This window comes from Pristis pectinata, chromosome 1 (assembly GCF_009764475.1).
Source record: "Pristis pectinata isolate sPriPec2 chromosome 1, sPriPec2.1.pri, whole genome shotgun sequence".
NCBI classification, from domain to species: Eukaryota; Metazoa; Chordata; class Chondrichthyes; order Rhinopristiformes; family Pristidae; genus Pristis; species Pristis pectinata.
Genome location: NC_067405.1, coordinates 46,253,163 through 46,541,520, shown reverse-complemented (window position 1 = coordinate 46,541,520; position 288,358 = coordinate 46,253,163). Strand labels below are relative to the sequence as shown.

Below are 288,358 nucleotides of genomic sequence, written 5' to 3'. Positions count from 1 at the left end.
GAGAGTAGAGCAGTGGACTAAACACGCATCCTTGAGGTGTGCCTGTGTTGATTGTCAGCGAGGAGCCTCTTTAAGTACTTTTGACTATCAGGCACAATAAGTTGTTCAAAGGCTTTTGTCAGCGGCAACAATCCGTCAAAAGTCCATCAGTATTTCGGGGGTGGGGGGGGGGGAGGAGGTGGTGAGGAGGCTCAAGATCCACTACATGAGGCCCAAGGCCTGCTCCTTGACCATGATGTGTCTGCATCACAGGACAGCTGCATCTGGCCAACTGATCGCCACAGAGGCCACAAGAGGTTTGTACAGCCAGGTGAAAGTACAGGGATGAGACTCGGTGACGACCTAGTTCAAACAGAATCCAGCACAAATCACTGATGGTTTATCATTGGCCTGAAACTGCAAACCTCCCAAAGTCCTACACTATTCATTACTTCACAAGATTCAAGTTTAAGTGTTATTCTTTTGAATAAATGTTTGCTCTTACTTATAAATGTTATGATGCTTATTATTTTGATTTAAGACAGACAACTCCTTGAAGCTCTAATTCGCAATAAACCATGTAATTGAACCATTCATTTCAAGCAGAAATAGTCAACTTCCCAGCAGAAAAGAAAACCCATACTTTGTATAACATAAATGATAAAGTGCATCTGTTATTTATATGCCCCAAATACCACAATCTCTGGGAACAGATGTTCTTGTCTCTTTCACTGAGCATCAGCTTCCATCCCTTGTAAACTAGTTAGGTTGTTATCTTCAAATCATTATAGTGTAAAATTATTGGTGCAGTTGAGTTCATGCCTACAGTAAACAGAGTAACATAAGACATGCTGAACATAAGTCAGTTAAGTTCTTTTCTCTCATCTATTTTTCACTTTGCTTTAGAAGAGAACTAGAAATAGCAAAATTTAAAATAATGTTCTCTCAACATTCTCTTCTTTCAGAAAGGTCATAAAGTTTCCTGTACAGGATCTCACTGCTTCCTAAATAATTTCTGGATTTTTTATTTCTCTGTTCCAGTCCATTCCAGGATGCAAATAATCTTTGTCTGAGAAACTAATTTACACATTTTTAGTTTAAATATATAACCCCTTGTCCTACTTTAACAGCACAATTGTATTTTCCATTTCCATACCACTTATTATATTACACAAAGTCTCTGCTGTTTCCTCTAAGTACTGGAAGGCGCTGACATAAACTGCATGACACTTTCCCATTGCTCGCTGCCTTACCCATTCATCTTCCTTGTGTCCCATTGACTAAAAACAGAGACCTGCTCAACACAAGCCTGAAGAAGATATAATCAGCTAAACTCGATAGCAGTGCAACATTCAGCACAGTATGATTCCCTGCCCACCCCCTTCCCCCAGGAGCTCAAATCAAATTTGCATCAATGGGGATAAATCAAAAAACCTTCCATCAGCCAAATGTGATGCACAGGAAGATGGTTGTGATGATCGCAGGCTGACTGATGCTGCCCCAGGGCATTACTTCCAAAGTTCCAGAGGGCTGACATCAGCTTGACCATCTCTTACTGATTCATCTTAATTTGCTTGTGTGCCAGCTGATGAGTGGGGCAATGAACTGATGATTCTAGAGCTTACGGTTCCAACAGGATTTGAAGAATAGAGGGAATCTGAGGAAGAACTTTTGCACCCAGAAGTTTGGAATCTGGACCACATGACCTGAGTGGGTGGTGGAGGCAGGTACTCTCCACAACATTTAAGAAGCAACTTGAATCTCCAATGCATGGAAGTCTTTGGACCTAGTGCTGGTCAATGGGATTAGTGTGGACAGGTACTTGATGGCTATCAAGGACATGGTGGGCCAAAGAATCTGTCTCTGTGCTGTATAGCTCTATAACTGAGCAACCTAGACAAGCCTATAACATCCAGGCTTGGACTAACAAGTGGCAGGCAAAATTGCTGCCTAATAATGACTATTTCTAATACAAGAACCCCAATCAGCTCCAAGCACCCTCTTTGCACACCCTCCCACCACCACCATCAATATCCTGGGGTTCCCATTGACCACCATCACTGAACTACTTAGCACCCAGAATGCAGCAAAACCCTCCCAAGGCCTTTCACAGATGTGTTGTCAAACAAAAATAGATGCAAATCTTCATCAGCAGATAATGGGGCAGATGATGAAAAGCTCGGTCAAAAAGAAGGTCTTAAAGGAGGAAAGGGAGGGAGAGAAGTAGAGAGGCTTAGCAGGAGAATTTTCAAGCTTAGGACCTTGGCAGTTGAAGGTGGAGAAATTAACCACAAACAAGAGGCCAGAATGAGAGGAGTGGAGAAGGGTTAGAGAACTAGAGGAGATGATAGAGAAAGAGAAAGGTGAGATCATGCGAGGATTTAAAAATGAGGAGTACTCCAAGGCTTTGCTTGACCAGAAGCCAATGGGTGATGGCTGAACAGTATTTAGTGCAAGTTAGGACATGAACAACAGGGTTTTTGAGCAATCTGGAATTGAGGGAGATTAGAATGGCATAAATTGTAAGAATTAAATCTAGACATACCATAGGCAATGATGAGTGTCTCTGCAGTAGTTGAGCTGAAGCGAGGATAGTCATGTGAGGTTGTAGAAACCAAACGAGTTCAGTTTCAGGCAATAATGAGATAGAAGAATGGAGACAAAGCAAGGGAACCAATGGTGTTACCTGAGCTCAGTATTTCTCCATCTCTCACTGGCACACTCTTTTCTCTCAGCAGGCAGCAACTTAGCAAGCTTCTTCTAACTGCACTGAGGAAGTAGCACACAATGATGCCTATGTGTGTCTCATGTCAAATACCATCATGACTTGGACACATCACCATTCCTTCAATATCCCAGAATTTCCTATGCCATGTCTTTCTCTGGGAGAAAACTTGCAATCATCTTCACAATGTAACTTACAACGGAGCCTCACATCTCAAGAACAACATCCATGCTAGCAACAGGAATCAGGATGAAATAGTAGGGTAAAATGTTAACAGCTGGATCTAATCCAAATTTAAGGGAGTACAATTGTGAAATTGAGAGTGCTGCCGAAAAGGAACGCTAAGCGTTGGTCGGTTGCCAAACTCTCTGTTACAGTGTTTTATGGAGTCAGAGATGAATACAAATTCAAACATGAGGAATATCTTAAGTGATGTTAAAGTACAAGCTCACAAGGTCAGCTTGACTGATAAACCACATTGACTGGTTCTGTAGGATTCTTTCCCAGACAACTCTGGAACAGTAAATAGAACCACAGTGGTCTAGAAGCCACTGCAGATACTGGTTTGTGTTACTTTATTAAGTAAACACATTAGCAGATAATTGCCTGGCCTGTATTTCTAGTCAATAGTGAAGGGATGGTTCTTCCTGTTGGTCTCTCAGGAAGCTCTCCATGGAAATTTTGTAGCTCCATGACATGATTTCCCAAGACTCACTGTCCAGAAACATGATGTGCTTGCTCAACAGTGCCAATCAGATTGAAGAATTCTCAGACAGGAAACCAGCTGATTCTTAACAAACAAATATTTTACAGTATGGAGTCTAAAGGTTGAGATAAAGACACAAGATTAATACACTGTCAAACTCCAATATATCCATTGTCTGAATGTTTGGAAATCCTGATGATTTGGCATCTGGCTCATCAAATGCTGATTCCCGCACTCTCTTTAACACACTGGTGCCTTGGTTCCCATGCTCCCTTTAAACTTACCAGGTTCACTGGAAAATTTTACTGTGCTACTGTGTAAATTCTTAAAGTGAATAAAAAGTATGTTAACTGGAGGAACATCCAATGGTTCGGAAAATCTGCCAGTCTGGGCCCACCAAAGTCCCGAGTATGCCAGAGAGTTTTACCATATCTGAAAAATGATAAACAAACAAAAAATTATATTCTTTTAAATATTACACAATTTTCTCTGAGAGAACACTACCCAATACATCAACTTTTTCATTGACAGAATTAGATTGGCACCAAATGTGGCTTCATAGACTAAAAAAACTAAAAAACTAAGTTGACTGTCATTCAATGAAGTTAAACACTTTCAATTTCTTCTCACAGTGAAGATACTGCATCAAAGTTTGAAGTTCACATTGAAACTCCTGTGGAAAAACAGAATACCTCTGACAACTGCTTTTGGATGTACTCATCCTACACTGCACGTTCAGATAACGAAGCTGTTGTCAATTCCCAAGGTAATGATATCTCTTAAATCCATGAGTTTCATTACCTCCAAGTATTATGATTAGAACAATTGGAGAGTTTGGAGAGGTTAGTTTGGTTCTCCCCAGAGCAGAGAATATTATGAGTGACCAAATGGAAGTATTCAAAATTATATGACAGCTTTTTGATAAAACATGTTTTCTCTGGTGAAGTCTGGTCACCTCACTATAGGAAGGATGTTGAGGTTTAGAGAGGGTGCAGAGGAGTTTTACCAAGATGCTGCCTGGATTAGAGGGCATGTGGTATTAGGAGAGACTGGACAAACTTGGGGTCTTTTCTTTGGAGCTAAGGAGGCTAAAGGGTGAGCTGTTGGAAGTGTATAAAATTATGAGGGGCATAGATAGTTTGGACAAGCAATATCTTTTACCCATTATTGAGTGATCCAATACCAGAGGGCATGCACTTCAGGTGAGAGGTGGTAGGTTCAGAACAGAATGGCAATATGGTATGTTTTTTTACTCAGAGAGTGGTGGATACCTGGAATGCAATTCCTGATAGGGTGGCGGAGGCAAATTCTTTGGGGGCTTTTAAGAGGGGCTTGGATGGGCACATGAATGAGAGGAAAATAGAGGGATATGGGCATTCTGTAGGTAGGAGAGATTAGCTATGTCGGCACAACATCGTGGGCCAAAGGGCCTGTTCTGTGCTGCACTGTTCTATGTTATGGGTTCAAAAGAAGTGGAGTGGAAATTGAGGAGATATTTCTTCACGTTGAGAGTTTAAGACCTGAGTTGCACTACATGAAAGGATAGTGGGGTCAAACATCATTGTAATTTTCTTAAGGTGATTTGTTTTGTGACTGACTGGGACTCACTTGCTGGTTAAGGGGGAAAAAGCTTAAGTTGGACAGTTCTTTCAAAGAGTCAGCTCGGTCATGCCAGCTGGTGCTGTTATGAGATCCTATGACTCAATTTTCCAAAGCAGTAATGTAACTTAGAAGCAGCAGTGCTCCCAACACTGAACCTTGGGACACCTCATTCAATAATTTTTCACACCCCCATACATCCTCTATCAAATGCTTGTCAAACCCAATCCTTCAACCAATGTCTCCCACAGCATACACACTTTCCTTGTACTTGGTGGAGGTCACAGCTTTGGAAGATGTTATCATAGAAGTCTGGGTGAGGTTGTAGTACACCTTACAGATAGTATGATATGTCAGTGGTGGAGGGCATGAATATTTAGATTTGCCCTGTTTTTTTCAGATGTATTTACAGGATGAGCATATCAATCGTAACGTCATCATTTTTTGGCCATCCTAATTATAGAGTCCTAGAGTCATACAGCCCTTCGGCCCAACTGGTCCATGCTGACCAAGATTCCCATCTAAGCTAGCCCCATTTGCCTGCATTTGGCCAATATCCCTCTAAACCTTTCCTGTCCATGTACCTGATAATGTCTTCTACAATTGTTCTTGAGAAGGTGCACGGAGCTGTTTTCTTGAACTTCAGTGGTCCTTTAGGTGAAGATACTTCCCATAAATGTGTTTGGGAGAGAATTACAAGGCGCAGACCGAGTGAAGGACTGGTTGCATGCTTTGTGGTAAGTGGTGGTGTTCCCAAACATTTGCTGCCCAGTCGTTCCAGGTTGCAGAGATCACAACTTTACGAGTTGCTGTTAAGAGGACTTCGTGAACTACCATAGAGCAATAGAGCACTGCTGGTGAAGAGAATGAACATTTATGGTGGTTGATGGGTTGCCAGTTAAGAGTTGCTGTTTTGTTTAGAATGGTGTTGAGATTCTTGACTGTTGTTGTAGCTACAGGCAGGATTCAAGGCAAGTGGAAAATATTCCGTAACACTCCTAATTTGAACCTTGTAGATAGTGGAATGGCTCAGGGGTATCAGGAGGTGAGTCATTTGCATGTGATAACCAATCTCTGATATATTTTTGTAACAACATTATTTACGTTCAACTTCAGGTCAATAGCATATACCAGGTTGTTGGTAGTGAGAAACTCTGCAATGGAACATCAAAGAAAACTAGATCCAGGCTGAAGGTGGTCATTGCCTGCCAATTCTGTGGTGCAAGGGCTATGTGTCCTTTTTTATCCCATGCCTCAATATGGTTCAGGACCTTCTGCAGGCAGGCATGGGTATTTCATTTTCTGATCAGTTGCGAATGAGATCAAATATCGGCAAACTCTGACCATACAGTGGAGGGAAGGTAAATGATGAAGCAGCTGAAGATGGTTAGCTAAAGACATTTCCTCAAGGAACCAGTTGCGGTGATATCCTGTGGTTGAGATAATCAATATCTAATTACCGCACAATCTTACTTTGTGGGAGTTAATCAAGTCAAACGTACTATGGCTAGACCATGTCAGGTGTGGTCACTTGCTGCCTTGCTATCAAGAGAAATCACTCTCACCAAGCCTCTGTTATAATACTACTACACCCATTTTGGACTAAAGCTGTATGGTGGTATGGGACCAAGTGGTCCTGGGTAAACCCAAACTGGGCATCAGGTGGCAGGTTATAGGTGTGTAAGTTCCACCATCAACCGTACCTTCCATCACTTAACTGATCACTGAGAGCAGACTGATGGAATGGTAATTAAACAGATGAAATCTGACCTATTTTTGTCAAATGCACACCCCTGGCAATTGTACATGTTGTTGGGTAGACACTAGTGTTAACCCTGTGCCAAGAACAACTTAACAGGAGCAGCGCTGGCCCTGCAGCACAACAGTACAGAACCACTTGATATCAGAATATTTTGTTGTTATTGTAGCTGTAGCTCACTAAGTCAGTGAAGAGCATTAATCACACTCTTGACTTGTGCCTTTTGAGTGGCGAAAAGATTTGAGTAGTTAGAAACTGAGTCATTCATTGAAGAATACTTACGTCCCTTACTTGTCCTAGTCATTATTGACATTTATGTGGCTGACCAATTAAGTTTGGGGTCACTGAAGTCCCAGGTTGTTCATGGTGATGAATTCAGCAAAAGTATTGAATGTCAAGGGAAAGTGCCAAACTATGTAATTTACATTTTCAATGAGACAGGGTCATCTGATGGCCTTAGTTTCAATTATGTTTCTGAGTCTGTAATAACTAGTTCATTTTAAATCCATAAAAGATCATTATACCAGTTTCTGCCCTCACAGTAGCTTTGATTTAGTCATGATAGTTCTTTTTATATCATGGAACTTCTAAAATCTTTGCAACTAATTCTTTTCGATTGTGTCCACCAAATTCACCTATTACCGACTCAATGTCTACATGCCCATTCCAATTACCCAGTTGTGTAACAGTATGAAAGAGGTACAAACTCTTGAGAACTCTGTCCCCATGATATGGATAAAATTTTAAGTTACATAGAAGTTAGAATGCCCAAGGCAACAATAAATAGCTTTCAGAAGCCATTGGCCACAATTGTTTTGTAATCTAGAATAACTATCAGACTAAAAGAATAAAAGGTTGGGAAATAATTTTGTTGAAGACAAGAGGTAAGGAGGAAGAAACTAAGATCAAGAAGGTCTCGGCTAAAAAATAATTCCTTTAAGCATTTTGTTCATCTGGTCACTTCAAGGCATGATGACTATGATGAATAAACATCAATGGTTTTATTCTCAGGTCTGCTTGTCTAATCTTTGCAGGACTTCATTAATGAAAAAGTCTGTATTGTTGACTGTGAATCATGCTCAACTACTTCAGCTGTGAGGCATAAATGTTGAGATTTCTTCTATGTAACTCATGGCTAACTGAGTCAAGAATTTGACATTTAACTAGCAGTTTAGACCTTTAGGAAGTGTTAAAGTAGCTTTAATTCAAATGAGTTGTCATTGGCTGTTTCTCTGTCCAATTTCTACCATTGACTTTGTGCTTTACATTAATTAGAAATGTAACTTAGTGGCTGTTCCCAATCACTGAATTCAGTGCCAAGAAAACAATTGTTGGCAAGTTACTTTATCATATATTAAAATATTATCAAAATGAAAATAAATAAACCTACTTTTATTGAACAAATCGGAAATACATTAACGTAACAAAAATATGAAGAAAATAATATTCTGTAGCCATATTAGTAACGAAAGGAAATAAATGATCATTAAATATTTTGCTACATTTATCACCACAGAGGCAAACAGGAAAATGATAAAAATAGATGGCAGCAAGAAGAATATCCCATATTAAAAAGAAAGGAGATTCTAGATGAATCATTGACAATACTTTGGGTCCAGATGGATTGCACTTGTGGATGAAGAGGGGCAGTATTAATTCAATATATATAAATAAACGGAAAAGGGAACAATGGCAAAGAATTGTCAAGAAGCAAAAGGGAGATAGATCATTTAGCTTTTCAATTATAGGTAAGATGTTACAAATTTTCTGTTTCAAATTGGAAATATGACATCTGGAGGTAGAGTAGATAATAAATAATGATCAGTATGGATTTTTAAAAAATTGACACAATTAACCAACCTTTGAAAAATGCCTTGAAGAAATAACCAAAAAAGTGACCAAAACTGATGACAAGCTCAGGACAGTCGGTGTAAGGGGTTAGGTAGCAAAATGGATTGAAAGGTGGTTACAAAAGAGATTCCAAAAGGTAGGGCTTAAGCAAAGGTTTACTGTTGTACATAAAGAGGAAACAGGAACTACTGTTATTTATCACATAGATCAATGATTTGGGCCAAGACATTAGAGGTAGATGGTTGAACTTTGCAAATGAGAAAAAATTAAGCAGGTATAACTACAAAGTCATGGAGGATTGCATAAGATATCAAGATCTTTGGCTTAGAAGATGGGTAGAATAATGGAAAATGATATTGGATAAAGGAAACTTTGTGACACTTGCTCTTGGAAGGAAGAATAGGAAGACAACTTATCTCTCTGGGGGAAGGAAATAAGTGTGGTCCAGAAGCAAAGACATTCATAAATCAGTAAAAATCAACAACACAATTGCAAATTATACACTGAAGTTAACTTCCAAAGGAAAAGCCTGGAGGGAATGCTAGAATGATACAGAACTTTGGTTAGACCATGCTTGAGATACTACCCAGCATTTTAAAAGATTAATGGGTGGGATCATACTGAATCTGACCCACTGCCCAAACACATTGCCTGCAGTACCTAGCCACCACATCCAGATGTGGAGGACCAAGCAAGCCAACCCTGCATATCTGAGAGTCCTCCCATGAAATGCAATAGTGGAAGTGCAGACTGGTTCTCTGGTGACAGATCCACCCAGGATCTTCCTGATGGCCTTTTCACAGATTGTCACAGTCAGTGATGTTAGAAGGTCTCTATTAATCAAAATCATTTAAAAGTAGTTCAATCACATGTGAATAATTTAATAAATAAAAATGATAAAAAGGTAAAATAATAAATATAATTTAAAACACCTTAAAGTACCAGAAAATAATAAAAAAAACATGACAAAGTAAAAAAGAAAAATAAACAAGCCACATACCTGCATTTATCCTTTTACCAAAGTCAACAACTCCATTCATCTGAATGGTAAAATGCTACCCACACCAGCCATGGCAGGCCTAAACTTGAGGAGCCAGTGGGCCCCCATTCAGTGCAGCAGTGCTCTGCCCTGGACTCAGTGGTGAATCCAGCAGTAGAGGGGGAGGTCAGATGCACTGGCATCCAACCCCCCAACTCATCTCAATCAATTTCAATGCATAAGAGTTGACATCTGAGGTGAGCTGACCCATGAGGAGAACATCGCCTGCAATGCTCTATGCGACCACCAGCCAGGGATGTGCCTGATCCAGCCAAAAGAAGCATCAGAAAAAAGAAAATCCTGTGCACATTACCAGATTGGAGAGAATGCAACTCTCAAAGAAGATTAAACAATTTGGAATCTTTTCACCAGTGAAGATAAGGGTGAGACTAGTCTTCAAAATAATGGAGTAAAGGGAGTGGGAATGGAGAGATTGTATCCCATCCCACTGATCAAAGCAGTAGTTCATAGATTATGTTTCCCTGAACAATTGGGTACAGCTGGTGCTAAGTTTAGTTCTACTGTAAACAAGGTGCATTTAATGTAAGATCCAGCAAAACGGTTAGGAGGCAAACTAGTAGCTGGAGTTTGAGAAAGCACAATGGAATGCATTCCACTCCCATGCTCACATGGAAGTTCTTGGGAGGTACTGAAAGATATAGCCTCATAATTAACATCTGTATTATTATTAATCATGTACTTTGCAAATGGTAAATAACATTTTTTGTCCTTTTCCAAAGTCTCAATTTTTCCATTATTTATATTATAATATTTTAGCTTTATAGATTTGCAGTCTTTGCTTCAGATGCAGGAGGTTATTTACTGGTTTATCCTTCCCCTCCTCTCCCATCTTCTTCTATGCTCTTCAGATGATTATAAAACCCATCCCCTTTCCCTTGCCCATGGCCTCGCAGATGCTGTTACAGGTGTGGTGCTGCCCGCAGGAGGCTTCCCTCTCAAAGACTCCAACTACAAGAAACTTGAGCAGGTGATCATTAGTCATAGTCTAGGCCTGACTGGCTACAGCAAGATAATGTCTGAGTTCAGCATCAAAGCACCTCATAAACATTTGGCCCTAGTGCAAACATACAAAACCTTTCGTGACAGAAAAGTCTCTATTCTCAAGCACTGTTGTCAGATTTTTTTTCCCTGGCTAAGCAGTACAAAATGCTGAAAAGGTGACTGTCTTAACTTGCTTTTAGATTCCCATCTTGGCATTATTTGTATATGTTCTGCTTGGTTGCCATGTGATACAGTTTACCGTGGTGTATTCTGACTAACGCTATTCCTCAGGGTTAGAATGAAAATTGCACCTCCAGACACACACAAAATTTATCAGTAGGATCTGGAAATCACCAGGATCCCCAGCCCAAGTGAAGTTAACAGTGAATCCAAACCACAGCTCTAAAAGAGGAAGATACTTGTGCAGAGAGACTTCAGCGTTCCTTTTCAGTATGAAGTGACTAATTCTCTGAGTAAGAATGCAGATATTATTTTAATCATTGTTATCTGTTTGTGATGCTTTAAATATTAGTTCATCATAGAATCATTGAAATTAATAACACAGAAGGAGGACATTCAGCCCATCATGTTGGTGCTAACTGTAAAAGAGCTCGCCAGCCTAATCCCATTTTCCAGCACCCAGTCCGTAGCCCTGCAGTTACGATTCTTCAAATGCAAGTCCAAGAACTTTTAAATGTGTTTAGAGTTTCTGCTTCCAATACCCCCTTCAGGCTCCCTGGGTGAAAATAAAATCAGCTCCTCTCTAATCCTTCTGCCAATTAGCTTAAATCTATGCCCCCTCATTTCTTCTTCCAATGATGCTTTTAAAATTTAAGAAAATTAGATACCAACTCATGCTAGGGCAGAATTAAAGAGGTGTGTTTTAAAGAACATCCTGAAGGACAGAAGGAGGATAGAAAGAAAATCACAATGAATCATCGAGTAGATTGCAGTGAAGGAGTGCCCAGCAGGTGTACTGACAGAAAAATTGAGACCAGTCTTGAGGAGGAGGCATCTCATTCAAAATAAATATATTAAGCCCAACATGAAAACATGTATGGAACATCTGTAGATCTAATTAAGTCTATTCCTGTAGACGGTCTGATAGATTATTAGATAGGGACTTTCCAGTACTTAAATTGGTTGCACATTTCTTACGTTCCAAAAATGATACACATAAAAACCAACTGTGAAGCAATTTGAGATGTCCAAAGGTCAGGAAGGGCAATATGTAACATTTTTCTGTTATGAACATTTTATCATAAGAATTTAGACGCCTTTATGTTAAAATAGTCAAAGGGCAAGCAGGGAACAGACAAATCTAATTGTGATAAGAAGGTACAGTACTGAGAGAAATGCAAGCAGAACATCTTAAGATAACCACGAGACAGATACAGGAAATTAAGGGATGTGGATGTTTTGGTTCTAAAGTTAGGCAAATAATATTCAGACAAAAAGATATCACAGGGCTACATCATATTTTGAAGTAGGTGTTATGGGAAATGTAATGGGTTGGTTATAACTTTACATCTCTTTGAAACCCTACTTATGAATTTATTTTCTTGCTTTTATTCACTTTTAGGCTTAATAAATTCTGAAAATTAAATGGTCTCTAGATTTCTTAGAACTGAATTGTAAGTCCCGTATTACATTCATTCAATGATAAGCATTTACAGTCTGCCTATGTAATTTACACCCACGTGCTATGGCCCTGCCTAATTTTATTCAAATATTATGCACACTGGGAAACAGTTTAGTCCATTCAGTTTTTTGAAAACCTCAGTCAAAGTTCCCAAAGTCTGGAGTTTAAAAAGAAGCTGATTATGTATGGCTGCATTGTTATTTCCCTTTTATCAACATTCCTTTCAGCCATTGAGATCGAGGACAAAATGTTCATCAATAAAGACTGGTACTGAGCGTCAGAAATAGATTGTATGGGAGAGGGAAGGGGAAACATGCAAATTCTCAAAAACTGAGTCAAGGCAGTCGACGGATGACCAAGGAATGAAACTGGACAAGGGAAATGTTGCAGAGGTAGTTTCAACTGGGAAATAATCTTCTGGGGGAATTATATCTTTACCTTACAATTGAATATACAATCCTAGATATTTAGGAGTATCAAGCACAGGAGATGAACTATTTGAAGGGGTGGAATCTTATTGTTTAAATACTTATTTTAAGGTATCTTCACACAAGCAAAAACAGAAAAGAAACCCAGAGAAGAGCAATATGTTGCTCAGTAAATGAGACAAAATGTCAGATTTTTAAAATGATTTTAAAGTTGCCCTTTAATGATTGATAGAAAGTTAAATGTTTTTAGGGCAAAAAAATAAAGGGACGTAATTGTGTTTCACCACGTCCTGTGTAATAATGCCAACTCTTTCGTTTCTTGGGGGAAACTGCCACCTGGTGGACATTTTCAGAGTTGTAACCAGAAATTCTATCACATTGGCTGGAATGTGAACCAGTATAATTTTATTGGTATTGTATATTTATTGAATGTTACGGGTGTTAAGATATTTCCAGTGTCATGTCTGATGCATTGCAAATATTTAATGGCATAAATTGTGTTGGATTCCATATGGATGAGAACATTACTGTGTGTAGAAATATGTAGATAAATCATGCACTATCTAAGAATAGAACACTGACTTGACACCAGCTCTGTCATTTTGGAGATTGTGTAGTGTTGGTGCCATAGGAGTTTTATGGGGGTTCCCCAATGATGAAAGTAAACAGAGGACATACTTTAATGGGGTCTCAATCCTGCTTGGTGTGAAGACCTGGCTGTCCAGGAAATGCCCAATGATGGTTACTCCCAGAAGAATAGTGCAATTTAGCCCACAATGCTCCAAAATGTTCATTTTAAAGGGAATTACATCATCAAGCACAACTGACATGGAAATTACTTCAGGCAAGCAAAGGTTATTCATGCTACAGTGGTGCAATTTGGCCAGAAAACGTTCACAATCATATTCTGCTTTGGAAATAAGTGTTTTTCTAAATGTCTAAATGTGTCTAAATTTCTAGTCCACCATGAATTTATTCCATGGCGTCCATCTGCATTTAAACCACCAGAATAAACAAAGTGTGTTTACTGGGAGGCAAGGCCTACCTGTTTGACAACATGACTGACAACCCTGGTGCATAATCCATGAATGTGAAGGGAATGTACATACAATGGAAGCTTATTGTCACATGCAAGACCAATCCTGTCACATCCTGAAATGTTTTTTCCCATTGCCTGGACTATTCTGCAGGAGCAGTACACAGCAGAGCTCGTGAGAGTGTGCTGTATGCTGCTCTCATGGTAGTTTAGCTTTGGCACCAGCTAGGCAATGAGCAACTGTGGAAGAGCAGGAGGAAGGTAGGAGGCAAACTGTTTTCCGCCAAATTGGCCATAAACATCTCATTCGACTGTGACACCAGTAAGTTCAAACTAATTTTTTATTTATGGATGGTTGCACATCTTCCCTTTACCCCGTCACCGTAACAACATATGCTGGACTACAATCCAAAAGTAAAAGCCGACTCAAAGGAAATATTCCAAACTGAATTTATATCAAAACTTGTCAAATGTCGAATAAGTGTCAACAATAACCCCTATGCATTCCCTTAGTGCCACCCTTCTGTTCTGCTTTTCCCTGGTGTTCCTGCGCATGGCACTCCAATGGCAGCACCACAGCTGGAGGTAAGCTGCTGACTTTCTATGGAAGAAGCAGCAGCTGCCTTGGCAGATGAAATCAAACAGCCCTACATCCAGAGACCTTGGCTTCAGTCTGCTCCTTGGATTGAATGCTGTCAGTCTGGACCAGCTGGTTGACAAACAACAGGGCTCTGGCGCACTGGCTGTGTGGGATCACGAATGGTGTCATCTTGAGAGAGCATTGCAGAGTCATGGCTCACAGAGTCACTGATTGCTTCTCTGGCTCATCACCAGCTACTCAGGGTATTCAGAGGATCCAATAAATATTAGTGATGCCCAGAAACTGTATATCAATAAAAGGTATACAAGTAATCCAGTGATGGACTGTTTTTGAGTGCTGTGACCCTTGGCAAACTCCCTTGAATCCTGTTGGACGCTGGTTCCCACAGTCACAAAGGCATGAGTTTGAGCTCATTGCCAGAAGTTTGAGCATCCACCATAGCACCCGGATATTGGAGAAGTTCAGCCTGCACTCCAGAGGAAGCTGAGGCATGGAATGTCAGATGCTGTGGTCCAGAAGTTTTACACTCTTCAACTGGGAAGCTAAAAAATGAAAACGTTGTGATTTTTCAGCCTAGTTCCCGATATTTATTTCATCAGAAGCTTCCAGGCTCAAAACACCTTCAGCCTGGCTTACACAATAATGCTGCCAGGGCCCCACAAAGTGCTTGTTTGTTTTCTTGGCTTATGTCTAATGAAGGGTCTTTGACCTGAAACATTAACTCTGTTTCTCTTCCCATAGATGCAGTCTGACCTGCTGAGTATTTCCAGCATTTTCTGTTTTTATTTTAGATTTCCAGCATTGGTGCTTTTTTTAAATTTTCACTTACTGGTTAGTGTTGTACCTGACAGGATAAATACAATTCTAAATGAAGCAGTCTAAGAAAAAAAAGTAATCAAATACAACACAATATACCCCTCCTTTATAATATTTGTATTTCTCGAGATAGTTGTACAGCGAGGTTCACCATTGGTTTCCCAGTATGGAATAACATACTTTTTTGCATCAACAGGCTGCAATTGGCTTCAGCAGCCTTGGGCAGGGAAGGTGAAGTCATGCCCCACTCCCACTCACAATTCCATCTTCCCAGGGTGTACAACATCTGTATAGTTATGAGGGGAGTACAGAAAGCATTCCTGCTATACTATTTTAGATATTTATTTTTCAGATATTTTCCATTTAACTTTTATGTTCTGATAAATTCCATTTCTCCACATATTTCTTACATGTCCAAACTGCAAATTAAATTTATAAAAAATACTAACCACACGGGTTTTCCCTGGTACCACATGGGTTTCCCCCGGATGTTCTGGTTTCCTCCCACATCCAAAGACATGCTGGTTGGTAGGTTAATTGGCCAACTGTAAATCACACATATAAGTGGGTGACAAGAAAGTCAGAGGAATGTTAATGGGCGTGTGAAAAAGGATAGGTTACAGGGAAATAAGGTGGGGAATGGGATAGATGGAATTCATGGGATTGGTTTTAGAGCTGGCATAGACTCAATGGGTCGAAAGGCCTCCTTCTATGTTGTAAGGAAACAAGATCTGAGATAACCTCTCCTCACTTTTTGGGTATAATTTAAATTTATACCCTTCAATTTCCATCTCACTGAATAGTGGGAATAGTTCTTCCTTGTTTTTAAATTAAAATCATTCGTAATTTATAGCACTGCTGTTGGACCTTCTTTTGAGAAAAGCAATAACACCAATAGAAGACTTCAAGAATATTTAGTAACGACAGTTCGATGTTCTCTGCCTTAATGCAATTTGTTCCATAATCCACCAAACCATGTGACCATTTGTTTTACGATAGCCTTCATGTGCATCACCTTTACGAAATCCTTTTGAAAATCCATATAATTTCCTTAATGGATACATATTGTTTCTTCATATAACTACTAAACATTATTAAATTTTTACCTGGTACATATCTGTGCCATCAATATTTTATGTTTATGTCTTTCTGGGTGAATATTAATTTAACATTAATACAATGACTAGGTTTACTCACGACTGATATTAAGTTTGAAGTTCAACACTCAGCACACTACAAAAGAAGTAAATAAGGGAAAATGGAGTTTTCAGGCCAATGAATCTTCAGGTGATGATGAATGACCTGGAGAGAATTAAAAACAGAAAATGTCAAAAAAACTCAGCAGGTTAGGCAGCAACAGAGTAATTCTGATGAAGGGCCGCAGACCCCAAATGTTGATTGTTTCTCTTTCCACAGATTATGCCTGACCTGCTGAGTCTGCAGTTTCTTTTCATTAATGGTTTAGAAAGATCTCCACAGAATACCTGGAGGTTCTGGTGGCTTCAGTGCATGTGGCAGGCTGCTTTTCCAATCTCCAAGTATCCAGGTTTTCCAAAGTATCCAAGCTACTTATTTTAAAGGTGCCTGGACCGGCCTCCAACCTGAAACTCTCCATGAGCTTCAGCTCATCCTGTATCTGACAGCTCACTTCCTATCTCACCCTATCCATCACTGGTCAACCCACCACATCACTCTCCACGCCCCCCCACCCCACCCCAACACCCTCCCCGAACTCCATCACTACTCCACTCCCATCCTCCCCCATCGCCCTCCCCAACCCCATCCCCACCCCATAACCCCATCACCACCCCCACCCCATAACCCCACTCCCACCCCTCACCCCCATCCTCCCCACCCCATCCCACCCCCATTCCATCACCTTACCCCACTCCATTACTCTTCCCCACTCCATTCTCCCACCATCATTCGACCCCAACCCATTCCCCACCATTACTCTCCATCCCACTCACTCACCATCACTCTTCCCCCAACCCATTTACCCACCATCACTCCCCCCACCCACTTTCCCACCACCATCCACTCACTATCACTTTACCCCAACCCACTCTCCCACAATCACTCTTCATATCACCCACTCACCTACCATCACTCTTCCCCATCCCACTCCCCGAATCACGCTACCCCCTACTCCACCATCACTCTCCGCCCCTCCCCTTCACCTCAATCATCCACCATCAGTCTCCATCTGACCTACACTAGTTCCCATTTTCACATTTCGATTCCTCTTCCTCATGCTTGACCTGTGAATTGTGACCATTGCTGTCCTCTGTAACTGCCTGCATTATACATGAACCACACCCACCCTACCCTCAGAAGTCAGTTCCTTCTTTTCTGGTGTTGTATTTGTTTCCTTCCCCTTGTCCCACCATGAGTGACTCTGCCCTCAGCTGTGCAGCCTCCACACTCGGGATTCTCTTCCTTAAACACCTCCAGCTCTTCACCTCCCTCTACCTCTACACCAACTTTAAAAGCAACTTTGTTCAGAAATCCTTTGGGCGTCCTTCCTAGTGTCTCTACCTCTGGACTGACATTCCAGTTATTCAGATTAAAGCGAAGTGGTTTATAAATTCAACATGCTATTGTTGCTGTTATACCACTGTGCTATTCAGAACTGTATATTACCCGGAGGTCTGCTGATAGGTCTCAAAGGTTCCTTCCGTACTTCACAGTTCATTGTACATGCTTGTCACTTCTTCTGTGAATTAAATCAATTTTGAGCTATTAGTCATTGTATAATATCCAAGTATCATATTAAAATTAAAAAACACATTTTTGGAAACATTGCAATAGGAAGAGTTACAGATAGTTAACAGATAACAAACATATATGAAGATCATGAAAACATAACCAGTGGATTTAGCTTGTGTCAACGAGGCTATCTGGAAGTGCCTCTGTGTATTGACAGTGACTATATTAATATTTCATGAGCACTTTGGATCATGGATGAACATTTGAAATTTAGGTCAATTAGTTGCATCACTGCCAGAAAGCATGCTGTAATTTTTGTATGTCATAAGATTTATTTTTCATTGCAATCATCAAAGTCATTTGCAAAGTAAATTTACATTAGGATTAACTGCAGTGTCAGAAATATAGTCTTCCAAATGAGGCATTAGGTTAAGGCCTAGTCCACTCATTTGTGGCTTTGGTGGCAATTTAGGATTCAGGCAGAATTAGAAAATTAACAGCATAGTCCATTATGTGTGGAAATAATAAGGAAAATAGTTAAGCATTTTCTCTGATACATTACACTAATTAGACATGACCACAGAATCATAGGTTCATCAACAACCAAGCTGAAAAGTTGTTATTTAGGTAGCTGAAACCAATAAAACACATCATTGCTTTTCATTGCCAGTAAGTCTGGGCAACAAGTACAGACCATTTTGGAGAATGATGTCAACAGTTCATAAGTTTCGGCTGTGCATCAGAATGTTGTCAACAAGTACAGAGTCTTCGAGGGATGGTGATGTTTAGATTGGAAAGTGGAGAGTGCATCATAGGACAATATTGGCAGTTTGGGTAGTATGGAGAGTGTGAAGAGATGGTGCTGACAAGTTGAGTAGGGCATTGAGTAAGAGTCAAGTGTGTAGACAATTATAGAGAGTGTGAAAGGACAGTGTTGACAGGTGGGAAGTACAGAAAGTGTAGTGATGATGCTGAATTGTTGGGTACACAGCAGAGTATTTGAGGAATGGATGAATGTGCTGATTTTTTTCGGAAATAAAGCAAGTATCAGCAAAAGTGGTGAGTTTTAGGGAAGACCTGTAAGTGTAAAGGGATGGTGCTGATAGGTTAGTAAGTACAAGAACTGTGATTGACTTGTGCTAATGGACTAGCAAGAATAGAGTGGGTGCAGGGATAATTTTAAATTGTACATAAATGCAGAAAATAGGTGAACAAGATGACACTGGCAAAAATGTGAGGTGAAACTATTGATAAATTGCAGCAAACTGCAAGTATAAATTTGAAATGTTGAGAACACATGAAGAACTGGAAGAATTCAAGTCAACAGAAATGCAACAGAACACTGGCAGATTAAGAGATTTCCTGTCAAATAAAATGCAAAAATTGTGAGTCATAAGAAGCAAAGATTCTTTCTCGGTTGGGACGCAGCCATGAATTGTAACTGTAGGAAAATGTTGCTTTAAGGGTTTGTGAAAATTCAATATAAATACAGGTAATTACGAGCATAATAACTGGAATTGTGAAACAAAGACAATATGTCTTTCCATTGGAAAGAGAAAAAAAAGCAAGATGAAAAATATTTTAAAAGGAACATCAAAATAAAAAATAAAAAGAATCAAAGAGAGATAGATAATTGAAGTTACTGGAAATTGATTGCATCCATAACACTGTAGCATTGTCTTCATCATGGTTCTCAAGCAGTGGGATCAGCAAAACCTGTTCACTTATGACAGATTTACTTTTTAATCAGATTTCATTTTTTTTTACCATTACAAAATGTCCTGGAGTAACTATTTGGAAATTATCATTGATCTATTGGCCTTGATTTTGCAGGCAGCAGTGAAGGGATGTGCTCAGTGATGATCGCAATGAAGCTTCAGCAGACTATCGGGTGTCTTACCTGCATGTCAATCTGTCACCTTGTATGTGGATTAGTGCTGCTCAGCAACAGTGATGTTATCAAACAGGGTTTGATAAAACAAGGTGATCAGCAATAACACTGAAGAATTCTCACAGTAAACCATGAATTAAAAAGCTTTAATATAACTTTCCAAATACTTAACAGAGAGCAAAATAAGGATTTGGTTACAGGCATACATTAAGATACAAGCTGAAATCTCTAAAACAATCTTTAAAACCAATTTTTTTTTTAAATTTTGAAATATTCATTGAGGGAATTAAAGTATGTTTAGTTTTTCAAGATCAGAGAAAATTGAGACTAAAGTGGCTTTGTACTCTGTTGTAAACCCAGTTATAACTTCATTTGACGAGATAATTTGTGAATGAGAACAGTGTATAAAAAGATGAAGTTCTGATGAATCATTCTAATAATTCTGTGTTGATTGTCTCAGTGAGAACGACAACAGCTCACTCAGTGGAGGAAAGGTAACCACATCTAGATAAATGTGGACATTTAACTAGATGTGCAAAGGCCAGAACTTGTTGTCAGTTTCACTCTGTGCTCTGTATTCTGTTATTGCTTTTACTCTGTACTACCTCAATGCACTCTGTACTACTTCAATGAACTGTGTAATGAATTGATCTGTACGAATGGTATGCAAGACAAGTTTTTCACTGTACCTCAGTACAAGTGACAATAATAAACCAATACCAATAATGACCAGTCACTATCATTATAACTGCAAGTTCCAGGTTGTTATTTTTCTTTCTATGTGTATATTCCCAACTTTAGTTTGCTTGTTATGTAAATGTTGGTTAATACTTCAGACAAAGACAAGATAAAACCTAGATATACAAAAAATATGCAAAATTATTAAATAGGTTAAAGGAACCAAATAAGATTAAACTAAATTAAATTTTATTTACAGCGTGGTAACAGGCCCTTCCGGCCCAACGAGTCCGTGTCGTCCATTTTAAACCCCAAATTAACCTACCTGTACATCTTTAGAATGTGGGACGAAACCCACGCAGACATGGGAGGACGTACAAACCCCGATCGCTGGCGCTGTAATAGCGTCGCGCTAACCGCTACGCTACCGTGCAGATGAATTAGAGAATTAAATTGTTAGGCAAGAAGTGAATTATGTTAAATAAAATGAAAAATACATTTTGGTGGGGTGCAGCTACTTGACCTAGCTCACAAGTTTCAACCCATCTGCTTTAATGGAGAAAGATCAAAGTGAAAATTGATGAAGAAGAAAGGTGACAAGAAATGTTTTTAAAAGTAGCTTAAAAAGTACAGTCTAACTCCATATGATTAATATTCTCTGTATATTTAGATTTTCCCTAATGCTGACAAAATCATTCAATTACTGTTTCTTCAGTTGTTAAGTAACTTGTGCTCCAATAAGCATCGCTCAGTTGCTGGCTCTGTGGACTGGGGTTACTTGGTTATAGAACAAGCAGCTGTGTTATTGCTTTCCTTCCTGCTTTTATTTTTATTTCTCTGAAGATAATCTGTGGGGGACTGTGAAGATGAAAGCATGCAGTAAAGTAAAATTTTAAAAAATCCAGCCTAGCTAAATACATGGAAATAAAATTAAAGACACCTGCAAGGGACTAAATAATAAGATTACAAACAGAACAGTTCAGCCTGGAGAAGTTTAGAAGCTCAGAGGCACATGGAAAAAATGGGCAAAACTGGCATTGTGAGGAGGTTCCATGTCAGTGAGGGGACACAAGAGACTGCAGATGCTGTAACCTGGAGCAAACAACAAACTGCTGGAGGAACTCAGCAGGTCACGCTGCATCTGTGGAAGCAGAGGGATGGTCGACATTTCAGGTTAAGACCCTGAATCAGTCCTTCAGTTTGCGAGAAACTGTGGGGGAGTGATTTTCCTCAATCTTGCTAATGCACAAGGCATCATATGCTAAGAATCATGAACCTCAGACTTCTGCATGATTATTTTTCTTATTTCCTTAGGAGGAGGCCATTTGCAGTTTATGCTTGATCTCAGAGCAATCTCATCAATCTTATTCCCCCATGTATTTTCCTTTAACCTTTTCTCTTTCACATGCCCATTAATTCTACCCCTATTCTTCAGCCACCTACCCACACAAGGGGTAGTTTACAGTGGTTAATTAGCCTACCAACCAGCATGTCCTTGCGATGTGGGAGGAAACCTAAACACCAAGGGGAAACCTACATGGTTTAAGGGAGAACACCAAAATCCTCATAGATAACATCAGAAGTCAAGATCAAACCACTGGCCCCCATTGGACCCACACATAATGTGCAGAAGGAGCTGTGATATAATTAGATCACATTTAGCAACTCCATATAGGTGTCCAATCTATCACAATTTGCCTACAAAACATGTACAAAAGCAATATGGCCTAAAAAAAGACAAACTCAGTTTAAAATCATTATGGTTTAATTCAATATTAAAAGGAAAATATTGGAATGAAAACAAGATCAACCCTTAAAAACCCAGGTTATGAGAAAAACCAGCTGCACCATTGCAGAGTTTCACCATTGGTTTATATGCACCACAGTACTGGCCATTGAAACCCATTAGATAATATAAAGGTTTTCCCCCATAGTTCCAGGATTCAGATCCTGCAACAACAAAGGAAAAGTGATCTATTTCCAATTCAGGAAATAGAGCAGTACAGGTTGGAGAAGAATCTGCAGGCAGTGACTTTCCTGCGTAACTGAAGCCCTTCTCCTTCCTAGTGTTAAAGGTCATGGGTTTGAGAGATGTTGTCAGAGCTGCCCGAAGGATGAGGTTGGATGCAGATCCTGGATACTGTGGCTAAAAAAGCAATTCACAGGCTGGACAGCAGGCACCTCCTGGTTCCCCAAATCTTTTCCATTATCCACAAGGCATTTGTCAGCATATTTGAGTGTAGTTCCAATAACATAAAATAGGCTCACACTAGAAAGCCCAGTTGAATAGGACACTATCCCCCATCCTAAATATTCCCACACTTCACCATTAGAACATCATGGCTGTAGTATGTGCCCTCTATAAAATGCACCACAGTACAATGCCAAAGCTTCTTCAATACCAGTTCCCAAACCTTTACCACATGGGACACAGGTGACAGAGGTGCCTGGGAATACCTGCAAGTTCTTCTCTAAATCACATACCGTTACAACATCATTCTTCCATCTTATCAATGGGTCAAAATTTCACATGACCTGACAGCACTGTGGGAATTGCTTCACAAAGGACTTCAAAGGTTCAAGAAGGCAGCTCATCATCCCCTTCTCAAGGGAAATTAGTTGACATCCCATGAGAGAACATTACAACTATGGATCAGTCAGGCAGGGATGATGATGGAAATGATCTATAATAGAGTCACAGAGCAAGTTGTATACGCTATATTACCAAGAAAGCATTAGAGTGGTGAAGTTTGACGAGAACAGCACGGTGAGGGCAGGCATGGTAGTGTAGCGGTTAGCATAATACTTTCCAGTGCCAGTGACCCGGGTTCAATTCCGGCCGCTGTCTGTAAGGAGTTTGCACGTTCTCCCCGTGTCTGCGTGGGTTTCCTCCGGGTGCTCCAGTTTCCTCCCACATTCCAAAGACGTACGGGTTAAGAAGTTGTGGGCATGCTATGTTGGCGCCGGAAGCATGTTGACACTTGTGAGCTGCCCCCGGAACACTCTATGCAAATGATGCATCTCACTGTGTGTTTCGATGTACATGTGACTAATAAAGATATCTATCTTAGATGGGGGATTTTTAAGAGAATGGCTGATGGGATGGGAAATAGACAATAACATGGAGGTAGAAGTAGGCACTCTTAATATTGGTGTTTTATGCTTGGGGACCACTTGAATAGGACACTGAAATTTTAAATAGTCTGGATTAGATTGTGATAGGAACTGGAGAGGAAGATGAAATTAATAGTTAAGGTGCAGAGATTGTGGCAGAGGTTGAATGAAAATGGTTTGGCCTTCCCGATATTTAAGCAAAGAAAAAAATCAAGGAAAATCGGAGATTGGCTGACCTTAAATTATAAAAGTTTATTTTTGTCAATCACACTAGAATTCTTTTGGCACTAAGCCACTAATTTGAGAATCAGGTGATGCACCAAATATTGAGTGACCACTGCCCTGCCTGCATGCCCCACTTTAATAATTGCTCCCTGAAAATATTATTTTGCTTGCTATTTGACTTACAAATGTAGTTCATATTTATTTAAAGTAAACTGGTCAAACATATTAATCTTATCCAATTCTAATCCAAAAAATACTAACATAGTAAATATTTTTTTAAATATTGTATCATTGAATTAAGTAGGTTTTTATCTTTGTTTCTTAAATTCTATTTCTATAAAGGTGCCATCATAAATATATATTGTCACAACCCGAAATTTATGCCTACAACAGTGGCAATGCCGTCTCTTTACACCCATACCGAAAGAGAATGTAAGCATTGCTGCAGATATATCCGCTATATTCTTGGAATTCTTTCTCTTCCTCAAGGTTAATGGATCCTTCCTGTTACACAAGTCTGCCCCTTTTTGACAGCTCAGCATTTGCAGTTTATGGCATTATGTGAACGTGTCAATTTTTTCACCCACTTAATTGTTATTCTTGTGCAGTACACAATATCTTTAGGCTGGATTATGTTCCAGATTGAATTGCCTTTAATATAAACTCTGTGCTTTTTATTTGGCAGGAGATGCCTTGCATATTCTTACATAAGTGAAACATAGGCATTCTCAAGAGTTTAGTCTTGTTTGTGGTTTCAAGTAAACTTAACAGCAACATCTGGAATCCATTTAGATGTGCTAATAATGTCTTTTAATTCCTATAGTGCAATGTACTGTTGTGGTTCGAGTCTGAGTAAATGGAAGATGGTTCCCTTATGTATTTACCAGTAGGCCCTCTGCGAAAAATATAAAGTTCTGTTAACTTTTGCAATTATATTTAGAAAATGCTTATTGGCAAGGTGCATATTAAAGAATGTAACCTATGAGCAAACAGGAGGGATTATTGTACGTTTCATTCATGTTCCTTGAAATGCTTACACCACTTATGGGTTGGATAATGCTTCTTTGTGGCTGGCAGTTCTGTAGATGCCCTACCCATCCACCCTCTTCTGTTTTACATGACCCTGACTTCCACATTATGGTGGGGAAGTACGGATTTTGCTGGAGTCAGATGCAGAGCATCTGAGTCCAGGGGCACAGTTTAATAGTGCTAAGATTACTCTTTGTTTCTGGCCCCTCACCTTATCTAAAGCAGCGTCATTCATTTGAACAGGGTCTTTGACCTGCATATAAAAAGGTAAGGAAAGGTTAATGATTTGTTTTAATCAATACTAACATTTTTAGATAGTTTATATCAGTTAAATTTATTTTTTATATAAACTTCATAAACATACTAATTTTTTGAAATGAATTGATTTTCACGGACATTGAGACATATTTGAAAAGGCCTTCATCAGGACAAGCTGCCAAAAAGCTATCAGGATAGAGTGAGGAGGGAGCTACAAGGCTGCAGATTCTGTATGTGAGACCTAACTCCTGATGAGATGACCACGGCAGCGAGGCCTCTAATTCAACTAGACCCACAAGGCTGCAAAGAGTTAGTGCAGCCTCAGGAATGGTGTGGGCATATGAACGTAAAGGCTGAATTGGGTTAAGCACCAGCTGGCACAATTACCATGGTGTAAATGCAAATTAATTGTTGCTCGAGACAAATGATTTAAATATATTTATTATCAAGATTTGATTAGTTCTGGTAGTAATACATGTCTTCACAAATGAATAAATTATGCAGATTTGACGTAACTAAGCCATATGTATTGGTTTATGTCTGGACCCATGAAGGATATAAATATATTGGCAAATATAATTTATATAGAATTTTTAAAACATGTATCTTTTTACATTCAGATAGGCATACTCCTCTGAACTTTTTGTGATGTATTTTGCTTCATAAATTTCTGATGCTGCTGACCTCAAATTTTTCTGATTTCTCCTGTAATCGATTGCAGAGGACCTGATCACCTGTCTGTGAGACACCCCGACTTTCAGGTACTTTTGCAATGTGTGCAGGAAGAGCACACAAGCATACACACAAGAAAGTAGGAGCACCTGGCCCTCAAGCATGCCTCACAGTTCATTATGATCATGGCTGATCTGCCCCAGATCTCAACTCCACTTTTGTGACAGTTCTACAGAGTCTTCAATTCCCTGATCTTTCAAAAATTTAGCCATCTCTTCTTTAAATCCCACCAGTGATCTAGCCTCCACAATCATAGGGTAAAGAATTCCACTGAATCACCACTCTCTACGAGAAGAAATTCTTCTGCATCCCAGTTTTAAACGACTGCCCCTCAACTTGTAATTATGCCCACTTGTTCAAAACTTTCCCACTGGTGGAAACATCTCAACATCTACCTTATGTCCCCTAAAAGGATCTTACATGTTTTGATAAGATCACCAGTCATTCCTCTGAACTCCAAAGAATACAGGTCTAACTTTTTTAGCTGTTTGTAATAGAACAGCCCTCTCATCCCTGGAATTAACATAGTGAATCTCTTCTGGACTACTGTATCTTTTCTTAAATAAGGGACCAAAACTGTACACAGTAGTCCAGATGCAACTGCTGTACAATTGCAACAACACTTGTTTACTTTTAATCTTCAGCCTCCTGGTAATAAAGGTCAACATCTTATTTGCCTTCCTAATTACTTGATGTACCTGACTATTAACTCCATGTGTTTTGTGCACAAGTGCACCTGGCTCCCTCTGTACTTTGCTCATCTACAGTTTCTCTCCATTTAGATAACAGTCCTGCCAAAGTGCAAGACCTCAAATGTTCCCACGTTAAATTCCATTTGCCAAACTTTTCCCTCATCAATCTATCAATATCTTATCACAGGGAACAAATATCCTCAATACAACATGACTTTCCATCTATTTTCATGTTATCAGGAAACATGGATATTTAACACTCTTCTCCCTTCTCTAAGTCGTTGATATAGATAGTAAATGATTGAGAGGCAAGTACTAATCCTTGGGGCATTCCACTAGGTACATCTTTCCAATTTGAGAGAGACCCATTTATTCTGAATCTCTGTCTTCAATGTAATAACCAGTCTTCAATCCATGTTAACTCATTTCCCCCAATACAACGAGTCTCATCTTGTGCATCAGCCTTTTATGTGGCACCTTATCAAATCCAAATGTACTGTAGTAACAGGCTTCCCTTGACCAACTCTCCTTGATATATCCTTGAACAACTCAAGCAAATTTGTCTAACATGATTTCCCTTTCATAAAATCATGTTTGACTTGGTTTCATTGCATTAGGCTTTACTATTTATTAGCAACTTGTTTCTTGATTATGGACTCCAATATCTTCCCAACAACAGATGTTAAACTAACTTGCCTATAGTTTCACACTTCTTGTTTCCCTCCTTTCTTGAACAACGCTGTCACATTCAGTTTTCCAATCCACTGGTACCCTCCAGGAACTCACTTAATTTTGGAAAAACTTCGACCAATGGCTCTATTATCATTTAAAACCCTTAGATACAGGCCACTAAAACTAGTTATTTTGTTATCCTTGTTTGCAATGTCCTCCACCATGATCACTAATGTGAGGTATTGGCTTAAATTATCTACCATTTTCTTATTTCCTGCTATTAATTCCCCACTCTACTCTCCACCAGTCACACACTTAACTTTAACTACCCTCTTCCTCTTTATTTACCCGAAGAAACTCTTGTAGTTTGTTTTGATATTACGTGCCAGTCTATTCTCATAATCAGTTTATTTCCTCTTTACGAGCTTTCTAGTCCTCTGCTGCTGGTTCCTGAAAACTTCCCAGTCTTCTGCTCTAGCACTAGTTTTTGCTACTTGTATGCTGTAGTTTTTGATCAACTATTTTCCTTGACCTTCTTTGTTAACCACAGATAGATCATCTTTCTCATTGATTCCCTCCTACTGACTGGGACAAATTCCTGTTGAGCTTTATGAAATAGTTGTTTCAATATTTGCTACTGCTCATTTATGACTTATTTTCCCAGTCCATCCAAGACAACTCTACTTCTATATCTTTCTAATTGTCCTCATTTAAGTTGAGGAAACTCGGTTTTAGACCCAATGGGTTTGCTCTTAATTCTACCACGTTATGATCACTGGTCCCTTTATGATCCTTAACTACAAGATCGCTTATTAATCCTAACTCATCGCACATGACTTATCTAAAATAAGGAGTACTACCCCCTCCCCCAACTGGTTCCATGAGCCTATCACCAACATACTTATCCACCTGGGTTTCTTCTCCCTTGGTTCACCTTTTGTATCCCATCCCCCTCTTCTTACCCCATCTGGTTCCATCTGCACAAGTAGCCAACCCCCCACCCATCTAGAACATGGAACACTACAGCACAGTACAGGCCCTTCAGCCCACAATGTTGTGCTGACATTTTATCCTGCTCTAGGATCTATCTAACCCTTCCCTCCCACATAGCCCCCTATTTTTCTATCATTCGTGTGTCTTTCTAAGAGTCTCTTAAATGTCCCTAATGTATCTGCCCCCACAACCTCTGCAGGCAGTGCATTCTATGCACCCATCACTCTCTGTGTAAAAAACTTACCCCTGACATCCCCCTTGTACCTTCCTCCAATCACCTTAAAATTATGCCCCCTCATATGAGCCATTGCTGCACTGGGAAAAAGTCTCTGACTGTCCACTCGATCTATGCCTCTTATCGTCTTGAACAACTCTATCAAGTCCCCTCTCATCCTCCTTCTCTCCAAAGAGAAAAGCCCTAGCTTGCTCAACTTATCCTCATAAGACATGCTCTCCAATCCAGGCAGCATTCTGGTAAATCTTTTCTGCACCATCTCTAAAGCTTCCACATCCTTTCTATAATGAGGCGACCAGAACTAAACACAATACTCCAAGTGTGGTCTGACCAGAGTTCTATAGAGCTCGCGGCTCTGTTTCCACCTATCAACTATCAGCTTCTGTCTCACTCCTCCCTCTCACCTCTTTATACTGGCTACCTTCCCTCTACACTCTCAGTTCTGATGCAGGGTCTCGACCTGAAACAGCGACTATCCCTTTGCCTCCATAGGTGCTGCTTGACCTGCTAAATTCCTCCATTACGTTTTACTCCATCTGCAGTCTCTTTAGTGTCCAACAAGTCCCAAATAGCCTGTTCTCAGATAGATTCCATAACGTCACGCTCTAAGAAACAATCCCTAATGCAATCCTCTTCCATGGTACCTTTGCCAGCTTGATTATTCTGATCAATATGAAGATTAAAATCCCCCAGATGACTGCAGTTTCCTTCCTAAATGCCTTCAATATTTCCCCATTTATACTTTGTCCTGCTATAAGGTAACACTTTAGGGTAGGACCCATGTGTCTTCTTTCCCTAGTTACTCCTTATTTCCACACAAATCGATTCTGATCATGATCCATTGCACTGGCATCATTACTCACAACCATACTGATCCAATCCTTGATTAAAAATGCCACCTCCTTTTGCTTATTGCCTGTTCCTTGGAACACTGAATAACCTGGAATATTGAGTTCCCAGTCCAAGTCACCCTGCAACTATGTCTGTGTAATGGCTATTAAATCAAACTCGTTTGTTTCTATTTGTACCACGAACTCATCTATCTTGTTACAAATGTTGCATGCATTCAGATAAAGAGTATCAAGTTTGACTTTTTACAATTGTTACTCACATTCAAATTTCTGCTGCATGTCTTTGCTTATTTTTTCTGCCCCTTCCTTTCATCTTCGATTTTCATTCACACCTTCTCTACTCTGTGCCACTACTCTCTCATTGCTTTCTGATTTACTAAACTTCCTATAACTTGAACCATCCCCTCACTAATTAGTTGAAGCCCTATCTATAACCCTAGTTTCCCAATTTGCTAGGATACTGGTCCCAGCAAATGGAACAGCTCTCTCTTTCCCCAGTACTAGTGCCAGTGCCTCCTGTATCAGAACCCATTTCTTCCTCACCAATCTTTGAGCCACACATTTACTTCTCTAATCTTACTTACGTGTTTGCACGTAGCTCAGGCAATAACGCCATTAAATGTTTGTGGTTTGCCTTTCGATTTTGCCTCGAGTTGCTCATAATTCAATGTATAAATTGCCTACCGCCGTAACAGGTCTACAGTGGATGCCATCTCCCTGGCCCTACACTCAGCTCTGGAGCATCTGGACAGTAAAGAAACCTATGTTAGACTATTGTTTATTGACTACAGCTCCACCTTCAATACTATAATTCAAAGCAAACTCATCAACAAACTCCGAGACCTGGGACTCAACACCTCCCTCTGCAATTGGATCCTTGATTTTCTGACCAGTAGACTGCAATCAGTGAGGATAGGCAGCAATACCTCCAGCACAATTATTCTTAACACTGGTGCCCCACAAGGCTTCATCCTCAGCTCTCTACTCTACTCCCTATATACTCATGACTGCATGGCCAGATTCTGCTCTAACTCCATCTACAAGTCTGCAGATGATACCATCACAGTAGGCTGTATCTCAAATAACGATGAGTCGGAGTACAGGAAGGAGATAGAGAGCTTAGTGACATGGTGTCATGATAACAACCTTTTCCCCAATGTCAGCAAAACAAAAGAGCTGGTCATTGACTTCAGGAAAGGGTGCGGTGTACATGCACCTGTCTATGTCAATGGTGCTGAGGTCAAGAGGGTTGAGAACTTCAAATTCCTAGGAGTGAATATCACCAACAGCCGGTCCTGGTCCAGCCATGTAGACACCATGGCCAAGAAAGCTCACCAGCACCTCTACTTCCTCTGGAGGCTAAAGAAATTTGGCATGTCCCCTTTGACACTCACCAAATTTTATCGATGCACCATAGAAAGCATCCTAACTGGATGCATCACGGCTTGGTATGGCAACTGCTCTACCCAGGACCACAAGAAACTGCAGACAGTTGTGGACACAGCCCAGTGCGTCATAGAAACCAGCCTCCCCTCCATGGACTCTTGTCTATACCTCTCGCTGCCTTGGTGTAGCAGCCAGCATAATCAAAGACCCCACCCACCCAGGTCATTCTCCTCTCTCATCAGGCAGAAGATATAGGAGCCTGAGGACACATACCACCAGACTTAAGGACAGCTTCTACCCCACTGTGATAAGACTATTGAATGGTTCCCGTATACGAGATAGACTCTTGACCTCACAATCTACCTTGTTATGCCCTTGCACCTTATTGTCTACCTGCAATGCACTTCCCTGTAGCTGTGACACTTTACTTTGTACTCTGTTATTGTTTTTACCTGTACTACCTCAATGCACTCTGTACTAACTCAATGTATCTGCACTGTGTAATGAATTGATCTGTAAGAATGGTATGCATGACAAGTTTTTCACTGTACCTTGGTACAAGTCACAATAATAAACCAATGCCAATAACAAAAAAGCAAAACTTCTTTCCCAGACCTACTTACATTGTTGGTGCCTTCAGGGACTATGACAACTGGATTTTCCCCCTCCCACTCCAGTTTCTCTCCAGCCCACAAGATATGTCCTAAACCCAGGCACCAGGCAAGTAACACAGTCTTCAAGATTCTCTGCCTTTGCTGCAGAGAACAATGTCTGTTCCTAAAACTATGCTATCTGCTTGACACATTTCTCTTTTCTCCCCCACTTGAGCAGCAGGAAATGGGGAGAGGGAATTATGGGAGTAAATCAGTTTGTTGTGATGCAGGGAGCATCTAAGGCCCCAACACCCACGCCCCACTCTGCTGAAAGCCGGGATTGGGGGTAAAGTTATCAGGGACAGAGGGGCAGACAATAACTGCTGGAAGGAAGAGTTTGAAGACAGCTTCAACTATACCCATGTCCTCAATACGAGGGCACTTGATTCCACCCTACTGCAGCCAACACAGTCCAGCTTTGCCACCACTCCTGACCAACAAGCATTCAAGAAGGCCACATCCCAACTAAATAATAATAAGGCCTTGGGAGCAGTCTGTATCACCTCTAAAATCTTAAATACTCAGCTGGGAAGAATTTCAGTCACAAATCTACAGCCTCATCATCCATGTATGGGAAGGAGAGGATATTCCAGGAGATCACGACCATCTTTAAAAAAAGATCTAATTTTGGTAACTACGGAGGGCTCTCCCTTTTGATCACACAGAAAAAGGTGTCATTTTAGAACTGTTGGGAATTTACTCATTTTCATTTTGTAGAAAGCTGGGCTTTCAATGAAAACCCCTAACCTTACACATGATCTGATTAAAGCTGATCTCTGCCAACTATTACAGTCATCAAATTAAACATTTTATTTCATACCGTCTTATTCAAGGATGAAGAAAGGTAAAACAAAAAGGGTGCATTGTTAAACTACTGATGATGAGAAGAAAGCTGAATGGGAAATCATGCTGCGTGGTGAAAGTTGAGGATTTTGCACTTCATCATTTATTGTGCAACTGTGAACCTTATTTTACAGAAAGTCAGCAGCCAATTCATAATATAATTGGATTTCAGCTATGTATCTGACCCATCCTGTGGAAACTGTTTCCTTCTTACAATCTAATCAATAAGTCCATAAGAAGCTAATGGAGTGCAGAACTGCTATCCAAATGTATGAGTAATCCAAAACAAAAGAAGTCAGATAAGTATTTTCATGATTTGTCTTGCTCTGAATCCTGCTACATTACCACTGAGTCAATAGTACGTGGTTTTATTGAGATGATATCCGCCATGACAGACTGGTTAACTCCAAGAACAGCCTCTCACCCCACCGATTGCCACCCCTTCAAAACATTGCAAAGTTTCCTGCAAATTGGTGTCTCCCTCAAATGGGTGACTGGATCCCTATTCAGTAGGTTGGGATGAAAAAGAGCTATAAAACTGGCATTTTATTATGGATTTCATAACCTTGGGATATAAAAAAGTGCTTTACACCTAATGAAATTTTTCTGAAATGTAGTCACTGTTAAAATGTAGGAAGTACTACAGCCAATATGTGCACAGAAGGTTATCAAAAAATTGCAATGTAATCATGACCCGATAATGAGTTTAGGAGTTTGTTGAAGAAAGACTGGCAAAGTGTTACCTCTGCTGTGATTGAAAAAGAAAATGAATCCAATGGAAAATGAAGCACTGAATGCAGGTATTTCAGAAAAAATACTTCATCTAGAAAGTTGAGTATGGAGATGACAATGTGTCTGATGTTGGCAGGACCATTTTTTCTGATGGTGCATTGTTTTAATTACAGACGATCATTCAATACCCAACAACTTTTTCAGCTCGCTGGTCATTGGCATCTCAGAGGGATAGAGTCGGTCGGCTCTCAAAAGTGAAACCTCTGGTTAGAAGCCAAACAGATAGTAAGGAGAAGACTGGAGATCTTGGCTAAAGATGGGTGAAGGTGTCCTTGAGAGGCTTGAGGGAGGCAATCCTAATAGTCTATTATCTTTTGGAACTTAGCAGTTTTAACAGTCACTCATCACCTAAATGTATTTTCCCTATCATATAATAAATGCATGTATATATATTAAAATATTCATGGAGAAGCATTAAATTGAAGAAAAACTCCAGCATGTTGGAAATGCAACAAATTTCCATCTGGCCTTATCTCTGCCACAGGAATATGTTGGTAATTTCAACAATCTATTCCAACTTAAAGTACCCAATTTTCGGCAAAAATTATCTGCCATCAGATTGACAGAAAATGAACAACCTCACTGTCATACAAAACTATAACAAAGTTTTAAAAAAATCTGCAAGTATCAAGGTACTAAAGTATTATTTTGTAATTTTTTTTTACAGACTATTGCTGATTGAAAATGGCTAATGGCTCCTTTAATGCAGTAAAATTATGTTGCACGTCATAATTATTTAAGCTGCACCTGCAGGTTTTTCCCCAAATATTGTAAAGCTTCTCTTTGATGATCCAGCCCTATCCAATTGTAGCACCTTGACCAGTCATTTTCTTATGTCAGATGCACTCCTCCATAAAAGATCCTGTTCCCACTGTAGTGGCAGGCATGGTAGCATAGTGGTTAGCATAATGCTTTACAGTGCCAGCGACGCGGGTTCAAATCCGGCCACTGTCTGTAAGGAGTTTGTACATTCTCCCCGTGTCTGTGTGGGTTTCCTCTGGGTGCTCTGGTTTCCTCCCACATTCCAAAGACGTACAGGTTAGGAAGCTATGGGCATGCTATGTTGGCGCCAGAAGTGCAGCGACACTTGCGGGCTGCCCCCCAAAATCACTATGCAAAAGATGTATTTCACTATGTGTTTCAATGTACATGTGACTAATAAAGATCTTATCTTATCTTCTTTGTCCCACCATAAAATATCCTCTGTCACAGCACCTCCCTTTCTGAGACACACTGATAATATCTTTGTCTCCGACAGTTTTACATTATTATTTTCCCTAATGTTGATCATCCACTTGCTCCTTGTTCACCGAAACATTCTTATTTTTAAAAAGGCACTGGTTTAAAAATTAAAGGTACTGTATATACTTGGAATGCTCTGAAAAGTTTGAACAATCTGTTCTTGACAAAGTCAAGACATGTTACTTTGTGGATTTAGAAATCTTGGATTATGAATCAATTACAGCCACCCACAATTTAAAGTATCTGATTTCAGCTACTCTAGTATTAAAACAAGGCAATTTTGAATGTGCATCACTGTGAAAGTGGAAGGAGAAGTTAGGGTCACAGTTCTGTTTCCTGAGCATCATTGTTGTGAGGTTACATATGGTGGTGGTTTCACATTTTTATAAGAGAGGTGCTGCATAACATCAGCCCAGCACAAATTGTGTTGAATCTCCTGGTGACCTTTAATTAACTTATTTTTCACTTTTTTAATATTTTGAGAAATCTGATATTTTATCTAGTGTTTTCCGACATTAAAAATTAGCTGCCTAGAGAGTATCCATGTACCTCCCTTATTTGTCATTGACCTCAGTGTGACTCATAGATGTAGCAGCACAATAACTCAGATTTACCATTCTGTGCTTACTTTTGTTTGCTAACAGCAGCCATTGTTTAATACTACAGTACATTGAAAATGAGAAAAAAGTCAAGAACAAAAAAACACTTAAGTCTGCAAAATGCATCCTAGTTATCGAATAAAATACAGTCACGGCTAAATACCTTAATGGGTTTGTATGCAGTTCTGCCAGAATGATTCTAACAATTGAAAATAATCTCAAAATTTTATTTACGGGATGGTGCCATTAAAGCTTTTCATCAGTATTAAACTTTGCACAAAATATAAGGGAATGATGATTGCTTTTTAGGGAATAAATAGGATCATGCAGATAAAATACAAACCAGAAATGTTAAAAAGGAACAATGATTTGCTTCAGTTAGACTTCATCCAAAAAGCAATAAAACACAATTACTTTTGGAAGGAAACCAAACTGGATTAGTTCCAAATCATAGAGGAGTTTTTGTTGTTAATTTGCTCCAATTATAGACCTTTCCAAGTTGCTAAGTTATAATGCTTTCCAGTACATGATCTAATTAGCAAGCTACAAGTGAATTTATCAATTATACAAATTGTAGACGATTTATTTTCACTACTCCATAAATCAAAATTCCTTAAAACTAAAGCTCAAATTTATATTTGTTCCACAGAGATTGAGTATTTTTCTTCCAGAGAAAAAAATTAGATACATTTCTATCAAGTGTCAATAAAAATCCAAGACATCAATTCAAAAATGTGATTTTCATTAATGAATTACCATAATTTGCAGACAGGGCTAATATCTTTCTTTCATCCACACAGTAGATAAATGCACATTATGAAGAATTCAGGATGGGACGATACCTTATGGCTTTATTTTTATTTTACTACCCAAAACATTATGTTATTTTTTAACAGTCCTGGACCTGCAACCATTCAAATAAAAATACCACATCAGCTGCAGATTATACCACCTCTTTATTTCCCTCACATGAGCAAAGGGCTGTTAAAAAGTTTTACAGATGTCGCAGCGTACCACTGACAAATTATTCCAGTATTTTAAATGATGCATGAATAGACATGATGCTGCAGCTGTGACTAATCTCTGACCCAAATACATGTGCATGTGCACACCCATAAACACAACACTAGTTAATATTTTGTACATGATGCCAGATTCTCCCTTCTGCCTTTGGTGGAATAAACACTGGGTTGTATTTTAGTCTGGCAGCACTGCCTTCACATTCCACTCCATCTGATCTCTTGTTCTGCTGCTGGATTCACCTGTGAGTCCAGCAGCCACTACAGATCGTAGACCTGAGAGCCCAGATGCACTCTGCTTTCAGTGCATAGGCTTTACACCAACCATGGGTGGTGTACAAGAACCAACTTCATTTATTTGCATGGGATCACTGACCTTCATCAGCAATGGTTAACAATATTTTTTCCTTTATTTCATTGTTTGTTTCTGTTTTTAATTAAGAGTGGTGTAATATGTTTGTAACAAATTTTAATTTTTTTTACTTTTTTTAAAAATGATTTTCATTTTTGATTTATTTTAATCGATTTCAACTGTTTTTTTTTAAAAATGCAAGAGGCTGTCAAAGCAGTGAGCTGTCAAAGGCTGTTGTGGTGATCAGGGAGCTGACTCAGCTTCTGACATTTGAGGCCTACTCATCACTTGCAGCCCTCTCCACCTCCTCCAAGGGCCATGAAGTGGAAGACTCCAGCACTGCCCATACTATACTGGCACAGCCTGTAAAGGCAGGCACAGAATTAGCTGGAGGTGGAGTGTAAGCAGTGGGTTAGATTGAGCATAATCTATCCTCGTAATGAAAGGATGCAACAGGCAAATAGCTAGGTCAATGAGAGGTTAATTTAGAAGTATGAGACAGCTTTTGCAATAGGACGACAGCAATGAGTTCACTGTTTTTACTCTGTCAAACTGAAATCAGCTTTGGTGCATCTATTTATGTGTGGCTTAACACAGGATCCCAAGGATGCTGGCAGAAATTCTGTTCTGTTTCACAGGCAGTACAGTTTACAGACTCAAGGAAATTACTCATGTGAATTTAACCAATTATAAGTCCTACTGAAAAATATAATGCAAACCTTACACTTCATTACATGCAGAATTAATGAGTTTTAAATGGCAAGCGATAGACCTATTTGACCTTATCCTCAACAAAAGACTTGTAGCAGATGTATTTGGCCATGATAGCATTGGTAGAAATGATGCCAAACTGCACATTGCTTGTGGAGTTAGAGTCTTGTTTTTACACCAAGGGAATACTTCATCATGTTGTGTGGCAGCATAAATGTACCAAACGGAAAAGACTCAGAACACATCCAGGCATCTATGAGATACCGTGGACCATCAACAGCAGCAAAAATTTATACCACTGCATACTCTTATCTCATGGCCTGGCATGTCCCCTACTCTACTAGTACTAGCAAGCCAGGGAATCAAATTTCAATGAGGAGTACAAAGGGAGCAGCAGCAAGCACACCTGAAAATAAGCTGCCAGCGTGATAAAGTTGCACTAGAGGAATACGTGTGTGTGAAACAACATATATAGCATGTAAAGATACAGCTAAATGAACACACGACCAACAGATTGCAGTGATGTGACATCCAAACTCGAGTGGTGATGGGGAATTAAATCACCAACAGGAGGAGGTGGCTCCAAGGACATCCTTAGCATGAATGATGGCAGGAACCAACATGTAAGAGGTAAAGAGATGGCTTTAACTGCTTATGTGAAGACCCTTTGTCAGTTTTGATAAAGGATTCAACATCTGAAGCACTGCCCTTGAAACATGTTTGCACTCTATCCATTTTACAGGCATTGTGCTGAACAGAACAAGCATTTAACAAGTGAAGAGGACTTTCTACTGCTCACTGGTTATTGGAACTTTCTTTTTGGGCCTTCTTTGCATAAGCTATGCTAATAAAAAAATGAGTCTGGAGAGACACAAGGATATCCAAAGGCATGCAAAGCACATTTGGACACCACCTCAAGATTTTCTTCCACTTTTGGGGGGTCTGCTCATGTGAGGTTTGCTTCAGCATTACTTACAGGTGGTCTGGCTAGGCATATCCCAGCCTGAGGAGATTGCATTGGGAACCTGTCTCAGACAAGCTCTCTCTCTATACCTTCACGTAACTTCTTCCTGAACCCGCTCACCACTCCCCCATGCTGAAAGCAACTCCCATTCTCCCTCCCAAGTGGATGATGCTCGCTGAACCCTCTCCACCCACAGATCTATCATCTCAACCAAGCACCATCCTAATGACTCCTACCCACCAATCAGCTGAACTGACCTACCTTTCCCCACCCATTGCCTGTTAGCTTGATTTTCTCAACCCACCCAATCTGATGTCCTGACCCACTCCCCACCCACAGACCAATCAACACAACCATACCTCACCCAACATGACCTCCCTGATCACTAACCTGCTAAACCAACCCAACTACATTATTGCTTCCTCCCCCCACCACCCCACCCCCCACTACAAATCCCCAATCAACCAACCCCAGAATGACAAAGTGTGCAAAGGAAAGGCCTTTGATTGTTTATGGGCTGTCCACAATGTCACGCATCCTGTGTTCCACTGAATTTCCCTGTGGTGACTGATTAATGTGCCTAAATAAGTACCTTTCTACCTCTCTGCACATGCATCATAGCAAGTCCATAATGCTTCAATTGGCCTTCATAACAACACTGCCTGGTTGAATTTATGAGTCAATTTTTTAAAACAAAATCAGTGTTTCTGCATATCAGCTGTTTTTATTGTCTTATGTTATGAACGTTGCTAACTCATTGAGCAGGAACGTGAGATCAATATTCAGCTTTAGAGGAGCACCTCTGTCTCAAGGCTGCTGCAATTCCACATTGTTAGTTCTAAAAGCAGAATATCTGTGTAATTTTCAGAAGCTCCCCTTTCCCAGGTTAGATCAAACAATATTGAATGTGATTATCCCATTAACAGGATACAGTACTGTAACAGTATTTCACACATGAATTCAATTAAAGGTTTGGAATTAAACAAAATTGGGGTAACAAAAAAGAAATGTACATGATCTTGTTTGGAGATACAAATTCATTTGATGTATATCCAGCCGTAGGGGGTTGTTATTTAATTGGATCAAGTTTTTCACAATGGAATACTGGTTCTTTTTGTCACAGGAAACCTTTGTTAATTAAATCAACAAGACCATCTGCTATTTAAATCACAGACGCTATTTGGACATTACAGTCAAGAAAATCACATTCAGGCTTGTCGTAGCTGGTTGTTATTCACAGTTATTTATACCAGATAAAAATGCCACTCCTCTAGACAATGCACAGTCCTATACTCCAAGAAATTATTGGCATTCATTAAGAAAGAACTTATCTCGTCTGGGAATGAAGGGAATTAGATCCTATGGAGAACAAAATTTTAGGTGTTTCTTTCAGTTTCCACTGAAAAACCTTCACATTGTAAAATTCCACCTAATTTCTACAGTTCTTGAGGCAGAAAAAGACAAAAGCTCATTGCTTTACAGAAAAAATATAGTCTATGAAACTTGAGGGGCATTTTTTATAACATGTTTATTTTTAAATGTCAGAACTACAAAGGACACTAATAACTGCCTCCTGCAAAGATTTTCTGTTCCAGAATATGTAAGCTATAATATTTGCATAAGTAACTGCATCATTTTAAATCACCTTGCTGGTTAAATTTGGCACAATGAAATATACCAGGGTTCAGTCATACTGGTTGATGTATTCCTTATCTTGAGAATCAGAAGCGGATTCTTTGTGTTTCTCTTGATGGCCCTGAATCTTGTATAACTATCAAAGTTAAACTTTTAAAATTGACCCCACTTAACAGCTGGTGGCTGGCTGAAAACTAATGTACCAACAGCAGTTATAATATTGTTGTGTCTTATAAGCAACATTCCTCCATGTGACAAATTTCAATTTCACCACAAGGAGTTGAAAACCTACAGTTTTTATACAATAAATTTGCAACACAAGTACAAACTGTGCTTGTGTAGGATTTATAAAACATAGAACAGCACAGGAACAGGCCCTTCAGCCCACAATACCTGTGCTGACTATGATGCAAATTCAAATGTTTCCCTTTTGCCTGCACGTGGTCTATATCCCTCCATCATGTGCCTGTCTAGATGGCTCTTAAATGTTGCTATCATATCTGCTTCCACCACCTCCCCTGACAGTGCATTCCAGGCATCTACCACTCTCTGTGTAAAAAAAACTTGCCTCGCACATCTCCTTTAAACTTTCACCCTCTCACCCAAAACCTATGTCCTCTTGTATCTGGCATTTCCATCCTGGGAAAAAGATTCTGACCATCTATCCTTTCACAATTTTATATACTGCTATCAGGTCATCCCTCATTCTCCAACGCTCCAGAGAAAACAATTAGCATTTATCCAACCTGTCCTTATAGCAAAAGCACTACAATCCATGCAACATCCTGGAGAACCTCTTTTGAACTCTCTCCAAAGCCTCCACATTCTTCATGTATGGAGGAATTTAAGATAGAGGGATATGTGGGAGGAAGAGGTTAGGTAGTCTTAGGAGTGGTTTGAAGGTCAGCACAACATGGTGGGCCAAAGGGCCTCTATTGTGCTGTATTGTTCTATGGTTCTATAATGCAGCAACCATTGGAATAGGGCTCACAATATTCCAAATGTGGCCTAACCAAAGTTTTATATTGCTGCAACATGACTTGACCACTTCAATGACCCAACTGATAAAGGTAAGTATGTCATACACCTTCTTTACCACCCTATCTACTTGTGTTGCCACTTTCAGAGAGCTATGGACTTGCACTCCAAAATTCCTCTGTACATCAATGCTCCAAAGGGTCTTGCCATCTACTGTATACTTTCCACTTACATTTGACATCCCAAAATGCAACACATCACACTTGTCTGGATTAAACGCCATCTGCCATTCCTCCGCCCACATTTCCAACTGATCTATATCCTACTGTGTGATTTGACAACATTCCTCACTACCCACAACTCCACCAACTTTTGTGTCATCTGCAAATTTACTAATCACTCCACCTACATTTTCATCCAGATCACATATACATATCACAAACAATAAAGGTCCCAACCCCTGCGGAACATCACTGGTCACAGACCTACAGTCAGAATAACAACCCTCCACCACTACCCTCTGTCTTCTGTAGCCAAGCCAATTTTGAATCCAAACTACCAAGTTTCCATGGATCCCATTTGCCTTAATCTTCTGGATCAGCCTGCCATGAGGGACTTTGTCAAATGCTTTACTACAGTCTATGTAGACAACATTCACTGCCCTTCCCTCATCAATCATCTTTGTCACCTCCTCAAAAAACTCTATCAAGTTTGTATGACATGACCTCCCCCATACAAAGCCATGCTGACTATCCCTAATAAGTTCATGCTTTTCCAGTTGTGAGTAAATCCTACCCCTAAGAACCTTCTTCAATAATTTCCTTACCACTGATGTAAGGCTCACAGGCCTATAATTTCCTGGTTTTTCCCTAATGTCCCTTTTGGATTTTTTAAACTATCTAGTCCATAAACCATATCACACCTCAATAGTATCGTTCCTGTAATCTTGAAATTGAAAAAGTATAAAAACAAATGAAAAATCTGCATTGAATACAAATTCAGAAAATGGTTTGGCTAAACACAGTAATTTCACAGTTTTATTGGCTTAGGCTATGTTATGTGTACCCACACTGTGTTAAAGTCTTACGATGTGCGAGTGATACAACATTGCAGGAACATTGGAGATCAAGAAGAGTCAAATAACATTGAATAAAAGAAATGTTTTCAAAGTATTGTTTATGTATTGAGCATGTAGTATAGAATGTGTCTGCCATTATTTACGGTAGGTATCAATTGCTAAGGCACCTGTTATAAACTGACCACCTACTGAGCACAATATTATTCAGGAGACATTTTAATTGCTATTATTATCTATGGTTTCCGTCAGCATTACCTGTATCTTTGAAAATTATACTTTTAATACCTCAAGCTGATTATAGTTTTATAACTGATTATTGAATTTCCTTTACACTTTGAAGTTGATGAAAAAGTTACTTTATTTTGTGGCATGGATGGGGAGCAACTGTATAACAATCTGTTTGGTGGTTTTTTATATTTTAAAAGTTGAGCTGATCAGCTTGAACAATATTTACAATAATTTATTTCTTTCTTAATGGCCAAATAAAATACACCCATATTCTGCAAAAGATGTATTTTCAAAGACACAAACCAGAACTGAAGCTTACTGTAGTAGTAACTTGCAGTAGTTGCTTCAGTAACATCTTCCTAAAAGATGGAATTTAAGCTGGATGCATTATCTGAATTTTAAAAAAATACTTGAGTAACATAAAATAATCATCAAATGGTTTTGAAAATTCTTAGATCTACTACAGAGAAATAGACACTGGTGACCCCTGTTCTTGACCTCATCACTGGTGGGCTTCCTCAGAAGGTGTAGTTCTGTTTTTAATCGACTCCCTCTCTACCCCAACAAAAGATTTTGACTAAGGAGCAGTGCAAATTTGGTGATTTCAGGAAATCAGGCTATGTAAATTACTAAAGAACTGCAACAAAGTTGAAGCTGCTTCCAGCACCTTGTCCACTCTTATAGCAGTAGTTCATAAAATGGATTTAATGAATCTGCAATGAAACACTATTGTTGAGGATTGTTTTATTCTCAAGACAAGGAAAAAATCTTGCTAAGTATCAAATCTAATGGAAATTTAAGAATAATACTGGTTGGTGGACATAATGGAGGAAACCCAAATTATTCAGTTTATTATGTGAACCAAGTTTTTTTCAGATTTTTCATTTTTTTGATGTGTATATCATATTGATCTCTAAGCTGTCAACCTTGTCTCTGTGCCAGAACTCTCTCCACTCAGGTGAAAGGTTGTGCATTAAACCTCACGCCACAAACACGAACACATAATCCAGGCTAGATTATCAGGGCACCAATCCAAAGACATCCAAACTGCAGCTGTTCATTTGCCCAGTACTGCCCCCACACCCTTTTCCTCTTCCAGAAACCATAAGGGAGATTTTTACAATGTGGAGTTGCATAGCATACAAATTATCATGATTTTTAAAACTTGGCTGTATTGTTGCATCTCCTCCCTGGATAGAAGTCCAGTGACTGTCCCTCCTTATGATTCTTAACTTCCTCCCTTAAATCTTTCTGCATCTCAATCCCACTTGAAGACACTCCTTAAATCCTAGCACTTTCAATTGTTCTAATATCCTCTTCTATACCCTGGTGTCAAATTTTGAATAAAGGTATCCTGGATTATTTTTACTAAAATTAAAGCTCTATATTGTGTAATTTGTTGTGATTGAAAATCAAAAAAAACTGCAGTTGCTGGAAATCTGAAATAAAAACAGAAAATGCCAGAAACACTCAGCAGATAAGGCAGCATCTGCAAAAAGAGAAACAGAGTTAACACTGAAGACCCTGCATCAGAACTGGGAAAGAGAGAAAACAAGTTGATTTTTATATTCTAGAGAAAGTAGGGGATGGACAGATAGGAAAAATGGAATATCTCTGATGGGGCAAGCCCGGGGTTGCCATGGCAATAAATTGTAGAGGTCATGCATTGAATGGGTTAATGGGGGCAGTTAGAGAGAATGAATCTGAACAAAGGATTTTCAACCTTTATGTTTCTTTGTTTGTGTTCCCACTCTCTGAGTACTCTCATTTCATAGCTTTTATGTTCCTTTGTTTAGATTCACTTTAACTGCCCCCATTGATTCATTGACCGGGTGACTTCAATTAAAGATTATCCCTTGCCCTGATATTATCAGAGATATTCCCATTGTCCTATCCATCTCTGCCACACTTTCTCTGCAACTTGTTTTCTCTCTTTTCCAGTTCTGATAAAATCCTTTAATCTGACGTATTAACTCTTTTACTCTTTCCGTAGATGCTGCCTGAGCAGCATTTTCTCTTTTTATTTCAATTGTTGTGATTGTTGGGAATGCAGCCTTTTATTAATCCAACCCAAAATTTGCTGACAAGTCTGACAAGACTCGGCTACTTAATACTCCATAGTGCAGCAGCTCATCAAAACGTTTTTAATAAATCAAATATACAAATTAGTGTTGAAACGTTAACTTGAAATGTTAACCCCGTTTCTCTCTCATCACGGATGCTGCCTGACCTGCCAAATATTTCCAGAATTTTCCAATTTTATTTCTGGTGGAGTGTGCTGCGCTTAAAACAATGTAGAAGAATTAAGTCTTCCAGCAGTCTTAACTGGTAGTTAAAAAGAATAGTTACAAAAGCTTTTGGAAATACACTTCAGCATCTGATGAGGCAACACTACAGTTAGAAAGGAATAAGGCTTGACACACCCATTTGACACATGTCAATCACTGAGAAAACTGAAGTTGATGTGCTCGGACTCCTGCATATGCTTGCCCCAAACCATCTACACATATAATTCATGCTACCTGGGAAGAGGAGGCAATGGCATTATGCGCCATCTTCCTCATCACTAGAGCTGCAGAGAAAACTTAGCGACTTCATCAGAGTAAACATGAATAACAGACCTTGACCACACTGGGTTCCAGGACAAGATTCCTCCTTCTTGAAATTACACAACTAACCTTTCACATTTACATGCCACCATTAACGTTAGAGAAATGTCTCAATGTATTTCACACAGGCATAACTGGACAAAAAAATGGACATGAAGCTGGGTGGGGAAATGGGTTTGAGGAGGGAATTCATGGGTGTGCAACCAAGATAATGTAATTAAGGAGCAACAATGTACAAACAGAGGAAAGTTAGCCGAACAGGAAGTTCTATTGATTAGTGTGGCGTTAGGAGTTATAGAAATAGCAAATGGCAACCTGAGAATAAGAATTGTGAACTACAGGCTCTGGTGACTGGCAGCCAAAGACGTGATTAATAAGTCATTATTTCTCAGTGGGAATAGGACGTAGGCATCTGAGTTTAGAGTGTGGAAGATAGGAGACAACCATGGAAGTAAGGGAATGGAGCATTAATTGTTGATGATGAAAAGGACATAATTGAGAGTTTCAGTAGCTTGTTTTTTTTTGCTGCACGTACCTATACATTTTCCACTACACAAGTTTTAATGGATTTTTTTTCCAATAATGATGAATTCCAAACTCTCAGTTATTTCTAAACTATACTTTTACACCATTTTAAATAATTTTGTCAGCTTAGTCTATCCAAACCCAACAAGATTTATCAGCAATTAAATGATTCTGTAATAGTTACCTGTATTTTCCTTTTAAAAACATTGTTTTAAAAGAATTTGTTTATTGTCCAGGGATTGATCTATGAAAATGTTTTTAGAGATGCTTGCTTTCCCAACTGGAATTACTTTTTATTCTTGATTTTATGCTTCAGAACTGAGAAATACTGTATCAGCACCAAATGACTGGGCACACTAACCCACTGTTCACATCAGCCATTCCTCTCCCACCAACTGAGACACAATCAGGCAAAGTTTTAAAATGCATTTCTACGTATTGGAAACATTTTTGGCCAGTAAAACAGCCAGCATCTTTGGAGGGTGTCATTAAATTTGCTTTCTTCTATTTGAACTTTTGAAAAAAATTATGGTCTTTGAAGGCAGAACTTAATGCCCACATTTTAAAAACAACACTAGAACATCTCCAAGCTGATCTGAAAAATATGGTTCTAAAGTATTTTAAATTAAAAACTGGGTGTATTCATCTTTCCATCTTGAGATTACTAGATGCTCCATTAATCGCAGCAGAGTTCTAGTTGGCAGTTTGGATATTTAATATTAATTTATGTCATTAACACACAATTTTTTAATGGGTCAGACCCTTTAACTTGATTGGTGAGCAAGGACATGCTTAAATGATCTTAGTATTTTGGACACAAAATATTCAGTCTTCTTCCTTTTGTATGCATTTTCATGTATTATTCATATATATTTCTCTAAATAAGCAGAAAGTTCTGTGTTGACATTACTACATGAGCTGATAGCACATTTTTTATTAATTCCTTCTGTATTAACCTAATATTAATCCAGATAAGGCTATTTCTGAAACTAATGCTACATTATTTTATTCACTGTTTTATATTTGAAAGTGATGAGTTATTTTTCATTACCTAGACATATCATATACAACAATTATTAATGTATTTTTGCTTTAGACAATGTATGAAACTTATGTATGCATTTTTTACCTTTGGATATCATAGGGAGAAATGTAAAGTAATTGATACCATTGTCGTAGTTGTACGGTACAGAAATGGGCCCTTCAGTCCATCACGACCTTACCGACCTTTATGCCCATCTAGACTAATCCCATTTGCCTGAAATAGGTCTGTATCCTTGTACCTTGCCTATTTAGGTGCCTGCCTAAGTGTCCCTTAAACATAATGGCTTTACCTGGCTCCGCTACCTCCTCTGGTAGCAAATTCCAGATGTCAACAACTCTCGGTGTAAAAAAGTTTTCCCCTCAAATCCCTTCAAAATTCCTTCTTACCTTAAATCCATGCATTCTTTCTTTGATACATCTAACATGGGAAAATGGTTCTGACTATCTACGCTATCTATGCCTCCTGTAATCTTATATATGTCTATCAGGTCATCTCTCAGCCTCCTAAATTCCAGGGAATCAAACCCAGCCTATCCGGTCTCTCCCCATAATTAAAGTGCTCCAATCCAGGCAACGTCCTGGTCAATCTCCTCTATACTCTCTCCAGTGCAACCACATCCTTTCTATATTTGGCAACCAGAACTGCACACAATAATCCAAGTGTAGTCTAACCAGTGTTTTGTAAAATTGCAACATAACATCCCAACTTTTATATTCTCTAAAGGCAAGTATGCCATATGCCTCATTCACCACCATAACGACCTGCATTGAATTTCAAGTTTCCTCTGTTCATCAACATGTCTCAGAACACTACCATCAACTGTGCAAGTCCTACCCTATTTGATGTCATTGGTAGTTGCACATCTAATTATAAAGATACTTAAAACAGATGTAAGATGAGATTTCTTTATTAGTCACATATACATCGAAACACACAATGAGATGCATCTTTTGCATAGAGTGTTCTGGGGGCAGCCCACAAGTATCTCCATGCTTCCAGCACCAACACAGTATGCCCACAACTTCCTAACCCGTATGTCTTTGGAATGTGGGAGGAATAAAAGTGTATAAAAGTAAGGAAGTGTTGATGAGGCTCTACGGGGCACTAGTGAGGCCTCATTTGGAATATTGTGCGCAGTTTTGGGCCCCACATCTTAGGAAGGATGTGCTGACGTTGGAGAAGGTTCAGAGGAGATTTACGAGGATGATTCCAGGAATGAAAGGGCTTACGTATGATGAGCGTTTGTCGGCTCTTGGACTGTACTCACTGGAGTACAGAAGAATGAGAGGGGACCTCATAGCGACATTTAAAATGTTGATAGGAAAAGACAGAGTAGGTGTGGCTAGGCTGTTTCCCTTGGTGGGTGAGTCCAAGACCAGAGGGCACAATCTTAGAATTAGAGGGTACAATTTCAAAACAGAGATGAGGAGAAATTTCTTTAGCCAGAGGGTGGTGAATTTGTGGAACTCCTTGCCATGTACAGCAGTGGAGGCCAGATATCTAAATAGTCAGGGTATCAAGGGATATGGGGATAAGGCCGGAAATTGGGATTAGAATAGGTTTTTTTAATTTGTTTTTGTTTCCCCCCCCATTCCCCATTTCTCATTTCTTTTCTCCCTTTTCCTTGGAGCGGACTCGATGGGCTGAATGGCCTGCTTCTGCTCCCTTGTCTTGTGATCTTGTGAAACCGGAGCACCCGGAGGAAACCCACGGAGACACGGGGAGAACGTACAAACTCCTTACAGACAGCAGCAGGAATTGAACCTGGGTCGCTGGCGCTGTAATAGCGTTACGCTAACTGCTACACTACCGTGCCTGCCCAGATGTACAACATACTCTAAACTTTGGTAGGAAAAATTAGTGCTGGATCAAATATATTTTACTAGTAATTGATAAAAAAAACCTATAAAATGTATTTATGTATCTTTTGCTTTCTCGTTTTGAGTAGAGTCAGTGAATAAATGATTTTATATCCTGCTTGCATTCTCCCATCAGTATGGAATAGATTATGCGATTATTCATTCATTTACTATTTGTGAGATCTTGTGGTACAAAAACTGGCTGCTGCATTTGTCCACCAAATAATAGTGACAGCACTTAATAAATGTATCAGGGTGTCTTTGCGGTGTTAAATATTACAGTATAATTTTAAGCTCTTTATTTGGCAGAGATGTGAAGAGTGGGAGTTCAGAGGCTGGGAAGGAGATTACAATAAATCAGAAAAAGGCTATAAAACAGTAAGATAATAAGATAAATACCGTAATCTGACTGTGTTGTTGATTAAGGGAGGATTAGTACTATATGTTCTTTCTCTTCTTAAATAATGTCTTGAGATCTTTAAAAATTGCTTTCAAGGGAAGATGGACAACTCATCTGAAAAACAGCATATTCAACAGTGTATTAAATCTGTAGTACCAAAGTACTATCAACCTTGATCGTGACCTCAGAATATAATTTGAATTGGCTGCTAATGAAGCAAGAGTATTATTAATTTAACAAAGATGGCATTGTCAAATTTTATTTCACAAATTCCTGCTCACTACCATGTTGGATGTTGCTACTCTACAGAGATTACTACCTATTCAGCAGGACTGGATTTGATTTAACTACCTGAAAAAGAGGTCTATTTTTATGACTGTGGTATCCATTCTTTTCCAACGACAATATTAAACAGGGGACTTTCTCTTTATTAATACTAATTAATGCAAACAGAAAACTACTTACTTTCTCACAGTGCCTTTAATGTACCAAGTATCCCAGTGTGCTTCACACAGAAGAAGTGAATGGTGAACAGTGAAAACAGGTTGGTTGATGACTTAAGTTTTAGGGAAACTTAAAAGTAGCAATGCAAGTAAAGACAGAATATGATTTTTAGAGAGGGAAATCAGTACATCAGGTCAAGATGGCTAAAGGTGCTAATGGCATGTTGAAAGGTGAAGATTTGCATGACAAAAGGTTGAATGGAAGACTTAAGAGAGTCAATCAAGATCATGAAAGAGCAAGTACGGAGAAACTGGAAACAAGGTCAGTAAAAAGACAAAGATGAAGCATCATCATCATGACATGTTAAGTTTGTTTTTCTCTCTAAAGATGCTGACTGCCTTGCTGAGTTTTTACAACAGCTGTTTATATTTTAAATTTCCAGCAAGTGTAGCATTTTATTTAAGTATGCATTATTGGTAATTAGCAAAAAAAAAGGTGAGATGAGGAGTACAACTTCTGATTTGTCACACTGCTTACCTAATGTGTAGTTTTGAATGAGCAGAAATTTCCTTCAAATAAATATTAGGATCCCTTTTTCCTAAAATTTGGAATACAATAAATTGGGAGACTGCTGCCATGTAAACTGATGCTAACTTCCAATGTTCACACAACAGCAGTTAAACCCTACTCCTGTTTAGAATGCCTTCTTGCCATTTATTCTTCATTTCATGCTCCATAATGTTCAGCACAGCCATAACTCTGCTGTCCATTTCAGAACACTAATTACACATCACCTCCAAGTCCACAAACCTATATTAGCACTGGGACGATGGCATTTAGAATTTAAAATTCTTACTCTAGTTTTCAATTTCCTTTCTTTCCCTCTATCTTCCCTCTGCAACCCTGCAGAATTTCAGCACTCATCAGATCTGGAAACTTGCAGTGTCCTGATTTCTGTTGATTCACTATTGGTGACCAAGGCCTGTGACGTCAAATTTTGTTCAAATATGCTGCTTGAAGGGCGTTGGGAAGTTTCATTACATTGAATACGTGATATAAATTGCTCTTATTGATTGACATAGCTGTTGTTAATGTAAACCTGAAAGGGTTGTATAAAATGGAGTCACAAGAGAATGCAGTTGCTGGAATCTGGAGCAAAAAAGGAAGGAACTCAGTGGGTTAGGCAGCGTCTGTTGAGGGAAATGGACACTTGACATTTTATGTTGAAACCCTTGATCTGGACTGGGTGTACAAAAAGCAGTTTGGAGTAAACAGAGAACATTTACCAGTGCGTAGCATTGTAGAGAAGTTTCAAAGAAATTTTTGCATGGAAGAAAAATTAGTGGGTTAAAATCTTAATCCAAGTATAAAATCAGCTAGTGTTGGGGGAAGTGACAAGTTGCCAGGCATTTCATCAAGGGAGATGAGGAACAGACAGCAGTAGTAGCTCAGATAATTAAAATCAAACAGTGAGAGCGAGCATTGGACTGAATCCAGTTTACTGCATTAAATGATACTTAATTTTAACACAGTTTAATCAATGCTTCCCACCAGTGATAAAGGTATGTATGCAAATCAACCTGGAGCCAGAATCAGAGTCTTGTCCATTCATTACTTGGAAAACAAAAGACCTTTATCCACTCCACTAAGAACCAAAAGGGTATTAAAATCCCTCTCAACAGTGGGATACCTAGCTATTAGTATAGATCAGACCTGTGTGATAACTGAGAAAATGAACAATGAGGGTCTATTCAGAAACCTGGAATCCATGGAAGTGTTCCAGTTGATAAGGAATTGGAATATGATGGAGTAATTCATGAGTGGAAACAAGTCTAGAAATTCCACATAAATCAGTTTGAAATGGATTAGTTTAGGGGCTACTGAAGGACTGTGATAAAGGAATTCCAGGGCTATTTCATTTCCCGACCCGGTATAACCTAATTCATAAAAGTAATTTTAAAAATGGGTTAATTCAGCCTTTACTAGAACCTCTTTATAAGAAATTGTTTAAGCTGACTGAAAGCAGATCAATATATATTAGGTTTCACAATCAGCAAGAGGTTAAAATAATGTCAAGGTTATACACCTAAAATCACTAATATCTTGGATAATCATCTGAGGATTTAAATCTTCTGATTTCCTTAATGTTTATTTCATTTCCAAGACACTGAAAGAAGAATCTTTTCTGAAATAAGTTGCAGGCAGGCCCCAAAGTTCTTAGAAACCCTTTTAGAAGCATCATGGAAGACTTGAGAGCAGAGAAGAAATCTCAGTTCCTCGCAAGTGCCAAATATTTCATCTACCAGGCAACGTAGAGAGGTTTCAGAGGTTATCAGGTCTAGTAATGTCACCTCCAAGACACAAATACAATGAAGGAATTGCATCAATATTTGCCTGGCAGTAGAACAGGTAGGTGCTACTCCTACTTATCCTTCCCTCGTTGGAATAAATTGCAGCAGCTCTTCATCCCTTTCCCAGTACTCTCTAATTCCCTTCCTTCCTTCATCATCCACATTTCACCACCTCTCAGTCTCATTAGAGACAGACACTTGCCTCTTCCTTAGTCCCTTCATGTCGGCCACTAGCACCATTCTATTTGCACTTGGTTGCTTTTACAATCAAACCATCTTCCCTCGGGATTCCTTCCTCACATCACATTCACTCCTTAATCAACACCTCCTCATCCAGTTGGAACCCTGTTTTTTTTTCTTTCCCTTAGCACTTCTAACACAGTCATATGTGGTTTTTCTAATTGGTAGCTGTTACTTAGTAACCTTTTGGGATGCAAGGGTTGAAACAGGCAACTACTGAGAATATAATTCCTTTATTTGATGTTAATTGCAGAAAACACCTTTTTTACAATTAAAAACACTGCTTCAAATTTCAGTTTACTAGTAAAGAATTTCTATCTTATTACACATTTTTCTTTAACAATAATGTGAATGTAAGCTGCTTTTACCAGTTTTCTTGTTAACTGTTTATTTTATTCACGGTATCTCTCTGAAGTCTGCATTTATATGCACCATCAATGCTTAAGGGTTCTTAAGATTACAGCGCCCTCCAGTGAATTTGAGAAGTACATCATACAACTTCATTTTGTTCGTGATGTACTGACAGTGATCTCAGGGATAAAACAAACTACATGCAAGAGCATAGAACCAAAAATGTAAAGCCAAATGACTGATTATACCCATCAAAATGTGCTACTTCCTTAAATAAATTATGTGCCATTTTGAAATTATATTTTTGAAATAGTGTTAGGATCTATTAATTATAGAAAATTATGACAAATGTTGAATAAAATGCTTCATTTTTCACTTTGCTTCAGTTACAATTATTAGCTTCAATATTTTGACCACGTGGTTAGAAAACCTTGTTTTAAAATTTATCTTTTTTTTAAATTTAAGAGTGCACCTTAAATACATAGCGTCCCTACCACAAGAATTGGTCAGGATCTGGAATAGAGTCACAGTAACTGGTAAAAGCTCCTCCCTGGTCCTTCTGAGGTATGAAAGGGAATTTCCAAGAAGTAATTAGCAAAGCAAAAAGCAATGGGTCTAACATACCAGCTACTGCAGATCAAAACCAGCAATGCTTGAAGTGTGCTTTGGCTTGGGTTCCTATTTGGACAGGAAATCCTATATCATCCAAACATTCTGCATACAAACAGAAACTGAAACAGGAGGACCCAGTACAGAGAGTCGTGCAGTGCTAGTCTGAGGAAACAGATGAGCTTCTACGCGACTGCTTTGAGTCAGTGGACTGGTCCATGTTCAAAGACTCAGCTGTCAGCCTAGATGAGTATGTCACCACCATCACAGACCTTATCAGCAAGTGTGTTGAGGACTGTGAACCAAAGAGGACAATATGGGTGTTCCCAAACCGGAAACCATGGATGAACTGGGAGATCCACTTCCTACTGAAGTCGAGAACTGCTATACACAAATCTGGTGATCCTGACCGGTACAAGAAATCGAGATATGACCTCCAGAAAGCTAACAGGAATGCCAAGAGACAATACCGGTTCAAAATAAGAGTCCTAGACCAGCCGTCAGTTATGGCAGGGCGTACATGCTATATCGGGCTACAGAACGAAGTCGGGCTGCATAGTTAACAACAGCGCATCCCTTCCTGATGAGCTTAATGCATTCTATGCGTGTTTTGAACAGAAGGGGAGTGGATTGTCACCACCCACCCTGATTAGCTCCAGTGCAACTGAACCCGTGGTCACCATCGAGCACGTAAGATCAGTCTTCTGGAGAGTGAACCCGAGGAAAGCATCTGGCCCAGATGCTGTCCCTGGCCGAGTGCTCGGATCTTGTGCTGATCAGCTGGCGGGAGTATTTGCAGACATATTTAACCTCTCCCTGCTTCAATCTCAGGTTCCCACCTGTTTTAAGAAGACCACTATCATCCCGGTACTGAAGAAAAGCAAGGTAACATGCCTTAATGACTACTGACCAGTGGCTCTGACATCCACCATCATGAAGTGCTTTGAGAGGCTGGTCATGGCACGTATCAACTCCAGCCTCCCAAACAACCTTGGCCCATTGCAATTCGGCTATCGCCGTAACAGGTCTACAGCAGATGCCATCTCAGCTCTAGAGCATCTGGACAGTAAAGACACCTGCGTTAGACTATTGTTTATTGACTACAGCTCCGCCTTCAGTACTATAATTCCAAGCAAACTCATCATCAAACTCTGCCACCTGGGAGTCAACACCTCCCTCTGTAACTGGATCCTTGACTTCCTGACCAACAGACCACAATCAGTGAGGATAGGCAGCAATACCTCCGGCACAATTATTCTCAACACTGGTGCCCCACAAGGCTGCATCCTCAGCCCTCTACTCTACTCCCTATATACACATGACTGCGTGACCAGATTCTGCTCTAACTCCATCTACGTCTGCACATGATACCACCTTAGGAGGCTGTATCTCAAATAACGTTGAGTTGGAGTACAGGAAGGAGATAGAGAGCTTGGTGGCATGGTGTCATGACAACAACCTTTCCCTCAATGTCAACAAAAGAGCTGGTCATTGACTTCAGGAAAGGGTGTGGTGTACATGCACCTGTCTACATCAATGGTGCTGAGCTCGAGAGGGTTGAGAGCTTCAAGTTCCTATGAGTGAACATCACCAATAGCCTGTCCTGGTCCAACCACATAGACACCATGGCCAAGAAAGCTCACCAGCACCTCTACTTCCACAGGAGGCTACAGAAATTTGGCATGTCCCCTTTGACACTCACCAACTTTTATCGATGCATCCTATCTGGATGCATCACAGCTTGGTATGGCAACTGCTCTGTCCAGGACCACAAGAAACCTCAGTGAGTTGTGGACACAGCCCAGCGCGTCATGGAAACCAGCATCCCCTCCATGGACTCTGTCTATACCTCTCGCTGTCTTGGTGAAGCAACCAGCATAATCAAAGACCCCACCCACCCGGGTCATTCTCTCTTCTCCCATCAGGCAGAAGATACAGGAGCCTGAAGACACATACCACCAGGCTCAAGGACAGCTTCTATCCCACTGTGATAAGACTATTGAACTGTTCCCTTATACGATGAGATGGACTCTTGACCTCACAATCTATCTTGTTGTGACCTTGTACCTTATTGTCTACCTGCACTGCACTTCCCTGTAGCTGTGACACTTTGTACTCTGTTACTGTTTTTACCTGTACTAACTCAATTTATCTGCACTGTGTAATGAATTGATCTGTACAAACAGTACGCAAGACAAGTTTTTCACTGTACCTCGATACGAGTGACAATAATAAACCAATACCAATAATTTAGTAGAAGAATGTCAGTGCTACAATTTTACAGGTAATTGTTTACAGAGGAAAATCTATTTGAAAACATTTGCATGAGCATGTTCAGTATTGGGTGATGCAGGTTTAAATCAGGACATCTTCAAGACGTGGTGCCTCAAGAAGGCAGCATCTATCATTAAGGTCCCTCACCACCCAGGACATGCCTTCTTCATGTTACAACCATCGGGGAGGAGGTACAGGAACCCGAAGACTCTCATTCAATGTTTCAGCAACAGCTTCTTCCCCTCCACCATCAGATTTCTAAACAGTCCATGAACCCATGAACATTACCTCAGTATTCCTCTTTTGCACTATTTATTTATTTTTGTAAATTATAGTAATTTTTATGTCTTTATGTCTTGCCACTGTTACGAACCAGCAACAAAAGAAACACACCGAGTCATGTATAAGTGTTTAAAAACTACTTTATTAATAACTACTTATGATAAAAAGAAAAATAAAAGTAAAAATGTTAGAGTGTTAGAAGTAAAAATTTTAATCTTAAACATTAACCCCAAAAATTAAACTCGAAGTGTGTGTGTGTGTGTGTGTGTGTGTGTGTGTGTGTGTGTGTGTGTGTGTGTGTGTGCGGCAAATTCCCAAACTCCAAGTCCAGGAATGGTTCTTAAAGTTCAGTTCAGCAAGCTATAAGGTGAAATGTGAGCAAAGGCTTCTTCAAAACCACCGTAAGATGTAGAGGGAAAATAGACAGTAATTATGAAATCCAAGTGTTCCACTTTGGAACCCAAACGACACCTCAGTGTCTACTCAGCAGTGACTACTCCACCGCATCTTCCTCACCCCGAAAAGTTCTCAAATCATGGCAGTCCACACAAATACCTGTTTCCTTCTACAGGTCAACAACAGAGTGAACTCCACTGCTTTGTTCCGAAGTACCTGCCACCCCGAAAAGCATCCGAGACGTGGCCGTCCACACAAATACCTGTTTCCCTCTACAGGTTAATGACAAAGTGGACTCCACCGGATTACTCCAAAAATCCATACGTGGATTGTAGTGACAGACACAGTTACTGTTTTTCATCCATTGATAGAGACTAGCAGGCTAGTGTCTCTCTCTCTCCTGACTGACTCCGACTGACTGCTTCAAAAACCTCATTATGTCCTTTATCTTCTGTTGTCGTAACCACGCCAACACACACACCCACATCTTAAAGGGACATTCACCAATTATAACCTAGTCTGTAACACCACAAAACAACAAATTTCACAAGATTTGTCAGTGATAATAAACCTGATTCTGATATGCATGGGAAAAATTGGATTAGAATGCATAGATGTAATTTAGTAAATTTAGACCAAATTGAAAACCAAGTAAATTGTTGTTTATGTATTTATAGCTTTCATGTTATAGTTCATATTTCTAAATTCCAAAATCTATGTTTATTATGGAAACTGTCAACATCCTCCTGCCAGTCGTGATGCTGTATCCCCACCACAGGGTATGCTTTTTCAGCATAATAGCTTACACATGCAACCTCCATTATAAACGTAGACACAAGAATGTATAATGGAAGCAGACCGTGCATGCAGAGATAATTTTCTTAATATATCATTAAACTCCTATAATATTATACAACAGGAGTCAGGTGACAACCTTGAGTAAAAAAAAATGAGGGAATCAGCCATATAACAGAAAATATGTCATTGTAGAGGAATACAGAATTTATTTTTAAATCATATAAGCAAATGAGAATTGGAAGAAACTTTCACATTAGAAGCTTCCCTATAAGTGTAGAGATTTGAAATAAGGAAAAGCAGTATAAATTAGTACGAAATATAAATGTTCTAAGGCAAAATGTATTCACAGGTTACAGTGTATATGTATATGCAGCATTACACTGACCTATGCCCTTTTTTAAAATCAAATCTTGTCCTATATTGTTCCAATGGGCTATCTTTCTCTCCAAGTCCTAGCTTGAATATATTATTTTCTGCACTGGGACTGGTCATGAGCATGATCTTAGCAATACCTCAGCACCCTCACCGTCTCAATCTCACATTTTTTGTTGGAAAGAAGTAATTTATGAAATGTGCTAACCTGGGCACAAACATTTGAAAAAGAACTACAGTAGAAGGATAATGTGTCCCATTATGTTGTGAGTCTTATTAGAATGGAATCTACAGATATCCTCATTATTGTAAATCTCAGTGAGGAATTTGAAATGAGGTGACAGAGCTCATGTACAAATTATGTTGCAATTCTAACTCATTAAGGCATTGCATTATTGAGTTAATAAAGGGGAAAAGAGTTTATGTAATTTCACCTTGCATGGTAGAACATCAAAGGATGGAAATAAAAAAGGGAGAAATCTGTAGACTATTCAGTGCTGAATCCAAAAACAGCATGACTGATAATGATTTTAAATGTCCCAAGACCGCTGAAATCAAGTTAATATATATTGCTAAAGTTTCCTCTCAGTGGAAAGAAACTGAAGAAGAGATTTGAAGTTCCCTGAATGTGCAAGTGCAGGTAGAGCAAGGCATAAAATTAGCCAATAGTTTATTTTGAGTTTATAAATAGGGGCAGTAAAGTATAAGAGTAAAGAAATAAGGCTGATTTCATACAAAAGACTGGTTAAGAAAATAGTAAAGTACTGTGTTCAGTTTTGATGCCTTGAGAATATTAAAGTCATTGAAAGCAAGTGGTGTAACTTCACAACAGCATTTACAACGATAAGAAACGGAAGTTTGCAGAGACACTTGAGATCCTGTTTCTATTTCCACTGGAGCAGAAAAAAACAGTGCAAATTGAATGAAGGCTTTTAAGATTATTAAGGATTTTGTCAATAGTAATTGGGGAAACATTACTTATATTGTTCAAGGAAAAATTGACTTAAAATTGCTGTTGCGAGAATAGAAGCAAGATTATAATAAATTTATTTAAACCGTGAGTTGAATATGATTAAGTGGCAAATAGGACAAGTGAATAAGGCTAGCATACAAGTTTGTGATTTAGCAGGAAGCACACAGTAAACAGGTGTAATGCCATCATCATAACTAGTAGGTCTGGGTAATGAGACAAAGTATGCGCTTGATATAAAAACTGCAGATGCTTAAAATCTAAAGTAAAATCATAAAATGTTGAAACATTCAGTAGATCAGGCAGCAGAGAGAAAGAGTTAATATTTCAGGTCAAAGACTCTATCAGAACTGGAAAAATAAGAAAACAAATTAATGTTAAATTGCACAAAGAGTGGAAAAGGGATAGATAATTGGAATATCTCTGATAGGGTGAAGCCAGGGATTTCATAGTGATAAGTTGTTGATGAAGTCATCTGATTGGTAAGTTAACGAGAATTAGAGAGAGACAACACAAACAGCGAGACCGGTAAAAACCACGAAATGCAAAGCTGTAGGAAATGCCCAGCAGCTCAGACAATGCTAATGGAGAAAGAAAAACGGGTCAATATTACAGATTGAACTACAACAGAACTAACCAGTTCTGAGACAGAAAATGAAAGCATGGTGCCTGAAACTGTTGATTTCAATAATGAATCCATGAGGCTGGACTCAATATTGAAATCATTATTGAGTCCAGACTTCAATATTCAGTGCAGATGGAAGATGAGGTGCTTTTCCTCATTTGGTCTCATTATAACAGTGCAGGAGGCCAGAGACAGATAAGGGCAGAATGGGATGAAAGATTAAAGTGACAAGCAACTGGAAGCTTGTGGTTGCCCCTATGGACTGAATGCACATGCTACACAAAGTCAGTCTCCATTTGTTTTTTTTTGAAGAGGAGACCACATTGTGTACTCTGAATGCATACGTTAGATTGGAAGTGCAAGTGAATCACTGCTGCACCTGTAAAGATTGTGGGAAGAAAGAGGGAAAAGGAAAAGTGTTGCATCTCCCATAGTTACCTGGGATAGTGCCAAAAGAAAGGTGAATGGTCGGTGCATCTGGAAGGGATCGCAAAAGGAATGATAATACCGCAGCATAACATTGTATACGTTTGTCCTCCTACCTAAGGAAGAACATACTTGCAAAAGGGGTAATGCAAAAAAGGATCACGAGATTGATTCCTGGGATAGAGGTTTTATCCTATGAGATTAAGACTCAGCATTCTCAAGTTTAGAAGAACATGTGGTGATCTTATTGACAAATGCAACATTATTATGGGGCTTGACAGAACAGATGCAAACATGATGTATTTTCCTGACTGGAATACATGGATTCAGGGGTCACAATTTAAAAATAGGAGGTTGGCCATTCAGGACAAAGACATTTCTTCACCTAGAGAGGGCAAATCTTTGGAAGTCTCTATCTGAGATGGCTGTGGAGGCTCTGTTGCTAAATATACTCAAGGTACAGTCAATAGTTTTTTTTGAATATTAAGATAATCAAGAGATATAGGATTAGTGACTGATGCCTTTATCTCATAAGTATTGGCCTCTCCAAAGCATTCAATGTCATCCATTGAGCTCTGTTCCGCACATACTCCATATGATACCCAATTCTGCTGATATTATTTCCTGAGCATCTCCATTCACTTACAACTTCCACTTCAGCTGACTATGGTCCTTCAGTGCTCACTGTAAGCTCTTCATACTTACCTATAAATCCACACAAGTTCTCAGTTCTCCTACCTCTGCTGCCTCCACGCACAAGTTATGTTCTTCCGATTCCAGTAAGCGTATACAAAGTAAAATACTGCAATGTCGGTAATCTGAAAATTTAAAAAAATAAAATGCTGGAAATACTAAACTGGTCAAGCAATACCTGTGGAGTAAGAAGCAAAGTTAACATTTCAGGTCAACCACCTTTCATCAGTTTTGAGTATTGCTAACCTGCTGAGCATTTCCAGCGATTTTCTGGTGTTATTTCTCACACTGGTGTCGCTTTTTCTCATCTCACAGCATCCCTTCAGGCAACACTGATCATACAAGTCTGGGGAATAGAGAGGGTGGGGCTCAGATATCTGGTGGTATACCCAGGCCCTCTCACCTGACCAACTTTAATGAACATAACAATATAGAAGAATAGCTTGTTGTTAATGTTCGGATTCTATGTCAGTTTTGGGTAGATGCGATGTTTTATTCTATTGCATGGACAATTTTGCAGCAACCCGGCCCGGGACATTAATTTTGATCAGAAACTCGGATGTCACCTTCAGAGTGGGCCAGGGTAGAAGAGCTCCCGAATTGAGATGGCCGTTTGCTTGGAAATGTTACTGCTTGTCTGCGCCTGCGAAATCTTAGAAAGAAAGGGGGGAAAAATGCGCCCGCAGTTCCTGAGATAAGCGCTTCGCAGGAGAGCACCTTCGTCCCCATGCCCCTGCAGCGGCTGGACCGGGCCGGACCGGACCCCCCGCCCGGGTAGCGCTGCCAATGCGCAGCAACGGTGACGGGTCGGGGCGCGGGAACCGCGGCTCGCGCTCGGCTCCCCGGAGAAGAGCGCGCGGAGACAGGTCGTCATGGTTACCGCATTGACGGTCTGCACCAGAGGGGGAAGATGGTCATGTGCTGAGGCAAAATGGCGGCATGGAGGACGGAGGATATAGTCTGATCCCATCCCCAGCACTGGTAATTGATCCTTATCCGTACCCTGTACCTCTGGGGTTCACGGGGCACAGATCCCTTGTAATATTTCCTTTTTGAAATCGTGTTTTAGAAAGTTATTTTGCATAAAGCCTTCATAGATATTCCATTTTATTCATGCGGACTGGCCTCTAATCGGAATAAAATGTTTTGTTTTTCTTCTTAGTTATTTAGCAAGTTAGGGGATGGAGCTTCAGATATGTAATCCATAGCACATTTAATTCTTTTTCATGTTTATAGAAGGAACGCTTGGGGTGGCCTTAAGCACATGAGGCGGGTGACTGGCATTGGCGTAAATGAACCACTGACTGGACATTGAGGAGCTGCGAACGGAGAGAATCGGATTCCCAGCAATGATGGCTCTAAGTGTGTTTGGTAAGTTGCAGTGACAAACTTGAATACAAAGCTGTATGACGTCTCTATTTATTCTTTTCTAACGGAATGAATTACAGTAGTTCTGGGAAACGTTTTTACACGATTTAACAGAAATTACGAAAGGTCATTGTTGGTTTATTGCTTAAATTCAAGGGCGTGTGCTGCCAAACATAATCTGGCAGTAAATTTTACAATGAAGAGTTCAGATATGGAAGTTTGCTTGTAATGAACGTTTGTTTTATTTACAATCTGTAGGCTGTGGTCAGAAAACAACAGGTATTTAAATATTCAGTAAGCACCATTGGAGTGCGTTATGTTCATTAATCCTAAACTGGATTAATCTGCGGAATTGAAATAACCATCTGGTTATTATCTAGACAATATGAGGTAAACATAATAATGCAACTTGTGTTTAACATAAACAATACAATAAGCTATTTTCAATTAGTGGTACTGATTTAGGAAATACATTATTTTATTTCTAACAATAAAGGGCTTTTAACTTCTAACATTAAGAGTCTGTATTGTTTCAAAGATTGACCAGAGAGCTACAGTGATCTGTAAAACAAAATACAGAATACAGTGGAATTTGTATTAATGTCATTATCTGTTTGAATCCATTAATTCATGAAATGAAAACAAAGTACCCAGCCACAGGTTGAGTCTTGCTACCATTGAAATTTGTTCCTTACCATAGACTGGCAATGAAAATGTATGTGTGACACCTTTTGTGTTGCTAGAATGTCAAATCTTTTCAGTGGTCAGATATTGCATCTCAGACTAGGCAGTACCCATTATTGATTCAGAAAGCATGGTTCATTTTTTTTAGAATTATAATACTTACAATAACAGGAGATTATTTGGCTATTCTCCTTGCGCTGATGGTATAGCGCTGATGGTGTATCTAGATAGAGCATTCTACCCTAATCCTTTGGTATTCCTTTTCCTATATATTTTGTTCTCATTCGTGGTTTAGTTGATATGAATCTTGCCACTGATTATTGTTTCAAGTCTCACTGCAAAGAGGACGAATGTTTAGAGTGACATTTCAGTGCTGTACCAAGAGAATCCTGCCCTGTCAGACATGCCATTTTTTTGTCAGTTCTCTGATGAAGAGCATGTGAGTTACCCAAACAACATTTTAAGTAAAAAATCTGGTCACTGTCACATTGGAAACGTGACTAGACTTCATATGTACTCCACTGCCTATAAAATGCTTTGGGACCTCCTAACATCGAGAAATCCATTTATACTTTTGAAATACCTGTACATTTTTCAAAATGACTTGTTTATTGCTGGATATACATGCGTGCTAGATATTCTATATTTCATTAAGTCTCGACAGGTGGGAAGGAAAAAAATCTTTAGTTTTTGGCCTATTCCTTAGTCAGTCCTAGCCCTTTTATTTAAAAAGGTATGACCTTTTTACACTCTGTATACATTTTAAACTTGGAACAATATCCTTTGAATGATATCCCAAAATCTGAACTTTTCCTTGTCTTCGTAACCTATTATTTCCAATACTGTTCCATTGAATCTTTACCATTCTGCTAACTCTACTATCGGTTTAATCGGAGCATTATTAGAATGACCGATAACATTCTGACCACTATCCAATGAATATCTCGTGCAAATTCACTAATTGCTTTGTAAACATTATTCTCAAATGTAAAAACTAGAATTATTTTACATTTTCTGATCCCTTTATTTGTATTGTTACCCATGTAGGTAGAATTATTTGTAATTGGACTTCATTTTCTCTGCTCTTTTAGAAACTTTACTGTTTTGGCTACACTTCTTCACCATCTTTCCCAAAATGCTTCTGACCTTTCTACCTTATCACTGTATTAGATACCAACCTGGTGGCCTCTGTCTTCTTCCACTGTTCTTGATTGTTTGCTCCACTTAATTGATATTATCTTGAAGTATTGATCGTAGTTGTCTGTGTCCCAATCATTTATATAAATAGGAAAGGGGCAAGATTCAGTACAGATTGCTGAATCCCATAATTCATGAACCTAAATTCAATTCTTTGGTTTCAGTCTCCAATCTGTTTCTTTAGTGACCATGTCAATATTATGCTGTTTTATGTTTGTGATGTGTTATTGAACACCTTCAAGATAAAAGAAATAGCCACTACACTTTTGTCTTTCAATCTATTCTGTATCATCTTCCCTGAAATTTACTAAACTAAAATCAAGACTTATGTCTTATGTTTCCATGCTGATGGAGAGTGATTAGCCCATTGCTTTTTAACTGCTCACCAATTTCATCTTGGTCACTTAATAGTGAGGGTAGCAGATTTTATTCTGATCACATTTCAGCTATCAATCCCAGTGAATCCTTGGGTTAATGTTTGATGGTAGTACTTAAGGTCTTTTACTATTAGATATTGCACCCACCAATTCTGCATCATTCAACCATTTAAAAAGTAATGTGTTTAAGATGGTTACCTTCCTGTGTGAAGTCTGCAGCAGATGATTGGCTGATACTATTTGGAAGTTGTGTCTATGCCTTAAAATGTCATTGTGACACTCTCTCAATAGAGTGTTAGTATCTGATAAAAGTGATATAAACAAAGTAACTGGGGGTTGAAAATCAGAAACTTCAGATGCTGGAAATCTAAAACAGAAACAGAAAATACTGGAAATATTTAGCAGGTCATGCCGTATATGTGGAAAGAAAAACAGTTAAATTTCTGTTTGAAGACCCTCCATCAGATGAAGACTGTCCCATTTGGAACATTAACTCTTTCTCTTACCCGCAGCCCAACCAACTTGGGAGTTGACTTTGTTTCCTTTAGATTGGCATATGTATTCAAGAGTGAATGTCCTGATATACAATTTACAGCAAATTGGCAAATGCATTATTTAATAAGGATATGCAAATTATGCCATGTAAGTCAATGTCATCATGTGGGCTCCTTCACTTGATATTACTGTCTTCATGTACTGCAATAAATTCCACTTAACATATATCTGTCAAGTGATGACAAGCAGTATGTCATGCAGGTCAGTGCCTGCTTTCCTAAAACTGCTTGAAGTTTATTTATATCTCAGTTGCCTAACCCCACTCTATTTGTCCCTGCAGAATAGGTTCAAAACTATATTCTACTTGGCTTATAACTTTCCTTAGAAGCCCGTGATGAGTTGCAGATGTCGGCTACAATTTGATTCATTGATCATCTGGAGCCCTCAAACAATGATTCTATACATAGACATATCAGTTTCTTTCCAGTAATGTGAAACACAAGATTCTAGTTTATTGTATTTTGTATAACTTTTAAATTGCATCAAGAAAAATATCAAAGTGAGGGAAGGTGCCACTAACGTAATGCAGATGGAAAGTGAAGAAACGTTTCCGGCAAACATGCTTTTCTATTGGCTCATTGAGGATATCTTCAGCCGGATGAGTGTTTCCCTCCATTAGCATTCCTGTCCAACGTATATCTGAATACGAAAAGCAAAAGACTGCCGATGCTTGAAATCTGAAATAAAATTGGAAGATACTTGGGTGGAATCATTAGTTTTGATGAAGGGTTGTCAACCTGAAACATTAACTCAGTTTCTCTCTCCACAGATGCTACCTAACCCACTGATAATTTCCAATATCTTGTATCTGTACAGTTAACATCTACTTTCAAAAGTTCTCTCCCAATTCATATATTTTTAAATTTCTATTTCCTCGCCTTTAGTTCCCGATGCAAATATAGATCTGCACGACCATACCTTGGTGCTTTAGTTCCCATTAAAACCATCAGTGACTTCGCAAGCATTCTGAGCAATCATCCTTGAGACCAACCCCATTCCCACTAAACTTCTGACCACCTAACTTCCATTTCTGACCTCCATGTTAGCTAACACTGCTAATAGTTCTCTCCTCTCATCTTTCCCACTGTATCTTGTTATTCCCGATTTCCTCAAAAAAAGCATGGAGCACTTTTTTTTCTTGCAAATTACTACCCATTTACAGCCTTCCTTTTCTCCCCGATGTCCTTGAACACATAGCTTTTCAAATTTGTATCAGTTTCTTTTTACAGAACTGTCTGAATTCCTCATTAGGTTTTCATCCCTGCTGCATTACCAAAAGGGTTTTTAGCAAAGCCATTAATGAAGTGCCATGTCATTTATGACAGATAATCTATCCCTTCTTATCCATCTTGCCTCCTTTGTTGCTTTGTGCATGGTTTATCATGTGCATTTCCAAAGTCATCCAGTTGGGTCAGACCTCACATGCTTTGTTCCATTTTTATTTGTCCAATGAAAGCAATGAAATCAGAGAAAATGGCTTATCTTTTGGCATTTGGACCATTATCTCTGTCCCTCAAGGATCTATTCTTGGCTTCCCCTTTCACCTGTTACTCATAAATATCTGTCACATACCAGCAACAAAAGAAACACACCAAGTCATGTATAAGTGTTTAAAAACTAAACTTGTGATAATAAGAAAAATAAAAGTAAAAATGTTAGAATGTTAGAAGTAAGAATGTTAGATCTTAAACATTAACCCCAAAAACTAAACTTGAAGTGTGTTTGTGGCAAATTCTCAAAGTCCAAGTCCAGGAATAGTTCTCAAAGTTCAGTTCAGCAAGCCATACAGTGAAACGTGAGCAAATGCTTCTGCAAAACCACCGTTGACTGAAGAGGAAATGTAGAGAGAAAATAGAGAGTAATTACGAAATCCAAATGTTCCACTTTGGAATTCATATGACACCTCAATCACTGATGATCTCCATTCCTTTGTTTCGAAGTATCTGCCACCCCGAAAGGCATTCGAGACGTGGCTGTCCACACAAATACCTGTTTCCTTCTACAGGTTAACAACAAAGTGGACTCCACTGGATTATTCCAAAAATCCATACGTAGATTGTAGTGACAGACACAGTTATTGTTTTTAATCCATCGATACAGAGACCAGCAGGCTGGTGTCTCTCTCTCTCTCTTTCTCTGACTGACTGCTCCAAACAACAACATCATGTCCTTGTCTCCTGTTGTCGTCATTCATGCCACACACACACAACTGTGCTATGCCTTAAAGGGACATTCACCAATAGTAACCTAATCCGTAACATATCTGAACCACACTTGCTGACGACATTTAGCTCCACCTAACACCATCTCTTTTTGCCCCTCCACTGTAATTAAATTGTATGACTGCTTGTATAACGTACATTGCTGAGTGAGCAAAAATTACCCCTAACTATATGGTAGTAAGATTAATGCAAAATATATTCTGTTCTATAGTCACAAGCTCTGTTCCCCTCACTGGTATCTTTCTGGAATAGTTTGTTTGGAACTTCGGAGACAAACTTCAGACCACACATTAGTGCCATTACTAAGACCACTCATTTTCAGCTTGGCAGTGTGACTGACTCCTTACCTATCTCAGCTTAAATGTTATTTTCAGACTCAATTATTCCAGTGAACTCTTGGCTGGTCTCCCTTTGGATTTTGGATTATCTAAATTTATTCAATATTCTGCTCTCTGTCATCCAATTTGCAAGTCCTGTTCACCCCTTTATCTTGTGCTTGCCAACCTATATTGAGTCCAATTAAGGAATGTCTTGATTTTCAAAATTCTCACATTTGTTTTCTAGTCCAATATAGCCTCTCTCTTTCTATGTAATCTTCTTCAACTTTACAACTATCTGAAATTCAATTCATATCCTAATTTAATTGGCCTAAATTCTGGAATTCTGCTAACCTAAACCTACCTTTAGGACCAAGCTTATGATCAACATCTCCTTGCATGGCTTGGAGTTAATTAATTAATATTAATTGGTAACACTCCTGCAAAGGATGTGTCTTCCCTCTACCCTCACAGAGTAGGGTGGCAAAGTAAAAAGGGATGCAATTATAAATAACAAGTTTCTTTTAATGTTTATAGGTAGGATGAAATGAGAGAGGCTGAAGAAAGAAATCTCTGTAGTTGAGCACATGAAATCGTTTGACAAATTTTGCTTTTGATAATTATTCTTGCATTAAAGGTACAAAAAAAGTACAAGTTGTTATTCTTGTGCTTTCTTGATCTATTGCTGTTGAAGGTGGTGGGCTGCAGTTGATGAAATTTTCTAGCTGATAACCCAGGGGGATGTCTATGAACTAGTGTTTTAATTTGTAAGGTTGATGATGCTGCATCTTCTGGAGACTGCAATTTGTGTTATGCTCTCCAGAGTTAAGGATTTGAATTGGAAGAGATGGACAATGGTTATGAGTTACAATAAAGACAAGCACTGAAATGTAGATGTGGAAAGCAGCAGCCTGGTCATTGAGGATCTGACCTGGAAGCATATTATTTTAGATCTTATGTTGCATAATGGAAAGAGTGATCGTAGACTGATAGAATTTCAAATTCAATTTGAGAATGAGAAGCTCGTGTTCTTAACTTGAAAAAAAGGCAACTACATTGATGTGAGGACAGAGTTGGCTAAAGTGGGGAGGAAAAATAGATGAAATGGTAAGTTAGTGGCTCCACAGTGGCAGTCATTTTAGGAGATAATTCAGAAATGTGATCAAAGTTTTACTTTGGTGGGGGGGTGTGCTGTAGGAAAATGATGCGCTATCTGTGACCGTCCGAGGAAGTTAAGGTATTAAATTGAAAGAAAAAATATTGTTACAAAGATTAGTAATAGGCCGGAGGATTGGGAAATTTTTTAGAAACTTGCAAAGAATGACTAAAAGCAGTATATAACAAACTAGCAAATGCTATAAAAACAGGTAGTAAGAGCTTCTACAGGTACAGTGGCATGCAAAAGTTTGGGCACCCCGGTCAAAATTTCTGTTACTGTGAATAGCTAAGCGAGTAAAAGATGACCTGATTTCCAAAAGGCATAAAGTTAAGGATGACACCGTAGCGACCTACCTTTGAGGCAAGCAAACCGGCTCCGAGAACGGAGCGCATGTCGGCAGGAAGGCCGGCTGCAAAATGGCGCCGGGCCGCCTTCTTCGACAGTGAGGAGAGAAAGCCCACGCGCGGGAAGAGTTGGTGACGTATCGTGGGCGTCACTTCCGTCTGGAGAAGGTGGGATCTGTAATGGATTTAAAGGCTAGCACGGGAAGTTGAAAAATAAATCAGTCTCGAGTTCAGACCTCCGACTGCATGTTTCATTCTTAGCTCAGTGCATAGCACCTCGCTACATTGGTGATCCTGATGGTCCAAACGGGATTTGGACCAAAGATGACTGACCTTTCAGGTGTTCACACAGTTTCACTTAAACTGTCAGCTTTCTAGACGCTGCGACCCTGACTGTGGTTTGATCAAGCAGAGGCCCAGTTCCAGATTCGACAGATTTCTTCCGACTCCATGTGCTACTATTACGTAGTGAGCTCCCTCAACCAGGAGACAGCCACCCAGGTCGAGGACTTCATTCAGTCACCACCGGAGGAAGGCAAATACGCAGCATTCAAAGCGCTGCTCATTTGCACCTTCGGCCTCTCATGGCAGGAGTGAGGCGCCCGCTTGCTGCACCTGGACAGTTTGGGAGACAGGCCACCGTCCGCACTAATGAACGAAATGCTGTCCCTGGCTGACGGACACAAGCCCTGCCTCATGTTTGAGCTGGCGTTTCTAGAGCAGCTGCCCGAAGACATCACCTGCTACTTGCTGAAGCAGATTTCAGTGACCCTCGGAAGGTGGCGGCCTGGGCAGACGTGCTGTGGAAGGCCAAGAGGGAGAGCGAGGCGTCCGTCACACAGATCACCAAGCCACGTGCCCAATGGCGGACTAGACCAGGCCCTGCAACGGAGCGCGCACAAACTAGAGGCAACAGTGAGGGAGCCAACATTCAGTGGTGTTTCTACCATCAGCGGTGGGGCGCAGAAGCCTGCTGGTGTTGCTCACCCTGTGAGTTCCCGGGAAATGCCGAGGCCAGCCGCCGCTGATGGCTACGGTGGCTGGCCACCAAAACAGCCTTTTGTTCGTCTGGGACAAACAGTCGGGACACCGCTTCTTGGTCGACACCGGAGCGGAAATCAGTGTTTTACCCCCGATGGGGCACGACACCCACAACAGGGAACCAGGACCCACCCTCAGGGCTGCGAACGGCAGCATGATACGAACCTACGGCACCCGCACAGTGCAACTGCAGTTTGGCACCAGCCAGTTCACGTGGGACTTCACACTGGCCGCCGTGGCCCAGCTACTCCTAGGGGCAGACTTCTTGCGGGCCCACAGCCTACTGGTTGACTTACGTGGGAAAAGGCTGGTACATGCCAAGACTTTTCAGACGTTCTCCTTGGGCGAAGCCAAGTTACTGGCCCCACACCTGGACTCTGTCACGCTGTCGGACAACGAATTCATCAGAATCCTGGCGGACTTCCCATCAGTTCTGGCACCGCAGTTCACGACAGCCAAACCCAGACATGGAGTACAGCACCACATCCCAACCAAGGGACTACCCCTCCACACCCGCGCACGACAGCTTCCCCCGGACAAGCTCCGCCTGGCGAAGGAAGAGTTCAAGTGGATGGAGGAAATGGGGATTGTACGGAGGTCCGACAGCCCATGGGCTTCCCCCTGCACGTGGAGCTGGAGACCGTGCGGCGACTACCATCGGTTGAAAGAGGCCACAACCCCAAACTGCTACCCCGTACCCCACATACAGGACTTTGCAGCGAACCTGCACGAGGCGAGCATCTTTTCCGAGGTAGACCTCATCTGGGGATACTATCAAATCCTGGTACACCCTGAAGACATCCCCAAGACAGCGCTCATCACCCCGTTCGGCCTGTTCGAGTTCCTCCGGATGCCTTTCAGCCTGAAGAATGCTGCACAGATGTTCCAGCGGCTGATAGATGCCATAGGACGTGATCTGGACTTCACGTTCATCTATTTGGACGACATCCTCATAGCCAGCTGCAATCACCAGGAACACCTGTCCCATCTCCGCCTGCTCTACTCCTGCTTGAGTGACTTCGGCCTCACCATCAACCCAGCCAAATGCCAGTTCGGGCTGAACACCATCGACTTCCTGGGCCACAGAGTTACAAAAGATGGGGCAACTCCCCTGCCCGTGAAGGTAGACACAATCCGCCACTTTGCCCAGCCCAACACGGTCAAAGGCTTGCAGGAATTCGTTGGTATGGTCAACTTCTACTGCCGTTTCCTCCCCTCGGCAGCACAAGTCATGCGCCCTTTGTTCACCCTGATGTCGGGTAAAAGCAAGGACATTACTTGGGACGAAGAGGCCGCGGCTGCCTTCGTTAAAGGCAAAGAAACCTTAGCAAACACCGCGATGCTGGTGCACCCCAGAACAGACGTCCCAACTGCCCTCACAGTGGATGCGTCCAACACGGCATTCGGTGGGGTGCTGGAACAACTCATCGAGGGGCACTGGCAACCCCTAGCGTTCTTCAGCAAGCACCTGCAGCAACCTGAGCTCAAGTATAGTGCTTTTGACTGGGAGCTGTTAGCACTTTACCTGGCAATCCGGCATTTCAGGTACTTTTTAGAGGGTAGGCCGTTCACCGCATTCACAGAGCACAAACCATTGACCTTCACGTTCACGAAGGCGTCCGATCCCTGGTCGGCCCATCAGCAGCGACATCTGTCCTACATCTCCGAGTACACGATGGACGTACAGCATGTCTCGGGAAAGGACAATGTCATGGCGGACACACTCTCCAGACCAGCTATCCAGGCCCTGTCCCAGGGAGTGGGCTACGCAGCGCTAGCAGAGGCACAGCAAGCGGATGACGAGTTGCCCAGCTACAGGACCGCAATCTCGGGTTTGCAGCTGCAAGAGTTCCTAGTAGGCCCAGGTGGGAGGACCCTCCTTTGCGACATAGCTACCGGCCAACCTCGCCCCATTGTCTCGGCAGCCTGGCAGTGGCAAGTTTTCAACTTTGTGCATGGTTTGGTGCACCCATCCATCGGGACAACCGTCCGGATGGTCTCCAGCAGGTTCATGTGGCACGGACTCCACAAACAGGTCAGCGAGTGGGCCAAAATGTGTGTGTAGTGCCAAACAGCCAAGGTGCAGCGGCATACCAGAGCACCGCTGCAGCAGTTCAAGCCCACCCATTGGAGGTTCGACCACGTTCATGTGGATATCGTGGGGCCCCTGCCTGTGTCGAGAGGAGTGAGGTACCTCCTAACTATGGTCAACCGATTCACAAGATGGCCAGAGGCGGCCCTGCTCACTGACACCACCGCTGATTCCTGCGCCCAAGCACTGATCGCAACCTGGGTAGCACGTTTCGGTGTACCGGCCCACATCACCTCCGACAGAGGCGCCCAGTTCACCTCCAGCCTGTGATCGGCCGTGGCCAGCCTGTTGGGAGCATATTTACGCCCCCCAACTGCCTACCACCCACAGTCGAACGGGCTGGTGGAACGCTTCCACCACCACTTGAAGTCGGCTCTTGTGGCCCGCCTGACAAGGCCCAACTGGGTGGACGAGCTCCCCTGGGTCCTGCTGTGAATCTCCACAGCACCCAAAGAGGATTGGCACACCTCATCTGCCGAGCTGGTGTATGGCACACCCCTGGTCATCCCAGGAGAATTCATACCAGCCCCAAGGGGGCAGGAGGAAGAACCATCAGCAGTCCTGGACAGACTACGCGTGAGGCTCGGCAACCTGGCCCCCGTACCGACTTCACGACACAGACAAACCCCGACCTGCGTACCCAAAGACCTGCAGAACTGTAAGTTTGTTTTTGTTCGAAGGGGCACACACCGGACACCTCTGCAGTGGCCGTATGAGGGACCGTTCAAAGTACTGAGGAACAACGGGTCCACCTACGTCCTGGACATCGGGGGGAAAGAAGAAGTGTTCACGGTGGACTGGCTCAAACTGGCCCATGTGGACTTGTTGTAGACTGTCGAGGTTCAGGCTCCTCGGCGCAAGGGTAGACCGCCCAAACAGCGACTGTCCCAAACTATGGATTTTGGGAGGGGTATCGCCAGTTCTTGATGGGGGGGGGGGGGGGGAAGGTCATGTAGCGGCCTACCTTCGAGGCAAGCGAACTGGCTCCGAGAATGGAGCGCAAGTCGGCAGGAAGGCCAGCCGCAAAATGGCGCTGGGCTGCCCTCTTCGACAGTGAGGAGAGAAAGCCCGCGCGCGGGAAGAGTTGGTGACGTATCGCGGGCGTCACTTCCGTCTGGAGAGGGCGGGATCTGTAACGGGTTTAAAGGCTAGCACGGTAAGTTGAAAAATAAATCAATCTCGAGTTCAGACCTCCGACTGCGTGTTTCATTCCTAGCTCAGTGCGTAGCACCTCGCTACAACACATTTCTTTAATATTTTAAGCAAGATCACTTTTTTATTTCTATCTTTTACAGTTTCAAAATAACAATAAAGGACAAGGTCCCGAAGCAAAGAGGTGTTCTTTTCATGAAATTCTGCACCCTTTTTTTTTCTCCAAACTTTCCTGCATCCTTACTACAAGATTAAGCGTCAGAAGTTTGCAAAGGAACATCTAAACAAGCCTGATGCATTTTGGAAACAAGTCCTGTGGACTGATGAAGTTAAAATAGAATTTTATGGCCGCAATGAGCAAAGGTATGTTTGGAGAAAAAAGGGTGCAGGATTTCATGAAAAGAACACCTCTCCAACTGTTAAGCACAGGGGTGGATCGATTATGCTTTGGGCTTCTGTTGCAGCCAGTGGCATGGGGAACATTTCACTGGTAGAGGGAAGAATGAATTCAATTAAATACCAGCAAATTCTGGAAGCAAATATCACACTGTCTGTAAAAAAAAAAGCGGAAGATGTAAAGAGAATGACTTCTACAACAGGATAACGATCCTAACCACACCTCAAATCCACAATGGACTACCTCAAGAGGCACAAGCTGAAGGTTTTCCCATGGCCCTCACAGTCCCTCGACCTAAACATCATCGAAAATCTGTGGATAGACCTCAAAAGTGCAGCGCATGCAAGACGGCCCAAGAATCTCACAGAACTAGAAGTCTTTTGCGAGGAAGAATGGGCGCAAATCCCTCAAACAAGAAATGAAGGACTGTTAGCTGGCTACGGAAAGTGTTTACAAGCTGTGATACTTGCCAAAGGGGGTGTTACTAAGTACTGACCATGTAGGGTGCCCAAACTTTTGCTTCGGGCCCTTTTCCTTTTTTGTTATTTTGAAACTGTAAAAGATAGAAATAAAAAAGTAATCTTGCTTAAAATATTAAAGAAATGTGTCACCTTTAGCTTTATACCTTTTGGAAATCAGGTCATCTTTTACTTGCTTAGCTATTCACAGTAACAGAAATTTTGACCAGGGGTGCCCAAACTTTTGCATGCCACTGTATATGAAGAAGTAAAGAATTGGTAAAACAAACACTGGTCCTTTAGAGGATGAGACCAGGGACTTAATATTGGAAAATAGAGGATAGACAGAGGTTCTACATTATTTTTAGATCAGTCATCACAGTAGAAGACAATAAAAACATCCTGATGTTACTACAAAGAAAGGCTATAGGGAGGCAGGTGAATAGAATGTTGGCCTTTTTTTTGCAAAAGGTGTGCAATATAAAAGTAATGAAGGTCTGATGCAACTTTACAGAGTGTTAGTGAGACTGCACTTGGAGTACTGGTCTCTGTATTTCAGGAAGGATTTCCTTGCATTGGAGAAGGTTCGCTGGGATGATTCCTGGGATGAAGGATTGAGCCTGTACGCATTGAAGCATTGGAGTTTGGAAGAATGAGGAATGATCAAGTTGAAACATATCAGATTTAGAAGGGGGTTGACAGGGTGGATGCTGGGAGGATGTTTTCCACAGTAGGGGTATTTAGAAATAGAGGGGCATAGTTTCAGAATAAGGGGTATTCCATTTATAACAGATGAAAATTCTTTTTCTCTGAGAGTCATAAGTCTTTGGAATTCTCTAATCTGGAGAGCCATGGAGGTGAAGCCATTGAATATATTCATGACAGAGAATGACAGACATTTAAGCTACAAGGAAAGTGGAAAGTGGTACGGAGGCCAAGATTGGATCATCAGAGAAGCCTCAAGGGTTGATTGGTCTGCTCCGGCTTCTCTTATGTTCTTGTATTATTCATAATGTGCGGTGAAGAAAAAAGTGAAATGGTCAAAAAAGGGTATATCCTGCACTCTGTCCGGAAGGTGTACATCTTGTGTTTTCTCTCCTAATGTTCATTGTCTCCCAACTCACCACTTCACTTGAGAGCAGGATGTTTATGTAATGTGGTCATCCTCTACATGTCTATGGCAAAAGACCACACAAACACACTTTTGGTACATTCCGTAGACACAAAAGAGGCCATATAGGAAAATCAGACTGATTTTTTTCCTTTTGCCAAACCTTAAGCTACACAGGTCCCAATGGCTGTTCAGCATGAAATGAGTAAGCAGCAAGTGCTCTTCATTAGCATCTAGTTTTAGCTGGTGGGAAGGGAGGGAAATGGTGAAGGAGAATGGGGGGAAAAAAATGGATACATGGGCAATTCCCAACTTACACCCATACATATGAACAAGTGCCACAATGCACTTTCTGTTTTAACAGTTACTTTTCAACCGATGGCAGATACAGACTGTCCCCAGGTAATGAGCGGGTTCCATTTTCACAGATGCCATTAAGTCAATTCTGTCCATAATTTGGAAAAAACACAAAAATAACCCACCATGGTAACCATACCTCCACAGTATTGTTATGAATGACATCAAAGCACAAAAGACTGTTAAAAATGAACAATTACTATAAGTGGCGAGAGAGAGAGAGAGGAAACTACTTCTGCTGTTGGTTGGAATGAACATATGTACATATGTCAGACTTTGAATTTACTAGTGTTATGGGAGTTTTGTTCGTATGTATGGGTGTCAGTTTGGGAATTGTTCAGGTGTCCATTTTTCCCATTCTCCTTCACCACTTCCCTCCCTTCCCACCAACTAAAGCTAGATGCTAATGAAGAGCACTTGCTGCTAACTCATTTCATACTAAACAGCCATTAGGGTCCTGTTTAGCTCAGGGTTTGGGCAAAAGTAAAATCAGTCAGATTTTCCTATATGGCCCCTATCGTGTCTGTGGAATGTACCAAAAGGGTCTTCTTTTGCCATAGACATGCAGAGAACATGGCAACCAGTTTACATACAGCAAGGTCCCACAAAAGGCAATGCACTATTGACCAGATAATCTGTTTCAATGATGATGTTTGAGAGAGAAATGTTTAAGACAAAAAACTTAGAGGGCGAGTGTAGAATTTCTACACTCACCCTCTAAGTAATGCCATGGGATTTTTTAATGTCAGAGCGGATGGAGGCTCTTCAAACTGGTGCTTTAGACTGGTGGCTGAATGGCATGTGCTGATGTCCTTATGTACGGGAAGTATCAAATTTAGGCCTGCCATCCAGACAATAAGAAAGCTGACCATACACAAGTAATTTATTGTTATGATATTAACTCCACATTAAGGAAATGATTTATTAAAATACACCAAACCTTTCTGCTGTTCTGAGTTTTCAGTCTTTTGTTATTCTCTGCCAATCTCTGATCAGTTGTTATGCTTTCTACTGATTTTAACTTTTCAACTAAAGAGAATCTTTTTTTTAAAACTCTCTTGAAAACTTGCTTACGTATGTATCCCATTATAGTTTACATCAGCGTATACTTTTTTGGACTGACTGGCATATTAACATGTAGCCGCAATGTGATTTTGTGTAAATGTTGAGCAGTGAATGAAGCAGCCAGTGCCTAGCAGGATGCCACTTATCTGTTGGAGATCGGTTGTAATAGTTTTTCTGTATTTAACTTTTAAAAAAAAAGGTTTTAATTTGTATTTTGCTGTACTGTCATCAGAGAAGGATTTCATGTGCAATATTTTATGACTTGATAATTATCATTCCAACCTTAATGCATTAATGTTATAGTTTAAGAAATAGTAATTGTTTTTCAAATGTGTTGGGCCAACTACCACAAAGTCAAGTTCACGTGCACAAGTACATGTACAATGAAAAACTTAATTTCAGCAGCATCACAGGCACATAGCATCATATAAGCAGCATTCACAAGAAAAACATAAACAAATTTACACAATTTTTACAAGAAAAAACAAAAATAACAAAGTCCATTTTAATGCAAAGTGATCAAAGTGGTCATAGTGTTGATTAGGGTTTTGCAGGTTTGTTCAAGAACGGAATGGTTGGAGGGAAGTAGTTTTTTTTGAACCTTGTGGTGTGGGACTTCAACCTTCTATACCTCCTGCTCGATGGTAGCTGTAAAAAGATAGCATGGCCTGGATGGTGGGGATCTTTGTTGATAGATGTTGCCTTCTTGAGGCAGCGCCTCCTGTAGATACTACCAATGGTGGGGTGGGATATATTGGGCAGAGTCCTCTACTCTCTGCAGCTTCTTGCATTCCTAAGCCTTTGAATTGCCGTACCATACCATGATGCAACCAGTATTAACGTTAACCTTAACTAACATCAGCGATTTAAACATTTTCTGAAATCATTCTCAAATTCTGCTTCTAAATACTTTACGACATTAAACAATCTATTTACAATACTATATTGAAGTTCGATATTTTACAAATGGGACAAAAAGTGTTTTTGGTTGCTAGTGCTAAACAGGTGAGATCATTGCTTGTTTTTGTCACTCTGCACATTTGGTTCCATTGACTTCCATGACATCACAGCAATGTTTTATTGTGTGCTTTGAGATAGATGGCCTTTTTCTTCTGTATTGCCTATGATCTGATTTTTTTTTGTTGTTGAAAATCAAAGAAACTGCAGCAGATGGAAATCTGAAATAAAAGGAAGTGCTTGAAATACTCAGCAGATTAGGTAGCATCTATGAAGAGGGAAGCAGAATTACCCTTTCAAATCAGTGACTCTTCATCACAACCCTAGATATGTGCAATGGAAGGACTTTGATCAGAGATTGTGGTTACATAGTGCAGATGAAGTTTTGAATATAAGGTGCAGCACAAGAGGGAGGGCAGAGCCCTGATGAACCCTGAATTGTCAGGTGTTCTGATGAACGGTCATTGATCTGAAATGTTAACTCTGTTTTCTGCTCACAGATTCTACCTGACCTGCTGAGTATTTACAGCATTTTGGTTTTATCCAATTTTTGTTGCTAGCTAGCATCTGTGTGGTTCTCACTGCTCTTCAGCTGTAAAATGTTGCTAACTGTTAAGTTGTCCATAAATTTTTATGTCAAATTGAACTTAATTTTAAAATCGGTAGCAGTATTTCTCATCTTGTGATTGCACCAGGTTCCCTTTGGCCATTTGCAAAAGTATATGTGGATGTGTATACTGCATCTCTGAAGGTTTTATCGAAACACAATGATTGATCACCTCTGATGGTTCCATTGAGTAAATGAACCAAGTAAGCCAGAGAGATGCTGGATTCTATCCCTAGTATAAAATGTGTCAGACAATTTCTGCTTTTATTAAAATTATGTCTAGTATTTCTCAAATGTCCCACATGAATGAGGATATGTTGGAGTTCCTTTTCAGTCTGAAGAATGGTGAGGCCAGGAATCCTTATGAATGGAATGAATTTGCACTCAAGGCAAGAGTTGTTGTTAATTTGTAAGAAACATCCTGGATCAGGGTTTCCAAAGAACTTAAATGAACAATTTTCACACTGATGACTATAAGGGCAGGCACGGTAGCGTAGCAGTTAGTGTAACAATTTACAGCGCCAGTGACCCGGGTTCAATTCTGGCCACTTTCTGTAAGGAGTTTGTATGTTCTCCCTGTGTCTGCATAGGTTTCCTCCGGGTGCTCCAGTTTCCTCCCACCTTCCAGAGAAGTACAGGTTAGGAAGTTGTGGGCATGCTATGTTGGCGCCGGAAGCATGGCGACACTTGAGGGCTGCCCCCAGAACACTCTATGCAAAAGATGTATTTCACTGTTTCGATTTACGTGTGACTAATAAAGATATCTTATAGAGGAAATTAAGCTGATGCATCCAGCTGTAAAAAGAAATTGTGCCCTATAGATAAATGATATGGCACAAGTTGAAGCTGTAATGGGTGAATATAGTTGGATGGTGTGTGGATGAAGTTAAGGTAAGGTGTGGAGCGAGAGAGAGAGATTGGAGCCCAGATGAAACTCTAAATTTATAAAAGAAAAGTCAGGATATGAACTATCTATTGTCGCAGAGGCAAGCTTGAGAAGAAATTGATTTGCACAAGTCATGGGGAAACACGTAATCATGACCAGTTTAGCCTACATGATCTGTATAAAGGAGAAACAAGGGACTGCAGATGTTGGAATCTGGAGCAAAAAACAAACTGCTGGAGGAACTCAAGATTGATATTTGCTTCTCAATTCTAGTATATTATGCACAGCTGATTGGAGGATGTAAAATTGATCCATATATTACTGTAATATGGAAAACTTAATAAAATTGTTCCCTTTCTCAAGGAAAAGATATGTATCTGCAAGTTAAAACAAGTAGTCAGCTGGAAACCCAGCCTTTCCAAAAGATTTTTAAAAATTTATTTTGCAGTGCAGTGGATCTTTTAACTAGATGCACAAGAATGATTTAAGTTTTACCAATTTTATTTAGGTGTTTGAATAACTGTCCTTCTGAATTTGCACATCTTTGTTTTTAAAAGTTATCAGTTCGTCAATGTAATTTTTTGGTGTTGAAAGATGAATTATATTGTTAAAATCTTCCATCTGAATGGAAGATTGCTATTGGAATTATCTCCAAACTTGTTCAACCTTGTATATACTTCTAAGATTAAATTTTTTATTGATTACTTGCAGCTGGGATTATACTTCTGAAAGATTAACTTCAATTTCAAGAATAAATTGATAAATGAAATGCATTTTAAATGTTTGATCTGTGTTTAGCCAGGTTTGTATGCATAAGAATGGAAATACATTGATTAAATATGCTTGCAGGACATCGATTTAAATGGTTTGGACTTTTATTCAACCATTTTGCATCTTGTGCTGTATGATTTAGATTCCTTCACTTCAACTACTAGATTATTTCTGTGGGTGGGGATGTTTAGGCAGATGTATGGTGAGAAAATCAAAAAGATGAATGAATGTTAAAATGGCTGTCACTTTATTTGTACATAGCCCTCTTGTATAAAAACTTTTCATTCACTACACCCCACAGCTACTTTGTGACATGCAAAGGTGACGGTGATAAAGCATCTAGCTGGCTTCTAGGGAAAACAGATAGAAATAATTAAATTACATTTTACCATTTTATGAATAGATTAGAGTCAGCTAACCCTCCAAAGTTATGTCACAATGCCGTAACAAAAGTCTGCCCCCTTTTAGTAGAATTTAATGGGAGAGGATAGGGAACTATGTCTTATATTTAAATAACCAACATTAGAGATCACGTTCTGGGACAAGCGTATATCTTTGTGACCTGCCTCTGTCTGCATAATAGATTTTCATTAATAATGCATTAGTGAAGTTTGTACTTCATTCAAAGTTATACAAATAACATGAAAATTAATCATTTATGTCTGTTGCACCTACTTTGTTTAAAAAAAACATATTTTGGGTCTGGGCATTAGCCTGTACAGCGCGTGTGCAACAAAAATCTGAACACTGTCCATCTGATTATTTGCTGACCCATACTAACAAGTTGTGATGAAACAGACATGAATATGTGATAATGCATAATTTCCTGGATTCTCAAGTTGAATAAAGATGGGGGAGAAAAAAAGACAAAGAAAAATTGTTTATGAATCTCTTTGGGGTTCTCCACTTGTTTTCTGTTGCTGTTTGTCACGGTACTTTGGTTATATGTAGAAGCCTGCTGTATCAAGGAATCTAGCACACAGTAAACAGCAGCAATTATTAAAAAAAAAATAACATTTCCCTTGCCACGCAGCTAAGTTAACTTGTTACACTAATAGTTGGAGGATATTTAGTGAAAAGAAATCCAAAGATGTATAACTGATGAAAAATATATTTTCTCAAAATCCAAACAAAATTTGTCCGTTTCCAGGAAGTAGTAGAATTCTGTAGATTTGAACTTTGCAATTAATAAAGGAGCAAACTGATAATGTGATTGTAAATGACAACTAGGGTAAATATTTACTGAGTAATATCTTAGAATCATTGAGCCTAGAAGGTAGATACTCAATTTGTCCTATCTGTGCCAGCTTTCTGAACGAGCCAATTAGTCCCATCCTCCTCTTTATCCTTTAGCTCTAAAGTAGTTGACCCCATTTAGAAGGTTAGTGTTTGACTGGTTTTGCCACACATTCAATGACAATATGAGGGAAGGAATTAAAAATAAAGTAGTATAAATGATAATAAAATGGAGAAATAGGATTTTAGGATTTGACCCATTGTCTCTCACTTTTGGAGAAACACTTTAGGTATTCCTCAATTTATGGATGTTCAATTTATGAATTTTTGCTACAACACCTTTGACTCTTTAGACTCTGTGTCTTTGTTTTAAGAAACTGTTTTTCACAGTATTATGTGGTCCACCACTCCTCATACATAGGAAAACATTCTACCAAAATTCTCATAATGCATTTTGCTCAGCCTTTTTGATTTACAAAATTTCATAAAACAAAGCATTTTCCAGGCAACACATTGATTTTGCAAATTGTGGATGTAGTTTTCAGTCACCAACTATGAATATATTGAGTGGAATTCCCCATCTGCCACTATCTGACATTGCAACATTGTTCTTTGGTGGTGTATTCTTTGATCTGTTAATACTAATGATGTAGTGGACTAGTACAATGTAATCTGATCTACGTTTCCTGTCTTCAGCACTGCTCAATCCCTCAATCGTCAGACAGACTGTACAGCAGCACTGATTGAGCAGATTTTTTTTGTACTTAAACTGTGGGGAAAACCAAATTGTCGTCTTCTTCCACACACTGTCTTTCCTAAGCATTGCCTCTAATGCTCTCCCTGCCCCTGTCTGAAATTGAGGTATATTGTTCCAAAACTTTTTGTTATACTTGTTTTTGACGTGAATTTTGAATGATTTTCCACTAACGACACTGTATTTCTACAGCTGCATCAGCTTACCTAGCACTAAAACTCTCATTCATGCCTGTGTCACCTGACAATTCCAATGGACTCCATGCCAGAGTTCCTTGTTTTACCCTCTGTAGGCTTGAGGTTCTCCAATGTTTGCTGCCTGTGCCCTAACTTGAACTGTTCACCATCGCTCTATACTACACCCTGACATCTTAATTAAAAAATTTCAACTTGTTTTTTAGTTTGCTTCCTCTCAGTCTCGGTAATGTCTTCCATTAACACTTTAACATAGCTTCTCCTCCAATTCTGTTTTTATTTTGTTTGTCCCCAAATTTAATTCTCCGCTAAGGTTTTTTTCACGGTCACAGGCTCTGGAACGTGACTCCTAATCACTCTGACTCTCCATCTTCTGTTTTATTACTGACATTAAAATGTATCTCATTGACCAGGCCTTTTGTCTTTTAAGTCTAAGTGTCCAGTTTTGTTTGATAAAATTCTATGACAGTTCACTGGTGTATTTCACTGCAATAAAATTGCTACAATAAATATATCCATTAAAAGAAATCATGCGCTGGCAACTTCCACTGCACAATATGAAGTTTGGGACCTGAATGTCAGGAAATCTATGGACAATAGAAATACACTTTGCATTCGAGAGCAAAAGGAGAAATGTCACAAAAATAAAGAATGGCAATAATCTGGAACATTTCAACTTTGTGTATCAAAATAATAACCTCTCAAGTTTCAGCTGTTCTCTGCAAGTATCTGCATTTATTTTGGGTGTCTATTTGTGAGGGAAGGCTCATTCATGAGCTCAGATGTTTCCAGAGTATTCTGCTGCTTCAGCTTGTCAGTTTTCAGAATAAAAGTTGAAGGAAGGCCAATTCAACCCATTATTTGTTTGGATGTTATAATTGGGATAAGATATTTATTAGTCACATGTACAACGAAACACACAGTGAAATGCATCTTTTTGCATTACTGAAAATGTGATGGGGGTAGCCCGCAAGTGTCGCCATTCTTTGAAGCATAGGTGCTATTAGAGTTGTGTTAAACACTGGGACAAGATCATCCACTTGAACATTTCTGACTGTGACTCACTTTGATGTACAGTGTACATGGTTTACCAGTGAGCTTGCTGTACTCCCAAATGAGTTTGACAAACTGGGCCTCCACAGACTTTCATGCGACTTGTTGAACTTCGGCACATAGGAAAGGCCACGAAACCTATCCTGGATGATGGAATGATATGAAATGCTTGGCCTCCCAAATGAGGTCCCTATGTTAACTTGCATCAAGTTTCATTCATGTTTCACCTATGTTGTTGATGACTTGCACTTACTCTTGGTTGAGCCATATATTAATTTGTAAAAAAAATTAATATATGGCTCAACCAGGAGTGAGTACATTCCTATTTTGATTTGTAATTTGAATTGGGCATAATTAAATATTGATTTGGTAGGAGTAAATGGCATGGATCTTAGTGTTGATATGCAGAGGAAGCTTGAGATGCAAGTCCATAGCTTGTGGAAAGTGGCGACACAGGTGGATAGGATAGTGAAGAAGGCATTTATTATGCCTGCCTTCATAGGCCAAGGCATTGAGTATAAGAGCTGGGACTTAATGCTGCAGTTGTAAAAATATTGGTTCGACCACAATTGGGCTATTCCATACAGTTCTGTTTACCACACTATAGGAAGGTTGTGGTAGCAATAGAGAGAGTACAGAAGAGATTCACTAGAACGTTGCTTGCAAGGCAGGGCTGTTATTAAGACAGATTGGGTGGATTTATTCTCACTGGAATATAAGAGGCTGAGGTGTGACCTTATAGAGGTTTATAAAATTGAGGGGCATGGATAGGATAGATAGTCAGAGTCTTTTTCCCAGGGCAGGGGAGTCTAGAACTGAAGGCATAGGTTTAATGTGAGAGGGGGAGAAATTTAAAGGCAATCTGAGGGGTAAGCTTTTCACCTAGAGGGTGGTGGCTATCTGGAACAAGCTGCCAGAGGAGGTGGTGGAGGCAGATACAATAACAACTTTTAAAAGGCATTTGGATGGGTACTTATCAATAGGAAAGGCTTAATGGGATACGGGCCTAATGCTGGCAAATGGGATTAGTGTAGATAGGCATTATGGTTGGCAGGTATGAGGTGGGCCAAAAGGGCTAATTCTGTGCTCTGTGATTCTATGATTCTTCCGTGCCATGCTCCATGCCCTTCCTGTTCTGTAACTTCTTACAGATCTACAACACACTAGGATACTTGAAACTCTTGCAGTTGAAGAACATGCCTGATTTTAATCTCTTCTCCATTGACAGCCAAGTCTTCAATTGCTTTGGCAACAATTTCTTGAATTATCTCCCAAAACTTTGCCATGCCTACCTTCCTCTCTTTTCAGATGTTTTGTAAACCTGCTTCTTGATCTAGCTTGTTCACTGGTCCTTTCATCCTGAATTGGAATTGGTTTTGGTTTATTGTTGTCACATGTACCAAGATGCAGTGGTAAAACTTTGTTTTGCAAGCTGTCCATATGGATCATCTCAAAACATAAGTACATCGAGGTAGTACAAGGGAAAAGCAATAACAGAATGCAGAATTTAGTGTTTACAGATACAGAGAAAGTGCAGTGCAGGTAGAAAATAAGGTGCAAGGGCCATGACGAGGTAGATTGTGAGGTCAAGAGTTCACCTTTAATGTACAAGAATTTCATTCAAGAGTCTTTTAACAGCAGCATAGAAGCTGCCCTTGAGCCTGGTGGTACAGGTACTTAAGCTTTTGTATCTGCTACCCGATGGAAGGGGGGAGAAGGTACAATGTCCTGGGGGGGGGGAAGGGGTCTTTGATTATGCTGACTGCTTTTCTAAAGCAGCGAGAAGTGTAGACAGAGTCCATGGAGGGGAGTCTGGTTTTTGTGATGGACTGAGCAATGTCCACAACTTCCTGCATGAAATCAGGATGAGATCAGTTTATCTAATAATCCAAGGAGCTCCAGTACCATTGTTTGGTGTATCCAAGAATGGGCATAACTTAATACTGATTTTAAAAAAAAATGTTGTTAGAGCAATTTCTTCCTTATGAGTATTTAGCTGGTAATGTTCCTACTAGTCCAGTTTTAGACTGTCCATCACTCTATCAATGTCTCTCTTCCCACAAATGCTGCCTGAGTTACTGCGGTTCTCCATCATTTTCTATTGTTGTTTCAGATTCCAACATATGCAGTTTTTTGCTTTTATCTTTAAACTAATGTTATTCATAAAGCAACTATGTCATATATTTAATAATACTGGTTAGGTTTGATCTGTAAGATTAAATTTTTGGGGTATGAAATTGAAACTATTCAGCTTTGCCTTTGTCCTGTATTTCTGTTATTTTGTAATCTATTCCATGTAAAGGATGAGTTAATGGAATAGGTAAGTTAGCAATCTATGGTGTTATAGAGGAGGATCTTTCAAGAATCTGCGGCTAGCTACCATGAATCAAGATTTGGGTCCCTACTTGACTTGATTAAGGGTTTTAAGGAGATGTTGCTTGTGTTTGGCTTTGGGTCAAATATAAACTGGTAACATTGCATTACTCTTTGTGTTTTTGTAATATGGAACAAATGAATGACCAACTTCCTGAAACATGTGAGTTGTTTGAAAATTGAAAACATACCATTCAAAATCACTCTTCTCTATCATTAATTCAACTTCTGTATAAAATTAGAAATTATCCCACAGGAAAATTTGTCAATACTACTTGTTCAAGTTTAATTTCTTTTCTTGTAATTTTTCTTCAACTTTTTTTTGTACACAGAAAATGATGAATATAAGCCTCCAGTTTGGAAATCTTACTGTAAGTACAAACTTATTTTGATTAAAATTCGAATCAGAAGATTTAAAGTGAACTTGCATTGATTGCAAAAGCAAGTTCCTTAAACAAACTCTCCAGTTTTTTGACATCCTTTCCCACATCCCTAGATAAGTAGCTGAATTTTGAGATTGTGAGGTAGCTCATGAACAAGTATTCTTTTGCTATCCATACAACTATGTTTCAGGAAGAATATAGTTTTGGTTACTATCTTATGCTGTTGTACTAAAGTGAAGAGAAATTTGCTAAGTTGAAGTCTCTATCTGAAGTACTGTATTGTAGAAGAATCTATTAATTTCCTCGTGAATGAAGTGTCTTACAGTACTTTCAATAATTGTATATAGATTATCTGAAGACTTCTGAAATGATAAAGTCTTGGTAGCCCATAGCTGTAGTGGTACAACACTCAACTTCCAACCAGAAGGTCACGAGTTCAAGTCACAGAGCTGCCTCTCACTGGAACTCACTTGCCTCAGTTGGGTGAGTTCTATGATTTATCAGCTAGGTCTTAAGTGAAGTGCCACAAATTATCAAAGTGTAAAAATATTTGGAAGAAAAATGTGCCAGAATGTTACTACCCCAACTTGAATTATACCCTTTTCAAATCCTTTTCATCAAGGAATATCACTGACCATGATATTGAAAAGATCGAAATTCCTCCCTTTATATCTCTCCCCAAAGAGTATTGTTAACCCATGTGGTAGGAAATGTAAAAGAGTTAATTAAATCCTTCAATGAAAAACACGATGATGCTGGATTCCTCTAGATTTTCATCTAGATTCCAGCATCTGCAGTCCTTTGTTTCTCTAATTAAATCCTTCATATACTTAAGTCCTGATTCCTAGGTGATGCTTCGGCGCAATGCACATTCTTTGGTTTTTGTAAATTTGTCAATCTCAATTGTGCTGCTGTTTGAGGTTAAGTTTGGTACATTCAAATCTGACAGTGGATTGGAAAGGGCAATCTGATCGAAACAAATTATTATTATCTCCAAAACTGCCTGGGTGAAAACAGTCCTCTCAGAGACTTATTCTAGTGAGATAAGGAAAATCAATTCCAATACTTATATTTTTAACATAAAGAGTGCTACTAAATTTTCCAGTGTGAGAATAACAAGTAAGGAATTAATTGAGCTCAATCTTTTGAGCATTGCAGGAACTTCTTTGAACTTAGCTTATAAATCTAACTTTATTTAGGATTAAACTGAAATGTATCTAATGATTCCAGTAATTTTTTTTTATCTTTAGTCTAAAGAATTCAGTCAGCTTTTCCTTTGTGCATTTTTTTTTCTAAGGCTGATTATTAGGGTGAAATTTATCTTGAGATCCCATGTACTTAACCTAAACCTGATTCAATGAAATACACTGTACTGCCCATGATGGCAATTTTATGCCACCGTCCACTCTCCAAAGAAGATATATTACGTTTTGATGCTGATTTAGATAGTTCTCTGAAATGAAAAACAGAATGCTTTTTCTGAGGCTGGAAATGTGATTGCAGTCTACTGTTGGCTTAACCACAAGCTGTCAAAATATTACAAGTTCAGAAGATGCTCAGAAAGAGATGAGTTCTCTGTTCAATTTCCCTTGCTATTTTGGAACTATTGGTTAGAAATCTTTGAACATTCTGAAGCATATTTTGTCCTCAGATAGAACTACTTTGGAAAAATTTGAAGTCTAAGCTGATAAAGTAAATCTATGTAGCCCTGGAATTACACTGTTGTAGTTTCTGTTCAACAGAAATTATACATGTATACCATTCAAAACTGCTTTTTGACTACCAGAGAAAAGCTAGAATGTGCTAAATTTGTAATTTTCCATTTGTTAACATGGGCTAAATTAGCATTTTAAATACATTGAAGCCAAAATAAAAACATGCTGTTAAGAAAAGCTGACGACTATTTTGAGATTGTGTACAGTAAACAGCTCCACATTTTACCACTTCAGTTTGTATTCTGTGGAGTTTTCAAAATGCAATTGTCACTACTGGAATAAGGTGCTAGATTCTTTTCAGCAGAAACAAAGAAAACAGGATAACAAGCCCTATCAATTTTGACTATAAACTATGAAAAAAATTGCCGTGCTTTTGAAATCAATTGATCTGCAGTGTTACCTTGTATAAGTCATGCTTTATTTTGTGTCTCCTGTCTAAGTAACAATTTACCATAATTTTGTACATCAGTTGTGTTCTTAAATTATAATTTAACTTTGATTTTTCACTTCCCACTTTCCAGTGTATCAGTTACAACAGGAAGCTCCTAATCCAAGGAGGATTACATGCACGTGTGAGGTTGGTTTCATGTTAACCATGTATCTTTGATTTACAGTCAAGTGGATTTACAATCAAGTCGTTTCTGTCCTAATTCATTTATCCAAAATTATTTCAATCTGCTGCACAAATACTTCAAATTCAGTAAGAATCTGAATACATAATTTATGAGATTTGTTCTTTTGAGCCATTGCTCAGGATGAAATACTCCTATATTTAAAAAAAGTGACCTTGCTATCAAATCAAAACTTGTGGAGCAAAATAACATGCAGTTCAACAAAAAAAAATTGTCAAGGTAACTACACAGTTAGAGTTGTTAGAAATGTGTCTGCATTAGTCATTGATTTTAGTACTGCAGATCCCATGCTAATTATGATTAGGAGTTTGCCTTTTTTCGTAAAATTTCTTGAGATTGTAGCATTGAGAAGTTGTAATAGTGAACTCCTTGACAGATGCACTGGACATAGTAATCTCACCCATGCCCCAAGTGCATTTCTTCAGTTGTTTGAAAGGTGGATTGATTTAACAAAATGAGTTGATGCTGGAAGTAAACCAGTTGGTAATTTTACAGTTGTCAAGTGAGCAAGCAGAGTGGTATTTAAAGTTAATTCCCCCCAATTCATCATAATTCAGTGTCACTCCGTGTGACAAGGAAAATAAGTATGTCCCACTGTCCCTATTAGCAAGCTAGGTATCACCTTTCAGGTCAGTTCTTCCTCTGATCCTGTTGTACACAGTCTGAAGCAGGAATTGGTCCCTGTTTACCTGAGCAGACCTTGTTGAATTATGTGGTTTTTGTATGTTTGTGATTCTTTCTTTAATAGAAAATTATAGAATAGATCTGTGATCTGTTCCTGGTTTACCTGACCAGAAAAGTACTAGCTTTACAACAGAGGCTGTTATTTACTTCTGTCTCTCCACCCCTCCATGCCCATAAGTTTTTTTACAATTTGTTTTATGACATTGACAATACTGAGATAAGTTTTGTATAATTGTCTAGAGAAGGTGGCACTGATCCTTAAGCCAGTACTGTTTTTGTGGCAGTGTTGTTTCTGGAAAGATGATGGATGTGAAATTCTAGATTTTTGTGCTGGTGGCAGTGAATTTGCCAAAGCTCAGATAGTGTTCTTAGCAGTAGTGATCCCAAGAATGGGAGAGGGTGTGACTGTAAGACTGATGAGCTGCAATAGGGAAACCTTTAGGAAGGCAGTACTTTAGCCACAGAATTTGGAAATGGATATTGCTAAAATTAATATGAAAAAAATATAACTTGTGGTATTATATGTCATGACTGATGCAGACATTGTATACCTAAAATATAATAGTGGCAGAATTGAAAATCAAGTACACAGTTTTACTCCAAGTATTATTTATTTTATTATTCAAGAGCATTTATTTATTAGTTACAAACAAATTATTTTAAGCTTTGAATAAGAAACCTCTTTCAAAGTAATTGCTCCAAATACAGTAAAATTACAATAGTCCAGCGTCTGATTATTCTGAAATTCTGATGGTTCAGCATCTGGCTCACTCATTAGTCTGGTATGTGAGTCCAGGATCCAGAGTTCAAACAAGGTGTGCGGGCAGAGATTGGAGTGCAGCTGGGGTCAGGGTCCAGACCAGGTTGGAGCTAGGGTTGGGATTCAGAACACCAGGAATCAGGAACAGGGTGGGGTTTGCGGCCAGAGGTGGGGTTCAGAGTGCTTGTGTACTTCCCACTCCATTTGAACTCGCAGGCGTCATTGGAACATTTGTTATACCACTGTGTAATATGTAAAACAAAAAGTGAAATAAAAGTGTGTTTGCGTATGAATAAGAGTAACATTTATTAATCCAGAAGATCTGATAGTCCAGCACTATCAAAGTCCTAAGGATGCCTAATTACAGGAGTTTTAATGTAATACCCTTTCGGTTACACTGTTGAAAATATTGATAAATTTGATAAATTAGTTCTTTAGCACAGCATCATTTATGCACCAAAATAAGAAAGTTAGCAGATATTTGATTAAGATTTCTTTGATAAGATTTCAAAATATTTATTTCTTGCACATAATCCTCAGAAGAAGCCTTGCATTTGAAATAGGATCAATCTGTAATTCCTGAATTGTTTTTTTTTTAAATTGTGGTGAGTGCTGCAAATTAAAGGTTTCACTCAATCCGGAAACGGAATACAATTAAATAATTGTTGGGAAAGTGGTGTTTAGTTTCATTGACCTTGGACTAAAGAGCAAAAATCACCAGACTTTATGCTCATGATTACTTTCAAGTGACCCTAATTGCATGGTATAGAATTGGGAAAGAAGTGAAGTTGATTTGATTGTGAGGCCTCTTATTATTCAAATAGCTTGCTCTCTTACCCTGTATACAGTGGCATGCAAAAGTTTGGGCACCCTTGGTCAAAAATTCTGTTACTGTGAATAGTTAAGTGAGTAGAAGATGAAGTCATAAAGTTAAAAGTTAAAGATGAAACATTCTTTTCAATATTTTAAGCAAGATTAGTGTATTATTTTTGTTTTGTACAATTTTAGAGTGAAAAAAGGAAAGGAGCACCATGCGAAAGTTTGGGCACCCCAAGAGATTTGAGCTCTCGGATAACTTCTACCAAGGTCTCAGACCTTTATTAGCTTGTTAGGGCTATGGCTTATTCACAGTTATCGTTAGGAAAGGCCAGGTGACGCAAATTACAAAGCTTTATAAATACCCTGACTCCTCAAACCTTGTCCCAACAATCAGCAGCCATGGGCTCCTCTAAGCAGTTGCCTAGCTCTCTGAAAATTAAAATAAATGATGCCCACAAAGCAGGAGAAGGCTTATAAGAAGATAGCAAAGTGTTTTCAGGTAGCCATTTCCACAGTTTGTAATGTAATTAGGAAATGGCAGTTAACAGGAACGGTGGAGGTCAAGTTGAGGTATCGAAGACCAAGAAAATTTTCCGAGAGAATTGCCCGTAGGATTGCTAGAAAGGTAAATCAAAACCCCCGTTTGACTGCAAAAGAACTTCAGGAAGATTTAGCAGACTCTGGAGTGGTGGTGCACTGTTCTACTGTGTAGCGACACCTGCACAAATATGACCTTCATGGAAGAGTCATCAGAAGAAAACCTTTCCTGCGTCCTCACCACAAAATTCAGTGTCAGAACTTTGCAAAGGAACATCTAAACAAGTCTGATGCATTTTGGAAACAAGTCCTGTGGACTGATGAAGTTAAAATAGAACTTTTTGGCTGCAATGAGCAAAGGTATGTTTGGAGAAAAAAGGGTGTAGAATTTCATGAAAAGAACACCTCTCCAACTGTTAAGCACGGGGGTGGATCAATCATGCTTTGGGCTTGTGTTGCAGCCAGTGGCACAGGAAACATTTCACTGGTAGAGGGAAGAATGAATTCAATTAAATAACAGCAAATTCTGGAAGCAAATATCACACCATCTGTAAAAAAAAAGCTGAAGATGAAAAGAGGATGGCTTCTACAACAGGATAACGATCCTAACCACACCTCAAAATCCACAATGGACTACCTCAGGAGGCACAAGCTGAAGGTTTTCCCATGGCTCTCACAGTCCCCCGACCTAAACATCATCGAAAATCTGTGGATAGACCTCAAAAGAGCAGTGCATACAAGACGGCCCAAGAATCTCACAGAACTAGAAGCCTTTTGCAAGGAAGAATGGGCGAAAATCCCCCAAACAAGAATTGAAAGACTGTTAGCTGGCTACAGAAAGCGTTTACAAGCTGTGATACTTGCCAAAGGGGGTGTTACTAAGTACTGACCATGCAGGGTGCCCAAACTTTTGCTTTGGGCCCTTTTTTGTTATTTTGAAACTGTAAAAGATAGAAATAAAAAAGTAATCTTGCTTAAAATATTAAAGAAATGTGTCATCTTTAACTTTATGCCTTTTGGAAATCAGGTCATCTTTTACTTGCTTAGCTATTCACAGTAACAGAAATTTTGACCAGGGGTGCCCAAACTTTTGCATGCCACTGTATGAAGAATGACCTGCTGATGTAATGTAATGCAGCTGGCAGCATGACTCACAGTTAGCATATTTTGGAGGTTAAGGAGAGATTTAACAAAGCATTTTTTTAGATTATCAGATATTTATTGCAATGATATAATATGCTTACACATCACACATATTTGAACTAAGATTATATAACTCAGAGTTGTACAGCACAGAAATGGGGCCTCCAGACCACTGTGTCCATGCCAACCTTTTTGCCCATCCATACGTATCCCATTTCCCTACAATAGGGCAGTATCCTTCTATGCGTTGCCTATTAAAGTGGATGTCTAAATGTCTCTAAAACATAATGATTGTATCTGATTCCACCACCACCTCTGGCACCGAATTCCAGATATCAACCACTCTCTGTGTAAAAATAAAACTTTCCCTTCAAATCCCCCTTATAACTCTTTCCTCTCACCTTAACCTATGCCCTCTTGTTTTTGATACCCCTACCATGGGCAAGGATTTTGACCATCTACCCTATCTATGCCTCTTATAATTTTATATACCTCTGTCAGGCCATCCCTCAACGTTCTTTATTCCAGGGAAACAAGCTCAGCCTATCCAATCTCTCCTCATAGCTAAAGGTCACCAATCCAGGTAACATCCTGGTGAATCTCCTCTGTTGTCTCTCAAGCGCAACCACATCCTTCCATTAGTGTGGCAACCAGAATTGCACATAATACTCCATGTGTAGTCTAATCAGTGTCTTAGAAAGTTGCATGATAATGTCCCCACTGTTGTATTCCATACCATGACCTATGAAAGCAAGCATGCCTTGTTACTTCTTCACCCCATCTGCCTATGTTGCCACTTTCAGGGAGCTGTATATTCGAACCCCAAGATCCTTCTGTTCATCAACATTCCTTAGAAGCCCACCATTTACTGTGTGTCCTATGCCTATTTGACTTCTCAAAATGCATCACCTCGCACTTGTCAGGATTAAATTCCATCTGCCAATGCTATGCCCAACTTCCTGTCTGGTCCCATTTGCCTACATTTAGCCCATATCCCTCGAAATGTTTAGCATCTGTGTACCTGTCCAAGAGTCTTTTAAATGTTAAATGTTGTACCTGCCTCAACCACTTCCTCTGGAAGTTGCCTCTCAGATCCCTTTAAAATCTTTCCCCTCTCACCTTAAACCTAAGCCCTCTAGTTTTTGATTCCCTTTCCCTGAAAAAAAACCCTTATCTATACCCCTCATGATTTTATACATCTCTGTAAGGTCACCCCTCAGTCCCTTACACTCCAGTGAATAAATTCCAAGCCTGCCCAGCCTCTTCTTGTGACTCAGGCCCTCAAGTCCTGGCAACATTCTCATAAATCTTCTTTGCACTCTTTCCAGCTTAATGATGTCTTTCCTTTTACAGGGTAACCAAAACTGTACATAATACTCCAGGTGTGGCCTCACCAGTGTCTTGTACAACTGCAACATAACGTTCCAACTCCTATACTCAGTGCTCTGACTGATGAAGACCTGCATGCCAAATGCCTTCTTCACCACTATGCCTATCTATTGCCACTTTCAGGGAATAATGTATGCTTAATCCTAGGTTCCTCTGTTCTACAACCAATCCCTGCAGTACACCACTGGTCACAGTCTTCTAATCAAAAAAGCATCCTTCTACCACTACTCTCTGCCTTCTATCACCAAGCCAATTTTGGATTCAATTAGGCAATTCATGTTGGATCCCATGTGCCTTAATTTTTTTTTCGACCTGTCTACCATGTGGGACCCTATCAAGTGCCTTACTAAAGTCCATACAGACAATGTCTTCTACCTTGCCTTCATCATTCTTAGTTACCTCTTCAAAAAACTCAAATTAATGAGGCAGGATTTCCCCCACACAAAGCCATGCTGACTGTCCCTGATCAAAGGTACATAATTCCTATCCCTTGGGATTTTCTCCAATAACTTCCCTACCACTGACATAAGGGAAAGTGTTACTGAAGGCTCACAGGCCTGTAGTTACCTGGCTTATCCCCGATGCCCTTCTCAAATAAAGGAACAGCAATAGCTAATCTCCAGTCTTTTGGTGCCTCATCTGTGGATAATGAAGATGCAGAAATCTCCATAAAGCCCCCAGCTGTCTCTTCCCTTGCTTCCCATAGCAACCTGGGATAGATTATGGTTGATATCTGGAACTCGATGCTAGAGGAGGGATACAAATTGCTATATTTAAGAAGCATTTAGATTATGCACTTAAATGGGAATGGCTTAGAAGGATATGAACCTAGTACAGGTAAGTGGGATTAGTGTAGATAGGACAAAAGATCGGCATGGACTTGGTGCTGTACAACACTATGATTATCTGAGTTCTCATCCGGTCCTGGGGATTTATCAACTCTTATGTGTCCCATGACCTTTAACACGTCCGCCTCCTCCTCAATACTGACCTGCTGCAGATTATCCACCTTCCCCTCCCTGAATTCACTATCTTCCATGTCCTTCTCCTTGGTGAATACAGATGACAACTATTCATTTAGGACCTTGTCCACATTGCCTGCCTCCACACATAGATACCTCTTTGGTCCCTAAGGAGACCCACTCTTTCCCTGGCTACCCTCTTGCTCCCATTGTACTTAAATAATGTCTTGGGATTCTTCTCAATCTTGCCAATCATCTTTATGGTCCCTTATTGCCCTCCTAATTTCTTTAAGTTCTCTCCTACACGCTCTATGTTCCTCAAGGGAATCCCTCGATCCCTGTTACCTATACCTACCATATGTTTCCTCTTTTCCCCTGATCAAGTCTTCAATATCATTTGTCATCTAAGTTTCCCTAATCTTGCCAGCTTTGCCTTTCCCTTACTGGAACATTCTGACCCTGAACTCTTACCAACTCTCTTTCAAATGACTCCTACTTATCAGCTGTTGTTTTATCCACAAGCATCTGCTCCCAATTTACTTTCTGCAGGTCCTCTCATGCTATTGTAAATCAGTCTTCCGACAATCGAAGGTCTTCACTTGAGGACCAACCTAATCCCCTTCCATAATGTGAAATTTACAGAATTATTGTCACTGCTCCCAAGGTGTTCCCCCATGACACTTTCACAACCTGCCCAGTTTCATTTCCTAAGATAAGGTCGAGTACTGCCCTGTCTCAAATAGGACTCTCTACATATTGTATGGGGGGGAAAGAAACAAATTCTGCCCAAGTCCCTTGCCCTAAGGAAATCCCAGTCAGCATTGGGAAAGTTAAAATCCCCCACTACTATATCCCTATTGCTTTTACATCTTTCTGTCGCTTTAATTTCTCCTAACTGTTGGGAGGCCCTAATTGCAGCAAAGCGATTGTCCCTTTCTTATTCATAAGTTCTACCCAAATGATCTCATTGGATGATCCCTCCAGGATATCCTCTGTTAATTACTGCTGTTATATCCTCCCTAATCGTTAGTGCAACTCCCCCTCCTCTTTTGGATTTCCCTCTGTCATATTTGAAACTTCTAAACCCCAGAACATTAACTTGCCAGTCCTGCCCTTCTTTCAACCATGTTTCTGTGATAGCAATAACATTATAATTTCAAGTGCTGATCCATGCTGTAAGCTCATCCAACTTGCCCATCAGGCTTCTTGCATTGAAGTACATGCGGTTGAACCTGCCAGCCCTTCCGTGCTTGCTGACCTTTCAGTCTCCTCTGCCCAATATACCCAACATTTTTTCCCCACTTGCTGCCTTACTACTATGCTTCCCATTACCCTTTGGTGTTATATATTATGAATGATGCAGAAATTGTATACAAGGGACCCCCACATTACGGCAATTTAGATTATGGAAATTCGCCTTTACAGAATTCACAAATTTTTTTTTACAACTCACATTTCTTGATGCATGCGCAGATGATGCTGTTTGCGTCACAGAAGATTGCGATACAGATTGTTTTCTAGAAACGCAACCCAGCGTAAGGGTGAGAGGAGGAGACACCTGTACCACAAACATTTCTATGTAATAGAAAAGTTTCAGCTTTTGAGCCATAACAATTGCATGATTGTGATCTGAAATATCTTATTTGCCAAACTACATAAGGGAATACAAATACTTCCATTTAATGTATTTTAAAGAAGCAGCAGATGCAAAATAGATTCAACTGTTACAGTTAGTACAAGACAGCTTTGAAAGGATTAGTGCACTAAATATTGTTTAACCTGTTTCTTTCCTTCAAACTCTCAGTAGCTCAAAATAATCTACTTTTGGAGCACTCTGAATTTGGAGATTTGATAGCCATGAGGGTTCTTATTTTAATAAAGCTACTGAAATGTTAATCCTTTATGAAATTGACAGGCATACATTTATTGGCATAGTCAGCTCTGCTGTTTGTTTTCATATTTAATTAAACCAGGATTAGGTACAAGAGCTTTTTTTAAATGTATTTCTTTTCAGTGTGAAGGTATTCCATTCATGCAGTTACTAATATCTTACAATGAGAGATTTACCTTTGAAGGATTTATAGAAATTCATTTTGAGAGTAGAAAGTGCTCTTTGAATTGGTTCACAGAGTCTATTTAATCTTTTCAGTTTAGAATGTTTCCATTTGTTGATAATGTTATTCCAGATTCAAACATTTATTTTGCACCTCTTTATCCACCTAACACAATTTTCTATGTGCTCTCCTTTCTAAAAAATGTTTATGCTTTTATTTCATTATGTCTTAAGAAAAGGTTTTGTATATAATGAAAATATTTCACAACATAAAAAGACACAAGTACCTTAAGGTTCTTAATGGTGATGGGTTACATGTAGCCATTCCAGGCTGGATGTGGACCAGCCATAATTTTGGTAAAGGCTTTGCCATAAGCATTAGGGCATATGCCTGAAACAATGTTTTGCCCTTTGCATGAGCCACAAGTGAGCTGAACATCCAATGAAGAATTGTATTGTGCACAATTGTTATGCACCAAATGCAATTCATATTCCTTTGGTTAATTTTACAATACAGCTTATACATGCATTATAATGTGTTTTTTTTAAACAAGTAGACTTCTTTTTTAATTACAGGTGGAAAACAGACCCAAGTACTATGGAAGAGAGTGAGTGCAGGTTTAGTTTTTATTTTGTGTTTTCTGAAACTACTTGCTTAAACATGTTATAAATGGAATAGCGGAAATAAATCCTTAAATAATAATTTGAATTGAATTTTATAAAAACTGTATTCTATGTGTTTCTTCCTGGGTAGCAAATTTGTAAGCCTTACAGTGCCACTGTGGCTCACTGGTAGCACTCTTGCCTCTGAGATATAAGGGTCAAGTTCCACCCTGAGATCTGAGCACAAAAATCTAGACTGATGCTCTGAAGCAGAACTGAGGAAGTGCTGTATTGTCACAGATGTCAACCTGCAGATGCATTATTAAACTGAGGCCTTATCTGCATTGTCAGGTGCGTGTAAAAAATCCAAAGGCACTATTTAAGAAGATCAGGGGAGTTAAATCCAGTGTCTCAGATGTTAATTGTTCCCCTGGCAACAAGACAAAAACTGATTGTTTAGCAGTTAATAACCAGCGTGGGAGCTTACTGTGTGCAAATTGAATGCTATGATTCCTCAAACACAACGGTGACTACACTTTAGAAGTACTTTATTGGCTGTAAATAACTTGGGATGTTCTGAAGCTGTGAAAGATGATATACAGGGCTAGAAAGTCTCAACCATCACTCTCTAGCTTGCTACTTGAAAGTAAAGGCTGTCATGGGCACCACTTAGTGAAACCTCAACAACCCTGACAAATTCCTGGCCAAAACACTCTCCCTCCACCAAATCCCATGACACGTGGAGGTCACACAACTATCCTTTGTGCACAATGATGATGCTAGCGCTAAAGGCACCTGGCTCCCCAAAAAATCTTGTCATATTGGATATTTTGAATGGATACCCTTATCCAACTGCTTTATGGGACTGATTAATTATTACCTGTGAAGCTCATTATTCTCCCAACAGAAAGGCAGTCCTAGATTACACTTGGAATGTTGTGGGCCAGAACATGCAGCCTACCCTTGGTCAATTTTTGCATCAACTGATTAGGCCACAATATACACTGTTCAACAAATCCTCAGGTATTCTGCTGAACTTCTAAGAGAATTTAGCAGTTTTCAAGTGATTTGGGTGTAGTGCTAGTCTCCTAGGTGAGCATGGGGAACAACAACTGGATCTTCACTGACTGATGATGCTGGGGTTAAAGTCAACCATACCCTTCCCCAAACTTTTTCCACCATGCAGGCAAGGCCTGACATAAGTAAATTTAAATTAGTAAATTGATTTATTATTGTCACGTACTGAGGTACAGTGAAAAACTTTATTTTGCATGCCATCCATACAGATCATTTCATCACATCAGTGCATTTGAGGTAGTACAAGGGAAAACTGTAACAGAATGCAGAATAAAGTGTTAAAGTTACAGAGAAAGTACAGACAATAAGGTGCAAGGTTATAACGAGGTAAATTGTGAGGTCAAGAGTCCATTCTTATTGTACTAGGGGATTGTTCAGTAGTCTTATAATAGCGGGATAGAAGCTGTTCTTGAGCCTGGTGGTACGTGCCTTCAGGCTTTTGTATCTTCTGCCCGATGGGAGGAGAGAGAACGTCCAGGGTGAGTGGAGTCTTTGAATACGTTGTTGGCTTTACCGAGGCAGCAAGAAGTTTAGACAGAATCTGTGGAGGGGGGGCTCCATGGTATAAATCAGGGTTAAACAATCCACAAATGTGATTGAACTTCAACTGCATCCTCAGTTGACGTGCGGTTGGGGATGGACAATAAATGATGACGTTGCCAGTGATGTTCGCAAGAGGTTATTTTGTTTGATTGGGGTCTTGGAAACAGAAGATTACAAATGAGCCTGTTTCCATTGCTGTATCTTTCTGACTCCATGACACTCTTTTCTGGGTGAAAAGAGTGTCATGAAAAGTGCCACTCAGCCAGGGATTTTCTGCTACTCAGCCATCCAAGTGCCCTGAAAAATCCAGGCTGAATTATGCCAGCAAGATAGCCTGCTGATGCAAAGGCTTCCTCGCTCCTAACACCATGTGAAGGTGGTTGGAAGCTTGCAGGCTTGGTTATAGTTGAGCGACAGCACTGGTCCAGCTTGCTTCCAACCTGAAATGATTTTCTGGCTCAAATGCTCGTCTTTTTCTCTTTAAAGACATTAAGAAATAAAGCACTTTTAATGTGAAATTAATTGTAGTTAAAGAATTATATTGCTATGGAAGAAAAGGGAATCATTTGTATTGATTTTATGGCTTGCATTTCTGAAAATGTTTGATGGAATGCGTTACTTTGAAGTGCATGGTCATTTACCCAGTATTTGCTTCTTATAAGTGCATATGGTAGCCTCTCAGGAACTGATTTTGGGCACAACTAAACTTCTTTATCCATGGGCAAGATGTTGAAATAATAATGTAATTTAATGCTGTTAATCTGTAAGTGAGGCATGAAGTTGGAAAGGGTTTCATGCCTTATGCTGGTTAAGTGACTAATATTGTACCAGACCAGGATCATATCCTTATTTAACTTCAATGCATTGTTGTTTTTGAGCTTGCGCCATTACTTTGACATTACAACCTTTGCATTTTATGTGCAGAATAATTGGCAATTAGACATAATCCTAGATTTCATAAAAATTTTGTGCAGGAAATGGGTTGTGAGTTTAATTTAGTCAGAGAATTTGTGGTGTTGCTACTTTCTTTTATGTCTCTGAATTATAAATGCAAGTTAATTGCATCATTGTTTTTGGAACTCTTTGTTGGAAGAAAAGGATGGATGTTCTGAATGATTAAATGCACGATTAAATAGGATTGAGAATTCTTGTAGAGAATCATTGCATTGCTTTATAGATAAATTGGTACTCTGCTTAGTATTGCCCTGCAGAGTGCAAATATATTTATAGGGTTCTTGGCCCAGTGAAAAATATTCTTGCTAAAACAAAACCAAAAAAGACAAAATTGTGAAAACTTACCAACTTGCCAAGTACAGCCATATTGTTCATGTTCAGCCAGTGAAAATGAATTACATAATTGGTACTTGGCCAATGAGAGTGCAGTATGTAATGACCCCTTTTAGGACATATTCAGTTCCTCATTCCTGGGAACATCACCCTGAATACCAAGTGAGGGACTGATGCGGTAAAACATATCTCCTTTTGTTATAAGGCAATAAAAGTCCATTATATTCAATGTGATTTTTCCATCATAGATCAGTGTTTAAAAAGTTGTCCCAGATTACCATTCCTAGTGTAGTAAAATAGATTCGTTCGTCACATTTCATCAGTGCCTTGAAATTCCATGGTATTAGAAAGAGGACAAGTGAAGGAGATCTCTCTTGAAATTCCACAGAGTGGTGTCCCAACATGTGTTAATAATTGCATGGTTGCCTACGTCTATTCAACTCTGTCACTTTGACTTGAGATGTGGTTGAGGTAAAGGGGCAAATGTGTCATGTGATGCTATTGCCACACTTTTACTAGCACAGCCACTGGAATAACAATTTCAAGCATTGTTTATATCTGATCCTATGTGATTTTTAGTCTTTCCCCAATCTTAGCAGTCGTTCTATATGTCATTTTTCAAATTCAGTTACCCTGTTATTACTTTAAAAATGCTTCCTTTAATTTGAATCTTTTTTACCCCCATAGATGCTTCATAAAAATATAAGATCGTATTTAATTGTTAAGATTGATTTGTATGGAGGACTAATTTTATACAAAAGAGCCACATAAATTGCAGATGCTATAGCTGCAGCATTTTATGACAACATTTCATTATTTTTTTGCAAATAGGTTTCATGGAATGATTTCGCGAGAAGCAACCGATCATCTGCTAAGTGTAGCAGAAGGAAGTTATATTATTCGGGAAAGCCAACGTCAACCTGGTACCTACACCTTGGCACTGCGGTTAGTGGTAATTTATATTTTTAACTGCTCAGTGAAATTTTGAACTGCACATGCTACCAGCTAAGTTGATGGTTATTTATAGAATACAACAATGGATCTAATGTATTAATAGAAAGATATTTCTTGAGCTTTGCATTATGCCTATATCACTTTATTGTATCTTATACAATAACAATTCCTAAATTGATTGCATACTTAGTTTTCTCTTGCCAACTTATGTCATGATTTTGCATTATACTGCTACAGAGAGCTGATTCCTTCAGTACTCTTAAAGTCCAAACATACACAGTTGTTAACCACCATGTACTTTTTTTTAAAAAAGAATTCCATCGGGCTACATGCTGCTATGCCAGGAGCCTGGGGCAAATCCCTGCTCTCTGCTGTTTCTCCCAGAGGAGAGAAACAGTGATCTCATCACTATACAGCTCGATGTGGAGTGAATCACCAACTCAATGTGTAGGAGCTGCCCATGAGGGCTTGGTATTGGAGCAGATGATGCAGCTGCTCAGTGCTAAGATGCAGGGTTCAGGTGTTCATCCTGATTGGCACAGTAAATAGACCATTATGAGGGATTAGTAGGGACTGGTCCATTGATGTGATGGAAGCTGTTATAACCCACCCCACCTGTCTATGTTCAACTGGAACTCGAGAGCTGTCCAGCCAGACAAAAAGATGGAGGGACAGCAGCTTCCAAGACATCCAACAGAAGATGCTGATAGAGGCCATAGAGTCCGGGTAGTTCATCAACATCTGAAGCATCTGCCCTGAGGCCAGCGCTGTGCAGCAGTGCTGCTCGTCCCTACCTGCTAAACACCTGCTCTCACTGACAGCCTTTGACTTGGTGGCTCCAAGGCACTTCACTCCTTACTTCATGTGGTGATGTGATCACTTTTAACAGTTTCATTGCTGTGGGAACACCATCAGAGGGCTGAGCACTCCGCCAGGTTCCTGGTATCACTGCGAGGTCTGTAACATCTTTCACAGTGACCCATTTTAGCACCAATTCCACCTGCACTTTTGTCCCTGGGGAAAGTATTCTGAGCTTAAAACATAGTTCCAGTATGTATACACTTAAACCACATGGCTTGAGTTATTTTTAGGTGCATTGAGAATTTTAGAGCAACAAACAAGATGCTGGAGGAACTCAGGGAGGGGTTCAGGCAGCATCTGTGGAGGGAAATGGACAGTGGTGTTTCATGTTGAGACCCTTCATCTGGATTGAAAGATAGAGGGGAGATGGCCAGTATAAAAAGGTGAAGGGAATGACTGTAGCAAAAGCTCGGCAGATGGAGGATGGAAGAGTGGAAATAACAACAAAGGCTGGGAGGTGATAGATGAAGGTGAAAAATTGAATCTGACAGGAGAAGAAGGTGGTGTATGGAATCAAATAAGGGAGGTGGGATGGCTGATGGGAACAAGGAGGAGGAGTGGAAAGAGTGTGTGGGTGATGGTCAGATGGATTGGCTGGATGAGGGGAAAAAGGGTGATGAGGGCTGGGGTGGATATAGGAGTTGGGTAAATGAGAGAGAAGAGGGACAGAGGGAGCAGTGAACCTGAAGTTTGAGAATTCAGGAGAATTGGGGATTGTAGGCTCCCCAGGTGGAATATGAGGTGTTGTTCCTCTAGTTTGCGGTTAGCCTCACTTTGGCAATGGAGAAGGTTGAGGAGAGATGTATTGGTTTGGGAATGGGGAGGAGAATTAAAAGGGCTAGCAACTGGGAGTTCCAGAAGCCTGTAGTGGAGCAGTTGCCTAGTCTGTGCCTGATCTCTCTCTCAGGTGGAGGAGGCCACATTGGGTGCACTGAATACAATAAACGAGGCTGGAGGAGATGCACGTGAATGTCTGGCTCACCTGGAAGGGCTGTTGAGGGCCCTGGATCTTGGTGAGGGAGGAGGTGTAGGAACATGGGTTGCACCTCCTACGGTTACAGGGGAAAGTGCCTGAGGAGGGAGAGAGGTAGGTGGGGAGTGATGAGCAGGGAGAGATGAGCAAATCAGGGAGTCATGGAGAGAGTGATCCCTGCAGAAAACAGAAAGGGGTGGGAAGGAGAAGATGCAGCTGGTGGTGGGATCACTTTGTAGCTAGCAGAACTTGTGAAGAATGATGTGCTGGATGTGTAGGCTGGTGGGGTGAAAGGTGAGGACAAGGGGAACTCTATCCCTGTTCTGTCTGGGGGGAGAAATGGTTGAGGAACCCATCAACAATAGTGGGGGGTAAGTCCCATTTTCTAACAAAGGAGAACATCGCACATGTCCTGGAGTGGAGGGTTTAAATGTTTACACTATCAGGTTTTAGACTACCCAGGTGGAATACGAGTTGCTGTTTTTCAATGTTCATGCCGTCAGTTTGTAGACTATCCATTCAATGTTCATGCAGTCAATATGTAGTCTACCCATTCACGGTTCTTGCCATTGGTTTGTAGACTACCCGTTCAATGTTCATGCTATCGAGTTGTAGACTACCCGTTCAATGTTTCTGCAGTTGGATTGTGCTGAAAATTTTAAATGTTTGCTAAAACCTAGCTTTGAAATTAGTGTCAAATATTGAAAGAAGTATCTGAAAATAATTAAAGTTAGTAACTGCCATGCCAGCATACAATGAGTTTATACAATGCTAGAATTTTATCTTGAAGTGTGAATATAATCCATTTCTGGTCAGGAAAGTATATAGATGAATCTGAAAGTTATAAGAAAATAGGCAGAAGATATTTATGTGATTTTCCAAGTTCTGGTGAGTAGGATTTGTTTAATACTCCAATTTCTGAGGATAAGGAAGTTTAAAACATTGAGAGCACTAATGTCCTAATCTTTGTTGTAATTACTAGAAGTTGCAAATAACCTTAATATAACAAGCAGACTTCCACTCTGACCAACAAGCCATAGAATAAGAGGGAGTCCATTTGGTTTCAGGAAGCACCTTCAATCCCATTTCTAAAGGTGTTAATTTATCAAATAGTCAACTGGAATTTTAAAGTGTGTTTCCTAGTGGGAAAGCAACGGATGCTTAAAATTTGGAAATAAAAGTAAACTGATTTTACTTTCAGGTTGCTCAGTTATTTTGTTTCTGTTTAGCACACTACAGATAATCTTTGATGGTTGGAAAGATTTTTTTAAATTCAAGTTCCTATATAGGATCAAAGTAAAGGAATGTTTCCTGAGAGCTCAAAGTTTTGAGTAAGTTACGATGTCTAATGTGGAGCTTTGCAGATTTTTTAATTTCTATCAGTAAACCTAGGCAGGAGCTCTTGAGATTAATTTTTTAAATGAGTTTTTTTTTAACTATTTGGAACAAAAGCATCAGGATTAAACTCTCCAAAGACTATGTTGTTTCTGCTTACTGTTCTAGTTTCTGCTGCATTTCTATAATGGATAATTTAAAAAAAAATATTGTGGGAGAAAATAGCAGTTGTATTTTTTTTTGAAGGGAAATAATTAATGGTGAATGATTGTGCATCTGTAGACTTGAGTCTAATGATCTTTGGAAAGTGTTTGATACGCTGCCACTTGGGGCTATTGGATAAAATAATCAGAAGATGAGGATATTTGACATTCAATGTTGGTTAGATAAATGATTGAAGCCTTCAAGTTGGAAGACTTGTTAGTAGTAAGAAAGGATCTTATTGGGCCTGATTGTGAATAGATTGCAATAAGACTCCCTATGGGACTGTTCCTGTTCATTAGTTTTCGCAATGATTTAGAGGAGGTATCACTGAAATTCAGAAATGGAATGGAAATGTACACAGGTGAATAAGTAGGACAAAATTATTAGGCTGCAAGCTTATTTAAATAAGTAGGGGCATTAGGACTAGTATGGCCAACATCCTTTGATCTTATGTAGTGTTGAGAATCTCCAGACATTTTTGTACTATGGAAGCATATCTGTTATATAAAATGGTTCAATAAAAAGATCCCAGCGGTATTAGTTCATCACTCACTAAAAATGCACACTTATTGCAATGTGATTATAAGTAAAGCAGGTCAGGTTTTAAGCTGTGCTTCATGAACTATCATGTATTAAAGGAAGCTTACTATATTATTGAATCATCCACATGTGGTATTCTGTCTTATTCTGGCTCTTGCAAATGTTTGTGGAAGAGGTTTAACAAAATTATTACCTCCGAAACATTCCAGCTAAACAAGCAGTCAGCATGAGTTGCCTCAGTTCTTTGAAGGGAATGCCAAGTTCTTGGGCAAAGAGAATATTTCAGTTATAAAAGCAATTTTTTTTTTGGCTGTGTCAGGTGTTGCTTCAATTTCCAAAGTTTAATTGCAATAGCTCCTCAATTTTCAGTGATTCTGAATGACAGTCAGAAACATTTAAATATTATGAAATAAAGTTATAATTCTAAACTCAAGTTAATCAAAAAACACTTAATTAAAAATATTAAATACTAAAACAAAATATAAAGTAATTTTAAATTTTTTCTGTGCATCTGAAATGAATGGGCTTGCAGATTATGAACCAGGTCTAATTTTAAATCTGGGGAATCTCAACAATCTTTTGCTTTACATGTGGAATCAAAAAACAGAGTGCAGGCAGGAAATTGCTGGCAACAAGTTTGGGATTTGTGGAGTCCCAAAAGTCATTGGCATTTACAGTGAGAAATGCCAGCATTTTTTGTGCAGAACTGATGCTAGACTGATTTGTTAGAACAAAATTTTTAGTTTTATCATGTGTCCAAATTTTTATGAGAAGGAATTTGTAGAATTAAATGGACCACATGACCTGTTGGAATTTGACATGTTTGCCATTGTCAGATGATTCATCTAGTTTTATGTCTTTACTTTGCTGTGACAGTTTACTATAACTGAGTGGCTTGCTTGGCAACTTCTGAGGGCTGTTTATGGTTGATACAGTAAGCATGAGATTGCCACTAGACCTTTGATTTCCCCATTGTGTTGACGTTAGTCCATGAGAATATTATTGTTAAGTCACAATTAAAAACAGTTGCTGAACAGAGAGGGTCATGTGTGCGTTGCCAGCTATTTTTCTCCTGAGGATCGTTCATAGGCACACATTCTAATATTCTGTGGATCTGGAGTTGCAGAATGGCCACACCAGGTAGGATAAAAAATTTCCTTCGCTGAGGGTATACTAATGATCAGATTTGATTTTTACGACAGTCCATTATCTCCATGACCACTCTTGCTATAGTACCTTCTTTATTCCATGTTTATTTAATTAACTAAATTTAAATTTCCCAGCTGCTGTATGTAATTTGACCTTGGTTATTCAAATGAGTAATTCTATCATAGAAACTTAGTGGTGCATAAACATGTCCATGCCAAAAGCTGGATTATGTTAAATCCAGTAAAATAACCAGAATGCTGTTGCACCATTTTGTGGAATGTAACTATAGAGTCAATATGGTGTAAAGTCTGGAACTAAACTCTGAGCTGATGGGGCAAAAATATTGAGCAGTTTATGTTAGGATGAAATTGTTCAACCAGAGGGATAAAATTTGCATCAACTTGGATTATCTGTTTTTTTTCCCCACACACTTTCATTATTTGTGTTTTGGGGAATAAGTGGGAGAAGGAGGCTGTGTTGTCAGCAGTGGGAGAAACGAGTAAGAATAAGTGTGTTATGTAAGGGAGACACTAATGATAAATGGATGAGAGGCCCAGGATAGGGAAAGATGGTGAAGTGTGACAAATGGAGGGTATCTGTGCAGAATAGAAAGCAGTTATATGTAAAAGATGGAGAATGAGGAGAGACTTAAGTTGGGTGGGGGGGGGTGCAGGTGATGGGAGAAGATGATTAACTATGGAGAAGACAATTATGAGAGATGTATGAAAATTTGAAGTTATTTTAGTCAGATTCACTGAAAATCCAAATAACTGCAATTGCTGAAAATCTAAAACAAAAGAGACCTGTCAGACGAAGGGTCTCTGATCTGAAATGTTACAGTACAAAGTCTGTTTCTCTTCCCACAGATGAAGCCTGACCTGCTGAGTATTTCTAGCATTTTCTGTTTTTGTAGCTGGATTCGTTGTCCAGGAAATCAAGTTTTCAATGTTACACTTTCATATTTTTTAGTAATGCAATAATTTCTTACTCTCCCTTGATGACCCATTCTATATACTTAACATAGTTGAACTTAACTTCCCTTTACCCATATTTCCTGTTTGAAGGAGTCCCTCATTGCAGAATCTATATACGGTACTAAACATATTGTTCAAATATGCTATAGTTTTCTAAATACCATGAAATCGGCCTTATATTTTATTTGAAGTGTAACTGTTCAAAGCTTCTACAGTCACTTTCACATAATTCTTGCTGTACCTTGTTCTTTCCTATAAGATAGTGACAAAAATTGCATTCTCAAGATGGCGCCAGACCTGTGCTTTGTGCAAACCCAAAGTACCCTGGGTGTATTTGCTGTACTCTTTTGCCTATATCTCCTGACATCTTTGCTATTGTTACTGCTCTCTCACATTGTGCCTCAACAAATCTCTCTTCATAGTTGAGTCTGTTGAATCTGGGTTGCATTGTTAAAGTTTATTAACTGTCACTAAACTCACATTATTATACATTAAATGACGTCTGCTGCCAATTAGTTCATCTCCAAAATCTGTCCAGTTCGTTTCTATTTAATTAGCATATTTCTGGTTGTTTGCATATCTTCACTGATTCCCAAGCATGGAAAATTTCTGCTCCACTTTAATATATCCAAGGAAAAGACAGAGTCCAGGAGGGACTTTTATGGGGTGAAAGATGAATCCAATTGTAATTGCCAGCATTTTTATAGAGCCCATATTCTCATCCTCTCCAAAGCTATTATCATGAGCAAAACTTCTGTTTGATAAAATATCTATTAGAACACATATGTTCTTTGCAAACTTTGTCTCCTTTGCATTATTTTTTAAAGATGGTTCAGTATTTTTGTATAAAGAATGATAATTACATTTAGGCCCATTGTCTTCAGTAGATAATGAGGATGTTTTATTTAATCTTTAATTGACAGCAAGATAGTTCAAAAAATTCGCAGAACTTGCTGTTTGAAAACTTTTGTCCAACTCCTCTTAATTGTTAACACTTCAATTGTTAACACTTCAAAGGATATATTTCTGTATCCAAAGAAACAAAATTTTCAATATGTACAAAATATGGAAATATTTTTAAATATTTGTATTTGGACATCTTACAGTGAATTCTTGATATTTTTCCATTTTGGGATGAAAGGGGAAACAATTGCATAGGTATTAGGTAACTAATTAATTTAGATTTTAAAAAATCTTGAGAACCATGTCAGCATAGGATTAGGACTTTTAAGGTAAAAAATCTACTTGGAAGTAATACTTAAAATGCTTCTAACTAACTGCGAAACTGACAATTCACAATTCATAAACCCTCCTTCCCTGGTACTTTGAAAGTAATTGAAAAATCGCTGACAGAAACATTTGAAAATTGAAAGCAATATTTTTGAAATGTATTATCAATAAAACAGGGCACAGAGCAGATTTTTTTCAATATGCTTTATGTAATTGATGTAATAGTTTTTAAAACTCCCATTCATATGCTTTGAATTTTGATGAACTTTTTTTAAGTTTTCAGGAGAAGCCCCATTTGTTTTTTTTAAGAGAGCTGCAACCTACTGCACTAAGGTTCCAAGTATTCAGGTTCAACCTTGGATGCCCATTCTACTAATTAAGGCAGTAGGTGAGAAGCATTGAAGGGGAATGGTTTGAACAATCTTGTTAAAGGGAGTTAAGAATAACAAGGGAAAGATCATAGATGTTATTGATGACTTTAATTAATGCCATTTCCCTGCTGAGGCAAGGATGAATGTGGGAGAGGTTGATTCATGGAATTACTGAAAAGGTGGGTGCAGAAATAGGTGGAGGCAGCATGTTCTTGGAGATGCAATGATTATTTCCAGAGACAGTGTTTGAGAGGGAAGTGTACTGTACCAGAACCAGAGGAGATGAGATCAGTCACAGTGAAAACTGCTATGAGGTACAAGGAGAAAAGTTGGGTTGTGAACAATTTAATGGGATTGGTGTCATGGGAGCAAGAGTGAGCTGTGTAGCCATGATAGATAAAGATACAGATTCAGGGCAAAGGGTATTCTTTGTGGATTTTTACTGATCAAAAGGGTGTGGTTGTGGCAGAGGTAGCTAAATAGATGGAGTTTCCTTTGTACTTTATTGTGCTGTACCTAACTTGGAAATGCACGATATGGACACCGCATTCAGTTCCTGAATATCACTCAACTTGATGAGCATGACATTTATTTTTAGAAAAAAATTAAAACATGTTTTCAATGTCACTTTGCTTTCATGGAAAACATTTTTGCAATTGACTGCAATATACAATGCGTACATATTCCAGAAGTATTCTGTTTCTCTTGGATCTCTGCAGAAATTGTTGACTCTTCAGTTTCTGTTGCTTGAATCAGAATGGTTTCTACAAATTTACTAAAATGTCCAAATTAGTCAGATGTTCATTCTTTAATTATTAGGGAACTAATACTATTTTTCCACAGTTAAGGGAAAGGGCATTCTTAATAACATTGTAAGTATACTGACTTTTGAAGAGGAAGAAGGTGGCTTTAGTCAGCAGCATGTCTCACACTACCTACCAATTCCTATCTATAAAGCTGCTGTTTTATAATTTATTTAAACAGCAATTATGGTGACAGTTGTTAGACTCTAAAAATGAGCTTGAGGAGGTGGATGTTGTTTGTCCTTGCTAAGTTGTCAAACCAAAATGTCAAGTATTTTTATTTGTTTAGAAAAAAATCTGCAGTGCAGCATGACTGCGTATTTTGAAGCATTGTGAAGGTAAAACTACTTTGGGTGGATAATTCATCATAATGGAAAACTAAAATTTTTAATCATTTTACATAGCGTGCAGCTTTTGTTCTTCACCTTCTTCATGTCCCTCCACTATTTCAAAATTTATTGAATATTTTAACAGAATTCTTAATGTGTATTATTTTTAATTATATTTATTTAAAGTTGTATACAAGCTTGATGGCTTTATTATTTTATAAATTTTATTAAAATTTCCTTCAGAAAAATCATCATGGTACATTTTTCAGCAATAAAGAGTAATGTAAAAGTAAGATAAATATTAATTTAGGTATTGTTTTTTATAAAATCAGTTTTCATATCTGATACATCCACCATGAGACAGCTTGGCTTCTGCTGTTTTGCTACCAGGGCTTCTGTAGCAGGCATTACCAAAGCATGGCTCTCTTTATCGTTCATCTTTCCCAAATATGGAACAGTAAATCTGCATATTGAATCGTACAGCACAGAAACGGGCCCCGCTTATCCCATCCCGTCCATGCTGACTGATGGCTTTGTTCCTGAAGCTGGAGGCAACAACACTAACTGCTACGACACTGTGCTATCCACCTCAGTACCTTGACCTTTATTTATTGATGGTGGCTTTCTGTAAACTATCTCCTCTCTACTCCCCATATACATCAACATAAAGCTCCCTGTAGCCTTTCTGCGTCCATTTAGCTATCTCTGCATCTGTGTTTTTTGCAACTTGGCTGCCATCTGGATCTGAGCCCTTCAATTCTACTACTTTTTCCTCTCCTTTACTTCCCTTTTCTCTTTCCTTATCCTTGCATCCTAAATCCTTCAAGACTTGGTCTTTTCCAGTCTGCTGCCTTCCAGACTTGATGCACCCTGACAGCCCTACACTTCCATTCTGCATCTCTCTTGGCACCCATCACTGGTCCAGCAACATGAATTATCCTCTCCTACTGCATGTCTTCTGGAGCTAATCTGATCATTCACATTCCATGCATTGCTCCCAGTTATCACCTCTTGGTCCTCAAATTAAATAGCCTATCACCAGCTGTCACCTCATTCTGCTTCATAATGGAAATTCACTATGAAGAATGCTTTGCCATCTGTGAAATCTTGGATTATTGTGGCCTGGGCAAAGACCTTGTTAAGGTGAAGAAATCTTTCTCCACCTCACTGTAGTTTCCCTCATTTATTCCACTCAATGTTTTATTGGCCCCTATCTTGAGCATCTCACCTTATTCCACTCCTCTTGCTCATCATGTAAAATCCTTGTTCCATACCATCTACTAGAATATCAGCCCAAGTTCTGCCCCTTCAGCTTCTGCACTAATTGACTTCTAATCCAAAGTAATTTCATCATTCACCTCAACTCTTCTTGCTCTGACTTCACTCCTTTCCTCCTAAAGTCTCTTGCTATGTATGATGACAACCATTCATGAAGTCTTTTGACTTTTGAGTAATTTTCAATGATAAGGCAATCCCTGTTAATGTTATTGTTTCATGCTCCACCCCCATCTTGTCCTGATAAAACATCCTTTATTCTTTCCCATGGCACTTTTAACTTCTCAACTATCACATCACTTATCTATTGTTTATGATGTTCTTTATGCAGCTATTGATCTGCAAATTCATATGCTCGCCTTACTTTTGATGCCCTTGTTCCCATTAAAATAATTGCTGTCCCCTCAAAGTTTCCCAAGGTATACCAATGTCTCCATTCCTTTGTCCAATGATAGTAACTTTGAACTTTGTTGGCAGAAAACTGATTTAGCCACTCAAACCCAGATTTGGTTGGGCCATATTAAATTTTAAAGAAAATCTTATTCTCTGTTGCGAAAATTGATTTATTATTTAAAGGTTATCCAGAAATGTATAGATCATGTCAGTTTTTTTCCATCACAAACTGTTCTTAAATCACCTTTCCATGCCTCTCTAATAATGTGTAACGTTCATCAATGCTTTTTGGTCACAAAGATTGATGCTCTCTATTCAGCTGTTTTTTTTTGCTATCCTTCCTTCCCCTTCCCACCAGGCCAGACTTCGCATATGTTCCCTGTTGTCCTTGTCCTACAGTCCAGTCTTTGACTTGATTTTATCTCACCTCCAGCCTTTTCCTGTCTTAACTGATCATGTCAATGACAACTGGTTTCTATTCACTTGAACCTATTCCAACCAAGTTTTTAATCTTCAAATTGCTTCCAGAGCTAAATATTACGTAATATTCTTCACAGTTCCCCTGCCATGATACTGCTACTCCCACTTTCAGAACTGCTGTTATCACCCACTCCTTTTTAAAACACTCTTAACTGTGGCATTTAACCACTCAGTTTCCAATCTCCCTTTCTTATCGAATGTGTTTGAAGAAGGTATCACTGTCCAGATACATGCCCATCTTTCCTCAGTGCTTTGACTGAACTGTGCTTTCAACTGCCTTTGCATTAAGCTCTGGATTTTCTTCTTTACCTCTCTCCTTTAAGATATTTCTTAAAACACAGCTCTTAACATGGATAATAAGACCAGGTGTCAAAACTCATCAATTTTTAGGTTTAATAACTTATAGAAAACACCTTAAGACATTATTAAATCATTAATTACTAATAAAGCTGTATAATTAAAAGTAATATGCATGGATAAGTATATGACCAAAATTAATAAAATATGTTAACTGGCAATAGATGTCAGATGAACAATATATGAGGTGATAAAAACAAACTTATTAATTTTCATTTTAATATGCAAGGAAAAGCAACAGTAAATCAAAGCATGGCCTTTTATAAATACTTAACCCAGTTCCCGATGAAGCAAAATGAAATAGCAAAGCAGACAGCTGCTGTCTTTTGTTGCATTTTCTCATTGAAGCAAATTCATTCCTCACATTTCCAAGAATTGAAGTTTGTTATTGTTGTGCTTGCAGATATTTCAGGTTTCTTTTGTAAATCCAGCTCTGATGGTTTTTGTTGAGTTTTTGTGTTAGTTGATGGAAATAGGTGTGCTTAAAACTAATTGAGCATCATCATTCCAGTGTCTAACTTATAAGGACTGCACCTAAAGAAAATGTTTTGGTTATTTATTAAACTTAGACAATGCTTGAAGATACTTTAAGGTAGTGCACATTTTGGAGACTTTGGTGGGTTTCCAATTGATGACCCAAAGATTATTTTCTCTTGAACGTATTTTATTTCAATCTTAATGTGTGTTTACAACATACAATTAACATATTTGTTGCAATTGGGTGTTTAGCTCAAAATGGTTCTATTTGATAAATGAGGAGCAATTTGACATATTTCTAGACTTTATAACTTTCTCACCATAGAAACAATTGAACAAAAATAAGAAATAAACGTGTATTATGAATATGCTGTTTTGTAAATTGCATTATTGAGAAATATAAGAAGTATGGTTAAGTTCTTAAAATCTGAAGCTTCATTTGGATCTCAAATAAAGAACTATTTGACACAGACTGAAACTTAATTAATGGAACAAACTTTTGATGTCTAATACACTAAATTTTTACATATGTTTTGGGATTTAACATTACATCAGGTCCACTCAGATGATCCAAAAATTTACTATTCATATAAGCTTTTGTTTTTCTTTTTGCAGTGTGAACAAATCTCCCTCTATATTTTTGTAGGTTAGTATTCTCTGTTGTTCCATGTTTTTTCCTTTTTTGAACAAACATATTTCAACTGGAAAAGGAACACAGAGTCTAGAATTTCGTTGGTGTCTGCAGAAGCACATTAATCAGTCACCGTTTGCTTTGCCCACAGCATTTTGATCGTGGCCCAGTGCTTCAAGGTTAGATCAACATACAGAATGCAAGAGGAACTCAGTGGGCCAAGCAGCTTCTATGGAGGGATATGGACAGTCAGCGTTTTGGGTCAAGACCCTTCATCAGGACTGGAAAGAGGGGAGATAGCCAGTATAAAAAGGGAAGGGGTGGAGCAAGAGATGGTGGGTGATAGGTGGATCTAGGTGAGGGGGGATGATAGGCAGATGAGGGAGGGGGAGAGTGGGAATGATGCAAGAAGCTGGGAAGTGATAGGTGGAAGTGACTAAGAGCTGAAGAAGATGGAATCTGATAGGAGAGGACAGTGGACCATGGAATAAAGGGAAGGAGGGGAACCGGAAGGAGGAATGAGGGGGTGATGGGCAGGGGAGGGGAAAGAGAAGGGGTGATGGGGCTGGTGGGGGGGGGGGGGGGGGCAGAGGTGAGTGGTTACCGGAAGTTAGAGAAATCAATGTTCATGCTGTCATGTTGGAGACTACCAAAGTAGAATATGAGGTGCTGTTCCTCTAATCTGCGTCTAGCCTTGGCAGTGGAGGAGGCTGTGGATAGATATGTCGGCGTGGGAATGGGAAGTGGAATTAAAATGGCTGGCCACCGGGAGATCCTGGTTGTTACTACTCTTGTATCTCCTTGAAGGTTAGATGGTGTCTGAAGAACAGGGCACTAGTGAATCGGTTTTATGGAGGGGTAAGATCTAAGCAGATAGTGCACAAAAGAAAAGCAGGCCAGGGCCATGGGGGAGAGAGACTGGGTGTGAGTGCAAATGTCACAGATTGGGTTTGGGGGAAGAGTCAGATGTCTCTGAGTGGTGAATCAAGGGTCTTGTGTCGACTGAATAAATGGTGAATCATTTGGGAAGGGGAAGAAGTGAGAGCAATGTGTCAAGGAGTGGAATTATGGGTAAATTGATGGAATTATGGGTAAATTGATTATATGATTGGGTTTCTGGTTTCGTGTATTGGAACCAAACGGGATACAAATAGTTAAAGAGGGTCAGGCAAGAGTTGTGAGCATTGGGGGTCGTAACCATTAGGGTGGAAGTTTGGGGACATGAAGAAGACCAAGTAAGTCAATAAATCAAAGACCTATCTAAATGAGATTTGTGGAAGGGGAAACAGAGTTGATGTTTCAGATCTTTGATCCTTCTGGTTCAGATGAAGGACCATTGACCTGAAACATTTAACTCTTTTTCTCTCTCCACAGATGTTGCCTGACCTCCTGAATATATTCAGCACTTTCTCTGCTGTAGTCACATTCCACTCTGGGAAACATTGATTTTTATCTATATAGCACGGAAGAAGCAATGCTGTGTGATTGAATTTATAGGGCAACATATTTCCATGTTGTCACCAAGATATTTCTAATAATGCATTTGTGGGGGGTGGGAGTAAAAACTAAATGTTCTAAACAAAGATCATGGCACTGAAACTTTCTCTCTTTATCTTTCTCAATAGATGCTGCCTGATCTGCTGAGTATTTCCAACATTTTATTATCTAATTTTATATTTCCAGAATCTATAGTATTTTGCTCTTGAGCAAATATCTGCTTGTTAAAATCTAAAGCAGATAACTGTTAATTTAATTCTGATCATAATGTCTGTATGTGTTCAGAACCATTTGATTCCTGTCCAAGGGAGTTTGTTTCCTTTAATTTTTTTTTTAATACATTTGCTTCGCTGTTAGACTGTTAGCAGTGAAGAGCTTGAGCTACTCCTAAAATGTGCTAATATCAGTTGTGACAGTTGCATACAGAGGCATGTGAGATTGGCTCATAGTAATTCATCTTTTTCTTCCGCCAGTTGAGCTGCATCTTGTTTTTATTTATCTGATGTACTCTTCTGCATAGTCATAAATTTCCAAGCTTCTATTTGCTAAAATTTCATTTCAAGGGTATTGTTAATTTTAAAATGTCATCCATCTAAAATTCAGCATATATTGATCTTTTAAATTAATTCATTATATTAAAGTGTTTATATTGGAATTTATTTATATCAGTAATGAAAATACCAGAAGTGATAACTAGGAAGGTTATCAAACATCTACTTTCAAAGGGCCATATATAGTATATAATAACATACTGAGATGTATAGAAAATGCACATGCACATTAAAATTATAAATTTATCGTCTTTATATCTTCAAGAATAGATGTGATCTGCCATCAGATGAACTGGTAAACATCAGCAATTTCTGCATATTCAGCCCTGAATGAAATATGCCATCCTCAACTGTATAGTTGAGTTGTATAAGGTTGCTACAGAACAGTGCCAAGTGAATGCTTTGGTAGTTTGATATTTTGGACACAGCGAAATTCTGCTTGCTTATTACGTTCTAAATTTTGATTTCAATTGAAACAGCTTTGGGACTCAGACCAGAAATTTTCGTCTTTATTATGATGGGAAACACTTTGTGGGAGAGAAACGCTTTGAGTCGATTCATGACCTGGTAACAGACGGATTGATTACGTTATACATCGAGACAAAGGCAGCAGAATATATAGCCAAGATGACAATTAATCCAATATATGAACACATTGGCTATACAACTTTAAATCGTGAGCCTACAAGCACAAAATGTCTTCCAGACCTCCGAGATGTTCAAGCAGAGCCCCAATCTGCCAAAGAGGATGATACTCCAGAAGAAAGGGTAAGGATCAAGGTTGCTTCATTTCTTCTTCCCCAGACCTATACTGTTCCATGATTTTTTATACGTAGTTGACCTACTTTGTAATGTTGGTTGAATAATTTAATCATCCTTTAAACCACCGAGCAACCAAATTGAAGTGTAGCAATGTTGTTAATGGCTCAACCACTTGTGTATTCCTACTTTGGGGCACTTTGTTGTAGTTTAGTCTTAATGTGGAAGTATTATTTCAATACACATTGCATTAATTGCATAAGGTGCTGTGCCAAAGTAGGGAAAATGTAAGAAATATAAAGTGTATGTATTGCTGGATTTACTGTTTGAAGCTAAACAAATAAAATAAGGCAAAATTAACTTGCATTTGAAATTACCACACAAGAACATTTTAATTTAATTAGGAATACATCTTTACAACTTAGACTTTTTTGGGGGGATTTTTTTCTGAAAGATAGCATTAGATTTTGTATCTTTCACTGTTGCCAGTCATTTCTTTGATTGTCAGCTTAAATCTGTGTTTTCGAAATCTCGTTTAGCATTTTGGGCATGTTTTTGCGCATTAACTCTTTAGCTACTAAACCTCCATTTTTTTGATGCCCTAGTACTCATTTAAAAACATTTGCCTTACTCATCCTGGCTGGACACTCAATTCAGCCCTCAGCTCTACTGCTTTAAATTTAAGGAAAGTAAACCGAAACAAGTATACTGGACAGCTGGTTCAGCCATTCATACCTAAAACATTATCAGGGCCCTGTCCCATTTGCTAAAATTGTACCTTGTTCCAGATGAATCGTGCAATGCAAGAAAAATCTCATTTCTCTGGCAGCATTTTCCCCACTGCAAATTATCACTGTAAATCTCATTGTGTCTTACTGAGATCAAACTATGTGTTACAGATTGAATTTTGCAGCCGTAGTCTTCCGAAATGTCTGCGTTATAATAATTTAAATGTTGTGAAAATATTAAAGTATCAGGATTAAAAAGAATCCTGAAATTTTACAGACACAAGAAAGACTGCAAATGGTGGAAATCTGAAGCAACACACAAAGCGGTAGAGGAACTCAGCGGGTCAGGTAGCATCTATGGAGGGATATGAACAGTCGATATTTCGGGCTGAGACCCCTGATGAACAGTCGACGTTTTGGGCCGAGACCCTTGACAAAGGGCCTCAGTCCAAAACATCGACTGTTCATTTCCCTCCATAGATGCTGCCTGACCCACTTTGAATTCCTCCAGCACTTTGTGTGTTGCTTCTGAAATTTTACTGTAGCATTCTGAATGTAATTTAAAAAACAGATTAAATTAAATTTGAAGTTACTTTTTCCCCCCAAGTCTTACAAGTAGCTGATTGAAGGTTAGTTTTGAAATACCTTGCTAATTCACATTTTCTGTAAGCAGTGTTAATTCACAGGAAATTTAATGTTTATAGAACTGCTAAATTGACAATTCCTTACAATGATGGAATTATCTTGTATGCAAAAGGTGCTTCGCAAAGATAGAAAAGTATACATCTGCTGTATTGAGCAATGTTGGTTTTATAAACCATCCCAAAATTCTTCAGAGTGGAAAAGCCCATCTAAACTGTAGCAATAAAGGTGATGGGACTGTTGATTGGATAATAATTAGATTTAAAGAGGCACTAGGGAAGATGAGGGAGGTAGTGAGTTGAAGGAGAATTTCTAGGTGTTGCTGTAAAATTGCTGAAGGCTCTGCTCTTGAAAATAGTGGATGGATGAAGAGATTGTTCTAGGAAGCCAAGTCTGAGAATGGAGCACATTTATTGGAAAATAAACCTGATGGAAATTGGAAGGTTAAGAAAGGACAGGACATGCCGGACTTTCAGGCATGGATTTCCATTTTGAAAGTTCAGCTTTAGGAAGCCAGTGAAAGATTTTTGAGGATGGGGAGGCAGATTAGATATGGGTGCCAAAGCTTTTGATGAAGTGGAAGCATGTTGGAATATTCAATGTTTAGCATAATCAGTGGCATGCTAAATTTATCCCACAAATAAGGGGAACAGAAAACGCTTAAATGTCAGAGGTGTGAGTTATGTGGAGGAGGCTTTAATATTTGAAGATTATCTGTCAGGCACCCAGTTTATACTGCTTAAAATGTAAAGTGGTGTATTAAAAACAAACGCATCATTTTAATAGTGGCTTGTGTAAGCCTCAAGGATACTTGCGTGCAAAATATTTTTTGTGATGATCAAGGTTCACAGAAATTTTGGGTAAGCTTAGACCTGAAAACAATCTTTTTCAATTTTCTAACAGAATTGTTTGAGTTTAAGCTACAGATCTTACAGCCTAGGAAGCTAAATAGTCTGGGTCAGATTCTTCTGCAACGATCATCCATTATCTATGGAATAGGGTGACTCAGGTAGTGTCAGTTTGTGCTTCTCACATGGAATGATTTACTGCTGTGCACTGTTGCAGAGCTCAAAACTGAGAGAACATCACTGAAATGACGTACATAAGAAAGAGTGAATGACTATTGTGATCAAGTTTGGAGCTTTCTAATTTTAGATACTGAACAATTTAAACTGCCAGGCTATACTTTTTAATTTCACAGAACTTGGGTGAATTATGGAACATCGTTTCCAATAAGCTGTGATACCATTCTTAAGGATTTCAAAAAAATTAGCTAATGTATATATTACTTCACTAAGAAGAGGAAATGTATTAACTCTTACAACTGTAAGCATTTAATAACTGCAATTAGGTCACCATTTTATTGAAGGTCAGATACAAGCACTTTGCATCTTCAACTTCCATTTTCTTGCTGCTGTTGTTTTATACCCAGGCTAATGTAGATAAGAGAGGATTAGGCAGTGGTCAGTCCTGTTACCTAGCAGCTGATCTACATATTCTTGTGGCCCCTTGCTTAGATGATGACATGGTCTAACAGGTACCAGTGCCTGGATTGGGTTTATTGCCATGAGGTCTTATGAAATCCTGTTCACTTTGAATGGTATTGGCAATGCTGTGGGAAAGGATAAGTGGCAATCAGAGATGCTTAAAAACTGTTAAGCAGACTTGCACATGTGTGAAAAGCTGTCAGGGTGTTCTGGGCACAGGACCCCAGAATACAATGCCTCAGGCCTTCTCATCCCTTGGTCTGCCTCCCCTCACCTACCTTGCCAGGTGCAGGAGACTCAATTCTCCCAACCTGTGACCCCCCCCCAAAAAAGTGCAAGCAGCATAGACTGTGAGCAGCAGGGCTAGGCACTGGGAAGGTCCAGCTGATTATGAATTATTTGATTAAAGGCGACCTTTTCTATCTATTTTGAGTTTCTTTTTAGAACCTTCTTCCATTTTCTTGTCAACTCATTACTATTCCATACATTCTTTCAACAGTTGCAATGATTTTTGCCCATGGAAAGTTATCACACTTCTTAACATTATGACTTAGCCATTGGGTTGCAATGTAAACAAAATGGAACATACCCTGAAAACATTGATCATTTTCAGCTAATATTGACATTTGGTTATACCTTTTAAATGCTGCCTGCTACTTCATTAGTTTATGATCTGTTCCATTAATGAAGTAGTGACCACTTACGAATAAATTAATTTATTGACTCAATGTCTGATAATCTGTTAATTTGTTACACCACAAATGCACCATACTCATTCTAAGAACTTAATATTTTCTATCCTTTTGAATGTTTAAATTCAGTTGTCATGACCATCAGCCCTGATCTGCTTTCAGTTCTCACCCACTGTTTTACCCCTTCATAGATGGGGCATTTTTGGTGCCTGACAGAACAGGCAGGGGATAGTTTGTGAGGTAATGCTTGTGTGTGCACCCAATGCACTGACTCAATATTCTCAATGCTGATCTGAACGCCCCTTCTCTATTTTAAGTGGTCAAGGGCAGGGGTTCCCAGAAGTTCTGAGATGTCACTTTTTTTGTAAAAGTAGGTTTTGAGATCAATGGTTATGTTGGTCTAGAAAAGAACACTCATGTTGGTTCATTTATACCTTCCATTGGATTTGGAAGGTTTTGCAGAGACCGTGTTGGTAGTATCTTTTCATTGCCTTGAGGTACCTTCTATAGGTAGCCCAAGTCACAGAAACATTTAGGATACAGGGATCGGTGCTGGCCAGTAGACCATAAGTTTTATGTAAGGTAACTACAGAGGAGTCCACTTGCTGAGTTCCACAGTGAAAGTTATTGCCAGCGTCTTCCCTGACTGTCTCCTCCCAGTAACCAAACATCTGTTCCCCAAATCACAGTATGGATTCCATTCATCTAGAGGCACAGTATACCTCCAAGGTGTGACAAATGAAGGGAAGAGCTCCAACAACCTCATGCGGCCTCAGGCCTTTTTCAATCTCAGTAGAATCTTTGAATCTATCAACCAGGACTGTGAATCACCCTTCACAAATTCAGCTGCCCACAGAAGTTTGTCATGATTTTTGCATTTGCTTCATGATGGAATGCAAGCCTTGATCCCAATTAATAGGTCCACAATGGAGCCAATCTTAGTGAAGGCCAACGTCAAGCATCATTACTCTGATACTCTTTCAGTGTTTCTCTCTACAATGCTGCACCTCACCTCCTTAAAAATCTTCCTGAAGGAGTGGAGCTAATCTACAGAACTAAGGGAAACTGTTCAACCTATTGTGACTACAGTCCACATCTAAGGTCACCCAAACCTCAGTAGTTGAGCCGCAGTGTGCACATGTTTAGAGGCCAAGATCCAAGTCATTGTCAACTTGTCCACTCAAGTATACGAGACGACGGGCCTTGCACTCAATATCTGCAAAATAAAGGTCCTCTACCAGCCAGCCCACACTGTACAACATCCTCTGACGATAAAGGTTGATGGTACAACCCTGGAAACTGTGAACCACTTTGCATATCTCAGGACCTACTTTTGGCAAAGGCATACATCAATGATGAAATTCATCATTGCCTTCATGATGGAAGAAGAGGGTGTTCGAAAATCAAGATAACACCTGCAAAAAAAACCCACAATATTTTAATGTACAGACCAATGACACCCAAAAACCTTTACTTTTCCACATCATCTCCCCCATCACTGCTAGGAAAATATCCCGAATTGTTTCTCTTGGATCCAAAATGAATGACCTCACACTTTCCTACATTGAATTTGATCCACCATAGTTCGGGTCACTTGCTTGTCTGCCCATGTTCCTACATAATTTATTTCTCTTACTGTGGGCACTAACTTAGTGCCGTCATAAGTAACTCTTTTCCTTTATCTGGGTTATTAATAAATATAAAAAGCTCAGGGGCTCCAGTATCTGGTACAGTTCACTGAAAAATATCATTACTTACATTTTGTCAGTTAAGTAATATTTAGTTATTTCTAAGCTTGTTCCTATATTGCAAACAACTACCAATGCATGTTATAACATTATTTCTAATTTCATGTGCTTTTTACTTCTGATAATCTCTTGCGTATAATCTCACAAAATGCTTTCTGAACAAACACATAGATGACGTCCTTTCCACCGTGCCATTAATCCATTTCAGTCAACTGTGTTGGTCATATTCTTTGCATTTGATGAGTTGAGCAACATCTAAGCACAAAGATCCAGATTAATTTTCAGGTTATGCTAATATTTGCAATGTTTTAAATTCTGAGCTTCATTCCAAATAGCTTTGTATTTGCAGAGTTATTTCTGATTGTAAGAGTGCCAGTGATCATATTTCTGCAATTTGAAGATAATGTCATAGAAGGCATCAAAGCTCCCATGTGCCATCAGCTGTTGTTTTGCATTAAACTGATATAGAGATGTTTCTGCTGTTTTGGGTGGTGTTGTGACCGGACTCCATACAGTCCATTCTTGTGCTTTCATCTCTGATCTGTAAATGCTTGAAGTTGTCCATTTGAGTTATTACTTAAGACTGCAGTCTGCTTTTAACATAGAACTTAGAACAGTACAGCACAGGAACAGGCCCTTTGGCCCACAATGTTTGTGCTGAACATGATGCCAAATTGAACTAAATCTCTTCTTCCTGAATATGATCCATATATCTCCATTCCCTGCATATTCATATGTTTGTCTAATAGCCTCTGAAACACCACTATTGTATCTGCTTCCACTACTTCCCCTGGCAGCCTGTTTCAGGCACCCACCACTTACTTTCCCCCTCTCACCTGAGCACTTGACATTTCTAACCTGGGAAGAAGATTCTGACTGTCTATCCTATATATGCCTCTCATTTTATAAACTTCTATCAGGTCTCCCCTCAGCCTCTGATACTCCAGAGAAAACAACCCAAGTTTGTCCAACCTCTCCTTGGAGCTCATACCCTCTAATCCAGGCAGCATCCTGGTAAACCTTTTCTGCACCTTTTCCAGAGCCTCCACATCCTTCCTGTAATGGGGCGACCAAAATTGCACACAATAGAGGTTGGTATTTGCAAAATATCAACTGTGGGCCCTTAATTTCTGACTTTTTGGTGTAACTATTAATGAAGTGTAATTTGACAAATTTGACAGCAAGGAAACATTTTTATGTTGCTGATTCCTTAGACAGATGAAGTATTTTAGTTTGACTTGCCTTTTTAAAACTAATTGCATTGATTGTGTACAATTATAAGATGTTAGATATTTGTTCAGCTTGCCTTTTGAGCACTTTTCAACAGTCTTAAAGAAAATTGGTCATTAGAAATTCAAAGGTTAAAATGCTTCAGGTAGCAAAATTCGAATACAAAAGCAAGTGCTGGAAACACCCAGCAGATCAGTTGACACCTTTGGAGAGAAAAACAGAGTTAAGTGTTTTTGGTTAATTCAAAGTTTTCATCTATTTCGATGAATGGTCATCAATCTTGAAATGTTAAAACACTGTTGCTCTCTTTACAGATTCTGCCTGACTTGCTGAGTATTTTCAGCAGTTTCTGTCATTGAATGTTAATACTTACAGAGAAACTATAGTCATCTAACAGCACCTATAATTAAACTATCTTAAACTATTGTGTTTTGTTTCTGCATTAGTTGCTATGCTAGTCATGTTTGATATGACAATCATACCTGCTTTAAGTCTGTATGTGACATAGATAGAGGACTGCTTGTATGCAAATGACCAGTGGCTCATCCATTTGTACCTCCATTATGTAGCTGTTGTTCTGCATTAGTTGTATCAAATCAATGTTTCTTTTTTTAAGGAAAAAAATCATTTTTATGTGCTGACTGTTGGTCATCTTTCATTTCATTTATATTCAGATATAATCTGATTTAAACCAGAGTATTTACATCTCCAGTATAGATAAGACTGCTTTGAAGTTGTTTTAACGTGATTGTTATAAAACTTAAAGAAATTGTTGGATCTTCATCCATGAACCCATTGTCCGTAAAACCTCATTCATAGATAGTGAAGACGCCTATTAACATTAAGAGTTAAGAACCTCCTATTGTATGATTTTTTTCTGTAATTTCTAAACTATCATACAATACATTTCTTCAGAGGTATCAGAAGATAGGAATTCAATATAGCCTGCTAAAGTACTTTGTATTTCACTGTTAACGGCAAAGCTATAATATCCAGAGAATACAAGCGATCATTTCATTCATGCCTATTTAAACTCTGACAATGGATCATCATTTTGGTTCCATGCTGGTTTGAGATGTTAGTTGCACTTGAAATTTAATTTAGAAATTAACTATTAATTGAAATGGATGCTCTTGATGCTGAATTTTTTGAGCCATAACTTTTCCACCAATGAAATGTTGTTTTTCCCCTTGTACCAGGAATTTATATTTCCTTGGGGATCATTTCCTGGTACTTTTACACTGAGTCTATGCACAAAACACAAAATTGAAGAAATCTTGGGAGTTAAATAGCAAGGTTATTTATGTGTCTTCAGATTATTTGTAAAATGCTCTCTTCTCGTAATACTTTTATATAAATTTGTAATATTTTTGTTTTTTCACTTTAATTTTTTCAAAACAAATTAAGATTTAGATTAAATTGATTACTTTTTTTTAATGAAGAAGTTGAAGCAACCAACACCTAGAGATTTAGCAAAATGTCTGAAACTCACAACTGATAAATCAACACATTCATCTGAATATTTTCTGGAAATTTCCTTATTCATCTTTTAGATTGTATTGACTTGCTGTACAGATCTAGAATTGTCTGGGTTTTTTTCCTCTTCTCTTAATTTTGGAGAATGCAGATAGAATGAAATTTACAAGTAGAAACTGAAGACCCCGTTCAACAAATTTTAACATGTAGACCAGAGTACAATGTATAGTTACCCTTCCGACCTTGAAATTTGCAAGTTAATAGAATAAATCACTGTCCAGACCACTTTGAATATAATTTTTTTCCTTCATTTTTCATGACAGAATGACTGAATCCTGAAAGTTGCGGAGTATCTCATTTAGTTAATATTTGGAATGTAAATTACTCTTTTTAGTTTAATGTAATCTGGTTGCTATGTATCTTGGTGAGTTCAGGGATTTTACCTGCCTATAACTTTATTATGAATATACCAACACTACTGTTAAATTTAAATAATCCTCAAGTTATTTTCATTTTGCTCTGCCTTTCCCTATCTACCTAAATTTAATTTCTTTAATATGCAACATTATATTGATAAGGAAATGAATATTTCTCAATGAAAAGGGAGAAAGCACCTCAACTGGTAACTTGATTTTATATGTAAATATCTGACAAATGTTCATCTTTTGCATTTATTGGCTGAAATTATATTCATAAGACAGTAACATATAATACTGAGTTGCTAGGAACTGGGTGAATCAAATGAGTGCAGGTACTAAAATTATTAATGATAAACTACTGAGGATTTATAAAACCAATAAAACAAATATCAATCAAAATAGCCTCATAAAGACAGGATCAGAGTAGCTGTTGAAATCACTGAAAATACTACATCAAAATGTTTTCAACTTTTGAACTGAAAGTACTTTCTACTAGGAGCAGATTAAAAATAAAACACCTTGTTCCCTTTCAACTCGCTGGGGCCCTGGTTCCTACTCTCCCTTTAAACTAACCAGAGCACCATTTCCCATGCTCACTTTAAACTTAAGAGTTCATTGGAAAATACAATATAGTATAACTTCTTCAAAAAATATGAATTAAAAGTATATTAGGGTATTAAAAGGAATAGCATCTTAATTGTTCATAAAATCAGTCAATCCAGCATCATCCAAGTCTCAAGCATGCCAGATTATCAGAGTGTTACTGTAATTCCCAGGCCCGACAGTTAACAAGAATGAATGGTGGTGAATGATAATGGGTGAGGGATAAGGGAGGAAACAGAACTTTAGCTGATTTTTTTTGAAGGAGGAGAGTTGGTGGTAAAGTGAAAATGAGTGGGTATATCAATGGAAATGAGAGGGTAGTAGGAATAGATTTGCATAAACTGTGGCATCCTCCAGCTTGTGTTGGCTTCTGACTTTCTTTATCAGAACGATCGCTCATTTTCATACCATCTTGTGAATCTGTTGATGGAAGCTTTATTCATGCCTTTATTACCTCCATATTAAATTATTTGTTCCAACTCACCTGGACAGCCTCCTATTTTCCCCTTAAACTGCAGTTTATCCAAACTTATGCTATCTTGTACTAGGCTTCAAAAGCTGAATGCCATATTTTCACTGATATACATTGGGTCCCAGCTACTGACATAAAGATCATAAGAAACTAGACGCAGGAGTAGGCCACTCAGCCCCTCAAGTCTGCTCTGCCACTCAATATAATGACAGCTGATCAGCCTAAAGCCTCATCTATTTTGTGCTGGTTCCCCATAGCCCTTAGTTCCTTGATCTTTCAAAAATTTATCTACTTCCTCTTGAAGTACCTCCAATGAGCTAGCCTCATAACAGGTAGAGAATTCCAGATAATTCACCATCCTCTTTGAGAAGAAGTTCCTATGCATCTCAGTTTTAAATGGCTGGAACGATCATGGGTATTCATTTGGTTTATTCAAGACTGATAGATTTTTGTACAGTAAGGGGCTCAGGATATAGGATCATGTGATAAAATGATACAGAAGTACCCAGGGTTTTAATGAATTTTAGAGAGACGAAGGGTCATATTTCTGTGACTCTTACCTGAAACCCTTTGTATTTGGTTCACTTGTTCAGTGATATAGCATATCAACTTGGCCCCTGAAGCCTGCTTCACCATTTAATGAGATTGCAATTGATCTGATTGTAACCTCAATTCTACATTGCCATCTACCCTGTACTTAGAAAGCAATTTTTATTTGTAAAAGCATGGCTGTGATTTGAGAAATGAAATTGCTTAAAGGAAACTTTACGTACCTCTCAGGTCTCCAAATTTAAATGAGTCATCCACTTAGTTTTCACAGATACAGTGGTGAAGTGCTTTATGATTGAAATAAGAGGTCCTTATGCATTTGGATTTGCTCCATTTCCAGTTGTCACTTCTGGAAAAAAAAATGATTAATGTGTCTCTAACACATGTCACTCCCAACCCACTTGCCATTTGCTCAGACTAAGAATTGCTTTTATGTCTTATTTTCTTTTGCTCCCATCTTGCTCCAATGCTTTCATTCTGAGAGTAGTGTCTACAACAAAAGATAGGTATAAAAGGGTAAAATTTATGTTCCCTTGCCCAGTAGAAACCAGACAGCTGACTGTGAAGGGGAGCAGGGAACTCATCCCTGGCTACCTATCCAAGCTACCAAATCTAGATGGTTATGACACACACATGAAGTTCATGTAGTCCTCCTTTAAATGTATAGGTCAGGGTCCAATGGCATTATTGGGGGGCATTTTCTAATTTGGACAAAGCCTGAGCAAGATAGCAATCGTGGTTTTATATCAGACCAAACTGGATCTAGACAGGAGTAAAAGTAAGGTAAATTTTTAACAGGAAGGGCAACACAGTTGTTCCAAGCTAGTAGGGTAATCTTGATTCCCTGCAACTACACCTCTCCCTGACCGGATACCTGTCAGACTGCCTGCTCTGGAGAACTGGTTGCCTCCTGCTACCAGGTTAATGGCCAGGTCATTTTGGTTGGAACATCTACCAGTAGCATCTAATGCCCTGCTATTAAAATCATTTGGTTATCCCAGCTTGCATTCCACCTTAGCGTCTTGACTTAAAATGGACTTGCAGAGTTACTAGGCCTAATTATTACTCATAACTATATAAGAAATAGACATTTTTCTTTTTTTACTCCTAAATTGAATATTATAATTGAGATTAATAAAATGATTGGTTTCACTAATCAAAAACTGTGGAGCAAATTGTGCAGTTTGCTAGCACATTGTTGTTAGTAAACAAGCTGATTAACATTGGCAGTATTCAAATAGATATCTTAAGATCACATCTTTAGAGATGTTGTGATTAATTTAGCATAATTAATGTGTACCATTTTGACACATTTTATTGCATATTTAAAAGACTAGTTTAAATAATAGTTTCTCTCAACACAGTGAAACATACTGTTTGTATGCAGTAAGAAAACTTTTTATAATTTTGAAGACCTCTATTAGATCATCACTCAACCATTTCTCAAAGGACTCAGTAATTTAATCCTTTCTTGATATGTGTACACCACATTACTGGCATCACCCTTGGAAAACTTTGCACTCTCTCCAGTGCCTTTGCATCCATTTTTGTAACGTGGCAAATACAGGACATTATCAAGCAGGCCATTAAACAGTTTCCTAGCAATAGTCATGAGCCATTCATCCTCCACTAATCCTCTGCACCGCCAATATTACAAAAAGGCCCTCAGGTCACAGACCGGCTACCTGGCAGTAGCTCAAGACTACTGTTGGGAACCTAGATACAGACTCAACTGATCTTCATTGAAAGATATTCTGCCACCAGAACCATTTAAATAGATCATCAGTGCACAAATTATGCTTTTGCCACTGGAATATTTTCGAGGACTTCTGCAGTTGGTCCACATTGTGGTTCCAGGTAGTGTTCTTGTGGTATATTTCTCCCATGTCAGGAACTGCCCTTAATGCTGCCTGGGAAGCAAAAAATGGGAGCAGAGGCAATATCAACAGCAATTCTTTGCATGAAAAATCCCTTTCCTCCCCAGTACACCAAGAATCTTGTTATCTTTAATCCTCACAACTATTGTCTGATTGCTGTACTGCAGTCCAACCTTCTGGAATTTGACCTCAATTAACCATAAATATTCACAATAATTCAATTTGCGTTTGCCCATTGGTTCATGTTGAATGAAAATTGCCCTTAAGCATATTTAATGATATATCTTGTGTTTACCTTTCCTCATACTAAGCCAGCAATTGCTATTACCTGCTATGTGGAGAATTGCAGGTAATTACTGCAAAGTTTCCATTGTGAGGGAGGTTGCAAAGCTTCCATTGTGAGGATACTTTGATAATCAGGGGAATTGACCTGTCATTTCTGAGCTTGGACCAGGGAACTGAATCCAGTTGGCTATTCAACACTGACAAAGACAATGGTAGTGTGATTGTTTGAGGTGAAGGCAAGCTGTCATCAGGAGGAGGATAACTGTCCTTCCCATGAATCTAAAGTTATTCTCCTGAGACAACATCTCGCACTCTGCATGCAAACAGAGTTCAGGAAACGATTTGGTTGTTTTCAGTACTATACTGTACTTCGGAACCTGTTGTCAGCAATGTGAACTGCCATGGAAATTGTTAGAGTTTCTCATTCTGGGTACTGTTGTCATGTCTGTGGATCTCACCGTCGCTGCTCATTGGATTGAATGGTTAACACAATTTAGTGTTGCTTTCCTCTATTCTCTAAGCTATTCTGCACAACCCTATTCCTAGTGCACCTAGCATTTCCTATTCTAAATCCAGCAGCTTTTTTTTTTAAGTACTTTATGCCTTAAGCCTTTAACCATCAGTAGTCCAACTAAGAGGTCTGATACCTGTGGCTTTTATTGTTTGTCCTAGATCTAACTCATTTATTCAAGGTGGTTTGGTTTGCCAATTGATGGTAATTGCTGTATAAAGTGCTCATGATTCTAATCTCTGAGCTTGTCAAATCAAATGAAGTTGCAACTTCAGGAAGGTAGCTCTCCATTTCTTGAAGTAATAATGTGGCTTCAACATGAGATGAAAGAGAAGCATAAGTAATTTTTTACATAAATAGGAGTAGTTAGAAATCAGTGATAAATGAAAGTAGCTAGAATGTATTGGATAAAACTGAAAAACAGAGTTAGGTGTGAAAAGACTCTGGAAATTGACTTGTATAGCAATGCCCATCACCACAGCTGTGACCTGCCCCTTCTCCTGATATCCAGCCTTTATAGGGGTGAGAATGTGCAGACAGGCTCAGCTTCTTGCAATTCCTGCCTGATGCCCCGAGAAGTGCAATCTTCCCCTTTAAGAAAAGAGCAAGTGTGCCTGTGACAACGCTGTGAACTACTTTGAGAATGTGCCGATTGTGGTTGAATAGAGCAAATGTGTAAAAGCTGAGGCCTGGGGAAAAGAGCAAGGTTTGGAGATTTAGATATGTGAATAGAATGAGCAGAGAATTGATTGTGGTGCAGTGACTGTAGGAGAGTGAATGTAGGTGTTGAAGGTGCATATTGCGAGCAATGGGCCTGAAGGTGTAACAGAGTTAGGATTCTTGCATTGACAGCTCTGAGGCTATCAAGCTTTTTTTAGACATTGAAACCATTTCCTGGCAGTTAAACTACAACCATTGACCTTTCTACACCTCACCAGCAGTGAAGCTGTTGCCTGGAAGACATGGTATTCCCTGAGTGAATACAAAGACTTCCAGGCAACAGCTCTTGCCTCCATCCTCCTGCTGACCTCCTGAACCAGTGACTTCAGTGCTGCATCAGAGAACTTGATTACCCATTATGGGCTTTTTCCAAGCTTAATGCATCCTTCAAGGATCTTTGTTGTCTGGCCAGAGAGCAGCGTCCTGTCAAGAGGTCCTGGTTCCTTTTAAATGACTCTAAGAACACTCTATTTTACTTCTAGATTGGAAAGATAGAGTAGTCCATATTTAATCTGCTATTTTTATATATTTTATGTGACTGGTTTGCCCTCATGTCCTCAGTGATGTAATAAATGCTTTAAAACCTCATTAATATGTATTATAAATAACCTCGATAGATGCAAGTGTCATGCAAACTAAAGCTTTCTAGAAATAAAGAGAAATTTAAGATCTTGGTCTTATTTGATTTAGTTATCAAGCTGAGATACTTCTCCAATAACTAATCCTGTTTCTGGTGAAACCTCCCCCCACCACCACCCCCCCCCCCCCCCAAACCAAGTTTTACAGTTTAAACTGTTTAATACCTATCTAATTTGAATATATTCATTAATGTGAGAAAAGAGACAAAATTATGGTTCCATTTTATTTCTGCCTCCATGAAACAATGATGTAAAATATTAAAGTGTTTTTTTCTCTATTTGTAAGTGGAAGTGTTTTCAATGTTTGTGTGAACAGTTTTGTAATTCTCAACATTTCATAAGACTGAATAAGAGAATATATATCCAAAACTGATTGTGATTCATTTAAAATAGTTACATGGTGTTCTGTTTTAATGATGCATGAGTCATTCATTGCTCATTACTTTCCGACTGATGGTTGTTTTTTAATCCAACGTGATGAAAGCATCAGTCTTGGGAGCAATGGATCAGTGCCAATGATTTTCTATTGGCTGGCTGATTTCTTAATACGACTGACTAATTCATTGCGCTTACTGAAACCCAACCCCCAACCCCTCCCCCTCACAATTCCCCTCCCTCCCCCAACTCCATGAGATTAATGTTGTCAAGAGCTTGGTATCCACAAACTGGTTGACAGCACGACTTGGAGCATTGTGAATTCAGGAAGCCATCTGAACAAATGTGCAGAGAGAAATATCCTTAAATGGGTGCTAAAGCTGACCTCAATTTAAAGATGAATTGCTAACTAGATCAAATGATCTGGGTGTTTTCATCTGACGAAAGGAGAATACTTCAAATTGTGTGCTAGTTTTTTCAATTTATTTCATTTTTCCAAAGAACGTGTCTGACGTGATCTGTTGTAAGATGAGATAATGAAAGATTAGCTACTTTGTATTGCTTTTTAAAAATATTGTGTGTCAAATGCAGAACTTTATTTGGGTCTTTTCATTCTTTAGATCACTTCATTTTTAGAGTTAGAAGTGTGTGAAATTTTTATTCTTTGGTGTAGCTAGACAAAGAAAACCTGTTAGCAACTTCTCATTCAAGGAAATAATTACTCCAGGTTGTCAAAAAAAAATTGCACCATACAACAAAAATGCCATCCAAGCAATCTTGGTCTGATACAAAATCTTATAAATTCCGAATTCGTGAACCTAAGCAAGAGAACCATCGTGAAATTTTAGTGGAAGTACTAGGAATGAAAATGGGACCCCAAAAAGTATCCTCAACTATGTGGCAACCACTAAAACAGTTTGCTTATTCACAGTTGACTTCACTTGTTCGAAGAGCCACACTTAAAGAAAGTGAACGGATTCCCAAATATGAAAAAGTACATAATTTTAAGGTAAGGATGTGAAATTAATATTGTTAAAATAGATATGTAAATGTTTTAATTAATTTGTTTGATAATTGACTTATTAATGATGATCTTCAAGTAGTGTTTGTATTGTAGAATTGATTATAATCATGAATTTAAATTGCATGTTTTTTCACTATTCCAATTGATCAATTATCAAAATGAATTGCTTTATTGAAACATTATTTAAATTGTAACATACCTGTTAAATTTACAAAATGACTCACTAGAGAGTACTGCATGTTACATAATGCTGTCTGTGGCAATTTCTTCTGATGTTATTACCTTTAAATTTACTATGCATGCAGTTAAACATTCAAGAAGATGCACTAAGCCATCTTCTCAAATTCAAATGAAAGAAAATGAACAATTTTAACAGTAAAATCTTCATACTGGCAGTTCTTTGGAAGTGTTTCAGGAAATTAATTTTATATTTTGTTGCATCTTCACTTAATACAACAGCTGAGTCCTTTCTGCATAGCCAAATGAGATCTCTTCTGATATTTGTTGCATATAATCTGCGTCGAGTATAAATTCAGGTATTTTGACTGTTACAAGCAGCTGGGCTATATTGTTGGTTCTAATGCTAATGAGGTGATGATGGTAAAAGATAGCACTAGCACTAAGGATTACTCACAAATGTAAAATCTATTATTTTTAATATTGTTTTTACTAGACTCTGATAATTAGAAAATAATCCCAACAGAGATGTTTCCATAGTTTAATCCTCTGCTAATAGAATAGAAGTGCAGAGGTTCATGAGATAATTGTGCTATAATTCTATTTTTCTCTGTGTAATAGTGATAGAGTACTAAAACATATTTGCCCTTAAGTAATGATTATTTAACTCTTTCTAAATATTTATGACAATGACATAAAATGTTCCAGTTATATGGGGTTGTTAAAACAGCAAATATGTCCCAAAGCACTTAATAACATTAATTGTTAGAAAACAATTGTAAGGGGAATTAATTCCTTAGGTATTTTTCTTAAACATTTTCAATATTCAGTAGCCTCGTGTTTTGCTGTTTTATCTACAGAAATGCTTAAGCATTCTTTATATTTCAGAGCTTTTGTAATCACTGTTTTTCTAATGTTTAACTGAATTAGAGAACAGAATAAATGCTTCTTTGATCAGAATTTGATAGAACATTGGTACCTCATTACTTAATATTATGCATGCTTGTTTGCTCTTCCATTTACGTACAACCACAGTATGAAAAACAGTTTAATTTTACTCTACTTATTTTTAACACCACCAAAGAAAATTTTGATTATGTGTTTGTGTATAGCAATAGTTGCAGCTCTCTGGTTTGGTTTAATTTAGTTTATATTCAAACAACTTGAAAGGGAAAGCCTCAACCATACACAAGTTCAGATAAATTTATTTTAGTATATTCCAGGATTTACTAAATGCACCTATGATTTTAAAAAGTTACTATTGGAATAAATTAGCTGTGTTGTCTTGTTTTTCTGGAAATGGCTATCATTAAAATATTACTGTTCCTGTGAATCTAAAAATACTAATACCGCTTGCAGTAATGTAACTGGTAGTTGCCATGGTAATGTACCTTTACTTATGTCCAATATGTTATATAAAAAGGTTTGGTGGTTATGAGTTCTGCATTTAATGTTTTAATTTCTCACATAAAGACTATGAAGTATTGTGAGAACAAAAATTGTATTGAGAACACCTGGGTCTCGATCACCATTTCCCAACTCTACATTTTGACTGTTAGTAGCTTTAACCCTTAAATAGCCATTATTTTTATATTTCTCTTCAACTTTGAATGGTTCTGTATTTTAATCAAATAATTAATTTCAGTAATTCTCAGTGCTATCCTATACATTGTTATTTTCCTAATATTACATTTTACAGGTTCACACATTCCGAGGGCCTCACTGGTGTGAATACTGTGCCAATTTTATGTGGGGCTTGATTGCTCAGGGTGTGAAATGTGCAGGTACTTTTCTCTTTAAAGTGTGATTTCTGTTTTCATAATTTTACTTTTGAGTTCAATATCATCTCCAGATATGTTTACAATGCATTTTGCCATAAATGAATATGATTAACAATCAAATCACTAAGCAATTTCCTAAAATTGCATGTTTTTCTCTGAAATACTAATATTAAATGAAAAAAGCCAGCAATAGCCTTGTTTTAAAGGGGAAATATAATGTTGAGATTCAAAGTTCACAATGCACCATTATGCACACTAATGCTGTATGTGACTCAAGTTTCTGATCCATGGTAATATAATTTAAAATGTAGCAGGAAGAAGATGGAATGTAACTAGTGTGACATTTTGCTTAACTCAAGTGCACTGCGTGACCTGATTGATAGTTATTGTGAGGGCACAGCAACATGCCACAGCAACTTCCATATGTAAGAAAAATACAGAACTGTCTGAACCATTGTGTCTCCACAAAGGCAAACACACACATTAAGATTAACTATCAGTTTCATGAAGGGTCAATAAGAACATAAAACACAGAACAGTACAGCACAGGAACAGGCCCTTCAGCCTATGATGTTGTGCTGAACTAATTAAGCTAATGACACCTAATTAAACTAATCCCTTCTGCCTGCACATGGTCCACATCCCTCCATTCTCTGCATAATCATGTGCCTATCTGAGAGCCTCTTAAACACCTCTATCATGTCTGCCACCACCACCACTCCTGGGAGTGCATTCCAGGCACCCACCACTCTCTGTGAGAGGGGAACAAAAAACTTGCCCCACACATCTCCTTTGAACTTACCCCCTCGCACCTCAAATGCATGCCCTCTGGTATTAGACATTTTGAACCTAGGGAAAAAGATACCGACTGTCTACTCTACCTGTGCCTCTCATAATCTTATAAACTATCAGGTCTCCCCACAGCCTCTGCCGCACCAGAGAAAACAGCCCTAGTTTGTCCACCCTCTTCTTATAGCACATTCCCTCTCATCCAGGCAGTATCCCGTTAAACCTCTTCTACACCTCTCCAAAGCCCGTATATCCTTCCTATAATGGGGCAACAAGAATTGAATGCAGTACTCCAGATGCAACCTAACCAGAGTCTTATAAAGCTGTAACATAATTTCCTGACTCTTGAACTCAATGCCTCGACTAATGAAGGCGAGTATGCCATATTCCTTTACCACCCTATCAGCTTGTATGGCCACTTTCAGGGAGCTATGGACTTGGACCCCAAGATCCTTCTGCACATTGACACTGTTTAGGGTCCTGCCATTAACTGTGTACTTTGCATTTGATCTCCCAAAGTGCAACACATCACACTTGCCCGGATTAAACTCCATCTGCCATTTCTCCACCCATATATGCAACTGATCTATATCCTGCTATATCCTTTGGCAATCTTCTACAATATCCACCACTAGCCTTTGTGTCATCTGCAAACTTACTAATCCACCCATCCATGATTTCATCCAAGTCATTTATGTATACAACAAACAGCAGAGGTCCCAGTATGAATCCCTGCAGAACACAACTAATCACAGGCCTCCAGCCAGAATAAGACCTGTTGACCACTACCCTTTGCCTGCTATGGGGAAGCCAATTCTGAATCCAAGCGACCAAGTCACCATGGATCCCATGTATCTTAATCTTCTGGATGAAGGCATCTTAACCTTCACAAAAGTGAAGGTGTTGACATTTATTCAATAGATTTTGATTTGGCTTAGTTACTTATTTTGATGTGTGTGGTGCCAAATATTATTCTTGTCATTGTAAATTAAGCTTAATTCCAAAGACTAATTCAAAGTTTTCTTTAACTAAGAAGATATCAGGAATTGAAAAGGTCAAAGTTTCATTTTCAAGTCAATGTTTATGGTGCCCAACTAAATACACAAAGTCAGAAACATCAATATTGTTTTTGGGTTCAGGATTGTAATACTAGGTCAGCTCTTTGCACTTAGAGTAAAATATATAATCATCATGCACTTTCTAAATACATTAGTTTGGAAGGATCTAAGAAATCTACAACACTAAGCAAATTTGATTAAACAATGTGTTGAAATGTTTAATTTCATTGGAACAATGAAGTTATCATTTGTTTTCCTAATTGCTAATTAATATAAAAAGGCATCCAGATCCTTTTGAACACCAATATTTCACGATCTTTCACCACTTAAAAAAAATACTTGCCATTTCTATGTTTTTGTACCAAAATGGACAACCTCACATTTTTCCACATTATGCTCCATTGTTGCCCATTCAGTTAATTTCTACTTAAAGCCTTTTTGCATCCTTGTCGCTATGTACATTGCCATTTAGTTTTGTGACATTACTACTTGGAAATATTACATTTGGTTCCCTTTGCCAAATCATCAATATAGATTGTGAGTAAGTGGTCACAAGTCACAGGCTGCAACCTGAGAAGAATCCATTTATTTTCCATCTGTTAACAAATTCTCAATCCACACTAGCTTTTACTATCCCAACCTCCCTCTTACAATTCCATGTTTTCTAACCTTATTCACCAACTTCCTGCATGGAACCTAATCAAAAGGCAACTGAAAATCCAAATGCACTACATCCACTGGTTCCCCCTCATCAATTCTACTAGGTGTATCCCCAAAGAATTCCAATAGATCAATCAAACATAATTTCCCTTTCAAAAATCCATTCTGACTTTGCTCAATCATATTTTCTGCATTGATATCACATCCTTCATTTATAGATTAATTGTACCTCCTACTGATGGCAGACTTCTCTCTCTGCTCTTGCTCTCTCTCCTTTCTTACATAGGGAGGTCATAGTAGCTGCCCTCCAATCTTCAGTAACTGTTCCAGAATTGTGGAAGACAATAATCAGGCATCCCTTATCTCTGTAGCCACCACCTTCAATACTCTATCAATCTTTTGGTCATCCTTTGATCATTTCTAAAATACTTATATTCATCAGGCTTACTGCTCTTTCAGCCAACTTTGTAAGTCTTTTTCTTGCATTCTCATTTCTCCTGTGATCCATAGTTGGACCATTCCTATTTTGCTTTTGAGCATGGACGTCTGGGTTTCCCAGATATATGGAGAGTTTTTAATTCCACAGTAGGCTTTTTATTAAAAAATACATTCATCAGGCAGTGAAATTCCATGGTGTACTGCTGCACAGCACAAACTGGAAGAATTAGTGAGATTGGGGTGTCATTGAACTTTGGGGGTTGTTGATGTTGTGGAGTGTGGCTTCAAGTTTGTACTGGAGAGATTGGGGACTGAAGTGGCCTATAACTAGTTTGTAGTGTAGGGTGGGAGGAATCATGGGTTAGTTGATTGGTCATAGAAGAAATGCTCCTTCTCCAGGCCAGCAAACACTGCTGTTAACACACTGGCTGATGTTCCGGCCCTTGTCTCCTTTTACCTCATGACTTTACAAAGATCTATCAATTGTCCATTTTAAACAGGACTGAAAAATAGAAACACAAGAGACTGCAGATGCTGGAATCTGGAGCAACAAAACAATCTGCTGGAGGAACTCAGCGGGTCGAGCAGCATCTGTGAGAGGAAAGAAATTGTCAACGTTTCGGGTCGAAACCTATTAAAAGAACGGCATAGAACTCCATAAAGTATTTCAATAATTACACTATCTTCTCTCCCCAGATTGGTCACATGTCATCAGAAGTTGGCAATTTAAAGGCAGATTGGTCTCCTGTTTCAGATTTTTAACATCACAAATTCCCTCCTACCCAAACCAATGTGATATTGAGTCAGTATTCTAGTGTAGCCTGGTAAAAGATGTTCAATTCTGCTTTAAGAACTTAAGAGCTTCTGATTTTGATTTCTAATAGTCTTATGCACCTATTAAATGTATGATTTCTATCGTGCAGAAGAATGAAATCATTTAAATCTACTGATAAATTTAGTAGAACTTTACTAATTTTCGTATCAGGACACTCAGGAAATTCAGTTGTTGTAGTCTGCCCTTTTAGTTTTTATGCTGAAAGAATCAAATAGTTTATCCCATCATGTCTGCATATGTGTTTTCTCCCTGAGTCACCAAATCTAAACCCCAAATGTTTATCTTCCCACGTTGTTTAACGTTTCTCTTCCAGCAGCTGTGGAATTCTACTTTAAAATATTTATGGATTCTGCTTCATCCTAGATTTTGGCAATGTTTGCATGTTCTCATCACACTTTCTGTAAGGAAAATAACTGCAACGTCTCTTTTAATTTTTTTTATTATTATCTTAAAATAGACCTTCCTTTTCACTATCTTGTCAATCAGTAGAAATGATCTATTGCTGTTTACAAATCATACTTATTCACATTCTGAAAGCTTTGATCTGTTTAAACTCAATAAAGATATCTTAATTTCTCAGATTTCTCCCATTAACTCTCTTCCCTTATCTCTAATAATCTCCTAATGGCTATTGTGGGATATCCATAACACTATGGATAGGAAAGGTTTAGAGGGATATAGGCCAAATGCAGGCAAATGGGACTAACTCAGGTAGACAACCTGGTCAGCATGGATGAGTTGGGCCCAAGGGCTTGTTTCTGTGCTGTATGACTCTATCGAGAACATTTAAAAAATAGGAGCAGGGGTAGACCACTGGACCCCTCAAGCCTTCCTCGCCATTCACTATAATCATGGCTGATCTATCCCAGGCCTCAACTCCTCTGCCAGATCCCCATGGCTCTAAGTCTATCAATCTTTCAAAAATTCATTTACCTCCACTTTAAATACTTATAATAACCTGGCCTCCACACTTTGGGGCAGAAATTTTTAGGGACCCTCTGTGAGAAAAGTATCTATGTACCTTGGTTTTAAATGACTGGCCCTATATCCTGAAACTACGTCCCTTCGTTGAAGATTCTCCCACAAATGAAAATTTCTAAACGTCTAACTTGTCATGCCCTCTTAGGATCTTGTATGTTTCAAAAAATTATCCCTCAGTCTTCAAAACTCCAAAGAATAGAGACCCAACCTGTTTAGCCTCTCTCAAAAGGACAGTCCTCTCATCCCAGTAATTAGCCTGGTCAATCTTTTTTGAATCGCCTCCTTTCTTAGCTAAGGGAGACAAAACTGCATACAGTACTCCAGGCATGGCCTCAGCAACAGTTTGTACAATTGTAACTAAAGTTTAGAGACACAAGAGACTGCAGATGCTGGAATCTGGAGCAACAAACAATCTGCTGGAGGAACTCAGCGGGTCGAGCAGCATCAGTGGGGGAAAGGAATTGTCAACATATCCAGTCAAAACCCTGCATCAGGACCCAGTCTTTGAAACTAATTGAGCTATTATCATCAGGCTATTTGCAGTGTTCTCCATGGTGAAGACTGCTGCAAAAAAAAAATCGGTTTAATGTATCTGTCATTTCCTTCTTTCCTGACAGTAATTCCCCAGCCTTATTCTCTGGAGCTCCCACACTAACCTCAGCCACTCTTTTCCTTTTTAAATATCCATAGAAACTTTGCTGTTTGTTTTGATATTCCATGCAACTTTTCTCTTAACATCAATTCTCTCCTTATGACCTGTTAAGTCTTACGCTACTGGTTTCTGAAATATTTCTAATCCTCTGGCATACTACAAGACTCTGCTACTTTGTATGTCCATTATTCTTCACCACCTCTGTTAACCATGGATGATTCCTCTTTCTCATGGAATCCCTGTTTTAATTGGGATAAACAGTTATGTTGTCTCCTTGCTTTGGTATTCTTTTTCCCCTAGGTTTAAAAGCATTTGTACATCTTTATGGTGTATCTACTTCTACTGATATCTGTTATTAACCCATATATCTGCATACCAAGATTATTCTGATGTTCTTCATTAAAATCATACATTTAAGATGTACTCATCTACGTGTCCCTTCTCTACATTATGACCTGTTTGCTTTCTTACATCTTTATCAGCTATGCCAACCAGCACGCATTGATAATTCAGGGTTATTTATACCTGTGGTAAAGAGCAGCCCCATTAAGACTGGCCACTTCATTCTAGGCCATTACTGGTTTCTTTTGTTTTCTGGAGTCTAACTACTTCACAATCCCTGTGTAGAGTGGAAAAGCTGAGCAGCCCCTGTGTATATAATTACTTACTGGAGCTATCTCAAGGTAGAAAAATCACTAAATGACCATAGAAAACATATGGCCATTGTCTGTACTCCACAATTGGCTGCAGCAGAAAGTGTTATCCATATAGCTGGTCCAAGCACATTAGTTCTCAATGACATTGAATTGTGCTTTCTTCCATTTCTCTGCACCATATACCAAAAATAATAGTCCCTGTCTACAGAATTTTCCCCATTTGCCCTTTTGTTCCTGATGCTTTCGTTTGCCTTCCTTCTGCACCATTCAGCTCAGAGTTGCTGTTATGACTCCCATGCTGAAGAGGGCTCCAGAGAAAATCTCCTCTCAAAAGTATACAGGTTTTCAATTGCCATTGCTTAAACATGTCAGTATTCTTTTTAACATCCACAGTCTACTTCATCCAATGCCCATTTTTCTGAATGGATCCTTCACATTGTTTTCAGCAATTTCTGTCCTCACAGGACTCCAAAATGTGATTCCCATCTGAGATAGGCAAATGTCTTTACTATGCACATCTTCATGAGAATCAAAACTAGTAGCGGAAACAGTAGGCATAAGATCAAAGAGATGGGTACAAAACGACGATTTTTGTCCTCTTAATGCGCAGTTACCAGTTAGTGAAGCAAGTGGAAAAATTGATGATGAGGGCTGCAGTCACAAATTTTAGGTACTTTATTGGGTGATTGCAGAAAATAGATAATGGTTTTTGCTCTAGTCAAAAAGTATTGCAAATGAAAAAGCTATGTATGTTTGACTCTGAAGTTAAAATATCTATAGATACAACATATTTGAATTAAATTATTTGCATGAGAGTAATTGTCATTCTCTGATAATTTTAAAGGGTTTCTCTTATTCTGTATTCTTAGATTGTGGCTTGAACGTTCACAAACAGTGTTCCAAGATGGTTCCACATGATTGCAAGCCTGATCTGAAACATGTGAAAAAAGTCTACAGCTGTGACCTGACAACTCTGGTTAAAGCACATAATACAAAGAGACCAATGGTGGTGGATATGTGCATCCGAGAAATTGAAAGCAGAGGTAGGAGTCATGATTCTTGGATTATTGACAGTCACTGATAGTTACCATGTTAATGAATGAGAAGGATTTGAAACTGCAGTAAAGACGCATATTGATTATCTCATGTTCACATCTGTACACTTACATTGGTAACAAAGATTTGCTTAAGGATACAAAAGTGAAACACTGTGGATGCTGGAAATCTTAAATAAAAACAGAAAATGTTGGAAATACTTTAACAGTCAGGCAGCATCTGTGGAGAGAGAAATAGTTAATACTTCAAAACAAGCATCTTGGCCCGAGGCTGTTGCTGCAGAAGTCCGTCAAGCTGTTGTCCAACAAGGCCCAAACATTTTCGGGTGGTTTGTCAGTGACTTTCCATCATAAATTCAGTAACAAGAGTTGTCACTGATGATTGCACAATGTTCATTTCTATTTATAGTTGTTTACAAGGTGAACCAGCTGATACACACTGGTAACGTTTATGCCATACAAATGCCAGTCAGTAACAACCTCTTGCAAGCGTGTGCCTGACCACCTCCCTTTGGCATGCAGCTGCATTACCATAGCTGAGTGTCCATCAACCAATAGTGTACAGGTCATCATCGACCTGGGACAAAACTAGAATAAGCTATGTAAAAACTGTGGCCCCAAGGGCCAGTCAGAAGTTAGGCATCCTCTGGCAAATGGTTCACTTTCTTATTCTCTAAAGGCATTGTTCATCCACAAGGTGCAAGTCTGGAGCTTGATGGAATGCTCTCCACTGGTCTGGTTACAATCAACTCAACAATATTCAAGGAGCTCAACACTAACCATGAGAAGACAGTTCACTTGATAGGCACCAAATCCACCATCATAAAGATTCACCCAACCGTCACTTGCACACAGTACCTACACTATCTACCATCTACAAAATGCACTGCAGTTACTTGTCTAAGTGACTTCAAGGGCATATCCCATGCTTGTGATCTCTGCTATCATGAGTGACAAAGGCCAAAAGCTACTTGCAGGTTTCCCTTCAAATCACATTCCAAACTTACCTGGAAGTATATTGCTGTTTCTTCATAATCTTTAGGAATTAATCCTGGAATCCAGTACTGTGCAAATACCTTCACCAAAATATTCAATAAAGTGGCTCACTGCCATCTTCTCAAAAACAATTAGGGAAGAGCAAGAAAATTGGAGTTGATGGCAATGCCCACATCACATAATTTTTTAAAATTAGGTTTGTCCCTGCCCTGCCAGCCCCCAAGGCTGCATATTGTAGTAGAATGCAATTCAGCTGCTGCTGATGACCTATGGTATCAGATGAGTGAGGTTAAGGTCACAGTAATGGATGAGAGAATCTGGTCGCAATAGAGAGGAAGGATCTAGAATTGAGCCTATGGTCTGATATAAAAAGGTCCTAGGACCTTGTGGGGTTGCTGGAACCAACAAGGAATTCAAAAATGGAACAAAGTTTAAAAAAAATTCTGACCAATCAGTTCCTGACAGCATATTGCTGCTGAAGACTTTAAGATGATGCTGCAGTATTGAATAAAACAAGTGAATCTTAAATATACCTCTGTCTACCTTCATGGGAAGGCTTCACTCAAGTTTCAAGTATCAGAGTTGGAAACAGAGGCATGGGATCATAAAAGTTAGAGTTTATATCCCTAGTCCACTCCTTTTTGGGCCATGGTGGGTTGCATAGCTGGGGGGTAGGAAAAAGGTTTTTCTTCGGATTTCCAGCATCTGCAATTTACGCTTTTTCAAAACCGAAGGCTATGTCTCTGGGTTTAAAGTAAATTTAAATAGTTTGAACCTTCTATTCAGTGGGGAAAGGGCTTTTAAATTCTTAATTATTTTCAAAGAACAAAAAAGCAAATTATTTATAGTTTGGAAAAATAGTATACAGATTGAAGGGATCACATTGATGCATCCATGCTCAAACTGCAGCATCCTGTGAATTGCAGCACAGAATGCCAGTTTTACATTACTGAACAGCTTCAGCTTTTACACAGTCTGATGGTTTGAATAAGAAATAAGTAAAGAAAAAATGGGATTAATGTGGGATTAATGTAAATGGATGTTTGATAGTTGCTGCAGACTTGAAGAGCCAAAGGGCCTATTTCCATGCTATATGTCTCTAATACTCTGTAGATTCATTTTTGTTTACTAATATAAGCTTTCATTTTCCATGTGTTATTATTTTTCCCACATTTTGTAGGTTTGATGTCTGAAGGTTTATACAGAGTATCAGGATTTAGTGATCTAATTGAAGATGTCAAGCTGGCATTTGACAGAGGTACGTGCAATTTAATTTTGCACAACAGACAAAAGGGTAGCATTCCTTGGCATTCACAACAAGCAGGTGAACTTTATTATGTTTACTTATTTTTAGATTTTCACCTTTGAAAATTTCAGACATTGAGTTATGTCAATCTAATCAGAGAAAATGAAAACGACCAGATTTTTTCATGTTTCTCAGCAGATGAAAGTTAAAATAAATCCTATAAATATATCAGTTCTCCAGCTTCCTAAGCTAAATTAGTGGAAGAACTACAAGGGCTTATGTCAGTTAGTAACAGTGTGAATTCAAGCACACAGTGAGCTACAACAGCAGCTGGTTGAAAAGAGTGGTATATCTATTTTTACACTTCATTGGAGACAAAATTTTTATTCTTTAAAATTAAGCTTTTCTGTTTGTGTATCAGTAATATTACGTATATTCTAGAGTCTCTGACCTGAGTTGTTTTTGGTAGATATTAAGTCAAAGCCCAACTTAAAACAATGCATCAGGTTTACAGGGAAGTGCAGGATTTCTATGCTAGACTACTGGCATTTAGCAACTCATCACCCCTGCCCTGTAGTTTGTGACTTCATTACACATGTGGAAGTTCTTAACTTGCTGGCTGAGTCCCACTGGTGATTTCCTGGCTGTTCTCCAACTTTCAATTCCACATAGATTGTGGCAATAGAGCATGACCTTGCTGCAGTTCCCTGGCAAATGCACTGGGGAACCTTCCCACAGAACCTTTTCAACCTGGGCAGGTTAGGCCTGGCACAAGAACAGCAAGCCCATTCATTTACTACTCTTTCCCCCCACCCCACGATACACATAGTTCACTCGTAGGCTTCTTGCCTGCCCCCATCTGGTTTCTGGTTCCAGTTCTATTTACCATTCACCTCTCCCCTTATGGTTCCCATTATCACCTCGTCAGATTCCAGCTTTGATGGCCCTTTGTTTTCCTACTTATCACTCTCCAGCAGCTGTTTCCATCTTCACTCACCTCTTCCACCCCCATCTTGCTCCATCTGCCTCTCCTTTTGTTGGCCTCCTCCTATCATCCACCTACCTCTGTCTCCCAACTCCAACCATCCCCTTCCCGTACCTGGCTCGACCTGCCTGTCATCTTTCACCCCTCCTCAGTCCACCAATCACTTCGGGTTCCTGTCACACCACTCCCTCTCTTTTGTTTGCTTAAACCTCAAGCATACTAATTTTCAATCAAAACCATGCAACCATAGCTGCAAAATTCTACAATTAAAATGCCAATTCTGTGTAGTTTTACAAAATTATCTTTCATAATACTTTTGTCCCAAGCTAGATGTTACTTTTTCTGCTGTAAACAAGTTTGTGCTGTATTATAGAAGGAATTACAGTTTACAGTTACTGCAGAATTTTGCCATCTTTCAGTGGACAAGTGGCATTGTGGTGCAGCAGTTAGTGCTGCTGCTTCACAGTTCCAGGGATCCATATTGAATCCTGACCTTGTATGCTGTTTGTGTGGGGTTTGCATGTTATCCCAGTGACTACATGGGTTTTTGCCAGGTGACTGTGTGGATATCTACCAGGTGGTATATTTTTCTCCCACATCCGAAAGATGTGCTGATCGGTTATTTGGCCACAATAAATTATCCATTAGTGTGAATGAGTAACAAAGTACTCAAAAGGGGAATTGATGGGCATGTGAGAGAGAATAAAATAGAGGTACAGGGAAATAAGGAGAGGGGGGGTGGGACTGATGGGATAGCTGTGCTGGGAGTTGCGTGGACCCCATGCCCTCTTTCCTGTATTGTAATAAGACTTTGATATTATTCTACCTAAAATGTCTGTAACATGATGCTGTTCATGGTGAGATATGAAGCATGCAATTGCAGCAATTACCTGTCTTTCAAGATATGCTGTGTTGGTTGTAACTAGAGAAGCATTCTCCTATGCTCTCTTTGCAGGAAGGTGTTGCATTGAGAATTGAAGAACATACTGTATCTGTTGTGAATGTAATACAAGAATGAATAGTAATAAAATCATGAGGGGCATAGGGTGGACAAGCAATATCTTTTTCCCATTATTAAGCAATCCAGTACCAGAGGGCTTGCATTTAAGGTGAGAGAGGGTAGGTTCAGAACAGAAGTGAGGGGTATGTTTTTTTTTACTGAGAGTAGTGGATGCCTGGAATGCGTTGCCTGATAGGGTGGTGGAGGCAAATTCATTGGGGGCTTTTAAGAGGGGCTTGGATGGGCACATGAATGAGAGGAAAATAGAGGGATATGGGAATTCTGTAGGTAGGCAAGAATAGCTTGGTCAGCACAACATTGTGGGCTGAAGGGCCTGTTCTGTGCTGTACTTTTGTGTGTTCTAATACAATAATTATATTGAATTGAATATCCATTGATATTTTGTCTCTTAGATGGTGAGAAAGCAGACATTTCTGTGAATATTTATGAAGATATAAATATTATCACTGGTGCGCTTAAACTTTACTTCAGAGATTTGCCTATTCCACTTATCACATATGATGCATACCCAAAATTTATTGAAGCTGCTCGTGAGTAAAGTTTTTCTTTGTGTGTGTATAAAAATATAATGTGTGCACATTATTGATTTACTTGTTTACCAGTTTAATATAAAAAGATGATATTTTTAATGTTCAGTCATCTCTCCATCATAGGAAGCATATTGGCACAGCTAATAGAACCACCACTTCACAATGCCAGAGACCCAGGTTCAATCCTGACCTTGGCTGCCATCTGTGTGGAGTTTGTACATTCTCCCTATAACCATGTGGGATTCTTGCAGCTGCTGCAGTTTCCTCATATACCCCAAAGATATGCTGGTTGGTAGGTTAATTGGCCGCTATAAATTGTCCCTTGTGTACAGGTGAGTGATGTACTCTGGTTGAAGTTGATGAGAATGTGAGAGAATAAAACATGGGATTAATGTGGAATTAATATAAATGGGTAGTTGATGTTCAGCATGTACGGTGGGCCAAAGGGTCTGTTTCCATCCTGTATCTATATTGATGAACTTGGCTTTGCAAATTATCCATCCATTACAGCAAAACAAACATCAATAACTACTGTTTAGAAATGGTTAATGTCTGTGGGAGGCACTTAATGGGTGTTTTCAAGTTCATGCGTGTTCATTTCTTGGTCCTAAAGTGTCTCTTTTTTCATTAGCTTGGTCACAATCTAACTTCAGCTCCCATGCATTAACCATCTAGTGGCTCATTATTAGTTTGGAACCAGGCAAATTTTCTCTGGTGAAATGAACATGACATAACTTGGTTCCAACATTCATTAATTTTAAAGACCTTTATCAAACCTCAATAATTCCATAAATTGCTCTATTGAAGAACAGTCCTAATTTGATTCAGAAAATTTTCCTACTATTCAGCACAATTACAACCAGACTGAGATAAGAATGAAACTGATTACCAGCAAACGTAGTGCTCCCTCAACCTGGACCCCATCAAGGAGCATCAGGCCATTGTCTCCCGCACTATCACTGATGTCATCGTCTCTGGAGACCTCCCCTCTACAGCCTCCAACCTCATAGCTCCCCTACCCCACACTGCCTGTTTCTACCTCCTCCACAAGATTCACAAACCCAACTGCCCTGGTAGATCCATTGTTTCTGCCTGTTCCTGCCCCACTGAACTTGTATCTTAACTCCATTTTGTCCCCCTTGGTTCAGTCCCTTCCTACCTATGTCTGTGACACTTCGCATGTTCTCCATCACTTCAACAACTTCCAGTCCCCGGCCCTGACTGCCTCATTTTCACCATGGACATTCAGTCCCTGTATACTTCCATCCCCCATCAGGAAGGCCTTAAGGCTCTCCGTTTCTTTCTCGATAACAGACCCAACCAGTTCCCCACCATCACCACCCTCATCTGTCTGGCAGAACTGGTATTCAACCTTAACAACTTTTCTTTCAGCTCCTCCCACTTTCTCCAAACTAAAGGTGTATCCATGGGCACTTGCATGGGCCCCAGCTATGCCTGCCTCTGTCGGCTACGTGGAACAGTCAATGTTCCAAGCCTACACCGGTAACACCCGTCCAAGTCTTTCTCTGCTACACTGATGACTGCATTGGGGCTACTTCCTGCACCCGTGCTGAGCTCATCAATTTCATCAACTTTGCCTCCAACTTCCACCCTACCCTCAGATTCACTTGGTCCATCTTCGACATCTCTCTCCCCTTTCTGGATCTCTCTGTCTCCATCTCCAGAGACAGATTAACCACAGACATCTTCTTCAAACCCATTGACTCCCACAGTTATCTTGACTACACCTCTTCCCACCCTGTCACTGTAAGGACGCCATCCCCTTCTCCCAGTCCCTCCGCCTCCACTGCATCTGTTCCCATGATGAAGCTTTCCATTCTTGGACATCAGAGATGTCCTCCTTTTTCAGTGACCAGGGTTTCCCTTCCATCACCATCAATGCTGTTCTTACTGTATCTCCTCCACTTCCCGCACGTCTGCCCTCACCCTCTTCCCCCCGACGACATAACAGGGACAGGGTTCCCCTTGTCCTTACCTACCACCCCACAAGCCTTCACATCCAATACATCATTCTCCGCAACTTCTGCCACCTCCAACGGGATCCTCCCACCAGGAACATCTTCCCCTCACCCCCTCTCTCTGCTTTCCGAAGGGACCGCTCTCTCTGCGACTCCCTTGTCCACTCGTCCCTCCCCACCAATAACCCCCCTGGCACTTATGCCTGCAACTGCACCAAGTGCTACACCTGTCCCTACATCTCCTCCCTCACCACCATTCATGGTCCCAGACAATCCTTACAGGTGAGGCAGCGCTTCACCTGTGAGTCCAAGGGTGTCATTTGTTGCATCCGGTGCTCCCGGTGTGGCCTCCTGTACATCAGTGAGACCTGACGCAGATTGGGTAAACGCTTCATCAAGCACCTTCGCTCCGTCCACCACAACAGCCTGGAACTCCTGGGTGCCACCCACTTCAATTCCACATCCTATTCCCATACTGACATGTCTATCCATGGCCGCCTCTGTTGCCATGTTGAGGCCAGGCACAGGTTGCCAGGCAACAACACCTCATATTCTGCCTTGGGGGTCTCCAAGTTGATGGCCTCAATGTCGATTTCTCTAACTTCCGGTAACTCCAACCCTTTTACTCACTCCTTTGTCTTCCCTTATTCCTATGGCTCCCTTCCCTTGCCTTGGTGACCTGCCCATCTCCTTCCCTCCCCTTCCCCATCCTTTATTCCATGGTCCACTGCCCTCTCCTACTGGATTCCTTTTTCTTCAGCCCTCCTCCCTGTCACCTCTCAGCTTATTACATCTTTTCACCCTCCCCCACCCACCTACCATCCCCCTCTCACCTGGACTCACCTACAGTGGCATGTAAAAGTTTGGGCACCCCTGGTCAAAATGTCTGTTCCTGTGAATAGCTAAGCGAGTAAAAGATGACCTGATTTCCAAAAGGAATAAAGTTAAAGGTGGCACATTTCTTTAATATTTTAAGCAAGATTACTTTTTTTATTTCTATCTTTCACAGTTTCAAAATAACAAAAAAGGAAAAGGGAACGAAGCAAAAGTTTGGGCACCCTACATGGTCAGTACTTAGTAACACTCCCTTTGGCAAGTATCACAGCTTGTAAATGCTTTCTGTAGCCAGCTAAGAGTCTTTCAATTCTTGTTTGGGGGATTTTCACCCATTCTTCCTTGCAAAAGGCTTCTAGTTCTGTGAGATTCTTGGGCTGTCTTTGCATGCACTGCTCTTTTGAGGTCTATCCACAGATTTTGGATGATGCTTAGGTCGGGGGACTGTAAGGCCCATGGCAAAACCTTCAGCTTGTGCCTCTTGAGGTAGTCCATTGTGGATTTTGAGGTGTGGTTAGGATCATTATCCTGTTGTAGAAGAGATCCTCTTTTCATCTTCAGCTTTTTTACAGACGGTGTGATGTTTGCTTCCAGAATTTGCTGTTATTTAATTGAATTCATTCTTCCCTCTACCAGTGAAATGTTTCCCGTGCCACTGGCTGCAACACAAGCCCAAAGCATGATCGATCCACCCCCGTGCTTAACAGTTGGAGAGGTGTTCTTTTCATGAAATTCTGCTTTCTTTTTTCTCCAAACTTTCCTGCGTCCTCACCACAAAATTCAGCGTCAGAAGTTTGCAAAGGAACATCTAAACAAGCCTGATGCATTTTGGAAACAAGTCCTGTGGACTGATGAAATTAAAGTAGAATATTTTTTGGCCGCAATGAGCAAAGATATGTTTGGAGAAAAAAGGGTGCAGAATATCATGAAAAGAACACTTCTCCAACTGTTAAGCACAGGGATGGATTGATCATGCTTTGGGCTTGTGTTGCAGCCAGTGGCACGGGGAACATTTCACTTGTAAAGGTAAGAATGAATTCAGTTAAATACCAGCAAATTCTGGAAGCAAATATCACACCGTCTGTAAAAAAAAAGCTGAAGGTGAAAAGAGGATGGCTTCTACAACAGGATAACGATCCTAAACACACCTCAAAATCCACAATGGACTACCTCAAGAGGCACAAGCTGAAGGTTTTGCCATGGCCCTCACAGTCCCCCGACCTAAACATCATCGAAAATCTGTGGATAGACCTCAGAAGAGCAGCGCATGCAAGATGGCGCAAGAATCTCTCAGAACTAGAAGCCTTTTGCAAGGAAGAATGGGTGAAAATCCCCCAAACAAGAATTGAAAAACTCTTAGCTGGCTACAGAAAGCATTTACAAGCTGCGATACTTGCCAAAGGGGGTGTTACTTTTGCTTCGGGCCCTTTTCCTTTTTTGTTATTTTGAAACTGTAAAAGATAGAAATAAAAAAGTAATCTTGCTTAAAATAGTAAAGAAATGTGTCATCTTTAACTTTATTCCTTTTGGAAATCAGGTCATCTTTTATTCGCTTAGCTATTCACAGTAACAGAAATTTTGACCAGGGGTGCCCAAACTTTTGGATGCCACTGTATCACCTGAACTCACCTATCCCCTGCCTGCGCGTGCTCCTTCTCCTCCCCACCCCCCACCCCCCCACCTTATTCTGGCTTCCGCCCTCTTCCTTTCCAGTCCTGATGAAGGGTCTCGGCCCAAAATGTTGGCTGTTTATTTCCCTCCGTAGATGCTGCCTGACCTGCTGAGTTTCTCCAGCACTTTTTGTGTATTGCTCCAAATTCCAGCATCTGCAGAATTTTTTGTGGCTCCATTATATATTGTTTGCAACTGTTTTCTCATTTGTAAAGAGGTGAAAATTTGTTCCCATGAAGTTCCTTTTGTATAATATAAACAGGAAAATCCTTGTTCAAGGAATAGCATTATAATTTTATTTATGGCAGAAATATTTTGTGTTTAAAGTGCTCTTTTCCTTGAATAACTTTTATCAAACTTCCTGCTTTCTGTCAAGATTGAATAAATTATTTGTGAAATTCTGCAAATGTTTGAATCATTTAAAGTTTGAATGATTTGTATTCTGTTTCTGTTGCAGAGATTCCAGATCCTGATGAGCGATTAGAGTCAGTTCATGAAGCATTAAAAATGTTGCCACCTGCACACTGTGAAACTCTGAGATACCTTATGGCTCACCTAAAGAAGTAAGTCATAGCCATTGATGTCAACAGTTTGTATTTATTGGTTATAAAGTTACAAAAGATTTTATTTGGGTTTTGATACATGTATTCATTTTCTTACTGAGAAATGATAGAGAACTATAGAAAATTAAATCTACACTCTCAAATTCTATTTACATGCCAATATTTCTGTTCCCTCACATCTCCTCCATATTTCTGGCAGAATGCAGACTGAAAATACTTTGTCATTCTGACAGATGAGGCATATATTGGAAAAAATCAAGGGGCCAAATGTAGCCAAACAATGCATCCCATAATAGTTCAGTCAGGAACAGTGAACATACTGTATCAGGAAGCCATATTAGACGTATCTGTTGAACTTGGAATTCAGATTTTAATGTCTCAGTCACAAGTGCAAATTATCAATATTGTTTATTTTAAGCCTTTTTTTAAAGAAACCAGTTAATGACCATTAAAGAATAGGCAATACTATTCCTATTCTGCAGTTTTCAAATACAGATTAAGTATTTGTTTCATTAAATCTGTTGCTTTGTGTTACAATAGCATAATGGTTATGTTTTTGAAAAGGTAAACAAGAGGCCTGAATTAATAGTCCAGAGACATCAGTTCAGATTCCACCATGGCAGAGAGAGTACTTAAATTTGTTAACTTTAATAAATTGAGAATAAAGAACTGGATTTTTATTCCCATTAAGAATGTCATACAGTATTGTCACATCAACCTACCAAGCTCACCAATGATTTTTACCAATAGAGATGTACCATGCCTCTCTAGTCTGGCTTGTTTGTTACTGCAGTCCCAAAACAATATGGATGATTTTTTACTACTGTTTAAAATGGTCCAGCAACCACTCTGTGAAACGAATTCAAATTAAAATATTAATAAATCAGATAGACCACTTGGCATTGGCCTAGGCACCAGATTAAGACATAACAAAGGTACACCCAGTCCATTTAACCCTGTAAGGTGATCCTCCTTAACATCTGGGAACCTGTGTCAAAATTGGCTACCCTATCCCATAAATGCAGTCTTATGCACAGAATCATTTTTTAGTTAAAATTCTAGGTTTCTTTCCTCATCACCCACTAACAGGACAAACCCACTAGAGATGATAATACAATGGTAGAGAAGGGAGTGATCCCAGGAGTTTGGAATGTTGAATCTAGACTCCCATTTCATTATCACCTGCTCCCTTCACTCAGCTGCATATACAAAACTTCATGCTGAATACTACTCAGAAGAAGCATTGAGTAAAGGAAAAGCATAATGTAGCTTGAGGGATTTTTAGATTCCATTCCTGAGAAAGGTTAGGTTGCGGTACTGCAGACTGAACTGGCCAAGTCTTGAAGTGCACGGCTGGCAGACTAGACCTCTGGTAGGTAGTAAGAGAGGCATTGTGAAAATGCAACTTGACCTCTATCCAGGTCAGATTGTCTACTGTCGATGCCTCTGACCATGATATAAATGGGTAGGAGGATCACAGAGTCCATGTGGAGACCAGGTACAACCTTCACATCAGTGGCAGCATCCACTGTTGTGTGACACTCCAATAGTGCTAAATGAAATGGATTACAAACGCATCTTGGAACTCAAAATTAAGCTCCCGGCATCTTACACGCTATCAACAGCAGGGAATTTCTTTTAAACCACGATGTGTAACTTCATTGTCTGGCATAAGTCTCACTCTATCATAATAAGCCCCTGTTCAATGAGGAGTGTAGAAGCAGGAGCAGCAGCAGGGAACCTAATGCCAACCTCATGAAGCTACAACACAGGGCCACAAGCATGCTAAACAACTGAAGGAGCATGCTATAAACTGAACTAAGCAATTTCAAAAAAGTTACAGCAGACCAGAGTTCTCCATTTCTGTTAAATGAACAACAGGAGAAGGAGACTCCATGAATATCACCATCCTAAATAATGATGGAGGCCAGGACATGAATGCAAAAGACCAGGCTGCCTTGTTTCCAACAATGTACAATCAACGCTGGGTTGATTTAAACACCTTTGGTTCATCCAAGGCCTCCACCATTTACCGATGGCTATAATGTGTGCCGTCAACAACTCACCAGCAACTTTCAAGCTGATATTTTAACTTGCCTAAATGAATGCATAACAGCCCATATTGTATATAGTCTGTTGGATGGAGGAGACCTGAGTGGTCTGAATGGTCTTCTTTGAAGCTATGTTCTAATGCGTCAGTTATCTACATCTATTATGTTTGAAAACTCTGATATTTTACTTGTCCTTGATGCTTGATTAGAAAGCCAATGGAAACAAATGTGTTGGATTTTGAGTCAAAGCTATAATATATTTGCAATACTGCTTGATTTGAGTTGTAGCTTTGCTGACTTGTGCTTCAGTGAATATTACAAGTAGTATACTAAAATGGACAGTTGTTTCTTGCAGGGTTACCCGACATGAGAAGGACAACCTGATGAATGCAGAGAATCTTGGGATTGTCTTTGGACCAACTCTAATGCGTGCCCCAGAACAGGATCCCATGGCAGCCTTAAATGACATACGTTATCAAAGACAATTAGTAGAGATGCTCATCCAAAATGAAGATGTTTTATTTTGAACTTGTTGAGAGGGCATTTTTAAACAATCAAAGGAAGAATGAGTTAGATTATTTTATTCTGGTAGCTGTTTCAGTGAGCAGGTCAAAATGACAACAATCCTTTGTACTTTTTTTATAGTAGCTTGGACATAACTTTGAATACTAAAACTGTTGGATTATACTTGGATTCTATAATGAGAGCTAAATTTATGACTTGCATGATTTGATCCTCATTTTTGTCATTATTTTCAGTGGAGCATCAGGAGTGTTACAGTTTTTTTTAAATAATATTAAATGAGCTTGCATGTTTGTGAGTTGTGTTTGTGTATTTGTTAAATGATCCAACTACACCTGTTGTAGTTGATAATTCTAGACTAGGGATGAGGCTATAATCACAGGATTTCAGAATATATAAAAACTATTGCCATCAGTGATACTTGCCACTGTACATTTCAGTTTTTAGAACCATGGTATAATTTGTCAAAATTGTGTAAATTTTACTTGTAGATTTCTTCTGAAGCAAATTGTTTTGTATAATATTTCTGTACAATCCATGTGATCAATATCAAATATCATCAGGTGTTTGTTTCATTTGAAACAAAGATTTAACTTTTATTTTTTACATTAATTTATTACAATTTGCATCACTGTATTTTTATGAACAAAACATAATGGATAAATATTCAGTGATACTCTTAGCACTTAGTAATATTCCTGAATGGTTACTTAATTTTAATGAGTTCAAAGTCAGTATAAAGTAATGGTCTAAACAAATATTGTTGGCAGTTGGAAATTATTGAACATTTGGAAGAACTGGCCCTTGAAGATTCAAAATGTATTTATAACTTGCAAAATCAAGGGTGCACCAACTTCTGAGTAGTGTTAGTCTGAGAAATGAATAATGCTTATACATATTATACTCTGAATTATATTAAGAGTTTATAATCTGTTTGTAATGTCAGAAGTTTAAATCCTTTTTAAAAACTTATTTTGCCTAGTCAGTTCAAGATGATATAAGATCTTTTATTTAAATGCTTCCTTTCAAAGTAGTGTTTCTTTATCCTTTAGTTATTATACTCTGCACTCCTTTATTCATTATGTTTGAATAAGAAATGACCCAAATCTAATAACCAAACAAGAAAAAGATTTCCTTGAGTTCAGGCATATGACAGAGTGCTCTAAATAAAGGAATAAAACACAATTATGGAATATTTAATAAAATGAAGGAGACACAATTTGGTAGTTCTACAGCAATCATTCGTCAATATCACAGAAACTCCTCATGTAGCCTTTAATATAACATTTTAGTTTATATTTTAGAATGATTGAATGCAAAATTAAGAATGGGCATTAATTTTTTGAAAGTGGGAAATAGTCACATATTAGCTGAAGGGTTCTTGTTTAAAATGGTCTGAATTTTCCTGAGAAATGCTGTTTCAGATTTCCTATGACCGCTGGTATTTCCTGACTGCACTCCTGCATTGGAGTCCAACAGCAGAGCATTAATTTACTGTAGTTTCCCAGAAGTTATAATATGAAATAAGCCAGCTGAACTTGCACCAGTTTGGACCTGGCACATATCTAGCAACTCCATTCATTGCAACAGACATGAATGGCTACACGGGAGAGAGGTAAGTTTCAGATAATTGCTTTTTTTAAATCAACTGGGTTTAATTAAATGTGTTTAATTATTTCCTGATTTTTTTTAACTTTTAATTCTATTTTTGATGACATTTATTACATTTTATTTTGTAATTAATTTTAATAGTTTTTTTACTTGTTTGTGTACGTCAGAGATATTCAAATAGATTTGAGTATTCTTCATGGCCAGTTAAGCATAGGGTTATGGTTTAAACGGATGTCAGAACTTTTTGTGGATGAGGCATGTTTATGCTGTACTATTTACAGTCAGGAGGTCCTGCATTGTTATGAACAAAGTTGCTGCTTAAAGGTCCACAGAAAGTAAGTTGGGACCTAGCATATAAGGGGTGGTGAGTGCGAGCATCTTGCTGCTCACAGGAAATTCTGGACCAATTTATTTTTCTCAAGGAGCTTGGTCTCAGGCTCAACTGTTTGGTTCAAAGATTGTGTATTGTTTCTGAAGGATATGTCTGATTGGCAGTTGGACAGTACAATCAAACTGTATACCATCACTGGTTATGAGTTCATACTTAACATTTTTTTCAACTATATCTTCAAAGGGCTTTAAGATCTCCCAGGCAACAATCTATATAAATACTCAGAGTAAGGGACATGTTAAACTCTGAAATATCTTACAAGACTAATCAAAGATTAGTTTTAAGTATCAATGTTATATTGAAGATCTGGGAAGGAAAAGTATCTTTGTCGTTTTTGATATGGCATTAGGGCAGAATATTGAGCCAATTACACAATTATATTGAGGGAAAACTGCTGGTAGAATAACAGCAACAATACAACTCCAAAAATAGTTCCAGCAAGCTGATAGTTATACAACTCTAAAGAGCTATTGGATTTTACATTTTGTTTACAGTAAATATTTTCATTATCTTGTGAAACATTAGAATAAGCTAATGTTCAAAAACTGGCGATGGACCTTGCACGGGGCTTATTGAGCCAGTGTTGTAACTAGAATTGTTTGCAGTCCACGTTCTGCAATTGCTGATCTTGGGCAAGTATTTGTAATGTAGGTGATCCTAAACTGTAATAAATAAAAGGCAGATGAAGTGCTAATGAATATTACGTTAACCAATGCTTCTCATGGGAAAGATATTCATTTGACTGTTTTAAAACATGCCCCATTGTAACTTAGAAGCATTTTAAAAACTTGATATCTGAGTGTAAATACCTTTGACTGGCGTATCTTCCTGTTGTGTTGTTCAAAGCAAGACTGAAATTACTTTGAGTTATATGTGCTAAATCATATAATGCACAGTGTATACTGTCTAACAGTAAAAGGACTGTTTGTGTTTTGATTACTCTTAATGGGTATTATTGGACTAGATGTGAAAAGTTGTCATTTGCCAACTTTGAGCTGAATTTAACCCATAATGTCTCTATAATCACGAACAGTATTCCCATGGGGAAACATTAAGAGCTTATCAATTAAAGCATGATTCTTGTGGATGGAGTTTGTCAGTGGGCTAGTAGATACTTGCATGCCTCAGCTGCTTTTGTTGGATTGAGGCTGTGAGATGAAGGTGAGCAGGAGTCACCTGGAAATAAATTATTTTCTTTCTCACATTTTATGGATCTAGCTGCAATTTCTTTGTTTTAGGAATTATATTGAATCCAAACAGATCCACATGTGACAGATGTGCCAGAATATAGATTCAAACAATGGATTTTCAAAGAAATTGCTAATAGTAGATGATATCCTGTCCTGTAAGGATGGGACCATTTGCACTACAGTGCGCATTGCTGCTGCTAAATTGGTGCAGTGTATCCTTAAGATCAGAAGATCTCATTGCTTCAAATAGGAAAAATCAGGTGGTCAGTGTCAGGATAATTGCTCCCTTCTACATTCCAAGAACAATTAGATGATTTTTGGTTTCAATTACATGGCTCCTGCTAAGGTCAGAAAACCCACCAAGAATTTGGTAATTTATTTGGATTAGAAAGGAGTTACATATATGCACTGCAGCTGAGTACTCCTGAAATGTGAAAAGAACAAAAACATTTCAAACTCCTTTTGGCTGTACATTTAGTGCTGTTGAGGTAAACTGGATTACATAGTTTTATAATAAAGGTATTATAGATTATAATGCCCAAAATATTATTTGCTGCTAAGATGGAGCTACATTTAAGTCACCTGGTTCCATTAAAACAATTAGACTTTAGAGCTTTAAGTAAGTATAATTTTGGTGGTAGATCAGAAAACTTTGCAGATCTGAAAATACCCATCAGTTTTGGTTACAGCTGAAAACCAACCAGCATTTGAGAATCTTTTTGTCACTGTAAAATAATGCAATCTGAAGTGTGAAATCTGCATGTGTTGAAGTGCCATCTTTAATATATCAATGGATAGATATATATATAAGACATTGAGAGTTGTTTGCAATTATCTGTGAGTTATGTGTTTTATTTAAGAAGTATCATTGTGAGCTGCTTGACTGCCAAAATAAATTTGGACTATCACTGAGAAAGGGCGTCCTGAGCTTTAATTGATCTGCTTGTATGTTATTTTTAAATGATGTGTTGTCAAATTTAAATTTTCAGATACATCAGCAATAAATGACTGCTACTGATTGAGAGTTTCTAATGTTATTCTGTTAATCATTCATTGTCAATTTAAACAGATTGCTTCTTGCTCTTGGCCCTTCCTCAGATATTTAAATACAGAAATCATTGAAGTAAAGTGGAAGAGAGCCTTTGCAGCTTTACCTGATCTGAATTGCAGATAGGTACAATATCTGTAGCTATTTTAAGGAGGAAAGTTGAAGAGTTTCACATTTGAAGTATGAATTTGCTGACTAATTTCCATCACCTTGATGCTAAAGATGTTGGTGTGATTAATCAGTAAGATTAAGACTGCTTTTTCTTTGGCAGTACTTTGAAGTTGACTCCCGTCCACTTCAGCTTTGTGAGTTTTGAGGCAACTCATAGGGCTAATGAGGGAAATACAGACATGGCCAAAGATGGGGTATGGCATGCCTGAAGGAACAGATGAGTGGATAGTTTGTGAGTTAGTGTGCTCTTTCCACTGCTTATGATGGGCTTCTGTGTGTTCCTAACATTTTGGACGTCACGTTCTTGGTGCCATCCTGAAAATTCCTTCAGTTGAAGTAGTGAAGGGCAAGAGATCCACAGAAATCAGTGGGAATGTTGCATTTGTTTCAAGGTAACCTTGGGAACATCCTTGAACCTTTTTCTCTGCACACCTCCAAATCTCTTCCCATGACAGAGTTTGGAATTTACATACATCTATAATGCTGGAACTTTCAATTCAAAATAAGATCTTAAGTCAAAGATTTAAAACTCCATTAACATTTCATAAGTTTTCTTCCCAAGATTAATTGATTTTGTATATGAATAAAGATAACAGACTATGAAAGCATCTTTTCCCTGTCTCTCAAACTTAATATATATTAAGTAGGTAGTGTACAGGCAGGCAGGTCCCATTCCTAAGAACTGTTCGTAATCCATCAGTTCATTAGTTCGAAATAAACAGAAACAGTGTGTGGGAGGTAGAGCAGGTGCGGGAAGAGCAGCCACCAGCCAGCCTCACTGAGTGAGCAAGTGAGTTTGCTTGGCACTCCCAGCTCTGCTTGGCTCGACCCAACCCCCAATTGTGGCTCAGAAGTGGGGGAGGTAATGGGAAGGCATGCAGAAATGCCCTGCTCCCACCCAGCAAACAATTCCTGCAGCTGCACAGATGCTGACAAGTGCTTCCCCGTCCATCCTACCGGTCTCCCAAGTGATTGTTCATGTGTATGGGTTGTCCGTGACTCGGGCATTCATAACATGGGGAGGACCTGTAGTTGCTTCAGAGGTATTCGAACAGGTTGAAGCATCCTGATCTCCAAAGCAAAATGTACATCCTGGAAGTTAGCCTTTGGTTTAGAAAGGGGAGAACTACAAATTACGGTTGCAGGTATAATAGGATTTATACTATGTCTATAGGCATGCAAAGGAGTAGGAAAATAGATTGAAAGTCAAAAAATGCAGATACTGGAAACCCAAAAAAAACTGAAAATGCTGGAAGCATTCAGCAGGTTGGGGAATAGCTGTGAAAAGAGAAATGTAGGTTCTGATGAAAGGTCTTAAATGTGAAAATGTTAACTCTGTTTCTCTTTCCACAGACGTTACCTGACCTAGGAAAATAAATTCCCCACTTTGAAATAATTATACCTTTAGAAAATACTGTCAGAACTGTAAACAGTGACTATTAGTTGATTATGCTAGGTTGTAAGAAAGTGCATTTTTACTTTGTAGTATGCTGTATGCATATAAAATCTGTGTGTCCAATGTTTAGTGAACCAATAACTCTTGCCAAGAACATTTTTATTACTTTAATTTTTTTTCATGTAGATTGTAAAATTTTGTGTAAGAATCTTATTAATATGATGACAAGTGGAGCGTGTATGCAATGCAATGAATGAAGTACATCAGTATCATTGGCAATCCAGTTTGTTCATTTGGTAAAAGAAAATGAATCTATGAAGATGGTACTTTCATTACAAACTTATCAATTAAAGTACTGTGTTACCCATTTTTAGTGTGTACTGCTGAATAAAATTATTTATATAAATTTTATGATTTTTGTAAAACTTCAGCATGTTCTGAATGTAGGTTTACCAGTCAAGCCGAAACCTCTAAAGTTTCAGGATAAACTTCGGGATTCATAGAATGATACTGCACGGGAGGCCATTCAGTTCATCATACCAGTGCTAACTCTTTAAAACAAGCTGTCCAAATAATCCCATGAAAATCAAAAAAACTGCAGATGCTCCTGTGGCACTTCAACCCATACTTTTGGATACTTGTAGAAATTATATCTCATGAATTCTGTCAGTACCTTGATTTCCAAACTTATTCAGCAGAAACTTTTGGTGGAAATGCATCCAAAAATGTGTTACAGTTAGGGATACTGGAAGCTTGTTGAGCTACCCTTCAATCTTTATTACAATCTCTCAGATTGAATAAAACCATTTGGAAATGGTTGTGATGAGCACTTAATGGCTAATATAAAGAGGCAGCCAAGCTACTTACAATTGTCATTGCACAATTTTTAGAAGAGCTGGATTGCCAATCCAAATTACTTCCAAATGCTATTGCTCTCATGAAACATATTTTGACCACACATAAGCAATTACTTGCATTTTATTAATTTTATTGAAGGCATAAGTAATAAATTTATTAATAACTTAATTTCTGTTCAGATTGTAATCAAACAATAAACTGATAAAACAGAAAATCGTGGATATATTTGAGCAAGATGAGCAGCATCTGTGGAGAGAGAAATAATTAAGATTTTGGACCTTTCATCAGAACTCAAAGTAAGAAATCAAACATTCTTTAAATTGTAGAGAGGAGTGGAAAAAGCATAGTTAATCTTTGTGATAGAGTGGAGACCAAAAGAGACTGACATGTGGCAGTGGTGCCAGCTGGGGGTGATGATGACTTGTATTCATAACTGATCTATATGGAAATAGAAAAAGATGAATGGGGAAAAAATAGTGGTAGAGCTGTGAGACACAAAGCACAGCATTTACTGGGAATCAAAAATAAAAGATAATGATGGAAATATTCAGAAGGTCAGACAGCACCTGCGGAAAGAGGGGAAAAGAAGTAAATATTACAGGTATTTCCATCAGAGCTAACTGGTAGTGGGATGAGATTCTGTTCATTGAGCTTACATTGGTCTGTGTTGGAACAGTCCACGCAGTCCTATCAACAAGAAGGTTATGTTTCATGAGTTTTAGCCATCATGTTTAGAAATAGGTTGACAGAAGAGTTAGAAACCACCAATTATGGGCAGATTGTACTTGTGTCTAACCAATCACTCCATCAGACCATTAGTGATCTTCCAGGTCCAGAAAGAAGGATAGGGCATCACCTTTGGAAACAACCAGAGATTTCTGAGGAATGCTCCCTAGATACACCACAAACCACAAAGTACCAAAACTTTGTGGATGGGGGAAGAGTAGGATGGCAGAGAAAGATGATGTGTACAGCATGTCAGGAAAACAAATTCTGAAATTAGTTGTTTCAGTTGTGTTTTTTTTCTGGTCAGAACTGGGTGGCCAACTGAACAAATTAGCATCCACATTACAGGGGCCAAATGGAAGAACCTTTCTCACCTTTGCAATTCCCTCTCTATACCCTATTGAAATTCCCAACAACGACACTGGCATTTTGCCCCAAAACTACACAACACAGAGGGTTCTCTGAAGCCACCCATAGACATGGTGTAATTTTCCATGTTTGGGAATGTAGGAAAAAAGAGTAGAGATATTTATTTTCAATTTTTGTTGACTATTCCTACACTTGCAAATTTCCTGTAATCTGTACATCTGCTGAAAGTCCAACCAGTGGCATTGATCCATGAACATTTGTATATCTTTTGTATCATAAATTGGCTACGGATCTTCTAACTGGTCTGACAAGGTGTGTTGCCTAATGCTTTCATGACTCACTCTTTGCTGAGACAATATGCTGAGCCTCAACTGCAAATAGAATTTAGCACTATTAATCTATTGCTGCTGATTTACGGTAATTATTTGGAAATAAGACAAAATCTGCAGACATAAGGAAGTTACTGGATCAATGAAAGATGCAAGGCTGAATGGCCTAGACTGGTCAAAGTGCATTCACTTTGGATCCACTCAGCTCTAAGCATGCTGCATTAGCAAACTCTTTGTTGGCAAGTTATTTGCAAGATATGCTGTATGTTTATAATATAGTTGTCAATTATTTTAAAAGGTAAGTTGTATGTTAGATGCTTAACTTGTAGCATTAAAGGTCTGGTATCTCATAGGAAGCTAAGCCAACCAGTAAACCTCATGCCTACCCAGTGCATGTTGCCATACTGGAGGCTTTAGACAGCCCAATAAAGAAAGATCTTGAGGGCCAGATACGGGATGTGGTCGTGGACTATATGTTGTGCAGAAGAGAAACAGCACATCTAAATTCGTGCCTTTCCATCTGTTTTCCCCATCTGTTGTGTTTTATAAATAAAAAAATCTTGACAGTTTTAATAGAACCTTCTCAAAAATATTAAAACATTTCCCTTACATATATCATCAGATATGGTAAGTCATTTGCTTCTTTAGTAAATGAAGTATAAAATCAGTGGTTTTCACCTATTTGATAATTTAATACAAGATAACATAATCTGACATATTTCTCCTTCAGCATGAAGCAGTTGCAGACGAATATGGCCATGATTTTAAATGTGACATTCTCATAAGGTAAACAAAAATCAAATTGCAGAAGCTGGAAATCTGAAATAAAAGCGGAAAATGTTGTAGACATTCCGCAGATCAGGCAGCTTTAAAAGTTATATGTTTCTTATTTCACAAAGTCAAAGACTCTTTGTCATTTCAGCATTTTCTGTTTTTATTTCTATGAGATAATCTTTTAAGTGTTAATTTGGTTTCATTGTTTAAATGCACTTCTGCCTTTCAGCCCCTTTTACTATCCTTCCAACGTGACCATTTTTCACCTGATTATCTGGACAAAGTGTTAGCAGCTGTATCATTGTTCTGATGAAGGGCCTCTGACCTGAAACATTACCTCTGACCCTCCTCCCACAGGTGCTGCCTGACCTGTTGGGTATTTCCAGCATCTTCTATTTTTATTTCAGTTTTACAATGGTTAACATTATAACTGAGGTTATTTGCCAACACTTGTATGCTTTATCTGGAATACTAAATGTGAATGGGAGCTCTCACTAATTTTCATCACAGTAATTTAAAACTGATTATGGAACGGAGACAGCCCCTATGAATGCCCAGGTTACCTGTGCATATTGTAGGGATTAATCTTGGAATTGATCTTTAGCGGTCCTGTCTGCTCCATCTTGTCTAGTTATTCTATAAATTGAATCACTTTTTAAAACTTTTTTCTTTAAGCAATGTATCCAACTCTTCCCCCCCCCCCAACACTACCACCACATACAATGAGCCCATCACAGTTAATTTTTAAGTTTTGTCAGAAATTTTCCCCAAATGCTTTTGACAAAATAATGCTTGTGTCTAATACCAATGAATGGTGCAGTTTACAGTAATGAATTCAGACAGAATTGGAACACCATATTTCACTGCTTTATTTATTTGCCCATTTCTGAAAAATAAAACTGAAGCTAAATCCTTAGACAATACACATTCACCAAAAATTTGAAAGATTTTACAAATTGTAACAAGGATTAATACTAACTGATTAATTTATTAGACTTGTATTAAAATAGATTAAATTAAAATCTTATCACAGATGGTGCCTAATAATTGGTTCACTTGTAGAGATGAAAAGTAAAATTGATTTCATTATGGCTCAATCACTGGTAATTGGTCTCTTTGTATCTTCTGTCTGCTCTGAAATCAATGAAATTTATCTGAAACTAGCTGCTATACCTGGCATTGCCTGGGTTATTATACTAGCAGTCATGATGTTTGCATTTATTTCCATGCAATCGAGTTTTATTGCATTCCTCGTAAATTAAATAAAATCTAACTTAGAAATTTAGTTATTCTGTGAATAATATAATTAGGGGGTTAAAATTCTATAGTTTAACTAAAGTTACCAATGAAAACATACACACTGAAAGTAAATATGTACACAAGAATTATATTTAATCTCGTTTTCACTAAGTACTTGTGACCCTATGCACAATGTGTAAATGTACCTTATTTCAATGTTGTAATGCTTAAGAATACACTATATTTCTTTCTTTTGAATCTGGAAAAAAATGTATGGATATTTTTATCTCCGACTCTAGAACAACCAACATATTGCTGACTGCATAAAAAGCATTGAGTTTTGAGATCAAGTCCAACAACTTTCAGTGTTTGTCCTTGCACCTTAATGCTCATAGCAAAACTAAGTTGAACATGAAACTGAAGTTGCTTGGTAGATCAGATGAGATGATTGGTGTCTGAGGGTTAAAGGCATTTTCACCAATAGCATTACCAGTTGTTATTGTAGCTTCAATTACACATGGTAATAATCATGCAACTGATAATCTTATGCTGTTGCATAGTATTGGTGCATCCAAGTTCCCATGTAGCACAATTGGACCTCCTTTTGACACTGTCAATAGATCTATATTGTACAGGTTGTCCGGGAAGCTTTGAAAGAAGGTCTTTACTAATGCTCTGTGCTGCATAATTTTTTTGGTGCTTTAATACTCATGCTTTAATAATCATGCTTTCATGCTTTAATAATCAAACTTTCCTCCGTCCTCACCACAAAATTCAGCATCAGAAGTTTGCAAAGGAACATCTAAACGAGCCTGAAGCATTTTGGAAACAAGTCCTGTGGACCAATGAAGTTAAAATAGAACTTTTTGGCCGCAATGAGCAAAGTTATGTTTGGAGAAAAAAGGGTGCAGAATTTCATGAAAAGAACACCTCTCCAACTGTTAAGCATGGGGGTGAATCGATCATGCTTTGGGCTTGTGTTGCAGCCAGTGGCACAGCGAACATTTCACTGGTGGAGGGAAGAATGAATTCAATTAAATACCAGCAAATTCCAGAAACAAACATCACACCGTCTGTAAAAAAGCTGAAGATGAAAAGGGGATGGCTTCTACAACAGGATAACGATCCTAACCACACCTCAAAATCCATAATGGACTACAAGAGGCACAAGCTTGAAGGTTTTGCCATGGCCCTCACAGTCCCCTGACCTAAACATCATCGAATATCTATGGATAGACCTCAGAAGAGCAGTGCATGCAAGATGGCCCAAGAATCTCACAGAACTAGAAGCCTTTTGCAAGGAAGAATGGGCGAAAATCCTCCAAACAAAAACTGAAAGACTCTTATCTGGCTACAGAAAGTGTTTACAAGCTGTGATACTTGCCAAAGGGGGTGTTACTAAGTACTGACCATGCAGGGTGCCCAAACTTTTGCTTCGGGCCGTTTTCCTTTTTTGTTATTTTGGAACTGTAAAAGATGGAAATAAAAAAAGTAATCTTGCTTAACATATTAAAGAAATGTGTCATCTTTAACTTTATGCCTTTTGGAAATCAGGTCATCTTTTACTCGCTTAACTCTTCACAGTAACAGAAATTTTGACCGGGGTGCCCAAACTTTTGCATGCCACTGTAGGTGTGCTAAGTGCCCATAAAATGGATTGGTTTGGCAAAAAAATTAAATGTTTTTTTTCAGAAACCATAAAATCCCTGGTTTCATTCTGGAGAATCTGCACATTCTCTGTTCCAAGTCCAATATATTCTCTGAGACTTGGACTTAAAGATCAACATTCTCATAATCATTATGATTTTTGTTTTGTACCCATGTCATTCTGTAATGCAGCTAGGTCCTATGAACTAAGCTGCTGGTATAAACCTCCCAGCCTCTTTTCTGTTTTGCTTAATTTCTGTCACTGGTCTCACAGTTAGAGAAAAAATAGTGTCCAGTGCCTCACTTGCTAGTCATGTACTTCCACAATCACAAACAAGAATCAGGGGCCCTGGATGATGTCATTTTCTCCACCGACCAACTTGGAAAAGGGCAGCTCCCTTTTTAAGAGCTGTATGTTGCCTCTTTAAATAGCAATTGGCTTGTTAGATTTCCAGCCTTGTCAATCAATAAACTTCCATAAGGACTATGATTAGCTCTGGCAGCTTGACCTAATGTATTTAAATAATGCCTCACCATACAAATCGATCAGCCTATCCTTTGATGCAATTGAGTAGGTGGAATGGGCATAATATCCACTGCATATCTGCTGAATATAATTGTTAAACAAGTGATCACAATGATTATCACATCAAGTGGCTGAGTAAATAATGGCATAATGACCCAGCCATTAATATAGTTTAACTCCCACTCAGAGGACTATTGCGAAGATTTAGTTACAATGTTCCTAAAGCTAGACTTTTAAACATTAAATCTGACTGCTTTTTCCTTTTCAGCTTGAGATCACTGGCTTCTATTGTACAATATAAGTAAACCTGCTTTCTGCCAAAATTAAAAGCATTGCAGTAAAATTGAAACACAAATTCTACTTCTGCCATTTTCCTTGATTTATACTCTGGAATGTACACTAACTACATGAACAAAAGAATCTAATGCCATGACAACAACCCTGGGTTTTGTGTGTCTCACAGTGCTAAAAGTAAAATGGCCTGGTTATGTTATTGGTTTAAGCATAATGTACAGCACAACATTGCAAACTGTGTGGGTGGAATTATTGAATTAGGTTGCTGAGGGATGTTAGTGCCCTCAAGATGCACTTCCTGTGCTTTTAAGTACGCCTTTCATCTAAAACAGACTTCCTTCGAACTGCACAGCTGTTTTTAATAAGAAGGCAAAGCATTACGTGGCCCTCTGCTTTATAGCCTTGCTGGGAACAGGATCACAAAAACGGATATTCAAAAAATGGAAACACTTGATTTTTGCAGATTCAAAATGTCATCATACTTCATTGAATGTTTAATAGAATGTATTTGTTTTTTTCCCCAAAAGCACAACAAAGTCAATGGTGGCACAATAAATTGTATATCCTTAAATAATGGCCTGAGGGACATATGAGTTCAGGACTTGGGTGTGCCCTACATGAAGCAGACAGCTTGTGCAATCCATTCATGGCTCCTGATCCAGCTTAAATAAAAACAGAAATTGCTGGAAATGCTCAGCAGGTTAGGCAGCATCAGTGGAAAAAGAAACACAGCTAATCTTTCAGAACTGAAAGCAGATTTATTTTTCCTTTTATTACTCTATCTCTCCCTCCCTATTCTAAAGAAAGTTCTCCAATCTGAAACGTTAACTCTTTTTCTCTTTCCACAGACACTTCCTGATCTGCTGAGTATTTCCTGTACCTTCAGTTTTTATTTCAGATTTCAAGTACCTACAGTTTTTTGATTTTCAATTCCTGCTTCAACTTAATATTTAGGGTCCAGATGTGGTCTGGGCTAATCTGTTCAACACAGCTGCAACACTGACACCCAACCAACGTTCTGGAAAATTGGATTAGCTGTGTAACTGTCATGGTTACTGGAGCAGGAAAAGACTGGGTATTTCTGTAGTGAGTGGCTCACCTCCTTCCTACTACTCGTGATGAATTATAACCATTTTCCTGATGGTTGCAGCCACAATGTTCCTGAAACTTGATACTTTGTACTGTGACTGTTAATTTGGACAGAGTAAACTCTCTATGGCAGCCAGATAATCTGTTCTAGCAATGTTGATGTTGGAGAATGTGATAAACTGTGGGCTCTTTTAAAGGACTCATTCATATCCATTAAAGAGAGCAGACGTGGCCTCATTTCAAAAGATAACACCTCCAACCCTACAACTCCTTGACTGTGGCAACAAAGTGTGAGCTAGATTCTTGTGCTTTCTTATGATTTAGGATGATTGTGGTATCAAGTGAACCACAGGTGATGTTATCCCAATCATCATCAAAGAAGTCATTAATAGAGTTGACAGTCAACGGATCCACATAAGGACACAGCTGACAATGATAATGATGTTTGGTGAGCATGTGTGTCTCTGGTGACTGAACCTGAATGCTTACAATGACCCTCCAGTGTCCCAGGTATTTTTGTAAATCACTGAGACCCTGGCGACATTGCCGACATTCTGATGCTTGGTCTGAGTTCCACCAAGACCATTACAGTCTTGGCTGAAATATTGGATGCAAGACCTGAACTCCAGAAGGGAGACATGAATGATTGATTTTAACGTCAAGGCAACGTCTGACTGAGTGTGGCGTGAATTGGCCTAACTAAAACTCCAGAGAATGGCAATCAGGGGAAGTCTCCACTGGGTAGAGTCATACTTGATGAAAGGAAAATGACGTGGTTATTGGAGGCCAGTCATCTCGGCTCAAGGACATCTCTAGAAGTTCCACAAGTTCTTGAGAAGTTCCTCAAGAAGGCAACATCTATCATCAAAGATCCCCATCGTCTGGGCCATGCCATCTTCTCATAGCAACCATTGGGCAAGAGGTACAGAAGCCTAAGGTCTCACACCACCAGGTTCAAAAACAGCTGCTTCTCTTCAGCTATTTGGTTCTTGAACTAACCTGCACAATCCTAATCACTACCTTAGTGTAGCAACACTATGACCACTTTGCACTACAATGGACTTTTTTTTGTTCTAATTATGTTCTTTCTTGTAAAAATTGGGTATAATTTATGTTTTTCTTGTGAATGCTGCTTATCTGATGCTACTGTATGTGCCTGTGATGTTGCTGCAAATAAGTTTTTCATTGCACCTGTGCATACATGTACTTGTGCATATGACAATAAACTCGACTTTGACTTTACTTCTATTTGAACCTGCTTAGACAGAACCTCTGGTTAGCTGCCATGTGCATGTCATTCCGTTCTGGACATCTGCATCTGCACACTGTAGTGCAGAGGTATGAATAACACTGGAGAGTCAGGTAGGGGCTCAACTGACTCCCCGTCCAGCACTAGACTCAGCACCATCCAGCAGCATTTGATCATTGTACTGTGCTGAAGGGTTGAGTACATCTCATGTCTGGTCACTCAGCTTAATGACAACCATAGATGACATTATCAGGTATGGCCTCATACTTTTGGATGACGTTGTTGATCTTCATTAAAAAGATAAATGAAGTTCAGTGCTTTCTTCCGCTTTTTTAAAATTAATTTTAATATTTTTAATTTGCATGAGGCAAAATTGTTTATAAATCTAATTTTTAAATAATTTTACTTTAAAAAATTATTTAAATACATCTCCAGTTATCAGTGACATTTGTGAGTAGCGGAAAAGGCCTCAACAGTTGTCAGAAGGCCAGCTGACACTCTAAGGGCAGGCCCTCAGTATCCATTGCCTGAGGCCTAGTTGCTTGTGGACCACTCCGCTTCGTGAAACCACAGCAGCAGCTCCCAGACAGCAGCATGCCTGCTGGACTTTGAGAGCCACGTGTTTGCTGAAGATCAATGCAGTGGCAGGGATTGCATGGGAGGCAAATACAAGGTGAGGGCTGAGTCAAGCACAGTTCAGCCCATTACTTTCTAGCATATTATTTGTCCACTCAACTGCATTTGTTCCACCTGCTGATGATAAGCCATTTGTATTTAGAATGATGAACCCATTTTCCAAATGTGTTTCATATGCAGTGTAAGGTGAGCACTAAAAATCACCTGTAGTAGTGGCATTGGCTTTGGAAATTTAAACCCAATCAAATTGGTCTTGAAATCAATAAAATCTGAGTCCTCAATACATCACTGGGTTCAACTTCTCTGTAATCTTAAATTTATATTTTGTAGCTTTGTAGTTTCATGTGATTTATCAGCATCACATGGGCAATGACTCCCATCATGATATTTGAGAAGGAGATAAGCAACTTCAGAGGAATAAAGAATTTAATTGGGACATTTATCAAACCAGCATCTGGGAAATGCAGCACAGACCAAAAGACCAAGGAAAGGAGACTATCCTGATCCTTTCTTTCTGAGACATCCTTACCTAAACTAATCTGATATCCACATATCTGATTACAGAGTTCCGGTATTTTCACAACAGCTGCAACATAATCATCTTACAGATGGAGTCACTGATTTGTCATTCCTGTGTTCCAGTCCATCAGTTTTACCAGTTGTATTTTCTAAATTTTCAATCTTGGTGATTGTTCTTGCTCATCATTGTTGGTTCTCTTTTTGTGATGTATTTGAAGTAGTCACTATGGTATTCTGAAGACTTCACTCACTGCTCCAGTGGCCCAAAGTCACGGGCAAGAAATGGGCTTATAGCAGATTGGCAGCCCACTTGGCACTGGGTCCTGCTGAGTCCTGATGCAGGGTTTCAACCAGAAATGTCAACAGTTCCTTTTCCTCTACAGATGCTGCTCAACCCACTGAGTTCCTCCAGTCTGTTTGTTGCTCTTGCTCCAGATTCCAGCATCTGCAGTCTCTTGGGCCCAGTTTTCTTTGCTTTGCCTTTCATGGAAAAGAAAATCAGGTACTGTGTACAAAGGCAAAGTTGATCAGCACAAATCAATTTCCCCTTTGCTCTCTGAACCTGAAAGAAAAACACTAGAAGAGTTCCAAATTTGTGTAAAGAATGGCGATTTCGTGGATTTGCACACACTGAGGAAAATTGGCACACAGCGCCAGTTCACAACGACCCCTGCAGGCCCCATGGAGTGGCCAAGAGTATTGTCAACATTCACCAACAATATGAATGACCCGAGGGCAAAACACCAGAGGGTATTCATCAGAATTGAGAAAGAGAGAAACAAATTAGCCCAGGTAGAAGAATGGGTGGAACAAATAGGGTGAAATAATGTGGCCGTTTAGGGCCAATTAAGTTCATTTGTGTCATGTGTTGCTAATGTTGTAAAGTTTGTTTAAATGTTGTATAGTCAGGCCCGATAATGTATTTAATCAGTATTTTACTTCATGCTTGGATGCTGTAAATATTACATCATTCTGGTGGTACTTGTTCACTGAACCAATCTTGCTACCCACATCTTTACTTTTAGAAATATTACCCAAACTCTCTTACTAGTCAGCAAAGGAAGGTGCCGACAGTAATATTAAGTGTGCAAATAATCCCATCTCCGTTTTATCGTCATGAGTCATTGACTATGTTGGTAGAAAGACTTGCCTTGTGAAGATCTTGTTGCAGCCGCTGGTTTGCGGTGCAGCTGCGGACCCCGGCTCGCGGAAAACCCGGGGCCGCGAGCGCAGGCTGGGACAAGTTATATAAGGACAGCCGGTGGGGCAGAGACTCTGATTATTAAACCTGTTGGAAGAAATGATGCATTACAGGAAACGTCGGTAAAGTGACCGTTGCCCGGAAAAAAAATTGGTCTCCAGTGATAGAAATGTTCAGGAAATATCCTAAAATGGAAAAACACAGTCTGTCTTAAGCTACATAGAGTCTGCTGGCGGGTTCTGCGCAGAGCCTCGTTAGCGCAGTAGGTAGCGCGTCAGTCTCATAATCTGAAGGTCGTGAGTTCGATCCTCACACGGGGCACAACTTTTTCTGAGACAGCGTTGCACTGTTTTTTGGGATGTTTTAGAATATTGCACACGTATTTTAACCTCTTCCCGCTCAACGTGGATCTTTATTATTTGGATTTTTCATTGTACTTCCTCGCACCACAATTGTTTTCACAGGGTGATAACGGCTTGTGGTGGAGTTCGCGCGAGTCCTTGCCTTAATGGGGCAAATGTAAGATTGCGCGCCCCCATACCTTCACGTTTATACATTTTTATTCTGTGTTTACTGGTGAGGCCCATGCCTCTGATTTACACCTCTCCACTAGCTTTGTGCGTTTTAACTGGAAAATGTTTATTTATTTGTCGGCCGGACGGAGAATTCATTCGGCAGATTTCCTAAGAGTGGTAACAGGCCCATATATATTGGTAAAGATATTCTGCTCTGTTACACTGGAAGCAAACAATTCTTGAGGTGATAAATTAGAAATACTGAACAGGTCATAAAGCTCTGGGGAAGGAGAAATAGAGTTAACCTTTGAGATATTTGAAGGGCAGCATTTGAAGTATTTTTGATTTTCAACTTTAAGGTGATGTTTTTTACGGGAGTAGGAAGAGGCCATCTGGATCTTTGAACCTGTTTAGTCATTCATCAAGATCATGACTGGGTTTCTGTCCCCATATCAACAGAACTGGATATTTTCTGCTCTTTTTCTTAACTCAGTACTTCCAAGTTCTGACCTAACCAAAAAAAGTTTAATACAGCAATTTCACTCTCCAATTTTATCCCTCAAGAAATGATCCCTATCTCTTTGTTTTTATTGTGGGCTCATTGATCTTTCTTGCAATTTTAATGAATTCAATATTTCTGTTGTCAGACCTCTTTGCTTCTCTATCACATTTATACTCCCGTTCGCTAACTAATATGGGATCTTGTTATCTTTCCGACGCAAATATGATACTTCACCCTCATCTAAGTTGGAACTAACTTGAGAATTTTACAGGCAAATGGCAAGTTTATTAATGTTTTCTCATTAGCCATTACAGGTCTTTTGGTGTGTTGACAATTCTTCTTAATTTGGTATCATTTGCAAATTTAGAAATTCCAAATTCTGAATCCTTGATATAAATTGTGACAACAATACTCTCAGAACTAATCATTGTAAACCCCACTTCCCAGCTTCTGATGCTTTGTCTTTCACTCTGCACGTACTCCCCAAGATATCATCACATCTCTTCTCACACCCCTCCACCAAAGCCACTTGTCATCTCTTCCCCCACCAAAAAATTACTTCAATATCACAGCTGTTGTATTCATTGCCCACCTTCAACAATGTAAAGAACTGAACCTGGGTGTTTGGGTGGGATCAATGGTCCACTTTAATGGAAAGCAGACGTGATGACCCACCATTAACATAAATGATATTCATTGTGCAAATTCTGCTTGAATACTGCTCATTGTTTTCAGTTCTTCCTAAGGCATCTCCTTCACAACTATCAACTGCTGGCATGTTTGTTAAACCCTCCCCTATTTCCCCACTTGGCAGCTATCAGATGTCACTGAAACAGGTGGCATAAGAGTGGAACGGAGAGTCAAAAAGGCAGGAAACCAGCTCACCTCTTCACTAGGAAAGAGCTGCACTCAGAAGTCCAGAAAACCTAACAAGTTGATCAAGTTTAGTTGTTGGAAGTGGCAGATTTGCTTGAAAAGCCCAATACTGAAAGCTGGAGAAAGATGTTGTGCAATTATTGGCATGTAGGGTTGATGCTACTGTTATTTTCATGTGGTGGTAAGGTCATCAAATCTATGCTGGCTTTATTCAGTTGCAAGCTACAGAGTGTTCTAACTGTTTCATATTTTTTCTAGTTTTATACTGTTTAATTTGGAAATGTCCAGAGAAGTGTTTGGTGTTTCAGATTGACAGTTGCATGTGCTGCCTGGTTCTATTCCTGGATTTCCATGATAAAAATTTCTGATATCCGAGTTATGAATGGATACTTTGTAAAGATAGCTGGTGTTTTATAATCTGGAATTTCAAATGATTGTTTTATATTATTAATTTTATATGAAGTTCATACTATGATACAGCATGATCGTTTTCCATATTTCGGTGAGAGTTCATTGTTTGAGAATGGTCTGAATTTCTGCTGAGAGGCTGGAATAGTGAATGTTTATCCAAGGTCACTAGATGGAGTCTGCCTGGGGAGAGGGATTGGTCAGCATATGCAGGATTCATGTTACACAGCGGAAATAGTCGCTCTGTGATAGCAATAGTAATGATTCTGGAATGCGACATAGTGGCATGTTATGAGGGCTTAGGATAATTTTTTAAATAATCAGGCTGAATTAATCAAACTTTTGATTCATTTAAGCAATCAGTATATTATTCAAGGTTTGACAAGCCAATGTGAGTTAACGGAGGTTGTCTTGAAGGTTATATGCTAATATTATTCATGTCTCTCTGTTCCTCATACAGAATAAATAAGACGTTGAAAATCAGTGGGTTTATTTTGGAACTTTGTGGTTAGTTTCTTGAAATTTGATACATCTTCTGACTAAAGGTTGGACTGCATTTTAAAGATTTATTTATTCAAAAGCTTTCATGGATACACGGCAGCTGTTTGAGGTTTTGCAATGTGACATGTGGAGTAATCCGTGCTCTAATTCTTCCTGAGTGTTAAAATAGCAATTGAATACATACAGCATCTAGAATTCATGAAAGGAAATGGTATTAGGCAATAATAATTCAATACTATATTTAAATTAAAATCATATCAGATTTTATAACATCAGCTGAAATAATAGAAACATTAATTATTGCTATTAAGAAATTTAAAATCTATTTTCTCAGCTCTGCATGTACTTAAACTCAATTATATCGGTTAGGAAAATAAAATCTTTACTGAACTAACCATATGTGAATTTGACAGTCAATTCGGAACCAAATGTAATCAATGACAGAATAAAATCAATGGTCAATTGATGAATGACAAAATAATTCGTCTTCGCTAAAAAGAAACCTTGTAAATATGAGAAAAACCAATGTTTGATATTGAGACCAGTAATTTCCAAGAGGGTTCTTCTAATGGCCTGTTGAAGACCGGTTTGTAGAAATGCCGGGGAAACACAGTAAATGATTCCTTGCATGATTTCCATTTTGGATTCTGCTGATCTTCTGTTGAAGTAACAGGTGGATATTGAGGAACACCATCCCACCCCACCATTTCAGCTACACCCCACCTGGAACATTCTGTCCTAATTTCAGAAATCAGTCATAGAAGGTTCATTTTGAATCTCAGCTAATAATTAGTGCATATTACTACAACAACATGAGCATCTTTAACAATTAATGCAGCAAAATGTGCTGAGGTGCTTCACAGAAGGTTTACAATAAAACTTTTGATGTCAAATCATGTAAGGTATTAGGGCAAATGATTTTCAAAAGGTTGACTTTTAAGAAGCAGTTTTGAAGGAAGGAATGATAGACAGAGAGGGAGAAGGAGAGAATTGAAGAATTTAGAATCTTAGGATCGATACTAAGGCAATTAAAGGTACCTGTGGTAAACCCATTAAATTCAGCGATGATCAAAAGATCAGAATTAGGGCAGTGAAAATATACCAGAAAGTAATAGGGCTGGGGGAGATCATAGAGTTTTGGAAGGATGAGAATTTTAAAGTTGAAGTGTTACTTAACTGGGACATGGTGCAAGGCTGCAGGACCAGGGATGATGGGTGAGTAGGACATGGTTTAAGTTAGAGCGCGGGCAGCAGAGTTTTGGACACCCTCGAGTTTATGAATGCAAGAGGGAGGGAAGGCACTGGAACAGGCATCAAGGGCAAAACATTCCACTGGTTGGAGTTCATACCTTGTAGAAAGGAAAACTGTTGTGATTATTGGAGGTCAATCATCCCTGCCCTTATCCAGTTGCACATGACTCACCTCCTGATACCTCAAAACCTTTCCACCATCCACAAGGCACGTCAGGAGTATGATGGAACATTCCGCCTATATGAGTGTTACTCTAATAGAGTTAGGCCAAAGCAGTTTGCTTGAATGTCACCCCATCTAACACCCTACACATTCATTCCCTCCACAACAGTCACACAATGGCTTCAATCTACAGAATGCGCTGCAGGCATGGTAGTGTAGTGGTTAGTGTAATGCTTTACAGCGCCAGCGACTTGGGTTCAATTCCCGCCACTGTCTGTAAGGAGTTTGTATGTTCTCCCCGTGTCTGCATGTGTTTTCTCCAGGTGCTCCAGTCTCCTCCCACATTCCAAAGATGTACGGGTTGGGAAGTTGTGGGCATGCTATGTTGGCACTGGAAGCGTGGCGACACTTGTGGGCTGCCGCCAGAACACTCTATGCAAAAAAGATGCATTTCACTGTGTTTCGATGTACATGTGACTAATAAAGAAACCTTATCTTATCAAGTTACTGGCCTGGACTCCCAAAGCTGTGAGCACCAGTATCAAGAAAGACAAGGGCACAGGTGCACGAAGCGCAAACACAAAGTCTCACACTGTTCTAACTTGGAAATATAACCTTGTTCTTCATTCTTGTCATGTCTAAATCCTGGAACTCCCTACCCAGCAGCACAGTGGGAGCACATTCACTGGAAGGGCTTGCCACCATTCTCTCAAGAACATGTAGATATGGGCAATAAATACTGGCCTTACCAGTGACATTCACGTCCTGAGAAATTAATACACTTTAAAAATTGCTGTCTGAGAATAAGAAAGGCATTGATATAAGTTTCAGCAGTAGATGGGTCAGATCCTTTCAAGGGGATAAGCAGTCCTACTGCTGGCATGAACATGTTGTCCAAAGGTCACGTCAGGGTTAGACTTGACATCAAAGTTGTGAACAGTCTTGGTTTAACTTCAGACAATTGCCAAGGAGAAGAATGTAGCCAGTGGCTAACAGATGTTTGTGGCTGTGACCAAACACAGTAGTTTTGGTCTTTTCCACAGTTAGTTGATGGAAAGTTATCCCTATGGTATGCTGGATATTCCCTTTGAAAATTTCTAGAAAATGGAATGGTCATAGGAGTTGGTGGTAACATAAAGACTGGTGTTAGTGGTGTAAAGGTGAAGGTAACACTGTCAAATACAATTCATTTTCTGGGAAAAATACATTTTAAAGCACAAGAGTGTAAGAGGAAGTCCATGACTCTCCAGGTGTAGATAAGCCATTGAAATAAGTTCAGAATGAAGACTAAGTGCTTTTTCCATGGACCAGGAGATGGACAGAAAAATGTCATTGCAAAGGATTCCTTCTTATCAACTGGCAGCCAGTTTAACAATACTGTTAACTACTACTTTTGGCCAAGGAATAGTGAACAGTCTGAGTGGAAGAAAGGAAAGAGTAAATAAGATGCAAATAAATGAGGCAAAGTAGGGAAGTGGTGCAGTGATAGAAATTTTAAAAGCCCAGTTCTCACTTGAAAAACTACGATGAAAATTGAAGGTTACAGAGATTCTATGATAAAGGACATCTTCCAAAATATATTTTTTGTATTTTCTCAGGTCTGGTGCTGGCTTCTGAACATGAAACACGTTTGGTGGCTAATTTATTCCAAAACTATAACAAGGTGATTCGTCCAGTGGAGAATCACAAGCACCTTGTAAATGTTACAGTGGGGCTGCAGCTGATTCAACTCATCAATGTGGTATGAACCCAAAATACTTCAGAGTTTAATTGTACTACCAACTTTATATAAGATTACAGCAAATAATCAGGAAAAATCAGCTAAATAACATTGATGTTATCCAACATAATTACAGAATTGTATTTTAGTACTAAATTCTAAAAGTTATGGGCTTTCTCTTCAGCTACTAGAGTCTAGAACTTATGGAAGATCCAAACACCCTGGAACTCTGGAAAAGATCACCCAATATTCCACCACAATTTTGATGGGTGGTCTGTGGAACACCTGAAAAGTAGTGCAAAGTGCAACACTTTTATATCCATTGAGGAGTAAAGATTACTCCTCCATTTCTGCTTGAACATCTCCCTTTGTAGTGTTGGCAGATCAGAATCATTGCTAGGGTTCCTCTAGCCCCTTTAATTGTAATTTTATCCTTTCGATGATGCATGGGCATCATTCCATATCACTGGGTGGACTGCTATTTGGTAGCAATAATCATTCCAAGCTTAGCAACAGTAATAAAAGAATATGCAGAAAAATGAGTTGGAACAGAGTTGGATCACGATGGTTGAAATTTACTACGACTTGTCCCAAAGAAAGAATTAAGCACATCTGGTAATGCCACCCAGGGTTGACAATTGTTAATTTTTTGCATAATTTACTCAAGTTTGTTGGAGAGAAATTATTTTGCATGCAAGAGGTTGAGCACACTTGGGCACAATGCCAATCACAAGCAGCTCTTCCGTTATGAGGAGTTGACTATGGAGCCCAGTGAGGAGATACATTCCCTATGAAATGACGAGTCATAAGAATGGAGTACAGGGCTTTTCCCAGCTTTGTGGTACACAATACATAAAACTCCAATAACCTAACATTATATTGCTCAGAAATCCTGATGGCCCAGCATCCAGCTCTCTCATTAGTCCAGTATTTGAGATGGGGTCCAAAGGTGTGTGGACAGAGAGATGGTTCTGGTATGATGCAAGTCATACAAAAATACACAAAAATTACTTAATATGGTAGCCATACCTCCACAGTGTGTAATGAATGGCATCAATAGCACATAAGACTAAAAGTGGAAAGAGAGAGGAAACTAGTTCTGCTATTTGTAGGAACGAACATATGTATGCATGTCAGACTTTTGAATTTAATAATATTATGGGAGCTTGTTCGTGTGTAGAAGAATCCATAAGTCGGGAGTTTGTAGCTCAGGGATGGCCTGTATTAAGAGCTGCTGAAGTGGACTTGTTCCATTTCAGTGCATGTTTACAGTGCCTCACCTCATTGTCACTGTCAAAATGAGATGATTTTGGCGTCAAGTTTCCATGGAGTAACTGGCAGTGTACACCTCCTCATTGAGGTTTTTAATGGAGTCACATCAACTACAAATTCTTTAGTTTGGCGGTAGTTGCTTTAAGTCTTTCCTTCCATCCTTTCCTGCTCCTCCTCCGTAATATATTTACAAGAAATGGGAAAGCTGTTCTGCAGAGCATCCACTGTGGTGGGTGGGATACAACATTTGTGAGCAGTCTCATACTCGCACAGGCAGTCAGAAACTAGTCCAGGTTTGGCCATAATAATTGCAAAATAGAAAGTCATGATGTAACATCAGTTCCAGCAGCAGTAATTAGTACTCAAACTTCTACAGTCTTTAAGTGTAAAACTTCATCAGTTGATACTGTTGTTGCATCTTGTACTTATTCCTCTAATTTACTTTCAGGCCATTCCAAAGACTAAATAAGGAAATTATAAATGAAGTGCTATGTTTAGCTATATTTAAATTAGGGAATTAGCAGTTGGATCTCAGAGAAGCCAAATCTTTGTTTGGAAAAGTGACTGTTCTGCTTTAGCATCAGAAACCAAGATAGGTAGATCGTGCACTGATTAGCTACTCAGTCATTTGAACAGAACCATTTGTAGTTCTCAGAAATTTCACAGTATAAACACAAAATTTACTTAAAATTTTCAAAATATAGTCTGGAAATTGTTTACAATTACAGGGCTAAGTGGAGAGCCAGCATTTGATGTTATTTAAAATAATCGTATCTTCAGACTATTTTTCTTTCATTATTCTGAAATGTCCAAAAATTAGTATCATTTCTATCAAGGTCAATGTTCTCATCTGTTGCATTTGCATTTTTATATTTGAAATTAAGATCTTTTTACCTTCATCATTATGCACAGGAATTATTTGTACAAATTCACTTTTCAATGTTTATGGTTGTAGAATGGCAAAAGTACCTGAAATTGATATTTTTAGCACTCTTCGTAACTGTTTGTGGGTTTGATTTTTTTTTATAATAATAGTATATTTTGGCTAAAGTTCTACTATTGTTCCATTAGGATGAAGTAAATCAAATTGTGGAAACAAATGTGCGCCTAAGGCAGGTAAATAGCTTTTTATTCCCTCAGGTCTATGTTTCAATGTTAGTAAAAACATTTCTGCTAAATGCTTAAATAGATTTGTAATGACTCTGCAAAGTAGTACTTATTGTTGCCTAGCCACATTTAAAAGTAGTTGGAATTATTGAACTGACATTTGTAAGTTGTTTCTTCTCTAGCAATGGGTTGATGTGAAGCTTCGCTGGAATCCATCTGATTATGGTGGAGTTAAAAGGATCAGGGTGCCTTCTTCTGACATTTGGCTGCCAGATATTGTTCTGTACAACAAGTAAGTAAACAGCAATATTTAGGAAGTACAAATATGGGTTAGAAATCCTGGCATTTTCAAGGTTTTAATTGATGACTGGCATTTGGAAGAAAGAAGATGAGAAATAGAGCACCAGTAGACAATTTTGGTCACGCATGTCAGTTCTACTGTTCTACCATCCAGTGAGATGATGTCTGATTTGATATTTGGCTACAACACCATTTTCCTGCCCATTCTCTTTTATCCATTACCTTGTAGTCCAAAAATATTAATATCCCAATCTTGAATATGTTTAATAACTCAATATTTGCAGTTCTCTGGGGTTGCGAAGATCACAGATCCATAACCCCATAAGAAAAGAAATTCCTTCATATCTCAGTCTTAAGTAGTTAACTCCTTATCCTGTTAGTATATTCCCTAATCTTAGACTCTCAGAATGGGGAAAATACCCTTACCGCATCTATGCTCTCATCCTCTCAGAATCTGATATATTTCAATGAGATCAACTCTCATTATTCAAAACTCCAGAGGGCATAAATCCATTCAAAAAGCAATTCCCTCATCTCACATCCCAGGAATCAATCTAGTGAACCTTTATAGTACAGTCTTCAAGACAGACATATGCTTTTAAAAATAAGGAGACCAAATCTGTGCTGTGCACCCTTGGTGTGGTCTCATTAAAAGCATGTACTTTTGCAACAAGACTTCCTGACTCCTGTACTTGCAGTGAAAACTAACATTCTGTTTTCCTTAATTACCAGCATGCCTGCTTGCTGACATTTTGAACACCAACTTTTAATTGTCTCCTAGCATTCAAACAATACATGGCTTTTTTAAATTATTCAGACCAAAGTGGATAACTTCACATTTCCATTCATTATACTTCATCTGCCGATTTCTTGCACATTCACTTAAGCTATCGATATGCCTTTGCAGATATTTTATGTCCTCATCACAACTTACTTTCTACCTATCTTTGTATTATCAGAAAACTTAGCAACTCTGCACTTGGTCCACTCACCTGTAATTAATATCAATTGTAAGTCACTTTGGACCCACACTGATCCTTGGGACACCCACTCATTATAGCTTGTTAAGTTGTAAAATTCATGCTCTTAGTTTTCTGTCTGAGAACAAATTCGCCGTAGTACTTAACCCTCTTTGACTTTACCTTGTGCAAAAAACCTTTTATGTGGCATCCTATTAAATGCCTTTTGGAAATCTCAATACGCTATATCTATTGACTTCCTTTAATTTATCCTACTAGTTTCATCCTTAAAGAAGTCTAATAAATTTGTTAAACAGAACTTCTCTTTCATAAATTCATGTTGATTCTGACTAATCGGGTACCCTTTTCTAAATGCTCTATTATCACCTTGTCAGTAATGAATTTCATCACTTTCTTGGCAATGATGTTAGGCTACTGACTTGAAGTTCCTTTTATTCTTTCTCCCTTCTTTCCTGAATAGTACTTTATATTTGCTATTTTCCAATCCGTGAAACTATTCCGGAAAAAGGGAAATTTGGGAGATAACACTAATGCATCTACCATCTTTGCAGTTACCTTTTTTAGAATCCTAGAATGCAAGGCTTTAGGTCCTGGGACTTTGTCAACCCTTTCTCTTACATGTTTGTCTATTGTTTTTATGTGATATTAATTGTCTTAAGATATTCACTTTCATTTGGGCTTTAGTTTCTGACTGTTGTTGGAATGCTTTTAAAGTCGTCTGCTGTGGAGATAACTAACATATTTGTTTAATGTCTCTGCCACTTCAGTATTTCCTGTTATTAATTCCCCGTTTCAAAATCTAAGGGAACATGTAGAGCACCTACTCCTAGAAGTTCTTAAAATGTTTTACATTCCTTGCAGCTTTACATTATTTTTACTCTCTTTTATCAATTCTTAAACTATTTTAAAAAATTCTTTCATTCCTCAGACCAACCACTATTCTAAATCAACCTTCTAAGACTTTCCATTTAAAATGATCCTTAACTTCTGATCCACCACAATTAGATCACTTGTCCCACTGTCTTCGTTTCTCAATGGAAACTGAGAATCATGAAATATATTTACATAGATTTCCAACACAACTTATCTACCTTTCAATCTAATTTCTCAGTCTGCTTTAGACCAATTTAGACTTAATATGTCATTCTCAATCTGAATGTGAATTCCATCATATTATGATCACATTTTCCCAGATGATTCTTTGCTATGAAATTACCAAATCTAAGATAGCTACTTCCCTTATTAGGTTTACATTGTATTGTTCCAGGACCCTTGAATATGAAGATTAATTTCCCAGTAATGTTCAGATTTATTTTTCAAATATTTAAACCAAGTTGAAATAGGAGTAAAAGGAAGATAAGAAATTGTTGAATTCAGTAATAAAACTTAGTTAGTAAGTGGCACTTTGAAAGATTCAGTCTGCCTCCTTGTAGTGTGACTCCATTGGTCTGTCACTTGATGGGACTGAGATAGGTATGAGAGTGAGGAAGAGCCCTCCTTTTGGGATCCTGCATTTTTGAGAGGAAACCCAGCATGATGTGGATCAGGTAATTTGCAATTACAAACTTGGGATGTTCCCTGCTAGGATTCCTCTTCCTCTGAGCACTCCTCTGCAGGTAATGTGTTTCCAGTCTGAGGTGAGGATCCACCTCCAGGATCTTTGTCCTCCCAGTTGCACTCCAAAATTCCCAGGGAGGCAACAGGGGCAGATACAAAGCTCCCATCACTCTAGCACCCCTGCCTCCAGCTTTTAGTTCATTACGAGCTTGGTCTCCTGGGTAACTTCGCCCTCCAAGCTGAGGCCTTACTCTGTCTCTGTTACATGGGCACCTCCACAGTCAATCTGCTAATAGGTGTACTTCCCGAACTCCTGCTGTATTGTCTTAGTATCATGTGATCTCCCACATGTGATTGGTTGAGAATGTCACTGTAATAGTCAAGATACTCCATGATGGATATATTTTTAATAGCTACAAGAATTATTAGGTTTACTATCTTTTGAGAAGCATAGGCAAAATGCATATAAAAATGATGAATTGAAAAACAGTTGTAAATCAGCAAAACAAAAATATCATATTAATATAGTAATTTATTAGTACAATGTTAAAATTCAGAAGGCAAGTGTAGATTATGTGCTTTGTTTCCATTTTATAATCATGGTCTGAAAGTAGTAACAGAATTTAACAAGAGACTAATATATGTTCATAGATATCTCTTACTAGTTAATGAAGCTAGTTTCCTGGAGAGCAAGTTAATCTGAATGTTTCTATTTGCCAAAAGCATTACAGTTTTCAGTAAAAATTGTTTTGTCTTCTTACAGTGCTGATGGTGATTTTGCCATTGTTCACATGACCAAAGTACTTTTGGAATATACAGGAAAAATAATCTGGACACCTCCGGCAATTTTCAAAAGCTATTGTGAAATTATTGTAACACATTTCCCATTTGATCAACAAAATTGCAGCATGAAGCTGGGAATATGGACATACGATGGTACAAAAGTTTCCATATCTCCGGTATGTTTAAATCTTCATTAAAAATGTTGCCATTTATATAATCTTAAATAAAATTGAGCACTCTCTGTGCATGTGAAACGTAATACCTCTTCTTCAGGTATTGGTCTATATTGGGATGAATTATACTGGAAGTCTTTCACTATTTGTCTAAATGTCTATTCTTTAGACATGAGTCAAGCCTGTATCTCTCAGTTATGAACAATCCAGATCTATTTTTTCCAGTATCTATTGATGTGCCGAGCAAAGGCTATTGGATGATCACTGAGCACAGTATATACAAAAGGGCCCACAGCAGATGCATATTCTTCCTAATTTTCTGCCCATGGATAGAAAATTTAGCATATCCTTTTTGGGGATGCTCCACTGCTGGTGAGATTGTTCCCTATTTGTTGTACCTAACTTAGAAAATCTGTTTTAGTGATAGTTTCAGATTTTACAAGAGGAAATAGCCTTTGGGAGATTGAAAAGAGAACTTAGTTTGAAGTTACTTCACAAACTGAGTGGTGGAAGTATATAATAGATTGTCAAGAGATCAGTGAGAACTGAATACATCAGCAAATTCATGAAACAGTTGGAAACTACTTGGACGAAATTTTGATTTTCCTCATATTTCCCAATGACATAGAAGGAGGCCATTTGGACCATCAGGTCTCTGCTGGCTCAGAACAATCCCATAAATCCCATTCCCCCACCCATTTCCCTGTGACCTATTCTCTTGCACTTGCCCATTAATACACCTCTGATTTTCCTACCAGCCACCTACACTAGGGGTAATTTACAGTTAATCTTACAACCAACACATCTATGAGATGTAGGAGGAAACCATGTGGTCACAGGGAGAATGTCCAAATTCTGCACAATCTGGAAGTCAGAATCAAACTTGGGGGTCATTGGAGATGTGACAATGCCGCACTACATGCAGTACCACTCTGCCACCCAATTAAAGACTGTGCTTATTGATGTGGGCTATTACAATTCTCAACATAGGACCGTCCATAAAAATTGCTTTGTTGTACTTAGTCCTTACTTTCCTTTCTTCTTCAGTAGTTAAGAAAGCCAGTGACGGATAATCATGATCCAATTTGTATTTACCCATTTAAATGATGCTTTAAATACTCATACATTGGTCTGAATCTCACTGGTGAACAGAAGCAGGTCTTGGACTTCAGTGTGGACACTTTCAAGTGCAGAGGTCCCAGACCTACTCACAGATTTGGAACACTTCTAGTGCCTGTTTGGATCTGATACAGGATTCCAAGAATTGAAGAGGCAAAGCTGAGGGTGGTTTCCTTTATTATCAGTTTTCATGAAAAACACTATGATGCTGGAGGAAGTCAGCAGGCCAGACAGCATCCATGGAGAAAAGCAGGCGGTCAACGTTTCGGGTCAGGACTCAACTTAGAAAACCTGTTTCATCTAGATTCCAGCATCTGGGGTCCTTTGTTTCTCTATTATCAGTTTTCAATTATTTTAGGATATTTCTATTATAATAGTGAGAGATATTTGGCAATTATTAAATGATGCTCAGAACATTTACAGCTAGCAAATCTTAAGTTTTAAGGGTTTGCTGGCTGCCAGAATCTTCAATGTGTTTTGGGTATGGGGCATTGAGGCTTTTCAGACATTCATGAGGGTGAGGTCTGGGATGCCTTGGGCCAACAAGGTAGACCCTCCATATCTGGTCCATAAGTGTTGGGAAACTGCAGTCAGTGAATCTGGGCAAAGGAAATAGGCCAGCAAGATTTGGCACTTTTAGTTACAACCTGAGGATCATACTCTGTAACTTATCAGAGCTAATTTTGTTATATGCGATAGGAGAATGCTCAAATCCCAGATCAAAACCGAATAATTTATCGAATCTGTATGAAAGGAAAATCTATGCCACTGAATTTCATAAGAAGATAAGATATCTTTATTAGTCACGTACATCGAAGCACACAGTGAAATGCATCTTTTGCGTAGAGTGTTCTGGGGGCAGCTGTCAAGTGTCACCACACTTCCAGTGCCAACATAGCATGCTCACAACTTCCTAACCTATAGGTCTTTGGAATGTGGGAGGAAACCTGAGCACCCGGAGGAAACCCACGCAGACACAGGGAGAACGTACAAACTCCTTACAGACAGTGACCGGAATTGAACCTGGGTCGCCAGTGCTGTAAAGCATTACGCTAACCACTACACCCAAATTTCAGAATCAGTATTCAGTTATGAGGGGCATAAATAGGATAGGTGGCAGGTAATCTTCCCCATTGAACAGGTGTCTAAAACTAGAGGGCATAGGTTTAGGGTAAGGGGTATCAGATTTAGATGTCATCTGAGGAGAATTTTCTGTTACCAGAGGGTGGTTGTCATCTGGATTGTGCTGCCTGAGTGGGTGGTGGAGGCAGATACTGTCTCGACATTTAAGAAGTCTCTTGATGAACAGTCAATTAACGCATAGAAGGCTGTAGACCTTGTACTAGTAAATGGATTTGCATACAGTGGTACTTAATAGTTGGCATAAACATAGTGGGCTGAAAGACCTGTTTCTGTGCTGTATGGTCCTATGACTCTATTACTTTATAACAAGTATGCATAATCACATGATGTGTTTTGCACTTATATTTCTACTGCTACTCTTTGCTCTCTACATTGCATGGTGATTTCTGGGATATGACACAAGGAACAGGCATTTTTGTCAAGGCAAAAGGTTCCCAAAATATTTTCCTTCCTCAGGTGCAGCTATTTTAAGGGGCAATTTGAAGTGGGCCTATAATTGTTTTTAACACATGTTTTCACACGTTGGAGCAGCTCTACTCACTCAAAAGACATTTCAGGCTTTGCATGCTTGTATAGGCATAATCCATGTGATAGGCCTTGCCTTAGTGACCTCCCACTGTGACAGAGGATTTGATTGCAGGGAGTAAATTGCTACGGGTGAAGCCAAGGTCTCAGGTGGGGAGATGTTGGCAAGATGGTTGAAGTGAACCAGGGAGGAGCAGACTGTTGGGTTGGGGAAATGATTGGGAGTAGCATGCATGAGAGAAGATGGTGGTTTTGGGTGAAAATGCACATAGTCACTGGAGAAGATTGATTGTTGCTGGGGGAGCGTTGGGAAGATTGTCATTGGTGGAGAGTTGCAAGGGTGATGATCAGAGAGGGGGCTGAGAAGAAGATTGGAGCTCAGAGGAACAAAGAGAAGATCTGTGGACCTGTTGGAACTGTTAGAAGGTTGTGGAGTGGGTTGCAGTGAGATAATTAATTGAATGTTGACAGGTAGAACGTTGCTGGATACCAGATATTCAAGCTCCTTAAAAACTTTAGAATGGAGTGGAGATGGATTGCAGGGGATGGAGGGTGGTGTTGATTGTGGATGTTAGAATAGGAACTTACTGTAAGAAAGAAGATCCATCCTGCAAGAATCTTTACTGCATCCAATTAATTATCTCACTGCTCCCCTGCAACAGCTCAGGTAGGCAAAGGCTCTAAGTATTTCTCTGGTTAAGACCTGGGTCTGCAGTTGTGTCCCACATAAAGTAATCATAAATCATACATGTGTGTTAAAATAACTGCACATATGACATTTATTGTCCATTGATTAATGCCGCTGTATGTGCCCAACAGCTTCATGTGTATGTATGTCACATGCTGGAAGAACCACACTGTGATTTACAGAATTGTGTGAGCTCATGTCAAGTACCTGAGTTCAGTTATTGTTTCTGATAAAATTCTATTACATGGTGGATAAAAATGTTGCATTATGCAACAGAAATTCTCGTCTATAGTTTTTTAAACTTAAGCCCAAAGATACAAAAAAACCAACAGAACGATAAATTATATATCTCTTTATCTTTCGCAGACAATGGGACAGGAATCATGGTGGGGAGGCTTCATGTCTACTCTTTTTGAATTCACATGGAAATCTTCTCAGGCAGCCAGCACAGATGCAATGGGCCAAATGGCTCCTTTTGTATTATTACAAGTCTATGATTCCACAGCAGGCACTAGTACTTCTGTAGCTGCTCCAATCCTCTACCAGTAATATGTTTTCATTTAGTTTTCTGGTATGAAAATATCAGTTCTCTGATCTGTACAGTATGTCATAATCAATAACCCTGTTTATAAATATTAAATATTTCCGTATTTCCAGATGTTTTACCAATTTGTGAAGGTTTCATGGAAAATATTTGGCAGAAAAGAAATTAGACATTTTCAGTCACATTGCGCAACTTAAAGAACTGGGAAATCGTCTGTCATTGAGAAGACTGTTATAAGCATGATAATGGTGTTTTAATGCAAGGCAATTAGATGCCTCGAACTAATGGTCTCTATTGTAGTTTCTCTTGGCCCAGTAGGGGAAAACAGTAATAATATGAGCAGGAAAGGAGTACATTTATGAACTGATGGATGAGGGATTTACTGGTCTCAAATCTGGATGTGATCAGGAAAGAGGAGAGGACTTGCAAAAAAAAATTGTACCAATCTTGTGAAAGCTTTTAATCAGGTACACTCAAACAATGGCCATCAGAACCCTGGGTTTGGCCTGATGGATGATTCCCAGTTTCAAATATTCCACACGCACAAAGCTCAAGGCATCAGACCTGATGGAACCCCCATTGAAAGTGGACATCTCTTGCCAGAGAGGGTGGAGAGAGACTTGGAAGTTGTCAGAGAGAGCATGGACACTGTGGGGGGAGGGGGGGGGGTGGGGAATGGTGGGTCAGAGAGAGAATCAAAGCCTGGTGGAGATTGGGGTGTTGGAGAGAGGATTGAGATGTCAAATGGGTTATATCAGGACATGGTGGTATATTGGAGAGAGGATCTGTAGAGGAAGTGAGGGGTGTTAGATGATAGGGAGGGGTGTTCTTCTCTATGAGAGAATTGGGGATAAGGAGAGGAAGGTGATATCAGTTGCTTGAGGACATCTTAAAGTGATGGAAGTGATTAAAGTGATGGAAGTTAAAGAAGTCACCTAGCTGGAAGTACATGGAGTCCTCAGACTCTCCAGCAAAACCCAGCTATGATTAGACCCTTTTTACCAATGCCAAAGCAGGGCTCAACCCTCCAGTTAAGACCTGCTGTGGTGTTCAAAGCCATTGCCATTTGTGGGTTTCCGTTTCATGGTAGAAAATTGTACAGGTGTCATCAAATGTACACTGTACTCCATTTGATGTCACTGCACATGCTCAGTGACTTGCAACACTAACATGCCATGCAAGTGGAAATACAGGAAGTGAAAATGGTTCTTCAACCACAAATGTTCAGGCACTCCTATTGTAGATGAAACTAAAGTTAGTAGTTTTCTGTTTACTGACACTAAAACTGTCAAAGATCATGAGGGACCTCTAGTGGCACAACTATATCGTAAAACGCAAGGTTTGGAAAATTAGCTGAATCATTCATACTTACATCTAATGATTCAATAGGCAATCACTAACACTCAGCTCATCCCTGTCCAGTATACCTCAAACTTCCATATGCACAGATTGAAATATGCAAGACCAAAATGTCCTGAACAGAAGACGCTGCACATCTGACCTTCTGCTCTGGCAATGCACTCACCATTGAGTTTGGCAGTGGGGTGCTGATGTGTGAAGGGAGGGCTGCTTGGTTGGCATATGAACATTGAATGGGGCCACTTACTCTGCAGCCAGAGATAAGTTCTTGAGATATTTCATCTCACTTTAATGCTTTTAATTATATGTTAGTATTTAATTATCAGGACATTTAAAATCTGTTCAAAAGCCTTTGACTGTGACAAACTGTTAAAAGCCGTCAGGGCTCAGGCTCCAGCTGTACACCAGCTGAGGCCTACATACTGCTCTGAACCTTCTCTGCCTCACAGGCTGCCTTTCAAGTGCATGAGGTCCATTCGTTCAGCTGCCTGCATCCAGAGAAAAGTAAATCCAGGCAACGTCTGCACAACAGGTCAGGTTCAGGGCAATTTAGTCCATTATTTTAACTATCACATTGTCCCCCTCTTCTGACACCCATCTCCTAATTTCCTTATACTTAGGATTCTCCGTAGAACTAATTAAGATAAAAATGCATTCTATTTTTGTAACAAAGGTGTTTAATGTTTTATCATCATTCAAACGACAAGCCTCTGAAGGATACTCATTTTATATTTTATACCAAGCTTCCTTGGAAAAGATACTCATATTTTGTACCAAACTAACTTGGAGATATATATTACTCCTTGTATATTACTACTTCTATTTTACATTTTATATCTTAAGAGGAAATATATGAGAAGGATTCTATATCCTAAAGTACAGAAAAATTGCTGCCTTGACAATGCTACCATCTATTTTTCTGTGTATTAATGATGTCACATTTCTGTGCTATAAGTATTATTCTCAGCTACAATGCAACAATTTTCACTTACATGAACTATCATAGCTTATTAGGTAATATTGTAGCTTTTAAGATTAAATACAAAGTATCTGGGCATATCTTGACCCTAAATAACTCAGCCATGTGCCTTCTTGTCCATCTATTGATACCGACAAGAAAATAAACATAGTTAAATGATTATTCTGGATTAGAAAAAAAGCATATTTATACAATGTAGCTTAAGTTATATATTACACTAATATCTTATAAGTATTTCTGAACATTTTAGTTAAAATGTATGCATTTAATAAATCTAATAATCTCAATTTTAATTGTTATAGCCTATATTTGTCAACAATTATTTTATAGTTATTTAAATAACAAAACACTTGCTAATAAGGCCAATCTAATTCAGCACAATAATGTGTTTGCTTATAATATCTGGTGTATTCCCCAAAGCTGTATACAGTGAATCCCCAGCCGCATAACATAGCTGCAACCTTTCTGTAATGCCATGGAATTCCTGTCTGCTTCATTTTAGTTATGCTAAACCAAGAGTGAAACTTACTGCCAATTAAAGCATCCTGCAAGATCCTTAGTCCAAGTTGAAACTGTTCTTTAACAAAATAATCTCATCTACGGTCAAGAGCTTAATGGATAGGTAGGGTCAGAGAAATGGATTTATGCCAGAAAACAGATCCATCTTTCTTCCAGTTATATTTACTACATTTTAATGCAACTCATTGAAAATAGAAAAATAATTGTAAAAGTTAACATGAGCACTGAAGTAAGGAAAGTAATGAATATGTAAGTAATAAATAACATAACAGCTACATAATTTAATATGGTTGAAATATGAACAAATGACAATGACTTGCAGGAAAAGACTATCTGGTTCATTGAACCTGCTCCATTCAGTCATGATGCTTGACATCTCATGATTAGAGCTCCTCGCTCCCCCTCCCTCCCCCCTCCCTTCCCCTCCCTCCCCCCTCCCTTCCCCTCCCCATTCCCCCTCCACCCTTCCTCCCCCCTCCCCTCCCTCCTTCCCTAATATAAATTCAGTTGTTGGTTAAACATAATACATGATTACAATGTTCTGGTTCTTATTCAGGAAAGTGACCGCCCAGATTTGAGTACCTTTATGGAGAGTGGAGAGTGGGTCATGAAAGATTATCGTGGATGGAAGCACTGGGTGTATTATACCTGCTGTCCTGAGACTCCCTACCTGGATATCACCTACCACTTTATCATGCAGCGAATTCCTCTTTATTTTGTTGTGAATGTCATCATTCCTTGTCTGCTCTTTTCCTTCTTAACTGGATTAGTATTTTACTTGCCAACTGATTCAGGTACGGAAAGAATATGTTAAAGTTTTTAACAACATTTTGCAGTTATTGCAGGGAAAAAGTCACTCCATTCTATCAGAAGTATAAAATGCAAGTTTGAGATTGTTTCAATTTCTGATTTGTTATGTTCTTTCTCCTTCCCTTCTGTAGAGATTTTCTGTGTTCTAAATTGGTTTTCACAGGCATTACAAATATGTCTCTTCAGCTCTTTCCTCAGCAGTCCATTAGTGATCACTGTCAAACAATATATAATTCAGCAGCATTTTAGTAAAATAGATTCATTCACAACTGTTCATTGCTATTAGTTTTGATTTCTCCCATTCACCAGCATTTTCTCCAGTTTATAACCATTGCCCCTCCCCTTCGTTCCCATATTCTTCCATGAACTCAGCTTCATTCCCATGCTCTCTCATGCACCTCACTCTCATTTCTATAATTTTATATATCTCATCTTTACCTCCGTGCTCCTTCATGTACTCATCTTAACTCCTTTGCTCCCTCATGTACCTCCCCTTCATTCCTAGATTCTTAAATGTCACACATTCATGCTCCAATCCATCTTATGTCTGGTCACTCGTTCTTTCCCTTGATTTGTCCCTACACTGTCTCCCACCATACTTCATATTCACCCTCTCATTCTGCCATGTACCTCACTTTTATTCTCCATTTTTCTGAAATAATTTAATTTTTAGTCTGCCGTCAAAGAGTAATTCATAATCCTTTCACATCAAGTTTACATGAACTTTCTATTCAACTTTTATAATCTCCACTTTTTTTGCTCATGCTCATCATCTATAGTTAGTCTCCCTCATTTATTCTGCAACTATGTGTTTTCTTGGTCTTATTTTAGCTATTTAAAAATTCTCCCTAGTCTCGCTGTAAATAGGTTCACTGTGGGAGAGGGTCTCCTTGTTGTTGTTTCATATGTTTGTTTTTCACAACTCTGGTTTCTGTTTTTCTTGCAGGTGAGAAGATGACTTTGAGTATTTCAGTTTTGCTGTCTCTGACTGTGTTCCTTCTAGTTATTGTTGAGTTGATCCCTTCAACTTCCAGCGCTGTGCCTTTGATTGGCAAATACATGCTTTTTACAATGATTTTTGTCATCAGTTCAATTGTCATTACTGTCATTGTAATTAATACTCACCATCGCTCTCCAAGTACACATACAATGCCGCATTGGGTACGAAAGGTGAGCGATCTTTCATGTTCAAAGTATTAGCCAGTTAGAAGTAACATTTAGAACCAGGAAACTAGCCAAAATTGCTAATTTCAGCTGTAACCATTTATGAACTCAGTTTATGACAAAGCATCCAAAGAAACAACAGTTGGATCAAGAGTTTGTAATGTAATATGACAATACAACTAAGAGTCATCTGATTTTATTGTTAAACATATCAACATTGTAGCTCCAGCACTGTGGCCCCATGTGAGGACTCTTGGCTTAAGGCAGCAAAGTTAACTTCATTGTCACTTGGATGATCAGCTCCTCTTTGAAATGTAATAAGTGTAACAGAGAACGTAGGGAGGTGCAGCTCCAACTGTTGTTTGAAATAATTGTTGTTATTTAAATTGACTCTCATTAGAGTGAATACATTCTGTGTGGACCTGTGAATACTAAAACTATCATCTTCAACCTCCACCAGAGGGGCTGCACATTTGCCGGTAATCAATCTCCTCCCCTGACCACTGTCTTAGGTTGGATCAGGCCATTTGCAAACTTATTGTTGTACTTGGGTTGAGCTTAAGGTTCCATATTTTCTCCACCACCACAACATCCTCCAAACTATCATTCTACTCTAATTAGCCTCACTAGCACCTAATTAACATCCAAGCTCAATAGTTCCAGAACTTTCCTGGCTGCATGTTTATTCTTGACGAATTTCATGCTAACTCAACTGCCTGAATTCCTGCTCCGGTATCACACTTGCCCTTGCTAACAAAACACATTTTGCTGGATCTCCAGTACTTCATATATAACATTCTCATTATATTTAAATCCCCTTTATGACTCACTTTCTCTATAACCAACTTTTGCCAAAAACTTTTCCCAAGCTTGACGCTGCTCTGGCACAGATATTCCCCTCCCTTTACCCCAACAGGATGCCTTCAGTTACCTAGGCCCACACTCTCTGAGCCCTCAACCTAATCACTTTCCTGGTCCTTTACTTTTTCAAACAATTGTTTTGTTCCTTTTTCTAACATACCATTTTATGGCTTGGTGTCTGTTTTTTAATCTCAACAATGTGAGTACTGGAGAATAAACTTTCAATGTTAAAGGCACTATATAAATGCAAGTTGTTGTGGAGAAATTGTTTGTAACAACATATATTGTTCAGTAAATATATATACATTTTTATTATGTCATTTTGTTTTACAGATTTTTATTGATACTATACCCAATGTCATGTTTTTCTCAACAATGAAACGAACAGCAAAGGAGAAGCAAGAGAAAAAGATATTTACTGAGGACATTGATATCTCTGACATTTCTGGAAAGCAAGTGTCAGGAAGTGTAATTTTCCAAACACCTCTAATTAAAAACCCAGATGTCAAAAGTGCTATTGAGGGAGTCAAATATATTGCAGAGCACATGAAGTCTGATCAGGAATCAAGCAATGTAAGATTTTTGTGTTCTTAATATATATTTAATTCATATCTATAATGGTTGCACAGTCTTGATATGGTTCGAAAATTTTATAATATACTAAGGATGTCCTTGCCACACCACTGAAAAGACCCTAATCAAAGTCACAAATGACATCCTAAATGACTGTAACTGTTCTTTGCATCCTTCTCAACTTGTGTGGAGCCTATGAGGCAATTGACGACAACATCCTACTGAAATGTCTTTCATCTATTGTCCAGCCGAACAGGACCACCCTTGCACAACTTTGATTCATGGTCACAGAATCCCTTCCAAGGCTTCTCTTTCTGCTCCCCTTCTGTTACTTATTGAGTTCCTTGGGGACCTATCCTTGCACACATATTACTTTGGATTTAACTGATGCTTCTCAGCATCATCACTGTACAATACAGTACTAAGTTCTAGTTGCAGCTACCACTTCTCTTGACCCCTTCAGTACTATTTTGCCATGAGCATGGCTTCCAGTATCTATCACTGAATGCACATAAATCTTTGACTGTTAAATATTGGAAAAATCAAAGGGATATCTGTTTCCTGCCACAAATTCATTTCTTCAGACCAACTTCCTGACGACTGCTTCAAGTTAACCCACACTGTTTGCAATCTCAGCATTTCATTGTGCCTGGGATGAGCTTCTTCCCGATATCCTCTCCACCACCAAAACTGCCTTCCTCTATCTCCATGAGTATTGCCTATCTTTCAGTCTTAGCCCATCAATTGCTGGAACTGTCAGCTGTGTCTTCATTTCCAAACTCAGTTATTCCAATGTTGTCCTGGCTGGTCTCCCAACTTCTACCTTCTACAAACTATAGAAAACCGTAACTTTACTACTGTTATCCTAACTTGTACCATGTCCCAGTTACCATCACTGGTATTCATTGATTCTGGATACCTGAAGATGTCAATTTAAAAATTCTCATTCTTCTATTAAACCATCTCCCAACTACTCCAATGCTGCGCCATTGTTTCTCCTCTCCTTAACTCTTTAGCTTCCTTCAGTCCAATAACTCCCCAAAAAACCTGCTTTCCCCCAATACTTCTCCATTTTCCTTCATCCTATCATCGGCAGTAATTCTTTAGATCCCTTTCAGCCCTTTGGAATTTCCTTTGTAAATGTCTCTGCCTCTCATCCTCCAATGCAGTCCCCAAGATTTACTTATTAGTTACCTATATTAGTGACATCTTTTCCGGCTCAGAGCCAAATACTGTCTGATTTATTTTCTTGTGAAGGAATATTTTACAAGGTTATAGGTGTTCTATAAATTAAAGTCATCATTGTCTGCATTTGATACAAATTATACATCAGTAACACATTTTATTTATTGAAAATTATTGTATTCTCAAGGCAAATGTTTCTTTGCTAAATCAAGTTTAAAATTTAAATGATAATTTGGAAAGAAAGGACGTAAAATAATCAGAAGGATTCTTAATATGGTTACAGATGGAAAATAACATCTGTTTGTTTTTTTACTTCAATACTAGGCTGCAGAGGAATGGAAATTTGTTGCAATGGTGATTGATCACATTCTGCTGGGTGTCTTCATGCTGGTTTGTATTATTGGTACAGTTAGTGTGTTTGCTAGCCGTCTCATTGAACTCAATCAGCAGGGCTAAATTATCATAGTGAACAATCAATGCAATACTGAAATAGGGGATGGATATCCCTCTATAGAAAAGATGCATAGGTTTAGTCTTGCCAATGTAGTCCATTTTACAAAATATATTGATGGCTTTGTTTTAGAATGAAATGTACTTAGGGTATTTGAATATGTAAAAATGTAATTAATAAACAGTGAACAATAATGAGTGCAAAATATTATTACAAAAATACCTGAAACATGTAATGTAGAACTACTTTTTAATACAGAACAGAGAAGTTTTTGAAATGTTTAAGGAATTAGATGGGTAGTCACTTTAAGTTTGATAATGTAAATTATTAGGAAAATAAACATTATATACAAAGTTAAACTAATCCTTTCTTCTATATCCAAAGATTGTACTGTTGAACATTTAGAACTGTAGTCCTATTGAATAATTTTAAGTCTGTTTTACAGATCATTAATAAATATTCAGTGTGGTATTAAAACAAAATGTTGCACATCTTAATTTATTGCAAATGCAATGGAGTTATTTTAGGTTCAAATTCAATCTGTCAGAAATGAAATAAATCACAAAAAAGAATGGAAAATATATTGTTAAAGCACTTGCAAACATTTCTCTAAAAATCTTAGCAACATCACACTTTATTAAAATTTGCTTTGCCATTGTATTAGCTTCCTCATGAATTAAAACTGTCAGACAAGGTGATAAGTAAATGAATAAAGGATTTTTAATTTTCATGGGCCAATTAAGTAACAAACCGAACACTTTTCAGGCATCTTTTTAAAACTTACCCACAGTCGCAAGTATTTTGCGCCTGTAAAACTGGTTCTGTAACATTCATATTTACCCCTGGCTGTAGAAAGATGGCTTTAATGACATTAGAATCAATTATATTAACAAGAGGAAGATTTCCACAATTGTATATTCATAAAAATGTTATGCATCATGTACAGAAATGGTAATTTGATAATCGTAAACTTTAAATTTCAAAGCATTAATGGGGAAGAGGGTCTTAAAGAATCATTTGCCATATACCTCATGTCTCCCTTTGGTGCCAGTTGTTGATTTTTGCTTATTTTATCCCAATCTTTACTTTCATAGCAGCTAATAAGATCTGTTGTCATTAGAACTTTACTGTCAGCAATTTCAGTTTGGCTACTGGTGTTAATTTTACTGACGCAAATTAACGCAATTTTAATTCAACTGGTCACTCGGAGACTCTTTGTAGCAATTATTCAACTGAATTACTCTGTGTTAGGTTATTGTTGCAGGATGTATACAGCCTTAATTGAACATGCCAATACAATCAGTCTATATTAAAGTCACTCATTTGCTTATTTTAATTTTCATTCAAGAATTTGGAGCTCCACATAAAGTTGCCATGTTGTAATTGCACCATCCAGTCAGAGATGTTGCTGCAACAGCTCCACTGCAGTGGAGGGAGTGATGACAGGATGCAAGTTTACTCACCATTAGAAAGTGATCTTTGGAATTTGTAATGAAAAAAATTGCAGAGGTAATGCAAATATTAGGGTTTTTCATTGTACGTTGTGCACACACACATTAGTTCCTTTGGCAGCTGTTTGCACTAATGGCAGGCAAAGCCAAATACTTTGGACCATAATTTCAGGTTAAGGATTACAAATTCATAAGAGTAAAGGTTAAGGGATTTAGAGGGTGTCTGAAGGGGACGTTTTTCACCCAGAGGGTGGCGAGTACCTGAAATGTACTGTTAGGGGGAGTGGTGGAAGTAGAGCTGCTGATAACAGTTAAGAGCGCTTGAATCACCGAGGCATTGAAGGCTATGGGCCAAGTGCTGCAAAATGGGATTAAAAGATGGGTGCTCACTGGTCGGTGTGGACATGCTGGGTCGAACAGCCAGTTTCCAAACTGTGAATCAGTAATACTGCTGAGTTTGACTTCCGACCAGAGTTTCCATAATTTCCCACTGACAACCAGAAGTGATTTGCAAAAGGAAAATGTTGACTCAGCTGGTGGTTGTACTTTTGAAATGCGGCGCCCAGAAGACTGGTGGAAGCAGACTCCAAAGGTGTCTCTCAAAAATATAGTTTTGAATACTTTGGGAGAGGGAGTCGGGGACAGCTGCAGAGCTTACAGGGAGAGAAAGGGACTGGCTGGGCCGTTCCGACGAGAGAGGGCTAGTGCCCTCCCTGCCTGTGCCGGCGGCAGCTGCTGCTGCTGCTCTGGGGATTCCGCGCGGTCTGTGGACACGTCATAGACGTGTCCTCGTGGCGGGAGCATTGTTGCCGCGATCCGGGGCGGCTCGCGCCTCCGCACACGTGCTGCTGCTGGCGGAACACTGTGCGCGCGGCCCGGGGAGCGGGAGGCTGAGGCTGAGCGGGGCGCCGCCTCTGCAAACGCTGCTGAGCACAACAGTCCTTCCCTGGCGTTTGAATTCCCCTCTCTCGTTTTTCCTCTCTCGGTTGCACAGTTTAAAGTTGCGTTCCGAACCCACCCACTCACCCAGCTGCGAACATTACATCACTGACACAGCTCAAGAGACCCGGATTGACACCAAGGCAGAACTTTAGGCAAATTGCACGGCTCAAGTTTTAGTAGAACATGTCTGACCCGTCTACTAGCCCAGAGGATCGGCCCAAGGGCGCAGAGTGATGCAAAGAGCGGAGAGCAGCGCAGTTGCCAGCTGACGGTCAGTAACAACGGGAGGGGGAGGTAATCTGACAGCGGCAGTGTTGTCACTGTACTGCACCCAGTCAAGAACTTTCAGCCTCTTGCCAGACCTCTTCTAGGTGTGGCTTTTCAGCAGCGTCTGCGGAAGTCTCCGGCAACAGATGTAGGCGCACCTCGCAGAACATAAATAGTTTGTTTTGTACCCGGTTGCGGTAGTTTAGGAATGTTTGTGACTTGAGGAAGGGACTGCAGACTGGGGTGGGAACCGCAAAATGAACCGACGGGGACTGGAGAAGGAATAGTTGTTGCCGGAGCCTTTAATTACGTAGATTGTATAAATTAATAAGAGACTATTGTTAAAGTGATGTTGCAGTCAAATTCGGCAAACGTGCATTACTTTAATTTAGAAAGGACACCGCACACTCACTTTAAGAGGTCATTTATTTCATTACACTGTTCCCCTTTAGTTCTATTTGTCAAGGATAACGTTTAATACTGCTTTTGGACTCCACAGATTGTAAATTTTGACTTTCAAATGTTGGAGTGGGCAGACTGTACTGGCCTGCCAAAGAATTTAGCATACGTACCACTTGAATGCAACGATTCAATAAATCGTTTCTTTCCGTTCCTCGCCCACCCCCACCTCGAGACTCCCTTTATTGTAAACCAGCCCCACCCACCCCTGTGATTTTCTTCCCACCCATCTTAAAGTCAAAAACTATATATCGCACATTTTAAATTCCTGCCTTTATTATAACAGTTCAAGGTCAATGGTAATCTGTACTTGGGCATCACCTTTTACTTCTACTGAACCACATTTCATCCTATGCATATTTAAGAACTGCATTAAAACTTTGCGGAGAATAAAAACGAAGGTGTATTGGAGACTTTGGAATGTTTTTGCCCTTCACGTGAGCACCGCTTAAAGGAACGGATTCGTGTGAAACTAAATCAATTTTTTAATTGAATGTGTGATAGCTTGACCTTGAGACATTTGGTGAGGTAATAGTTTGTGGTCTTCTAGGCATTCTGTATTTACTTTTGCAGCTGTGACAGTGCTATGTCCAAGTATTAAAATTACATAGGTGTTCGGTTTCTTATTAAAATGAGGTTAACCTATTACTACAAGAAAGCAAGACTTAACCAAAATGTTTTACCGTCTTCACTTTTCCATTATCTTAGTATATAACGTTTTTGCTTCTACTTAGTTTGTCTTGTTATACAAAATTGTTACCATTAATGGTATCAGCTCTCTTTGAATTGAAGGCACAAAGGAAAAACTTTAGTCGGTCATCAATAAAAGGTCTCGATCAAGGACTAAATAGTGAAGCTGTATGCTTTTGATAGCATAAACTTGACGTTATCTTGTTTAATAAACCAGTTGACTAACTATCCTGATAAACTAGTTCATGCTTGGTGGGATTTACAACGAGTACATGAGGTATGTCACGAATTGGATGTGGAATAAATCTCTTTATTCTGTCCTAATGGCACTTCTGTGGAGAGTGGCTGCATGGTAACAATGTGGATTTGTTTTTGACAAATAAGTCACCTTTGCTGTCTGTGGAGTCAACTTGGTCTCATAATAATTTTATAGTTTATCTAGTCAGTGTGGTTTACTTTGGGATGGACTGAAAGTACACAGTCTGCCTTTTCCTGGAGCCAAAATTCTGGGCTGGATTTGAATTCTGACTGTAAGTGTGAGAAAACAGGCTGTATGCTATAATTTTTAAATTTAAAAAAAAATCTTGAGTAAGTTCTTCGGTTTATAAAATGGTTGTTTTCTGGGCCCATTATTGTGATCAAATGTTCCATTATCAGCAAACATAAATGACAGGAAAAAAGAAGGTCGTGCTAAGCTTTAGTTCCTTGGTGATAATTTCAATCAGTGATTGACTTTCAAAATAAGAACAGCCTAAAGTTGTTATTTATAAAATGAACCATGGCAAACTCTTGACATTCATGAGGTAAACCTGTATTGATCATTAATCATAGGACAGTCCTATCCGTTTTTTTCTACCTGTTCAGACTCTGCTAATTTTGTTACCATGAATCAGTTTGTTGATTTGAGATGAAATTAGCAGATTCATACTTCTGTCTTGTCATCTCTGTTCCCTTCAATGTTTCAGTTTTTTCCAGAACTTAAATGGTCATTTGGAACTTGATTTCTCACTGCAAACTCGGCTCTTATAACAGAAAAGGCATTTTCTGCTTTCAATGCGTGGTTGATTTCACTTTCAGAGTCTTACTCTGTATTACAGAATCATTCAAACGCAGTTGGACCCATACAAATTCCTGAGTTAATAAGTTGATGATAACCTACAGCAAACAGACTAAACCCAAAAGAAGCTAGATTAATATTTGCACTGCGACTCTCCTTGTGTTTCTTCTCCCTTTTTATTCCCAGTGCAATAAAGACTTTGAAAGTCAACACAATTGGTAATTGGAGACTTAAAATGGTGAACCTATTCCATTGATTTAATATAAATATTGGCAAAAAAGTATGCCAAGAATTCTGTTACTTGTATTTGTCAAAATAAGTAGGATGTTGAAATAAATAGGTTCATGTTAAGTGGATAGGATGGTGCTGGTTAATGTCATCAACAGCACTGCTGATGTAGGAAAGAAGTCATTTACTCAAGTCTTCAAAGGCATTTTGTAAATGCTGACCTTGCATCTGGTTGTAGCCACGCCTTACTGCTCTATGGTAATATATACATTTAAATCATTCCATAATAACCATATGTTAGGTGACATACTTGTGTATGTTATTTAAAAACTCCTGAAGACTTTTTTTAAGTGCTTAATCCTAAAGTTATGTGAAACTAAAATGAGAGCCCTGTGCAGCGGAGATTGCTCCAAGAAATGAGGTAAAAGTGGAATGACTTGAGTAGATGTGAAAAGATCTTAAGAATATACAAAAATGATGGAAAGGAAAAGAGTAGCTGTTGGCTCAAGACTGACCCAAATGCAAAGGAAGTTGTACTAAACCTATATAGTTCACTGGTTAATCCTCAACTGATGCTGCACCCATTTCTGGATACCCTACTTATAGGAATGATGTTGAGGCCTTGAAAAGAATGCAGAGGAGATGTGTAATGTTGCCATAGATGTTGGACCTCAATAAAGTGGAGAGACTAGGGATGTTTGGATTGTGTTCCTTTTATACAAAGACAATTAATAGGAGATCTAATAGAAGTATTCAAAGGATTTGATTGCGTAGATTGGTTGAAACTCACTATGTGACAATGGAGAATTCTTTTACTCAGTGAATTGCTGCAATCTGAAATCAGCCACCTGAAGTGAAAGCAGATTTGATGGTAATTTTCACAGGCGAATACTTGAAGCACCAAGGTTGTAAGGAAAGAGCAGGAAAGTGGCACTAACTGGATTGCTTTTTCAAAGACCTGTTATAGAATGGTGGTCTGATTAGCCTTTCCAGTGCTATAAGATTTTGTGATTATTCAAGAATTTTCTCTCTGGCTCATAGTGATTGATGATAAAGTCAAGGAGCTGGAATGGTCAACTTTCTTGCTATTTATTATAGGCATAATATCTCCCTTTCTTAGATATTCATCAGCCTCACTTCAATAATTGGCAGGGACTACCATTCATTGCACTTACAACCAAGTTATTACAAAGCTTTATGTACATATATGAATTGGGAGCTGGGCAGGGCCAATTGTCTCCTCAAGCCTGCTGCTTCAGTTGACAAGATTATGACGGATCTGATTATAACCTCAGCTCCAAATTCCCATCTATCTGCTGTAACCTTTCACCCCTTTGCTTATCAAATATCTATCTACTTCTGTCTTAAAAATATTCAAAGACTGCATCCTTTTGAGGAAGTGTTCCAAAGACCTAGTTAGAACCTCCCTGATAGATATACATGCTTTTAATATCCATGTAATTTGCACATACGAAGCTGCTTTTCTAAAATTTGTCCAATATATTCATCATTTTAAATTTCTTGTAGAAATCACGTGAAGACTCTTTTAGAGTAAAGTGAACGTAATAATGCAGCAGCATTAAACTCGGTGTATACCTAGTTTTATGGTAAATCTTGGAGACACAAGAGACTGCAGATGCTGGAAATCTGGAGCAACACACAATGCTGGAGAAACTCAACTGTAAATCTTTTCCAGATTTTAACAGATTAGATAATATTGGGCCATATTTTTCATGTTGGAATAATGGTGAGGCTAATGATATTCACTGAATAGCACACTAACTTGGAGTGTAAAGCAGGTGAATGGTTAAATGTCACCATTCAAAAGCTGCTGTTCGAATTGCACTGCACCACTGTTAACTTGTTGTGACAATCTTTCATTATCTATCTTCCTAATTGCAGGTGGTGAATGTCTGAGAAGGTGCTCTATTTGCACAGTGAATATAAATAACTTTATGTAGCAGTTTTTAAATCTTCTCATGTCAAATATGTCCCCTTTTACACACCATTATCATAAATGAATACTCCTCATCTGTATTCACCAAGGAGAAGGACGTGGAAGATAGTGAGTTCAGGGAAGGGTAGGTTGATCGTCTGGAGCAGGTTAGTATTAAGGAAGTGGAGGTGTTAGATGTTTTGGAACAGATTAGGTTCGATGAGATCCCAGGATGCTATGGGAAGCAAGGAAGGAGACAGCTGGGGCCTTGACAGAGACTATTGCATCTTTGTTAGCTGCAGGTGAGGTATCAGCAGACTGGAGAATAACTAATGTCCTTCCTTTACTTGAGAAGGACAACAGGAATAAGCTAGGACTCTCCAAGCCGCTGAGCCCTGTGTGAATGGTAATGAAATTATTGGAGAAGGTTCTGAGAGATAAGATTTACATACATTTGGAAAGGCAAGGGCTGATCAGGGAATGTCAGCATGGCTTTGTGGGGGAGATCCTGTCCTACTAATTAAATTGAGTTTTTTTGAGAAGGTAACTAAGATTGATGAAGGCAGAGCTGTAGATGTTGTCTATATGGACTTTAAGGCATTTGACAAGGTCCCACGTGGTAGGCTGTTCCAGGAGGTTAAGGCACATGGGATTCAACGCGAGCTGGCTAATTGGATCCAAAATTGGCTTGCAGAGAAGAGGCAGAAGGTGGTGGCATTTCTGATTGGAAGTCTGTGACCAGTGGTGCACTGTGGGGGTCGGTGGTGGGACCTTTGTTAGTGATGTAGATTAATGATTTGGATGTGAATGTAGGAGATATGATTAGTAAGTTTGGTGACATGAAAGCTGGTGTTGTGGACAGTGAGGAATATTGTCTAAGGGCACAGCAGGATATAGATTGGATGGAATGTTGACAGATGGAATTTAATCCTGACAAGTATAAGCTGATGCATTTTCGGAAGTCAAACAGGGGTAAGACATGTACAGTAAATGGTAGGGCATTATAGAGTGTTGATGAACAAGGACCTTGGGTTTCAAGTCCACAGTTCCCTGGAAGTGGCAATACAAGCCAATAGCGAGGTTAAGAAGGCAAATGGCATGTTTGCTTTCATTAGTCGGGGCATAGAATATAAAATTGGGACATTATGTTGCAACTTTACCAAACACTGGTTTGGCTGCACTTGGAGTATTGTGTGCCGTTCTGGTCGCCATATAAATGAAAGGATGTGGTTGTGCCTCAGAGTGCAGAAGAGATTCACCAGGATGTTCCCTGGATTGGAGGACTTTAGTTATGGGGTGAGATTGGATAGTCTGGTTTGGAGGGGCTGAGGCGTGTAACAAGAATTGGCTGGAGCGGACTGGGAAGTAGAACAAAAATTGGGTTTGTGGAAATGGCATTCTCTGTCAATAACTGAGAAGAACTTGCTTATTGGGTGCAATATGCTCGTAAAGCCACTGTACTTGGCACAGGTGTAGTCTGTTCCCCGCTCCTCTGCCTTGGTAATCACCTGAGATGTCCCCCAGTTTATCTGGGGGTCCAAGATGGAGCGAGTTCGGGTCACGATGCACAAGTTCCCAGAGAATAGGGGTAAAAGTGTACCCTCATCCTGGTGACCACCTTTGTGTGTGGCTGTATCACATGGTGTGTGGACCCAAAGTATGTGAGCACCAAGTGTCACTACGTGCTAAGGTTCTACCTGTCCCTGGTGTTGCGGAAGATAAGCCTGGCCCCTTTACCGTGCAACGTCCCAGTCAGCTGGATGTTATTACACTACCTGTCTTTTGTGGAAGAGTACTTCCAACTAAACACCTTTGACCACAAGTCCATTAGGCAATGGTCAGCACAGAATGTCCTGCAAATACTGCGGGACAGGAACACTATGGATGTGGTGGTTCTCTGAGCAGATTGTCCAAACCTTCTGGCAGTCAGATCTCACCAAAAAGTATCAAGACTTCACTTGGCTGGTGGTGAAGGGGTCCCTGTGCAGACAACTTACCACCCCCAATGTATGCTGCCCTTGGGACGGCTGCAGTGAGGAAGAGACGGTTACCCACCTCTTTCCAGACTGGATTTGGAAAGAGGGTGTGGAGATGGATGCAAGGGTCACTGTCTTGGTTCATCCCCAACAGCTACAGAACAGAGGACTCACTGATCTATGGGCTGTTCTGAGCGACACACACCAAGACAGACAACAAGTGCTGCTGGAAGGTCATCAACTCGGTGAAGGCCACCCTTTGGCTTCCCTGAAATTTGTTGGTCTTCTAGCACAGCAAGATGTCTGTAAGGAAATGCTGCAGACTGGCACAGACCACAATAGAGACTCCTTCCGCTACTGCAAGTGGAGGGCAGAAATGGGTGGGGAAGCCCATCGAATAATGAAAAGGGTGTATCACCCCAGGGGGCCACGTGAGTGACATGGTGTTATGTTTGTTTGTTTGATTTTTCTTTTTTTTAAAAAAAAGTTCGCACTACTGAATATATGAATGTAAAAGATATTTGCACTATTTCTTCCCTTGTATACATTTTTTTTATTATTATGAATGTTTATTTTGAAATTAAAATAAGAGATTGGATCGTCTGGGCTTGTTTTCCCTGGAGAAGAGGAGGCTGAGGGGTGACCTGATAGAGGTATTATAAAAAATCATGAGAGGCATAGATAAGGGAGATGGAATCTTTTTCTCAAAATCAAAAGGGCATAGGTTTAAGGTGTGAGGAAGGAGTTTTAAAGGGGGTCTCGGGAAAGTTTTTACACAGAGTGGTTGATATCTGGAAGCCTGCTGCCGGAGGAAATGGTGGAAACAGATACAATCACTCTGAGAGACATTTAGACAGGCACTCTAAAAGGCAAGGGAGAAAGGACACAGACCTAATGTGGGAAAATTAGGTTAGTGTAGATGGGCAAAAAAAATTGGCCTGTTTCTGTGCTGTATGACTCTGACCCTTTCAGTGCCATGAATTATTTACTGGTGTGAAATTAAAAACAGAATGTTTGTAATACTTAAGAGGACAGGTATCATCAGTGAGGAAAGAAACAGTTAATAAATCAAGTCAATATATTTCATCAGAACTCTGGAATTTAGAGATAATTAAGTTTTAATATGTGGGGGAAGAGGAAGAAAGTACAACCTGAAGTTCTGGGTAATCCTGCTGCACTCATCCAGTCCAGGCCAACATATTCTTATTCATGAATTACTTTTACATCTTATTTATCCATTTTCAACAAATAAGATAATTATAGAAGGATCCTCTGTCTGAGGGCTGAACTTTTGAGGGGATTGAGGAGGTAACAGGTAAAAATAATAGAAAATCAACATAAGATCAGATAATTAGCAAAACTAAAGTTAGTCCGGATCCCCATAACAGCAGGACAATAGGCTGTGACTTCACACTAGTGAAAGTCGAATTTAGATCAGGTGAGAATTTATTCATTAAACGGATCATTAACATTGGGCCAAACTTATGTATAGAGTAATGGTAAAAATTTTAGTTGCTCTAGAGAACAAGATCTGTGGTGGAAATGAATTTTGCACTTTAAACTTTTGAAATTAATGGTGGGAAACATTCTTGTCAGTGTGTTTTCAAATATCTGTATTTTTTCTTAAATTAATCTCTACTCAGCTGAATTGCTTTGCAAAAGAGGGCCCATGCTGCTCTTCGGGCACTAGGAGGTGCACTAGAATGAAAAAAAGTTATATAGTTTTCCTTCAGTTGTGCTTGGGAAATGCTAAACCAACTGAAGTTAAATCAGTAAACATCCATTGTATACTTGTATCAATTTACTAAAGTTGGTTCCACTCTTGCTTCTGAATGAGAAGATTATGGGTTCAACGCACACCTTGTATTCACATGATCTCTGTTTATATTCTAGTTCAGTATTAATAAGAACAGTGCATTGTAAGTTGTGGTGGCTGCAAATTTTGGGTTGTGTATTACCTATTAATTATCAGACACAAAGGACTCCACCATATTCCCTAATTACTTGTGAATTTGACCATATACCTATAATTGCAGATAAACCAGTATTTTATTTCCCTCCTTCAGATATCAGATAAATATACCCTGCTTATTTTTTTTAGATAAATTTAGTAAACCAGTAAGTTGCATGGTCATTAACTTCTAAAACAGAGGTACACTGCTTACATTTTTAGTAAGGCACCTTTATAGTCTGATGTTAATAAACTGTTTAATGAGGAAACGAACACCCAGCAACCCCACAGAATCCATTTTTGACTTTGTGATATCAACTTGGTAACCTCAAATTTTAAAATTTTGTTTGGTTAAGTCTATATTAAGTTCGTTTCTAAAAGCTGTGACCGTGATAGCAAAATATGATAATATATTAAATACTTTGTGACTACAGTCTGTTCCATGTGAGCTGAGAAGGAAAGTAAATTCCTCATGTTTGATTTTACAACTTGAAACACAATGAATTTTGAAGCCACCTAATTGTCATCTGTGCTTTGTAGACAAAAGATAATTATAATAATTTGTACCTATCACACATTCCTATCCATAATTAGATGGGCAGGTGTCCAGTATTCTTTCCTTATTCTAGTTATTCTTTGTTTGCAACGCAAGGGTTGTACTTTGAAAGTAACCACAACAACTTTGAAGATAGTGATTGGAAGAAAAAGTAAAGAGATGGATGAGGGGTGAGTGTTGTTGGTAGTGGAGGGAAAGAGGATGAAGTGGCCACTTGCCACCTAAAGTTGGGTGTATAAAGTGCGAATGGAGAGTAAATATGGGTTACCTGATGAAAGTGGTAGTGAAGCAAGAAGTGAGGTGGGGTTTAAGATGCAGAAAAGATTGTGAAAAGTGTTAGTCTCCTGTGACAAGGATGGGAAGGATCACAAAGCCCACCATCTTTTTCCACAACCAAAGTATGTGGCATAGGGAGCTGTTTTTTTGTGTGTGTAATGTTGTTGCTCAATACCACGTATCTGATCAGGAAGATTTCTGAAAATGAATTGGGAGAACAAAGCAAGAAGAATGAAATAGAAGGAAAGGAAGAGACACAAAGATCCAGATAGCAACTATACAGAGGCAGGCAGACAAAAATACAAAAACTTAATTATCTGCCTTGTTTCCAATCTTAAAAGGGTGCATGAGAAGTCCTTGGCGAGTAGGATCAAGGAAAACCCAAAGGCCTTCTACACGTGTGTGAAGAATAGGAGGATGACTAGAGTGAGGGTAGGACCAATCAGGGGATAAAAGAGGAAACGTGTGCCTGGAGTTGGAAGAGGTAGGGGAGGTCCTTAATACTTTGCTTCAGTATTCACCAGAGAGAGACACCTTGATATTTGTGAGGAGGGTGTACAACAGGCTGATACACTAGGGCATGTCGACGTAAGGAAAAGGGATGTGCTGGAACTTTTGAAAAACATTAGGATAGATAAGTCATCAGGGCTGGATGGGATATATCCAAGGTTATTACGGGAAGCGAAGGAAGAGATTGCTGCGCCTTTGGCGATGATCTTTGCATCTCCTTCGCAGGAGTAGTACCAGATCATTGGAGGGTGGCAAATGTTCCTTTGTTCAAGAACAGGAGTAGGGATAACCCTGGGAATTACAGACCAGTGAGTCTTACTTCAGTGATGGGCAAATTACTGGAGAAGATTCTTAGAGACAGAATTTATGGGCATTTGGAGAAGCATAGGCTGATGACGGTCAGCATGGCTTTGAGGGGCAGGTCATGCGTCACGAGCCTGATTGAATTCTTTGAGGCTATGACAAAGCACGTTGATGAAGGTAGAGCAGTGGATGTGGTGTACGTGGATTTTATTAAGGCATTTGATAAGGTTCCTCATGGAAGGCTCATTCAGAAAGTCAGGAGATATAGGATCCAGGGAAACTTGGCTATGTGGATTTAGAATTGGCTTGCTCATAGAAGACAGAGGGTGGTGGTAAATGGATCGTATTCTGCCTGGAGGTTGGTGACCTGTGGTGTTCTGCAGGGATCTGTTCTGGGACCCCTTTTATAAAAATGACTTGGATGAGGATGTGGAAGGGTGGGTTAGTAAGTTTGCTGATGAAACAAAGGTTGGTGGTGTTGTGGATAGTATAGAAGTTTGCTGTAGATTACAACAGAATATTTATAGAATGCAGAGCTGGGCTGAGAAATGGCAGATGGAGTTCAACCCAGAAAAGTGTGAAGTGATACACTTTGGGAGATCAAATTTGAAGACAGAGCACAAGGTTAATGGCAGGACTCTTAGCAGTGTAGAGGAACAGAGGGATCTTGGGGTCCACGTTCATAGATCTCTCAAGGTTGCCACGGTTGTTAAGAAGGCGTATGGTGTGTTGGCCTTCATTAGTCAAGGTATTGAGTTCAAGAGCTGCAAGGTAATGTTGCAGCTTTATAGAACTCTGGTTAGACCACACTTGAAGTATTGTGTTCAGTTCTGGTCACCTCATTACAGGAAGGATGTGGAAGCTTTAGAGACGGTGTAGAGGAGATTTACCAGGATGCTGCCTGGATTGGAGAGCCTGTCTTATGAGGATAGGTTGAGTGAGCTAGGGCTTTTCTCTTTGGAGAGAAGGAGGATGAGAGGTGACTTGATAGAGGTATACAAGATGATAAGAAGTATAGATTGAGTGGACAGTCAGAGACTTTTTCCTCGGTGAAAATGGCTAACATGAAGGGGCATAATTTTAAGGTGATTGGAGGAAGATATAGGGGGGATGTCAGGCGTAAGTTTTTTTTTACACAGAGAGTGGTGGGTGCATGGCACACATTGCCGGCAGAGGTTGTAGGGGCAGATACATTAGGGACATTTAAGAGACTCTTAGACACATGCATGATAGAAAAATGGCTGTGTGGGAGGGAAGTTTTAGATAGATCTTAGAGCAGGATAAAATGTTGGCACAACATTGTGGGCTGAAGGGCCTGTACTGTGCTGTAATGTTCGATGTTTGCCAACATTTTAATGCTTCATAATTTTATCATTTCCTACAGCCACACTTTTCATGGAAGTTTACTGTCATGACGTAGTTTAACCCATTGCCAGTGGTGATGCCTTACTGCTCTTTCTGGAAATTGGAGATCTGTTTAATAATTTACAGTTTATTATTCTCCCTTTCTAGCTTCTGTTACCCTAGGTTCTGGCCCTGGTCACAACTGTTTTCATCTGCACTTAAATCTTTAATTTCTGTGGCTGGAATTATGGTCATCGCCCACTATCCCGCAACCCAGCAGTTGGATCATGGTTGGAATTGCATTCATCACCTGTTCCACTCTGGTTTGTATCATTACATGTTCTGTTTACATTCCAGTCAGTTGCACTGCTGTGGATCATGTAAAGCTCAGCTCCTTCCATTTGCTTTCCAAATATTGCAAAAGTTTGGCCTAATTTTTATGGTTAAAAGTAAATGGAGGTATGGCTGCTTTAATACTACCTATCATTATAACAAATTTAAAAGATCGGTGGAGTCCATTTATTTTTATAACTTGCTTGGCTATTCAAGGAAAGCCTCATTTCCCAGGAACCAATCAGTAAACAACAAAGTTGATGTTTGTAGGAATCTCTGAGAAACTAGTGACCTATGTCTTGGTTTCCATCTGAATGAATTTATCATCCTACCACTTCACTGCCAATATATGCCAAGCACCACACACTTGTTCTGCAAAATACTAAATGTCCTTCTATAGCTAGATCATCCCTCCAGTGTAGTGAAACTGCAGGAGCAATCCCAGTGCTGTCAAACCCCATGATTTACCAGAAATGTATTTGTAAGACAGTACGTATGTGCATGCCAGATCAGAAAAGCCGGTGAAGGCTTCCAGAGCTTTACACAGTGGCCTAACGGTAAACTTGTGAAGAATTGGAGTTAAACGGACTTCATAATTTAATCACGTATACCATGCCAAAAGCAAAATAGTATAGGTGCTGAAAACCTGAAAAAGTAAAATGTATACCCAATATTACCTTTCTGGTGGTTGGTGGAAATGAGAGAGAAGAACATAGCACCCTCTAGAGGAAATCAACATGCTCAAGACATAAAGTTTAGTGATGTCTTTCAAAGAGATCTAGAATTTGTTTGGTTAATTTTGAATTAATTCTAGATGACTTGAAGCAGTTTCATTTTTAAAATCCAAGTGAGTTTTGGTCTTTTGCCTGATTCTCCCTTCCTTAAAAGTTACCCCAGTAGTTGCGTCTTCTGTCAACTTTCCACCTTAGTTTAAAGATACTGCACCTAATCAGTTTCCTTTCTTCTTTTCATATCCTCTGTTTTCCTGTCCATGTGGCATTCTTCATATCCACTTATAACTCCTCCTTGCTGCCTTCCGCCATTTCTTTCTTCTTCCCAGCATCTTGTTCAAGCAGGTTCTTATCTTCCCTTAAAACCCTGGAATTAGCAGCAGCACCTCCCTTCTCTCTTTCTCCACACCCCCTCTTCCTCCCCCCCCCCCCCCCCATGCCCATACCCCCCAAAAGAACTTTGATTTTCCCCAGCTATTATCTGTGGTCCTGCCCTTTAATGAAATCACAGAAGGAGGCTCTTAAATTTGTTGTGGTTGTGCTAGTTGAATAAGATCTCTCCAACTTAATCCCACCTTCTGGACTAGCTCTTCAAATACCTTTTCGAGTATTGCTTAAATGAGATGAGGATTTCTACCTCTCCTACTCATTGATTTGGTAAGTTTCAGACATTTATTTGCATAATCACTTCTGCCTAAATCTCCTGTTGATATAAATGTTTCTGGTTATTGGAGGCTGCGTGCAGTTTTTCCTTTTTTAGAATCCCCACCCTTTTTATTCGTAAACTGGAATCGCAGAGCCACAGGGCTTAGTTAAAAGTGTGCTGAAGTTGGAAAGGATATTTATTAGTCTGCAAACACAAATCGGAAAGGAAAATGAAGACGTGTGTGTGTGTGGATCCTTTCAAGTGCTAAAGACATCCCAAAGTGCTTTACAGCAAATGAGATATTTTAGAAATGAGGCTCTCCTATAATATTGAAACTGAAGCAACCAATTTGGACGTCTCATGCTGTTGCAAGCAGCAGTGTAATCATGAGCAGATGTGGAAAATTAATACATGTGCCTTGACCGTCACAACCTCTTTTAAGCATTCTGAAATCAACAACCTTTAACAGCAAATCCAGTAGGTTAATGTGACTTATTGTTTTAACTGTTTGTGTAAACCATGATTTTTTTTATGTATAGTTGTTACATAAGGACACCAAATTACAACTAATTAAATAAAGTAGGGATACAGGATCAGTTGTTGTTGTTGCATGATGTGGGAGCTGTTGGACCCCATTGTGGTTCCTGGTGACCACATGTGCAGCAAGTGTTGGTTGCTCAGGGAACTCGGGATCAAAGTTGATGACCTGGAATCTGAGCTTCAAACACTGCGATTCATCAGAGATGGGGAGAGTTACCTGGATGCTGTGTTTCAGGAGGCAGTCATACTCATTAGATTAACTACTTCAAATTTAGTCTGTGGTCAGGGACACGAGGGTGCGACTGCGAGTGAGGCAGGTAGGGGGATCCAAGTGATTAGTCCTGGAGGAGCCTTATCCCTTGAACTTGTCCAACAGGTCTGAGATTCTTAATCCCTGTGTGGATGAGAGTGGGGCTTGTAGGAAGAATGACCAACTGAATTGTAGCACCGTGGTTCAGGGAGTCATTCAAGAAGGGGGACAGAAGAAGAATGTAGTTGTAATTGGGGACAGTATAGTCAGGGAAATAGACACAATTCTCTGTCGCAAGGATCGAGAGTCCTGAAGGCTGTGTTGTCTGTCTGGTGCCCAGGTTTGGGACATCTCCACCGGCAGAGGAATTTGGAGTGGGAGGGGAAAGATCCAGTTGTCATGGTCCATGTAGGTACCAAAGATCAGGAGGTTAAATGCATGGCTCAAAGATTGGTGTGGGAGAAGTGGATTTGAATTCGTGGGACATTGGCATCAGTATTGGGGAAGGAGGGAGCTGTTCCAATGGGACGGTCTCCATCTGAACCATGCTGGGAACAGGGTCCTGGCAAATCACATAACTAGGGCTATGGATAGGGCTTTAAACTAAATTGTAGCGGGGTTGGAAAAGTATGGATAAAGTAAAAGGGAAGAAGAGTGCAGGAGAGGTTACTGAAGTCTCCAGAATAAAGAATAAGACAAAGTTTAGATATGGATAAGAATTTAACTTCAGGCAACATGGATACAAATTTGAGAAGAAGCGTGGTGAATATAGGACTGAAGGTGTTATATTTGAATGCATGCAATCTACAAAGTAAGGTAGATGAGCTCATAGCGCAGTTAGAAATTGGCAGGTATGACGTTGTGGGCATCACAGAGTGGTGGTTGAAAGAAGGTCACAGCTGGGAGCTAAACAACCAAGGATACACATCCTATCAAAAAGGCAGGTGGGTGGGCAGAGGGGGTGGGGTGGCTCTGGTTAAAAAAAATGAAATCAAATCCTTAGCAAGAGGTGACATAGGATCAGAAAATGTAGAAACCTTGTGGGTAGAGTTAAGAAGCTGCAAGGGTAAAAAGACCCTGTTGAGAGTTGTATACAGGCCTCTGAATAGCGGCCAGGATGTGGGGTGCAAATTACAACAGGAAATAGAAAGGGCAATGTTTCGATGGTCATGGGGGATTTCAATATGCAGGTAGATTGGGAAAATCAGGTTGGTACTGGATCCTAAGAGAAGGAATCTGCAGAATGCCTACGAGATGGATTTTTGGAGCAGCTTGTGATTGAGCCCACTAGGGAAAAGGCAATTCTGGATTTGGTGTTGTGCAATGAACCAGATTTGATTAGGGAGCTTAAGGTAAAGGAACCCTTAGGAGGCAGTGATTATAATATGATAGAATTCACCCTGCAATTTGAGAGGAAAAAGCTAAAATCGGATGTATCGGTATTACAGTTGAGTAGAGGTAACTACAGAGGCATGAGAGAGGAGCTGGCCAAAGTTGATTGGAAGGGGACCCCAGCAGAAATGATGGTAGAGAAGCAATGGCAGGAGGTTCTGCGAGTAATTCCGAAGATGCAGGGTCAGTTCATCTCAAAGAAGAAACTTTCTCAGGGGAGGATGAGGCAATCATGGCTGATAAAGGGAAGTCAAAGACAGCATAAAAGCAAAAGAGAAGGCATACAATATTGCAAAAATTAGTGGGAAGCAAGAGGATTGGGAAGCTTTTAAAAACCAACAGAAGGCAACTAAAAAGCAATAAGGGGAGAAAAGATGAAAAATGAAGCTAATAATATAAAAGAGGTTACCAAAAGATTTTTTAGATATATAAAGAGTAAAAGAGAGGCAAAAGTGGACCGGACCACTGGAAACTGACACTGTAGAGGTAGTAATGAGGAACAAAGAAATGGCGGAAGAACTGAATAAGTATTTTGCGTCAGTCTCCTGAGTCTTCACTGTTGAAGACAGCAGCAACATGCCAGAAATTAAAAAGTGTTGGGACAGAAGTGAATGTAGTTGCTATTACTAAGGAGAAGGTGCTTGGAAAGCTGAAAGGTATGAAGATGGATAAGTCACCTGGACCAGATGGACTACACTTCAGGGTTCTGAAAGAGTTAGCTGAAGAGATAGTGGAGGCACTAGTAGTGATTTTTCAAGAACCACTAGAGTCAGGAATATTTCTGGAAGAATGGAAAATTGCAAATGTCACTGCATTCTCTAAGAAGAGAGGGAGGCCAAAGAAAGGAAATTATAGGCCAGTTAACCTGACTTCAGTGGTTGGTAAGATGTTAGAGTCCATGATTAAGCATGAGGTTTCGGGGTATCTGGAAGCACATGATAAAATAGACCAAAGTCAGCATGGTTTCCTTAAGGGGAAATCTTGCCTGACAAATCAGTAGGAATTCTTTGAGGAAGTAACAGGCAGGATAGACAAAGGAGAGTCTGTGAATATTGTTTATTTGGATTTTCAGAAGGCCTTTGACAAGGTGCTGCACATGAGGCTGCTAAAAAAGATAGGAGTCCGTGGTATTACAGGGAAGGTAAGAAAGGTCAGAAAGATTGGCTGACTGGCAGGAGATGAAGAGTGGAAATAAAAGGGGCCTTCTCTGGTTGGCTGCCAGTGACTAGTGGTCTGCAGGGGTCTGTGTTAGGTCTGCTATTTTTCACGTTATATGTTAATGATCTGGATGATGGAATTCATGGCTTTGTGACCAAATTTGCGGATGATCCAAAGATAGGTGGAGGGGCAGATAGTGTTGAGGAAGCAGGGGGTCTGCAGAAGGACTTGGACGGGTTGGGAGAATGGGCAAAGAAGTGGCAGATGGAATACAGCGTCGGGAAGTGCATGGTTATGCACTTTGGTAGAAGGAATTAAGGTGTAAACTATTTTCTTAATGGGGAACGAATTCAGAAATCGGAGGTGCAAAGGGACTTGGGAGTCTTAGTGCAGGATTCCATAAATGTTAAATTGCAGGTTGAGTCAATAGTAAGGAAGGCAAGTGCAATGTTAGCATTTATTTCAAGAGGACCAGAATATGAAAGCAAGGATGTAATGCTGAGGCTGTATAAAGTGATGGTCAGACCACATTTGGTATATTGTGAGCAGTTAAGGAAGGATGTGCTGGCGTTGGAGAGGGTCCAGAGGAGGTGTACGAGAATGATCCTGGGAATGAAAGGGTTAATGTATGAAGAGCGTTTGATGGCTCTGGGCCTGTACTCACTGGAGTTTAGAAGGATGAGGTGGGGGGGGATTACATTGAAACCTACTGACTATTGAAAGGCCTGGATAGAGTGGACGTGGAGAGGATGTTTCCAGTTGTGGGAGAGTCTCGGACCAGAGGGGACAGCTTCAGAATGGAAGGACGTTCCTTTAGAACAGGAATTTCTTTAGCCAGTGGGTGGTGAATCTGTGGAATTCATTGCCACAGATAGCTGTGGAGGACAAGTCATTGGGTATATTTAAAGCAGAGGTTGGTAGGTTCTTGATGAGTAAGGGCACCAAAGGTAATGAGGAGAAGACAGGAAAATGGGGTTGAGAGGGAAAAATAAATCAGCCGTGGTCGAATGGCAGAGCAGACTCGATGGACCAAATGGCGTAATTCTGCTCCTACATCTTATGGTCTTTTCTGGAAGGTAGATAGTTGTAGATTTCTGTACAAAATAAAGATTGTCATAACAAATCTGCCCTGTCCAATCCAATAGTATTTTCTGTCTTGGAGACCTGATCTGATCTGCCTTTGAAATTTGCATGAGCAGTTTCCTTTGACAGAAGGAGTGCAACAGATTTGATTGGAGATCTGTGTGTAAAATTTTCTGCAAGTACATTGAATTCAACAGATTACTTTCTACCCAAGTATTGAAAGGCAAACAAAAAGGTAGATGCTGGAAATCTGAAATCTCAAAAAAGAATGTAGGAAACGCTCAGCAGGGCAAGCAGCATCTGAGAAGAGAAATAATTAACACTTATGGTTGATTACCTTTCATCAGAACTGGGAAAATTAGAAACTGGGCACGCTTTAAATTGCAGAGAAAGAGAACCAAGAGTGACCCGAAAGTGGAGACTGAGAGACTGGTGGTGCTGGATGAGAGAATGTGGTGAAGGCTTGTTAGTTGCACTTGAACTGTCGAGTGCTGCCTGCTGTAGAAAATCACAGCTGCTGTTCTAAGAGTGAGCTGTCTTTGTTTACAGAGCTGCACTTTATTTCAAATCCATTGACTGCTTGTGTAGATCAATAATTCAATGGAGATGGTTTAAAGGCTGGTTCTTGTTTGTATCAATGGTTCCAATATGAACTAGATATGAAAACCTAAAACCTGTAGATGGTTGAAATCTGAAATAAAAACAGAAAATGCTGGAAAGAGCAAGTTGGGCAGCATTTTTAGAAAGAGATAGTTAATGTTTCAGGATGAGGGGTCTTTGACCTGAAATGTTAATATGTTTATCTTTCCAGAAGCTGCCTGACCTGTTGATCGATTCAAGTATTTTCTCTTTTTATTACCCTCTGGTTATGTCTGACTACTCTCTAACATACCCTCCTGTCTGTCCCCTGGACAGAAACCTGTCCCAGGAAGGTCGAGCTCTGGGCACCAGCTTAAAGGTGCTGTCTCCCAACTTCGAACACCTCACTTGGGTCTGATTGCATAGTCCTTGCTGAACTCTTCCCCCAGTCCCTAAGCACTACTAAAGTGTATCCCTATCTATGTTAGCCATCTGGTGTTCCCTTACTGTCCCATACTATCTCCTGGCGCAGGTATTATAAAGGACATTTTTCATTATCCCAAACTGACTCTGTACAAATATGGGAGTTGATCCAAATCCATAGGAGAATTTGTATGTTTATGCCAAATGTCCTGTGTGAGTCTTCCAGGATGGTGAGTATTTCAGCTTTAATGTCCTTATTATCCTGTGTGAGGATATAATTGTGGCCCTATGATTCATTCATGTATTCCACAAGTTCAGTTAGTGGTCTGATATCTTGAGGATATCGTACTTGAAACTTGTAATATAGTGATGGAGGTGCTTTCTTAGGGAGTCTTCTGTCATGACATTTGGCTGGTCCTTCACAGCAGAGCCTGAGAACAAACTGAAGTTTACAGAAAATGGTTAGGTGACTATGAATTTATTGAAATAATCCACTTTGGAAGTGATTAGAGTTAGGCTAAATTGCACAGCAGCATATGAATACATCAAGGAACAAAACCATTATAGCAGCTAAGGGAACTGTGGTCTTTAACATTTTATTTGTATGGGATGTGGATATTGCTGGCAAGTCCGGCATTCTTTTTTCACTGTTCCTAATTGCCCTTCATTAATTGGTGAACCACCTTTGTGAACCACTGTGTTCTTTGTAGTGAAGGTTGTTGAGTAAGGACTTCCAGCATCTGGATCCAAAGACAATGAAGGAATGACAATTTATAATCTCAAATTATAAATCTTGTGAAATGGAGCAGAACTTGTAGACCATGTGTTCATTCCCCTTGTACTTCTGGGTTGTTGATATTGCAGAATTCTAAATGTGGTTTTAAAAATAGGAATACAAAAACATTAATTCCCAGAACTAAGAGCTTTAAATACAAGAGAGTCGTAATCTGTCACGGAATTCAGAATAAACTACTTAGTGTTTAATATGTGAATTCCCCATCACAAGATTTAATCGAGACTGACATAAGATGTATTTAAAAGAAAGTGAGGTGAACACATGAGAGAGAAAGGAATAAATGGATATGCTGTGAGGGTTAGGTGAGGAGTAGAAAGAGGGTACTTTGGAACATAAACGCTAGCTATAAGAAATCTGTCCCTGCTCATGACCTTAAGTAGGAACAACTTAGAACCACGAGTCAAATTGAAACTTTGCCAGTTGTCGTTTCTTCTCTATTTCTGAGGTCACAGTTGTTGTGTACATTTCTTTGTCCCATCCTAGCTTATCCAATATTCCTCTAACTCCTGAATTACTGTCATTCCCAGTTCTCATTTTATCAACCGTAACATCCATTTAGATGATGGCCTTAATGTAGTAAAATGCCTCAAATTTACAACCTTAACAGATAAAGTTTAATGTGGAACCACATAAATGAATATTAAGACTTGGTAACAGATTTTAAGGAGCATCTTGAAAGACTAGTGGTGAAGTGCTGTTTGGGGGGGGGGGGGGGGGGTGGTGGTTGGTTGTTGTGGGGTGGAGAGAGAGTCCAAGTCTTTGGCCTACTGACAGCACAGTCGTTTATGGTAAGATCCTTTTGAACAGTGGACTTAGCTGGAGGAGCATCCTTGTATCTGAATTCTGAGTAGTGGACTGTGGGATTGAGCATGTTGTTCTGTTTGAATCTACAGGTCCTCCCTGGGTTGTGGCAGGTTCCATTCCTGTGAACTGTTTGTAACCTGGACAGTTCACAAGTTGGAAATGTGGCCACAAATAGAGTTCCCAGGTGGCGGAAGATGCCTGCAGCCCTGCTGCAGCTGACAAATCCATCCCACCAGTCTCCCAAATGTTCGTTTGTATGTATGGGGCATACATAAGACAGGTGTTCGTAACCTGGGGAAGAAATGTATTGATACAATTAAAGATGTGAACTGCTGATGTGCCCTTTTTTTGTTGTTGACCAGCAGTTTGAATAAATTGCTTGTTCTTGTCGCTGAGAAACTATAATCCAGTATGAGATGCAGATAGAAGTCATTCATAACATTAAAAGTTCCTGAGCAAGTTTGAGCTTTAAACTTCATTTAATAGTTTAAGTTGTTGCATGGTTATCAATGGAAGTTTGGATATAAAGGGAAAAATTTAGAAAATACTTGGTAAATAGATCTCAATCTTTCTTTAAGACCTGTCACTTAAATAGATATACGTGGCCAAGGAAACTAAAATGTCTTTTGGTTAAATGGATATGATATTTTAAAAAAATTCACTGGAAAATGATATCACCCAGCAAAAGTGGAAGATTACTTACGAGTTCATGTTAGACTTTCTACCAACACTAAAGTTTTACTTTAATCTGGGAGTACTCTGTCAACCAACATATGTAAATAAAATAAAATATCAGTCATATTCCAAGTCTATAGAACTCTTTAGGGTTGGTGAATATTACAGATGAACAGCATTCAAAAAGAAACCAAACCAGGGGAAAGGAAACATAAAAGTACACATCAAAAAGAAATACAGTGACTTTGGAGGACAGGAGTTGTTTAAAATGGCAAAAGTGATACTAGCAGGAGAGACGATCTGTAAGTGAGACACAATAGGGGCTAGGTTGGATAGCTCCCAAAAATTCCAAGGTGTAATTAGTCTGTGCTTTTGCTTCCAGTGTAGGCAGCACATCTAATGTAGGTTGCCTTTCTCTGGGTTATGACAACATAAACTGCAGCCAGCAATAATCATTGGTTTATCATCTATGCAGTGAAAGCAATTTTTTTGAGTGGCTCACATCAGATACATCTACACTGCATGGAGCCCGATTTTGTGAGTAGTTGGTACTTAACACCAGCTTACACTTCCTAAAGGTGAAGTGCATTGTGTTACCGTAGGTGTTCTGCAACTGAAGTTGACCTGGAAGATGTTCCATAATGGTACAACATGGGGAAAGAGAAGATTCCTTTTTGAGGCATTGATGTTGGACGTGTCCTTTTGCTGTGGTAAACCCTCAAGACCTGTTCCTGAGAGGCAGTGAAAGATGACTGGATTGAATGTCAATTCCGGGAGTCACGTTTGGAGAAACTGGATGTTGTCCTGCAATACTTAATGGCTTTACAGAAGTCCAGGTCTTAAGTGTATCTTAAAATAGCATATCCCATCAATTACACCAAAGCACTAAGTACTGCTCAATGTACCACATCTTCCTTCCTCACCTATCAACAATTACCATCAGCCAAAATGCTTACCTAACTTTAAGTTCTAATCCACCATCACACATTTAGCACATTCAACATTCATATCTTGCAGCTCACAAACATTATGAGCTTGTAGCCACCTGCAACATGCTACTAAAGGAACACACGGAGGCAGAGAGTGCTGAACTCAAAAGAAAAAAAAACCCTTTACTCATTCAAAATCGTGCACTTAAAATCTCCCATCCCATGGGCCCCTGCGACCCGCGGGGCGGACGTGATGTCTGATTGTTCCCGGAGGGTCTGCCCTGAGTGGGTAGTTCCAAACGTGCTACTGCGTGTCTGCCCGCAGCTCCTGATGGCGGTTCGAGTCCCACATGTGCGGGCCGCCACCCCCCCCCCCCCCCCCCCCCCCAGAAATGTCCATGGGGGGAGTGGAGCCCCCAGTCTGTGTGGCTTGCATGGGTGGCCTGCCTCACTGGCACGGTGCAGGTACCCTCACTGGTTGCTCAATGTCCAAGTGCGTCGGTTTGAGGCGGTCCACTGTAAAAGTCTCTTCCCAGCCACCCACCTCCATGACACGCTTGGATCCGTTGTGCTGGATCACCTTGAAGGGGCCCTCGTACAGCCACTGTAGAGGTGACCTGTGCATGCCCCTGCGAATAAAAACATACTCTCAGACTCAGGTCTTTAGGGGTGAAGGATGGTGTGGTACCATGCCTGGAGGTCGGTGCCGGGGTCCCTACCTTGTCTTGCAGCCTCGTTAGCACTGCTGCTGGAGTTTCTTCTGAACCTCGGGCCTCTGGTACGAACTTGCCCGGGACCGTCGGGGGGGGGGGGCTGCCGTAGACCAATTCCGCCGAGGAGGTGCCCAGGTCCTCCTTGGGGACTGTGTGGATGCCCAGTAGGACCCAGGGAAGCTCATCTGTCCAGTTGGGGTCCCTGAGGCGCGCCATCAAGGCCGACGTGAGATGCCGGTGGAATCGCTCTACCGAACCGTTGGACTGGGAATGGTACGCTGTGGTGTGATGCAGCTGGGTGCCCAGGAGCTGCACCAGTGCTTTCCACAAACCAGACGTGAACTGCGCCCCTCTGTCGGAGGTGATGTCCGTTGGGAGACCAAACCTGGTGATCCAGTTTGCAATGAGCGTCCTGGCACAGGTCTCAGTGGACGTGTCTGCGAGTGGTACGGCTTCCGGCCATCTGGTGAACCTGTCTACCATGATAAAGATATACCTGGCGCCTCGGGAGACTGGCAGGGGGCCGAGGATGTCCACGTGGATGTGTTGGAACCTCCTGTGCGTCAGCTGGAACTGCTGGAGGGGAGCCTTCACGTGCCGCTGGACTTTGGCGATCTGGCAGTGTACGCAGGTCCTGGCCCAGTGTCCAACCTGTTTGCACAAACCATGCTAGACAAATCTGTCCACTACCAGCTTGATGGATGCCCGGGTGGGCCAGGATGTGCAGCGTGTCGAACACCCGGCGCCTCCATGCTGCTGGTACCACGGGTCGGGGTTTGCCGGTAGACACGTCGATCTGCTGCCGGGCCGATGGGGACGTCCTCCAACTGGAGCCCTGAAATGGCGGTGCGGTAAGCCGGGATCTCGGTGTCCAACCATTGTGCTTCCGCCAACACCCTGGCAGATTCGTTACCCGAGAGGGTCACAGAATCCAGGTGGAGGGCTGGTAGCTTGGCTTCTCTGAACTGGAAAGTCTGGAATGTCTCGGCATGGACCAAACACCGGCCTTTTAGGTCGACCAGGAGGCAGTTGGCTCATAGGAAATCTGCCCCTAGTAGTGGCTGTGACACCGCTGCCAACGTGAAAGTCCAAGTGAAATGGCTGGACCCGAAACGCAGTGAGATAGTTTGCGGGCCGTACGTCCGAATACTGGTGCCATTTGCAGCAGTGAGTTCGGGGCCTGGGACCGCGTTACGAGTGTCCATGTTTGAGGGGGGAAGTATGCTGACTTTGGCCCTAGTGTCTACCAGGAAGCGCCACCCAGAGTGTCGGTCCCAGAGGTACAGGAGGCTGTCTCAGTGGCCAGCCGTCATAGCCATTAACGACGGTTGGCCCCAGCGTTTCCCAGAAAAGCAGATGGTGGACGGCAGCGGGGCGCACCTGAACCCCATCTTTGGTGATAGAAACACCATCGTTCCGACCTTTCGTCTTTATCCCCTGTGGGTCTTGACGGCTTCGGTTGCGGGGCCTGGGCTTTGGGGCGCGCACTCGTGGCTAGGCCAATAGAGGCTGCTGCACGTTGCTTACTCTGCTAAAGGACGTCTGCTTTAGCCACGACCCTGCGTGGGTCATTGAAATCCTCACTCGCAAGAAGGAGGCGAATGTCCTCTAGCATTTGCTCAAGGAACAACTGTTCAAATAAAAGGCACAGCTTATGGCCGTCCATAAGCGCCAGCATATCATTCATGAGCTCGGATGGCGTGTGGTCGCCCAGATCGTCCATGTGTAGGAGCCGCATGGCCCGTTCGCGGAGGGACGGTCCTAAGGTACGGTTCAGGAGTGCATTAAGCTTAGTGTACCTGTCCTCCGTTGGTAGCTGGCGTAGGAAGTCGATGATCTGGCCTGCTGTGTCCTGGTTGAGCGTGCTGACCACATAGTAGTACCGCGTGGCGTCGGCTGTAATGTCTCTGATATTGAACTGGGCCTCAGCCTGCTCGAACCAAATGTGGGGCTGAGTGGCCCAGAAAGTCGGGAGCTTCAGAGAGACCACGCTATATGAGTTGCTCGAACTCATGGCTGGTCACTGAGTCACCGGCTCAAGATGTCCAGATGCCACCTGGAATGCTGGGGTCACCAATGTAGCTGCACGCAACGTGCTACTAAAGGAACGCATGGAGGCAGAGAATGCTGAACTCAAAAAAAAAACCCTTTACTCATTCAAAACCACGTGCTTAAAATCTCCCATCCCATGGGCCCCTGCGACCCGCAGGGTGGACGTGACGTCCGACTGTCCCTGGAGGGTCCGCCCCGAGCGGGTAGTTCCAAACGCGCTACCACGTGTCTGCCCGCGGCTCCCGATGGCAGTTCGAGTCCCGCGTGTGTGGGCCGCCACAAGCTAAACCATGGAAGGCACATTGTTCAATTACATGAGCGTTGCCGATTTAACACGCTTCCACCTCCCGCAAAGCAAGTAGTCACATAGTTGCAGACAGGCAACACCTCACTAGTGCAAGGACAGGCATAGCTGGATTACCTTGACACTGTAGAAGACATCGTGCTTGCCATCATTGAAGTTGCCATTATTTTAGTCTGTGGCCAGTAGTAGGTTGGGTAGAGTATCCTATTTAAGAAAGAAGTGATAGAGAAAGCAGGGAACTACTGACCTATTAGCCTAAAGTTTGCAGTAGGGAAAATGCTAGAATATAAAAGAATGTAATGACAGAATAATAGTATATCCCAATGTTTGCATCATAAGCCTCAGGACTGCTCAATACACCACAGAGTCAGCTTGGATTTATGAAGGGAGAACTGTATAATCTACTGTATTTCTTTAAGGATGTATCTAGTAGAATAGGTAAGGGAGAATCAGTGAATGTTACATGTTTGGATTTTCAAATAACCCATGCTCCTTCATGTTCTCATTCCAGCCGGGGGATCAACCCTGGTTCACTGAGGAGTGCAGAAGGATGGGCCGGGCCAGCACCAGGCATACCTGACAATGGAAGTGCCAGCCTCGTGAAACTGCAATGCACTGTAGATACATGCATGCAGTAGACAGTTAAGCAACCTGTCAGTCACAGTCAGAACAAAGTTCTCCTGTCCCACCACATCTGAGAGCTGGTGGAAAATTAACTACTGTAAAAATGTATTCCTTGCAACACTAGCATACATTGGCTGTTATAGGTACCATCTACGAAATGCCCTGCAGTTACTCTGCTAGGCTACTCTGACAGCACTTCCCATACCTGAGGCTTCAACTACCAAGGAGGACAAGGACATTGATGCAAGGATCACCAGGCTCTCCACTATGTTGAACGTGATCTTGACTTGGAAATCTATTGTTTTCCAGAAGGACTGCGGTGATTCCAAATGACAGTTCACCACTACCTACCTTAGGGATGGGCAATAAATATCATCAAAGTCCAGATCCCGAAAATGAATAAGAGGAGATGTATGTCACAGGGGAAAATGCATGTAAAGTTCACTCGATGATTCTGGGGATGGCAGTATCGCTAATACAGGGGTGGCACAGTTAGTAGAGCAGTCTCACAGCTCTGGTAACCCAGGTTCAATCATAAACTCTGGTGCTGTCTGTGTGGAGTTTGCATGTTCTCTCTGTGACCACATGAGTTTGCCTTGGATACTCCAGTTTCTTCCCACATCCTAAGGACTTGTGGGAAGGGATTACCAAGAGGAAAAGATTCAAAGTTATGCTCAAAGCTTCCTAGGGGACAAAAATGCAACATTGCAGCTGACTCCTGAGAATCTTTGCCCCATGACTGCCTCAAAATGGAGAAGGAACGTTCTGGGTGGCATTGAGAACCTTGAATCCATGCACTGGAATCATACAGAAGCCCTGTGTTTGTAGCAGAAGGAGAGGACCACCTCACAAACCATGCACCTGCCTGTCCAGTCAGCCACCTGCTGCTCTGTATGTGGAAGAGTCTGCATTTCTTATGTTGGCCTGATTTGTCACCTCAGAACCCACTAAACTGGAATGGAAACATGTTATCCTCAGTCCTGAGGGATTGCCTGAGAAGGAAGAAGTAATTTCTGCATACATTAGGTGAATGTAGGCAAGGGAAGCAACTGCAGGTGTCTGTGAGCATTGGTTGTTTCATTAGTACTAGTATCTTGACCAATCAATGGCACTGTGGAGGATATTATAGAACCAAGTTTTGTACAAGAGAATAATTAACTAAAAGGTGATTGAGAAGTCCTTTCTCTCTTTACTCTGTATTAATACTCGCTGGTTAAAAAGAATTGAAGACTTGAGGTCTGGAACAATTGACAGAGGTGGGAAATGTAAATAGACAAGCAATAGAAGTCAGGGAGCCTGTGAGAAAGTAGTTCACATTCTTTGACATTTTCCTGCCGATATATTAGACAGGCTGGAATATTCTGATGGATAGCTTGTCCACATGTTTGTAATAGAATGATATACTTAATTGCTATTATGTGTTTTCATGTGTAATTGTTTGCTTGAATATATTGATACTATTTTTGATTAGCAGCAGCACAAATATGCATTAATTTACCCAGATATATGAACTTTGCAGATGACAGAACTTTAAAAAAAACTTAAGAGGAAATTGAGCAGCTTTCAGCTGTGCATCAAGCTGTCAAAAGGATGTTGTCTGCTTCCTTTCTGGATCAAGGAACTCAGAAAATACAAGAAACTTGAATTTATTTTTGAAGTTCTGAAGCATCTTACAAAAATGTAAAACAAAAATTGGATCTTACTCAGCAAAAAATGCATCTGAACTGTAAAGCTACTCCTATTGAAGGTGTTTTGTGTGTTGATAGAAATAAAAATCAACCATCATTTGTTACTGAATTACAAATACTTGTGTTGCAAGTGCTGCTATTTCTACTTTTAAGTTATGGACCTAGAATTCCCAGTAGCTGGGTTGGAGAAATGCTGGTGAGATGGCTATTCGACCTTCGGGAGGTTTGAGGAGTTAGGATGTATTAAGGCATCATTATTAGACATACTAAATAACTTATACTGAATAAAATGACCTGTTCTACAGAAATGCTACTACCTCTGTATTACTTTGTGAAATGTCAGGGAAAATGATATGCAAATATAAATCTTTTTAGTTGTATGTTAAGAGCTATATTATAGAATTGTCAAAATATTTCAGACAGAAAGCTATGACAAGTGCACAGAAGACTATTAATTTTAGGTCAGCATTATATTTACTGTTACTAGTGTGATTTTGAAAGTGGAAACAAGCCAATAGCATTGTTCCACTGAGCTTAACCACTTCAGTGGGAGCAGTGATCTCAAATGAGGTGCGGTGAGGAAGTCTGACGTTCAACATGCAGCTAACAGGAAGCAAGCAAAAAGAAGTTCAGGGAACTATACAAATTTGAAGCTTCGAAACAGACAAACATTTTGAAGGTAAGCAAAATTAATTTAACCACACAACAGTGAAAAATGTGTCTTTGGCTTTCCAAATACTTAAGTGAATTTAGATTTGTAGCTGGTCTAACATTCAAAGGGTCTGCAACAGATGGAGCTTTATACGGAGCCCTCTACTTGAAACCACAAGTGATTTAGCGGAACTGAAACATGACTGCAGGACAGAAAATTGGAGTGTATAGCAGTCAAACTTGAAATATGTTGGACTTAAGAAGCTATTTTTAACCAAATTGCAAAACAAGCATGGAGCAAAATGTGAAAGCATTTTATTAGGCAATTCATTTATGACCTTGAAATTCAGTTGTGCATTGCTTTATATAAAATTCTGAATAAAACTTGACGTGGTTCAATAAAGAAGAGAAAGTATAATTGTGACATTGTTCAAAAGGATGCTGTAAAAATATGTATTTTTACTACACATACAACAATCCTGTACAATGCTTATAAGATTGTTTTTTTTCATTCAATGTTCAGCACAAATACAGTGCTTTGAGTAATGAATCATCATCATGGGAAGTAAGTTTCCTGTAAGAATTTCATTTTCAGAACACAACATTTAGATCAATAACATCAATATCATACCAACAGTATTTTTGAACAAGACTGATTGTTAGGAGTACAGATTTGATCAAGGAAGTATAATACTTTTAATAAATTCTTTTCACAGGAGTATGCTCTGTTAAACCCTTTTGAATATAGATTTGTATCTATATTTTCTAAAGTAACTATTTGCATGTATTTTAAAATGTAGCCATATTTATTTTGAAAAGTAGAAAATCTCTTTCTTCTAATATGGGTCATTTACTAAGCGTATATTGAAAATCCTAAACTTTTTGAAATGTCACATTAATTAGTGCCAAGCGTCTTAAATTTTTGTGAGCAACTGACTCCATATTAACTTGATTTTATACTCTGGGGGAATTTGAAGATAATACGGAGGAAGTGTAAACTATGATTTCAACTAAATTTTATCATGATATGGAGTAATAGTTGCATACTTCATTTAGCCTATGAAATATCAGCATTGCGTACCGAGATGGTCATAACCACCTCAGCAAATTTTAATGGAGAGACTGGAAACTAAAAATAAAACTGCCCTAGTGAGCTCTTCTTACCTAAATTGAAAATATAATTTTTAATGGTGGGGACAAAAGCCCTTTCTGAGTATTCATTACTGGTGAGGTGAGGCAAGATCTGTAGAATCTAGATTTCTTTTATTTAAAATTTAGATAAAAAATTTTGCATGTTAGCATAATGGCTGTATCCAGTTTTGTGCTCCTAGCGTGTTCTACATAGAACATAGAACAGTACAGCCCAGGACAGGCCCTTCGGCCCACAAAGTTGTGCCGAACTAACTAAATTAGTAATCAAATGTCCAACTGAACTAATCCCTTGTGCCTACACAATGTCCATATTTTTCCACTTCCTGCACATTCATGTACCTATCTAAGAGCCTCATGAATGTCTCTATCATATTTGCCTCCCACCACCACCTCAGGCAGTGCATTCCAGGCACCCACCACTCTGTGTGTGTGTGTGTGTGTGTGTGTGTGTGTGTGTGTGTGTGTGTGGTAAAAAAAAACTTGCCTCACACATGTCCTTTGAACTTAACCTCTCTCACCTTAAATGCATGCCCTCTGGTATTAGACGTTTCCACCCTGGGAAAAATATACTGGCTGTCTACTCTATAAGATAAGATATCTTTATTAGTCACATGTACATCGAAACACACAGTGAAATACATCTTTTTGTGTAGTGTTCTGGGGGCAGCCCACAAGTGTCGCCACGCTTCCGGCGCCAACATAGCATGCCCACAACTTCCTAACCTGTACATCTTTGAAATGTGGGAGGAAACCGGAGCACCCGAAGGAAACCCACTCAGACATGGGGAGAACGTACAAACTCCTTACTGACAGTGGCCGGATTTGAACCCGGGTCACTGGCGCTGTAATAGCGTTATGCTAACCGCTACACTACCGTGCCTGCCCTACACTATGCCCCTCATAATTTTATAAACCTCTATCAGATCTCCCCTCAGCCTCTGTCGCTTCATAGAAAACAACCCAAATTTGTCCAACCTCTCCTTTTACCACATTCCCTCTAATCTAGGCAGCATCCTGGTAAACCTCTTCTGCATCCTCTCCAAAGCCTCAACATCCTTCCTATAATGGGGTGACCAAAACTGAATGCAATACTCCAGATGAAGCCTAACTGGAGTTTTATAAAGCTGCAATATAACCTCCGGACTCTTGAACTCATTTCCTCGACTAATAAAGGCAAGCATGCCATATGCCACCTTTACCACCCTATCAACCTATGTAGCCACTTTCAGAGAGCCATGGACCCCTAGATCGCTCTACACATCAACACTGTTAAGGGTCTTGCCATTAACAGTGCACTGTCTCTTTACATTTGATCTCCCAAAGTGCAACCCTTCACGTTTGGCCAGAGTCTACTCAGCGAATTTTACCACCACCTCCCCGCGCCCCCCACCCCCACCCCTGGAACAGAATTAAGTGAAGACGAATATTGAAGCAGAAACCGAGAATTAGAATGTGTTGATTTGAGCAAACTGCCAACATAAGCTTCAAACTCAGTGTTAGAAAATAACACTTAAGTCTAGCTGATTTAGCAACTGCATCGAAAGATATGCATGCTAAATTTCTCAAGTTAAACAGGAAATTATTTTTTTCTTGTGAAGCCTGAGGAGGCATTGCTAATGATCAGAAATTCTAACCTTTTAAAGAAAATTATTTTGCCCATTTTGAAATTATTATCTCCATTTAAATTTATGTAATAGTACTCGTTTGTCCTTTACAGAAACTAAGATTTGTAGACTTATAAATGCAGATGACTTGCTTTACTGCCTGCTCTGTTGGTCAAATGAAGTATAGTGCCTTGGTTAATGGATATGCAGTTTGAGAGTGCACAAGTGTCTGAAGTGAGTTGGAATACTTCCATTTTGTGTTCTAATGGCTGAAAGGGAAATCATTTTAACTTAGTATTGCAAGCTTACTATTGCATTTAAACATACTGAATTAGTTTTTAAAAAAAAGTTTGAAGCTGGTACCTTGAAGCCAACTCTAAACAATTTGCTTCTGGTTTGCTGAATCAAAATAACTTTTTCAATATTAACGTAGAACTGTAAAGCACAGGAATGGCCCTTCGGCCCACTATGTCTCTGTTAACCATGATGCCAATCTAAATAATCCCATCTGCCTGCACATGGTCTCTATCTCTCCAGTTCATGTGTCTCTCTGGGTGCCTCTTAAATGTTGCTATCATATGTGCTACCACCTCCCCTAGCAGCACGTTCCAGGCACCCATTACCCTGTGTTTTCTTCTTATATAAAAAAAACTTGCCTCACAGATCTCCTTTTAAATCTCCTCTATTATTTGACATTTCCAGCCTGGGAAAAACACTCTTGACTATCTATCCTATCTATGCCTCTTATAATTTTAAGTACTTCTATCTGGTTGCCTCTCAACCTCTGACACTCCAGAGAAAACAATCCAGTTTTGTTCATCCTCTCCTTATAGCTGGTATATTCCAGTCTATGCAACATCCTGGTGAACCTCTTTTGCACCCTCTATAAAGCCTCCACATTCTTCCTGTAGTGTGGTGACCAGCACCATACACAATACTCCAAATGTGGCCTAACCAAAGTTCTATACAGTGCAACATGACTTGCCAACTTTTGTACTCAATGCTCCAACCGATGAAGGCAAGCATGCTATATGCTTTCTTTACCACTCTATCCACTTGTGTTGCCACTTTCAGGGATACCTCTGTACATCAATGCTCCAAAGGGCCCTGCCATTTACTGTATACTTTCTTCCTGCATTTGACCTCCCAAAATGCACTAACTCACATTTGTCCATTTAACTCCATTTACCTTAAATTTACCTCCATTTACTCCACCCATATTTCCAACTGATCTATAAGCTGCTGAATCCTTTGACAACCTTCCTCACTATCAAGAGTTCCACCAATTTTTGTGTTGTGTGCAAATTTACTAATCAGATCACCTACATATACAAACAAGAGATCCCAGCATTGATCCTTGCAGAGCACCACTAGTCGTGCACCTCCAGTCAGAGAAATGCCCTCCACCACTACCCTCTGCCTTCTATGACCAAGCCAATTTTTTTTATCCAACTTGGCAGCTCACCATGATCCCATATGCCTTAATCTTCTGAATTATTCTGCCATGATGGATTGTGTCAAATGCTTTACGAAAGTCCATGTATACAATATCCACTGCCCTACCCTCATCAATCATATTCATCACCTCCATAAATTTGTTTTTTTGAGACAGGACCTTCCCTGCACAAAGCAACATTGACTGTCCCTGGTAAGTCCATGCTTTTCCAAAAGTGAGTAAATCTGTCCCCAAGAATCTTCAATAATTTCCCTATCACTGATGTAAGGCTCTCCAGCCTGTAATTTCCTGGATTATCCCTATTGCCCTTCTTAAACAGAGGAATAACTTTGGTCATTTTCCAGTCCTCTGGATCTTGCCTTTGGCTAAAGAGGGTACAAAGATCTTCGAAATGTTTTTTTTATTCAGAATGGTAATATCTATAAAGGGTTATTAATGCTGTATGCTATAGATAGTGCAAAACAAAAACAAACTGCAGGAGGAACTTAGTGGGTTGAGCAGTATCTGTGGGGCAGGGGGGGAGAGAGGAACTGTTGATGTATTGGGTTGAGGCCCTGCATCAGGACTGAGAATGGAGAGGGAAGATGGCCAGTATAAAAAGGAGAGGAGGAGCAGTGAGATGGGTCATGAGGTGATTGGTGGACTGTAGACGGATAAAGGGTGATGGACAGATGGAGTCAGGTGGGGGAGGAGAAGAGGGAAAGATGGAGTTGGGAGACAAAGGTAGGTGGGTGATGGATGGAAGCAGACAAGGGGGGGGGGGCGCTGGTGGGGAAGAAAGGCAGATGGAGCCAGGTGATGGTAGGGGAGGGAGAAGGTGGAGGTGGCTGCTAGAGGATGATAGTGGGAGCACAAGGCAGCCAGTGCTGGAATCAGTTAAGCGAGGAAGGATTGGAACAATTTGGGAAAAGGTGAAGGGCAGAAGGAACCAGATGGGGGAGGGGAAATGGTTAATGAAATGTGTGTGTAGTAAGTGGATGTAACCATGACGGGGAGGGGGGCTGGAGGGGGGTATGGGATAGGGAACGGGCCCTCCTGCTACACGCGCCCCCCCCCCCCCCCCCCCCCCGGCTCTTACTGCTCGTCATTCTTCACCTCTCATTGGTCCACTGGTCCACCTATCACCTACTGGTCCCTATGTTACCCCTTCCCCTCTCCTCTTTATACTGGCTATCTCTACTCTGTCCTGATGCAGGGACTTGATCTGAAGCATCAACAGTTCCTCCCCCCCCCCCCCCCACCCTCGACAGAGGCTGCTCGACCTGCTGAGTTTCTCCAGTAGTTTGACTTTTGCTCCAGGATCCAGCATCTGGAGTCTCTTGTTTTTCCATGCTATAGATGGTAAAAGTTATTCAATATGTTTTTGAGTTATGCCTTTAATGGATTTAGATGAGAAGAATTTCCCTGGGTTTTGGATGGGTGTAAATTAATCCTACTTAGAGCTCCTCCAGACCTACATTTTGTTATGCTCCAATGTTTTTTTTTGTTACCACTCTTTCACATAGCTCCCATCAATCCTTGTGTCATTTCATTTTTCTTGCCCTCATTCTTTCTCAGACCTTGTGTTCTGTCTGTTCCTGACGTCATTCACTTTACCTTAAAACTTGTTTTCCCTCAACCTTTCCCAGTTCTGACAACATGTCATTGACCTGAAACATTAACCTTTTTTCATGCTCCAAAGATCCTGTCTGACCTTCTGAGTACATGGAAACGTAGAAAATGGGAGCTGGAGTGGACCGCTTGGTCTTGATGAACCTCCGCTTCTTCCTTGAATGGAGATCCAGTCAATTACCTTCCATCAATATACCTATTTGCTTTGCCGAACTCTTCCTTGCATTGAACAACTTTCCTTCATCTCTACTCGCTTTGCTCAGCTCAAAGATGTTGAACTGGAACTTGCATGGGCCCAAGTTTTGTCAGATACATAGGACGGTCTTTATTTCACAGACTTTAGGACCTACTTAGGCCCTCTCCCTTAACTATTTTTCTGGTACATTGATGCTGCTTCCTGCACTCACAGAACAGAAGTTCCATTGCTGTTGATGGCAATTTTCACTCTGCTCACACCCTTACAAGATCCATCACTGACTCTTCCCTTTCTGGATCTCTTCATCTCAAGAAATAGGTAGCCACAAATATCCATTTCAAGCCTACAAGCTCCCACAGCTGAATATACTTCCTCTCACCCTGCCTTTCATAAGGACTCCATTCCATTCTCCCTGTCTCTGTCTTATTTGCTCTGATGATGAGACTTTCCACTATGGTGGCTCTGAAATGTCTTCTTTCTCCCTGAACGGTGGCTTCCTCTCTTCCAGAGCAGGGAGAGCCATTGATAACATCTCATCTATTTCCTGCTCCTCTCCTGGACAGAACAAGGACAGAGTTCTCTTTCCCATCTCTAACAAAGGGTCTTGGTGTGAAAATGTGAACTCTTTGTTTCTCTTACCACAGATGACCTGCTGAGTGTTTTCAACACTTTCTGGTTTTTATTTCAATCTTCCAATATTGCAAGTTTTATTAATTTCCAAGGATAGAGTTCCCTGGACCACCCCTTTCCACCTGTGCAGCCTTTATATTTCAATGGATCATCCTTTGCCATTTATGTCAGTTTCAACAAGATTCTATCACCAGACTTGTCTATCCCTCCCCTTCCCTTTTAGCACTTTGAAGGGACTGTTCCCTTTGCAACTCCCTGATCTGTTCTGCTTCACAAGCTGCTCCCTATCCTATTGCAATTTCATATGTAAATATAGCAGATGCAATACCTCTTCTTTCGACTTTTCCCTTCCCACCACCTTTCCAGGTGGAGTAGCTTATTCACTTGTACTTCTGCCAATCTGAAGTACTCCATTCAGTCTTTACAATGTGGTCTCCTCAACATTGGAGAAACCAAATGCAGACTGCGTGATCACTTTTTTGGAGCATCTGCATATAGTCCACGGGCCAATTCTGAGTTTGCAGATCAATAATTCTCCATCCCACTTCCATTCTGACTTATCTGTCTATGGCCTTCTGCATTGTTACAAACCCAGCGCAAGCTTGCACCTCACTGTCGGTCTGGGCACAATATTGAGTTCTTCCAATTTGCTTTCTTTGTCTATATCAGAACGGAACATGTTTGCTGTAAGTCATCCACCTGTGGCATTGGCTCAGTTTTTATCCCCTCTCTAATGCAACCTGACCAGCTATTTGCAACACATCCCACTTTGTCAACCTCTAAACTTCAACAACTCATCCCCACAGCAACCCTAGCCTGAACCCATTACAGATATTCCCTTTGTCCTATCCATCACCCTCCCTACCTTCCCTGCAATTTGTACTTTTTCTCTCTGTCAGTTTTGACAAAGGGTCCCAGACCTGAACATCAACATTGTTTCTCCTTCCACAGAGGCTGCATGACCTGCTGAGTGTTTCCAGCAAAATCAAATGCTGGCTGCATTTTGCAACAAAGTTAATTTAAAAAAACAGCCACTTACTCTTTTTTGCAATTTAGTTTTTATGTTGGAGTGTATTTTTAACATTCAGGATAACTACCATGCTCTATTTTCCTAAATTGTAATCTGAACATTTTTGTATCTTGGTTTTTAAAACTGAAATGGTTAATTAATCTCAAATGATTTGTACATATTAGAACATTGCATAATTGGAAGAAAACCATATTTTGCAAGAATAGTTGTATTAATGGGATTGACATTTATAAAGTTGCATTACTTTTATTGGTCTCTGATTTGTAAAATATTTTTGTTGTTCCCACTATTTTCAGAGGCTGTTTATTAGTGCAAATGAAACTCTTGTTATCAGATAATTTATAATTTTATAAATACACTTTACTCAATTTCTATATGCAAGGTAGCAAATCGTAAAGTAATTAGGATTTCAATCTGGGATGGGTGTTTAGTTGGTTCTGGTGATAGACTGACTCATTGTAAAATGATGTTTCGTCTGACAGCTTAGCAAGAGTTGGGAAGATGCATAATTGCTAACTGTAAAACTGTAGACCAATATAAGGAAAAAGTTGAGGATATTTAATTATTCTCACTGGGGGGGAAAAGGAGTTTTGTCCTTTGTCGCAAGAGTTTACACATTTCAAGCCTGTAGTTTCACTCAAAACCAATTGTTTGATTGTTTTATCTCTACCCAAAACTGAGACACAAAATGGATTTTGATGTTAGTCTGTGTACATGATTTCCTACAATGCTTTTATATTGTTTGGTTAATTGTTCTGATGAAATATTTTCTTCATTTTCCTGAAGTTTGAACTATTTTTTCCAAATTATCTGAAAAGCTGAAGAGAAAATTGAAAAGCATAACTCAAGTGAGCATCATATTAAAAATTTACCGGGTTTTCCCAGAGTCAACACAAGGAATTATGGTATACTGATCAGACAACTATTTGTAGTTTTTGCTTTGTTCCATTAGCATCTGAAAGCTTGTTAAGTTGGCTTGGGAACACCATGATTGCTCCATGATCAAGGAAGTAGTGTTTCCTTGGACTAATAATTTTATTTTATGGATGTTGTTTTTTGACTTATTCATAAACAAGTTTTTTAAGTTACCTTTTAAGGTTTTAATCATGGAAGACCTCTAAACCCCTTCTTCCAGAAACTATGTGAAAATTCTCCAAGAAATTCTTGACTTTACATTTTACTTTATTTACATTAAATATGGTATTGGATGCATTATCTACTTTTTCCACATACATTCCAGATACATGTGTCCAGTAAAATATTACTGCAAATATGAAGACAACATAAGAGATGAATATCATTTAATATCTTGATTTCCCACACAATAAGGGTCAATTCTTGCCAGTGTGTACTGACTATTTGATAATGGTGATCAGAATTTTATTTATTCTATATAATAGCCATTTATGTGTAAAATGGATCAAGCAACTATCTAATTACTTAATTGAGCAAAATACATTTGAGCCTGAAGATACATAAATGTTCAGTCAGGCAGGTGAGACAAATTTACCTCTGTTAGCACTTGACTACTGCCTCTAGCAAGGAAAAATGTGATAGAGCATAGTTCCAGAACCTATTTCCTCAGAGGCTGATCAACCGCATTCTCTTTCAGATGCATGGTTATGGCCTTGGTTGGTAAGGAGTTGTGGTGAAACCAAAAACTACACAATGATCTAAGGTGGTTCTTGTATATTGGATTCTTTGGCGTCTGAGGGAAAAGGGCAGCATTTAAAATGATGATGAAATGAGAGTAGAGTGGGGTGCAGGGCTCAAATGAGATTTATGAAGCACCACTATGCCCAGGAGAAACCAATTGCACAGATTTGTAGAACATTTGATCTATGCTGCTTGTAGGACTATTGAAGCCCCTGAAGAAATACAAGAACATAGATTTGAATGCTGTGTATGCTCCAGACCAAGCCTTTATGAAAGGATGGATGACTTGCAAATATAATACTTTAGAAAGAAAAGTCAACTCGTGCTACTTACCATCATTCTTCAATATTTTGTTTGATGGCATTAACAGGGATGACCTCCAGAGTATATCACAGCTATATCAGAAAGATCTGCAGTGTTTTTGTTCTTGCAATTATAATTTAGTATGGGTCATTGTTCAAAATGTTTGTGCTGCATTAAAGGGTATATGGTGGCACTCCCATATGATGTTAAGATTTTTGTATGTCCTGAGAGGATCTATGAGCTGTTGATTTGAAAAATACAAGACTCATCTGCCCTGTAGATTTGCCTCAGCACCTGAAGATCCAAATCAACACCTGGGCACAATCCTTCAGGACTGCACTTAGAGAAGACAACCAGTACTCCAACACTTTCTTGGCAATGTTTATTGTGATGAGTTTGGACGAAGGGAACTCTGATTTGTTACAATAGCACTGAGAAACTTTTTTGACTTATTGTCTCGGAGGTTGAAAGAAGTAGAAAGATTAAATTAGGAATATTTTGTAGATACTCGTGCTAAAGATTTTTTCTTAAGTGGGTTAGTGGCCTCATAGTGACCATATGGTTGTCAAACACCAGAGCTGGGGAAATATTTCAAAGAATAGGATCCCCAGAAGGTGAAATAGAAATGGCTGTAGGAAAGGCAATTGACCTTGGAATGTTGAAATTGCAGTATTGGTATAATTCTTTGTGATCAATAAGGAGAACCTGGCTAATCTCAACTATCCTGTGCTAATGTAGATAGAACAAACTAACCTTTCTCTCAAGTTGAAAAGCTTTGGACCTACTGGGATATCATAGACATGCCACTTGTAGTGGCGACCAGTACATCCATGATGTTGAAAGTGGTGTAGTCATAAAGATGGGCTTTGGGTCTGACATTAATCAAAATCAGTTGAAGAATGGGAACAAGTAGAGTTCAGACAGTAATATCCTGCATGTACTGGATTGATTTGGTAATGGCAGACAGAAATGAACAAGGATACTTTCATCATGGAATCGTAGAAATGCATGTTACAGAAGGAGGCTATTCAATCCATTGTGGCTATGCTGGCCAAAGATAGACTTTAGATTAATTCCACTTCCCAGCTCTGAGCTCTCACCAGTTTTGATTCTTTAGGTGTTCATCTAGAACCGGTAAAATGGGATGATCATTTATGTCTCCACCATAAGGCAGTGAGCTCCACCCTCTAACTTAAATTAGTTAATTTGTCATTAAATTAGGTTTTCTAACATCACTGCTGGGTGAAAGAGATCCTTTTTGGTTACTTTATTTGGGCCTTGCAAAAAATTTTATGGACCTCAATTTAATCTTCCCTTGGTTTTCTTTTGTTTCAAAGAAAACAACAGCCTAGACTGACCCTCCTCATAATTCTCCATCTCTGGCAAAAATACTCACTTCTCATGCACAGTCTCAGCTGTTATGACACCCTTCGTTTAATGTAGTGACCAGAAATGTGTACAGTGCGCTTCCTGTGGCCTGCTTTCTACAGTTCTAGCATGATCACTCCATTTTGTAATCTGTACCTATGTCAGTCCATCTTAACCACTTGATCAAACTACCTTATCTTCAGGTTATCCTAATGTAGTGTTTACATTACCTCAATATCTTTAAGAACACAAAGTTTGCAACAATAGAAACAGGAAGAACTTGCAGGATTTTGAGAAATAATTGGTAAAGGAAATGATTAATTGAAATGACAAACTATACCAGGTCAGGAAAATTCCCTTAATTTCGGGGGAGATTCTCAGAAACAGCTATGATGTCTTGTTTTATTTGCTCAGAAGTGGGAAGCTATGAAAAGTTGATGTCAGGTACTGGTCAGAGAATGATTCACTTGAGCAATAGCTGGGACTTTGTGAAATTGTTGGAAAAATTAAGTCACTTGAGCATTTGATGGCATGGCGGAATTTGCGACACTGCAAGCTGTGGCTGCAACAGGATACTTGCTTATCGGCAGCCAGAGGGCTCTTGTTTGGTGTTAAATTTTTAAGGCTGCTGCATCTGTACTTTAGTTCACACAAGGGCAAACAGTTTGAAGTGTTGGTTAAAAATCGCTAACTTCTGAACAAATAGGTCAACTAAGTACAGTGCTAGAAAACAGGCAATAAGAAAATAGTGATTTTCATAGGACTTTTGGTTAAATACATATGGAAAAGCCAAAATTGGTAATTGTGGTAATATAACCGGTTTCCAAGTACGTCAGTGTTGCATTGAGTTCCTAATTACATTTGGTTGTCTCCATTGGGCAAGACTTGTTGTTCACATTCCCAACACCACATTCCTGAAACGGACACTCTGAGCTCTGTCGTGGGAAGACATTGCCGTGCAGAGAGAGGTTAAGGTTCAAGGATGTGCTTAAAGTTCCCTTGAAAAGATGTAACATCTCCTTTGACTGTTGGGAATCCCTTGCTCTTTGACAGTTCAAGGAGCCTTTGGGATGTATTGAGAATCTTGAATCCATGCATCAGGAACTCATAGAAGCCCTGTATACATGGCAGAAGGAGTGTACCGCCTAAACTAACCATTCATCCACCATCAGGTACCACCTGCCCAATCTATGGAAGAGTTTTGCAGTTCCCACATTGACCTCATCAGTTCCCTTGGAAAGCAAAAATCTGGAGTGGAAGTAAGTCACCCTCCATCCTGAGGGACTGTTCAAGAAGAAGAAAATTACAGGTCAGAATGAAAAACAGCTGGCTGCATTTCTTGTCTTTTGCCATCTCTTTCTACGTCTTTTCTAAAGGAGCAATAGCAGCAAAGAAACTAATCAAAATAATGTATTTATTCATTGAACAATCACATCAACATTTTTTTATTTTATAGTCCAAAGCAGGAATTCAAATTTCAGACTGCAGTCCATGCAAAACAAAAAAAAACTCCAAACATTGGAAATTGCTGTGACTCTGATACACAGTTCAATCCCTACATCTCTGCGCTGGCTCCTATTATATAGGATGGTTAGGGTGTACTTGGGTAACAACCAGCATCTTCCATGATTGATTAGCATTCTAAAGCGGAGTTGGGTAAATTGCAATACAGTTTGCAGTGGAGGCTAGGAAGCTGAAGATGCTGTATATGAAAGAGGTTGATACTGCTGGGCAGGTCTGCTTTACTAAACATCTGATGAAGATTTTCCCCCTTTAGATTTTCTCCATTAGCATTTGTTCTGGTGTAGGGAAATTGCATAAAACTAAATGCATATTCTTATATTTGTTACTAAATACACTCTCTTATGAAGAGATCCAAACAAACTATAATTAGGTTGGTTATGTTTAAACCAAACAATTGGTATATGCTTGTGTTGTGGCAATTCTGTACATTTTTGACTGGATCTTTTATTAATGTGAAGAATACCAAGTTTCAACTGCTGTCATCAGGCAGTTTTGGGTGAAGTATTGAACCTCCTTAATATAGTCCAAGGGAGCATATTTCCAATTATTGTTCAAGCCTTAGAGGGCTAATTTATTTATTGATTCAACAGCAGTGTATGATTAAATTTTGCATTCCACTTGAATTTGGACTGAAATTGTTGAAACCCTTCTTCCTCGCTGCCATTGGATAAAATTATTTTCTTCCTCTCCAGTGATGTGATTAGAACCCTCCTTTCAGAGTTTAAAAGAATATGCATTAATCTGCTGCATCATTTAATTGACCTGCTTATTAATGGCTTCCTTAGGCAGTCCTCCTTGGTTGAAGGTGACTTCTTTCCCTATTGTTTGGGTCATTATGTGGCCTAAAGAGTTCCCTGTGGGATTTGCAGAATCTGCCATAGATCGGGCATGTGAATGAGATGTTTGGGAATGTTTTTTTTGTTGGCTCTTTTTGCGCATGACCTCTGTGTGTTCCCATTGCTATAGAGGCAGTAGGTGCTCTGTGCCTTCCTGAATGGTGGTCCTCCATTTTTAGTGGTGATGGCTCAGGAATTACCACAAATTGTTGAGGATGTTACATTTTTTTAATGAAAATTTGAGAAAATCCTTGAAGGAGTAGAGTGTTTGCTTTGAGAGTCTGTTGTCAGGCATACAGATGATGTGGCCTACCCAGCAGTGCTGCTTGAGCATGATCAGAGTACATCATGAGCTTGCACGTGGGTTTGATGTTTTCTTCAAACACCTTCCTTTGTCAGTCAGAGGCTGAGCTGGTACATTAATGGCATTAGAGAATTTTGTCATTGTTGTCTGGCTTCGTTGAAGGATAACACCCAAGATATGCAAATTTGTCATGGATTTAATTTGGAGGGGGTTGGATAAATGTTATAGTGGGAACACTTGGATGGAGCAACATTGTCCTACGGATGTTAATTAAGGCCCATCCTTTCATATGTTTTGGTGAAGGAGTCAATGATGGCTTGGAGTTCAGCACCCATTTATGCACATAATAGGCAATGAACACTTTGTGGTCCTCTGATCAATTCCACTCCAATGAGCAGCTTTTTGGAGGTGTGGTGCAGTATTGTAGTTAGAAAGATTGAGAAGAGGGTGGGTGTGATGACACAGCCTTGCTTAACCCAAATCTGTAATTAAGTTTGCATTTGAAAGACTCAAAGACTCACGTGAGGTCATGTACAATGGTTGTCGCTGCTCTTTTTCTCTTGGATTTGTTATGTGGTATAGGTAATGTGCATATTGCTTCTTGAAGGATGGGATCAGTACTTAAACTCGAAAAGGAGCTCTTCAGCCACTGGGAGGAACCCTTCAAGAAGAACTTATAAATGATTTTCCCAGATCCCTCTGAATTTATGATAATTGGACAATGTCCTTGATCATGTGGAAGAGTCTCTGACGTACCCCGGCATGCTCTTTTCTTCCCAGATGAGGTCATGAATTTGTGCCTGCAGTATTTCCTGCCATGTTTTACTACCACAAGGATTCTGTCTGTTCTGGAGGCCTTGTTTTTCAACTGCTGACTGGTCTTTTTAACCTCTTGCTGGACTGGTATATAACACCGAGATTATAGCAGACACCATAGTGAGATTGAGTTGACGACACTTGTGTCAAAAATTTTCTCATTTGGGGACCAAGCACTGACTGTCTCTCCTTGACCTTGATAGGATTTAATCATCTTAATTTTTGGCACTCGTTGTGAATCCTTGATTATTTGGGCAGTCGCTCATCTCGATAATGCTTAAAAAGAAATCCACACATTTCATGGTTATTGCCTAATACTGCATCAGTAGTCTCTCAAAAGAAATTAATGTACATAAAAATTAGCAAAGAAATTAATATAACCAGCAGTAGCATGTGATTTGCATTTCACAAGTAGGTTGAGCGGACAAGTTATTGTCAGTGTATTTAATGTATAATTTTTAGGTTCTTAAGTTATTCTATTTACAAAATGCACTGATAGTGAGAAGGTAATGTTAATATGCAATACATTTTGCTTTTAATAGTGAACCATATAACCTTCCCTGGTGGTTCCAGTACTGATTAAGGCACATTTAGATTTTAATTTTTGTTCTTGGAAAAAGGGAATATTCTAAGAGGAAAAAAGTGTTGCCTCTGTGATATTTCAGAACCATTTAATCATGCTCCAGCATTCGCAGAGGAAAAAATAGTGCCGGGGAAAATGATAAATAATTGTGCAGATGATGTAGTAAATCTACATATTTTGTTACCAAAACTTGCTTTTATGTAACCTGTAAAATGTTAACACTTAGTAGAGCTGCCACTCTGTCCAGTACATTTGTCTCTGCCCCCCACCAGGCTCACAATGATACATCCTTGATTTGTTCTTCCCCTCCTTTTCTGCTTGCTCATTTTTCTGGTGCTTGCTGTTCTCCTTGAGTGATTGGGTAGCATATAACTTTGAGAAGGTTTGCAAATCCACCAAACAATGCTAAAGGCAGCTTTGAACGTTCATTAACTTCACTATATTGTTGAAGAACTGACAATGAGATGACACCAGCATGATAGTAGTTTGCATAACCAAATCCAAATTAAGAGAATTGGGAAGACTTCCTCTTCGGAGTATAAGGTAATTCAAAATAACAGGCTTCCATTTGCAACCATTTAAATTGGATCATTTGTGGCAGTCTTTCTTGATTTTTGTTTATTTACAGGAACAGAGAGAGATCCATTTATAAATGCATAACTTCTAATCAATTGAAGGGAGGAAGGAAAAGTCAAATAGATTCCAAAAAACCAACAAAACATGTTTGACCTGTGTAACTGCTGTTATGATAAAGTGTATTGGATAACCTTGCCAACATAATTGGATAGTCTTGCACATAAGAACATTGATTGATAGCTTTTAAAAAATTTATGCAGATTGGCATTCTGTAATTAACAAATTTTCTAGTCATCTGTGGATCATTTCCCAAGTTACAATATTTTAGTATTTGAGGCAGCATTTCAGAGAGGCAAATGTATTTCATAAAACCTTTACTGTACTATGAAAGGTGTGGTAAACTATGCTGTATTTTTGATGTAACTATTTCAATGCCATCTTTGACATTCCAGTATATTACCTAAACATTAAATCTGTTAGAGCAACAAGCTTATTGTAGAAGAGAAACAACTGATTCTGGACTTGGTACATTGTATCCTCTTGATCAGTAGACACAGAAGATCAAAACTAAACTATATTGTCATTAATGATTTGGAGTACATTCTGTTATATTTTATCTCTTGCACTTAATTTGAATTTGCAGATTGATTTTTGGATTGCAATTTAATTTAAGGAAAACCTAATATGGTTATTAGTCAATAGTCAGATTTTGAAGCCTTTTGTAGAATTCAAACTCAAAACAGGATTGTGAAATTTTCAGCTGGAATGAAGACCTTTGTCTCATGATTTTGAATGGTTAACTACTTTTTCATTTGAAGTTTTGTATCATTTGTGTTAACTGTAATTAATCATCATGCTGGTTTAGTATTTTGTCCTCTTCCATTTCTCATTATGGAGTGATCTGAATCATCACATGCAAGCATGATCTTTACTCCTGTAGTTCAAACAATACTTGTTTTTCACGGTGTCATTTGTTTCAGTTTTTTGAAGGATTTGTCTTTCTAATTCAGAATTGTGGACAGTTGCACATGTCAAGCTCCATGCATTTCAGAATAATCATGAGCGATTCTTAACCAAAGGATGGGGGGGGTCCCCGAGTTACGTAAGGATTCTGTTCCTGAGAACTGTTTGTAAACTGAACTTTTTGTAAGTCAGAAATGAACTATTTCCCCCAAAATCGTAATGTGAGATCTTTAGCCGCGACAGCTCTTGGGGACTAATTTGCAAAGACTAGACCGGGGAAGGTCAGCATAGGTGATGGGAATTGTTACCAGCAAATGAACTGCGACAGATGTTTGTCTGAATGCAGACTAGGTGGAGTACCTGAGAGCAGAGTCTGGGAGAATTTGTGCAAAATTGGGTTTTTGTAAGTCAGGTCTTCCATGTCCTGGGGACCCCCTGTATTTATGTATTATATGTTATACGTAGGGCAGGAGTAAGCTACACAACTCCTCAATCCTGTTCTGCCATTTAATACATTTCTGGCTAATACTCTAACCTCAACTCTGCATTTCCATCTACATGCAGTAATCTTTCAACCCCTTGCTTTTTCAGGTATCTCTCTATCTCTTCCTTAAAAAAAATAAAAGATTCTGTTTCCACAACCCTTTCAGGAAATGTTCCAAAGGCTCGTAACCCCTGAGAAAATGTTTTCCCTCATCTCTATCTTAAATCTGCGATCTCTTATTTTTAAACAGTGACCTTCTAGTTCTAAGTTCTATCAACAGGGGAAAACATACTCTCCATATCCACCCGTCAAGATGTTTCATGATCTTGCACGTTTCAATCAAATACTGTCTTGCTCTTCTAAATTCCAGCGATACAAGACTAGATTGTCTTATCTTTTCTCATTAGAGACCCTGCATATTCTGGGTATTAGTCTTTAAACTGAACTGCATCTAACCCATTCCCATACTGTACACAGTAGTCCAGCTGTGGTTTCACTAATGCCCTATATAACTGAAGCATAATCTCCCTAGTATTCAATTCCTCTTGCAATAAATGATAACATTCTGGTAGCTCTCCTAATTACTTGTTGTGACATTTAAACTCTTGATCAGACCTATTTTCAGTAAAACTAAAGCCAGTGGAAAGGAAATAAGTCCTTTTCAAGGGGCAATTGAACCCCTTTTAATTTGACTATATCACATAGCATGCCTGCTTTCATTGTTGCAAATTTAGGATAAAAGTTAAAGGCAGTTTTAAGCTATTTTTTTTTCAGCTTGACTATTGAAACAGAAATTATACAAACTCATTGCAAAAGTTGGAACTTCTAAGTTTATACATTGAAATTATAACCGACATTTTACCCATGGATACAAAAATGAGCCAAAGCTTTGCTTTTCTTTATTGTTACTTCCAAAGATCGGCATGGTGTCAGAGACGCTGCGACAATACAGCTATCTATTACAACTGTTGAAGACATTGTAAACCAATTCTCATAGGAATTGTACGTGTCAAATACCCTTGATGTTAAAAATTTGTACTAAATACAGAACAAGCAGCAGTAAAGAGAAACCAGTCTTTGACTATCTGACATTAGAGGTCAGCTCTGAAAGCATTCAGTCTGCTTCTCCTTCCGCAGATGCTACCTGACCAGCATTGTTTGCTATTATTTATTTTTCTAAAAATATACAAGCAAATTTTGTGAATGATTTATCATACAGGGCATTCATATGTCACTGTTCACAATAATAGACCTATCATTCCATATTCTTAGAACATTTACATTATATCAAAGTGACATCAATTTTTCTTCCACATACATTTGATTGCAGAAAAGTTAAGCAGGTTTTTACTTGATTTCAGCCCCTCAGCATGGAATGATTTTGACTGTAGTCTTTACTCAGTGCCAGCCTGCAACATGCAGTCATGGACAGATGCTGAAAGATCAGCAAGCTTCATGCTTATCAAAGTGCACCCTTTACTTAGCTGATAACTTTCAGCAGCAGTTGATAGTTCTTTTGGTCTGTGACTGTGGAGATGGCCCAGAGAGCACAGAGTCTTGTGTTTACACAACTGTTGGGGATAAACCTCCTACAAACACCTCCATGTCCTTTCCTTTAACAGTGGATGAGCTGACTAGGGGGTTATGGAAAACAGGACAAAAATGGGAGGACTGGAGGTGGATCGGATTTGGGGGGAGCACAGAAGATTGGGGTTACCTGAAATTGAGAAATTCGATGTTCATACCATTTGAGTTATCCAGGTGGAATACGAGTTGTTGTTCCTGTACTTTGCATTGGGCCTCCACCCTGGCAGTAGAGAAGGTAGAGGACAGACAGGTTGGTATGGAAAGGGGAGTTGAAATAGCATGTGACTGAGAGGTTAGGATAACCATTGCAGATAGAGCACAGATGCTCTGCAAATTGGTTGCCTATTCTGTTCTTGGTCTTGCTGATGTAGGGGAGGCCATATTGGAAGCACCAAATGCAGTAGATGAGGTTGAAGGAGGTGCACGTGGAGCTTTCCCTCATCTGGAAGGGCTGTTTAGGTCCCTGGTTGGTGAGGCCATTTGAGTCAAGTTTGATCTGAGACTGGTGATTCATCCCAACCAGATCTGCACCTTACTGAGCAGGAAAATCTCTGGCAGCCTTGCACTACTCAGGGATACAATCACCTAGGTGAGGGGCAGGGGTGAACACTTGTTTAGCTGGCTTGGACCAAGAAAAGGTATTTCATGAAATATTCCACATGTACATGATGGCTACGCTCTTCAAAATAGAGCTTGGGCAGGGAATCCACAATTGGAATAGTCTGCCTTGCACAGAGGTCAGTAGTGCAGTCCGAATCAAACCTGGAGTTGTGCAAATTTTACCCCTCCCTTCTGAGTTTTTTAGGTGTAGTATCAAGCCTTATGACTCCAGCAAGGATGTGAGCATAAGAAGGGTGACATTTCCAAGCACCAAACAATTTGGTCGGAGCTTCCCTGTATGTGGATGGCATCACCACCACCACCTGCTTCAATCCAATGTCAGTCTGCAGGTTGATGTGCATCTGCAGCCAGTTCAAACTGACCTAGGGGCCAGAATGATCCACAATGAAAGTGAAGCCAAGGGTCCTTCCTTTGTTAGGCCAGTTACCCAGTGATGCTGAGAATATGGTTCTAAGGAGCCAGGACATGCACCAAGAATTGGTGAAGTTTGTAGCCTAGGTAAATTGAAAACTGGGATTGTGGGAGTAGCGCTCCCTGTTGATTGCAGGGAAAATCAAGTTATCAGGTGCAAGATGCTCTCATTGATGGTATGCATTACACGGCCAATGACTTGCTACTGTGCTGAAATGGTCATTCAAACCGTATTCTATTTCATCTGGAGTTGGAAACTTGCAAAGTACTTGAAGAGACATGATGTAGAGATCTCCAGAGAAGGGGCAGGATAATGTGGCCAATGTGGCCCTACCTTTTATGCGTGGCTTCATCAACCTGCACACTAGTGTTAATGACAGCTTCAGTCCGGATTTGTTTCAGTCCAGTTCAGGAACACGGAAGGAAACAAATCTCAGCTGCTGCTGGGAAAACATTAATACAGTGAAGGATGCCCTCTGCTAGGTCCCAAATTCAGTTGTATTCCAGAGTACAGTGTGGTCTATGACCAAGTGCACAAATTGGCACTCAAAGGTCCACATAACCTTGGTAGTCTCCAACCTGACGGCCTCAACATCGACTTCTCTAACTTCCGGTAACCTCTCCTCTCTTCTCCCCCCTTTTTTTGCCTCTTTTGTCTTCCATCATTCCTGTGGCCCTCTTCCCCTTCCCCCCCCCCCCCCCCCCCCCCCCATTCCAGCTTCTGCCCTCTTCCTTTCCAGTCCTGATGAAGGGTCTTGACTTGGTGTCGACTGTTTATTTGTCTCCATAGATGCTGCTTGACCTGCTGAGTTCCTCCAGCATTTTGTGTGTGTTGCTCCAGATTCCAGCATCTGCAGAATCTCTTGTGTCTCCAGGACTATATATACTAAGATTAGTGCAGTAGCTGGGTGCAGCCGCTGCAAGGGTTGTAAGAGGAAGGGCCACAGTGTAGGCCCTTCCTGCCATTGCACATAAATTAGTTGAATCAGTGCTGAAACCTCATGAACTATTTGTTAGAATTGCAAGTGAATTAAAACTAATGAGATTTTAATGTTAAAGGGAACAACGTACTGTTATGAAATTGTTGCCTTTGCATGTTCTGTAAATTTACAAGGAAAGGATCCAATTATTCCAGGTTTTCATTTTTTTTAATGAACAAAGTGCTTTGAAATAAAAATATCTAACTTCCTGCCCACTTGCTGAAACTGATGAATCCAGTGTCAGAAATGGGTTGTTTGTATCAAATTGTTGACAACATGTGCAGAAATCCCAAAGTTGTTAGTTTGCTGGGGTAATCATGTCATGCACTGACTGTTTTGCCATCATTATTCTGCCAAACCCAGGCCAAGAGCCTTCTGTCTTAATGATCTCACCAAAAGTTTTCTTAAGCATTTTGTCTGTCTGGAGAATAATAAAATAAGAACTGAAAATCAGAAGACTGCAGGTGCTGAAGATCTTCGATACAAACAGGAAATACTTACAATTCTTAACAGGTCTTGCAACATCTGTGTAGAGAGAAATAGAATTAACATTTCAGCTGATGGCCTTTCATAAGTTCATCAGAACTTGGCTTTAAAATGATCAAAGGTTATTGATCTGAAGCATTAGTTCTGTTTCTCTCTTGGACCTGCATTATGTTCCCGGTATGTTCTGTTTTTACAAATACTAAAACAAGTTATTTACTTGCAACCACATTGCAGAAGCTTGTCCACACATTTACCATGAAAATGATGATATTGCAAAATGTTTTGAAACGAACACGTGGCAAGTAATAGATGAAGCTGGATTTGTCTTGCAACAGTAGTTTTAGGCGACTGCTAACCAATTCACCTGGCAAACATGTTGAAGCTATAGGTACCAAACTGAAAAGCAAATTGCTATAATTTATTTTAATTGGTTTTAACTGCTATCTTTATTTCTGATCCAGTTCAGTGTATGGCGATGTCTTCACGGCTTGAGTGTCATGAGACATTTCAATTTTACTTGTATGTAAGTATGCCTGATTTCCCAGTAACCTCGATGAATCCGTCCCGCCGCGCAAAGTTATTATTCTCCCCACACTCGCCTGGTCCAGAAATTGAGAACTGATCACACTGATCCTCTGCAGTCAGAAGTCTACAAGCAAAGCATATCGAGGCTTCACGGCCATGTAGGCCTCCGCTGCAGAGACCCCGCCCCGGAATGTCCTGACAGCCTTTGACAGGGGATAAGCGGGGGTTCGAGCTTCACTTTTCAAAGCTTTCTAAAGTTTTTAAATGCCTGTGACATTCGATACTATTATAACAGATGTAAATGATTTTAAAAAACTTTGAAAATAATTACACAATGAAAGACTGAGAAATAATTTTAAAAGGTTTAAAAAAAAGTAAAATAGAAATAAATATTTGTCCCCACAATCTTCTGGTTAGGAACTTTTACTCAAATCGGTGGCACTGATTCTAAACTAGGTCAGGGTAGTGAAGGGGTGGGTATACACCGCTGTGTCCCCGCGGACAGCGACAGAGCGGTCAAGTTCAGGGTTGTTCGATCGGCCGTACAACCGCAGTACTCTGAGACTTGAATATAAATAGCTGGAAACTAGATTCGCTGACTCGCCAGTCAGCAAGATGCGCTCCAATGAATTTTATCGTCTTTTTTTTAAATGACATTCCATATATCCGGCTTTTTGTACATTTGGATTACATTTTGGATTCCGTTGTATTAATCTGAAGGAAGAATTTTAATAGTGTATACCGTTACAATAATGGTATTATTAAACGCTACATGGTTCAAACTCAAAATAAAGAAACTGTTGTATGTGCTGGTTGAAGTGTGTATTAGCTGTGTGACAGATAATAGTTGGATTTTTTTTTGCAAGTTTACACTGTCAGAATTCGCAGATAAAGTAACTACACCTTCCTCACACCATCGCAGTTTTCCGGATATTACCATTTTAACACATCCGCTTTTAACTGATACAAGTCAGATGACTGAAGTAGTCACTCTAAACCAAGCAAAACTCAGTGTCGGGTTTTGTTCCATGATCTTTGCTGCCTGTATTTTTATATTTCCTGTTTTATAGGAAAACAAAACCTTGCATCTAAACAGTAGCTTACTTCGATTATAGTGTGACCCAAAATGATTCGGCCACATTATTACTTTAAGTGCAGTCGCTGTTGTGTTTGTGGACAAACATGGCCAGCAGTTTTCATGCAACAGTTAAGGTGGACATTAAAGCTGGTTTCTTTCGTCATCGGGATTCTGCTTGGGAGTTGAATGTTTGTCTGGACATGTTCACCTGAGCAGACACGTGAGACCTTGGTTTAACATCTATATACCGGCACTTACAATGTAGATTGTTGTGCTTTCCATCTGTTCTTCATGTGGCTGCATAACAATCCATTGATTGTGAAGTGTTTTGAGATGTATTTCAAGTTTTTTTCCCCCAACAAGTCTTTATTCCAGCATGCCCATTGTAAATAAAAAAAAGCCTCACTGCATCTACCTTCTGTGGGACGGGGTGTGGAGAGAGAGGAGGTGATGTCAAGAATTTCGCTTGATGCTTTACTTGTGATGCAATCGACCACAACAGTTCTGGATGTAGAAGAAGAAAGACTGACGAATGGATTTTTGGGGATAAGTCATCTGGTGTAACCAAAGTTAATTATACCTCCTACATAATCGCCCACACCCCAGCAGAAAGCAGACACCAAACACATGTAAACCTGAGCCTCTAATTAGCAAACTGTATATGTGCTAATTCAATGCTTGGGTCATTTTTGGGTGCTTAATAATATGCCTTAGGGACTGTCTACAAAACTATACTGGAATGTTCCAAATTTATTTGTATAGGGTTGAGACATAATTTAAACTCATTCTTCCATAGTAGAGTAGGAGATGATGTTGTAGACCCATGAGCTGTTGAATGTACTAGAAGTTGGAGAAGGAATTGATTTCTGTGTACAACCAAGCAAAGTTTAAGCTCCAAGTTAAAGTGTGGTTCTGTGTATGGGAGCTTCTCAGCACGTCCAGCAGATTTCATGTTTGTTACACTCTTGTAAATATGTTGTTATGATTCAGACATTCAGCAGCCCTTGCCCATTGCCTTCCCCCACATTGCCCCATCTGTGGAAGAGTCCCATGTTGATCTCATGAGCCACCTCAGAACCCACAACATGAGCAAGTTATCCTCAATGCTGAGAAATTGCTTAAGAAAAGACATTGCCATGCACTGAACTGGATCAGAAATAAAGATAGCAGTTAAAATCAATTAAAATAAGTTATAGCAATTTGCTTTTCAGTTTGGTACCTATAGCTTCAACATGTTTGCCAGGTGAATTCATTAGTTTTGTGAAAATTTCTCATTACATATTTGTGGTTGAGCCAATAAATATTTTTCTGCTTTAAGCATATTTAAAGCATCAGCCTATGTAACTAATGCATGATGTGTTTATATGCAATATATGTGTTTTGATAATATAAAAGACAACTACATAGCAAATAAAATAAAGGCATGCTATTGTGTTTGGATAAGAAGTAGAATCATTTGAAGAAAAATCAAGTTGAATTAAAGGGATAACTTTGGACAGTATCAGCACAGTAAAACCATTTTAACATTTTGTTCTTGTAGGAAGTGGGTGTTGCTAGCAAGGTTCTAATTCCTCTGTTGCCCCCGAAAGTGATGTTGAGCAACCACTTGGATCACTACTGTTGGCACATTGAAGATCACAGTAATTGATTAAATAAAAGGTATCAAAGTTTCAAAAGAATTTTGACAATGAAAACAGAGGATGTTAAACTTTTTTTCTGTATAACTCTGCCTGCTTCAATGGAGTATGAGAGGGAAAATGGTGTTGAGGGGAAGAAGATTGTCAGCTTTGGTGTGGAAAAGAGTGCTGATATTGCAGGAATGAACAAGGAGAATTTCATCCAGCTGTAGTAAAAAGGAACAGCTTTGTTGTGCTGGGAGCGAGTGTTCTGAGGTGAGAGTATCACTAAGAGCTGGTAAAATTATGGGGTAAAAAGACTATGTACCTGCCAATTTGCTGTATTGATTCTCCAAATGATGTCTGAAGGAATAAAATGATTGTAAACTGAGATTGCAGATTGACTGCTGAAGTAATTGTATGGGGAAAGTCATAGCCTGCTAAAAATCTAGATACTTTGTTTTTGCAATATAAAACTCTATTGATCATGAAATAGGTGTGTTGCAGGATGAGTAGAGTGCCCTGGCTTTAGGTCCAATTTAAATTTTGCAATGGAACATGCCATGAAAAACCACCATGATTAAGAACACACAGAATATATGCAAGGTGGGCGTGGAGTAGACAAGATCTACATAAAGCCATTGGCACAGATTGAGTTTTAACTAGAATAATCCCATTTTCAGTAAAGTAAGATTCAAGATCCAATGTAATCTTCTCTACTAAATACAAAAAGATTGTCTAAGATCTTTCCTTGCAGTGACAGACTGGATCTTAATTTAGGAAGCTGAATTGTGCTGAGGTGGGCCTGCTGTCCATGTTCATCATATCGTCCCCCTTCCTTTGGACTTACAGTAACCAAAGCAGGAAGCTGAACTTGCTTGTCCAGCCAGTCCAGGGGCCAAACAGAATGTCTGCAGGACCTTGGGTTGCACCAGAAAAGCCCCACCCATGAAACTCCTTTAAGCTTTTGATGGTCAGTTCTCAGTCTTGCAATGATTTTTGGTGTTTTGCCATTCAGAAATATTTGAAACTACTATGTATAAAATAATTCATGAATTGATAAGTTTCAACTAACAACTGTTCTAGATAATTAAAAATGTTAAATAAAATACAAATAATTTTAAAAAACTGCAACTCGTCTTGTACTTGCCTTTCTTCCCTATAGTCCTGCAAAATCCTTTCAAGTAAATGAGTTTGCAAATCTTGTGCTAGACTTAACCATAGGGTGGGGTCCAGAGGCAGTGTTCACTCAAGAAATGGTTGATGGAACTCTGCATTCATATAGTAACGTCACAAACTGAGAAATGCCAGCATAATCCTGCAAAATCCAAGCCAGTAAAGTTGTTGTTTACCTGTTGAGAATTATGGAGAATGCATAGAGAAAATGCAATGAAAGAAGAAATAGACTGTTAAAGGTCACCCACAAAAGATGACATGGCAGTATCAGAAAGATAATGAAGTCAAAATATTTCACTCTGCAACAAGCAAACAAAAAGTCAAGGAAAGTTGCCACAAGATAAAGTACAACAGGAAAAGAAGCTAATTACAGGAAAGTAGTGATTGTCATTCACCTGAATTTGTATATAAGTAGCCTTTACAACAGTCAGAAAGCAGATATTCTCCACTTTCAGGTTAACTGGTACAAAATGATTATTTCCAACCCTACTACCCCAGGCACTACAATATAGCTACTGGTACTACTTAGTACCACTAGCTGTAGTACCAGTACCTATAACATAGCATCTGGGCACAGGGGCACTGCTAGTGGAGCTGCCATCTCAAGCTCCTATGACCTTGATTCAACCTTGCTGTCAGTGTGGAGTTTGAATGATCTCCCTGTGACTGTGTACTTCATGATCAGCATGGACTCTTTGGGCCGAATGGCCCTTCTCCATGCTGTATATAACTTCTTGATGAGTCCACTTGTGCTGAAACCTCATCACTGATGATCTCTGATTCTATTTATGTTACTTTTCTGATCATTTTCTTTGAACTCACCACCTTGCATATTAATCGCATATCATCTTCACTGACTATAATAATTTATACAGTCAATTGAGCATTTTGGTACAGTGTAATTCCTCTGCAGGGAAAGTTGTGTTATTCATTGTAGGGAAAATAGCTTTGTAAATCAAAGCTGAGTACTCCAAAGAATTATTGGTGCTATAATTAAAATTTGGAAATTGAACATGGATTTAAAAAAAAGGATTTGTATATTTCACTAAGAAGTTGCAATCAGTTTAAGTGAGTTATTTTGATGAAATCAATTATTGATATGAAGCAACAGTTAAGAAGTTGGATTTTGCTGCATCTGCTTAGTAATTAGCATCTGATGTTAACTTGTGAATTTTATAATCATTCCAGTGTCTGACATTTTTAAATGAACATATAGGAAAATAATTTGTAAAAGGTATTTTAGAGTGACTTTAACTTTTATTTTCAGCTGAACTTGCTGTTTGCCCGTTGTAGAATATTCAAGTCAGTTAATTGGCACTACACAATTGACAAAGTAGTTGCGGTGATTTAGTTGCATTGTTTTTCCTGTTGACCACTTTAGCAGGAAATCAAAGGCTTTAGCAAGAAGACTGTTTCAAAAGCAAGTTAAGACTTTGGTCAAAAGAAAAATAGAAGACAAAAATTGAGCTTTAAGCTCCTGATACTGTAAAGCCTGGAATTTTTTAATAACTTCAATAACATATACCATAAACATGTTTTTTTTGAATTTTACCTACATTCTCAGTTTGTCATAATGATTGATTAACAGATAACAATTATGTGCTTAGATATGCACTAAGATACTGAGCTAATGCTTTCGGTAAGGTGCGAACCACCACAAAGCCAATCTCAATTATGAAGTTAATTAAACTTGCAATGAACAGGGCTATTTATGCAATTTGACTTGTAAGACTGGATTCAAAATTTATTCTTTAAGGAATCCAGCTATTTACAGTTGGTCTCAAACCTTGGGCCTCTTAAGATAATTTTCTTCTCAATTTTATTGACACTTTTGAGTTGAGAACCCCCAAAACTATTTTGTATAACTGCAGATGTAGGAGTAGAATAACAGAGCTGTCCCTGTTGAACTGCAGTGTAGTTTAGTGCTGTTTTAAACCAGCTACACTCAACTGAAATCATTCAGGTTACTTTAACTTTGGTTACCAAAACAGTTGTCAGAGTGGAGCCTGTGCTTTATTTTTGGGATCAGCTCTAATTTAGTCAATCCCTGTGACTACTTAGGGATTTATTTTGTATTTTAAGGATTTTTTCTTTATTACAGAACAAGTTTGTTTTATTTTTCCTCAGCAATTTCTTTTGTAGTTCAGTGATTTGTGCTGTAAATGTATTCAACATGAGATCTGGCCAAAGAAATATGTTTCTATGTGTAACTGCAGTAATTGAAATGTCCAGTTTATGTTGTGTCTGTTAATTTTCAGTGTTTATGGTTTGAAATGATATGATTGTGAATGTGGCTTGCTTGGTGAGCTTTAGATCTAGATTAAGTGAATGCTACACTCATGCTAATTCATCTTTTGTAAACCAGAATCTAATGTAGCCCAAAACAAAGATCTGTACTGGGTCTTATTCGGTCCCGTTTTACAGTGCCATGAGCCAGAGTGTGTACATGCTCTTAATAGCTGCTCCGCCTGGAAATGATGGCACCTTGTGTGATTCAGAATTCTGTGACAATCTTTATTGATGCATCACAAGAGTTGTACAGCACAAAACATGTCCTTTGGCCCATCATGTTCATGCAAGCCATCAAGCACCTATCTATTCCAATCCCCTAGCCTGATGTACTATGATATTTCAAGTGCTCCTCCAAATAACATTTAAACATTGTGAGAATGCCTGCTTCCACCACCCTTTCGAGCAGTGAATTCCAGCTTTCGGCCACCCTCTGGTGAAAAAATTATTTTTCCAATACCCTCTAAATCACTGAGCCCTTAACTTTAACCTATACTTTCTGGTCATAGGCACCTCTCCCAGAGGGAAATGTTATCGCCATCAACCCCATCTGTGTTCCTCGTAATTTTGTATACCTCAGTTGGGTTCACCCTCAACATTCTCTAAAAAAACAAACCCAGTCTATCCAGTCTCACTTCATAGTTGAAACACTCCATCCCTTGCAACATCCTGGTGAATCTCCTCTGCACCCTTTTCAGTGCAACCTCATCCTTCCTATAGTATGGTGATTTAAATACTGTTGTCTCACTTTAGGCACTAAAGTCGGACAATTAATATGGTGCAGAGTCAAAACTTTCTGAATGGTGAGCCTAGCAATAAAGTTTTGTTCAGATAACATTTTTGTTAACCTTTTCAAAGTCTAGCAGGTTGGGGTGTCAGGTGAAGATTTTAAATATGCCAATAAATGGACGTATAAATATGCAACTTATTATGAATGAAACTAACTTGCATGTAAATAGAGTGCCTTTCATGCCCCTGTCGGCTTGTGCCAGACCACTTAAAAGTGGATGAAGTTCCACCAAAGTGTAGGCAATTTGTGATGCAGAAAACCTAGCAACGAGTTTGCATATGCAAATGACAGTGCAATGATGACTAGATGATCAATTTTCCTGGTATTTTTGAAGAGTAACTATTGTCCAGGAAAATAGCAGTCTTGATGTAGATCTTTTTAATTCCATTTGAGAGTGTAGACCAGGCCATGTTTCACTATGTTCCTTGATTCCTGGAATATCCAGAAATCTATTGAACTCAGTGAAAGCGATCAATGAATAAGCTTCCACAGGCCTTTTAAGTAAAGAATTCCAAAGACTTGTCACTCAAACATGTCTTAAATGCCCTTCTCCTTATATTGGGGCAATGGTTTCTGATTCTAGGCTTCGTTAATCAGGGGAAAAATTGTGCCCATACCTACCCAGTCAAGTCCTCCAAGTACTTTGAATACAATCTAGATTTCTGTACTAACGTTTTTGGAGTGTAACTTGAATTCATAACCTTCTGAACCAGAAACAATGGTGCCACAACTAACTCTCAGCTGACCATAACTAACTGAGCTGATTAGAAATTTATTTTGATGTATGTCAGTCTCAAAATTAAATGGTCTGCCATGAACTGCTAGATCTCCCCTGCTGCTACTTTTGACTGCTAGACAGAATGTTTTTCTCATGCATCTTGTGCTGCCTCTCTACCATTGACAATGCACTCTATGTTCAAATTTTGTATTCACAACTCTTCTCCATTGGACAAAGCAGCTGATTAAACTTTTCTCTTCCTGACTTTCTTGGTTTCTCTGTAACCAAGCGTTTGCTTGGTGGCACATCAGGGAACATTGACACATATGGATACCTGGACTAGAAAGACCCTATCTGGTGCAGAAATAATTACCTGCTTACTGCCTGGTGTGAATAAATTTTAATCTCTCTGATTGTGACATTTCTTCTAGAGGAATACAGAGGGCAGTAAAAACAATTTCAAACAAATTATGCTTCACGTTGATATAGATACCAGTCACAATTCCCTGCATTTTATAAAAGAAGCTGATGCTTTTTGGTAGCAATCTTAATAGAAAACAGCCCAAAAATAAATCATACACATGACTTAAAAATATCAGTGTTTGGTTATTTATGAATTTTCAACAAGAGTGGGCCTTAGACGTGATTTGGATTAACGATTTGGCCCTTTTAGCAAAAACAAACTTGGACATTTGCTGCAATAAATACTCCTGGAATGGCAAGAATGTGAATTTACCATTTCGTTACACCAGTCTGGCAAACCAGATCTCTTTTCATATCTTTCTTTTCTCTCTTGTCTCCATTCTCATATAGAATATTTTTCTTTGCTGTTTTATATTCATCTAGTTTTAACCCTATGTGCTCACTTGTTTAGAGCACTTAAACCTCTCTTGTGTCTGTTCAATAACCTGCTCACTGTTGTCCCATTTGAATTTTAACAGGACCCCAAGCCTCCTTATAGCCGTAATTGAAACATGCACCAAAGGGCTGAATTCCAGGGATGAGGTGTGAATGACATCAAGGCAGCATTTGGTGAGAGTGACATCAAGGTGCCCTGGTAAAAATGGAAGCCAATGGGGCATCACTCCAATGGCTGGTGTCATATTTCACAGAATGGAAGACAGGAGTCTTCAGAGTGGTGTACTAGGCCCAATCATTTTCAGCTACTTTACCAATGACCATCCTTCCATCAAAAGGTCAGTCGTGAGGATGTTTGCTAAATGCACAATGTTCATTTGCATTCAGAACACCTCAGCAAATGAAGTAGTCCATGCATGCATGCTGCAACACCGAGATAATATTCAGGCACAGGCTGATAAGTAGCACTTCTGCCACCAAAGTGCCTGGCAATGATCATCTTCAACAAGAGAGAATCTAACCACCTGCCTTTTGACATTCAATGGCATCACATTAAGTCCCTGACTGTCAACCTCCTAGGGGGTCACCATTGAACAGAAGCTCATCTGGACCAGACACACAAATAATGGAGCTACAGGAGCATTTCAGAGGCGAAGTAGCCTTGGCAAATGACTTGCCCCCGATAACCCAATGCCTTTCCACCATCTACAAGGCACATGTCGCCAGTATGATGGAATATCCTCCACTTGCTTTGATGTGTGAAACTCCAACAACACACAGGAAGCTTAACGTCATCGAGGACAAAGCAATCTGCTCGCCTGGCACTCTATCAACCACCTTTACCATTGGCAAACAGTGGTTCCAAATGTATAATTGCAAAATGCACTGCAATTACTTGGCTAGGCTTTTCCATTGGACCTCCCAAACCAACAACCTCTACCACCAAGAAGGGAAAAGGCAGCAAGTGCATAACACCATCCTGATTAGGAAGTAAATCGCTGGGTCTAAAAGCTGGAATTCCTCAATAGCACCTTTGGACTACCATCACCAGAAGGACTGCAGTGTCTCAAGAAGCTGACCCGCAATACCTAGATCTCAATAATGAATACTTTTTTAAAAAAAACACATACTGGAGCTTCTTCCATTATTCAGTCGGATCATGATTCCTCCATACCTCATTTATTTACCCACTTTCTGTTTACCCGCTGTTGATCTTTGATATCTTTGTTGAACGAAAGGTGACTGATCTCAGACTTGGTGGGGGGGGGGTGGGTGGGGGCAGAAGATGGCTTGTTCTGGCATCCGCAGTGTTTATTTGAGAGAAAGTATCAATAATCTCATACCCTTTGTGTAGAAGAAATGGCAATGGCCTGCCTCTGAATTCTGTCAATGAATAAAATTCACCATCTGAATTAATCCCCTAATGATCCTAATGATTTCACTTGGAATACAATGCTCTGAATTCCAGTGAATACAAAGTTCTTGTTTCCTGGCTGTATAATTGAATTGTTTTAGCCTCAGTTCCATTTTGATAAACCTGTGTTGTAGCTGCTCAAGGCTATTATATTCCTCTGAATAGTTGGGATTTGAGCAAAGCTCCATACAAAACTTATAAACATGCAAATTAGGAAAAGAGCAGGCTGCATAGTTCCTTGAGTCTGCTCCACCTTTTAGTATAGTCATAGCTGATATGATTATAACCTCAACTCTGCATTCCCATCTACCCATAGTAGTCTTTCACCCCCTTAACAAGAATCTATCTACCTCTGACTGAATAATATTCAAATACTTATTCCACTGCTCATTGAGGAAGAGAATTACAAAGAATCATAACCTTATGTGTGAAGAGAGAGAGAGAAATCACTTCACTTATCTTAAATTGGCAACCTTTCACTTTTAAACAGTGATTCATCGTTTTAGATTCTCCATGAGAGGAAATGCCCTCTCCATATCCACCCTGTCAAAAGCTGCTCAAGATCTTTTATGTTTCAAACTTCTCTACTTCTCCCCATGTATTTAGTTGCATCTACCTTTTAGACAAAAACAGCATTTCATTAGCCGATACTTTTCATTTCTTTTTGTGCATAGGATTTCATTAATATGCATGTCCAAACAGCCTTTGCTCCTCTGTAGTCCCTAATTTTGCATTATTAAGAAAATGTTCTGATTTATCTATCTTTGATCCAATAACTTTGTGATATTGAACTTGTTTGCTATTGTACAACTCACTTAATTTGATTATGTATAAACTTCCTGCTCCTAATCAATTAAATTTGCTTGCTAATTTAGTCTAAATGCAAAACTTCATGCATTTCCCTCTTTCGTAGAAAGAGGAACACGATGTGTCACAATCCAAGTTCTTTCTCTTAATTCCTGCTCTTCCCCCACCTAACTCCCAACTAGTTAGCAAATCACAAGGATTACCTGTGATCTGTACAAGCCTTTATATGCGTGTTGTAATCTCTCATACACAAATTTAAATTAAACTGGAAGTTGACAAAGGGAATATCCATACAACTGCTTATTACCATTTGTCTCAAAAGGAATTCAATTAAACTTTCATGTCCAATGCTTGACAAATTCATGTTGACTCTGCTCAGCTTGTATTTGCCCAACTGCTCAGTTACTCTGACCTTGGATTCCAGTAGCTTTCTCATAATGTTACAGTTCTCCCTCCTTCCTTTCCTTATTGGTTTATTTTCTGCATGTATGTGTTAATCTAAGAGTATAGATTGCCAAACTAGTCACAGTTCACGTCAGTATTTAAAGAAATAATTAACGCAATGTCACATGAAGAATGCAGGTTGAAAACGTGCATTTTGCAATCTTCATCGTGGAACAGAATTATTGTCCAAACTTACTGATTTTTATTTTAAATGAATTAAAAACATTGCACTGATTTATTTTCCTATCAACTAAAGAATCAACAGGCAAACCTCAGAACTGGTGTTGGCCAGTTTTGCAGACCTCAGTCATGTCTACTAACAAAGGAAAGACTTAAGGCATAGTCATTGCAACTGTGACTAAGCCACATGGAGATTGTAGCTGAGAGATATAAAAGGTCTTTATTCAGCACAGCAAATAACGGCATGAACATTGAATTCCCCCACTTTAAGTAACCCCCACCACCTCCACACCCACCGTGCCTCTTCTTTTCTTCCCTATCTCTCTTATTTCTACCCATCCTTACCTTTGACCCATCCCCCAGTGGATCTGCTCTCCCCTCCTCCCCCGCATCCGCCTATCACTGTCTCTTACCTGCATCTACCTATCACTACCTTGTGCCCACTCCGCCTCCCCTCTTTTGTCCACCTCTCACTGCTCTGCTTTTCCCTCCTATATATTGGGCTTTCCCTTTTTCCTATCTTCAGTCCTGAAGAAGGGTCCTGACCAGAAATATTGACCGCCTGCTTTTCTCCACAGATGCTGCCTGGCCTGCTGAGTTCCTCCAGCATCATGGTGTTTTTCATCTAGATTCCAGCATCTGCAGTCCTTTGTTTCTCTAAATCTTCTGGAGAATCTATTTCTTCTCCTTCCATACTCAAAGATAGAGTGCAGTACTATACTTTTCAAACACGAAGACAACAATAAATGATTAACTACAGTTTCTATGGCTATAATTACCTTCATACCTTCTGTTCTCAAAATGTTAAAGTTAACTTTTGCAGAATTAAATATTTACAATAGGAGTACATCCTAACTGGCAGAATCCCTTTGAATATTCAAATACTGGTGGCTGGTCTGAGGGGTTCTGAGTACAAACTCTAGCCACCCAAAGTGTATCTCTTTTGTTACAGTTTTGAGGGATGGCATGTTGCATGTACAAGCAGCCAGAATATTAAGCAACAAAACTGACACGTCCAAAACTCTGCATAAAGTGGCAGGGATTTGCTTTTAACAATGTGTTAATACAGGAGGTGGCTACATCAATGATCAGATCGAAGAAACCATTAAGGTTTCAATGGGTGCCAATTAACATGAACCTTCATCTATTGTCTTTCCCTGCGTAGTTACAATGGTACAGAATCAGAATGTTAAGTTTAGTTAAGACTATTGTTGCTGAGAATTTGGTCCATAATTATTGTAACTTGGGCAAGGGTATTGCGTTTCACTTCCTGCACTATTAAAGACCTTTATAATCAGACATTCCTAGCAGCCATAACTGCCACTGCTATGAGTGTCTCCCAGTCATTCTGTGCCACTTTCACCAATACTCCATGTTGCTCAAATTTGTTTAACTATTCCATCTGAATTTTTCAGCACACAAGGTACTGGTCTTTCTTCCAACAAGATCTTCCATTCATGTGTTGCCTCATTCCAAGCATCCACGCCCTAGGTCTCCATTTATTATCTGTCCATAAAAAGCACTTACATTTTTTTAATGTGTGACATGAAGAGCTCCCACACCAGCATAATTTCTGACTGATCTGCCATTATGTGTTGTCTACCATTTCAACAATTAATTTGCCTTGATTTTTTTATATATGTACTCAAATTTACATGAGCTACCTTTTTTTCCCTCGTGTTCAGACCTGTATCCCAGACTTGCCATAATTAATTATGAGCTTCACAGACTTGTCCTACCTATGTAGTGATTTAAATACTCAATGCCTTCATTGACTTTGTCACTTTTAATGACTCTGATTTTCCACTATCTTCATTGCCAGTGGCAAGTATGTATGTTCAGTGGGTTATAAACCTCTATTGAAATCGATTACAGAATTTACAGACTTGCACACATAAAACATGAGGATTGCAAATAAGCGCATGAAGTTTATCCATTGACTGTGTCTATAATTTTCTACAAACATTGTTGCAACCAGAGATTAGTTAGTCAGATGTCAAAGCCTTAAAGCTGTGACAGCCTAAACATGACAATCACTATTCACAAGCAATATTTCACAATTTAATTTTCTTTCCCATTTGGATATAAAAATTGGGTCACTACCATGATGGACACCTAATCCTCAGTATCATTTTTATATGTCTGCAGCAAATTGGACTGTATATATTCCAATGAATCTGTCCACTGATCATAAGTGGTTGAAGCATTAATTGAGTTTCATATTCATATTATTAAAGAAACAGAAAATGCTGGAAATACATAGTGAGTCAGGCAGCATCCATAGAGCAAAAGAGAAATATTTGTAATGTTTTGTTTGACTTAATGCATATTAAAATGATGTTTCTAACATTATGTTTCTTATCATTCTGTAGGATTTTGAACGGTTATCCCGCATACCTATTGAATATTGAAAGATGCCTCCTCCTCCCCCACCTCCCCCTCCTCCAACGCTTTCACAGGTAAAGATGACTCAACATTGCCAGCTGTTATTTTAAGGATTAAAGCCTGTTCTGCTAGCATTAACGAGCTGTTATATTTCTGACATAAACATGCTGTTACACTATAACCTGAGTCTTTGGAAAGCAGCCTATTAAGATTGCACTCCTACGTTTACCAGTAGACTGTGCAGTTAATCTTCCTGTATGGTAGCTGCACTAATAACTTCACAAAAGCTCTGATGGTAGCTCCACCAAAGTTATCTGGAACAGAGAGCTTGCTAAAGCTGAGGACCAGTAGATTACTCCCGCAAATTTATTCCTTTATGATCTTATACAGGTCCCAGTCTGGCATGATTTGACCTTTTCCATCAGTGAAGGTACAACATTGAAGTCTCTAATCTGGAGGACATCTTGTGTTCTTATTGCCCTCAGAGATTTTTCCAAGTTATCCTTGTTATTGGAGAAGTATAGGTTCACCAGTTTAGGAAAGCAGGAAATTATGATCAGCAAGAAATTTAAATTAAATTGGTTTATTATTGTCACATGTACTGAAAAACTTTGTTTTGCATGCCATCCATACAGATCATTTCATCACATTAGTACATTGAGGTAGTACAAGGGAAAAACAATAAGAGAATACAGAATAAAGTGTTACAGTTACAGAGTGCAATACAGGCAGACAATAAGGTGCAAGGCCAATGAAGGTAGATTGTGAGGTCAAGAGTCCATCTTATCCTACAAGAGGCCCATTTAATAATGGGATAGAAGCTGTCCTTGATGCTTTCAGGCTTTTGTATCTTCTGCCTGATGGGAAGGGGGGTGGGGGAGAAAAGAGAATATCTGGGGTGAAAGGGGTCTTTGATTATGTTGGCTGCTTTACTGAGGCAGCGGGAAGTGTAGACAGAGTCCACGGAAGGGAGACTGGTTTTCATGATGTGCTGAGCCATGTCCATGACTCTCTGCAGTTTCTTGCAGTCTCAGGCAGACCAAGCCATGATGTATCTGGACAGTATGCTTTCTGTAGTGCATCTATAAAAATTGGTGAGGGTCAATGGGAACATGCTGAATTTATTTTCCTTTTTAAGTCTGGGTCTAACTGCACATGACTATATAAATATGTAGTCTCTGCTCTCTGAATCCACTGTGCTTTACCTATCCCTGCATCTATCCATCCAACAAGATGGGGCTTATTCTGGATTGCATTGTAGAAGTTTAAGATGTTAGTTAATGAAAACAAAAGAAATAGGAGCAGGAGTAGGCCAACCAGTCCTTTGACCCTACTCTGTCATTCATTAAGATCATAGCTTATCTTCCACCTTGGCTCCATTTTCCAGCACTGTCTCCATATCCCTTAATTCAACTAACATCCAGAAATTTATTGATATATGTTTTAAATGAACACAATCACTGAGTTTTCACAGCTCTTCAGGGTAGGAAGTTCAGAGAATAAGATTCTGGATACGAGTCTTTTCAGACGGCAATCTTCCATACTTCGTTACAACATGGAAGGAAGCCATTTGACACTTCAAGTCTATGCCTGCTCACAGCACAACCCCATTCTCCCACTAATTGTTTCTGTGACCTATAATCCACATAATCCCATCAGATTCTCCCAACGCTAGGGGCAATTTTACTGTGGACAATTAACTTATCAATTTGCACTTCTTCGGGATGTGGGAGGAAACTGGAGCAGTCGCAAGGAAAATATGCAAACTCCACACAGACAGCTTCAGAGATTAGGATCAAATCTGTGTTGCTGGAGCTACGAGGCAGCAGCTCTAACAGTTGTGCCACTGTGCCACACAGTTCTGCACTTGAGGCACGAGTTTTTAACTGAAGTAATGCTTAATTTATTGCTGATCTCAGTTGAGAAGGCTTTTCCATGATCTTTCTCTCCTTATTGAAATTTTCTACGAAACTGTGAAGTATCTGGTTAGTTCAGAGGTTTAAATTTAACTTGGCTGTGCATTGCAACTATAGTATCTTGCACTTGTATAGCGCTTTGTAATACAGGAGAAAGACCCAAATTGCTTCACAGAAACATTATCGAACAATTTGATATTGAATCACAAGAAGACATTGAAACAGATTACAAAAAAGATCTTGGTTAAAATGGTAGGCTTTAAAAAGGGAAGAGAGAGCTAGAATGTCTGACAGGTTTGGGGAAGGTAGAGTTTCAGAGCTTTGGGCTTTGGCAACTGGAGATGCAGATGTTAATATTGGAGTGATTGAAATCTGGCATCTCAAAATGTCAGAATAGCAAGAGCATGAATCTCTCTTTTTATGACGTTTATATTGAGCTTTGAAGAAAAGATTGGCCAACATAGATCTTGGGTTTTTGGTAAACAGGAAATGGTGTGATTTAAGGTCCACTTAAGTTTATATAGTGTGAAGATGAGGTTGTCTGGGGAGGTGACACAGACAAGGATGCTGATTTTTGCGGCATGTGAACTAAAGTATTGCAATAATAGATGATACAGAAGTGTAGGCATTTGGTCAAGGTGATGGCAGTTACGTGATTCTGAGCTCACCTCTGGCACATGTAATAAACAACATTCTAAATTGTATGTTTTGGCCTCAGTGATCAGAGGTGGTGCAGAGAACAACAACAAGACCCCAGATTTTGCAGTAGGAATTATAGTGTGGCATAAACCATTCATGATCATTGTGATTAATAATAGGACATCCAGAAGCCGCAAATGCAAAATACTGCAGATGCTGCCTGACTTGGTATTTCCAATATTTTCTGTATTATTTCAGATTTCAAATCTGCTATTTTAAGGTTTTGAAGGTTTATGGTGTTGTAAACTGTTTCTGAGATTATAGACAATAGAGTCATCTGGGGCCAGGCACCCTACAGGCAGGTTCATTTCAGTTTAGTACTGTTACTGGATGAAACAAAAACAGGAAATGTTGGAAATGCTCAGTTGGTCAAGCAACCTCTGTGGAGCGAGAAACAGTCTATGTTTTGAGCCAATGACCCTTTATCAAAAGTGATTTAATTAGATGCAGTTTAGTTAAAACAGAACAGAAGATCAGAATTAAGCCCAGTTTGCTTATCAGATAGAAACATTGATTAACTTGTACAATATTTTGTTTACAGTATTCCTTTCTGATGTCTTTGTATATTTGTAATGGTTAAATATTTCTAAGTCTGAGTAAGTGTGGCCCATCATGTATTCAGGGGTTCATGGCTAATCATTTACCTTTGTCATTTTCCTACACCAACTCATGTCACTTCATTTCTTTATATCTAAATATCTATTGATTAAGTTTGATTTCAATATTTGGCATGTAAATTTCAAAATAAAAACCTACTGAAGTTAAAATAATCAAATGGTGATATAACCTGAAAACAGTGCAAGGAAGTATTTGCATTGAACAACCATACTTGTATGTGTGATCAAACAAAAAATTTACTTAAAAAAATGAGAATTATCATATCCAAACTGCTTATTCTTTAATACTGCATTTCTCTTGCATGGATGATATTATTTCATTCTATAACCAGTCAAGAACTCTAGCCTGGCTTGTTACCACAGACCTTTTGTGATTTAAAAAAATTATTTTGCAAATATCGGCAGAAAGTCCAAGTCGAACCTCATTCACACAGGAATGGATCCTTCGGTGGGGTGGGGTGGGGAGTGGAAGCCTACTGGTAAATCGATTATTTACTTTAATGTAAGCTGTAGATCAAATTACATTAAATTACTGTACAGTTCTGCTGGTGTCTCCATCTAGTGGTAATAATACATAATTGTAAATATTGCAATGTGACAATGAAAGCTAATAATCTAAATAGTCACAAATCTAATGCATTATAATTTTAATCACTAACATGAATGCCCAGTATGTCCACTATGATACCTGTGAGGTGGAATATTTAAATTAATTTTATCAATTCATTTTCTCCACCCCCTCCTCCACTATGTTATACATATTAGTATCCTGTGTAGAAGAACCATTTTTTAAAAATCTATTTGGCCTAGTTGCCTTTGCTATTGTTTTCCCTCAAGAACTTCTTCCCATCTTGTTTCAACTTGTCTTATCAACACAGCCTTCTTTTCTCTGTCATTTATGAATCTGGAGTTCCCTTAAATAAACCTTTGCTATTCATTTCAAGCATTCCATATGAAAATGAGCTTCATCTTCTACATTCCACTAATATCGACAAGTAGAAAATATATACTCGTGTCAAATCTGTATTAGTGAGGGAATGTTCCAGATAAATGTGGGGAGAGGAATGGTCAACTTTGAAGCACTAATAAGCTTGGATTATCTATAAATTTCTTCCAATTCATGGTGGTGTTAAATGATTCATTACAAATGATCCGAAAAATGCCTGAATTCTTTCTGTAACAATACTCAGTTGTTATTCTGTTGCTTTGTTCCTGTTTTAACCACTTCCTATAGCAGCACTGTGGCATAGATCTCTTAATGGTAGTTGCTAAAAATGCAAGATAATTTTGCACTTGCAAGTATATATCAGAATTTTACATGTGAATTTCAGTATGGATTCTGCTTAAATATTAATGAAAAAAGTTACAAAGATTTCATTGGTCCCTTTTCTTCGGTGCAAACTATTCTACCAAAATTCTTAAGGCTTCACTTTCTATCTCTTCAAACATTAGCTGTTTCAGCAATCAGTTGTGGCCAGAAGCAAAACAAGACTGCTAGAGGAACTCAGTGGGTCAGGCGGCATCTGTGAAGGCAGAGGGATAGTGGAAGTTTTGGGTCAAGACCCTGTATCAGGACTGAGTCTAGAGGGGAGATAGCCAGGGGTGAGGCAGGGGGCTGGCAGGCGATGTGGAAGCAGGTGGGCAGATGGAGCCGGGAGGAGGAGGGGTGGATTTGGGAGACAGTGGCTGGTGAGTGATAGGCAGAGACAGATAAAGAGGAAAAAGATAAGATATCTTTATTGGTCACATGTACTTCGAAACACACCATGAAATGCACCTTTTGTGTAGAGTATTCTGGGGGCAGCCCGCAAGTGTCGCCACGCTTCCAGCACCAACATAGCATGCCCACAACTTCCTAACCCGTACATTTTTGGAATGTGGGAGGAAACCCACACAGACACATGGAGAACGTACAAACTCCTTACAGACAGCAGCGGGAATTGAGCGATCTGGGGTCAATTCCCACTGCTGTCTGTAAGGAGTTTGGAGCCTTGGGGGGGGGGGGTAGTGGGGGGCAGGGGGCAGAGTTATAGAGGTGTAGACGGAGGCGGAGGCTAGAAGGTGATAAGCGGCCACATGAGTCTGCAGACACTGGAATCTGATAAGTAAGGGAGGTGATGTGGAATCAGATAAGGGAGGGATGATGAGCAGATGGAACCATTTGGGGGAAGGGGATGGGAAACCCACTAGGTTAAGTGTGTTGGTGACAGACAGACAGAACTAGGTGGAGGAGGGGAACAAAACTGGGTGGCGGGCGGGAGCTGGAGTTCGGGAAACCTGGGTGGATCACAGAAGAGAAAGAATCATAGGGGCTTGTTACCTGAAAGTGGAAAATTCAGCGTTCAAACCATTGAGTTGTAGACCACCCAGGTGGAATATGAGGTGTTGATCTTCTGGTTTGCATTTGGCCTCGCCCTGGCAGTGGAGAAGGTCCAGGACAGGTGGATCGGAGTGGGAATGGGAGTTGAAATGGCATGCAAACGGGAGCTCATTTACTTGTCAGATTCCAGCATCCGCAGTGCCTTGTGTCTCCATTTATCACCTTCCAGCCTCTGTCTTTGTCTCTACCTCCACCCTCCCCTACCCCTAACCTGCCTCCATCTGCCCCTTTTTGTCTCTCTCCTTATCTGTCTCCACCTATAACGCACCAGCTGCTGACTCCCAACTCCACCACCCCCCACCTAGTTCTATCTGCCCATCGTCCCCCTCACCACTTGGTTCCACCTATCACCTAGGTATTGAACAAGTGAATGGAAGTAGGTTTAAGGAAATGAGTGGATAGTGAAACAGTTTTGGATTGTGATGAGGAATAGTAAAAAGTTAATGTGCAAAGCAAGGGAAAAATTGAAGATGAGTGGTGAACCTGAAATAGATTTTGTGGTAAAGGAGTGAATTGGAAGGAGGGAGTTGGAGTGGATAGTGAGGACAAAGGTGGCTGTCTTGTGTTCCACAAATATGTACCTAGATGATGGTGTGTTTGTTGTACCCCTCTTGTTTATGACTCTTGAAGTTTCATGGTTTTGTCACACTTGAAACTCATAACCAATGGAATGTCCAGAGTTGCTATTAACCTGCAACAGTTACTTTAATTGAATATGGTGTAGGTAAGAGGCATTGGAATGAATAAAAAGTGAGCAGAGTGGAGGTGATATCAAAGGATAATATGGATATTAACCATGTCTCCTCTTTTTTTTATTCTCCCTTTAGTTTCTTTTTTGTTAGTTTATTTTTTCTTTCTGTCAGTAATTCTGACTTCTGCTGTTCCTCTTTCCTTTCAGTGGTAAAGGCAGTGGTGAATTTCATCACTGAAGTTTGCCTTCACCAAACTCCTGGGATATGGGAAGTGGTCCAGGGTGTCACAATGAACCTTTACTGTCAGAGGGCAGTGGGGCCAGGATGTTAGAACCTTTATCTTGAAGACATTGAATGTAAGATCTGTCCTCTCCTATGCTTTAGTCACCTGCATGCTGTAGCTCGATAATGGAGGATTGGTTTTGGCGGGTAGTTACCTTAGGTTAAACATTTTCCCATTAGTTCTGGAGATTAGCTCCACTGCTGCAGGAAGTTTGTTGGAGGTGAAATGCACACTGCAGCAAGAAAGACTGAGAAAGATGTTGGGAAAGGATATGGCTATGTTTAATGCCAATCTTCACTGATGGTGGTTCTGTTGTAGACCCATTGGTTACCACAGCTTGCATGCCATCGTAGAGCAAGTGCAAGATGAAGATAAGTTTATGTGGACAGCACTGACCCAGGAATCATTGACAGGGCGAGATTGTGACAAAGGAATGGAACATTCAGCATTTGGTTAACGTCGGCAATGTGAGGGAGAAGATCAATACCAGCTGCAAAACAGCAGGCAACTGCAAGAGACAACCTGACTGGAAGTTACAATTAATGGCTGGTGATTCGACTAATAACCATAGCTAGACTGACATGACCAGATTAATGTTCATCAATATGGATTGCAAAATAATTCCTGATTTCCACTTCTTCACTGTTCCACTTTGAGCAGTCAGTCATGTAGACTCGGGGTGCTGTGGAAAACAGGAATGTGATTTTGAGCATGGGTGCAGCTTTGGAAGGGAACCATGCAGTGCACTGAGGGACTGCAGCCTATTGAACAAGATGTTCGTAGTGTTTGGAGGGGTGGTGAGGTTCACAGGAGACAGATGGCTCGAGGTACGGGGAAGGGGTGTGTGTGTGTGTGTGTGTGTGTGTGTGTGTGTGTGTGTGTGTATGACTGATGGATAGAGAGTAGCCCAGGAGATGGTGAGCAGTGGTTGTTGAAGGGATGGAGTGATGAGAGCAAGTGGCAGGCACGACAGTAATAGATAATCATATTAGAAATCTCATTTTCACCAGCAGAGGGCACTCTGTAGCACTAGCACAGATGCTTTCTGCAGCTACAGCCCTTCAATGAGAAATGGTTATTTAAATTGTTGTAAGAGGGAATCCTGGAAAAGAATGACCAAGACACGATAAAAATTTAGATTAAGTTCTAAAATGATCACACTCAATCTGAAAGTAGGGTTTTCAGTTTGAACAGGGGGAACTGTGAACGTACGAGAGGCAGATTGGCTAGGGTAGGGAAACTACACTAAAAAGTGTGACAATGGACCAGCTAAAGAATTAGTGAAGGAACAATGCTAGAGAAATGAGAGCCTAAAAGTTTTAAAACTCAAGGACCTGATGCTCTGGTTCTTCCAAAATTCTACAGCTTCTGGAGTGGTTTCTGCAGAAAACGAGACCCATTTAAGAGATGGGGAGAGAGAAAGTAGCAAACTACCAACTTGTTAGCCCAACACCGGAAGTAGAGAAAATGCTGGAATCCATGATAAAGAATGTGATATCAGGGTAATAATATGCAGCATCAACATGGATTTATGAAAGAGAAATTATAGTTGGCTAATCTTTTGGAGTTTTTGAGGATATTTCTAGTAGAGCAATGAGGGAATACCAATGGATGTGGTTGTATTTGGATTTTCAGAAGGCTTTTAACAAGATCCCAAACAGGAGGTAGATGAACAAAGTTAGAGTACATACAATTGAGGGTAATATGCTTGCTGGATCGAAAATTGGTTAATCAATAGAAAACGGTAAGAATAAATGGGTCCTCCTTCGATCGGTAGGTTCTGACTATTTGGTACCACAGAGATCAGTGCCCAGACCCTACCTATTCACAATCTGTATTGACAATTTGGCTGAAAGGACCAAATGCCATGCTTCCAAGTTTGCTGATGACACAGAACTTTTAAGTGGGTTTGTGATTAGCGATGAGGATACACAGAGGATTAAAGGAGAGGTGGACAAAGTAAATGAATGGGTACATGGAGTATAATATAGAAAAATGTGGCAGGAAAAAATAGAAATGCTGAGTATTCTTAAATGGTGAGAGCTTGCAAAATGTTGATGTTCAAAGGGATGTAGGTGTCATTGTACACAAATCACTTAAAGTTAACATGCAAGTGCAGTAAGCAACTAGGAAGGCAAATAGTCTGTTGGCTTTCATTGCTAGAGGGTCTGACCAGGAGCAAATATGCCTTGCTACAATCCTACATTGCCTTGCTGAGGCCGTATCTGGATTATAAAGTGCAATTTTCATTTTCTTACCATAAAAAATGAATGGATCTGCTATGGAGGGAATACAGCAAAAATTCACCTGAGTAGTTCCCGGGGTGAGGTGGGTTTGTCATTTCATAAGAAATTGAGTGGACTAGCCCTCTACACTCTGAAATTTAGAATGAGGTGATCTCACTGAAGCAGACAAAAATCCTTAGAAAATTTGACAAGGTAGAAACAGGGAGGATGTTTCCCTTGTCAGCAGTTTAGAGCTAAGGGTAATGGTCTGAAAGTCAGGGGTAGGCTGGTTAGGACTGAAGTGAGGAGAAGTGTCTTCACACAAAGAGTGGTGAATCTTTGGAATTCTCTACCTGCGGAGGTGGGGGGGGGGGGGGGGTGGTGTGGCAGCTGCAGAGGTTGCGTCATTGATTGCACTCAAATTTAGATCAATAAATAAAAGGCATCAAAAGACATGAGGATAGTGCAGAAAAGTTGTGTTTGAGGTAAAAGATCAGCCACGATCTAGTTGTTAGTATGATAGGCTCAGAGGGATGAATGGCCTATTCCTGCTCTAATTTATTTTCTTGAGTTAATACCCTGTGATAGAGTCATACAGCACGGAAACTGGCCCTTTGGCCCAACTGGTCCATGCTGACCAAGATTCCCATCTTTGCTAGTCCTGTTTGCCCACGTTTGCTAGGCCTGTATCCCTCTAAACCTTTCCTATCCACGTACCTGTCCAAGTACCTTTTTAAATGTTGTTAATGTACCTGCCTTAACCAGTTCCTCTGGCAGTTTATTTCATATACTGGTCACCCTCTGGGTGAAAAAGTTGTTCCTCTGGTTCCTCAAAATCAGAAACAGAATCAAAATCTCTCCCCTCACCTCACACCTTAAACCTATGGCCTTTAGTTCTTGATTTCCCCAACTCTGGGGAAAAAAGACTGTGCACATTCACCCTATCTATGCCCCTCATCATTTTATAGACCTGTATAAGATCACCCCTCATTCTCCTACACTCCAATGAATAAAGTCCCAACCTGCTCAACCTCTCTCTCCATAACTCAGTCCCTTGAGTCCTGGCAACATCTTCGTAATTCTCCTCTGCACTCTTTCCAGCTTAACGGCATCTTTCCTATAGCAGGGTGACCAAAACTGAACACAATATTCAAAATGTGGCCTCACCAATGTCTTGTACAATTGCAATATAGCATCCCAATTTCTATATCAGTGTCCTGACTGATGAAGGCCAGCGTGTCAAAAGTCTTCTTCACCACCTTGTTACCTGCGATGCCACTTTCAGGGAACCATGTACTTGTCTTCGTAGATCCCTCTGTTCTACAACCTAGACACAATAATACGACAACCTATCTTCACAATCTAGACACAATAACTTCCTCCATTAAGTAACTATTCCCTTTGCAATCACTGACTTTAACAACATTGCCCCAAATTTTGTGCCTTTGTTACTTATTTCGGGGAAAAGTTTTGAACACATCCCCATAGAGGGGAATAAATAAACATTGGGCTTTATTTTGAAAAAGTGTATATTCAGACTTGTATATTTAATAAAAAGGCTAGAAAAATGGATAGTTAAGATTCTAATCAGCTATTTTTGATTCCCATAAGCAATTTTTAAAATCATCCTGGCATTCAAGACAAAAATGACCAAGAACTATTTTATTGGAAAGTATTAATTTTAAGGTTAAAAAATTATTTTGACAGTTTTTTTTATTATTCAGTTAGATTTCTTTTTAAAGAAACCTGTGAGCTTTAATGAAGACAATAATTTTTTAAAAAGTAGAAGAGGGTATTTTTCTATTAGTCGCCAAGGTGAATTATTGATACATAATGGCATTTTAGTTTGTAACATTTGAATTATGAGTATGATTTATAAAGGCAATTCTGAATGCTCAGCTTTCTGTGAGACAAAAGCAGCTTGTTGATCTGATTAGGTTATTGTGTCATCAGATAAGTTGCTTGAGCTTCCTTTGGAGATGGCAGTATATGGCAAAAGACATACACACAGTTCCAAATCATTTAGTGGTGGTGGTGGTGTGGTGGGGAGGGGGGGGGGGGGGGGAAGGACTGCAAATAATACAATTCATTGTACCTTCTTCATAATAATGTTGACTCCTGCCCAAGTAAGATGCACTAACAGAAAGGTGGTATCCACTAAAATTAATGCATCATGGTTTAAAAACAAGTTGTTCCTTTTAGGACCTCAGGATATCTCAAAGCACTTTTGAACCAATGTTTAATATTGGAAATGAAGCTGTCTATTAGTATAGCAAGCTACCAAAACAAAGTAGAAAATCGTTTTTTGCCAATGTTTGTTGGGAAATAAAAAGTGGTTGGAAAAGCAGGAAAGCTGTTCCTCTGTCATGGAATCATTTACTTGAGAGAGTAGATGGAGCCTTAGTTTAATGCCCCATCCAAAAAAATGCTACTACTAATAGCGCAGCATTCATGCCACTGTACTAGAAAGATAATTTAGCTTTTCTTGCTCTAGTTTTTGCAATAGGAGTTTCTCTACATAAAGTAAATTGATAACACTTCTACCAATTTCTCACTCACTCTTCAATGACTCCACAGTTTTAGAACCTGCTACACTCAGCTTTCTTTCACCAGTTGGTCATTGGTATGCCCAATGCCACACTTTGCCTCTCTCTTTCTCACACCATTGTGAGTACTCAAGCAGCATCCTCCAAGTAACACCTTTGAATTGGTCCCTTCAGGTTTTTCATCCTCTCATACCATCAACAATGTGGATTAATACAGAAGAATTTGGAAGTTCACTTTGATGGAGTATGAAAAGTTTCCTTTCATAATTGCTACAAATTAAAAATGGTACTTTTTGTCAGATGCTACCCTGGGAGTTCAGTCTAATCATCAGCTGGTAGACTTGCTTTATTAAACATTAGTATATTGTATTAGAATTACTGCTGATACATTTTAACATCTGTGGCAAGATGGTTTATTAACTGAGCAATAGATGTATTTTTTACTTTATTCCCTTGGTAAAAATTAGGCAAATACTGAAAAACCTATCCTAAACAAAAGTGAGCAGTCAGGAAGAGATGCACTTTTGTCAGATATATGCAAGACAAGAAAACTGAAGAAGGCTGTTACCAATGATAGGAGTGCACCAATACTTAATGGTAAGTTTGGAAAACTTGACTTTAAGTTAGACAAGTAAGCTTATGTTATGTGAAAGTACTACAGTTGTATTAGAAAGTCATACTTGTACCACTGGATATGTCATTCAAAGTCCATAACTCCCTATATGAACGTACATCAGGTATATAATCAATTAATATAACGATTGAAATTCTGGTTACATTTGCTTACATTCCTAAAAAAGACATTGAGTTTCAAGAAGGCTGTTTGGTTAATTTATCGCCAGAAATCTCTTCTGCCTAAACTATGTTGAGGAAATGTTTAATTTCCACAAACAATATATTTTTATTTGGAATACAAATTAAATTCTGACACATAACATGGCGTGAGAGTACAATGAAGAGAAAACTGGTAATTGGCCTTACCAGATACCCAGTGGACCAGAGTGATGTATCAGGTCCAGACCCAGAGTCACTATCCATAGTCCCCTTGTGTCTGGTCGTGCCAGGGCCAGATGCAGATGACTGACTTTACTGACCTGAGGTACTTTACTGAGGTCAGGTGGCAAGGTCTCAATGAGACTCCATGGACAAAGTCCAGTGACACTTCTGGAATGCCCTCATAAGCATTCACAGGAGAAGGTAGGGACACAGCTTTGACTAGTTAAAGTTGTCAAGGATTTTGTTTTTAATCTCTGACATTTTAGAAACATTATTACAATATAAATAATTTAAAATGTTTAATTTTAAAAAGTGCACAACACTAAAACAAAATGAAAATATTAAATGACAATTGTTTAAAAAAAATTAATTACCTTCCCTTTTGTCTTCTCATCCCCATTGAAATCGATTAGGCTTCCTATCCAATACCACATAAAGCTGGGGAGTCCAGCCCTGTCACTGTAGTGTCCAGTGATGAAGTACTGCACCATCTGTCTTTCAAGGTCTTGGACGTGTGGAAATTCTAATTTTATTGAAATTTCAGTGGATAAAAGCCAACTGTTCCAATCCTAGTAGGAATCTCCATAATCTCTACCCTGCCCCAGAAGTCATAAGATAAAATGTATCTTATTTTACATATTAATTCTTCCACAAATCAAATGTTCTTTTAAACAGCTCCTAAAGGACCTGGTGGTGGAGGCGGTGGCGGTGGTGGTGGTGGTGGAGGCGGAGGCGGAGGAGGAGGTGGAGGTGGACCTGCTGGTTTAAGTGGATTATTTGCTGGTGGAATGCCAAAGCTTAGGTCTGCAGGAGCCAGAGAAAGTTCAGGTAAATTGAAATTAATATAATTGTTATAATTTTTTGTCATTTTTTATTTTTGCCTGTTCATACAGTTCAGTACTCTCAATAGAATTACTCAATTACATTGGGCGATATGGTTGATGAAATCTTGCTCTGTGTGTTTATAAATGCATTTTTATGGTTTGAGGATTTTTGTTTTACTAGCAAAGAAATACAAACAAAAAATAGGAGCAGAGTGAGCCCATCCAGTGCCTTGAGCCTGCTCTGCCTTCAATAAGATCATAGTTGATCTGACTTTGCCTCAACTCTACTTTCCTGCCTGGTCACTGTTCCTCCCTATAGTCCAGAAATCTGTCTCTCGTAGCCTCCTAGCTTCCAAAGCTCTTTGGGGTAAAGAATTCTGAAGAATCAAGATCCTTTGAGAGAGAAAGTTCATTCACATCTCTATTTTAAATGGGCAATTACTTATTCTAAAACTACATCCCCAGATCTAGATTCCCCCATGAGAGTTGTACATTCTTTCAGCATCTGCTTTGTTAGGTGTCCTCCAAATGTTGTTTCGATACAATAACATTTAACCCTTCTAAACCCTTATCCTCCTTTAGATGGGCCTTTTGGGTTCCCAGGTATGTTCTAACAGTTGTGGCAAGTCTTCTCTACTTTCATCAGCATCAGGTTTATTACCACTGACATATGTTGTGAAATTTGTTGTTTTGCAGCAGCAGTACAGTGCAAGACATAAAGACATAAAATCACTATAAGTTACAAAAATAAATAAATAGTGCAAAAGGGGAATAACGAGGTAGTGTTCATGGACCGTTCAGAAATCTGATGGCGGAGGGGAAGAAACTATTCCTGAAATGTTATGTGTGGGTCACCAGGCTTCTGTACCTCCTCTCTGATGGTAGTAACGTGAATAGGGCATGTCCTGGGTGGTGAAGGTCCTTAAATGATGGATGCTGCCTTCTTGAGGCACTGCCTCTTGAAGATGTCCTCGATGGTAGAGAGGGTTGTGTCCATGATGGAGCTGGTTGAGTCTATGACCCTCTGCAGCCTCTTTCGATCCTGCACACTGGAGCCTCCATACCAGGCGGTGATGCAACCAGTCCACCATACATCTGTAGAAATTTGCAAGAGTCTTCAGTGACATACCAAATCTCCTCAAATGCTCTAATGAAGTAGAGCCGCTGGTGTGCCGCCTTCGTGATTGCATCAATGTGTTGGGCCTGGGATGGATCCTCTGAGATGTTGACACCTAGGAACTTGAAGCTGCTCACTCTTTCCACCACTGACCCCTCAATGAGGACTGGTGTGCTTTCTCCGGATTTCCCCTACCTGAAGTCCATAATGAATTCCTTGGTCTTGCTGACGTTGAGGACTAGGTTGTTGTTACGACGTCACTCAACCAGCCGATCTATCTCACTCCTGTACACCACCTCATCGCCATCTGAGATTCTGCCAACAACAGTGGTGTCATCGGCAAATTTATAGATGCTGTTTGAGCTGTGCCTAACCACACAGTCATGAGTGTAGAGAGAGTAGAGCAGTGGGCTAAGCACGCTTCCTTGAGGTGCGCCTGTGTTGATTGTCAGCGAGGAGGAGATGTTATTATTGATCCACACTGACTGTGGTCTCCCAATAAGGAAGTCGAGGATCCGGATGCAGAGGGAGGTACAGAGGCTCAGGTTTTGAAGCTTGTTGATTAGTACTGAGGGGATGATGATGTTGAATGTCATTCTGTAGTCAATAAACAGCAGCCTGACGTATGTTTTGCTGTTGTCTTGGGGCTCCAAAGCCGAGTGGAGCGCCAGTGAAATTGCGTCCGCTATGGACCTGTTGTGGCGGTAGGCAAATTGCAGCAGGTCCAAGTCCTTGCTCAGGCAGGAGTTAATTCTAGCCATGATCAACCTCTCAAAGCACTTCATCACAGTAGATGTAAATGCTACTGGGGGATAGTCGTTGAGGCAGCTCACCCTGCTTTTCTTGGGCATTGGTATGATTGATGCCCTTTTGAAGTAGGTGGGAACCTCCAACTGCAGCAGAGGTTGAAGATGTCCTTGAACACTCCAGCCAGTTTGTTGGCACAGATGTTCAGTACCCTGCCAGGTACACCGTCAGGCCTGACGCCTTGCAAGGGTTCACTCTCTTGAAGGATATTCTGACATCGGCCTCGTATTCATGTTCAGTATTGGCCAATATGACAATATATCTGACCATTCACTTAACCTACCTATATCCCTTTGCAAACTCTTGTGTGCTTCACATAACTTGTTTTACCACCTATCTTTCCATTGTCAGCCTGATTTGGCCACAATACACTGACTTGCCCTTGTAATTAGTGTAGATTGTAAATATTTAAAACCCCAGCACTGACACCTTGGTATCAGCTTACCAATCTGAAATGGTCCATTTACTCTAACTCTGTTTGATGGTCATGCTAATATATTACTCTCTGTGCCTTGAACTCTGAGGCAATAACATTTCATGTGGCACCTTAGGGAGCGCCTTTTGGAAATCCAAACACTCTACATCAGCTTTCCTATTTTCTACCCTGATCATTATGACATCACAAAACTCCCCAATAAATTAGTTAAACATGATTTGCAGATGAATTGCTACAGGCAGTAATTGCAAGGTTGAGCAACCTAAAAATGCACCATACTGTTTAACTCTGTAGATGGTGACAGATCAAAAATCTCAGTGACCTGTGCCTTCATCAGAAATATGCATGTTCTTCAAAGGAGCCCCATCAGATGGCTAGTCCAGGTGAATCAGGTCAGATCAAGTATACCCCTCTGGGAGTCAGCAGCTTTGGTGCCCCTACTGGATTGTGTCCAGGTCCACTGATGTTGAGTGCCCCTTATTGCTCTTATGGAGTGATGACTTGCCCCTTTCTTTGGTGGGCTGTGCCACCTTCACCAGACTTTCCAGATGTGCCAGTGTCAGGCAACTCAGATTCTTCCTCAATGATGCTTTGGCTTGATAATTTAAGGGCTTCCTCTTGTCCTATAATCTTAAGTGATGACCTCGCCCACTGTACATTTTCAAGGCCACTCTGGTGGAGATAATTTTAACATGAAGAAATTGACAGTGCGATGTACAGTCTTGGATTACGACAGTGCATTATATCACAGACTGCACAAAATTCTTGCCCTATTAACTATTCTTCACTTGTTGCAGAACTATTTCATCAGAATAAATATTAGAGGAAAGTTCTATTTGTTGCCGTTCTGTTACTTTGTAATTTGAAATCATTCTATTGAGGTGATTTATTTCTCATCAATGTAATTTAAAGGCCTAATTGTACTTCTGGAGTGCCATGCAATCTTGGTTTGCACACAATCTGTGAAAGTTGGATTCAAATATCTTGGGAAGAAACATGAAAAATACTGGGAAGTAATTAAGTTGTAAGTGCCATTTGACTAGTGAGACTAATGATGTGGTATAGAACAAAGTGATAAAGAAAAGCTAATTTTGCTGTTTAGTTTATTTAGTTACTGTAAATCCTTAATTTATCCCATTAACATCTACAGATTCTGGAGGAGGAAGACCACCATTAATGCCTCCTGGTGGAAGAACAACTGGTCCCAGACCCTTTGCACCAAACAATGCCTCACCGAGGTTGCCTGGGTCGTCGTCATTTCCAAGAAGTAGTAACCCTGAACCACCAAGAAATAAATTCCCTCCACCAAGTCAACCAAAATTTTCAAGGCCAGATATAGGTTCAAAGTCTGATGCAGGACCACCACCTGTACCAAATGCACCACGACCGTCAACAACAAGTACGCAGAACAGAGGTCCTCCACCCTTTCCAGGAAATCGGCCATCAAACACAGGACCTTCCCTACCAAATCGAAATCAAGGGTCTTCCCGTCAATTCTCTCCGGTTCCTCCACATAGCAATACAAATAGATCTCATCCATCTCCCAGCCATGGAAGGGTTGGTGAAGATAAGCCTTCTCCATCAACTCCTCCAACTCACAATACAAACAGACCTCCACTGCCTCCTACTCCTGCTAGGATGATGGATGATAGGCCTCCACCACCTCCCATGACAAATAGACCTTCAATTAATAGGGATGGTCCTCCAGTACCACCACCACAGCATCAGAAACCACCTGTTCCTCAAACACCCAGGCCAACTCCCTCCTTCCAAGCACCTCCCCCACCACCACCTAATAGGCCAGGACCTCCACACAGTCATCCAAGCACTGCTACAGATGTTGAAGTTCCAAGGCTTCCTCAAAGGAATTTGTCCCTCCATGGTACTTCTTCAACTTCTCCTGGGCCAGTTCGTGGTCCTCTTCCTCCCAGTGAAAGACCTCCACCACCTGTAAGGGATCCCCCCAGCAGATCAGGTATGTTCACCTAACATTACATCATTTTCAATGGTTATCTGGTCTTTAAAATGAGCAAAGGTGAAGCATAGTACCTGTGATAAGAAATGTAGTTGTCAATTTGCACAAACAAATGCTTCAATAACTAGGTAGCCTTCTCTTATTATTGTATATCATTGAGTGATAAATATTTTCTGTGGAGGCAAGGAGAACTTTAACACTCTACTTCAATATAATGGCCATAAGACCATAAGATATAGGAGCAGAATTAGACCATAAGATATAGGAGCAGAATTAGGCCATTCAGCCCATTGAGTCTGCTCCTCCATTCAATGGCTGATTTTTTAAACCCATTCTCCCGCCTTCTCCCTATAACCCTTAACCCCCTTACAAATCGAGAACCTATCAGTCTCTGCCTTAAATACACCCAATGACTTAACCTCCACAACACTCTGTGGCAACAAATTCCACAGATTCACCACCCTCTGGCTGAAGAAATTCCTGCTCATCTCAGTTTTAAAACAGTGCCCTTGGATCCTAGACTCTCCTGCTAATCGAAACATCCTCTTCACGTCCACTCTATCCTAGTCTTTCAGTGTCCAGTAGGTTTCAATGAGATCCCCCCCCCTTATCCTTCTGAATGGTACCATTTGCATTCAGACAGGGTCTCTGTTTAAGATCTCATCCAAAAGGCTGCAGCACTGGGTTGTTAGGCGAGAACTTTGTATTGAATGGGATTGAACTCTGTCTTTTGACTCAAATATGTGATTGCTGTCTCATGGATGGCAACAAGTGAATGTGAAGGTGTATGGGATAGTGGGATAGATGAAGATAGGGTAGAATGTCTCTTGCTTATACTGGAAGAAAAATAATGTGACACTAAACTTTGTTAATTTGGCCTCATGGTAACATTTCTAGGGCAGAAGACTGTAGATTCAAGGCCCATACAAGTGACTTAAGCACAGAATCTCAGACAATACTTCAATGCCAATATGGGGAATATTTCATTGTTATAGATACCATCTTTCAGACGAGACATTGGGTTGAATTTAGCAAGTCCTATACAACGTTTAAAGAAACACAGTTGTTCTAAATTCCTAATTAGCCACCCTTGAATAATTTCTCAATGTTCCCAACGCAGATTACTTGATTATTTATCACATTTGATTATACCATTTTGTACTTGGAATAACTGTTACTTTTGCTCTACGACTACCTACAAAGTAATGGAAATACTCAACAGGTCAGGCAGCATCTGTGGAAAGAGAAACAATTAACATTTGGGGTCCATGACCCTTTGTCAGAACTCCAGCATCTGCAGATTTTTGATTTTCATTTGCTGTTTACAGACATTGAACAGTACAGCACAGGAACAAGCCCTTTGGCCCATGATGTCTGGGACAACCAGGATGCCAATTTAAACTAATCCCATCTTCCTGAACATGGTCTATATATTGCTTCATTCCTTCCTTGTTCATGTACCTGTTTAAATGCTCCTTAAATGTTGCTATCACATCTGCTTCCACCATCTCGCCTGGCAATGCATTACAGGCACCTACAAGATAACTAATTAACTGAATATTTTTACTCATCCTGGAATTGCTACATCAGTGATTTGCCATTCTTATTTAATTTCGAGATTATTACAGTCACTTAGCACAAAGAAATCTAAGCTCAGGAACTATGGTGTAATATGCATATTGTGTCAAAGATGTATAAAATTTGAACTAGCAAAAATAAAGCAGAATGTGAAGAAAGCAAAATTTTAGAAACATTTGACAGCAGTAATGTTTTTGACCTAAAGAAATTCAATTTGATTTTTCCTTAAGTTTTTAAGAAAAAGATGGCAGAAAATGAGGAAAAATATTTCACAAAAATAGTTTAAAAGCATTGTGCAAGCATGAATACAAGTAGGTTTTTTGGTGATCATTGGAGAATATAGATTTGAATACTATTCTTGTTGTTACTGTTGATTTACTCACAGTATTTTGTTTGGCTGAGAGAGAGCCTTTCATTCTCAGGAATGATGGGATGGTACACTAAATATTTTCTGACCTATATATAACAGGACCTCTTCCTCCTCCACCACCGGGAGGCAGAAATGGTGGTGCCCAGAAAGGGCCACCCGTCCCACAACCTCCAAGTCGAATGGGCTCAGACAACCCTAGGAGTGGCTTCAGGCCCCCACTGCCACCTGACCGAGGAAGTCCTGTTCCCCCACCAACAATGAGGAATGGTTTTCAGGAGTCCTCACAGACAATGTGTGAAGGTAAATACCACCCTTATTTCTCCATCCCCTCATTTTCATTTTATGGAATGAATTGATTTTTGAGAGTTGATACTTACATTGAAGTGGTGATTAATGACTCATTGAGTTTCCAATTTAATGTATTACCATCTTGAATGTTCCAAGCCCCCAGATTGTATGCTGCATTTTGCCTGATGATATGGTAGTAAAATCACTCTAAGGTATTGTGTGAGAACCCAACTTTTACTCCTATCAACTGTCAAATAATACGGCAGTGCTCTATGGATAGAAACATAAATCAATTAATAGATTCAACAGGTGTTTTGAAACATAACAATATTTATGTTAAACTGGAGTTCAATATAAATCTACAACTTCTGGATTTAAGGGAGAAAATATTAACTTTTCCTTGTATAATTGTCAGCAACTTTTGGATTTCCAGAAGTTGAGATCAGTTATTCACAACTGTTTTTTCCAGCTGTGCAATACTGCTGAATTCATACAGTGTGGGAGCACCTACTTCAGGTTTTTTTTCTCACTTTTGCCAATATTCTGCCCCCTTCTTCTGGAGGTGTTTGTTTACATCACACTTTTGGTAGGGAATCTGCAGTAAAATCCTGTGTCAGTTAGACCTTGCACATGGAGTGCTTCACCACTAACTTCAGTGGCAGGAGCAGTGTTACGAACCAGCAACAAAAGAAACACACCGAGTCATGTATCAGTGTTAAAAACTACTTTATTAATAACTACTTATGATAATAAGAAAAATAAAGGTAAAAATGTTAGAAGTAAAAATGTTAAATCTTAAACATTAACCCCAAAAACTAAACTCATAGTGTGTGTGTGGCAAATTCCCAAACTCCAAGTCCAGGAATGGTTCTTAAAGTTCAGTTCAGCAAGCTATAAGGTGAAACGTGAGCAAAGGCTTCTTCCACAACCACTGTTGACTGAAGACAAAACGTAGATGTATAGAGAAAATGGAGAGTAATTGCGAAATCCAAATGTTCCACTTTGGAACCCAAACAACACCTCAGTGTCTACTCAGCAGTGACTATTCCACCGCATCTTCCTCACCCCGAAAGGCACTCGAATCGTGGCCGTCCACACAAATACCTGTTTCCTTCTACAGGTCAAAACAAAGTGAACTCCACTGCTTTGTTCTGAAGTATCTGCCACCCTGAAAGGCATCCAAGATGTGGCCGTCCACACAAATACCTATTTCCCTCTACAGGTTAACGACAAACTGGACTCCACCGGATTACTCCAAAAATCCATACGTGGATTTTAGTGACAGACACAGTTATTGTTTCTCATCCATCGATAGAGAAACTAGCAGGCAGGTCTCTCTGTCTCTCTGTCAAGTTTTAATTGATTTTGAATGTATAATACATTCAAGTGGGTTTGACAGTTCTGGATAAAATGGGTATGGGGTTTAGGGGCATACCTTAGCTGGTTATCCATGTTTTCCCACTTTTTTGTGGGCAGAACTTGTTTCAGTTATCCATTACTATCTGGAAAATACCTTTGGATGTACGTGGCCTCACTGTCAGGGATCCAGCTGGCTCTCCGCCACAAGTTACACCTGTCAGAACTGCTGAGATAGGTTTTGCGTTTATCTGGAAGTCAACGGCAAGAGCAGGTGGCTTTCTGATGACTATGAATTCTGACCCATTCTGATGTCCATGTATTGTAAAATTAATATTTGTCCTTTTTCTGCCCACAGATGAATGGGAAGGTAGGTTTTCTTTCCATTCCATCTCAGACTTTCCACCACCAGAACCGTACGTAAACTTCCCAAAAACTTACCCTAGTAAACAAAGCAAGCCAGAGAGCAGAGGTGAGTAACAGGAATATTTTGTCTCTTTAACAAGTCTGAAACATTAGAGCTAAAATAATCTCTCTTCATTTGAAACATTTTAAATTTGAATACTGTTACCCGTAAAATTTTATTGCATTGTTAATCCTTTTACCATGAGAATTTAATAGTTATTGGCCCTGCTATACTTTCCTGTTTCCATTTCTGGAGGACAAAACAGCCCTTTGGGTGAGCAGTATGCCTGCATTTCTGGAAATAAATCACATTTTAAAAAGGTTGGGAGAAATACTGGTAAAAGTGGGGGTGGAGGGTGTAGAAACAAAGGTTTGAATGTACTTCAGTATTTAAAACAGCATCAATAACAGACACGAGTAATGTTTAGCCCAGTAAAAATATGCTGATTTTTCGGGGATAAAGAAATTCAAGTGGGTTCCTCTCGTACTATTTCAGGCTTTATTATTTAGACTTGCGGAATTGGGAAAGGTTATTGAGTTAAAGATTCTTTATTTCATTAATATCCAATCATGAAATCTATTTGTGGCACACTGCAATAACAAGATTTATGGACATTTCCATCTACACACAATCCTTTTCCATCCATATCTCAGACTGCAATATTGTATTTGTCTCAAATTGTTACACTTAAAATTCTTGAAATGCTGCAATAATTCTAATCTTTTACTGTAACAGATCCGGTCCGGAGAGAGCGAGGTGCTCCACCTCTTCCACCAATTCCACCTACACCAAGGTGAAACAGACTGGCTGTTGAAAGCTCTTGGAAAGCCATCCTGTCCTCGTGAGACTACCATGCACGCTTTAACTGCAGACACTGAATTTATCAGCTTCAATCATTTCCAGCTGTGGAAATGTTGGCTCGCTGGCATTTTGTTTGTGATGCTTATGGCATCTAGAAATTTAAAAACTATATGCATTTTGACTGCTTCAATGTAAAACATGCTAATTTGTTTACATTATTATGGACCAGAATAAATGTATTTTGCAAGAATATTTCTTTAACCTATTTCATTTCAAGGTATATATGGTAATTATCTTCTGGGTGCTCAATGTATTATATGTCTTTTAATAAAAGCAGGCACTTTGGCTTTAACCAAACATTCTTGAAGTAATGTTATCAAATTCAATTTAAATAAGGGCAGAGTTGTATTTTTCAAGCTTCATGCTGTAGGGTATAAATCAAAAGGATTTAACAAGCAAAAAAATCTAAGTGCTATTAGTTAGAAGGTTACCTTGTGTACTCCAGCTTTCATCATTGCTGTTTATATGGAGCTCAAAAAGTACCTAATAGCAGGACACACAAATTCATGAAGCTGCAGTTTGATCTGATTCAAGGTTGATAAATGAGAAGTAAGTGTGCAAATGACTACTAGTGACACTTTAAATCTTTACAGCAATGCTGTATTTGTGTTGAATATAATTAATGTGAATTACCATTTTAAAAATCCTGCTAAAGGCATACAAGGATCAAAATTGGAAGAAACAATTAATTAATTTGAAAAGGAAAATTGTAAATCTTTTGACTCCTGGTTCAGTGTCAGTCAGGTTGAGCAACCATTCCAAAAACCTATTTCACCCACGTAATGCGTTTAATCTTTGGCAGACTTCTAAAGGAATAATGATGAGGCAAATCTGTATTATTACTCTATGTACTCAAAGCTTGTATTTTTAGTGTCCTAGAATTACATCAAATGTACAGCATGGATACAATCCATTTGGGCCAATGTGTCCAAGCTGCTGCCTAAATTCCACTTAAGTCTCCTCAATCTAATCAAGGGATTGTTTTATTTTCACTGAAATTCACCCAGTTTCTTTATGCCTCCTAATTATTTTCTTCAGCCACTTTGTATGGAAGTGAGGTTTACATTCTGACCACACTGATGAAAGAAATTCTCCATATTTCCCTTGAATGAAAACCAAAAAAGCTGGAAATACACAGAAGGTCAGGCAACATCTGTGGAGAAACCGAATAAATGTTTCAGTTTCATGACTTGGCATCAGAACCTGCTAAGTATTTCCAGCATTGTGTTTTTAGTTCAAATTTCCAACAAATGCAGTATTTTTGCTTTCTGCTGCTTATTTCCCTAATTGATTTACAAGTAGTTAACGTGTACTAACAGCCATTAGTATTGGATTTTCCCTCATGGAATAATTCTCTCCACTTCTATCTGTATGTGCATAGCATATGGTGAATAGAAAGATTTCAGTGCATTAATTACAGCGTGATCAGGATTCCATAGTTTAATTTGTCTTCTGCAGTGATACATTTACATTACAGCTCCTTGCGATCTTGGAGGAATGCAAGATCCAAGCCAAAATGGCCACCACTATTAGCAATATTCCTTGCTTCTGCCTTAACCTTTAGTACCACTACCACCATTCATCCTCTGTAAATCACAAGCTGCCAATGACAAGGCTTTAACTGCCATAAAGCTCATAGGATACCAGGCAGCATTGATCCCATTTCTGTGTGCCGCACTTCAGAGAACTGGAGAGATAATATCTTCAGAAAATCCTGCAAGTACATTTAGTGAACCAACATCTGCATCCTCCCCCAGACCAACAACCCCAGCACTGAGGCACTAATGACATTCATTTGGCTCCATTGGGCCAGCCAAGTCATCCTCATGCCCAACGCCAGACTCCTAAAATAAATGCTCTATTTCAAGATCTGTTGTGGCAAGAGATTACCATCAGACATAGGAAAAGAACCTAAGGATGTTGTCTCCATTGAGTCAGGGGAATCTCTAACCAGTAATTGCTCAAAATAGCAAGGAGCATTCAGAATGGCATTGAAAACCTTGTCTATGCATCAGAAGCAAACACAAGCCCAGCAAAAGCAATGGAAGGAACTCACCTCCTCTCAAACGACTCATCCATTCGTCCCATCATACACCACCTGCTCCACCTGTGGCAGAGTTTGCAGGTTCCTTATTAGCCTTATTCCTATGGCTCTCTTCCCCTGCCTTGATGACCTGCCCATCTCCTCTCTTCCCCTCCCCCATCCTTTATTCCATGCGCCTGTTACCTGAACTCATCTATCCCCTGCCTGCGTGTGCTCCTTCCCCTCCCCCCACCTTCTTATTCTGGTGTCTGCCCTCTTCCTTTCCAGTCCTGATGAAGGGTCTCAGCCTGAAATGTCGACTGTTTATTTCCATCCATGGATGCTGCCTGACCTGCTGAGTTCCTCCAGCACTTTTTGTATATTCTCTGCTCTGCTACAATAATACAACTACACTGTGTTCCATTTTCAAAACATATGGCCTGTAACAATCTGTTTTCCTCATGACAGTCTTTTACCTTAGTTCTATCTTCAGATTCTTCTGATGGCTAGATGTGTAGGTTTGCTCCTTGAAAATGAAATGAGTTTCCAACCCCATGTTTTCCCTATCATTGAGACTGCTTTGGGAATAAAAGGATCTTGTTCTGGTTGGCCACCGGTTACTAGTGGTGTTCTGCAGGGGTCGGTGTTGGGGTCGCTTCTTTTTACCCTGTACATTAACAATTTGGATGATGGAGTAAGTGGTTTTGTGGCTAAGTTTGCGGATGACACCAAGATAGGTGGAGGAGTAGAGAGTATTGAGGAGACAGGTAGGTTGCAGAGAGACCTAAATAGTTTAGGAGAATGGCAAGGAAATGGCAGATGGGATTCAATCTTGTGAAATGTGCAGTTGTACACTTTGGAAACAGAAATAAACGTGCAGATTATTATCTAGAAGGGGAGAAGATTCAAATTACAGAAGTACAAAGGGACTTGGGGGTACTCGTGCAGGATACCCTAAAGGTTAACCACCAGGTCAGATCGGTGGTAAAGAAAGCGAATGCTATGTTGGCATTCATTTTGAGAGGTATAGTGTATAAAAGTAAGGAAGTGTTGATGAGGCTGTACGGGGCACTAGTGAGGCCTCATTTGGAATACTGTGTACAGTTTTGGGCTCCATATCTTAGGAAGGATGTGCTGATGTTGGAGAGGGTTCAGAGGAGATTTACGAGGATGATTCCCGGAATGGAAGGTCTTACATATGATGATCGTTTGTCGGCTCTTGGACTGTACTCACTGGAGTACAGATAAATGAGAGGGGACCTCATAGAAACATTTAAAATATTGAAAGGACTGGACAGAGTAGATGTGGCCAAGTTGTTTCCCTTGGTGGGTGAGTCCAGGACCAGAGGGCACAATCTTAGAATTAGAGGGTACAGGTTTAAAACAGAGATGAGGAGAAATTTCTTTCGCCAGAGGGTAGTGAATTTATGGAATTCCTTGCCACCTACAGCAGTGGAGGCTAGATCACTGGAGGCGTTTAAGGAGGAGATAGATAGATATCAAATTAGTCATGGTATCAAGGGATATGGGGATAAGGCCAGAAATTGGGGTTAGAATAGTTTTTTCTTTCATTGCCCCCCCCCATTTCTCATTCTTTTTCTTTTTTTCCCTTTTCTTTGGAGCAGACTCGATGGGCCGAATGGCCTACTTCTGCTCCCTTGTCTTGTGATCTTGTGACCATATTTGCCTGTCTCCACCTATCTCATAATTATTCCATGAAACTCTGCCATCGTATTGAACACCTCAATTCGGTTGCCTCTGAACCTTGCTTGTTCCAAGTAAAGTGTTCAATTTTTGAATCCTTCCACACGTGGAGTCCCTCACCTGTGGAAGCATCCTGATAAAAATATCTGTCCACCTAATATAAGGCCTGAAATTATGTGCCCCAAAATTGACCACAATTTTCCAGATAAATTCAAACCAATGATTTATAAAGTTATAGCTTAATTTCTTCCCAATTCTACTGGTTATAAACTCCAATAATCCATATATTTACTAGATACTGTCAACTTCCTGTGATACCTTTAAATGCATGTACATGTTTACCAAGGTCTCTCTGCTCATTTATGCTTTTCAAATTCATGCATTGCTTACCATACAGCACTGCCTTTCCATGTCGGTCATTCCAAAGTAGATTACTTCACACCCACAATGGAATGCATCAGTTGTGCTCCTGCCCATTTCACATTCCTATTTATGTCATTAGGAAGGCTTTAATAATCTTTGTTACTATCTGCTACTTTGCTAGGCCATCCACAAACCTTGTAATTCTGCAGTCATACAAACATACAATTTAGGGGCACAAGTCATCAAGCGCACTCTGCCATTCAACAAGATTGTGGCTCATCATCAAGTCTGCTTTCCCACCTGGTCCTCTGACTTTCTGTGTCAAATATATTCTATGATGGAATATGCATATTCATATTTTCTTACAACATAGAAGAGACCATTTGGCACATACTGGCTCTCAAACCAATCTCGTCAATCTGAATCACCTATTTATTTTCCTCTAAACTATTCTCTCTCATGCCTTCAATTCCCTTCAATTGTCCTGCCATCCTTCCACACTAGGTGCATTTCATTGTACCCAATCAATGTACTGGAATGCCTTGGCCATATGGGAAGAAACCAGAGCACACAGAGGCAACCCACATAGTCACAGGGAGAAGATGCAAACTTCACATGTACAGCAATGTGCTGCACCACATTGTCACCTTCATCTGCAGCTCCCTCAGGCACAGTATTACAAAGATTCCTGACAGTAAGGAACTATCTTCTCCAATAGAATTTTCATCAAAAACCATATACAATCACAGAAAGATTTCCTTCCTTATGTGTACCAACCCCCTTAATAAGGACCTAAAGCTAATTAAATTTTCCAGCTCTTTATATCTAATTGATAGCTATAACAGCATATTTATTTCCTGGCTCTCAAAATCTAGAAGAGCAGTCAAACTTACCTACACCAGATAGCTGTATGTTACTGCTAAATGGTTCTCCATTGCAGGAAACAGTCAAACTGCAGCAATATGCTCAAAACTTCATAAGGACCCAAATCTAATTAAAATTTCCAGTAATTTATCATGTGGATGCATCATCGATAACGTACTGATTTGCCATGCAAGTTGCAAACTGCCTTCTAGATACAGCTCACTATATAATTTATGGAAAGCATGTAATTTTTAAGGTCACAGTAGCAAATCAATGATAACCCAAAAAATTATTAGGTACGAGGGGAAGTTGTTCCAGTGGCTCCGCAACGGGCTATAGAGACCAGTTTATCATCTGTCATCTCAACTGAATGTCAGTTAGAACACCATGATTGGCCTCTGCTCTTCGTTAAATACGTGCAGAGTAGGTTAGGATCCACTCCATGATGCAGGTGTGAATATTGGCATAGGGTGGTGTCCACCTCAGCTTGCTAAAAAATGACCAGTCTCAGATCATTAATTGCCTCTAGAGGACTGACTGAACAACAAACCCAGCAAGAAGGTTTTTTTTTTGAGAAGTGAGAAAATATAAGGTGCAGTGGAGTTTCCCAATGTAAAAATGAGTTTAATAAATGGAGGAATATGAATTTCAAAAACGTTTTAGAATAGGGAATACCACAATAGCAAAAATATTTTAAAAAATCATTGGATGAATCTCTTTATTCACAAAATGGGAAAGGAGTCACTAAGATTGTTACAATTTTAAGAAATACTGTCACAGGAAATAAGAGTGAACAGGATTATAATTGATTTAATTCACAAAACATCAGAGTCCTATCAAGGGTTTATGGTTTATAACGAGGCTAGTTCCCTTTAACACATTTCCATACACAGTCAAACTGGCCTTGAAAGACGCAATTAAAAATTCTTCATTAAAGTTGTTGGTATAACACATAGGCCAGAAAGCAGGCCATTGCTGTAGCATGGCAGAATTGTTAAATATGTGGGTCTGGTGCAATTCTGAAATTAGACTCCGAGGTCAAGAAGACAATCGTTGTGGGACAGGACCTCTGGCATGCATAAGTCCATCTTACCACCTTAAAACTGGGTGGGAGAGTTGAAGGGTGAACCTAAATCATTGATTTATTTGTGGCTCCTCCATAAAAGTAAGAAGATAAAGCAACTGCCAAAACTGAGCTGTCTCTCAGCATGTTATGGCTCAAATGTCTATTTCATTTAATTACATTGTGATATTGATGGAAATTGTCACCTCACTTATGATTGATGATCCACTCTTCCTTAATCCCTTGGATATTCTGTGATCTTTGAGGAAGGCTGGCATCTTACAGTTGTGATTCAAAAGCTGACCAGTTGTCCAAAAGATTGGGATTAAGAATTAGTTTTTCCCTGCTAAGTGTTTGTGTGAATTGGGATAAATTGCACCAGGAGACGATGTATGGTTTTGCTGTTTTATTTTCAGATGGAGGGCACTGGGGTGGACATTGAGGACCTGGAAGGGAAATGTTCAGTTGTAAAAAAAAACTGCCTGGAAGAAAGAGACAATGTGCATGATTAGGATAGTAAGAAAACATGAAACCAGACACAATGCTTTGGCATGTCACGGAGAAACTACTAAAGAGCTTGCAGGAAAAGATAAGCAAGAGTGAGGTAAAAGACATACCAGAGCTTGCAAACAAATGTGTCAGGAGTTTAGAGTTTGTGCTTGATAAACTTACTGAGGGTGTTCTGCAATGAAAATTTTAAACCCAAGATAAGCAGACCTTCGGAAACTGAAACAAACCAACAAAATTTTAAAAATGCAGTGATAAAGGAATCAAAAAGAATGTGCAATTGGCAAGGAGCACACAGATGGTCCATACCAGCCACTTCAAAAAACAGAGTGCGACATAATGTATAGAAAGCTGAGTGGACAAGAGACCATTCTCACAAAAAAAATTGAAACAGAAACTGTTAATGCAAAATTGAGCACAGATTTAGAGGATGCCCGGGGTGCTTTGAGGGAATTAAACCAATGCATACCTGCCCCTTTTCCAGAGCTAGACCACCTTTTGGGTCAGGCAAAAATTGAGCACATCGCCTATAACATCTTCCCTGTGTGTGCTCAGTCTGCACGATAACCAAGGGAGCACATACATAATACAGCGTCAGGGGAGGAAGAAAATCAACACTCTCCTCTCTTGCAGGCTGCTGGGAAATGGCCAAAGCTGCATTTACTCACACTCCCTTTACCGCACCAGTTCATAAAGAACAAAGAAACACTACTGAAAGCACCAAGGCTTTGACTGATAGGTTTCATGATCTGCATCATCAAAGAGTGGAGGGGACATGCGCCTTTCATTATACTACATGGCTTTAAAACTCTTTTCATGAATAATCACTAGGTTCACAATGTGCTGGATGTGACCATGTCGAGAAACACTGAGTGCTCTCAAATTTGCAGCTAATATATAACTGTCTGGGAACAAGTCCAGGCAAATATTCCATCAACATAGAATGTTACTACACATAAACAGGCCCTTTAGC

General features: G+C 39.4%; 3 protein-coding genes and 1 non-coding gene across 20 annotated transcripts; all 4 read left to right on the top strand.

Annotated features, from left to right (window-relative positions):
* Positions 1-59,694: 59,694 nt before the first annotated feature.
* chn1 (chimerin 1) lies at positions 59,695-151,914 on the top strand. 8 transcript variants are annotated; one of them, XM_052015295.1, is made up of 14 exons: positions 59,695-59,992; positions 60,248-60,382; positions 84,071-84,109; positions 86,358-86,413; positions 95,392-95,423; positions 99,157-99,270; positions 114,189-114,477; positions 129,852-129,929; positions 131,821-131,905; positions 138,841-139,014; positions 141,203-141,280; positions 143,667-143,804; positions 148,746-148,851; positions 151,258-151,914. In XM_052015295.1, the coding sequence occupies exons 2-14, from the start codon at positions 60,361-60,363 to the stop codon at positions 151,427-151,429; spliced, it is 1,383 nt and encodes a 460-aa protein (XP_051871255.1). In that variant the 5' UTR covers positions 59,695-59,992; positions 60,248-60,360; the 3' UTR covers positions 151,430-151,914. The 8 variants fall into 8 exon arrangements, with proteins under 8 accessions (XP_051871255.1, XP_051871273.1, XP_051871287.1 ...); XM_052015346.1 differs by lacking the exon at positions 59,695-59,992 and adding an exon at positions 84,469-84,604 and having other exon boundaries at positions 60,289-60,382; XM_052015322.1 differs by lacking the exon at positions 59,695-59,992 and adding an exon at positions 84,469-84,604 and having other exon boundaries at positions 60,289-60,382; positions 95,392-95,433.
* A 17,021-nt stretch (positions 151,915-168,935) lies between these two features.
* On the top strand, positions 168,936-169,008 carry trnam-cau (transfer RNA methionine (anticodon CAU)). Its single transcript has one exon. It is a non-coding gene; the product is annotated as a tRNA-Met (tRNA).
* A 1,629-nt stretch (positions 169,009-170,637) lies between these two features.
* On the top strand, positions 170,638-192,720 carry chrna1 (cholinergic receptor, nicotinic, alpha 1 (muscle)). 2 transcript variants are annotated; one of them, XM_052013803.1, is made up of 9 exons: positions 170,638-170,761; positions 174,502-174,644; positions 176,967-177,011; positions 177,185-177,294; positions 180,603-180,798; positions 188,228-188,465; positions 189,428-189,651; positions 190,840-191,079; positions 192,589-192,720. In XM_052013803.1, exons 1-9 carry the CDS (start codon positions 170,707-170,709, stop codon positions 192,718-192,720), a joined length of 1,383 nt encoding a protein of 460 aa, XP_051869763.1. In that variant the 5' UTR covers positions 170,638-170,706. The 2 variants fall into 2 exon arrangements, with proteins under 2 accessions (XP_051869763.1, XP_051869772.1); XM_052013812.1 differs by having other exon boundaries at positions 170,707-170,758.
* A 2,224-nt stretch (positions 192,721-194,944) lies between these two features.
* LOC127574055 (WAS/WASL-interacting protein family member 1-like) lies at positions 194,945-281,051 on the top strand. 9 transcript variants are annotated; one of them, XM_052022698.1, is made up of 9 exons: positions 194,945-195,379; positions 247,353-247,471; positions 258,477-258,563; positions 270,315-270,444; positions 271,519-271,671; positions 275,178-276,002; positions 278,050-278,250; positions 279,953-280,066; positions 280,736-281,051. In XM_052022698.1, exons 3-9 carry the CDS (start codon positions 258,519-258,521, stop codon positions 280,795-280,797), a joined length of 1,530 nt encoding a protein of 509 aa, XP_051878658.1. In that variant the 5' UTR covers positions 194,945-195,379; positions 247,353-247,471; positions 258,477-258,518; the 3' UTR covers positions 280,798-281,051. The 9 variants fall into 9 exon arrangements, with proteins under 9 accessions (XP_051878658.1, XP_051878629.1, XP_051878639.1 ...); XM_052022688.1 differs by lacking the exon at positions 194,945-195,379 and adding an exon at positions 222,971-223,060; XM_052022715.1 differs by lacking the exons at positions 194,945-195,379; positions 247,353-247,471 and adding exons at positions 223,031-223,060; positions 253,343-253,433.
* The last annotated feature ends 7,307 nt before the right edge of the window (positions 281,052-288,358 follow it).

Bases quoted from the DNA above. Each gene is read 5' to 3' on its own strand.
- chrna1 (XM_052013803.1), top strand. From the start codon at position 170,707: ATGTTGTGCAATTATTGGCATGTAGGGTTGATGCTACTGTTATTTTCA. The intron at 170,762-174,501 runs GTAAGGTCATCA...GTATTTTCTCAG, and splicing joins ACTGTTATTTTCATGTGGTG to GTCTGGTGCTGGCTTCTGAA. The intron at 189,652-190,839 runs GTGAGCGATCTT...TTTGTTTTACAG, and splicing joins TGCCGCATTGGGTACGAAAG to ATTTTTATTGATACTATACC.
- chn1 (XM_052015295.1), top strand. From the start codon at position 60,361: ATGATGGCTCTAAGTGTGTTTG. The intron at 139,015-141,202 runs GTAGGAGTCATG...CACATTTTGTAG, and splicing joins CCGAGAAATTGAAAGCAGAG to GTTTGATGTCTGAAGGTTTA. The intron at 141,281-143,666 runs GTACGTGCAATT...TTTGTCTCTTAG, and splicing joins CAAGCTGGCATTTGACAGAG to ATGGTGAGAAAGCAGACATT.
- LOC127574055 (XM_052022698.1), top strand. From the start codon at position 258,519: ATGCCTCCTCCTCCCCCACCTCCCCCTCCTCCAACGCTTTCACAG. The intron at 278,251-279,952 runs GTAAATACCACC...TTCTGCCCACAG, and splicing joins CTCACAGACAATGTGTGAAG to ATGAATGGGAAGGTAGGTTT. The intron at 280,067-280,735 runs GTGAGTAACAGG...TTACTGTAACAG, and splicing joins AAGCAAGCCAGAGAGCAGAG to ATCCGGTCCGGAGAGAGCGA.